At 39.8% G+C, this 288,358-nt stretch overlaps 3 protein-coding genes across 8 annotated transcripts; 2 read left to right on the top strand and 1 right to left on the bottom strand.

The window, feature by feature from the left end:
• Positions 1-44,162: 44,162 nt before the first annotated feature.
• On the bottom strand, positions 44,163-58,401 carry LOC126348271 (succinate dehydrogenase [ubiquinone] cytochrome b small subunit, mitochondrial). Its single transcript, XM_050002340.1, has 3 exons — positions 58,163-58,401; positions 55,058-55,409; positions 44,163-44,472 (listed from the first exon to the last, which is right to left on the bottom strand). Exons 1-3 carry the CDS (start codon positions 58,206-58,208, stop codon positions 44,295-44,297), a joined length of 576 nt encoding a protein of 191 aa, XP_049858297.1. The 5' UTR covers positions 58,209-58,401; the 3' UTR covers positions 44,163-44,294.
• A 79,012-nt stretch (positions 58,402-137,413) lies between these two features.
• On the top strand, positions 137,414-251,773 carry LOC126348204 (RNA-binding protein 4.1-like). Of its 6 annotated transcripts, none has more exons than XM_050002336.1 (8): positions 137,660-137,819; positions 140,251-140,276; positions 154,137-154,340; positions 154,413-154,663; positions 154,772-154,978; positions 155,444-155,488; positions 225,698-225,799; positions 251,562-251,773. In XM_050002336.1, exons 1-7 carry the CDS (start codon positions 137,813-137,815, stop codon positions 225,765-225,767), a joined length of 810 nt encoding a protein of 269 aa, XP_049858293.1. In that variant the 5' UTR covers positions 137,660-137,812; the 3' UTR covers positions 225,768-225,799; positions 251,562-251,773. The 6 variants fall into 6 exon arrangements, with proteins under 6 accessions (XP_049858296.1, XP_049858293.1, XP_049858295.1 ...); XM_050002338.1 differs by lacking the exon at positions 251,562-251,773 and adding an exon at positions 238,734-241,272; XM_050002337.1 differs by lacking the exon at positions 251,562-251,773 and adding an exon at positions 229,743-233,166.
• Positions 251,774-274,249: 22,476 nt separating this feature from the next.
• Positions 274,250-280,881, top strand: LOC126348188 (RNA-binding protein lark-like). Its single transcript, XM_050002333.1, has 8 exons — positions 274,250-274,539; positions 275,598-275,623; positions 275,711-275,914; positions 275,995-276,251; positions 276,332-276,544; positions 279,712-279,756; positions 280,276-280,320; positions 280,407-280,881. The coding sequence occupies exons 1-8, from the start codon at positions 274,533-274,535 to the stop codon at positions 280,456-280,458; spliced, it is 849 nt and encodes a 282-aa protein (XP_049858290.1). The 5' UTR covers positions 274,250-274,532; the 3' UTR covers positions 280,459-280,881.
• The last annotated feature ends 7,477 nt before the right edge of the window (positions 280,882-288,358 follow it).

Raw genomic sequence — 288,358 nt, 5'->3', positions numbered from 1 at the left:
AGGGTTGGTGGTACTTACTATTGTGGCACCGAGACAGTATCATCCGTATCCAGCAGTGTGGAAGGTGACATTTCATGTTCAGGGTGTATGTCAGTAATGTGCAGGTTTGACCCATTCCAATGATACCATTTTGCTCTCCCCATTTTGATCTATATGCATGGCATGTCCGTCCCGGGAAAGCACTCTGTAAGGCCCAGAATATGGGGACTTGACAGTGAACATCTGTAGCACCACATGTGTACGTGACCGTAGGTCTTTGTGCGCAAACGTAGTTACCACCCCATGTCTTGAAAGAGTGGAATGGTGAAGTCTGGCCATATGCTCACACACCATTTGCAGTACATGAAAGTGATTTGGTCTGTCATGCCCAGGTGTGATCAGTGAAGAAATCTGCAGGCTATCATAAGGGTTCTTCACAAACCAATTCTGCAATGGATGCTCCTAAATCTGTTTTTAATGCTGTACGAAGGTCCAACAAAAGCAGTGGCAAAGCTGACAACCAAGATTTCACATGGCACAATAAGCAACTTTTAACATTCTATGCCAGCATTCCACCATTCCATAGCTTGTTGCGTGGTAAGCCGTGGTATGATGATGGTGGAAATGGCAGAGATTGGCCAATTCTGAGAACAGAATGCCCCTGGTCTATGGTAACATACAAAGGGCAGCTGAAATGTGCGATCCATGATGAAAGAATTACCCGAGTCACCTTTTCAATGGAAATGTTTGATAATGGGATTGTTTCTGCTCATATGGTGAAGCAGTCCACTGCAGTAAGGAGGTAATGGTGTCCTTCTGACAGCAATAGAGATCCCAGGATGTCCAGGTGCACATGTGTGAAACGTTGTGTCATAAGTGGGAAGTCTCGTACCGCTTTGTGCATGTATCATCCAACCTTGTCCCTCTGTCTGTCATCAGTGCTGGTGTTTGTTCCCAGACGAGCCAGCCCATGGATGCTGTCAAATAATTGCTGTCTCAGTTTCTCCGATACAAAAGGTCTTGATTTTCCCTGAGATATGTCCCACCAAACTCAGAAATGTTCACCAGCAGGTTGTATTTGCCACAGACATAACTCAATGGAATTCGACAAGTTGTTGTGTCTTGCACAGCAGCTAAATTCTTGTAGCCAGTAACCTGAGAGATTGATTCCAACCAGGACAGGAAATCCGCCATGGCATTCTTTTATACGCTGCAGGTGTGTCATGAATTTGGCGATGAATTTAAGTTTTTTTTATGGTTTTAGGGTGCAAAACTGCTACGGCAATAAGTGCCCAATCAGTGGCTTAGTAAAGGGTAAAAAACCGAATATCAAATCAGCAGCAGAGGGAGCAAAACTAAAGAAGGAGGGAAAGTAAAAACAGAAGGAAATCATAGAAAATCACTATTGAAGGGGGAGGTGGCTTTCCCCCAAAAAGGAGCTTCAAATGACTGATGTCATCTCACTGACACTCATAAACTCAAGGATGTGATCGGCTGAGCGCATGTAATCTGCTAAAAGGGAAGATAATCAGGCAACAGCTGTAAACTGGCACATAGCAGATGAAAATAGGGGCACTGAAGTAAAATGTGTCTCACTGTCAACGATTGAGAGCAGTGGGGACAAAGCGGAGGAGGATCGTCTAGTAAGGTCATCTGAAGACCAGTATCAGTTGCAAAGCAATTTAGAAAAGATTGCTGTATGGCAGGTGGCAGTTGACGCTAAATAACGAAAAGTGTGAGGTGATCCACATGAGTTCCAAAAGAAATCCGTTGGAATTCGATTACTGGATAAATAGTACAATTCTCAAGGCTGTCAATTCAACTAAGTACCTGTGTGTTACAATTACGAACAACTTCAGTTGGAAAGACCACATAGATAATATTGTGGGGAAGGCGAGCCAAAGGTTGCGTTTCATTGGCAGGACACTTTGAAGATGCAACAAGTCCACTAAAGGGACAGCTTACACTACACTCGTTCGTCCTCTATTAGAATATTGCTGCGCGGTGAGGGATTGACGGAGGACATCAAAACGGTGCAAAAAAGGGCAGCTCATTTTGTATTATCACGTAATAGGGGAGAGAGTGTGGCAGATATGATACGCGAATTGGGATCAAAGTCATTACAGCAAAGGCGTTTTTCGGCGCGGCGAGATCTTTTTACGAAATTTCAGTTACCAGCTTTCTCTTCCGAATGTGAAAATATTTTGTTGAGCCCAACCTACATAGGTAGGAATGATCATCAAAATAAAATAAGAGAAAACAGAGCTCGAACAGAAAGGTTTAGGTGTTCGTTTTTCCCCTCGCGCTTTTAAGGAGTGGAATGGAAGAGAGATAGTATAATTGTGGTTCGATGAACCCTCTGCCAAGCACTTAAATGTGAATTGCAGAGTAGTCATGTAGATGTAGATGTAAAAGATGCCAATGGCTAAAAAGACAGTGCCCTATCTGAAGTCTAGTTAAAATTACCTCCTCTGAACAACGAGGCCGGGAGGAAGAGGTCCAAGCACAGGGAAGAGATTTTACATCCCGTAATTTATTATTGGGAAGTGTAGACCAATGGATGTGCCATAAAAGAGCAACATGACGACATAAAACGCTCTGTAGATCAGCAAAGAGAACCATGCAAACATTGGGCTGAGGAAGAGAGACTGCAGCCTTTGCTGCTGTATCGGCTTCCTCGTTTCCGTGAATACCAAAATGCCCTGGGATCCAGAGGAATGCCACGGAGGCAACTCCCATGTGGAGCAAGTGGCGGCAGTCCTGAATCCGATGGACCAGAGGGTGGACGGGATAAAGAGCTTGGAGGTTGAGAACAGAGCTGATTGAATCCTATCATATAGTATACTGTAGCCACTTAAGGCAACGGATGTATTGTACAGCCTGGAGAACAGCGTAAAGCTCCGCAATAAAAACCGAACACTGGTCAGGAAGCCGAAATCTAATAGGGGTGTTGCCAACAATATAGGCACTCCCAACACCAAATGTGGTCTTTGAGCCATCAGTGTAAATAAATGTGGCATTCTCCATTTGTGTGCATTGAGCAACAAATGCCCGTCGATAAACTATAGGGGAGGTACTATTCTTGGGAAGCTGACAAAGGTCAGAGAGAAGGCAGGTCTGGGGATGAAGCCAATGCCACCTCTCTAGGTGGCGTTGACGAAGCCAAGGTGGTGCCATACCCTCATTTGTCAAGAAAGTTTTAGGAAAGAGGGCGCAGCAGTTGATGGAAGCGGACTCCCAGCGGTAGGAGAGAGGAATGACAGCCTTCATACCCTAAATCCAAGGAGGCGTCCAAAAAAAAAAGGGGGGGGGGGGGGGAGGGCATGGGTTGGATGAGAAGGCATGGGTCAGATGAGCAGGCATAGATGACTGTAAGTTATCATGGTGAGCAGCTGACCTTGTCTGTGCTGAAGGCAAAAGTAATCGGCTTGTGGTCTGTGAATGGCCTGGCTTCCTTTTGTGGTTGGGAGTGTCTGACAGCTTCATAAATTGCCAGTAATTCCCTGTCATAAGCACTCCATTGAACTTGTAATGCCATAAGCTTATGGGAGAAGCAGCTCAGATGCTGCCAGTGGCCTTCGACATGCTGGTGTAGAGCTGCGCCATATCTACAACAATCACCAGTCATGCCTGAGGAGCCAGGTATGCCAACATGATTGTCTGATGTAGACATGCCTTGGTCTAATTGAATGCCATCAGTGTCCATTGCAAAGACCATTTGCCTACTGTGTCGTCACTGGCTAGTGCTGACGTGAAAGGTGCCTTGATGGCTGCCGCACTAGACAGATGTTGTGTGTAGAAATTAACTGCTCCAAGGAACCAGCATGGTTGGTGATAATCGACAGGGCAGTTGGTGATACTCGACAGGGCAAGTTATCTCTTTGATAATGGCAAATTTATCTTGCAGTGGACTGATTCCAGCTACTGCATTGAGTATTCCAAGAATGGCACCTGACACTGTTGAAGTAAACACTTTGATTCGCTGACCGAAATGCCATGTGCATCAGTGAATTGGTAAATAGCCTTTAGATGCAGTTCGTGCAATTTCTCGGATGCCAAAAAGATCAGGATGTCATCAAGATATGTGAAGCAGTATGGTTAACCTCTTAGTACTTCGTTGACAAACTGCTGCCAAGTTTGTGCCACAGTTTTCAAATAAAACAGCATATGGAGATATTCAAATAATCTGAATGGTGTCGTGACAGCTGTCTTTGGTATATCAGCTAGCACTTCTGGTATCTGGTGATATGTTTCCAACAACCAATGACACTAAAAATGGTCGCATCTGCGAGCACATACATAAAATTCCTAATATGTGGTATAGGGTAGTGATCGGGAGTAGTACGGATATTAAGTGCCAGGTAGTCTCCACTTGGTCTCCAGGTCCCATCTTTTTCTTTACTAGATAAAGTGGTGATGATTACGAGGTGTTGGATCTAAGGACGACTTCTGAGTGCAATAGTTATTTGAATTCTGCCTTCACTGTGTTAATATGATTGGGAGCTAACTGCTGTGGGCGCTGAGACACTGGTTGACCGGTGTAGTCTTGATGTGATGGACTATGTTGTGCTTAACTGTCTGCACATATGGCATGGATTTGCAGTTTCTTACATTTTGTGACACTACCAGTCTGCCTTCAAACATAGGCAAAGGACCTCGTCCTAGGGTGCCTTTAATGCATACCCTGGCAGATGCTTGACAAGTCGATATCTACTTCAACTGCGTAATGAAACAAAAAATCCAAACCCAACATTGCATCTGACACATCACCAATCACGAAAGTCCATGGTAACATTTTTGAAAACCAATGTCTACATCTGTCTGGTATTTTCCATAAGTCATTATTGAAGTCTTGTTTGCTGTTGTGAGCTTTGATTGAGATGGAGGAAGCTTCACATCGCAGCTTCTAACAGGCAACACACTGATGTCTAAACCTGTGTCGAATGGATAAGCGTGGCCAGATTTAACATCTGTGACAAAATGTCAATGGGACGGCGAGGGTAAAGAAGAAAGGTTACTCACCAGTAGTTGCCCGTCATCACTCTCACCTCACAATTGTAGGTGCTGGTGCTCGAAGTCGTGACCAACGGCACCTATCGCTGGCTGCTGTCGCCATTTAGGTGAGTGCAGGATGACGTGCACAGAGTTGCCTTGTTTCCGAAGTGACAGTAGAACCTGGAGATATGTTCCTTAGGCACATTGGCATCTTCCATGCTTGTTTGTGGTTTCCTTGCCTCCGGCAACATCAATGTCTGTCACCGCAAGTTGTCAATGTGATTTTGTAGCTCATCCAGTTGTTGAGTAACGTCCATTTGTTGGTGTCGTCATATCGCTGCAGCTTCCTGAAGATCAGTAGTGCCTCATTTGAACATCACAGATGACATGTGCCCTGCATTTAATGAGGCATAGACCTTGTCAGGTACTGAGGGCAATGATGAAATATCGCATGTGTTCGAAAGCACCACAGCCATTCTCTCTCTTGCAACTGTATGTGCCATACATGTTGCAGTGTCATATCTGGCAACTCGGTGTCAATGACTAAGCTTTGCAGGTACTGCCAATATTCCAAAGGGAACTTATCTCCTCTCTTTTCACCATGTAGCACTTGCTGGATGCATTGTTCCACCAGCCGACATATCCGCTCAAGGAGTAACTGTTTAAAATGCTTATACTTCTGCGTGGCGGGCGGGTGCAGTATTATATCTGCACTGATCATTGCTGTTTTATTGTTGAGCATGCTAACAGCGACCATAAATCTGGTATCTTCGTTTACAAGTGCTGGTGCTGGAAAGTCAGATCGAGCATCGCAAGCCATAATTCACGTTTATCAAGAATGAACTGTGGTGGGTGTATCTTCATCTTGTTACTGTTCTTCACCGAACAGCCATCTCTTGACGCAATAGAAAAGTTCAATGCAGCATTTTCCTGGTTTTCAATGTCACATCGTAAATCTTCAATGTGCTTCAACAAAGTGTCACGCCAATCTGTAGTACTCTGTGTATCGTGCAGATGCACCATTTCTGCTGTAGACAATACTGAACGGTGCCGCATTTTCTCATCAACAATGGAATTCAGTATATAGGGTCATCACTTTAGCCAACTAAAGCTTATCTCTGTCTGCTAAAGAGATCCAACTAAGTCAAGTAATAACTTTTTATTTTCTCAAGCTTTAACACCAATCAACTCAAAAATCTAATTCAATACAAAGAATACTCACAAAAATCAAAGAGTAAAGCAGATTGTCCGTGCACACATCACTGCAGAATAATGCTGTGTTTCACTGTGCCTTCAGGGATGTTCTTCTGGTGACTCCCACAACCTGTATCTGTTCAATAATTTGCTTTGCATATTCATTATTTGTATGAGGTGCTCCTTGGGTGGTGTGCAGTAGATGCAGTTTGGTGTCCGATATTACCAAGTTATAGCAGGTGCTGTATGGAGCTTGTACAGAGTGCCAAGAAGGACCTCAGAGTACACCATTCCATGGCCATGATAAAAAAATTATAGTAACATTAATTCTTGTAAAACCTTTAGTTGATTACAAGCTTAGCCACTGCTCACATCACCTAGCTATACTCACATATATTAGAATAGTTCAATGTTGCTTAAAATGGTGGACATTATTTGCAGCATCTAATAATAATAAAAGAGTAAGAAATAAAAAGACCATATCAGTATGGAGATAAGTACTAAAAATACTGAAAAGTCTAATTGCAGTAATAGTAGAAACTAGACTGTGGGTGAAGTCCCCATCTGGTAAATTTTACACAGTTGTTGGTTTTACTAAATCGGCGAAGAAGAAGAAGAAGAAGAAGCAAATCACTTTCATTTTGACACTGATGCTGTTGAGACCTCGTCTTTCACATTTCACAAATCAGCGGCTCTTCACAGGTGAAAGTATAGCCACATACAGAGAGATTCACAGACTTTCTGCTAGGAAGTGCCAAAATTTGGCCTAATCATCAAGGAGAGCAAAAGGTATTTGTGACAGCTGTTCAAACTGTTACAAACTGATCCATTAAGAGGACATTTGTTAGTTATTTGCATGGTGACAGCATAATTGTGATCTTTCACTATGAAGTCTAATGAATCACTTGCAGTGCACTTGCGCTTGGGCTCAGCATTTTTTTGCTGGGTGTGGGCTTAGCAACTCCAGGGTACCTGAACTAGGACTGGTAAGTACCTCTATTTCTCTGTCGCTGTAAGCTCTGGGCATGCTTCAGCACCCACTATATAGTGCTGCAGTGGAAAGTTGTGTGTCACAGGGAACGGAGATATTAGCTTCATTGCCCAGATAACAAGGATGGTAAAAACTCAATAAAGAAACCCTCAATCTCAAGATACACATGGCCAATGAGGTGGAATGGTCATTAGCAGGCAACCTATGGGAAATCTGCCACACCTCAGTTGTATAAGTTTTACCCAGGCAAGCAGGGCTCTGTGTGGACACTTATTTCCCTAGCTGCTTGTGGGACCGAGATGGAATCCTCGTAATTTTCTCCTCGCCCTCCCAGTGCAGTTGGTGGACTGCTGGTAGGTACCAAAACCCCTCTACCAAGAAAACATGTGTAGCCAGCCCTCCAGACTCAGGAATTATTCAGGGATGTGGTGTATATAGCAAGAAAATACATGTAATTCTTCATGCTTTCCCGGCGATCTGTTGACATCTTGGATATTCGGGAATCCAGCCGGATGTTCGCGTCGTTCTCGCATGATATTTCAACAGCGTGCCTCGCTGTCTTCTTCAGGTGCTACCTGAGACTGGTCCTTGGGTCGATCGAGTCCAGTATTTATGCCTGGGAGGAGCTGGGCGTTCCCTAATCGGTCCGCGCCGAGTCGAGTGTTCCATCTGTGGTCCGCGCCCGCCAGACTCGGCTTCAACGGACCCCTCCAGTCGCGGATGTTCCGACTGCCGTCGGCGCCGGTTTTGGCCGTCCTCAACGGTTGTGGTGGTCATTTGAGGTGTGTCAGACCCGATCTGAGATGTTAGGTACTCTATCTCATGGCTGTTACTGCGGTTTCCACTTCTGTTGCGTTCTGGGCGCTCCCTAATCGGTCCGCGCCGCGTCGTGTGTTCCATCTGAGGTCCGCGCCCGCCAGACGCGGCTACATTGTCCCTCTTTGGTGGCCGTTGTTCCCTCCGCCGTCCGCACCCGGCCTGGCCGTCTTCTGAAGTCGAGTTCATGACCTGGGGTGTGTCAGATCTGGTCTCTAATGTCCAACACCTTGTCTCACGGCTTTTCCCTAGGTCTCCACTTATATTTCTTGCTGAATCCTGGAGTGTCCAGCGTTGAGTTTTCACAAGCTCAAGCGCAGGATTCCAGGCAGTGCTGATTTGGTATCCCGAGTCACGGTTGATTAGATTGTCTGTGACCTTAATCTCAATTGCTTCTTTAATGACACTGTCCCAATATCTTGAGGTCTGTGTCACAATCTTGGTGTCATTGTAATCCATTGAATGACCAAGTTCCAGACAATGCTCTGCTATGGCTGATTTAGTTGCCTGCCTGAGTCTGGTATGTCTCTGGTGTTCTTTACACCTGATGTCCACAGTTCTGGTGGTCTGGCCAATGTATGACATCCCACAGTGGCATGGTATGTTGTAAATACCTGGCTTGCGTAGCCCCAGGTCATCTTTTACAGTCCCCAGCATAGCCCCAATTTTTGTGGGTGGGAAAAATATGCTCCTGATGTCATATTTCTGGAGAATCCGGCTGATCTTGGTAGAGATAGGTCCGGCATATGGCAAGTATGCCATCTTTGTTGCCTCTTCTGGTTCTTCTTCTGGATCCTTTGGCCGGTTGGCAGGTTGAAGTGCCTTCTGGATATCTCTAGAGGAGTACCCATTCCTGCTGAACACTGATTGTAAGTGTTCTATTTCTGTGGCCAGACTATCAGGATCTGACAGAGTTTGTGCTCTGTGGACCAGTGTTTTGAGCACTCCATTCTTCTGTGCCGGATGGTGGCAACTGCTGGCTTGGAGGTATAAATCAGTGCGCGTAGGTTTGCGGTACACACTGTGTCCACATGTGCCATCTCCCTTTCTCTTCACCAGAACATGCAAGAATGGAAGTATTCCATCCTTCTCCATTTCCATTGTGAACTTAATGTTCGGATGGCAAGAGTTCAGATGTAGCAGGAACTCATCTAACTTCCTTCTACCATGGGGCCAGATGACAAAGGTATCATCCACATACCTAAAAAAGCACTTGGGTTGATATCTGGCTGAAGAGAGTGCTTCCTCTTCAAACCTTTCCATAAATAGGTTGGCCACCACTGGTGATAGAGGGCTACCCATCGCCACCCCTTCTGTTTGTTCATAAAATTGACCCCCATATAGGAAGTATGTCGATGTCAGTACATGCCTGAACAGGTCAAGGAGAGCCCCATCGAACTTCTCTCCAATAAGCTCAAGTGACTCCTTCAGTGGTACACGTGTAAAGAGAGACACCACATCGAAACTAACCATGATGTCTGTGTCTGTGATGTGTTGCTGGCCCAGTCGATGTAGGAAATCCTCTGAGTTCCGGATGTGATGGGCACATTTACCCACATGTGGTGTCAACATCTTCTTCAGGTATTTCGCAGTAGGGTAAGTTGCTGCACCAATATTGCTGACAATAGGTCGCAGTGGAACCCCATCCTTGTGAATCTTGGGGAGTCCATAAAGTCTAGGGTGTGTTGGCGCTTTGGGACGCAGCTTCTTGATGACTTGTTCAGGCAGGCCTGTCTCCTTCAACAGAGCCCTGGTCTTTTTGTCCACTTTCTCTGTAGGGTCGCTGGCTATTGACCTGTATGCAGGATCCTCCAGAAGTTGTTGCACTTTTCTGTCATATTCTGTTTTTTGTAGGATGACTGTAGAGTTCCCCTTGTCTGCGGGCAACACCACAATGCTGTCATCCTCCCGGAGTCGCCTCAGTGCCACCCTTTCATCACCATGTTGGATTTGGGTGGCTTGGTCTTGGTGAGCGCCCTGCAGGTTTCTCTTCGGAGAACGACGCGAACATCCGGCTGGATTCCCGAATATCCAAGATGTCAAGAAAATACATGTTGCTAATTATAATATTTTTTATTAGTTAAAAGAAAAGAGCTTGGCTTTGAAAAAGTTCCACCTTTCTACATTCAAAAGGGTTTGGAGGGCATTGCAGGTACCCTAAAAAAAAAGCCAAGCGATTGTGCAATGGGATAGTGTTGGTTCAGACCTCTAGCTCCTAAGTGACAAATATGCACAAAGTGAAAAGCCCTTGGAAATATGCCATTGAAACTGAGATACACACCACCTTGAACTAAAGCACAGCAAATTTGTTGTGGTTTGCAGGAATGGACGTTTCCCAAGAAGAACTGAATGCTGAATGGACCCATGAAGGAATTGTTGCCATGCAAAACATAATGAAAAGGTGGATCTGATTAAATCAAACTCTATTTTATACTGTCTTTCAACAGCACAAAACTTCCAGACCACATCAAAGTAAATTCTATTCCTGTATACGCAACGTTGTCCCCAACCTAATGTGCTGTTCTAAATGACAGGACTATGGGCATACTATTCTCAGTTGTAAGAAAGAAGCCACTTGTGACAGATGTGGTAAGAACACTTATGAAGGAGTCATTTGTCCATCTCCTTCAAAGTGTGTGAATCGCTCTGTATATCACCGTGTCTGAAGTAGAAAAAAAGATCATTCATGAGATTAAATCAACAAAGCACATCCCGTATGGTGAGACCAAAAAGATCAGTAAGGCCATGCGATCACCCCATGATCACTACCTCCTTTGCTTCAGTTGTTAAACAGCCAGTTCAAAAAACTTATGCTGCTACACAAGCGAAGATTACTGTTGTCAGCACTAGTACAGCATTTGTCAATGTATTTATGCAGCTGCAGTTATTTCGAAGCCCATACCTTCTGTCAGTACATCAGAATAGACCGTGTTTGCCAATGTTGTGGAGTTCCCTGCCCCTTCAAAGGTTTAGTCTGGTCCACTGCCTGATGCTGTCACTACCACTGCCACTGCCACTGCTCTCACTCTGAAACCTCCCCAGGCCAAAAACTCACAGCCAAAGATGGGAACTATGCAGTCTGACAGTGTTGACACACCTCTAACTGATGTTTCTCAGGATTCCTCTTCAGAGCCGATGGATCTCAATATTGGCATGGGGACCTCATCTCGTCCCAAGACCGAGTCTTCTCCCATAGCAGGCTCTGCTCATTGGCAGGAGGACAGGGTGAAAGTGCTACTCCCATAATAAATGGTTCCCATACTACAATGGAATATTAATGGGTTCAGGACACATGTGGAGGAACCAAAACTCCCAGCACAGGAATGGCTTGTGTTTGCATGAGACACATTTTAAAGTGTCTGATAGCCATGTACTACAGGTCTATACATTCCATTGCAAGGATGACCTGACTGGGAGAAGGATTAGGCAGGGGCCACCGTGTTTATCAACAATGCGTGCCACTCCCCTGTTCTCCCTCTGGTAACTGACATGCAAGAAGTTAACAGTTGAAATTCATTTGTGGCAGAGGATCACTCTTTTCTGACTGTATTTACCTCTGCAAGATGCAATAGACTCTGAGGCCCTCACAGATCTTGCAGAACAACACCCCTAACCATTTCTCCTCCTGAGAGACTTCAATGCCCATCATATGTTGTGGGGCTTGGCCTCTACTTGCCCTTGGGGTCGGGTTTTGGGAAGCCTCATGATGTTTCATGAGCTGTGCATCCTCAACACAGGCACTCCCACTCAGTTGTGTGGTGTTATTACGGCTTCCTCAGCCATTGACCTCTCTTGCTGCTCTGCAGCTTACGGATTCTGTTCAGTGGGAAGTCACTGATGACCTTCATTCCAGTGACCATTTCCCACTCTGGATTGACCGACTGGATATCTCTCTCCCTGAAATGACACAACCGTGATGGAGCAGAGCCAACTGGCTCTGAAATGACACAGATGTGATGGATGATTGTCAGAGTGAAATGGACGCTGTTCAGCTAGGTGACTATGTTTGACTGCTGTGACAGCATCCACGAGAGGATAGACCATATCGCACAAGTGATTCATCATGCTGACAACTTCTCCATCCAAAATTCCTTGCGTCATCTTTGGAGGCAGTCTGTACCTCAGTGGATGCATAAGTACTGTTCAGGAATCTGGGTCAGGTGTGTGGCTCTGCGATGGTTTAAGAGTTGCCGACCATCAGAAAACCTTGCAGGCTTTCGAGTAACGAGAGCCAAGGCTCAACCTGTAATCAAGGGGTGCAAGAAAAGGTCATGGCAAGTGTTCCTGGACTCTGTCAACTGTTCTGTTTGTTCTACAAAATTACGAGACGATTCATGAGTAATTTCAGTACATATGGTCGATTACCAATTGTAGCAGTGCTTAAACAAGGGTGCCTCCAAGCAGTGCCCAGAAACATCACTCAGATGATGGTAGAGCATTTTGCAATGGCCACTGCCAATACCAGTCAGGATCTGGCATTCCGATGCTACCACATGGCTGTAGAGGGTGTAAGTCAGACTTCAGATCCAACAGTTCTGAGTCTCACAACTACCCTTTCTCCATGTGGGAACTGGATTTGGCACTGTTTGAGGCTCAGGATGCTGCACTCTGTCACAACCAAATCTGGTGCAGCATGCATCAAAACTTGGCAGTAGCATCAAAGGAAGTCCTCCTTGAATGATTCACTTTGCTATGGCAAATGAGCCATTTTCCCAACTTGTCGTGAGAAGCCATTTTGTGGTAAAGAGCATTGATTTAACAATCTGTGTAGGGAAAACCCTGGAACATATGGTTAACCATCCTCTAGTCTGGATGTTAGAGGCCGGGAAACTCCTTACACAGTTGACAATCTGATCCTGCAAAATGCAGCTATCCGCCAAGGTTTCCAACCTGAAGATCACTGTATTGGTATACTCTCTGATGTCAGGGGGGTGTATGATACTAAACGGAGACACAGTATTCTAGTGAAGCTCCACCAATGGGGCTTCTGTGGCCACCTCCCCACCTTTATACACTCCATCTGTAGCTGCTGTTTTAGGTCCTGAGTTGATGTGATGTTTTTGGGTCACTTTGAGCAGGAGAATGGTGTTCCTCAGGGCAGTGTTTTAAGTGGTACCCTCTTTGCCATAGTCATAAACAGTATCACGTCAATGGAAAAACATTCTGTAGAGTGCTTCATATTTGTCGTCAATTTTGCGGTTTTCTGTTCCTCCTCCAGTGTTGCAACAACGCTTCGTCAATTGCAGCTAACAGTGCAGGGGTTTGAGGTGTGGGCTCAAAAGACAGTTTTCTGTTTTCAGCATAGAACAGAGAGAGAGAGAGAGAGAGAGAGAGAGAGAGAGAGAGAGAAATGGGGTGCTCCACAGAACTCACAGACTTCAAATGTGATCAGGTGATTGGGTTTTACTTGTGGCATATGTCTGCATACGAGATTTCCACACTCCTAAACATCCCTAGGTCCACTGTTTCCAATGTGATAGTGAAGTGGAAATATGAAGGGACATGTACAACACAAAAGTTTACTGGTCGACCTTGTCTGTTAATTGACAGAGACTGCCGACAGTTGAAGAGGGTTGTAATCTGTAATAGTCAGATGTCTATCCAGACCATCACATAGGAATTCCAAACTGCATCAGGATCCACTCCAAGTACTATGACAGTTAGGCAGGAGGTGAGAAAACTTGGCACACACATCATGCCGGTAAATGCCAAACGATGCCTCACTTGTTGTAAGGAGCGTAAACATTGGCTGATTGAACACTGGAAAAATGTTGTGTGGAGTGGCAAATCATGGTACACAAAGTGGCAATACAAATGGCAGAGTGTGGGCGTGGTGAATGCCTGGTGAATATCATCTGCCAGCGGTGTAGTGCTAATAGCAAAATTCAGATGCGGTGGTGTTATGGTGTGGTCGTGTTTTCCTGGGATGGGGCTCGCGTCCCTTGTTGTTTTGTGTGGCACTATCACAGTACAGGCCTACATTGATGTTTTAAGCACCTTTTTGCTTCCTACTGTTGAAGAGTTGGCAATTACATCTTTCAACACAATAGAGCACCTGTTTATAATGCGCAGCCTGTGGCAGAGTGGTTACATGACAAAAACATCCCTGTAATGGACTGACCTGAATCCTGTAGAACACCTTTGGGATGTTTTGGAATGCTGACTGTGCCAGGTGCCACTAATCGACATTGATACCTCTCCTCAGTGCAGCATTCTGTGAAGAATGGGATGCCATTCCCCAATAAACCTTCAAGCACCTGATTGAACATATGCCAGTGAGAATGGAAGCTGTCATCAAGGCTAAGGATGGGCCAACACCATACTGAATTCCAACATTACCACTGGAAGGGGTGCCACAAACTTGTTAGTCATTTTCAGCCAGATACTTTTGATCACATAGTGTATCTTGGACACCATTACCTCTTTTGAAGACTGTTTCAGGTTTCTGGGACTCAATTCTGACTCCAAATTGTTGTCATTACTATACCCAAAGGCAAGGACCCAGAAGGCAGTGGGGAGTAGACAGTGTGTTTCGGCTCTAGTTTTATAGGGCTTTCATATGATCACAGCTAGACTATGGCTGCTCAGTGTATGGGTCAATGAGACCTTCTCATCTGAAGAGTACTGATGCTATCCATTCACCATGAGGGAATTATGCTGGCATGGGCGGCAACATGGCCAACTCCATACCATATATTTTCTGAGTCTGGGAAACTGCCATGTATGATCCAGTGGTGCATAAGGTGTGTAAGTTCCTTGCTACTCCAAATTGACCAGCATATCATACCAGTGTTTGTCCAGCTATGGACTGCCTCTTTACCAATAGTCCATGGGCAATGAGGCCGTTTTGGATCCATGCAAAGTGTGAATGGCATAATTTGTTGTGGAGCAAGTTCAACCCCAAATCCAGAGTTTTAACCACTTGCCACACTGGTTACTGCAGACACCCAGAATGATTTTAAATTTAGTTCAGTCCAGGAGAGGCTGCACTCCTGCATGTGTTTAATACATTGATTCATGACATTTTAACTGTGCACCACAACTGGAAAGGGGCAGGGGGGGGGGGGGGGAGATGGGGGGTCTAAACAGGGGGAGTCCATCGGTTGCTCTGTTGTTTTCCTTGATAATGTCCTCAATTGCTTCATGAAATTACGATATTTGACATGGAATTAAACATTATCTTGTGGGCATTGGAGCAGATGAGGTGTCGAGGTGTGTTATGGGTGCTAAATTCCTTGTCTGTTCCGATTCCATATGCCCTTCACTCTCTACAACTCTTGACTCAGCAGATAAAGTAGCCCAGAGTATCCAGGATGCCCTCCTCTGACTACAAAGTCTGAGGAAGGAGGTGTCTTTCTACTAGATGCCAGTACACATCGATACCGGTAATGCAGGGAGTGAAAGGGTGGATGTAGCAGCCATGGAGGTGTATCAAGATTCTCAGTAAGTTAGATGTGCTATCCCCTGCAAGCTACCACCTTACAGTTGAGATACAGAGTCATGCATTGATGGCAGGAAGAGCGGCTAGAAGTGACAGACAATAAGCTGTGTCTTCTTAAGTCCACAATGTGGTCGTAGCATACCTACTTCCATCCATGCTGGCAGGATGAGGTCCTTCTTACTTGTCTTCACATAGGCCACAGCCCTATGATGCATGGCTTCTTGCTCCAACAAGAGGACCGTCTAGGGTGTAGTGCCTGGTGTACAGATCACTGTGTGCCACATTTTATTAGACTGCATTCTGTTTTCACACCAGAGGGCAATGGTGGATTTACTGACATATCTGTCCTCTATTTTAAGTGACGTTCAAATGAATGTGGTGAGAGTTTTAAGGTTTTGTGATATGTCCAAGTTGCTTCCCAAAATTTTAGGGAGATGTTCTGATGTTGAAGGGGGTGACTGTCTCATCCATGTTTCTTGTAAGGATCAGCCAGTCACATTTGTTTCAATCTCAGGTACAGCTCCTTTCACCGTTTCTGCGTTGTCTCATTTTTAGCCATTATATCCACATTTCTTTCTTTTACATGCATGCACATGTGCACACACACACACTCTCTCTCTCTCTCTCTCTCTCTCTCTCTCTCTCTCTCTCTCTCTCTCTCTCTCTGTGTGTGTGTGTGTGTGTGTGTGTGTGTGTGTGTGTGTGTGTGTGTGTGTGTGTGTGTGTGTGTGTGTAGTAGAGTCCTTTCACAGTGAAAAAATGGCAACAGGCTGCCTTAGATTATTACACATTCATAAATTTTTCTATGGAGTAGCGGATAACACAGGAACATAAATTGAGAGTAATGAAGCAAAAGCAGAAATGCTGAACACCACTTTCAAATGTTCCTTAAGAAAAGAAAATCCTAAAATGACCTCATTTTCATTCTCACACTACTGATATATGAATGATACCTATACTAAACAATGAAAAGTCCAGAATGGAATAACAACATTATGAAAAACATAGTTGCTACACACTATACAAAGGAGATTCTGAATCGCTGATAGGCACAAAAAAGGCTGTTATACGTTAGCACAATATGGTGGCCAGTGCAAAAGTATATCGTGTGTCTCCTCAGAAAAATGTAAATAATGCCAGTAAAAAGAAATTGTGAGCAAATTGTAAGGACGAAATATCGAAACTACACGAACGAGTATCCAAGCTACAGTTTATCATCAGTACACTAAAAATGGAAATTACTAAACTTCAAACACTAAAATGTAAACCACTGATAAAGAAAAGTGAGCTGAAAATTCTGCCAGAAACAATGACCCTTTATAAAGAGCGGTCTCAAGTGATCAAGAACGAAGTTAAAAAAGTGTTGCAAGAAAAAAACAGTGCTATGAAGATTAAAATCAAGGATTCAGGAGCACAAATACCTCATAATGAGCCAGATTCAGTAAAAACCGTAACCATGTTTTGTGTGAAAACTCGTGATCTGTTAGGCCCCAAACAACTGCTACAAAAGGACATAAAGTTCTGTTTTAAATGACTGTAATGGTTGGCAGAAACTGTGGGAGTATACTACAAGGTGAATTGGGCAAAACATTCAGTGTGCAAAGTATTATAAAACCTGGGGCATCAATTGAGGAAGTTGTGAAAAACGCAGACAAATTAACTGATAACTTATCTGTCAACGATACTTTAACCAATAACCATTATTGGTGGCGTAAATGACACTGATAAACCTCTGGAAGAATTGCAGAGGAACATGAAACTTTCTTTGGAATACATACTTAAACTCACGCAAAAAACAAATGCAATAATTCACCCAGTACCGCCTAGACAAGACGCACAAGGTCTAAATGGAAAAATCAAAGCTGCAAACCGCATATTGTTAGAAAAAATCAACACTGCCACAGGCGTGTGTAGGAAGATATTATCTGTGGATTTCGAAATCGAACGCCTGAAAAGAAATGAATATACAATTCATGGTTTACATATAAACAAAAAGATTCGCATTCTTTCATACGTATGGCGAAAACTGAAAAACCGAGTACCGGTACAGGAAAAAAAGCATAAGCAAATGGACAATCAGATAGAAAGTGCCAGTCTCAAGGTGAAAGTGCCACCCACGGACCCCCATGGACCATTTTATAACAAAAAATAAGCCCAATGAAACTCATAACACCACACTTGGCTAGGTCAAATTTCAAGCCATCAAATGCAGCAACAAGGCAGTCGTTAATGGACAGATGGGTGAAAAAGGACGAAAAAAAAGTGAAAATTGGGAATTTCAGCAGAAGAAAGGCAGGAACCCACAAACAGTGAACCAGCAAGCCACACGGCAAACAGCAGGAATACCATCCCTGGAAAACATGAGGATTTTTTACTACAAAGTACACTAGCTCAAAAAGTGAGGTAAGTGGTCAAGCAAGAAATAATTCCCTCCCTGTTCCTAATTTTAAATTACTCCATCCAAATGTTCAGTCACTCCTAAATAAACTAAATGAAATAGAAATAATATTAAGTGATCTAAATAATATTTCTGTACTATGCTTTACAGAGCACTGGCTCAAACAAGATATGATAGAGCAAACATACCTTCCGCAGTTCAAACTTACAAGCACGTTTTGTAGGAAAATATCGAGTCATGGGGGTTCTTGTATATGTGTTAAAGAAAACATTGAATTCAATAGTGCAACTAAATACCATAAACAGTCCCATGAAAAATATATAGAACTCTCTATTGCTGAACTACCAAGGCAAAATACCATTATTATTTGTGTGTACAGGTCACCAGATGGAGACAAAAAAGTTTTTTACAATCACATGGAGAAACTCTTGGAAGAAGGGATATGTAATTATATGTGGTGACTTTAATATTGATTTCTCGAAATCCAATAAATTCAGAGACGACATTATAAATTTACTACAGTCGTACAACATCAGTCCGACGGTAACTGAACCAACTCAAGAAACACCTACCTATGCATCTATTATTGAGCAGATCTTGATAAATACATGCAAATATGACTATAACAGACAAGTTGTAAACGTGAGTTTTAGCGATAACTATGCTCAAATTCTTGCAATTAATGTTTCAGGATGCCAAATTCCCAGTCGAAAACAAGACACTGCAAGGAATTTCAGTATAAAAAATGTGGAATATTTTTGTTCTCTCCTAGATGGTGAAAGTTGGAAAGATGTATATGACTGTAATGAGACCAATGAGAAATATGATAAGTTTATGGATACATTCAAACATATTTTTGAAATGGCTTTTCCCCAGAAAACAACTATGTTGAACTCTACTCAAAAAACAAACAAGTGGATTACAAAAGGAATAAGGATATCATGTCAAAATAAAAGGAGATTGTATGAGTTCTCCAAGCATAATACCAGTCCTGACTTTATTGCATATTTCAAAAGATACAAAAGAATAGTAACATGAGTTATTTCAAAAGCAAAAAACCTAAAAAAAAATGACAAAATATTGTATGATTCCAAGAATGAAACTAAAGCAACCTGGCAAATTATAAGGAAAGAAATGGGTACCAGTCCAGTTAATCACAGTAATATAGACCTGATAATGAATAAAAATAAACTAACTGATTCCAAACATGTTGCTAGTGCTTTCAACAATTATTTCTCAAATATAGCACAGCAGTTAATAAATACACACCATAACAAACAGCCAACCAGCCACTCAGATCAAAAAATTCATTTAAACACATTATTCCTGTATCCAGCAACACCCGAGGAACTGTCAAGAATCCTAAAAGAATTACCTAATAAATATTCAGTGGGTGTTGATGAGATACCAGATGCTATTATCAAAGCTAGCGCAACATTTATTGTGGAACCACTAACAGACATAGTAAATTCATGCTTTGCGAGTGGTGTATTTCCAAATAATCTAAAAACTGCAAAAGTAGCACCTTTGCATAACAAGGGTGCAAAAAGTGATATTGCTAATTGTAGACCAGTTTCAGTTTTGTCAGGCTTCAGCAAAAGAGACGACGATAAGTGACTCCCAACATGGGTTCAGAGCTGGAAAGTCAACTCAGTCAGCAGTTATTGCCTTCTTAAATGAAGTATTAAAAACAGTGGATGATAAACAACATGTATCTTGTATCTTGAATATTTATGGATCTAAGTAAAGCCTTTGATGTAATTGATCATGACATTCTCTTGTGTAAATTAAGTAATTATGGAATTAGAGGCCAGGCTGAAAAGTGGATCCAGTCGTACTTCAGTAATTATGAGCAGATTACAGGAATAAAACACAAAGTTAGTGAAACACACAAAATTTCTAGTTTTTACAGTGATGAGCATAAAATCAAGCATGGAGCCCCACAAGGGTCAGCTCTAGGACCCGTCCTATTTCTGCTGTTTGTAAATGACTTGGCTAGTAAAATACATGATGGAACCACTGTACTGTTTGCAGATGACACTAATATTCTAATTAAATCACAGAATGAGGAAAAACTGCAGGAGGCTGCAGTAACAGTTATGCGTACCTTAACACACTGGTTCAAGACCAATAGTCTCATCATATCACCATCATCATCATCATTTAAGACTGATTTATGCCTTTCAGCATTCAGTCTGGAGCATAGCCCCCTCATAAAATTCATCCATGATCTCCTATTCAGTGCTAACATTGGTGCCTCTTCTGATGTTAAACCTATTACTTCAAAATCATTCTTAACCGAATCCAGGTACCTTCTCCTGGGTCTGCCCCGACTCCTTCTTCCCTCTACTGCTGAACCCATGAGTCTCTTGGGTAACCTTGCTTCTCCCATGCGTGTAACATGACCCCACTATCTAAGCCTGTTTGCCCTGACTGCTACATCTATAGAGTTCATTCCCAGTTTTTCTTTGATTTCCTCATTGTGGACACCCTCCTGCCATTGTTACCATCTACTAGTACCTGCAATCATCCTAGCTTCTTTCATATCCATAATCCCAATCTTGTTGATAAGGTAGCCTGAATCCACCCAGCTTTCGCTCCCATACAGCAAAGTTGGTTGAAAGATTGAACGGTGCACAGATAACTTAGTCTTGGTACTGACTTCCTTCTTGCAGAAGAGAGTAGCTCGTAGCTGAGCGCTCACTGCATTAGCTTTGCTACACCTCGCTTCCAGTTCTTTCACTATGTTGCCATCCTGTGAGAATATGCATCCTAAGTACTTGAAACCATCCGCCTGTTCTTTGTTCCTCCTATTTGGCACTCAAATCTGTTTGTTTATATTTCTTTCCCACTGACATTACTTTCATTTTGGAAATGCTAATCTTCATGCCATAGTCCTTACATTTCTGATCTAGCTCTGAAATATTACTTTGCAAACTTTCAATCGAATCTGCTATCACAACTAAGTCATCCGCATATGAAAGACTGCTTATTTTGTGTTCACATATTTTAATATCACCCAGCCAGTCTATTGTTTTCAACATATGATCCATAAATAATACGAACAACAGTGGAGACAGGTTGCAGCCTTGTCTTACCCCTGAAACTACTCTGAACCATGAACTCAATTTACTGTCAACTCTAACTGCTGCCTGACTATCCATGTAAAGACCTTTAATTGCTTGCAAAAGTTTGCCTCCTATTCCATAATCTCGTAGAACAGACAATAACTTCCTCCTAGGAACCCGGTCATATGCCTTTTCTAGATCTGTAAAGCATAGATACAATTCCCTGTTCCACTCATAACACTTCACCATTATTTGCCGTAAGCTAAAGATCTGGTCTTGACAACCTCTAAGAGGCCTAAACCCACACTGATTTTTACCCAATTGGTCCTCAACTAATACTCGCACTTTCCTTTCAACAATGCCTGAGAAGATTTTACCCACATCGCTGATTAAAGCGATACCTCTGTAGTTGTTACAATCTTTTCTGTTTCCATGTTTAAAGATTGCTGTGATTACTGCTTTCATCCAGTCTGATGGAACCTGTCCCAACTCCCACGCCATTTCAATTATCCAGTGTAGCCATTTAAGACCTGACATTCCACTGTATTTGATGAGTTTTGACTTAAATTTCATCCACCCCAGCTGCTTTATTGCACTGCAATCTACTGACCATTTTCTCCACTTCCTCAAATGTGATCCTATTTCCATCATCATTCCTATCCCATTCTACCTCGAAATCTGAAACATTACTGATCGTATTTTCACCTACATTGAGCAACTCTTCAAAGTATTCCCTCCATCTGCCCAAGGCATCCACAGGATTCACCAGCAGTTTTCCTGACCTGTCCAAAATACTTGTCATTTCCTTCTTACCTCCCTTTCGAAGACTGCTAATTACACTCCAGAATGGCTTTCCAGCAGCTTGACCCATAGTCTCCAACCTGTTTCCAAAGTCTTCCCAAGATTTCTTCTTGGATGCTGCAATTATCTGTTTGGCTTTGTTTCTTTCTTCAACATAACTTTCTCTGTCTACCTGAGTTCTAGTATATAGCCATTTTTGATACGCCTTCTTTTTCCTTTTACAGGCTGCTTTGACTATGTCATTCCACCAAGCTGTTTGCTTCATCCTACTTTTACACACTACTGTTCCAAGACATTCTTTAGCCACTTCTAGTACTGTGTCCCTGTACCTTGTCCATTCCTTTGCCAATGACTGTAATTGGTACCTTTCTGAGATTGCTGTTATGTACTTGTGCCTGATTTCCTTATCCTGAAGTTTCTCCACTCTTATCCTCCTACATATGGACCTGACCTCCTGCACTTTTGGCCTCACAATCCCAATTTCACTGCAGATTAAATAATGATCAGTGTCATCAAAGAATCCCCTGAATACACGTGTGGCCCTCGCACCCTTCCTGATCTGTTATTATATAGTCAATGACAGATCTGGTTCCCCTGCCTTCCTAAGTATACCGGTGAATGTTCTTATGTTTAAAAAAGGAGTTTGTGATTACTAAGCCCATACTAGCACAGAAATCCAAGAGTTGTTTCTCGTTCCTGTTGGCCTCCATATCCTCTCCAAATTTACCCATAACCTTTTCATACCCTTCTGTTCGATTTCCAATCCTGCCATTAAAATCACCCATGAGCAGAACACTGTCCTTGTCCTTTACTCTAACAACTACATCACTGAGTGCCTCATAAAAACTATCCATCTTATCTTGATCTGTCCCTTCACAATGCAAATATACTGACATAGTCCTAATTTTCTTGCTAGACACTGTCAAATCTATCCACATCAGTCGTTCGTTTACATTCCTTATTGCAACTACGCTGGATTCCATTTCTTTCCTGATGTAAAGCCCTACACCCCATTGTGCTATTCCTGCTTTGACTCCTGACAGGTAGACCTTGTATTCTCCCACTTCCTCTTCTTTCTCACCCCTTACCCGAATGTCACTAACAGCTAAAACGTCCAGCCCCATCTTACTTGCAGCCTCTGCCAGCTCTACCTTCTTCCCAGAGTAGCCCCCATTGATATTAATAGCTCCCCATCTCATTACCATTTGTTTGCCAAGTCGTATCTTAGGAGTCCCTGGTTTGTCAGTTAGAGGTGGGACTCCGTCCCCTCCAAAGGTCCGAGGCATTTTGCTGTGGTTGTTGCCAGCATCATATTTAAAGTACCAGGGAAGCAGGTTGCTAGCCTTGCTTGCCCCAAGTCCCATTGGGTTTTACCCCTAATGGCTGAGGGACTAACCAGTTGATTTGGTAGTCTTTGCCGTATGCGCACAAAGGTGACCACAACTCAGAATATGTCTGAGATGCCCAGCCTTATTCCAAAGTAACTGGTATCCCGACTGTCGGGACCACTTACTTGGCCACTCATACGTTGCCGGTGGTTCATGAACTAGGACATGACTACAGGAACCCACATCCTGAACCACAAATCTGAAGTGGGAGGTACAACTGAACAATTTAAATAAGAGACTGAATTCACTAGCATATGCTGTTAGGATCCTCGCTCAAAATACAAGCTGCTCATCAGTGCTGACAATGTTTCATTGCAATATACAGTCGCTACTTATGCACGGAATAATTTTTTGGGGGAATTCCACAAATACTACTAAAACATTTAAACTACAGAAAAAGATTGTCAATGTGATAAAGCTAAATGTAAGGATTCCTGTAGACCCCTTCTTAAAACTCTGAAAATGTTGCCACTGCCTTGCTTGTATTTATATAAAATACTAATTTTCACAAAAGGGAGCATCTTGAAAATGGAAAATCTCTTCAAATACAAGTATTGTATACTCACATATGAAACTAGATGGAAGGCGAACCTACATAGGAAGACCATAAATACAAAATTATCATTCTGGAGCTATGTTATATAACCAAATGTCCTCTTACTTAAAATGCTTACCAACATTAAATGTAATTAAAATAAAGTTAAAACAGTTCCTGCCTGACCACTGCATCTGTTCTTTGTCTGAGTTTATGGAACATCATAATAAGTAAACTTCATTTACCAAATTTCACTAACTGTCAATTCATAATATAGTTTATATTGTGCTTATCATGTCCTCTCACTATATAACTGCTATTATCACATGTAGAATCAATTTAGTGCACCAATCTACATTATTATGCATTTTTATTATGTCAACAGTGTAGTCAAAGTGACTACTGTATTGTAAACTAAGTCGTTTTACTTTTGTCCTATATCACATGTACAAACAATCTACGAAACTGATTCTTGGCCCAATAAATAAATTCAAACTTTCAGGCAAAAATCCTCCTTTTGTGGTAGAAAACCACACATTAACACATGCACACATGACCACTATCTCTGGCTGCTGTGGCCAGGTTGTGGGCCACAACAGCATCTGATGGGAGAAGCTAACTGCTGTGGGGTGGGTGATGGGGTAAGGAGGAGGCAGTAATGGGGAGGCGAGGGGTAGCAGGACAGAGGGGGGGGGGGGGGGGGGGGGAAGGGTGTATTGCTGCTTGTGGAAGTGGGACAGAGTAGGGTTGTAGAAGGTCTGTTGATATTTTTAAAAATATTGGGAATCCGATATTTAAAAAAGTATCATTACTGGCTCTCAATATATCACAAAAATGTATCAATACATTGTTGGAAAAAATATCAACTTACCTGCCTATTAAAATATTGGCTGCACATTGTAAACATACTGCCAGTTTTAGAGCTGTATATTTAAGTACTGATTTATTAAAAACAAAGATTCCAAGACTTACCAAGCGGGAAAGCGCCGGCAGACAAGCACAATGAACAAAACACACAAACACACACACAGAATTACTAGCTTTCACAACCAATGGTTGCTTATTCAGGAAGGAGAGGGAAAGACGAAAGGATGTGGGTTTTAAGGGAGAGGGTAAGGAGTCATTCTAATCCCGGGAGCGGAAAGACTTCCCTTAGGGGGAAAAAAAGGACAGGTGTACACTCGCACACACACACGCACACGCACACGCACACACACGCGCACACACACACACACACACACACACACACACACACACACACACACACACACACATATCCATCCGTACATACACAGACACAAGCAGACATATTTAAAGGCAAAGAGTCAATTGCCTTTAAATATATGTGTGTGTGTGTGTGTGTGTGTGTGTGTGTGTGTGTGTGCGCGCGTGTACACCTGTCCTTTTTTTCCCCCTAAGGGAAGTCTTTCCGCTCCCGGGATTGGAATGACTCCTTACCCTCTCCCTCAAAACCCACATCCTTTCGTCTTTCCCTCTCCTTCCTGAAGAAGCAACCATCGGTTGCGAAAGCTAGTAATTCTGTGTGTGTGTTTGTGTGTTTTGTTCATTGTGCCTGTCTGCCGGCGCTTTCCCGCTTGGTAAGTCTTGGAATCTTTGTTTTTAATATATGTTTCCCATGTGGAAGTTTCTTTCTATTTTATTTATAAGTACTGATTTATTATTAGATATTCTGTAAATCAACAAGCTAGCAACCTGCCTATCCCCAGTAGAGCAAGAATTGAAAGGAAAATGACGCACATTCATGCTTGACAACAACCACTTTGCTAACATTGGTAACTGCATGTAAGTGGCCTAATAAAAGGTGCCTTATGGGTTGAATGTTTGGATTCATCACATATCGGATTTGTTCGGAACACTTCAAGACAACTTCCCTGCTTTTTCATTTCTGCAAAAACCAGCAATCTAGAAGATGTAGTGTCAAATTTGGTTTGTGAAGCCGAAAGTTGCAGTTTCTGTTGACAGAACCAACTGCAGAATAAGTCGACATTTCCTCTCAAACGTCTCCGCCCACTCCGACGAGTCTTCCCATTTAGATTTTTGTTCATCATTTTCAGCAGCAGTTTTTGATAATGTCAATGTAAAGAAACAGAAAATTGTTTTTTTTTTTTTTTTTTTTTTTAATGCAACTGGTGTGAAATCTTGTTATTCCTTCACAACACCACCCTCCAGTGCAATCGGTGTTCTTCTTTTGTGCCATCTATACTTGCTTCATGCAAGATTGGACATGTTGAAAGCTCAAAAATTAGTAAGACTCCTTCACACAGTGAATGTAAAATTATTCCCTACTGCAATTTCAAATGGATAACTTCAAATATTTTCCAAAAATTGGGAAAAAATAAATATAAAATAAAAATATTGGCACTCGATATTGCTGTTTTGATGTCGATATATTGGGAAAAAATATTGCCACTATACTCACATCAAAAAAGGTTTTGCATCACCCCAGTTCCCAGAACTCCTGAAGATAGACATTGACTGTGGATATTGTATCACAGATACAGTCCCTCTAACTGTTCAGAGATGTCACTAAACCCACCCAAAGATGGAAACAACCATGCATGAGCAGCGCCTATTAGATGGAGAGGGTCCGATAGCCGATCAGTTCCAGTCATTCCACCAGGAAGGAGCTACACGGCTTGTGTTGTCTGTAATTCAGCCATGCCTAGATGGTCAATACTGTGGTTTGATTGTGGTGGTGGTGGAAATGGGCGCTCAACAGTGTAGTCTTTAGCGGGTTTGATTGTGTCCGCATTGTTACCTTGTGCCAGGAAGGGCTCTCAACAAGGGAAGTGTTCAGGCATCTCGGAATGAACCAAAGTGATATTGTTTGGACATGGAGGAGTTACAGAGAGACAGGAACTGTTGATGAGATGCCTTGCTCAGGCTGCCCAAGGGCTACTACTATAGTGGATGACCACTACCTACGGATTATGGATCAGAGGAACCCTGACAACAACACTATCATGTTGAACAATGCTTTTCATGCAGCCACAGCAGGATGTCATGTTACAACTCAAACTGTGCGTAATGCGCAACTTCACTCCCAACATCTATGGCAAGGCCAATCTACGCAACCACCCCATGCAGCGTGGTACAAATGGGCCCAACAACATGCCGAATGAACTGCTCAGGACTGGCATCACGTTATCTTCACCGATGCTTTCAACCAGACAATCGTTGGGGATGTGTTTGGAGGCAACCCTGTCAAGCACCATATCAGCAGAATATTAGTGAGGCATTCGTCTTCATGGATGACAATTCGCGTCCCCATCATGCACAGCTTGTGAATGACTTCCTTCAGGATAACAACATCACTCAACTAGACTGGCCAGCATGTTCTCCAGACATGAACCTTATCGAACATGCCTGGGATAGATTGAAAAAGGCTGTTTATGGACAATGTGGCCCAGCAACCATACTGAGGAATCTACACTGAATCACCATTGAGGAGTGGGACAATCTGGACCAACAGTGCGTTGATGAACTTGTGGATAGTATGCCATGACGAATGCAGGCATGCATCAATGCAAGAAGATGTGCTACTGGGTATTAGAGGTACCGGCATGTACAGCAGTCTGGACAACCATCTCTGAAGGTCTCACTGTATGGTGGTACAACATTCAATGTGTATTTTTCATGAGCAATAAAAAGGGCAGAAATGATGATTATGTTGCTCTCTATAATTTTCTGTGTAGGTTCCGGAACACTCGGAACCAAGGTGATGCAAAACTTTTTTTTATGTGTGTATACTGATATTTTTTGGGAAAAATATGGCTGTACTGATATTTTATCACCAGCCCCAGTTGCTAGGTGCAGTCAATAGGTTTGGGTCTGGAGAGGTGGTGGGGAAAGGGTAGTGGAGAAGGAGAGAAGTATAGAAGAGGGAAGAAAAATATTAGTGCTGGAGTGGGAACAGCCAGGCGAAGGACAGGGACTAAGGAAGGTTGACCTGTGGGTTATGGGAGCGTAGGATATAGCTCAGCTAGAGTTGCTACTTGTGCAAAAATCTGGTTTTGGTGGGAAGGATCCAGATGGGACAGGCTATGAAGCAGGTCACTGAAGTGAAGCACGTACAGCAACTGGGTGGCCAAGCTGCCTTTTGGCCACAGTTTGTTGGTCGTCATTCATGCTGACAAACAGTTGTTAGTTGTCATGCCCACGTAGAACGCAGCACAGTGATTGCAGTTTAGTTTGTTTATCACATGACTGCTTTCACAGGTAGCTCTGCCTTTGTGATTGTAGGTGATGCCTGTGACCACACTGCGTTTAGGAGGTGGTACATGTGTACGGGCAAGGTCTTGCACCTAGGTCTATCGTAGGGATATGAAGCATGCATAGGTTTTTCGTGCAGTGGAATATCACTGTGGGGGAGGTGGGAAGGACAGTGAGTAGGATATTCCTTTGGGGCACAATGAAAGGTAGTCAAAACCATGATGGAGAACGTGATTCAGTTGCTCCAGTCCTGAGTGGTATCATAGTCTACGACAAACAGTTTCAAAACTCTATAGGGCAAAAAATTGCAACCTTTTGAGTGAAGTTATTACACACCAGCCATTTGGAGTGTTAGTGTCAGAGATCAGCTGTCAAAAGTTTTGGTAGCTGAAGTGATGGTAGCACTCCAAGCAGGTGGTGTGTAGTAACAGATGAATGCAATGATATAAATGGAGAACTTGCAATTTTTAATGGTGTTACTGCTATATTTACCAGTCACTAAATGTGTTGATGAACTTCCCAACACATACAGGAAAATTTAATTAACCCTTTCTAGCCCAAATTTTATGTTACATCAGAACAAAACTAGAAATATTATTTTTGAATTGTAAATTTTTTAGCAACACATTAAACAAGATTTCAATTTTTTTAAAAATTAGCGACTCTTTTTGTAATGGGTCCATGAGGACCCAATACTCATTATCCTGTGGGTGCTGCCATCTAGTGATCTAGTTTAGACGCTAGAACACAATGGTGCCATGTGGAACCAGTGAGTTTCATGGACACTGCAGAAATATCTGGGCTGGAAAGTGTTAAAGTAATATCCTGTCTCTTGTTACAGTCAACGTATAATAATGGAGTCACAATGCCATGTTGTATAGTGCACCTGTAAAGTCATACTGCAGTTTTGAAACAAAAGGTGGAAACTTGCCCTACATTTGACAGTGTCACAAAGAGTTTCTGAAAAATGATTTTCAATGGTGTACCCGTGCAGGCGATGACACAACACAATGAACGTAGTGTCAATGGGTCAGGCCACATCAGTCTAAATGTGGCCTAAACAGAGGAAAGTTCAGTTTGTTGTGTGGCCTGCTGAATTCAAATCCATGACCATTGTTCGATGTGAATATCACACATGTACAATGAAGAGCTAATGCATAGAAATAACATTAATTGTTGGGAACAACATTACTCATTTGAAACAGAGAATTACAGATACTATTCACTCTGTTACACCAAATGTCCTTACACATGTGTGGGAAGAACTAGAATATCATTTAGATATGTGTGCATCAACAAATGGAAGTCACTTTGAACTGCACTGAACAGGTATGCATACTTGGAGAGTTTCTCTTTCGTTTCCATCTTGTGTCACATTTCTATCTTGTTTCATTGGTTTTCTGTGACCGATTAAGACTGAACCATGACTTTATGGATGCACTGTATATAAGGTCCATGGTAGCAGAGTCTTATTCATATTGTGGAACATCATTTAAGAGGGGAAATGAATTTTGATGTGATATGTTTAAGTTCAAAGGAACTGATTATGAGTATATCTGTTTGCTTGGTATGTGGGCCTACTTTCTGAATTCTGATGTTCTGCTCTGATTGTACTTTGTTTCACAAGTTTCATATTTTAGACTTTCAGAACTAGCACTTTTTTTTGGATATTTTTTTATTGCAGCTACAATTTATAGCTGCCTAATTAACTCCATTGCGTTTTGAAAGTGCTCCTCACACCATGTATACAATACGCAATCATTTTGCATTGTGTTTGTCCATGCCAGTGCTGCAGTAGCAGTTGCAAAAGAAAAAAAGGGGGGGGGGGGCTGTGGGAGTTAGATGGTGGTGGTACTGAGCTATGGAGGGAGTGCCCCTTTGTGGCTGGACTGTTGGTATGTGTGAGGTGGTAGGTGACTGAAGAGACCAGGCAAGGGAGACCTGATTACGTATGAGGTCGTGAGGATAATTTTGGCCTGTGAAGGCCTCTGTGAGACTGCTGGTTTTGTGGAGAGGGAATGCTCATCACTAAATGTGTAATAACCATGGGTGGCTAGGCTGCACGGAAGAATTTATGGAAGCTGTGGACTGCTGTTACAAGCAGTTGACAGATACTAGGGTCAGTGGCGTTGAGATATAGCTCTCATCGATGAAATTGAATAGAGCCCCGGAGCCGATAGAATCCCTGTCATATCCCATACAAAACTGGTGGATGAGTTAACCCCTTGTTTAACCATAGTACACTATAGACCTCTTGAAAAACACTGGGATCAGTAGTTGGAAAAAAAGCATAGGACACACCTATCTGCGAGGAGCATGACAGAACTGATTCACAAAACTACCATCCAGTGTCATTGACATCTACCTGTAGTTGAATTTTGGAATGTATTCTAAGCTCAGATGTAATAAAGTATCTCAAACAGAATGACCTTCTTCATGCTAACCAGCATTGATTTCAGAAACATCTGTCATGCAAAACCAACTCACACTTTTCTCACAAGACAATCTGGAAACTGATGCCACCATTCCTTGGCAGTGCATGTACCGACTGTACGCTGAGACCAGCCCTCGAGCTGTCCTCTGTGTTGCTATTGGGACTTCTGCTTTCTTGCCATCACAAGAACCACCATCAAGGGTATGCAGATATCCACAGGCTAGCCTAAGTCCAACTATGCTCAGTGAGAGTGCTTAGGCTTCAGCAGACTTCCTTAGTAATGCTAGGCTGTGGGCCACACCAGCAGCTATGACTGCAGGTTCTATGATTGGTGGTGACATGCCACTCAGCATGTTCCTTTGACACAGATGCAGTATGTCCACACTGAGGAGGAAACTGAATCAGTGTGAAATTCTCAGTAATGAACAAATGCCAATTTAATATTTTCTCATTGATGTCTTGGTGTGACACAAGTCCTCACCACCACCTCTTTGCTCAGCCATCCTGAACGCTCCTAGGGGGTCACAATCTGACGAACCCCTACAATTTGAGGTGAAAAGTGTTTATGTCTGTCTCTGCCATAGAGGAACCACACCTGCACATCAGCAGCCATCATCAACATTTGTCATTCTGTGGTATGGTGAGTGATCAATTTCTCCTGACCTGTTTTCATTTATTTTGGGGTTGTGTTGAGGTGACAGGATATTTGGATGAACTTAGGAGTGACATTGTTTAGATCACAGGAACCTGTAGATACGTCCATCCATTCCTCCTATGGCAGCCAGTCTGATTGCACCATTTTCTGGAAAGACATGTGTGTTGGTCTTGGTTGATGCTGTAAGGGCAGCAGCTAAGTTAGGGGACTGGTCTGATGAAACGTGTGTGTACGAGTATATGGCAAAGTTATAATTAGTAGGCAATGCTAAAAAGTATGTTATCCATGAGAACCTTAGTAAGGCATAGACATTTGACCAGCTGGCCAGTGATATTATAAGCAGACTAATGCTACATTTTTCAGAGAAAAACTCATTTGATTAATACAGATGCACAATGTAGGTGAAAATACAATCAGTAATGTTTCAGATTTCGAGGTAGAATGGGATAGGAATGATGATGGAAATAGGATCACATTTGAGGAAGTGGAGAAAATGGTCAGTAGATTGCAGTGCAATAACGCAGCTGGGGTGGATGAAATTAAGTCAAAACTCATCAAATACAGTGGAATGTCAGGTCTTAAATGGCTACACTGGATAATTGAAATGGCGTGGGAGTCATGACAGGTTCCATCAGACTGGATGAAAGCAGTAATCACAGCAATCTTTAAACATGGAAACAGAAAAGATTGTAACAACTACAGAGGTATCTCTTTAATCAGCGATGTGGGTAAAATCTTCTCAGGTATTGTTGAAAGGAAAGTGCGAGTATTAGTTGAGGACCAATTGGATGAAAATCAGTGTGGGTTTAGGCCTCTTAGAGGTTCTTTGCATTTTTCAGTGTATTACTGGGCAAAATTCATTCAAATGTACTCACAGACTTATGAACTGTGACAGTATTGTATTCATCACACACATACCAGATCTTAACAGGGGCTTTGGGAAACCTCATTAGGAAAAACTCATATCTCATTGCAACTAAACATAGAAAGTGTGAACTTAATATTTAATTTGACACAATACAATATTACATGACAGTAAACAATCAAACAAATTTAAAATAATGTGTCTTAAAAAATAAAGCCAATTTAGGAAAAAAAAAAAAATGAGAGATTCGTGTTTAGTGACATCAAAATACCCAAATATGCCTTAAAACTTCCATGACACCTATAACCCTTTTCTTCTCTGTATAATTACAGATCAGAGTACATATTTTGTCAGACCTATTGCAACAGTTTTATCAATTGGTTTGTATCTGAAGACTTCACATAGTCCTTTCCATCTACAAGTGAATGGATCAGCATAACTGGGGCGGGCATCTTCAGTATGTCATCACATACACTGAAGAGCCAAAGAAACTGGTACACCTGCCTAATATCGTGTAGGGTCCCCTCGAGCATGCAGAAGTGCCACAACACAATGCGGCATGGACTCGAGTAATGTCTGAAGTAGTGCTGGAGAGAAATGACACCATGAATCCTGCAGGCCTATCCATAAATCCGTAAGAGTACGAGAGGATGGAACAGCACGTTGAGATATGCTCAATAATGTTCATGTCTGGGGAGTTTGGTGGCCAGTGGAAGTGTTTAACTCAGAAGAGTGTTCCTGGAGCTACTATGTGGCAATTCTGGAGGTGTAAGGTGTCACATTGTCCTGCTGGAATTGCCCAAGTCCATCGGAACGCACGATGCATGTGAATGGATGCATGTGATCGAACAAGATGCTTACATTCATACCACCTGTCAGAGCTGTATCTAGACATATCAGGGATCCCATATCACTCCAACTGCACATGACCACTACGTTACAGAGCCTCCACCAGCTTGAACAGTCCCCTGCTGACATGCAGGGTCCATGTTTTGTTGGATGGTTCACACTGTTGATGGTCCAGTATTGAAATCTGCAGAAATTTTTGGAAGGGTTGCACTTCTGCCATGTTGAATGATTCTCTTCGGTCATTGTTGTTCTGTTCTTGCAAGATCTTTTTCCAGCCACAGTGATGTCTGAGATTTGATGTTTCATGGGATTCCTGATATTCACAGTACGTTTGTGAAATGGTCATATGGGAAAATCCCCACTTCATCACTACCTTGGAGATGCTGTGTCCTGGCGTGCATGCGCCAACTATAGTCATGTAAATCTTGATAATCTGCCATTGCAGCAGCAGTAACCAGTCTAACAACTGTGCTAGACACTTGTCTTATATAGGTGTTGCCAACTGCAGCACTCTATTCTGCCTGTTTACATATCTCTGTATTTGAATACGCATGCCTATACCAATTTCTTTGGCACTTCTGTGTATGAGTCAAAGTACACACAGGGATAGGCCTTTCACCATATGAAGTGGTATTCAGTAGGAAGATGCCACTCCATTCATGGTTCTGATACCTAAATTAGGTGCTAATAAGGAATTGGGAAGAAGTTCATAAAATATTTAAGTGAGGTTTGGCAGAAGGTCATACAGCTGAATATGAAAGCACTCTAACATCATAAATGAACAGGGCAACCTATTGGAAAGTTTCTAGTGTACAGGGTGGTCCACTGACCGTGACCGGGCCAAATATCTCATGAAATAAGCATCAAACTAAAAAACTACAAAGAACGAAGCTTGTCTAGCTTGAAGGGGAAAACCAGATGGCGCTATGGTTGGCCCACTAGATGGCGCTGCCATAGGTCAAACGGATATCAACTGCATTTTCTTAAATATGAACCGCCATTTTTTATTACATATTCAAGTAGTATGTAAAGAAATACGAATGTTTTAGTTGAACCACTTTTTTCGCTTTGTGATAGATGGCGCTGTAATAGTCACAAACATATGGCTCAATTTTAGACAAACAGTTGGTAACAGGTAGGTTTTTTAAAATAAAATACAGAACGAAGGTACATTTGAACATTTTATTTCAGTTGTTCCAATGTGATACATGTACCTTTGTAAACTTATTTCTGAGAATGCATGCTGTTACAGCGTGATTGCCTGTAAATACCACATTAATGCTCAAAATGATGTCCATCAATCTCAATGCATTTGGCAATACATGTAACGACATTCCTATCAACGAGTAGATCGCCTTCCGTAATGTTCGCACATGCATTGACAATGCACTGACGCATGTTGTCAGGCACTGTCGGTGGATCACGATGGCAAATGTCCTTCAACTTTCCCCACAGAAAGAAATCCGGGGACGTCAGACCCGGTGAACGTGCGGGCCATGGTATGGTGCTTCGACGACCAATCCACCTGTCATGAAATATGCTATTCAATACCGCTTCAACTGCACGTGAGCTATGTGCCGGACATCCATCATGTTGGAAGTACATCGCCATTCTGTCATGCAGTGAAACATCTTGTAGTAACATCGGTAGAACATTACATAGGAAATCAGAATACATTTAGATTGCCATCGATGAAATGGGTCCAATTATCCTTCCTCCCATAATGCCGCACCATACATTAACCCGCCAAGGTCCTGATGTTCCACTTGTCGCAGCCATCGTGGGTTTTCCGTTGCCCAATAGTGCATATTATGCTGGTTTACATTACCGCTGTTGGTGAATGATGCTTCATCACTGAACAGAATGCGTGCAAAAAATCTTGTCATCGTCCCGTAATTTCTCTCGTGTCCAGTTGCAGAATTGTACACGACGTTCAAAGTTGTTGCCATGCAATTCCTGGTGCATAGAAATATGGTGTGGGTGCGCAATCAATGTTGATGTAGCATTCCCAACACCGACGTTTTTGAGATTCCCGATTCTCGCGCAATTTGTCTGCTACTCATGTGTGGAATAGCCGCGACAGCAGCTGAAACACCTACTTGGGCATCACCATTTGTTGCTGGTCGTGGTTGATGTTTCGCATGTGGCTAAACAATTCCTGTTTCCTTAAATAACCTAACTATCCAGCGAATGGTCCGGATACTTGGATGATGTCGTCCAGGATACCGAGCAGCATACATAGCACAAGCACATTGGGCATTTTGATCACAATAGCCATACATCAACACGATATCGACCTTTTCCGCAATTAGTAAACAGTCCATTTTAAAATGGGTAATGTATCACGAAGCAAATACCGTCCGCACTGGCGGAATGTTACGTGATACCACGTACTTATACGTTTGTGACTATTACAGCGCCATCTATCATAAAGCGAAAAAAGTGGTCCAACTAAAACATTCATATTTCTTTACGTACTACACAAATATGTAATAAAAAATGGCGGTTCCTATTAAAAAAAAAAAAACGCAGTTGATATCCGTTTGACCTATGGCAGCGCCATCTAGCGGGCTAACCACAGCGTCTCTGGTTTCCCCCTTCAAGCTAGACGACTTTAATTCTTTTTAGTTTTCTCGTTAATGATTATTTCGTGAGATATTTGGACCGGTCACTATCAATGGACCACCCTGTATATAGTGGGCCAATGGGTTTTACTGATGAATCCTTATACAATGAAGGATGGAACAAAGAAGTTTTTTACTACATATCGGGGACCATATCAAGTGAAAGGGATGACATCACCAGTAAATGTGAAAGTGCAGCTTCCAACGAAGAAATCTATTATTCACGCCAGCCAGGTGAGACCATTCAAAGGAGCTGTAGATGCTGTGCTGCAGATTCCTTTACCACAGGTGGGGTAGAATAAAGTGTCTTGGAGGGCATAGAATCCAATGGCTAATAGTGATCAGGATACATGCTGCATGCCATTTGCGTAATACCGTGGGATAGGTAAACAGTATTTAGTTTCTTTTGTCTCGTTATGTATTTTTATCTTGTTGTTCCAGAATCACTGGGATTTGTACTATTATGTTTTGTACTAGATAGGTTAGTAGTTAGTATTATTATACTATTTGGTAGTTTTTTAATATACACTCACATTTTTCAAATGAGGGAGGGGAAGTGAAGAGAAATTCTTTTCTCTCAGGTGGCATGCCAGCATGAGCAGCTAGAAAGAATTTGGTGGTCTTACTGATCCTACACCTCATCCAGCACAAAGTAGTGGGTGGATTGCAGAACCAGCCTCTTGAAACTGGAGTGGTTTTCTCGAGAGAACCAGACATCTTGTTAACAAATCATCAGCAGGAAGTCAGATTGACTTCCAGTATGTGGAAAATGAGAAATGTGATGTGAGGGTTGAAAGATACCTTTATGAAATATCGAGAAGAAGTGCAGGAAAAGGAAATCCTGGCAGAAGCTCAGGAAGAATACGATGGATTACAATCCTCTCATGGCAAACTGTGAGAGCAGTTGAAGCAGGTGATTGAGCTGGTGCTGAGAGCACTAGTTCGGAAAAAGAGAGGATGGATAAATGCAAGCAGGAAACTGTTAAAAACAGTGTTTGGGACAGTGGACAATATAGGTATTCAAAATTTGAACAACCACTGGGGCAGGTGCAAGGGGTGGCAGATGCTACTAAGGCCAAAGTAAAATGACGTATCACCCAATTGATACATGTGGAGCAGGATGTACTGAATAATATGACGATGGTACAGAAGTTAGCAACAGAACTGATGTAATACATACAAAATATGAAGCAGACAGTAAATAGCAATCTTGAAAGGGGGTACAGAACCAACTGAATTTGCTGGATTGGTAAACAGTTGTAGTCAGATTGTTACGAGTTTTGACAGACAGTGTAAATGATGCCAGGTTAGAAGAGAACTACAGTACAGGAAGTTGTTTTTAATGCCATATACGAAAAAAGTGAGTTCAACACTACTGCCACTATAGCAGCTCCTAGTCAGACTACAGAGAGCACAAAACAACTTTATAACAGAGTTAGAGCATGTAATGGAACAAACCGAAGGGAGTTTGGCATTGTTCTATCACATGTCAGTAGTCGAAACCAATACAGATGGTGCAAGGTTGCATGTGTCTGTATATTTCCCTTTAGCAGATGTAATCAAACCGTCCTTTCTTTGTTGTTGCTACTGTCCGCTATGATAAAGTTTTCAGAAGATTTGAGAGGAGTAAGATTTACGATAAACTTTTTACTTACCTTTTCTCACACAGTTGGCTCCAGTTCATCATGTTTAGGAGTCTAATTCTTGAAGCTGAGATCATCACATTTTAGGTTCTCATGATTCAATTGATCTAAATAATTTTGAAGAAGTCTTTGCAGAATTTTTGTTTTCATGATAATGCATCGTCTCACATTTTATTATTTCACACTGTCTTCTAAATTTTCACACTAACAAAGCCACAATTACATTGTTAATCCAAAATAAAAACATATGTCTGACTACATCAGAGGCATGCCTACTACTACTTCAATCTGCGGCAATAACAATGTTCCAAAGGGTTTACAATTTTTCTTGACAAATGAATTTCTATTAGTTTAGATTATTATTTAATAAATGAATCCAGAAATAAATGTAATAAACAGTACTAGGCTGAATAATTAATAATATAAATTTTAAGTGTGCCAAATATTTTGTAATTTGAAATTTTTTGAAAGAAAATTAACTGCACATTCAGACCTAGTACATATTGATTGTAACAATAAAAATAAAGTAATTCCTTTTCATAAATTGCAGTTTGAAATATAACATATTCTGAATAAAATTATAAGAAATTTTTCAGAAGAATGGCTGAGATAATACTGACCTGTCCAAATTTGAAAAATATTTTTGTTATCAACTACTACTACTGTTGAGGAAAAGTAATGCTAGAGTAGGATATTTCTTTACAATACCCCCCCCCCCTCACAAAATATGGAAACAATGTGTTTACAATATTTTGTGGCCTACTATAAGGTCTGCCAGACAGTGTACAAAATTATCCCAAAAGATAGAATACAGATGTATAGAAGTATCAGATACATAACACATTACAAAAAAACCCAAGAAAAATATCTACTCACGAGTCATAATTGATACAAGTATCAGGACATGGAATTCAGATTTTCAGATCTGTGGACAACACTGTCATAAAGCAAATGATACAAAGTCAAAACTACAACATTACAACACTAAACTATAGAAATAAGTGCAGAGACAATGTAAATTACTAGAATTACAAATTGCAAGTTTGCATCCATAAAGTCACACCTTCAAAATCATCAAAAGAGAACAAAAAAAAATTCAGAGCCTAGGTGTATTACGAGTGAGCTGGCTCTAACAACTCACGACAACGGGTACAGACCAAACGAATATACTCAATCATGAGTAGGAATATACCACAAAATCAATCAGTCACATAAATCAGAGTATGTAAGGATATGTTGACTCATGAAAGAAGAAAATAATGAAAAAATATTAGGGCCTAAGCTTATGATGTGAGAACCGAACCCATAAATCCAAACCGCACTGGGTACACGGCAGCAGGAATGTTTTGACACAACAAAATGAATAAAGTTCATAATCATATACCAATAACTTCAATCAAGAGTAATTGTAGGAAGTGTCTAGCCTCAATCCATAGTTGCACACTCTCCTGGAGTACACACATACAGTTGCGATGACCAGGGGAACCCAAAACAGAGTTAAGCATAAGTTTGCCCACAGCTCAAGTTCCAATGAGATACAATATTTCAGTATTCAGGATAAATACAAGTAATTACAGTCATAAATAGCTTTGAATGATGACATAATCGAGTAACCTGAGGACCAAAATCAGTGTGTGAAATCAAAAATGTATACATCTTGTTATACTGTATATATAGTAAATGTCTTCCACACTATTTGCTAATTTTTCACATAAACTAACCTATGTATGTAAAAGTCTAGAAGATTCATATACAGTTGATTAAAAAATACATACTGATTGCTGAGATAAGAAAAAACATTGAAATTTACAACTACTAACCTAATAATGCTTAATCTTATCAGATTCTCATAATTATTTACATGATGGTTCATACAACATGCTCTTGAACTTCTCTAAGTTTCAACATAACAAATCATCAGTCATAGAACATCAACCTTCACAGCATTACTTACCAGTTACATAATGCATGGGAAGTTAATACCACTACTTGAAGAAAAAAAAAAAAAAAAAAAGACACATTTACATAGAATAACACTGACCATGCCAGTGACGACTTTTCTAAACAAATAGTTCCGTGAGTTCTTCATATAGGATAATTTCTTTGCTAACAATTTACAAATTTCAGTCACAACACTGATGTAGTTGACAGATGTTTGAATACATTACCCAGCACCAATGATATCTTGTAAGTTGATTGGACCAGCACAGGTGCAGGCATACAAGAGTGTGGGAGTGGATCCACCCACATTTTTCAGTTTTTTCCCTAAATTTCGCATCACACACTCCAATTAATAGGTTACTTCCTACCTGGCATTCACATCAAATAACATTGTTTTGTGTACTAAGTATGCTGTTCAATACCTTCCTCACGGCATATGCTCTGCCTATTTATATTGAAAAAGTAAGTATACAGGGTTTACGTCAGAATGGATTAAAAGGTGTTCACATATGAAACTTTAATAAACAGAGCTAGTATGGTGATATACACAGATATATTAAGATACTATTCCTAATTTTTATAGTACATATGAATAAAATAAGTCTTCACTCAATTTACCACAACACCCATGACTTTTTCCAGAAGAGTTCATGACAAATTGAATTATTCTCTGCAGAGTACACAGGAGTAGTAATAATATTTAACACTAATGGTATTCGAAGATAAGATTTATTACTAGATTTTAATGGCACTGTCCCATTTCAAAATTGTAAAAGGATCTACTCATTTAGTCTCATATATATCAAATTCTAAAGCACAAATCTATTACATTATATAGTTGTAAATGAAATAGAAAGAAACTTCCACATGGGCAAAATATCTTAAAAACAAAGATTCCAAGACTTACCAAGCAGGAAAGCGCCGGTAGATAGGCACAATGAATAAAACACACAAAGACACACACAGAATTTGAGCTTTCGCAACCGGCGGCTGCTTCGTCAGGAAAGAGGGAAGGAAAAGGAAAGATGAAAGGATGTGGGTTTTAAGGGAGAGGATAAGGAGTCATTCCAATCCCGGGAGCGGAAAGACTTACCTTAGGGGGAAAAAAGGATAGGTATATACTTGCACACGCGCGCGCACACACACACACACACACACACACACACGTGTGTGTGTGTGTGTGTGTGTGTGTGTGTGTGTGTGTGTGTGTGTGTGTGTGTGTGTGTGTGTGTGTGTGTGTGTGTGTGTGTGTGTGTGCGCGCGCGCGCGCGCGCGCGCGCGCGCGTGCGCACGTGTATATACCTATCCTTTCTTCCCCCTAAGGTAAGTCTTTCCGCTCCTGGGATTGGAATGACTCCTTACCCTCTCCCTTAAAACCCACATCCTTTCATCTTTCCTTTTCCTTCCCTATTTCCTGACGAAGCAGCCACTGGTTGCGAAAGCTCAAATTCTGTGTGTGTGTTTTATTCATTGTGCCTATCTACCGGCACTTTTCCGCTTGTTAAGTCTTGGAACATTATATAGTTGTATAAACCTGCAAATTTAGTGTATATTCTCTTCCAATGACGGGTCAATATGGATCCACGTTCATAGGTCTTGTCTTCTATACTAAAAGTTAAAAGTACCTGAGATTTTACCAATCTGCTTTGCATACCAGTACCTCTCCTTATCTTTACAATGGACATTTTCACAACATTCTTACTATACTTGATCTTGTTTCTAAATTGTTCAGATGTACCACAGATTGGACTACTTGTATAAATCATATAGTTGCCTTCCCTCTAATCAATCTTACTTTTAATGTAAGGACATCCAAAATCTGAATCATCTTCTCTGTTGTCAGACACTTCATGCAAAAGATCACCTTCAATTTCATCAAATGCTACATCCACACTGTCTTCACAGGGTTTTATTAACTTTACTGGTATCATAGCATTACTTTGGTTACTCATGTTGTCAGGTAAAGATTGAACACAATCAATAGATTCCATGGCACAACCAACATCACTTGGTACAGAAATGACACAGAACATATTACTGTCAAAATTAAAATTCCTGCTTAGATCTTCTTTTACTTCATTTCACCAATCTGGATACAAATCCTGCCTAACCATAGCTAACTTATTCGAGAATGCACAGGTGTGTCCATTGATGAGAGGTTAAACTGGAAGCAACACATTGATGGTCTGCTGAAACGTCTGAGTTCAGCTACGTATGCTATTAGGGTTATTGCAAATTTTGGTGATAAGAATCTCAGTAAATTAGCTTACTATGCCTACTTTCATTCACTGCTTTCGTATGGCATCATATTCTGGGGTAATTCATCGTTGAGTAGAAAAGTATTCATTGCACAAAAACGTGTAATCAGAATAATTGCTGGAGCCCACCCACGGTCATCCTGCAGACATCTATTTAAGGATCTAGGGATCCTCACAGTAACCTCACAGTATATATATTCCCTTATGAAATTTGTTGATAATAATCCAACCCAATTCAAAAGTAATAGCAGTGTGCACACCTATAACACCAGGAGAAAGGATGATCTTCACTATGCAGGGTTAAATCTGACTTTGGCACAGAAAGGGGTAAATTATGCTGCCACAAAAGTCTTTGGGCACCTACCAAACAGCATCAAAAGCCTGACAGATAGCCAACTAACATTTAAAAATAAATTAAAAGAATTTCTAGATGACAACTCCTCCTACTCATTGGCTGAATTTTTAGATATAAACTAGGAAAAAAAAACCCTTAATCATTAGTGTCATGCAATATTTTGTGTAATGTAATTTCTTGTACAGACATCTTTTATTAACCTGACACGTTCCACATCATTACGAAGTGTCGTTTTCATGATCTATGGAACAAGTATTAATCTAATCTAATCTCTAATCTAATCTATGTTATCATCAATCTGGTCCCAAACAAACTTCAAAAAGTTTTCACTTTTATTCTCCAGGCTCACATGTACCTCACCTGTACTGTTTGGATAATTACTCTGCATGGCATTAATGAAAAACTGCTTTGACTGAACTGGTATTCCATGACTCTTCTGTACGTCACACAAATCACTTATCTTATCTGTATTGTCAACATCATTCACAAATAACTCTGAACTTCATTATTCTTAAACTCCACAAATACCTGACACTCATCATCATCATAATCATATTCCACCCAAATTACTTCATCAACAACATCACTAACAGTACAAGTCTCATCCCCATCAAAGTCACTTACCCCACCTACATTCATTTTTAATGAGCCACCAGTCTCCGACTTGCCAAACTAAGTTATTTCACAGCTCTCATTCACATCTACATCAAAAGTATCATCTAGTTCAGATCCAATACAGTCATCACCTGATTTACATACATCAATAACACTGTTTTCTGAGCAAGAGAAGAAATCATTAGTACATACTATATCAAAATTCTCACTACTCTCACATTCTGATTTGTGATTAGCACCTACATCACCATAATTAAACATACTATCCCAAAACTTTTGATCAAAACATAAATGAGAAATCCTCATGACTGACACGAAACTCTCTCTACAGTGGTGCAGAAAATCCACTAGATGTAAACTGTCACATGGAAAACTTTTGATAGGAGTGCTGGACCACACAATACCATTGTTTGCACACAGACTTTGGTTCAGACAAATTTCCTGAACTGCTGAAATGTTTTGATATAAACTGTTACATTAGTTTACATATTGTTTTCAACATTTAAAATTTTTGGTTTAAACCGGCAATATTTTGTTTCATTTTTCCCACTATGACCTACTGTTCAACTCTAATGACATCAACATTCTCTGAACGTTTCGCTGACTTGGTTACAAACTCATTTTCCAAAACAATAAATCTGTTTTCTAAAACATCAACTTTTTCATTCAGACTTTTTAACCCTCTGACAACCCACTTTTTGTTTAATTTTATCCATATTTCGCAACTTCAAATGTGACTGTGTTCAATACACTGGAGGTATGAATTAAAAAATGCCTTCAATCACAACTTTTTGTGTTTTATTAAGTACAAGATGTATTTCGGACCCTATGGGTCCATCGCCAGGTGTAATTTGTCTTAATACATGCTCTATTTTTTTTCTCTTGAATGAGGTGAAATGCATATTCCTGTTGAGAAAAGGTTTGATGTTAGATTATGAATTTCGTAATACAAAGGTGCAAAATATGTGTGAAATAGTGGAAAAGATGAACAGTGTTTTAGCACCAGTATATTATTTTCAGGTACTTAATAAAACATGAAAAGTTGTGACTGAAGGCATGTTAATTCATATCCCCAGTGAACACATTTTTTAGCTTTGAAACTTGATTACTAAGTCGTTCCATCTGATCTACTACTTTGTCTAATTTGCTATTGTTGTCTGTCTTCGTTTCCTCTATTTTTTCCGAAATTAACTGTTGCGAACATACGCCATGCATCCTCCGACAGGCAACAAGCATTCAGCAGTGTTCTGTACACTCTGCCGTGAGTCAGTGCAAGCATAAAATTTAATCGTAGTGAGTTATTTAGTGAGTTTTTACTCCATTTGTTGCTTGTTGTCTTCAATGATGATAACTAAACCTCATCAGCCCTCTTCCTTCTCCTTCTGCCAGAAGAAGGACCCACTGGCTCCAGAAGGTTGCAAACTTTAATACCTTTATATGTGTGTTCTCCTGCCACTGCTTGGAAAGTAGATTTTTTAACTCCCAACTCTGTGTGTGTGTGTGTGTGTGTGTGTGTGTGTGTGTGTGTGTGTGTGTGTGTTTTCTTTCTTAGCCTGGTTTACAAAGAGTGACATCTTATATTGGAGCACTTCTTGAATTTTGGAATATGATTATCCATTTTCCTTTAAATTTAGTTTCAGTAAGCTCAGTTGTAGCATCTTCAACTTTTGTAGCCATGTGTTCTTCAGTTGAGTGTAATATTACAGTATACTGGTAATGAAAACTTGTCTTGATGCAATGTTTTGGTTTGTGTTGCTGATTGTCAGACGAAAACAAGTATTCAGTTCCCAGTGTTGTGAAATGAGGAAAACAAGTGGCAATTGTAAGAAGTGAAGATGCCTTGCAGAGAGTAATGGCGAAATGTGTATGGCACAAAAATTGTGTTTCATTCAGTTGTAGTTACACAGTCCAAAAGTAAAAATTATCAGTATACCGTAAAAGCTCTGCTTTATCTTCTATTGTAGTTTTAGTTTTCACTTTGATTTCTAATTTCATCTTCACAAGGAAACATCTCTGACAATATTAATGTCCCACAATTACAGTGTATCACCATTTGTTGAATTCACCAAATTAATAAGAATGACTCTTAGTTACCAAGACCATTTAATAAATAATTACTTTACATGATTGTGTTGCAGTCCAATTTTATGTACATAATGTTAACTTAATTTAAGTACACACTTCATATACTAATTAGTTCTGAAACTGTTTCACAATTACAGTTTCCACAGTAAATGAATGGCATTGGCAAAGCCACAATCATTGAAAATCAAAAACAGTAAGCCTGTCAATGTTGATATTGAAAGCACATAAACCAAAGCATGTGCAATTACTGGAAAAGTTTTTCCAAAAATTATAGGCCGCACATAGTCCACAACAATTGCTTCAATACCCCTGGAACAAATATGAGATGCATTTTTACTTCCACAATTACAAATAATAAATTAACAAAGTAATTTGTTAACTTCTGCAGAAATTTCATACGTCTGCAACAAAACCATTATGCAAACAATACACTTCAGCAACACTGTTTCAAATCTGGATATGAAACTATTTCTAGCTTTGTTAACTTACTTATAATAAAAAGTACGATGATACAAAATGAAGGGAAAAAATGCTAAGTTACATACTTGTCAGGCACACTGTTTGATAACTAAAACCAGAGATGCTTCAATCTTGAGATTTTTACGAAGACTTCTACGTCTACATGCCCATTTTGTGATTCACACTACACTCATGTGTATGGTAGAGGGTTCATAGATTCTATGCACTTTTTTGATATGTCTTTATCTGGTAAAGATCCCATACCTTGCAGCACTAGCCCAGAAGAAGACTGACAAGTGTAGTATAGCAAGTCTCTTTGGCAGATATGTTGCATCCTCTACATGTTCTGCCTTCCTCACAATATTAGCAATTTAAGTTCATGTTATAAATACATCACTGTCAAACTGCTATTAGTATGACTTTTATTATGTTTAGTATTTAATGCTAATATAGTAAGAAAGGTTAGTGTTGTTTATACCTGTAAATAGTTCTGACAATGGGAAAATCAATGCACATTTGTAAATGATTGGAAGACCTATGAAAAAAAGTAAGCATAACAATAGCTCTTATTTCCCTTTCCATTCTATTACAGAAGTTCAGCAAAAATGTTTACATGACTGACTTTCCAATCACCCGTACTAAAGCAAGCAACAGCCAAATGAACAGCTAAGGAAAAGAAAATGACATTCACTTACACTGTTGTAATAGCTACAAGACATTTGGGTAAAAATGAGGTGAGGCTCTTGCTTTCCATACTTCGGAAAGGCTGTGACTATTACCAATGTGGTCAAATTCTAAAGTGCTGCAAAGTCCTACCAATTCTACTGCCCCTTTCAATGCGACTGAAAATATGTATTATTTGTCAATTCTATGTAACACCCATCTGTGAAAACAACGCAAATACGACAATCTCTCTTCAGTAATGCACTTTATCAAGCAAAAAACATCAGAAGGAACTTATTAGCACCTAAAAGTAATGAGACAGTTTTGTCCCTCTACGAAATGTCTCTTCTCATGAAATTATAGCTGTGTGATGATGCTCATTTTACTGTATTCTAGTGGACTGAAGTGAGACTGACAAACCAGGCATAACTTTACTAAGTGGACAGAATTTGCAACGGCAGAAACAAGAAAGTATCTTTAAAAGTATCAAAACAAAAGCAGTGAATGTTGATTGATGGCACTTCAGAGCACAAAAGAGAAGTTCAGGGAGACAGAGTTGAGAGGGGTCATAGTCACTCTGATTCCCATTTGTTGTACACAATGGAAATTGAAATTAATGTGGAGATTGGTAAGACTGCTTTACACAACGCTAGTTTAAGCCTTCTAGAAGCCCATTAGAGCTGTATTCCATACAAGAAAACCACAATTTCAAGTCACTGCATCACCACTAGCTGATGCATATTTGAAAGACACCAGTCAATATCCATGATTCTAAAAATGTTGACTGTCATCATATAAATCTGCATGGAAGTATTCCAAATACCTTCTAATAATTCGAATTTGGTAATATATTAATGAAAAATAATTTAATGTATCTTTAGGAGTAGGTCTCCCTTGGAGCATTTAACTCTGAACTGCCCCTGAGTAATAGTCAGAAAAAAGGAATCTTCTTGCTGAAAGTACAACTCTCAAAAATATTTCTAAAGTTAGAATCAGTAAAGCTGCAACCAAAGTTTTATGGAAACAAAGGTCTATTACTGTTGCAACAAACCAGTGTGAAAATTCTCTCACTAACCTCCCCTCTGCCCTTCCCTTTCAATGCACCACGGACTCACTGCACTGCAAGGTCGCTTTTCAGTCACTAACTATATAAAATTGCTCGTCCAACTGCCAACCTGGATTAGTAGGGTGCTGCAAAGAACCCAGTTTTTGTCACAGTTTCATGAATGAAAGTAATACAAATGTCCTGAGAGAAGAAGCAGATTTTCATTCTGCAGTGGAGTGTGCACTGGTATGAAACTTCCTGGCAGATTAAAACTGTGTACAGGGTTGAGACTCGAACTCAGGGACCTTTGCCTTTTGCGCGCAAGTGCTCTACTGACTGAGCTACCCAAGCACGACTCACGACCCTTCCTCACAGCTTCAATTCTGCCAGTACCTCATCTTCTACCTTCCAAACTTCACAGAAACTCTTCTGCGAACCTTGAAGAACAAGTACTCCTGGAAGAAAGGATACTGCAGAGACATGGCTTAGCCATAGCCTGCAGGATATTCCCAGAAAACTCTGCAGCAGAGTGGAAGGTAGAAGATGAGGTACTGACAGTATTGAAGCTGTGAGGACGGGTTGTGAGTTGTGCATGGGTAGATCAGTCGGTAGAGCACTTTCCTGCGAAAGCAAAGGTCCCGAGTTCGAGTCTCAGCCCAGGACACAGTTTTAATCTGCCAGGAATTTTCATCCTGAAACAAATTCCACATATAATGCACGTTCTTCTGTTTCTGCAGAACAACTCTACCAGGAGGAAATTTGTGAATGTTCTTTACAAATAGACTACTGTCAAGAATTTTGTTCAAGAGTATCTCACTGGTGGTACACGTATGTACCCTGATGTATCCTGGAAATATGCCCACTGGAGCAAAACAATGATTACAAAAAAAAGGTCCCTTTTACTACAATAATGGCAGCAAAGTCTACATATATCATAATATAAGTATGCAACAACAACAACAACAACAACAATAATAATAATAATAATTTGTCTCACCTCACTTGTTTTGAAGAGGACAAGAAAACATCAGATTGTAAAAGAGAGAGAGAGAGAGAGAGAGAGAGAGAGAGAGAGAGAGAGAGAGAGAGAGAGAATGTATGGGATGATGTATGGGATGACAGAATTAGTATTTCTTTAAAATTTAAAGTAAAATTATTTGGTGTAAGGAGCTTTCATGGTTGCTGATCAGTGGAAGACTGCATTTAGCAGTTGTTAAATCAGCAGTGTATATTCAGCTAAGACTGTTCCTCTCCTGTTAAATATTCTTGGACAACTGAATGATAATCAGCAGCAGGTAGAAATCAGTTTATGAACTGGTGAATCCCAAGTGTGCATTTGGTGTCAATTTGCTATTTGTGGAAGACTCTTTGAGATTGATAGACATCTCAGAGGTATGTCAACAAAACTGTTAAGTGAGCAAGAGTTATGAAAAATCAGGTTATTATTTATGACTTACAGCATTACTGGAGTAATGACTTATAGCATTGCAGAAGTAATTCAGCCAGTCATTAATGGTCACAAATGAAAGTGTAACATTTGCTTTAAGTTCAAACAGCAGGCTCCAAATACGGGAACATGCAGATGTGGTCTAGTAAATATGTATCTGAATACTATAAATGAAACATCTGATGGATTGACTAAGTAACTGTAGCATGTAACTTTGGTAGCATAAGCCACATACATAGGAAGAATCAACATGATAAAGATGGTGATGCCAATTGCAGTTAAGTCACTAGGGCCTATTTCTATTTTAAACTAGTCCATTTTTGTACTGAATATCATACAGAAAATTAAATTATCATTCACCTGTGATAACATTTTTCTGAGGGGTGTTGCACGTTAAGAGGGACCAGGTTGCTTCTAGAATATTTACTGATAATGCCACAACTCAATTCTACATTTTTTCTTTCATTTATGTACTATTCTGAAATTATGAACAACAGAATGTGGGTATCCACATCACATAGAGGGGATACTGAGTTGCTAACAAGCACTATGAAAGACTGCTATACATTTTAGCTTTCAGCCAAAATGCCTCCCCCTGAAGCTGAAAATACATTCACATAAGGGCAATTCCATGTCAAATCAACAAGTGCTACAAACAGCCCCTCTCAGATTTTTTTGAAATTAAGTATGCATATACTACTCATAAATCATGAGGAAAAATGAATTTTTCACATTTTTCTGACGAAAAGTTACTGAGTAATGGACCTTCAAAAATTGAAAAGATGACAAATATTTTGACTCATGGAACAATGTTATTTTCTTTACAACTCAAGTTCTAATTAAGCTAGAACAATAAAATTTACTTCATTGCAAAGCTCATTTAAAAAGCTTTTGTATGATACCAAACATCATTAGTTTAATATATATACACAAATCGTTAAAAAAAAACATTGTTGAATTTACCGAATTTTGAAAAACTGTACTTTTAAAATTCCCAAAAAAATATATATGTGAAAGATACACTTTACATCTACATATTCTGAAAGTTTATGTTAAGAGTGGTGCTTAAAAACTAATTTATTTTAGATTTTAGGCCTACTTCTCACCAGCTGTATGTTGTTGGAAAATTTGGAAATTAAAAATAACTTTTAATTGACAAAAGAACATACGTTTTATGCTTCTGTAATTAATAAATACAAAATGACAACTTAAAATAAATAAATAAATACAGAAAGACAAATACCTGAGATCAGACCTAAATTCAGTTAGTAATTACTATTATTTACAAATAGGCATCCTATTAGTGCACTACTTCATACTTCGAATTAATCCGTCTGTTGCACATCAACATTTCTGCACTGGATAACTTATATGTTCGCCCTGTAGCAGTTTGAGGGTTTATGATTGCCACTACTTCCCTACTGCTTATGGAAAGAATGTCTGGATGACTCTGAAATGTAAAAGATGGTGACGGTCCATGTGGATGTAAGAAATTAACTGTGATTTCATCCTTCTCCTGGTTTTTTTTTCAAGTACACAGGTTAACCACCAGTGTCCATTATAACCACAAGCAACATATCCTTTTATGTTTGAACAGTATTGTATCAATGTCAGAAACTGTCACCAGTTCAATTTTACTATCATCAGAGTTTGAATACACTTTTGTTATTATTTTGTCCTTGCTAAAAGGAATAAAAGTGTGAAGTTTGCGTGTCCCTACAATTTTGCAGCATTTCTCAAATCTCTCCAGAAGTTTCATTTTTGTGATCTTCTTTAGTAGCATACTTGAAGTTCATTCCTTCCATGTTATCCTCGGCAAACATATAAAGTTGTTTTGGTGTCATTATTTGATCACTGTATGGCCGTTGCAGACCTGCTCGAGCTGCAAGTCACTTAACTGTTCCACCAACACCATCACTAGCTCCCCTCCCGTGCGAGGTGGATGAAAAATGCCATTCAGTAACAGTTTGGAAATCTTCTTCATGATGGCACAGGTTGATAAAGTTCTTCCTATTTTTATAATTAGCTGCTGCTCCATCAGAGAAATAATATATTTTTCTTGGTTTTCTACCGAATTCAACAGTCAGGAAGTCCATCAGGTACAAATGCACAGCAACAGTGTCATGTGTTAGGCATTCTGATATGATTACAAGACTTGTGTGCTCGAGTTTGTTCCCATCCTTGAAATAAGCAACAATGGGATGAATCGTTGCTTGCATGTTTGTCCAGTGATAGCCTTGAACTTTGTCTTGGATGACAAAGGAGTAATTCTCAGAAAAGTCACAGATTGCTAAGACCTCACCTTCTTTAAGTTCATTTCTCAGTCTCTTTAGGAAGGTTAATTGTTGACTAGCAACAAATGAATGTCATGTAAGCAATTTTAATTTATAAAAAAAACAATCAATAAAGTTGTCAGATGATTTTATGATTGTGTCTAGAGATGTGTGATCAACGGAAACCCATTGCTGATAAGTTATATTAACAATGTCATTAGTATTCAACAAATCTTAAAGTTGTCAGATGATTTTATGATTGTGTCTAGAGATGTGTGATCAACGGAAACCCATTGCTGATAAGTTATATTAACAATATCATTAGTATTCAACAAATCTTGTAAATATGTCTTAAATGTTTCTGGGCCAGAGCAGAATTTACATTCACCAAAATGACAAGCAGGTAATGACAGATTACATACAACTCTTGCAATGCACTCTTTGTAAGTTTTTATTGGATTATCTTCATCTTTTGTCAGCTGAGGAATGTTACATCCAGTCCAGCATGAGTTTCAAGTTTTGATGGGTAGTACACACACAGACACTGTGTGTACCACTACTTCCAGCTAAAACATAATTTTTGGGACATAGGTCTGCAAACTTCGAAAATCCAATGTGGTGTTCTGGATGGTTGACTTTAAAGTTCGTGTAAATTTCTTTCAAATAACTTAAAACTAGCCGTTTTTGTACTTGCAGTTTTTCTCCGTTATCTCTCACAAGCACAAAATCTTTTTTTCCCAGGCATTGCCCTGCTTATGTCATCAGAACAATAACAGTTTCTTAGAAAATCAGCAGTTGTTTGATCAAGAGTCTTGCCAGGTTTTGGGTTTGGCCTTGAACTTCACCAAATCTTTTACTCTTCAAGCCATGTAATTTGTTATGTTAAATTCATCTTGAAGCTTCTTAACACTCCAGCTTTTAGGTAAAATGGTAAGAATTTCCATCTGTTTACTTCGAGATGTACATGTACATAATTTATGTTTTAGCTGACTAATCATCTCAGATTCTGCACGATCTTGCACCTCCTCTTCTTTTTCGAAGGAAGCAATAATACCTTTGTTTGAATTGTTGAAGTTAATTTAATTAGTTTTTCCGTAGGATATTTTGCTTCACACAGTCGTTTCTTCTTAAATGGCGATTCATCAACGGACTGCAAAGAAGCATTCAACCTTTCTAAGGACTCACTTCCTGCAATGTCTTGTAAGTCACTATCTCATAAAACCTTTTCACTTTCTTGTTTCACCACAGAATACAGTAGATCATCATCATTTTCTGTGCTAGACGTATCACAAAATTCTACTCGTGCATTTTTTATGGCAGTTCTCACACACTTTTTTGTTTAAAGTTAAGAAAGTTTTTCTTGCTATCATCCATTGTGAAGCAGGCTGTAAGTTTTTCTAGTGGTTATTGTGGCCCTTTTCATTAAATGGATTACAGCACAAAGATGAAATTTTAGGCACTTTATATTTCTCAAGTGAACAAACTAATTTCAAAAAATGTTTTTGAAGTTGAATGCCCCAGCTTTCTATATTCAATACTACACAATATTACTTCTTTATTCTTTCAGTTCCTGTAAAAAAAAATTTCATTTTGTTAATAGTATGCAAATATTAACTGGTTGTAGGCATACAAACTTACAGACTCTTGTGAGGTTTGTACAAAAGTACCTTTCAGCTAGATTCAAAACACATTTCAGACTTAATCACATAATTTCACTACAGCTGCCTCACAACAAAAAAATGTGTGGGTCACTTTCAACAAAAGGTGAAAATTGCTGACAATATTAACCAGAACAGATTGCAGATAGTGACACCAAATAATCATTTTATATATAATATTTAAAATGAGAGATAGCTTCCTGTTTTTCTTTTTTTCCTGTGGTTTTATAGCTATTAATAAATAGTTAGCACTAAAGTTTAATAAGCAATTATTCATGTCGAAAGTACAATTTGTGGACCATGTAACAATATCTAACACTGTAATATTTTCATGTGTAGCAAAATAATAGAAATTCACCTACCTGACTGTGATTTTGATTTTGGAGAATTGTGGTAAACATAAAATTGCTTTTGATAGTGATCCCATGCTCATCCCAAGTTGAAACTTTCAGAATATGTAGATGTAAAGTGTATCTTTCACATATATTTTTCTGAGAATTTTAAAATGCAGTTTTTCAAAATTCAATAAATTCAACAATGTTGTTTTTATAAACCATGTGTATATCTGTATTAAACTAATGATGTTTGGTATCATATAAAAGCTCTTTAAAAGAGCTTTCCAATGAAGTAAATTTTATTGTTCTAGCTTAATTAGAACACGAGTTATAAATAAAACAACACTGTTCCGCAAGTCAAAAATTTGTCTTTTTTTTCAGTTTTTGAAAGTCCATTACTTGGTAACTTTTTATCAGAAAAACGTGAAAAAATTAATTTGTAGTACTATTTATGAGTGCTATAGGCATACTTAATTTCATTTAAATCCAAGGGGGGTAAGGTTGAAAATGATGGTTTCATTTGTTGATTAGACGTCGAATGACCCATAAGCACAACTCACACATACAACCACTGTCTCTGGGTGCTGTGGCTGAACTGAGTCGAAACTGTGCCTGATGGAAGCAGCAGTCAGGTGTGGGTGATGGCCTGGGAGGTGGAGATAGCAGGGAGAGGTTGGGAAAGTTGTAGTGCTGCTTGTGGGAGCAAGCACAGACATGGTGGTGACAAGATAAGGCTTCCACAAGCAATTTGAAGGTTTCTTTCTGGTGTGGGGGGAGGGGGAGGGAGGGGGTTCAGAAGGGAGGAGGAGAGAAGTAGGGAAGGGGGAAAAAAAGACTAGAGGTTGTGTAGGCAAACTAGAAAGCTGTACTGTGTTGTGTTGGATTGGGAGCAGGAAAGGGTATAGTAAGTGGATGACAGGAACTAAAGAAGGCTGAGGCAAGGGGGTTACAGAGACATAGAAGATACTGCAAGGAGAGTTTCCACCTGTCCAATTCAAAAAACTGGTGTTGGTAGGAAGCATCCAGATGATGCAGGCTGTGAAACAGTCACAAAGTGAAGCACATTGTGTTGATCAGTATGTTTGACAACCAGATAGTGCAGCTACTTCTTGGCCACAGTTTTCAGTGGCCTTTCATGAAGACAGATACCTTGTTAGTTGCCATGCCCATATCAAAAGCAAAGTAGTTGCACCTTAGCTTGTAGATAACATGACTGCTTTCACAAATAGCCCTGCCTTTGATGGGATAGGAGATGACTGTAACCAGACTGGAGTAGGTGGAAGGATGTATGGGAGGTCTTGCATCTAGGTCTATTGCAGTAATACGAGCCACAAAGCAAGGGGAACAGAGCAGGGGTGGTGTAGAAATGGACAAGGGTATTGCATAGATCTGGTGGGCAGTGGAATACCACTGTGGGAAAATTTGGGAGGATAGTGGGCATGCTGTTTCTCATTTTAGGGCACAGCAGGTAGTCAAAACCTTGGTGGAGAATGTGATTCACTTGCTCCAGTCCTGGGTGGTACTGAGTTATGAGGAGAGTGCTACTTGTGGCTAGACTGTGGGTATTTGGGAGGTGATGGGTGACTGAAGAAACAAGGCAAGGGAGGTTGTTTCTGTACAAAGTTGGGAGGATAATTTCGACCTGTGAAGGCATCAGTGAGACCCTTGGTGTATTTGGAGAGGGAATGCTTTTCACTACAGATGTGATGTATACAAGTTACTAGGATGTATAGAAGGATCTTGTAGGTATGTAATGGATGGCAACTGTCGAATTGGATGTATTGCTAGTGGTTGGTAGATTGATTTGAACAGAGGTACTGCTGTACTCACCCTTGAGGTAGAGGTCAACACTGAAAAAGGTGGCTTGTTGGGTTGAGGCCAAACAGATGAACTACTGAATGGGGTAGAAAGTGATTTGATTCTGGTGGAACGTAGTCTCACCGAGACCTTCACAGACCGAAATTAGCCTCCCTATCTTTTACAAAAACAGATAGTCTTGTCCTTACAATCACCTACCAAGCCCAAAGACCCACTGCCCATCCATGAAGGAGAAGTCCCCTCTCGACTCAGTACCACCCAGTACCAGAGCAACTGAAACACATTCTCTGTGAGCATTTCCACTACCTCTTGTCATCACGCCCTGAAATGGAGACTATGCCATCCACTATCCTTCCCACCCTTTGCACAGTGGTATTCTGTTGCCCCCAAACCTATGCAATATCCTTCTATGTCCCTACTCCATCCCTACTCCCAACCCCTTGCCGCTTGGCTCATATCACTGCAATAGACCCAGATGCAAGACCCGTCCCGTACATCCTCCCACCATCCCACCCCACCCTGCTATTCCCCATACCCGCCCCCTGCCACCACCTTACCCCCAACAACCACACCTAATTGCTGCTCCCAACACGCACAGCTGTGACTCAGCCTGGCCACAGCAGCCACAGGCAGTGTATACGTGTACACGAGTTGTTCTTGTATGAATGTGTACGTGGTTTCTGCTTCAGAAGAATGCCTTTTGACTGAACGCTGACACATATAGCAGCATTTTTCTTGTGCCTGTCTGGGACTCACCGTCCTACATTATGTTGTTGTTATTCCATCCTAGATTTTCCATTGTTAGAATATTGATACGCTATTATCACTGCGCCACCACAATCAAGGTGCAGTTGGTCAAGTAGTTGTTACATACCCAGTGATTGGAGAGCCTACATTCAACAAACCAAAAGTGTGGTGAAACGGGGAGTTTCTGAAACTGGCTTGCTGTACATGTGAAACAATCTGAGAAGTTTTCAGCAAATCATATTAATTAAAATATTATGTTTTTCTGTAATTCTGTTCATTGCCTTTAACCTTTTTCTTTTTTAGAAAAAGTGCTAAATAATCCTGGACTACAGGAAACAGGGGCAGTTGGTTTCAGTCAGAATCATTTTTCTTTTACATTATAATTTAAAATTTATAACAAAAAGAAACAACAAGGATTACATATCACAATAAAAACAAAATATTCTTACCAGTGACTATGCATCACAAGAGACAAGGCAAGAAGACAGTCCAGTGGTTGCGATGGAAAAGTTAATGCTACAGGGACCACACCAAGCAGTCCAGCAGCAAGTATGCGTTCCGCACTCCATAACTTAGTATGATCCCCTCCATGTGATTTTTCTGCTTCATTTTTCACACTGCTAACAGCAAAATTTCTGGCACAGACCAAATATGTTGCCTGTGTTCTGTTGCTATAGAGATTCATATAATCACTCCTGCTTGCCTTTGAAAGACTGGCAAGCGATGGATGAAAATCCATCTTTCTCACTGCTGACCCTAATCTGCACAAGGGGCTGCTGCTTGTAGACAACTTCTTACATACTGGAAAATGACAAAGGAGCATTAAGTGATACAATGTAATCTGACGACACTGTTTATGATATACAGATCTTAGATTTGATAATTTATTATTTTGATGAACATGCTAACAGTCAGACCCCATTAAATAAAAAAAACATTATAAAATTATTATCGCTTAAATAATGCGTCCAACAGTACTGTCATAAATCACCATCATTGCTTGGTAAGAGTCAAGATCAGCGACAACACATTAACTTACTTGTTATACAGAGAAATGTTGTTGGTGTTCACTGTGAGTCCTGACATGAGAGCAAAGCAGTTTGTCAACAGCATGTTCAATGCAGTAAACACACATCATGTTGATCAGCAATGAATTGAGGTAGGCTAACTGTGCCAAATCCCAACATGACTATGACCATGGAATGTGTTATCACTTCAGGAAAACTGCTTATAATCCCTGTAGTTCCCAAGATAGTAAGCATAATAAAAAAAAAATTATAATAATCTGAGTCTCATAATATAAGATGACATCACTACTCTAATTGTTCAGCAACTGTAGTTGAGCTTTTCCTCATAAACCACAACCAATCAGCTTCAGAACATGTTAAGAATACGTTCCAATGATTTCAGTTCCAGCACTCAAAACACACATGATACTATTCTCCCACTGGCTATGAGAAAGCCAAAATATATACCACAGAGAAAAAGTGCCCTGGTTGATACTACCCCTGTTCTAGCCTTTAGTTGCATGCCTTGTGTAATGCTTTATTGGCAGCAACATAAGAATGTGTTCTTGGAAAATATTTTGGGAAAATAATACCATCACTATGAAAAATGAAATGAAATCAACCCTGAAGATGAAATATTATGGAGTAGGGTGCAGAGCAGTAATTAAGACAATTAGAGCAACAGTTTCAAAGTATCAAATATTTTAATCATAGTTATTTATCTTAAGCAATACACTTTGCTCAACTAGAAATCTTCATTTGTCTGTCATGTTTACACATTTTAAAGGACAGTGAATAATTCATGGGTAGTACCAGGCAAACTGCAATCAATGGCATTTCTCAGATTAGATCCGAAGTACATGTGCATCTGCAGTAGTACTGCTGCTGGTGTATCAGAAGTTTAGACAAGCATAGTTAATAAATGCATGGAAAACAGTGAATATGAGAGCTGAACAACAGATAGCAATAAATTTTCTTTTCTATCTTTCAACTCAACACGTCAAAAAAAGGACAGAACATAACAAACAAAAACTGAAATGAGTGGGACTCAGCAGTGGAAGCAAGAAACTAACTGTGGAGGAAATGATGAAAATAGGTTACAGTTTCAGCAGAAGGCATGCAAGATAAAGCTCTACTAAACAAACAACATACAGTAGCTATCCTCCCCCTCCTAAACATGAAGAGACAAAATCAATTGGTTGAATAGGCAGAAGAAAGTTAACAGGAAATGAAAAAAGAGCACAAAAACAAATTACATACTGTAATACACAGTACTTTTGAGCAATACCAATTATCTCTCAATATAGAAGTGCTAAAAAAAATACACCAACTACAGAATGATAACCTAATTCAGGTTTTTTTTACAATTCCAATGAATATCAGACTACGGCCTCCATATACCTCTTCTTAATTTCTTTTACCTTGATTGGCTGACTAACAGACTTTGGCAAGCCCATTGTCAACAGAACTGTAAAATCTGGATCAGGATAGTGTGCAATTTTCAATATCAGATGTTTGTAATTTCACTGTTTGGATGCAAATGATGGAAGTATGAATTTCAGCAAAATGTTCATACAACAATAACAGTCCTTTGTGTGCTAATGGCAGGAGACTCCTGAACACCACCTGGATCTACATCTCCTTTCATTATACGTAACACTGTTTTAGCAACAGACTAAAATACTATCTTTGTCATGATAAAAAAAATCTGTCATAGGGTTACACATAGTACACAGAATCATCATTGCTTTGACACTGCATGCAACTCCACATGCGTAAATGGAGCCAAGACTATTGACAATCAAAATTTATGAATTCTACAACTAATTACTGCATTATTTGAAGTTCATTCATGCACAGAAGTCACTAAAAGTATCAACTTACCTACTTGTTAAATAATGTACTCATTACATTACGCGGACTTTAAAATTTGGATTTATTTTGCCAAATGTTTAAAATGAATGTGTATTAACACAGATAAGAAATGAGAGTAACTTTGTGGCTGCAATGTCTGCACCTATGTTCTATGTAACGTCCAATACCAGAAAAACAACAGCTCTATAATTTTCATGGCAAAGGCTGATACACTGTGAGGTTTAGACACTAATGCAACGTACATAACACACTTGTGTTTCCATTTAATGTAGTTGACATTCATACATTAGTTTAAATGACCAACACCTCTCAACCACAGCACAGGCCATCTACAGAAATGTTATACAATTCATGTCTACAGTTAACGTGGCTGTAGACGTAATGTAAAGTAACGTAAGAATAATGACGAGAAATTCATACAAAGCAGCTATGCATATCACATGCCAGCTTAGCATTACGATCGATGGCTATTGCCAATAACATGAAATATTTTAGAGTGCTTGGATACACGCCAGTTTCAGAAATTCTGTTGAGCTTTGGTAGCACTAGATAACGGTAATGTCAATACGATTACCCTATGGTATATACACTGCAGGTACAAAAATATTATGCACACCTCAGTCGCTCATATATTAATATTCATATCTAGTACTGAAATAGATTAATTTATACCTTGCAACGAGTTTGGTACAGATCTCAAAATACAACGGAGTGCCATTTCTTTAGAGGGTTGCCTGTTTCTCACACAAGCAAACACCTATTATTTTAATCCCTTTTTTTGCTCTACCCTTAGATAGTTTCCTCCAAAGATACAATAATCAATTGGTGAACAGAGGGACCGAACATACGCCACTAATAGTCTGCGCAATCATTAGCGTACATATTACCTGCGCAAAAAGACCTTACCGTATGGGAAAGAGCTCTGCGCAGATCCAAGACAAACACGGAAATATGTTTTGGAAAATTGCTCACATCTTTGGATGCAAATCTAATCTCACACACAAATCAAGGCGGGTGGACAGGAGCTGAATGAGAATCTGGGACATGAAATGTGTTTGAGTCAGTCATACCTTCGCACAAGTCAAAACTTCAACATCATATAACATGACACTGGTTTCATCGCAGTGTGTTCTTGATTAGGACTTATTGTATGTATTACACTCTTTGAATTACATTGTTAATGTGTTCGTCGTATTCTGTTTTATCTCTTCTTGCATCTGTAGAATTGTGCGGAATAGGTGATACCATATTTGTTTTAATTTCATATGAAACAGAAGTAGTTTCGTCGCATAAGAATTCTGTGGACTGATGTACATTTTTCCTGCTTACGAAAGGGTGTGTGAATTGCTCAGATTTAAATGCTTTGTAAGTATATCATTCATATTCTTATTTTAGTTCCCATCTCGGTTTCATACTTTCTCACATTTAATGCATAACTCCATGTTAGCAACTTTTGACAGAATTGTATTCAATTTTATTACATCTTGTCACAGAATCTGTATCTATTTCTCCTTTGAATGGTATTACTTCTTACCACTTAGATTGCTTTGTGAGCTTAGTGAGCAGGTGTTCTCCCTTGCAAATGCTAAAAATGTAATAGTAGTTACCGAAATATCTTCACATGTAATTAAAAGGTCTACAAAGAATACATTATAGCAAAAATCGGTGTACTACAATTAACCTCACACTCAAATAAAAATTTAAAACCAATTAATACACACTCTCATGCTTTTAACATTGGATTTATTAGTGAATTCTATATAACTGGAATTTAATAAATGCAGTAGCATGCGTTCATACTAGATCACACAATCCCAAGTACAACTGAGTATTTTTTTCTGCATACTAGTACCTATCATTATAACTACATACTCTGTCACTAACACATACTCAGTGGTAAGAAGCAACATCATTCAAAGCAGAAATACACACTCAGTCAGAACGTGACACACTGTAATAGGATGACCGGAGAGGGGGACATAGTAGGGGTTGTAGGGCGTGGCTGGGTAGAAGAAGGTGGCTGTTTTTAGCAATCTTCCTCTTTATTGTTAGTTCTTCCAATACATTTTCCGGTAGCTCAGCCCCACCGCTCATGTCATGATGGAGAAATGCTGATGTGCACAGCCCAGGGAACGCGACGCCGTGCTTGGTCAGCGGTGGCGCAGGCGGTAGGAGGTTGGCAGCACGAGGCCCCGCCGAGCTCCCTCCTGCAGACGCCGCAGCTCGTGTCGACGCCGGGAGTCACTGGTAGAGCAGCGGGCAACGCCCTGTGCAGGCCGCTCCTTGGGGCAGCGTCACTGATGACGACGACGTAACAGCGACCGAACGCCCAATCGGTCGAACCCGACGCCCACCTCTGATGCCCTTCAATAGTGCAGACCGCTGCTGAATCCGCCGGTTACGCGGCGCCTTGTTTATTAGAACGTTCTCGATGAGTTGGCTAACGCAACCGCGCCACACGCGGCCCGCGCCTCCGTAATTCTGCTAATGCTGCATTCTGGCTGTTGATGGCTGCCGCGCACGTATACACATACCGACGCTCGTTGCAAAATGGTGTCACCTGCATAACGCGCTGGCCAGCCTTTGTCCGCCCTCTGCCGTGAAGCTGGCGCATCGCGCACTGAAACACACTAAATCACAATTTCGCACCATATTTCCTAAAAAAAAATAACCCCCTGTCCTTTACAATACTGAAATTGAATACCAATTCTGTCAAAAGTTGCTAAACGCGTTTTTCCAACAGAAACTACGAAAAACGGATGTGAACGAATAGGGAGTGTGTCAGGTGAATGCTCATTATTAAGGAATATGAGAGGAACGATCATTTGAAGCAAAACATGCATAAGGACATATGCACTATCCCAAATGATTTTCGGAACAGAACACATTTAATGTACAGGGTGACAATTACTGAACTATATGAAAAAAAACGTAAATTAGTTACGAACTACAGCGTGCACACATATAACCGTCACGACAGAAATTCGGCTTAAGGTTATGACATGTTCGATATGCTTGCCATCACTGGTGATGAAGTGGCACAGACGAATAGCGAAATTCTGCGTGACTCGCTCAAGTGTCGGAACATCGATGCTGTCGATGACATCCTGAATGGCTCTTTTCAGGTCAACAATGATTTTGGGGTTATTGCTGTACACTTTGTCTTTAACATAGCCCATCAAAAATGAGTCGCATGTCTTCAGATCCGGAGAATGTGGCGGCCAATTGAGGCCCACGACAGTGTCCTCTGGGTACCCCAGAGACATAATGAATCCCCAGAGTGCTCCTCCAGGACATCAAACTATCTCCTGTTTCGATGGGGTCGAGCTCCATCTTGCATGAGCCACACCTTGCACCTTGTCGAAATCAGGTCACTGTGGGTAATGGGGATGAAATCATCTTCCAAAACCTTCACATACTGTTCGTTAGTCACCGTGCCACCATTTATTCCGTGACTGGACATTGCACACCACACAGTTACCTGTTGAGGGTGAAGAGACTTCTCGACCGTGAAATGTGGATTCTCAATCCGCCAAATGCGCCAGTTTAGCTTATTGACAAACCCATCCAAATGAAATTGGGCTTCATCGCTAAGGCAAACCATATTCAGATCAAAGTCCTGTTTGTCATTTCTGTGTTAGTGAACCACAGCCACTGTTCCTTGGCCCTAGGACTTAATGGGTGTTGGGTTTGTATATTGTACGGGAAGAGCCACAGGTCTTCAAAAACAACTTGTTGTAGTGTCTCCTGGTTGGTTCCCACCTGTTGCCCAGCTTGTTTGATCGACTTCCTGGGGCTGGTTTGAAACACAGCGCGTGTCTTCTCGATGTTTTCAGGCGCTCTCACCCTTTTTGGAGGACCGACATTCCCAACACTGTCATCACGAACACTACCCAATCTCTCAAACATGCAAGTCAAATTCTTGATTGTTAATACACTTGACAGGTTGTCTTCAGCTTGAACTCGGTCGCGAACTTCCTCTGAGCCGAAGATGGGCTGTCATTGCTCTCATAGTGAGTCTTCACACATAATTATGTGCTCCTGTGAATGTAAATCTGTTATGCAGGTCTTGGAGTCACTCACGTCCATCTAGAAAGTATTTACTGAGATTAACGAAGGCAATGTTGGCCTGTTGTACTTGACGACGCCCTTTAGCTACACTGCCTAAAGGATCATCCTAAGAAATACCAAATTAAGATCAGCTTGAAGATGTCTAAATAAGGTGTAACACGTAGTTTATAAATAAAAAAACTAAAATTGCAACCAAGACTGTTTTCAGCTAATGCTATTAAACACTGGTTTGCTGATTCATGCAACAGATGGATTGGAAGAATGTCACCTTTCTGCACTTCATTTGAAAATAGAATCTCAAATTTCAGAAGCCGAATAAGCATTTACACACTTCTGAGTGAATTGTTGCTTCTTGTCTTTAGACTTTCAGCATCGCACTCGGAATGTATTGTCAGCAATCATATTAGCTGCAGTGTTTAACCACTGTGAGGTAGAAGAGTATTGCAGGACGACCCAGGCATCGCCCCTCACCCCCCCCCCCCCCCTTCCGAATAGCTTTGCGCTCCCACAGCTCTCACCAATCGGACTGTTAAGCTGCATCTACTAGCTCACTGCTCCCCACCACTCTCAGAGATCGGGTCATAAGGTAGCTTACTAACTCGCTGCTCCTCGCCATTCTCAGGGAACAGATCACAAGATAGCCCACTAGCTGACTTCTCCCCACCACTCTTACAGATTGGATTGCAAGGTAGCTCGCTGCTCTCCAGCACTGTTATGAATGAGATCGCATGGAGCAGAGCACATGGAGAATTGAGTTCTCACTTCATTCTCTGCGCTCTTGGCACAGTGATACACTATGTAGTCCAAATTCGGATATCACATTATTCAAAATTTTCATCTTTCAGCAGTGAAATCCTCAATTATTGCCAGACTTGACTTCGCGAGTTCTTGCTTACTATGACTGTTTCAGATCTTTTCGATTTTGATACAGACTTCATGATTGTGGGTCTAGGTTTCACAGGTCATAACGTCCTGCAGTCTATGCTATGACTTGTGATTATAGAATGTAGTGCATGTGTTTTGTTTTCACTTTAAGCTTTTACAATTTAAAAAATCTATGTTAACAGCATATATATTAATTTTTCCAGCGTGCTTTTCAGTGATGCATAACAATATGTCAACCACATTGTCTTCGGCTAGAGGAATTACAATCAATGTATGGTACAGTTTTACCAAAATGGGAGAAAAACGGAAATGCTGCTTCTTTCAGCAGATAATTTTCATGGCTTCTTGCTCATCATCAAACCTGAAGGGATACCTAAAATTGAAACATCCTACAGTATCTCTGGAACGATGTGGGTCAGGAAGCTGATCAAGATTGCCATCAATCAATACAGAAATTCGAGAAATCATTTCTCGTGAACTGTTCTCACTAACATCTGCATCCACCTCACATGAAGGTATCTTCTCAGAAAAGTAAATTAGGTCTCAAGCTATATCCAGCCCATCAATGTTGTCAGGTGCTGGACCAAGTCCTTTTGTGATGCTGTCACTCCCAACTCCTTTTCATTTAGAACAACCAATAATTAAATGTTTTAATGTCATAAAACTGCCCAATTAAATAAAAATATGTCAAGAGATGTACAGCTTTAAAAATGTTTTGCAGAGAAGACCATTCTTTCTATAGAGTTGAAGAAAGAAAATTTAAATATATATATATATATATATATATATATATATATATATATATATATATATATATATATATATAATATGTTTTGCCCAAATTTTAAATCACCAAGTCGAAAAACGCCGTCAAACTCACTAATTCCTAGTTTGCATCATGAGTTGTGGTTATCACGTATCATAGGGCAGTAATAACACAATTAACATATTGTTTATACGTTTATTTACCACTGAGGTAAACAAGAACAACATGGCAGTACAAAAGTTGCACGCCGAAAAGAATAGAACAAAAGGTAGTGTGAAGACGCTAGGGTCTAAAGATACGGCGCTTTACGCCAGAGGCGCCACGGAGACCCCCCCTCCCCATCCCCGGCAGTGGAGAGCATGGGCACAGTGGAGGGAAGCTTTCTCACTCGAACTCGTAATCATTGTGCCAGCACAGCGGTTGAAGGCGGCGTCCAGCGCGAGAAGTGGGCCAGTCGGAAACCGCACTGCCAAGGTCTTGAGTGTTGAACAGCTGCGTAGGCGGCTGAATGCCACTTGAAGCGACTGCGGCATCGGAGGCAGAGCTGCAGCGATGGCAGGCAGATCGGGAGCATTGGAAAGCATGACAGAGAGGGCCACGCCCGTTTTAAGCGGTTAACGAAAACTGTTTGGGGCCGTTTATTAAGATGAATTACGAACGTATTCATCATCGCATGGCACCACGAATTAACATGGTGCAAGGTCTTGGTGCGCGAACACCGGCGGCATGTAATGAAGGCAAGGCAGGGAGATGTGCAGGCAAGAGACGTGCGCACATACCCGTTCCACAAGCACCAGAAGATCGATGGTGGCGCCGGCGGTGCGTCCTCCACAAACTCTGCTGGAAGGAGGAGGGGCTCTCTGTAAAGAATCTCTGCCAGCGATGCGTAGGTGTTCCTTATGGGTGGAGCAGATGCTGAGTAAGACCCAAAGATGGGCCTCACACCATAACCCACCATGGCACATGAGCATGGTTTTGAGCGTTTGGTGCCACCGTTCGATCAGACCATTCGCCTGCAGGTGATAGGCCATGATGTTGAATTTGGCTTACGCCGCACAGCTCGCACAGTCGAGCAAAAATCGCGGATTCGAACTGTCATTCTTGATCAGTAGTGAGGGAAAGAGGGCAGCTGAACCTCTTGCCCCATGCGGATATGAAAGAGTGAGCGTTGGTCTCTGCTGTTATGTCAACACGAGGGACTACCTCGACCCAACGTGTCACGTGGTCGATCATAGGTAACATGTATTTGTACCCCTTGGAAGGGGGGAGTAGCCAAATCACGTCAATGTGGACATGCCAAAGGCGACCCCTTGGGATATCAAACTTGCCTAGTGGAGGCTGCTCTTGTCTGACGACTTTACTACACTGGTATGGGACACATCGGTGGCTCCAGTTGTGGTGGTCATGCCGCATGCTGGGCCAGACGAAGCATTCAGCGACTAGCCTCGTCATGGCCTGCATTCTGGCGTGGGCCAAGTTGTGTAAAGCATTGAAGATTCCGCGCCGAAGAGTGCGCGGTACCAACGGCGAGGAGTGCCCGTAGAGACGTCGCAAAGAACTGGGGTTGTCGACCCGTGCACGATTAGAGGTTGGATAGGACTAAAGGTCCGGGGCGAGGTCATCTAAATTAAAGGGTGTGATAATCACCGAGACACAAGATACAAGATAGACAGTCAGCTACAACATTCTCCACGCCACAGATGTAGCAAGTGTCCGAGGAATATTGACAAATATAGTCCATATGGCGGAAACGTCATGGAGGTAGGTCCAGAGCCGGGTTGCGTATCTCGTCAACGAGAGGCTTGTGATCCGAGTAGATCGTGAAAGGTCGCCCCTCGAGGTCACTCCAAAAGTGTTTGATTGCCTCATAAACTGTGAGGAGTTCACAGTCGAAAGCTGACCACTTACACTGGCTCTTTGTTAGTTTCTTCGAAAAGAAGGAGAGCGGCTGGGTGGTCTCAGCAGTGTGCTGTTGTAAAACAGTGCCCACAGCCGAGTCACTAGCGCAATTTGTAATAGAAACATGGACCTCAGGATCGGTGTGGGGGTGTGTGATGGCTTTGGCGAGGGCAGTTTTGAGATTATTAAAAGGGGCGAGCTTGGATTTAGTCCAGTCCAACCCAGAAAACGACGGAGTTGAGCATAATCTTCATGAAGAGGCAGGGCGAGAATAGTTTTGACACGAGAATCCGTTGGCTGGAGGCTGTAGACCGAGACAGTATGGCCTAGGAATGTAACTGATGTAGAATAGAGTTGAGATTTATCGTGGTTGATCACCACGCCATTGACCGTGAGGGCCGAATGGACAGCATCGAGGTGAACCTGGAGCTCCTCGGCAGAGGAGGAAAAAATCGGAATATCATTCGAACAATCTAAGACAGAGAAGAACTTGGAGCCTTGTAGTAACTGTGTGAACTCCTGGATATGAGGAATGGGATAGTTATCGATAATTGTCCAAGCATTAAGGGAGTTGTAGTCCCCACACATCCATAAGGAGCCATCCTTCTTAGGGACAAGGTTGATAGGCGAAGAGCAGTTGCTGCCAGATGGTTGGAGCATGCCTGAAGCCAATAAATCCTGGACGATTTCTTTTGCGCGCAGGGGTTTGGAAGCATTAAAATGCCTAACTTTATAATGTACAGGTGGGCTGTCCATGGTGCAGGTTCTGACAGGTGCCATTGCTGATGGCTCATACCCATGAAGGGAGGCAGGCAGGGGGGCGATGCAACGACGGTTCACTGGCCTTGCCACCCTGGAATGGCGTGGGCGGGGCGTCGACTGCAGACGATGAGCTATGGCGTGGCACAGGAGCTACAGGATGAGAGGAATCCCATGAAGTGAGAAGATCGGCGTCTTGCAGATTAGTCTGCAGCGACACTGAAAAGGCAGCAGGTGGTGGAAAGCTCGACACAGGAGCAATGTAGTGTGAAGACGCAGTAGACGTGAGTGTTTGTTCCTCTTGTTGCGGCTCTGCAGACAGGCCGCGAATTGTACGCCGTGTGTGTGACAATTCAGCGGAGGCAGAGGCAGTGTGAGTGCATAACTCATCGTTTTGGGTGCGGAGTTCGTCGATTTGTGTGAGCACAGCAGACAGATCAGAGAGCCGTGTAATAATACGCTCGAGCAGAGATGCACAAGTAGAGAGTGTAGCCAAGAAGGTGGAGAGTGAAGTGATGCTGAACTTGTTCAAGCATGGAATAGTAGAATCAGATGCATGGCGGAGTGCGGTGGCCTGCAGGTCTGGTGAGAGTTCGTAATGATGTAGAAAGTCCAATCCGAGCACAGGTTCATCCACATCGGCGATGTGGAAAGTCCATGGGAAGGTCTGCATAGGTGATAGGTGAAGTGACATCTTGACAGAGCCAAGGACCACGATAGGAGAATGATTTGCAGCGATCAAAGCGAGGTTAGCAGGTGAAAACATACTGCCTGCATGCTTGGCCGGGATAACACTGACGTCGGCGCTGGTGTCGACGAGAAAGCGATTGCCCAATGACAAGTAATGGATGTAGAGGTGTCATGCTGCTGGAGTGAGTGGTGCAGTGTCGGACAATAGGCATCTTGAAGAAGCGTGGCGGAAAGTGGCGCTAAAACGCGACCACTGGTCTCGTATGGGTAGGCACAAGGTGCGCGTCAATTGCGGGCGGCATCCCCGTATGTGCGTGAAACCAGCACAGGGGGTAGACTGGTCGGCAAGGCAGCGCGATGAGGATGGGGACCACAGCTGACTGGGTCAGAGCCGGTAGCCGATCAGGTTGCTGCTCGGGTGATGTCGGCGGCTGTTGTGAGTCCACTGACAGTACCTCCTGTAGGCCGCTAGGTGACAGCTCCTGACTAGCAGCTGAGGCGCCGAGGCAAGGGCGTTGGCTTCCGCCAGCTGGGCACAGAACCAAAGGTGCAGGCATCTGAACTGAGGGTGATGGAGATGTCGTTTGTGAAACGTGGTGACAGTGATGTATGATAGTGTAGCCCTGCTCCGCCATGTGTAAAAGAACATCTAGTGGGTTGGTGACGTGAGACAGTAAATGAAGTTGTAGATCCGAAGGTAGTTTGATCTTCCACAAGCATGGCGTCCGTCAGTGGTTGATCGTCGATTAATGCATGTAGGCACTATCAAAGCTGCAAAGGGGTGCAGCCGTCGAGGTGCTCATCATGAATAATGTGGTGGATAGTCTCCGTAGGAAGGTGAGAAAGGCACTAGATAAGCAGTGCTCTCGTCATCGAATATTTGGGCCAGGCAAGCGGTGAGAGAAGCAAGACGCTGATGAAGTTCATTTGGGTGTAGATGTGGCTCACCAGGCAGACAAAACGGGCATTGTCATTCGAAATCTCGTGGATGTCCAGTAAGTGATTCACTAAGGTGAACCAAGTCTTAGGGTTATCTTTTTGCAATGCAGGTAGCTTGGAAGATCCACTGGGTGACACATGTTGAGGCAGCACCAGCAGGCGGAGATCCATGCGAGCAGGGCAGGATGCCTCTGATGCTGGGAATGCAGTAGCAGTTAAAAGTGCATCGCTCGAGGTCTGCATGGCGGGGTGGTAGCATGCAGCACATAGTGTGGAGTGCTCGGATAAAAAAGTCAGCATGATGTGTCCAAACTACAAGCCTGACGAGACATAACGGCCGGTGCCATTGCAACTGTGGGCAGAAGGCAGTCATGTTGCAGCCATGGGCCGGGGGGGGGGGGGGGAGCGGTGACCTGGAAACCGGCGCGGATGGAACGGCCAGCACTGTTACGAAAGCATAGTGCAACCACAGCGCAATGGTCGCAGAAATCGGCCCAATCAATGCGACTGGCATCGCCGAGACGAACGAAATGGAATGAACAGTAGGTATATAAGAATGTGCAAGCCTGTCCATAGGAAATTTCGAATCACAGTTCTGGAACTTCATCTGCATGAAACCCACCGAAGGAGACTGCATAGCCGAGGGGTAAACCACTACGTTCTTGACTTGATGATCGTCCACAATCTCATTAGGCTGCGTGCACTGTCCATGTTGTGGCGATTGTTGAGCTTCCACACTTGATGGTGGCCATGTTAAAGACAATAAGTGGGGCTGTCGAATGACGCTGACAAGTATTTGTCGCAAGAGCCACAGATGCTGTGTGAGAGGACACGGAGTAATTAAATGCTATTTTTTTGCTGTGTTAGCGAATGTGATTGTTGAAAAAAAAAGGAAAACGAACATTTGACTACAGACTTTTAACTTAATTCATGTCTTGGCTCTTATTGAAGCAAGATGCATAGGACGTCTATAAATTATTTGGTTGTTAAAATCAGGCAATTGTGATTATATTTAATTGTATCAAGTGGCTATTGGTGTAGTTGACTTGCAAGAGTTTGTATGCTTATATGAAACTCGTAGAAAGGAAAATACACCTGAGATGAGCTGAGAATATGAGAGAACTGAGTTATGTCAAGTGATAGAGATAATAATTTTTTGGTTCCTCTAACCAGTATTATTTCTTTGGAGAAGAAGTTGTGGAGATCGACGCAGCCACATATCCATAAAAGAGGTTCAGCTAAACGTTTCGAGTATGTCAACTGGAGTAAGAGAAGTGTGAAGTTTGCAATCCAGTTTTGCTCCACTTCTCTTGTCGCCAAAACCGTTAGATAATGTGTAACTAAAAGACACTGCATGTTACACACTGATGACAGGATTCTAAGAGCATAACACGCTGATGACATTCTGTTTAAAGTACCTTTGAGTGTTCACACCACTTCAACTGAGAATCAATATTCATTCCCAGGAATGTTGCATTAGTTACACAGTTTATAGAGGTGCGATCTACATTTAATTAAACATTCTCATTTTTGCTCTTCACACTGAAATTCATGGCATTAGTTTCCTTTATGTTCAATGTCACTTTATTGCTTATTGACCAATCATAAACTTCTTGAGAGTTTCATTTGCTTTCTCAGCAAGGAGTTCTCTTGTTTTCTCGGCGACTATAATACTGTTGTCATCAGTTAAGAGAATTTTTTCACCATGAGTAACACTACTGGTAAAGTCATTGATGTATATCAGGAATATTATTGGTCCCAATATGGCACCTTGTGGAACCCCCAGATTAATTTATTTTGATTCTTATAAGTGTTTTACTAAATGTTTAGATCTATTTGAAGTATGTGTTATCTCTACTCTTTGTGCCCTATCTCCTAGGTGTGATCGAAACCAGTCATTAGCTACCCCTCTTATTCCCAATGCTTCTAATTTATTTAATAGAATCTTTTGGTCGACTGTATCAAACGCCTTAGAAAGATTCAAAAATATGCCTATGACACTCGTCTTTATCAAGAGCTTCAAGTACATTTATTGTGAATTCTACTATGGCTGACTCCGTGTTTTTGCCACTTCAGAAAGCAAACTGTGAATTGCTTAAAAGATTGTATTTATTCAGGTAATTCATTAATCTGTCTTTCATAACTGCTTCTATTATTTTTGAGAATGGTGACAGCTGGGAAATGGGCCGGTAATTTTCTATGTCTTCTGCATTACCTTTCTTAAGCAAAGGTACAACTCTTGTGTGTTTTAACTACTCTGGAAATGTCCCTGGTGTGAAGGGTCCATTTATTATACTTGTTAAGGGGCCTTGTATAATCGCTATGCTTTGTTTCAGTACACACAGTGGTACTTCATCTAAGACTACTGAGTTTTTATTTTTTAGTTTTTGAACAGTTATATTGACTTCATTCTCTGTGGTTAGAAGTAACATAATTGTATTTAGTGCAACAATACTTACAGGTGTTATATTCGTTTTAGGGAATTTTTGCTGTAACTTGTCTGCAATAGTTGAAAAGTGCTCGTTTGCATAGTTTGCTAAGTGCTGTAGATCATTTATTACTTTATCCACATCCCTGGGCAGTATGTTATTCTGCGTTTGTTTGGCTCTCCCCATTTCCTGTTTTATAACATTCCAGACTGCTTTGCTTTTATTCTATGCATTATATATTATTTTGTCATTAAATGACTTTTAGCAGCAATCAGTACCTTCCTATAGATCTTTTTGTATCTATGATAGAAATTTAAGATTTCTGGATCATTGCGAATCTTTTTCATGGAACTGAGGGATCACCAATTTATTAATGGAGGGCAGCAGTGGGGAGGGTAAAAATCGTAGAGGGAGACCAAGAGATGAGTACACTAAGCAGATTCAGAAGGATGTAGCTTGCAGTAGTTACTTGGACATGAAGAAGCTTGCACAGGATAGAGTAACATGGAGAGCTGCATCAAACCAGTCTCAGGACTGAAGACCACAACAACAACAACATATCTACACATTTATACATAATTCCATTCTCTACCAGTGAAATCCTTGCAGTATCTACTGTCGTATTCATACATTCTCTCATCTCATTGGGATGTGCACTTACATCATTCCCATATACCTAACACTAAATGAATTATTTAAATACTCGACTAACTGTAGTACAGTCAGCTTGTCCCTCAGATATCAGCACAGTGTTTGTAGAGTACTTTAAGAATGCACTATTGTCCTTTTTTGTGAAACATTTTTCTCATGTCTTGGCCTGTCCATAGGTAAAAAAAACTGAATTCATTTAGACACAATTCTGGTTAGTGAAGTTATGTATTTGACTTTCGCATGTTGGCAGCTTAGCGTTACCACATCTTACGATTGCAGACAATATAGGCTTACCTTTTAAGCCTTTTACTCGTTGGATAGTGTAACGATGGTTTCATTATAGCTTCACTTAATGTTTACTTCCTGAAAATCACACTTATTTCTCCCGACTTTAGTTACAGTATTTAGTCTTATTACATTTCATAAACTCTGTGGTACTCAGTCTTCAGGCCACGAGTGGCCTACTGGGACCATCCGACCGCCGTATCATCCTCAGTGGAGGTTGCTGATAGGAGGGGCTGGGGTCAGCACACCACTCTCCCGGTCGTTATTATGGTATTCTTGACTGAAGCCGCTACTATTCTGTCGAGTAGCTCCTCAATGGGCATCACGAGCCTGAATAGACCCCGAAAAATGGCAACAGCTCATGGTGGTCTGGATGGTCACCCATCCAAGTGCTGACCACGCCCAACAGCCCTTAACTTCGGTGATCTCAAGAGAACCGGTGCATCCATTGCGGCAAGGCCGCTGACTCACTGTGGTGGTTTGTATAAATATTATAACTAGTATATTGTTTCTTCCTTCTTTCTCCGTAATTTACTTTCTGAATCTGATCTAAAAATTAATATTTATGTATGTACATGCTTTTTAATTCAATTATTATCTAAATCTGGCAATAGGATTTTTGCCCTCGCTCTGTTGGCTTGATTGCACAAACTTCTTTATGTTTTTTGTGTGGGTATAATCCTCATATTTTTCCTGACTCAGAAGGTAACATCCATGGTGGGGGATTGTGACTATTGTGTGTGGCCCTACATACAGTAGCTGCCACTAACGGTTTACATCTTCAGTTGGGTGGATTTCGTGTGCATATAGAACGGCACCTCCTCTCTGACTCGAGAAGTGCGTGTACGCCATATTCTTTTATCATACGTTTGTTTTCTCTTTTCTGCTCATGCATTAAGTGTTGTTAATGCTTGCCTGATCTTTTCTTCTACCAATATTCCATTTGGAGCACTCGAGGTAGTTATTTGACACACTCATCTATTTCAGTTTTTCCAAGCAATGACTCGATCAGCGTGAATGCCGTGGAGGTGTGTAGAAGATTATTTACTGTTTGCTGAACTCTTGTCAAGTATTGTAGGTACTTTGTTTGTGAGTAGCATATGTCCTAGTGGACCTGTTAAACTCTCTGAATACTCTTTCTACCAGATTTGCTTCTGGGTGGAAGCTTGAAACTACAATACGTTTTATCTGTGGTTCTTTCAAAAAATTTCTCTACTTACTGCATGTAAAGTTGGAAGCATTATCTGTTAATATTGCTACCGGCTTACCAACTCTTGGTAAATGATCATCAGCAATCCTTCTGATAATAACTGTGGAAGTCACTGTTTTAAAAAACAAATGTGCAAAGATACTCAATAAAAACATCTTACAATGCAGTTATACGTTTTTCCCACCCCTACCTTGTGGCAGACAGCCACCTGGATCTAGGAACACCAACTCCAGTAGTTTAGTAGGAATAATGGGATGTATTTCGCTTACAATGGAACGATTTGACTGTTTCACCTTTTGACAAATGACACATTCTTATGACTCGGTGTACCCTGCATTGGACATTAGGGAAATAACGGTACAAAACGATCTGGCCTGTGCATTTCAATACCCGGCAGTGCCTCAAGCATGGTAGGTGTATTTGATAAATTAATTGATGTATGCATCACCTAAACATACGCACCCTCGGGATGCCTCTGGTGTGCGACAATGAAACCAATAAACCTTGGTGCATCGAGTATTGTACTTACCCAGTTCTTTACCGTTATCTTCTTGTGGTCTCTGCTCTACATACTGACAGCTGCATCTTCTTCCTATGCATTACTCATATTTCGACACATTTTTATGTAGTCTTTGCGGTAGGTACCGCCTTACGTAACAAAAATGAGAAAATTTGAAGTTTGTCTGTCAAGTCGCTGAACTCGTGAAAATCTTGTGAGAGTGAAGGTGCATCTGCTATAATAGTCTGCTCTCCTTTTATATATACTATCGCAAAGCTGAACTACTGCAAGAAAAGACACCAGTGGACAATACAGCTGTGTAACTACTTGCAGATTAGTAGACAGACAGGGCTTGATGACTGCAAAACACTTCTGTTTGCTTACCCCGTAAATAGTACTGACATTTCCTAAATGCTTAAACGATTACTAAGGCTTACAGTTCTGTGAAACTAATCAAACATAAAATAGATTTTCTATCCAATTTTCTGACTTGAAATAGGCATGGCCAAACTCTCTGTAGTGACATCCATGCTGATATAAAATCTTGGATCATAACAGGTGACATAACTGGCTACCATTGAGTAGGGCCTCTTTAATTGCGTCAAAATGTTTTTGCAAGTGTACTCTCCACAACCATGTATTATTCTTCCTCAACGTATTTAACAGAGCATTACTGTTTAGCAATTGATTTAGCATGAACTTTCTATGAAAAGATGTTAATTCTAAGAATTCTTTGAGCTGCCTTTTATTTTTGATTGTTGGAAAATTTTTATTGTATCGATCTTTTCTTTGTCTGGTACTTTTCCTTCTTAGGAAATAATGTGACCTTAAAACTATATTTTGAGACATCCGAACTCTGACATTTGTAAGTTTACTGTGACTTTATACTCTTTGAATCTTCCAAATACTTTACTCACCCAATCCCCAGTGTTATGGTAGCAACCAACAGATCATCTATACAAAGTCAGTCTATTTAGCAACTCTGGGCCCCAACGCTGTATCGAGAACTGCTATGAATATTCTACATCTTCATCTAAATCTGTACTCTGCAAGCGACTGTGAGGTTCATGGCAGGGGTACTAGTTCTTACGATTTCTTCCTGTTTCAGTCACATGGGGAGTGCAGGAAAATGATTGTTTGAATGCTTATATGACTCTAATCTTATCCTCATGATCATTACATCAGCGATAGATAGGGATCTGTAGTATCTTTCTAAAGTAATAATTGAAAGCTGGTTCTTAAAACATTGTTAACAGACTTTCTTGGAATAGTTTACATCTCTCTTAAAGAGTCTTCCAGTTCAGTTCCTTCAGTATCTCTGTGGCACTCTTCCACAAATTAACCAAACCTGCCACCATTTGTGCTACCCTTCTCTCTATATGTTCAATATCCCCTGTTAGTCCTATCTGATACAGTTCCACACACTTGAGCAATATCCTAGAACAAGACGCACAAGTATTTTGTAATCAGTCTCTTTTGTAGACTGATTGCACTTCCCCAAAACCTACGTGATCATTTCATATCATATCACTACAAAGTTTTACACTCAGGTATTTCTGTAAGTTGAATGCAGTAGCACTTTCATAAACATCCTTCAAAGTTTTGGCATCTCCCTATTGGTCAATAGTGCAACAAGGGTTACTACAATGACTGCATCAGTAACTGACCATGTGGTCACAAATATGGACAGGGAAAAATGTGATGTAGCTGTAAAAGATCTCAGACTATCAGACCATCTCTGTCAAATAACAACAGTAAAATCAGGCATCGAATCATTCCCTAAACTACTATCCTACAAACGACATCTATCAGAAATCGAAATAAAAGATTTTTCAAAAGAACTGTAAAAACAAAGCTGGAATGAAGTGTATAGGGAAACCAATGTGAATATGAAATTCTCTAAATTCTCCACATTGCTTAAACTGAACTTTGAAAAGGCAGTTCCAAAAGTATGCCTGTCTGTATAAACATCTCACAAAAACAAGTGGAGCATCAGGGAGAGGCTACAACCCTGTCTCACTCCCTTCCCAACCACTGCTTCCTTTTCATGTCCCTCTACTCTTATAACTGTCATCTGCTTTTTGTACAAATTGTAAATAGCCTTTCGCTCCCTATATTTTACCCCTGCCATCTTCAGAATTTGAAAGAGAGTAATCCAGTCAACATTGTCAAAAGCTTTCTCTAAGTCTACAAATGCTAGAAACGTAGGTTTGCCTTTCCTTAATTTTTGTTCTAAGATAAGTCGTAGGGTCAGTATTGCCTCACGTATTCCAACATTTCTACAGAATCCAAATTTATCTTCCCCGAGGTCGGCTTCTACTAGTTTTTCCCTTCGTCTGTAAAGAATTCGTGTTAGTATTTTGCAGCTGTGACTTATTAAACTGATAGTTCGATAATTTTCACATCTGTCAACACCTGCTTTCTTTGGGATTGTAATTATTATATTCTTCTTGAAGTCTAAGGGAATTTCGCCTGTCTCATACATCGTGCTCACCAGATGGTAGAGTTTTGTCAGGGCTGGCTCTTCCAAGGCTGTCAGTAGTTCTAATGGAATGTGGTCTGCTCCCAGGGCCTTGTTTCGACTCAGGTCTTTCAGTGCTCTGTAGAACTCTTCACGCAGTATCATATCTCCCATTTCATCTTCATCTACATCCTCTTCCATTTCCTTAATATTGTCCTCAAGAACATTGCCCCTGTGTAGACCCTCTATATACTCCTTAAACCTTATTGCTTTCCCTTCTTTGCTTAGAAATGGGTTTCCATCTGAGCTCTTCATATTCATGCAAGTGGTTCTCTTTTCTCCAAAGGTCTCTTTAATTTTCCTGTAGGCAGTATCTGTCTTACCCCTAGTGAGATAAGCCTCTACATCCTTACATTTGTCCTCCAGCCATCTCTGCTTAGCCATTTTGCACTTCCTGTTGATCTCATTTTTGAGACGTTTGTATTCCTTTTTGCCTGCTTCACTTACTGCATTTTTGTACTTTCTCCTTCCATCAATTAAATTCAGTATCTCTTCTGTTATCCAAGGATTTCTACTAGCCCTCGTCTTTTTATCTACTTGCTCCTCTGCTGCCTTCAGTATTTGATTCCTCAAAGCTACCCAATCTTCTTCTTCTGTATGTCTTTCCCCGATTCCTATCAATTGTTCCCTTATGCTCTCCCTGAAACTCTGTAAAACCTCTGGTTCTTTCAGTTTATCCAGGTCCCATCTGCTTAAATTCCCACCTTTTGCAGTTTCTTCAGTTTTAATCTACAGTTCATAACCAATAGATTGTGGTCAGAGTCCGCATCTGCCCCTGGAAATCACTTACAATTTAATACCTGGTTTCTAAATCTCTGTGTTACCATTATATAATCTATCTGAAACCTTCTAGTATCTCCAGGGTTCTTCCATGTATGCAACCTTCTTTCATGATCCTTGAACCAAGTGTTAGCTATGATTAAGTTATGCTCTGTGCAAAATTCTACCAGGCTGCTTCCTCTTTCATTTCTTAGCCCCAATCCGTATTCACCTACTATGTTTTCTTCTCTTCCTTTTCCTACTGTCGAATTCCAGTCACCCATGACTATTAAATTTTCATCTCCCTTCACTACCTGAATAATTTCTTTTATCTCATCATACAGTTTATCAATTTCTTCATCACCTGCAGAGCTAGTTGGCATATAAACTTGTACTACTGTAGTAGGCCTGGGCTTCGTGTCTATCTTGGCGACAATAATGCATTCACTATGCTGTTTATAGTAGCTTACCTGAACTCGTATTTTTTTATTCATTATTAAACCTACTCCTGCATTACCCCTATTTGATTTTGTATTTGTAGCCCCGTATTCACATGATGAAAAGACTTGTTCCTCCTGCCACCGAATTTCGCTAATTGGCACTATATCTAACTTTACCCTATCCATATGCTTTTTTAAATTTTCTAACCTACCTGCCCGATTAAGGGACATTCCACGCTCTGATCCGTAGAACGCCAGTTTTCTTTCTCCTAATAACGACGTCCTCCTGAGTAGTCCCCACCCGGAGATCCTAATGGGGGACTGTTTTACCTCCGGAATATTTTACCCAAGAGGACGCTATCATTTTTTAATCATATAGTAAAGCTGCATGTCCTCAGGAAAAATTATGGCTGTAGTTTCCATTTGCTTTCAGCCATTCGTAGTACCACAACAGTAAGGCAATTTTGGTTAGTGTTACAGGGCCAGATCAGTCAATCATCCAGACTGTTGCCCCTGCAACTACTGAAAAGGCTACTGCCCCTCTTCAGGAACCACATGTTTGTCTGGTCCCTCAACAGATACCCCTCCATCATGGTTGCACCTACAGTACGGCTATCTGTGTCGTTGATGCATGCAAGCCTCCCCACCAACGGCAAGGCCAATGGTTCATGGGGGGGGGGGGATATGTGTAGATATGTGTGATGACAAATAACGTGTAGAGAAGTGGCACGTGCATGCACACTCATTACTGTAAATAGGAAAAATGTCATGAATGTAATATAAGAAAATCTACTAGTCCAGGTAGATATATAGTGAATTGTGTACCGTATCAATAATTGAAGCATCTAGTTACACAATGTTCGACAACTTATGTTATTACTAATTAGCAGAACGCATTTTACTGTAAAGAAAAGAGTTATGCCTTCGCCTTTTTTCCTAAATGATGTAGTCATAAACATTTCACAAAAAATTAACTTGTATAATAGTGATTTGATAGTGAAATGTTTACATAAAATTACGTTATAAGTATTTTTATTAGACAGATGTTAATAAAATGCACAATACTGCACATTTGATGTCAATGCATTAGTGATAAAAAGAAGGAGAAATAGCGAGATGGATATTCATAGTTGAAAGAATAATCGTTAAGGAATAAATAAAATTAGGTAAACAACTACAGCGAAATTCAAAAGACTGAATGAACCTTACAGTGAAGATCATTCAGTCACACATATTCAAAAATATTTATGTTCAACAGTGCAAACAGTAACAGTTGAAGAAGAAAACTTTTTTTGACACATGAATATAACACCATAGCTTCCTAATGAAGCTACGTATGTATAAACTTGTACACAGTATGAACAGTAAGTATGTACGTGTTGAAATGCTAGCCTGCGTGGAACTTCAATGTTCGACTACTCCGCAGCTCGTGGTCGTGCGGTAGCGTTGTCGCTTCCCACGCCCAGGTTCTCGGGTTCGATTCCCGGCGGGGTCAGGGATTTTCTCTGCCTCATGATGACTGGGTGTTGTGTGCTGTCCTTAGGTTCGTTAGGTTTAAGTAGTTCTAAGTTCTAGGGGACTGATGACCATAGATGTTAAGTCCCATAGTGCTCAGAGCCATTTGAACCATTGTTCAACTACAATTGCAAATTTCCAGCAATTTAGCGAAGTCTTTTTCTAGTAGTACTCTATTTATCTATGTTATGTTGATTTTTCTTGTCCTTCTAGTACTGAAGATCATTTCAGAAGTAGATTTAATAGTGAATTATCTGTAAACATTGTTGAGTCTAACTGACACTGTGTTCCATCGACCATGGTTTTAACAGTCCCGACATTCATTTACCTAAGAAATAAAAAAAACACAGCTAACTCGTCTCTTCAAAGAATCAAATTACGTGTTTTTGCATTAGTTGAGCAGTCTTGTGTTATGCCCAATGTAAATAAAAGTAAATTTTAAGTATTTTTTATTGCACGGGAAGATCTTATTGTAACTTGGACATATAAATAGAATCAATATAAACGTGTATTTAAAGGTAATATTAATCTTTGTAACAGTGAGAAATTTATTTGTTATCGATATGAAGAAAATGAGGACATGAACTGAGGAGCATGAAGCTCGTAAGTTAAAAAAGAATTTCAAATGTGTGTGAATTCGTACGGGACCAAACCGATGAGGTCGTCGATCCCTAAATTTACACACTACTTAATATAACTTAAACTAACTTACGCTAAGCACAAAGCACACACCCTGTGACAAGGTGCTAGACTGCGCGGCTACCCCGTGCGGCAAACTCGTAAGTACAATGAAATGTAAAGACAAATAAGGTTACCTAATATGAAGTATTTTCTTTCACTGTATGCTGTTCATGGTATGATATTATTTGTATAGAAAGTAAGTTTTCATTTAAATTGGGCAAACATGTGGGTCACAAGAGATGAAAAATACAATGTGTATCAAAAAGAATCAACCAATTTGGCACGTCTATATTTCTGAAACCAATAAACATATACAATGAATTTTGTTTTTTCATGAACAGGACTCAAAAAGTTTTTTTTCATACCTTTTCATAGCTGTTCAATATGCCCAATTTTGAGATGCATGGCGTATGTCAATGCGGTATTCAAATTGTTCCCACTCTGCCGCGAGCATGTCTTGAGTTACAGCTTCCACAGCTGCTGCTATGTGATGTTTCAGATCATTCATTGTTGTTGGTAATGGAGGCACATAAACAGAGTCTTTTATAAATCCCCACAAGAAAAAATCACATACAGTCATGTGCGGTGACCTCGGAGACCAGTAATGTAAGACTGAAGGTCCAGTGCGACCGATCCATCATTCAGTAATCCTTTGATTTAAACATTCCCTGACTTGCAGATGTCAATGTGGCGGTGCACCATCCTGTTGGTAAATGAAGTCGTTCGAATCAGTCGCCATGTGTGGGAAAAGAAAGTTCTCAAGCATATCGAGATATGTGCTTCCTTTAACAGTGTTCTCGGTAAGTAAAACTGGACTACACAACTTTTCCCGTGAAACTGCGTAAAACGTTAAATTTCGAGATCCCCTCTCATGCTGTGTGGTATTTCTGTACCCCACATTCTCACATTATAACAGTTTACATTTCCATTTAAATAGAATGTTGCCTCATCACTAAACACTAAGTGTCATCCTCCATCTTGCCAAGAACGAAATTACGGAACTCCACAAGTTGTTTTTGTCACCTTCACGAAGAGCTTGCAATAGCTGACGCCAGACGGACAGCGGGGGCATGTTGACATGTCGAGCTGCACGACGAACGGATTTCTGCAGACTCCTTGTCAAACTATAATGGATGCGTTCGACGTCTGTGTCAGAGACTCGGGGACGGTCTGGCGATTTGCCTTTACACAGACAACCTACACCTAGTACGAAAGTCACGCTGAACAGTTATTACTGACCCGCACCGCGCAAAACATAGGACACAAAACGCTTACTGTTGTCCGACACCATTTTTACTAGAACTGAAGTGGGCTAAGATTGCTGATATCTATCGGGAACCACGTGAAACTCGAGAGTTTGCTCTTTCCAACATTGCAATATTAAACACATGTATCTCAAATAAAATAATAGTTATGATTTTTTAAAACCGTTGATTCTTTTTGATACGCCCTGTATACTAAGTCCCTCACATCTTTTCCTATCCTGCACTACCATAATTAAAGGCATTTCCGCGGACCACATACATACATTACTCATAGTTAAGATATGGGATTTTCAAAACCCTCTGAGCAGTGTGGAAATTTTATAATCACTGCAACAATTACTAGTGTCTGCTGTCATAAGCAAGAACCAATGTATTCCCTTCCAGCAGTCAGTGAAGTGGATGTGATGCTACCACATCATAAAAATTTTGTAAAGAAAATGGAGATCATTTTCAAAATTTGTAAAAGGAAATATTTATTTATTGGTGAAACATAAGGGCGACAGTTTTATGACAGTGATTTGTCTCACTCTCTCTTGTTCCTCTTGTTTGAGATGGTTTCTTTTTCTAGTCCTAACAAAAGTTTGGGTGGGGCAAAACTCTTGATTTATGCGTGAAATGGAGCTGAATGTTATATAAATCACAATAGAAAAACATATAGTATGAAGTATACAAATATTGGTGTGTTAGTGAGTTACTATGAGTAGTTTTTAAGCAAAGAAATTTAGCAATGAAAATGTCTGATTCACCTCCATTACAGCTACACGAGAAAAACTGCTGAAAATTGTGTGATGACATTAGACCACACATTGACATCACAAGGAGACATTACATAAAATGTCGAACTTTGTAATATTTTTGAAAACTGGATCATGTTGGAATTGATGTACAGATCTTCTCAACACAGATGACTTACCAATATTTATATAATATTATTTAAAATATGAACATTACTATTAAAAGAGAAGGGAGCCTATCCCCAATGTTATTCGATCTGTATATTGAACAAGCAGTAAAGGAAACAAAAGAAAAATTTGGAGTAGAAATTAAAATCCATGGAGAAGAAATAAAAACTTTGAAATTTGCCGATGACATCGTAATTCTGTGGGAGACACCAAAGGTCATGGAAGAGCAGTTGAACGGAATGGACAGTGTGTTGAAAGGAGGCTATAAAATGAACATCAGCAAAAGCAAAACGAGAATAATGGGATGTAGTCGAATTAAATCATGTGATGATGAGGGAATTAGATTAAGAAATGAGACACTTAAAGTAGTAAATGAGTTTTGCTATTGAGGAAGCAAAATAACTAATGGTGGCCGAAGTGGAGAGGATATAGAATGTAGACTGGCAATGGCAAGGAAAGTGTTTCTGAAGAAGAGATATTTTTAACATCGAGTATTGGTTTAAGTGTCACAAAGTCTTTTCTGAAAGTATCTGTATGAAGTGTAGCTATGTGTGGAAATGAAACATGAATTGTAAATAGTTTAGACAAGAAGAGAATAGAAGCTTTCGAAATGTGGTGCTACAGAAGAATGCCGAAGATTAGATGGCTAGATCACGTAACCAATGAGAAGTTACTGAATAGAACTGGGGAGAATAGAAATTTGTCACTCAACTTGACTAGAAGATGGGATCGATTGGTAGGACATGTTCTGAGGCGTCAAGGGATCACCAATTTAGAATTGTGGGGGGGGGCAGTGTGGAGGGTTTAAAATCGTACAGAGAGACCAAGAGATGAATACACTAAGCAGATTCAGAAGGATGTAAGTCGCAGAAGTTACTTGAAAAAACTTTCAAAGGATAGAGTAGCATGGAGAGCTGCATCAAACCAGTCTCTGGACTGAAGACCACAACAATAACTCTGTAATTAATAATTTCTTTTATATATGTTTTCCGTGTTGCGATCGACCCACAAATAATTATATTAATATCTTATAGTTGGTGTGTCGCTACTTGCATGTTCAGTTTTGCCACTTGCGCTACCAGCTGTTCTGTGGTTGGTTCAGTAGTCGCGTGCTGCTGGTGGAAAGTTATTACAGCTTGTTCCAGAGTCAATTGTCGTCAGCTTCCATAACCATGTGCGTTCCTAGGCAACTGTCTCGGCCGTTACTGATTTTTGCTTACGCAGAAATTTCACTTGGGTGCTCTGGGACATTGTCTGCCTTTGTAAGGCTTGCAAATGATATGAGGGTCGTTCAATAAGTAATGGCCCACAGTTTAAAAAAAGCCATTAATAAACATAGACAAACGTCCTTGTTGGTGTTTCACATCTGATGTTTTTTTCTGTGTGCAGGCGAAGTTTCGAATCGTTGTGGCAGATGGCAGAGCTGTAATACAGTGTCAAAATGGAGTCTACACACGACTCATGTTACAAGCTGCGTGCTGTTACTGAATTCTTGCGTGCAGAAAAAGAAACCGTGGTGTGTGCAATTTATCGCGATGCTGCAGTCGATATGAGTGCAGTTGGGCGATGGGTGAAGAAAGTTACAGCCTCAGGAAATGCAGAAACAGAGCTCCAATCAGCCACACTCTGGACGTCCTGTCACAGCCATTGCTCTAGACATTCCGAATCGTGTGGATGCCATTATTCGTGCCGACCGGCACATCACAATTCGACAATTGGCTCTGCAGTAGTCGATCAGCATTTGAAGTGCATCTGCAATGATCGAGACCTCGGATGTTCAAAGAGGTGCTCGCAATGGAATCTACAAATGCTCACAGAGGACTACAAGAATCAAAGAAAGGCCATTTAATCTGAATTGTTGGTGCGTTTTAGACCGACAGAGAGGGCTTCTGTCACGGATCGTTATGGTGGGCGAAAACTGGGTGCATCACTTTGCGCGGGAAACAAAAGGGCAGTCCATGGAGTGGCATCACCCTCATTCACCACAAAAGAAGAAATTCAAGACAACTCCCTCTGCTGGAAAACTTCTAGTGACAGTCTTCTGGGACTGTGATGGCATTATTCTCGTGGATGTGATGCCAAGAGGGTCAACCATCAATTCAGAGGCATATGTGAAGACTCTGAGTTCAATCGGACAAGAATGTAGCAGATATCTTGCTCCATCACAATAATGCACGCCCACACAGAAGTCTGAGAACCTGGGAACACTTCGCCAAATTGGATTGTACATCATTGCTTCATCCACCCTACAGTCCAGACCTGGCACCCTTGGACTTCCATCTCTTTGGGCCACTTCAAATTCTCTACAGGGAACACACTTTGCAGATGACGAGAGTTTCAGTCACGCAGTGAAAACATGGCTACGCCTACAGGACAAGAGTTTTTACCAGCAGGGAATACTTGCTTTTCCACAACGATGACGTATGGCCATAGAACGTGATGGAGACTACGCAGAAAAATAGGATATGGACAAAAGATGTTGATGTATATTGGCACCAAATTCTGACTTTTAACAATAAATATTTTCTGAGAAAAAAATATGGGGCATTACTTATTGATCGTCCCTTGTAAGTTTGTTCATGCCACAATGATGGTGAGGAGGCTGACTGGAAGTTGCGAAGCCATAACACACATGAGGGTTGCTCAGGCAAAAGTTTAGGATCTGCTAATGAAGGCTTCTGGCGGGGACTTGGCGCCCTTATTGTCATCTGCGATATTTTTTTGTAATCAAGGTCTGGTGGCGTTATGTAAGTCTGTATGAGTGCTTGCTTTAGCGCAGCTTAACTTCATTGTAGCGAACTTCTATTTTATCTATCACTTTTAAGTCCAGACGTAAAACCACTGTATTAAAATAATCAGTGTTATTTGGCACCTTGTGCTGCTGAAAGTTACATTCATCCTGCGTGATCAGAGCTGTGGTCGAATCGGCCAGATACGAAAAACCAAACATTTCTGAATCGAGCGTACATACCCACATGTATGAGTTTTCATGCGTTATTACGTTTTGCGACTAATAGATAATTGTAGGAGGTGATCATGAGTCGAGCAGTAAGTTCTGCTCTGTCTCGATTTCTGCTTCAGTTGCTTGTGCCGGCGTGTCCACTGTGTACGAAAATATATGTTCACAATGTTATTCATTGATTTTTTATAGGGTTGCCATTATGACAAAACTTAATATGAGAGATAATTCCCACATAAATATCTGCTTAGACAATAATTGATAACATTTATTAACACTTGTATGAGACACAATTATAAAGAATAAGGAAACCATACTAACAATATACAAGTATACTATATACTAATATACTAGTAATATACAATATACTACACTAATACTATACTAATATTATAAATGCGATAGTAACTCTTGTCTGTTGAGCCTGCACGACTAAGCTGCTTAATTGATTTTGATGAAATTTGGCATGGAGATAGTTTGTGCGCTGAGGAAGAACATTTTCTACTTTAGGAAGTGTATAGTGCAGCATATATATTGATTTGAACAATATAACGCGAAATTATGGCTGAACAAACGATACTCGCCTTCGAAAAGTCTCGAGATTTCCCGATAGGCCACAGAACTCGATACAGTAATGAACGCAGTTCGAACACTTGTGTGACAAATGATTAGCACGGCGAGACTTCAAACGATAAGCGGGAAACTTCGAAATACTCTTTTAATTAAATAGGAAAATATAAGAAAATAACATTAACTCCTACAACCGATTTCTTTCGTACTTGAAAAATCTTGCGAGAATCTGTATGTTTGCATCGCCATTCCTTAATTTGCACTATGTGGTTTTATTTAGAACGGTATCCACTTAATTTTAGTGTAGCAGTTTGTAAACTATTTACCATACAAACAACATATGTAACGAACATTCTATGAAAAATGAACGGTGCTGTTCCAGTTTCGTTTCATTTCGCATTCTGATAAGACAAATTTTACGTCGTGAAAATTTCACAATTTTGTGTCCATGTTATTTAGCTGCAAGCCTATTATTTAGTATTATTTTCGTTCTTGCCACTTCAACGAGTTCTTCGTAGTATGGAAGCATATTTTACTATTAAGGATAACCATATCTGTTTCGATTTATCTCTTAGTCCTCTTCATTATCCGGATTTTCTGTAGACGAGAGATGTCAGTTGTAAAAAGTTTATGGGTTTGGAAATTCTTCGAGTAGCTTTCTGAAAAAAGAATAAACTGCACAATATGCAATAAGATATTGAAGAATCGATGCCAGAACACAACGGTGATGATACAGCATTCAAAAATACATAACGTAACTTCACTTAATGTAAGCAATGAAACTCAAGAAGAGGTACCAGTACCAAACATTAGGCATAAATATGCAGGTGCTGTACATCGGTGATGAATTTATTACAGCTATTATCACAAAAGATAATTTGCTTCGTGACGATGATTTTTTATAAATTTCAGGAAGTATGCTTCTGAAAAACATCCGTTTTTCTTTGCTAATTTAGCCATTTATGGTTCTACGAAACGATACCAGGCAGACATCGAAAATGCAGTAGTTAGGATTCTTACTAAAGGTTACCTACCTTTATTAGTAGTCAGCTTAAAAAAATTCGTGAATCTGTAGTCGATTTCAAACATTCCTTAGGTATGCTGGATCCTCTGCAGAATATTCCAACGAGGTAAAGGCTCTGTCAAATGACAGAATAAGCAAACGAGCGTAACAGAAATTACGTCAAAGCCAAGATATTTTCTGCTCAGCACATATTGTCAACAACAGACATGTGGACGTCTTCGGCCACTGAATGATACTTAACAGTGACCTGTCTTGTCACAGACGGCAGGTGGACCTTACATAGCGTGTCACTGAAAACTGCACATTTTATGAAGGCTCACACATCCTCCCAAATCGCACCTGTACTTCAGAAACCAAAAATGAGTGGAATCTAAGTGGGAAAATGACAAATATAGTAACTGACAATGCTGAAAACATAAAAGCTGCTGTCAGGGTCATCACAGGTATTCAGAATTTGCATTGTTTCTCCAGTACAATAAATCTCGAGGTAAAGTCGGAGAGTTGAAGCATAATCTAGTTCAACAGATACAAGGAAGATTTGCTTTGTCTGATCCAGTACTCATCATGCAGAAAAAATGACATACATACCCTCGAACTGTTGACTTTTTTAAATCTAGTTGCTTGGCATCGGAGAAGCTAGAAATTGTACAGCAGCAGTTACAGAAAACACATCACAAGTTGATTCAAGAAGTGGAAACGCTTTGGAACAGCACATTCGCAACGCTTACTCGCATATTTCAATAATATGTGTGGCTTGTTCACGGAACGCCCCAGAATCACTTATTGCTTCAGAATGGGAGATATAGTACCTTGAATTATTTCTGGATTGTCACCATTTGAACCGCTAACAGCCGAAATGCCGTCGCTGACGCATTTTTCATATCGAAAGTGATTCCAGCTATTGAAGCTCTGTTCACTACCAATGCTTCTTATGATCCAGTCGAAGAGTTGAAGCATAATCTATACAGATACAAGAAAGATTTGCTTTGTCTGAAAACGTGAAACATACGGTTTTGACGACATTAAATCCATGATTTAAAAAGTTAGGTTTCAGGAGTATGAAAAGGCAAATGATCAAGTTGAAACTCTCAGCTGTAAAGGATGATTCACGAAGATATGCAAATATTTCAATACGTTATTTTACAAGTAAAACTAAAGAAAAAAGGTGATACAAATGCATGTCCGCAAATGTTTAGTTACGGAGTTACGACTGATAAAAGAATTTGCCTGAAATTTAGCAAATTCGCTAGTATGAAGCCATGGCAAAGATGTGCGAGGTTAAAGTAAAGCACGATTTCCATGTATTTTGTTGTTATTGGTCTGGTGAATCTAATAAAACATGTATCTGCAGTAGTTTTCCAGAAAATCCAGAGAAGCAATGATTATTACACAAGTAAATTTGTTTACTTTCCATTAAGAATGTAGAAACGTTTATGTCATTGTTGGCAACCGTTAGTGAGTTGTTTCAGTCGTTTCCTAACCTTGAAACGAGTTACTTTCCTGTATTGTTCAGTGAAAGAACATAATCACAACAGTGTATTTAAGTGAAACCACTCAGTAACTGTTGTGTTTGTAGATTATTTATGAATTAGGGATGCCTCTCAAATTTACGACAGAGGAATATGCCGATATGGTGTTTATTTGTGGCAAATGTGATGGTAATGCTACGGCTGCAGTTAACGAATATCGCGCACATTATCCAGCTCGGAGGATTCCGAATGCACGAATCATTAATGGAGTATTTCGAATGTTACGGGAGACAGGTCCTCTACCTAGAGTTCACAATCAGTACGAACGCTTGATACATGAAGACGATCACGAGGATATTATGGATGCTGTTCACCGTAGCTCGGGTACCAGTATACAACTTACCTCTCAACGATTAGGCATTTCACCATCTAAGGTATGGCGTACACGGAAATACGATAATCTGCATCCTTACCATAAACAAAAAGTGCATCGTCTACATCCGGGAGATCCTGCCCTTCGCTTGGAGTTGTGAAACTGGGTAAATACTAATCGGCAGTTACACAAATACATTTGATTTCCTGATGAGGTACAGTTGCTCGAGATGGCATAAACAATTTACATAACGAGCACGTATGGTCAAAGCAAACCCATGTGCGCAATGCAATGCAATTTCCAGCAGCGATTTAGCAAAAGTGCGTGGTATAATCATCACACAATTTATTGGACCGTTCATTTTCCCAGGACGTCTAACTCGCGAGACGTACAATTCCTTCAAGAAGAAATGCCCCGCTTGCTCGAAGATGTTCCACTTGCAACGCGATTGCAAATTTATTTTCAACATGACGACGCGCCTCCACATTTCATCAACGCCGTTACTACACATTTTCCCCAGAAATGGATTGGTCGTGGTGCTACACATCTGTGGCGACCCAGATCGCCTGATTTAACACCAATGGATTTTTGTGTATGGGGATGGATGAAAGACATAGTTTATGAGGATAAAGTCAATACACCATAGGCATTGCTTCCTCGCATTATGAATGCAATAGACGAAATTAAGAACAACCCTGTGAAACTGAAACGAGCAACAAAATCTGTTCATACACGTGCAGCTAAATGCATTGAAGTCTGTGGAGACATTCTTGAACATTTATTGTGAATGTATTGTGAAACTGTATGTTCACCGTACAATTGTTTTTCCAGTTTAATATGAAGTCATGTGTGCTATGATATTAATAAAAGCAGATTATTTGGTAGATTCATACAGTTTCAGTTAACGTTATAACCATCATTTCTCCAAAATTAAATTCTCTAGAACTTCTGATGAAAACTTTCTGCAATTGTCTGTAATTTAAAAAACAAATTGGGCCAAGTAATTAACTCAGTAAAAATTTTAGGAAATTACTTCTTTCCTTCTCTGGATGTTCTGGAAAACTACTGCAGACACACGTCTGGGATATGTTTTATTAGATTCACCAGACCAATAACAATAGAAGGGAAATCGTGTTTTACTTTAACTTCATATAGTTTTGCGACGGCTTCATAATAGCGAATTTGCTAAATTTCAGGCAAAATCTTTTATTAGCCGTAATTCCGCAACCAAACATTTGTGGACCTATGTTTATATGAAGTTTTTTCTTTAGTTTCAATTGTAGAATAACATATTAAAATATTTGCATATCTTCGTGAATCACCCTATATATTCGTCTATAGTAAGAAAGGAACAGATTGCACAAACTGATTTATTATTTTCATCATCAGGACATGAACAGCATTCTTCAACAAGCGCGGCATCGTTATGAGGTGCCTTGCATTGTGAAGTGCATAACGAGCAACACACAGTAGCTTTCGATACAGTAGATTTAGATTCAGCGATACATAGGAGAAATCGTCCTACATCGTAGGCCTACTGCGGATCCTCTACTGTAATGGAAAAAAAATTAAGCTAGATGTCTGACTGTGGCTACTTCTGTGCCAGCTGAACGAATATATTCGAAGACAGGTCTCTTACTGGACGAGCAGAGGAGCAATATGTTTCTTATTGAAAGGACAAACTATAAGTGTCTTTCATGATATTTCATATTGTTTACCACTGAGCTTGCAATGGTACCCAAACGTAATTCATTTGAAGGGCGTTGTCGAACATTTACTAAAAAGGTTGCAAATGAGCATTTCCTTCCCTGCTCATGCACTAGATTAAACGGATAAAGAAGTTAGCAATTCTTAGCCACCTTGAAAGCAAGATGGAAAGGTTCAACCAAAATGCATTACAATCGCGATAAATCATATTAATGTTAACTGTAATTGCAGTCGCGGCAAGACTTGTTGTGTACATAGTACCAAAAGGTGTTGCTAGATCGCATGACTACTGGAAGCTCTAGACACAACTGCGATTGCTATTTTTATTTATTTGTTACTTGCTCTTTTTACTTATGACCTACACACTAGAAGTTACTATAGCCCAGATTTGACAGTTATTAAGTTCCACAGTACAATAATGAAATTGTTTCCTACGTTTATAAATAGTTCACTGAACAGCGCTGAAACGAATTGTGATCTCGAGGACACTCTCGTACTACAACATTTAGGGCATGTCGTGGAGATAATCCCTACAGGTGCCACTAGATAGGGAACGAATAGAGTTCAAACACAACGTAAGCGAAATACGGAACAGTAATTAGTCTCTGAAAAAGATACTTGCTATTTGATTTTAACATTGGCGCTTAAGGCCTATGGCACGCGTGCAGATTTACATGGCCAGGTCACGGTCATGTGCTTAGCGTTGCTACCTCTTGATCTGGGAATATTGGGTCCGATTCCCAGCCAGCTCAGATTCTTTTCGCTCGCTACTGAAAGTGTGTATTGTCCTCATCAACGATGCTCAAGTCGCCAAAGTGACGTCAAACAAACAGACTCACACCAAGCCCCTGAACACCCTGACTGGGGTGTGCCATTCAGCACAGCCATATACACATTTAACTGATTTAATTTTATTTAATTTATATCCGAGCGCATCCACGTGTAATGGCTAGTATACAAGGCAAGCTTTGTATCGTGGAGACGTCAAGGGTACACGATGGGTCTTCAGCTCTAAAAGCCCATATCGATGATGTTTTGTTGAATGATACGCACGCTGACACTTGTTGATGGCCCAGCTCTGAAATCTGTAGAAATTTGCGAAAGGGTTGTATTTCTGTCAAGTTGAACGATTCTCTTCAGTCGCCTCGCAGGATCTTTTTCCGGCGGCAGATCTGATGTTTTACTGGAGTCTTATATTTATGGTACATTCGTGAAATGGTCGTACAGGAAAATCCCCATTTCATCTCTACATCTACGTCTACATCTACATCTACATCTACATGACTACTCTGCAATTCACATTTAAGTGCTTGGCAGAGGGTTCATCGAACCACAATCATACTATATCTATACTATTCCACTCCCTAACAGAGCGCGGGAAAAACGAGCACCTAAACCTTTCTGTTCGAGCTCTGATTTCTCTTATTCTATTTTGATGATCATTCCTATCTATATAGGTTGGGCTCAACAAAATATTTTCGCATTCGGAAGAGAAAGTTGGTGACAGAAATTTCGTAAAAAGATCACGCCGCGACGAAAAACGTCTTTGCTGTAATGACTTCCATCCCAACTCGCGTATTATATCTGCCACACTCTCTCCCCTATTACGTGATAATACAAAACGAGCTGCCCTTTTTTGCACCCTTTCGATGTCCTCCGTCAATCCCACCTGGTAAGGATCCCACACCGCACAGCAATATTCTAACAGAGGACGAACGAGTGTAGTGTAAGCTGTCTCTTTAGTGGACTTGTTGCATCTTCTAAGTGTCCTGCCAATGAAACGCAACCTTTGGCTCGCCTTCCCCACTATATTATCTATGTGATCTTTCCAACTGAAGTTTTTCGTAATTTTAACACCCAGGTACTTAGTTGAATTGACAGCCTTGAGAATTGTACTATTTATCGAGTAATCGAATTCCAACGGATTTCTTTTGGAACTCATGAGGACCACCTCACACTTTTCGTTATTTAGCGTCAACTGCCACCTGCCACACCATACAGCAATCTTTTCTAAATCACTTTGCAACTGATACTGGTCTTCAGATGACCTTACTAGACGGTAAATTACAGCATTATCTGCAAACAACCTAAGAGAACTGCTCAGATTGTCACCCAGGTCATTTATATAGATCAGGAACAGCAGAGGTCCCAGGACGCTTCCCTGGGGAACACCTGATATCACTTCAGTTTTACTCAATGACTTTCTGTCTATTACTACGAACTGTGAACTTCCTGACAGGAAATCGCGAATCCAGTTGCACAACTGAGGCGATACCCCATAGGTCCGCAGCTTGATTAGAAGTCGCTTGTGAGGAACAGTGTCAAAAGCTTTCCGGAAATCTAGAAATACGGAATCAACTTGAGATCCCCTGTCGATAGCGGCCATTATTTCGTGCGAATAAAGAGCTAGATTCTGCGTTGCACAAGAGCGATGTTTTCTGAAGCCATGCTGATTACGTATCAATAGATCGTTCCCTTCGAGGTGATTCATAATGTTTGAATACAGTATATGCTCCAAAACCCTACTGCAAACTGACGTCAATGATATAGGTCTGTAGTTAGATGGATTACTCCTACTGCCCTTCTTAAATACTGGTGCGACCTGCGCAATTTTCCAATCTGTAGGTACAGATCTATCGGTGAGCGAGCGTTTGTATATGAGTGCTAAATAGGGAGCTATTGTATCAGCGTAATCTGAAAGAAACCTAATCGGTATACAATCTGGACCTGAAGACTTGCCCGTATCAAGCTATTTGAGTTGCTTCGCAACCCCTAAGGTATGTAGTTCTAAGAAACTCATGCTAGCAGATGTTCGTGTTTCAAATTCTGGAATATTCCATTCGTCTTCCCTGGTGAAGGAATTTCGGAAAACTGCGTTCAATAACTCCGCTTTAGCGGCACAGTCGTCGGTAACAGTACCATCGGCACTGCGCAGCGAAGAATTGACTGCGTCTTGCCGCTCGTGTACTTTACATACGACCAGAATTTCTTCGGTTTTTCTACCAAATTTCGAGGCAATGTTTCGTTGTGGAACCTATTAAAGGCATCTCGCATCGAAGTCCGTGCCAAATTTCGAGCGTCTGTAAATTTTAGCCAATCTTCGGGATTTCGCATTCTTCTGAACTTCGCATGCTTTTTCTGTTGCCTCTGCAACAGCGTTCGGACCTGTTTTGTGTACCACGGGGGATCCGTTCCATCTCTTACCAATTTATGAGGTATTAATCTCTCAACTGCTGTTGCTACTATATCTTTGAATTTGAGCCACGTCTCGTCTACATTTGCATAGTCAGTTCGGAAGAAATGGAGATTGTCCTTTAGGAAGGCTTCTAGTAACAATTTATCCGCTTTTTTAAATAAAATTATTTTGCGTTTGTTTCTGACGGATTTGGAAGCAACGGTATTGAACCTAGCTACAACGACCTTGTGATCACTAATTCCTGTATCAGTCATGATACGATCTATCAGCTCTGGATTGTTTGTGGCTAAGAGGTAAAGTGTGTTTTCGCAACCATTTACAATTCGTGGACTAACTGCTCGAAATAATTTTCGAAGAAAGCATTTAGGACGATCTCGGAAGATGTTTTCTGCCTACCACCGGTTTTGAACAAGTATTTTTGCCAACATATCGAGGGAAGGTTGAAGTCCCCACCAACTACAACCGTATGAGTGGGGTATTTATTTGCTACGAGACTCAAACTTTCTCTGAACTGTTCCGCAACTGTATCATCGGAGTCTGGGGGTTGGTAGAAGGAGCCAATTATCAACTTAGTTCGGCTGTTAAGTATAAACTCCACCCATACCAATTCGCATGCAGTATCTACTTCGACTTCACTACAAGATAAACCACTACTGACAGACACAAACACTCCACTATCTTTCCTGAACACCGTCTGAGACTTTTCTGCAGAACTTATTTCAGGCTTTAGCCAGCTTTCTGTACCTATAACGATATCAGCTTCTGTGCTTTCTATTAGCGCTTGAAGCTCAGGGACTTTTCCAGCACAACTACAACAATTTACAACTATAATTCCGACTGTTCCTTGATCCAAGCACGTCCTGTATTTGCCATGCACCCTTTGACATTGCAGCCCACCCCATACTTTCCCGAGGCCTTCTAACTTAAAAAACCGCCCAGTCCACGCCACACAGCCTCCGCTACCCTTTTAGCCGTCAGCTGAGTGTAGTGAACTCCTGACCTATTCAGCGGAACCCGAAACCCCACCACCCTGTGGCGCAAGTCAAGGAATCTGCAGCCAACACGGTCGCCAAACCTCCTGAGCCTCTGATTCAGACCCTCCACTCGGCTCTGCACCAAAGGTCCGCAGTCGGTTCTGTCGACGATGCTGCAGATGGTGAGCTCTGTCTTCATCTCGTAAGCAAGACCGGCAGCCATCACCAAATCAGATAGCCGCTGGAATCCAGAGAGAATTTCCTCAGATCCAAAGGGACACACGTTATTAGTGCCGACATGTGCCACCACTTGCAGCTGGCTACACCCTGTGTTCTTCATGGCATCTGGAAGGACCCTTTCCACATCTGGAATGACTCCTCCCGGATTGCACACGGAGTGCACACTGGATTTCTTCCCCTCCTTAGCCGCCATATCCCTAAGGGGCCCCATTACGCGCCTAACATTGGAGCTCCCAACTACCAATAAGCCCACCCTCTGCGATTGCCCGGACCTTGAAGGCTGAGAATGATCCTCTGAAACAGGGCAGGCAGCTGCATGTGGCTCAGCCAGAGACAGTGCCTGAAACCTGTTTGTCAGACGCACCGGGGAGGCTTTCTGATCAGCCTCCGGCGACGTCTTTCGCTGCCTGCCACGCCTTGGAACGACCTCCCAATCAACCACAGGCGAGGGCTCAGCCCCACTGCGGGCAGCAACCGGGGCAACCACAGCGGCAGACCGATCTGGGGACAGATGGGACGAGGTTGACATCCCCGTGATACCTAAGTTCGGCTCCCCACACTGGTGCCCATGGGCAACAGCCTCAAGCTGCACGACCGAAGTCAGCGCCGCTTGCAGCTGTGAGCGAAGGGATGCCAACTCAGCCCTCATCTGAACACAGCAATCGCAGTCCCTGTCCATTCTAATCGATGTTGAACAACAGTTACTGAAACACGAGTCCGTGCCTAAATAACGCAAGCGAAACACGCAAAGAATGTATCAACTAACCTGAACAAATGCCCAACGACTGCGCTACAATCTGCCTGAATTTACGATGACTGTAACTAAAACTCGAAATTACACCTCCTATACGAAACTCACACGCAATTTAAGTAAGAATCTACCAAGTAAACACTAAAGCGCTATGCTACATCTCTCAAATACTATAATACGTCCGAAATACACTCCTGGAAATGGAAAAAAGAACACATTGACACCGGTGTGTCAGACCCACCATACTTGCTCCGGACACTGCGGGAGGGCTGTACAAGCAATGATCACACGCACGGCACAGCGGACACACCAGGAACCGCGGTGTTGGCCGTCGAATGGCGCTAGCTGCGCAGCATTTGTGCACCGCCGCCGTCAGTGTCAGCCAGTTTGCCGTGGCATACGGAGCTCCATCGCAGTCTTTAACACTGGTAGCATGCCGCGACAGCGTGGACGTGAACCGTATGTGTAGTTGACGGACTTTGAGCGAGGGCGTATAGTGGGCATGCGGGAGGCCGGGTGGACGTACCGCCGAATTGCTCAACACATGGGGCGTGAGGTCTCCACAGTACATCGATGTTGTCGCCATTGGTCGGCAGAAGGTGCACGTGCCCGTCGACCCGGGCCCGAACCGCAGCGACGCACGGATGCACGCCAAGACCGTAGTATCATACGCAGTGCCATAGGGGACAGCACCGCCACTTCCCAGAAAATTAGGGACACTGTTGCTCCTGGGGTATCGGCGAGGACCATTCGCAACCGTCTCCATGAAGCTGGGCTACGGTCCCGCACACCGTTAGGCCGTCTTCCGCTCACGCCCCAACATCGTGCAGCCCGCCTCCAGTGGTGTCGCGACAGGCGTGAATGGAGGGACGAATGGAGACGTGTCGGCTTCAGCGATGAGAGTCGCTTCCTCCTTGGTGCCAATGATGGTCGTATGCGTGTTTGGCGCCGTGCAGGTGAGCGCCACAATCAGGACTGCATATGACCGAGGCACACAGGGCCAACACCCGACATCATGGTGTGGGGAGCGATCTCCTACACTGGCCATACACCTCTGGTGATCGTCGAGGGGACACTGAATAGTGCACGGTACATCCAAACCGTCATCGAACCCATCGTTCTACCATTCCTAGACCGGCAGGGGAACTTGCTGTTCCAACAGGACAATGCACGTCCGCATGTATCCCGTGCCACCCAACGTGCTCTAGAAGGTGTAAGTCAACTACCCTGTCCAGCAAGATCTTCGGATCTGTCCCCCATTGAGCATGTTTGGGACTGGATGAAGCGTTGTCTCACGCGGTCTGCACGTCCAGCACGAACGCTGGTCCAACTGAGGCGCCAGGTGGAAATGGCATGGCAAGCCGTTCCACAAGACTACATCCAGCATCTCTACGATCGTCTCCATGGGAGAATAGCAGCCTGCATTGCTGCGAAAGGTGGATATACACTGTACTAGTGCCGACATTGTGCATGCTCTGTTGCCTGTGTCTATGTGCCTGTGGTTCTGTCAGTGTGATCATGTGATGTATCTGACCCCAGGAATGTGCCAATAAAGTTTCCCCTTCCTGGGACAATGAATTCACGGTGTTCTTATTTCAATTTCCAGGAGTGTATATGAATTAAACAATGCAAGTACCCAAACACATGCAAAGAAATTAAGAATTAAACTGTGTAACAAATGAGTAAGCTAGGGGTATACGACTTGCTGCTGCAGCTGCTTATCCAACGGTGGAAGGGAACACACTGGCTGTGACCAACCGACACTGGCCGTTCAAAACAAGAACAGAAGACAGACGACTACGTGAATTTACACTATTCAGGTACTAAAACGCGATACTACTACTCTCAAATACTATAATACGTCCGAAATATATGAATTAAACAATGCAAGTACCCAAAAACATGCAAAGAAATTAAGAATTAAACTATGTAACAAATGAGTGAGCTAGGGATATACGACTTGCTGCTGCAGCTGCTTATCCAACGGCGGCAGGGATGTGTCCCATCGCTTGTGGGCCGACGATAACAGCACGTTCAAACTCACTTAAATGCTGATAACCTGCTACTGTATCGGCAGTAACCGATCTAACAACTGCATCAGAAACTTGTTGTCTTATATACGTGTTGTCGACGGCAGTGCTGTGTTCTGATTGTTTACGTATACCTGTATCTGAATACGCATGCCTATACCAGTCACTTTGGCGAGTTGAATCCGAATTTACATACTAATGTTATCAATTCAGAAGTAACTCTGTCTGTTACGTTTCTTCGCCATTAAACCGCTTAACTGACTTCGATGAAATTTGGTATGAGATAGCTTGAACTGTGAGACGGAAGAAAAGTACGCTTGCTATATTTTTTGACCCCCAATTGAGGACATATTGTATTTTTGGGATTCAACCCAAGACATATTTTTAAAATTATCTAGATCTATTAACGGTTTACTGTAATAGATACCTTTCATTGTATTTTCCAATAAACATGTCAATAATTGCCTTGTTTTTATTCTAGCAGATGAAAATATTGGATCATATAACTTTTTAAGCTGTTTAGACGTGCAGTCTCATGTTTTGAAACTGTATTCAGCACACTCCACATCACTGTTATTTCCATCTTTGGCTTCGAAAAAGCCCCTTACATTTTTTGAAGCAGTAGCATTAATAACATTCGTATGTTTAGTTGTTTTCATGTGGTCCTTAACATCATCCTTTCCTTCATATACAATAGAAAATTTTGCAGTATATAATCTGCAATAAAGAAGTTTGTTGTTACTGTCATTACACAATTTCTAAACTTTATATTCCTGTCGCAGGTTAACATTAAACACACTTTCTTTTGCTCATTGCTAAACCATAAGGGGAAAAACGAATGGAAACAAATAAAGAAATATGGTTAGACTAGTTACTTCATAAACGAAAACGACGGAAACACATTGCCCCTGTTGTGTCAACAAGTGAGAAAGTGAAAAGTTGTGATGGAGCCGGTAGCCACATGTCCACGTCAACATCAGCACCTGCTTCAAGGTCGACTGAGAGAGGCACAGCTGTAAGAGAATGTTTAAAAGCGCGATAGGGAAAAATATTCATTCTTTAAAATAATACTTACTGTTTCAGTTTTGAACATTATTATTTTTCTGAAAATGCTTTTAATGGTTAATATGTTCAGTGTAATAAGTGATTCGATGTAATTGGTACATTGCTAATACAATTCTCAAAATGTTTAATCCATACTCATACCAATATTATTACATGCGTAAGTAAATCTGTGTGTTACATTATCACGATTCTACCACTAAACCAGGTCCGATGAAACTTCGTGTCGCAATAGTTTGAATCCTAAGGAAGATCGTAGGCTACTTTAGAAAGTTATATTGCGTTTCTGAGTATTATTAAAATTTTTAAATATGGGGTGAGTGAGATGCAGAACGCTGCCATGATGATGGACGCTTCTTAGTGCTTGTAAGTTATTCTGTGCCACCGCAAATCCAATGTTACCGTGCATGCGGTTTATGGTATTGGGGTGCTATACCATGTGGCATAGATGATCACGTTTCTGTGGAGATAAAATACTTAAATCAGACGGTAAGCCAAAGATATGTACTTAACAATATTACGACCTGCCTCACAATTTAAGTCACATTTAACGCAAAAATGAAAGAGAAATGGAGCCCCGAAATTTACTCAAAAGCTGAAATCCTCGAGACAGTCTCACATTTGATGGACTCACAAGCCTGTTGCATTTTACAATTAGATGCTGAGCATCACACATCTCTTATAGCCTCTGTGTCGCTTGAGGGTGCACAACGACAGCGCTATTTTAAGGCCGTAAGGCAGACAGAGAGATGTCCTGCTTTTACATGTAGAGCGATGGAGGAGTTTAGTGAGCCTGTATTTCGTTGAGATCCATTAATTGACTATGTTAATCATCGATTAGTCTTCTTAGACAGAATAGATAAAAATGTAGACATTTTTATGCCTTGATTAGTCTTCTTAGGGAGAACAGATAAAAATGTTGACATTGTAATGCCTCGATTAGTCTTCTCAGGGAGAACAGATAAAAATGTAGAATTGTAATGCGTTGAAATGGAATGATGATGTTGATATGTGTTGCTCTGATTACGAAATCTCTCAGTAGTAGGTGAGCCAGAAAAACCCCTATAAACTCTACATACATACGAATATAAGGACTTGAAGCGTTATTAAATATAATTAGAAAAAAAATCGTGCTTCCAGTTGATTTCGTCAGGTGTGGCGGAGGTCAAAATACCATGTATTTCGCCTCCTTTTACGATTCAAGGTCAAATTTACCATGGAATTACCACTTTACTTCCACCAGATAAACATCACAGATGTAGTAGGCTGTAGCTGTAATTATATCCAAGGTGTCGAGAAAGAGATGGTTTTGAATATTCAGAGAGTGTTGCATGAACATAACTATCTAATAACCACTTTTAAAACTTCTTTAGAGAAGATGGTTGGAGAAGATTAAAATTAATGATCCATTCAGGCTGCACACCATGTTCGGAATAACAAAAATAATGTAACATACCACTGATATTGAAGCAGCAGCTTTGGTCAAAGGTGAACACTTCACAGGTCACATCATTTTGTATGCCCGTGATCTTAGATTAACCAGGGTGTGCGATACATATAAACACGCTGAAGGACAGGAATGGCACCATCAACAAATAGTTAACGTAGAACAATGAAATTTTGGGAATATATTTATCTAGCTATAAAGTGGTTCACATTGCAAGATCATAGGTTAATGTAAACGTGAGATAAGCCACTGCAAATCTGAAATGCTGGTACATTAATAAATGGTGTTATCGCAAGAACGGTAACTGCAAGGATAGTAGGGCAAAGCAGGTTCTGGGGCATTTTGATTGTGTCAGTTGCATTCATTCAGGGGCAAGCATACATCCAGAGGCAAACCTGTTGTTTTGCTAATTGAATTATGACCCCCTGAGGATTGATTAGGGTCCCTTGGGGATATTCAGTCCTTCCTCTCCTCCTTCTCCTCCCCCACATCTCTTGGAAATCCCCAACCCTCACCCCTCCCCCTCACTGATACAAGCACACTTTTGGAATCAAATTAATTGCCTAATTAATTAAACTGATCAATTAATTATCGCCTCATCCTCCTGGGAAATCCTCCAGCCCTTCCCTCTCCTACCCCACTACCCCCTCCCCACACAAAAAACTGGCGGGAAAATCGCTCAGTCTGTGCAGAGTTGTTGATGTGGGAGGTGCAACTTTTGACCTGGCCAGCAACTACATATCCTACTTACATAATTACACTGCTGTGCAGAGCTGTTGATGTGGGAGGTACAATTATTGGCCTGTCTAGCAACTACATGTCGTAATTACGTAATTACACTGCCATGCAGAGTTGTTGATGTAGAAGGTGCAAGTACTGACCTGTCCAGCAACTGCACGTCCTAATTACATAATTATACTGCTGAAGGTTGAAGATGTTGTCATGCTGGAAACCTTAGTGTGTCTGCTCACCTTAATGTGCAGGGATTGACTGAGCTAGTGCACAGTATTACCACCAGAGGACACCACATCCCTGCCCCACTCCCTCTGCACCTCTCCCAGAAAAAAAATTGGTCAGAGTAATCACTGAGCTTGTGGACAGGAAGGATCCCACAACAGGAAATTCAACTATACTGCTGAAGGCATAATAATACATTGTTTATTATAAAATTCAGTTTTGAGGGGTTGGTTATCTTTATTTGATAGTACAAGCTCAACAGTCTTTGCTGGTTTGGAAGATGCAGATCTTGTTGAATACATAGAAAAGAATCAATTAAATATGTAAATAATTTTTTGCCAATAATGCTAGGAATACCATCAGAAAATTGACGTCAACATAGCTCACCACACGTAATTACACTGTTAAAAACCTTCTGATCGCATCTTCACACTGACTGGAGGGCAGTTGTGCCAGAGATCATGCCGCGCAGCCCAAGTGGCTACTTTCAGTTGCAAGCGACCACAGAGCAGAAGTCAGCCCTTTGGTATTTGATAACCAGGAAACCACCTCTGCTCTCTCTCAAGTTCATGTTTGTACATGAACCAATGTGTCCAGACACAGAGACGGAGGTTTTCATCCCTCCTCAGAATACTGCATTCCTATTGGTTAATGCTGAAGCAGTGAAGGTATATAAAACCCACCCCCTCCATCTCATCCTCATTCTGCTATTGCCTGTGGCGGAGTCAGCTCGATTGTCTTGTTCTCGCTCGTGTGTGCGTTAATCGTTAGTTTGCTTCATCTCTTATGCAACATGAAGCGTTTTTTCAAGCAGCAGCAACAGTAGCAGTATCGTTGGCGGCAAACAGCCAAGACTGTCGCAGTAATGAGAATTATCAAGGGAATTATCAACCACATACTTAATTTCATAGCATGAGACCAGATTTCGTAGTGTATATTTATGTAAAAATACTGTGTGCTTTGATTTCGAGATTTCGAAATATATTTTAGTAAAAAAAACTGTTTCTTAGTATCAGATAACTGTGTATTCAGAGTTTGAAGTGTATTTTCGCAAAAAAGTTTTGTAGTATCAAATATTTATATATTCAGATTTAGAAATTGAGAAAAAGAGGATCAGCTAAAGCACTCAGCCAAGTAATACTCGTACACCCTGACGCCAGTCAATAGAGGATCCAGCTTCTTAACAATATAGCTGTTAAGAAGGAGTACATTAATGTCAAAAATATAACTGATTGGCCTCGTTTTCTTGGCCAATCCTGGCTTGCGAAAGAAATTACACGAACGATATGCACCATATATGTCAGTGCGGTAAATAACTTGATGTTCATAAGTGTCATAACTTTGATGGTATCGAGTTCCCCATCAAGATCCAGGACATACCTAACTTGAAGTTCAGAATATTGCAATATTGGTTCATGTTTATAGGCTGGAGAAAGGCAAACAGGATGAGCAGAACAAGCATATTGTCGTCAGACCCCACCATTTCTAAAAATTTACAGGTGAGAGTAACCTACATGTAAACATGCTGTTATCCTCAGATGAGAAAAATAAAGAGAAAGGTAATTATCATTTCTGCTGGATCAAAGACGTCTCACCCTCTCCCCTTCCAGATGAGTAAAAATAAGGGTAAAGAGCATATTTTCTTAGGGTACCTTAATTCCTTTTCGGCTAGCAAGGTTTTAGCAATGAATCAAGTTGACTGCTTCCAAGGGCCTGTTATGTGTTATTATGCCTACAGAGGAAAACAAATTCATAACCTTTAAGAATGAGCACCATCTAAATTACCTTTTAGATCATTTAGAAAGAAATTACGCCAAAACCTGTAATTGTTTCACCCTGTGCTCCTTGAACTACAATGTGAAAGGTTGACGCTTGGTTCTGAAGAAAGTACAGCCTAGCTTCTGATTTTTTTAGTGGAAGATTTGATAACAAATTGACATTTATTTTGAAACTGGAAATATTATTTCAGAGGAACGAATATAGTCAGAAGCTGTTCGACCAGAGGGAGTAAACCAAGTCACCTTGTTTTTGTGTAGCCTAAAACTTGTTTGTACTATTGATCTATAAATTTACAAAATTCTTTAAGATTTACAACCCTTACAGTACACACATAGAAATAAGAATACATTTTAGAATCAGTGTCTTCTGTATCAATAGGTAGGACACCAGCAGCCATCTGGCTAATATTGTAGATTGTACAAGCAGAACACCCAACCCCAAGTAAGTTAAGATGTAAATTTCCTTTCAGTTTCGTGGAGATGTTGTTCACACCCTTTCTAGATACTCCTCCAAAACTGTAGTTCGTAATATCTGAACAAAGTTACTTTTAAATTGTTATTTATCAGACACTCACTTAAAAAGGTCGCAATGATTTCTGAAGTCTATTCAGCTGAAAATCTCAGATCCAATATTTTAATTTGAATCTCCTCAGAGGGATTAAAGCACATAAGAAGCAATGGAAATATTTTTGCGTCCTTATGGTTTGATGCAAGCATCATTATTGAAATAAAATTAGCTTTCTGTAAATCATATTCTAGTTGAGAAATGGGAAATGAGGTTAAAATACACGAAACGATGAAAATATGTTAAGCATCAAACACGAATAAAGTACATATTCAGAACAATGAACAAAATGTACAGTACCAAGCAAAGCGATGCTGTAACATACCTGTAATGTTGAGTAAACTGACGGCGTCGCTTTCCCCAACAGGAATGAAATTGTATAATCCGTTCATCATAAGATGTAAACAAACACAAACGCGATGATTGGTCAGAAGCCGTAGCACACGTACATTGGTGTTGTTACACTCTTGGAAGTAGGTCCTACTTACGTATTAGATATCTTATTACTAAGTCACGTTGTATTCAAATGTATTAACAGCCATCAACTTTTTTCTTAACAACGCTTTAGCTACGAAGTTTTTATTTCAAAAATTGTTTGCATTCACAACCTTTGCACCGTTACGCTGTGATTGTCGCGCTGTTCATGCACAGAATAAAAATGGCTGAATGTGCTTTCTGTCCCCTAGTGAAACGCGCTTGGAACGCGGTTAAAAAGTGCAGGGAAATAGGCTGTTCTTAATGTTTTGCATAAATTTACGGAGATAATCGGCTTGTAAGTATTACAGTATATATTGCAGTTGATCAATTACCTCATATTAATCGTGTAGCGCAGTTGGAACCGTGATGGAATATAACCCAAATGCGGTTATTTGTCCGTTGGTTTAAAGCTACTCACTGTTATTTTCTTTTTCTCATTCAATTTGAAATACCTACATCTCGTTATTACAAAACTCATAATCACGTCTCCTTGCTTCTAATTACATACTGGACGCGAAATTCCGGTTTCCATTTGAAATACAAATTCTTAATTATCGATGTTTTATGAAAGACTTCATAAAATTTGTTTAATTTTTTAAGGAAAACATCAAAAACCAGATCCTCTTTGTTTGGACTATTTCCATCGTTTTATACCAAAGAGGTAGACAAGTATAGAAGCAATATGAGAAACAATCATTTTAATAGCATCGAGCACATCATCCAAATGCTGCATTTTTACATTTGCTACTGTACAATTACAATATGAACCAAACAGAACTGATCTGGAGCCAAGCGGCGGGATTTGGCACGAGAAGTAACAAGACTGTTAAGCTGCCAGAGGTACTGGAACTAACGCGCGCAGGTTTTTTCAATTCACTGCCGGATGTGTAACGGCTCGTCATAAAACAAGAAGAGAAAATACTGTGCTGGTTGGCTTCGTGGATTCTGTATTTGATAGGCTCGTTATCAACGTAGCAGGTGACACATTCAGAACTGAAATGTATTTCTCGGATTGGGATAAGGAAGGAGCCAAGGGATTACCGGACGACTGACTGGAAGTAATACCTTTAGTGGCTTCAATATTTAACTATACGGCGAAATCCTTCGATACTCTCTTACCTTACACACAGCTTATGCAGGAAAACTGCCCTGTGGTTAAGTCAGGAATTTTCGTCATTCTTTTTTTAATTACAGTAGTGTGTTAGCTAAAAACGATAACGTGTTTCGGTTTTGGTCTAGTCGTCTAAGGAGCGTGACGTGGGAAATTTGAAGTGTATTATTTTATTCTGCTTAAAAATTAAATGACATTCGAAGCTGTATTGCTCCTCTGCTCGTTTCTTTCTTTGGTGTGAACTGCAGCTGGCCACGTCACTGCAGGCTAGCTGTACCAACTGACCGGCCAGTGCTGTCCTAGTTAAAATGCGCCGGTACAGCTGTTGTGCCGTATTATCTTTAAGTCAATGTGCGACTAACGCACAGGACAAAAACGTACCCTTATTATTGTACTCGACAGTACTCAAAGACAGCTTGGATGCAGTCCCGCGTGAAACGGAAATTCAACGGGGTTCGGACAAACGCGGAAGAACACATAGTGCAAGGTTTATTCTTATGATGAACGGATTATAGTCCCTAGTTGTGCTTGCAACAGTCTGCGAAAGAATTACTGCATCACAGTAACGCCCGGTTTGTAAAGTTTACCCACTTCAAGAAAATAGTTTTGTCGTTGTGCTCGATAGAAAATGTACCCAGCTGGTTAAGTCGAGAAATATTTGGACTTTCTGTCATATCGTGGAGTGGCACCCCTGACGTCCCGCCACATTTTCTCCACGTCCTGTGTGTGAATGGAACGATCTTTCGGACCTACTAAATTCAGACTATGCTGAAAACCTTCAGTACCTAGAGCGTTATATGATCAGAGGCAGTCACTAACGATCGTCGTCCCTGGAAGGATCTTTTCTTTTATTATTCTGAACAACATTTCCTTGGTCCAAATCTCAATGGGCTCAAGGTAGCACTTTTTCGACCGTCGTTGAGTTCCATCGAACACCAAATTTCCTATGATTTCACGGCCGTTGTTGTGTTTCCTTTTCCCAGATTTCGCTTCGCGAACTCACAACCAAACTCTTGCATTCCAGCCCAACCTAGACCTCTAGCTATTCAGCAGATCAGTCTGTCACCTCAACCAGGTTATTTGCTTTTACATTCGTTTGCATCGACATCCCACAACCAAAATGTTGCATTCCAACATAACCTACACCTCTGGCTACGCTACAGATCTTGTGTCCCAGCATAACAACATCGTAGGAATTCCCGAGATATTCTGGAAATACAGCCGAAAGCAGCTTACCCACACTCCTGGAAATCGCAACCTATTCTTAGAAAACAGCCAAGTAATTGTCCCATTCACAGCAAATTAACTCTAAATTAATAAACACTCTTGGAATTTACGATTGCATTTGGCACCAATAGGGGATTGCTGCCAACATTTTGAGTAATGCAATTGTCAGTGTAGGGTGTCCAAAAGGAGTTTCGTACTTATTTTGTATGTGACGTACCTCTGGAGACTTTGTAACTGTAGTTACCTAGGGCATAAACTGTAAATTATGACTTCCTTTGAATAAAGTATAGAGTAGTAAAATTGAGGATGGTTTAGTAAAAATGTCATAGTGTCTTCCCCTCTAATGTTCTACGATTAAGTTCTGTTATTACGTCCAAGCCATACCATACCCTCGGAAATCGCGACTTGGAAACTATGACATATTCGAAATAAATGAGACATGTATTTCTCGCAAACAAGGGCCATTCCTCAATTTAAGATTGCCTGAATAATGCACGTCTGCTAAACTCACTGTGATTGGCAAACTAGTTAATGTGTCCTGTGCTCAGACAAAAGCACATCATACAGTGCAATCTCGATTTCACAGTAAACCACCGTGAGCTGCATGGCAGCGGGTATGTCCCACTGTACCAGTTATTAGGGTTTCTTACCGTTACACTCACGTACGGAGCGTAGGAGAATGTTTGTTTGACTGCCTCTGTGCTTGCATGATCCCTATGTGAACGACATGTAGGGAATTTAGTATATTTCTTGAGTCATCATTTACAGCCGATTCTTGAAACTTTGTTAACAGATTTTCTTGGGGTAATTTACGTCTGTCTTCAAGAGTCTTCCAGTTCAGTTCCTTTAGTATCTCTGTGACACTCTGCAACCTCCCCTTCCTAATCAGCCTACTGACTGCGATATAACTGACAGTGATCGCATATGCCTAATGAAATTTTACAGTGAGTAAGGCTATCGTTACCGAAGGAAAATAACGCCGGTTAGTTGGAGAAAAGTGTACAATTTACGCTAAACTCAGATGATAATTTTGACATGGGTGAAATATAGTGCAATCGCTCACGAGCCACACGGGGGCAAAAGGATACCACGTAATATTTACTACAGAAATCAATGATAACACAAAGAAAACACTGATTAGCTAAAAAAGGGATAATTATACGGTCGCCAGACCCCTAGGGCAATGAATCCCCAGCATCTTGAGAAAGGCAATGACAGAGAAATTTAAGCAAATAATCACTGGCGTGGCAACAGAAGATTGTCAAGCTTTTCCATAAATTTTGTTAATGATTCATTTAACTTCTCATTAATTACGTGTGGGCACATAATAGCATGACCATACTGTGTCATTATAACTTAAATAATCATAGTGCATCATAACATATTTTAAACAACAAAATTACATCTTTCAAGTAACCATTACATTTGAAATGAAATTTTCATGTCATACTGTATAAGAAAACGTAAGTAATTTAGTTAACGGTATACAAAAAATGAGTAAAAGTATAAGAAGCGAGAAAAGAAATCACTGGTTACAATGTTTACTTTAGATAGTTCTTTTTTTATATATAAATATCGCAATCATTAACAGATTGCATTTATCGTTATGAGAGTTTGCGTATTTCAGGCAAACATCCCGATAAAACTCAGATGTATATAACAGCACAGTGGTTGTGCTGAAAAGAAAAGCGCCGTGTTCCACACGGGTATTTACAAAGGAAACCGCAGCTTCTAAGAACCGGCAGCAGCTCAATCCAGGCATTGTACTGTTGGGTGTGCCATAGCGGCACGTTTGTTCTCTCTATTTGTGCAGTTTCATTCCAGAGCGTCCACCTGTCTTACATGCTTAGAACACTCATTCCCGAGTAATCTCAAGGAGTCCTTATATTTCTGTCACAGTGGGCAACTCAACACTGTCCATATTCAAATGCGTACACAGACCTGAAACTTGCACATTGTGTGAGTGCATCGGTATCCACTTACAGAATACATGGTATAAAAGAATTGTTACAACATATTATTTATAAAATTACAAATATACATATTAATGAAATTGATCGTGAGAGTCACTTTGCATGACGAGTAATTATTTTGTGAGCAGCCGGATTACACTCACTAGGTAGCTCAAATGGAAATTATTGGCGGGAATATGATGTTCTTTTCGAGGAACACTCTTGAGAACCGACATTTAAAGCTGACAGCAGAAGGATTCTAATGTCAGAACATATATTTTGCGTAAGGACCGCGTTATTAAAAATAGGATCACAGTCACTTTTTACTTCAGTATCAGTCTGAATAAAAAGCGGTCACGGTTCTAGAGGCAGAGACAAGAGTCTCTGGTCGTGTTACGCCTTATGGTATAAATGCTGCCTGCAATTTGGAATGAAGTCTAACCGCTCAACCACATACACCAATCAACAAAATACATCCTATGCTAACATCTTTTAGTGATTACAGCCACCATTGAATCATAATCGTGCTCCTCTCATATCTTTAAACGAGTCACGTTTTTCGAACCTATATGCTAAGGAGCCAAACAGCAAAACTCCAGTGTGGTTTTTTTTAGACAGTCTCCACACATCTTGTAACTGCTCCTCAGTCTCTGTCCCGCCCTCTCTGGAGCTTTGTCCATCTGATCGTTCCGGTTCAAGTCGGAACCGAACAGAAGTCCAAGACTTTCTGCACCCCATGGACACACGGTGAGTTGCGTTAATGCGACAGGACGGTGTTTTGACCACTCAGTGGAATGGGAACATGTTGTCACAGCTCAACCAACCATCTGTAAGGCCAGCGCCAAACGAAGCTTTCTTCTGCAAGACGAGCTAGTAGAAATTAAAGTATGAACAGTTACGGGAACTAAAAGAAGGACAAGAATTTTGCTACTGCATTGTGGTGCATCTCCAAACTACATACACGACGGTCACTCCAAAAGAAATGCACACTATTTTTTTAAATACGTCTTTTATTCTACATGTTTGAAAGTTTTACAATGTGTAGATACACCCTTTAGGAACAATATTTTCATTTCTCCACATAATTTCCATCCCTCTCAACAGTCTTACGCCATCTTGGAACCAGCGCCTGTATGCCCGCACGGTAAAATTCTGGACCAACCTGTTGGAACCACGGTTTGGCAGCGTGTACAAGGGAGTCATCTTCAAACCTTGTACCACGAAGAGAGTCTTTCAGTTTCCCAAAGAGATGATAGTCACATGGAGCCAGGTCAGGACTGTAATGCGGGTGCTTCAGTGTTGTCCATCCGAGTTTCGTGATCGCTCTCAGTATTCTGCAAACACTTCCTTCCCCTATCCCAACGTAGCGTGACAATTCCTTCACTGTGATGCGTCTGTCTGCAGTCACCAATTCGTTAACCCTCTGAACATTGTCTGGAGTGTGTGCAGTACGAGGCCAGCCGCTGCGAGGACAATCCTCAATATTGCCGTGCCCGCTTTCATCACGTAACCCGCTTGCCCACCGACTAACTGTACTGCGATCGACAGCAGCATTCCCATACACCTTTTTCAACCTCTTGTGCATGTTTCCCACTGTCTTGATTTCGCAGCCGTCTTGAAGACGTGCTGTGATGGCGCCACTCACGGGAACAGGTTGAACTAAGTTTGAAAACAAGCAGGAAGGATGTATCTACACACTGTAAAACTTTCACACATGCAGAATGAAAACTGTATTTTTACATAAATAGTGTGCATTTCTTTTGGAGTGACCCTTGTACTTAATTCATTAGGGGAAAAAATGCTGGCAACTGGTGTATTTTGTGATCTGTCAAAGAAATCTGACTGTGCAAATCACAATATTCTTTTAAGTAAATTACAATATTATGGAGTAACAGGAAATGCTACAAAATGGTTCAAATCTTGTATCTCTCGCAAGAAACAAAGTTTGTTATTAGGAAAGAGACATGTATTAAGCTATCAGGCATCATCCAACTGGGAACTAATTACATGTGGGGTCCCACAAGGTTCCATCTTAGGGCTCTTACTTTTTCTTGTGTATGTCAATGACCTTTCATTAGTAACATTACTAGATGCCAAGTTTGTTTTGTTTGCCGATGATACAAACATTGCAATAAACAGCAAATCAAGTGTAGTCTTAAAGAGATCCACTAATAAAATATTTGTGGACATTAATCACTGGTTTCTAGCCAATTCTTTGTCACTAAACTTTGGAAAAACACACCACATGCAGGTCAACCTCTTGTGGATGTTTCCCACTGTCTCGTTTTGACAGCACAGGAATTCTATGACAGCACGTTGCTTCTGACGAACGTTAAGTGTAGCAGTCACCTTGAAGACATGCTGTGACGGCGTTACTCATGGGAACAGGTTGAACTAAGTTTGAAAACAAGCGGGAAGAATGTATCTACGCACACTTAAACTTTCACACATGCACAATGAAAACTGTATTTTTACAAAAATAGTATGCATTTCTTTTGGAGTGACTCACGTAGGTTCTGTAGACGGAAGGAGATCTGCGTCACTCAGCGTGCATTCATCTATGTCACAAAAACATATTTTGCACCATCCAACAGAGAAAACTATGAACTATAAAAAGCTCTGTAGATATCATCAGATAGAGAACTCAATTAGATTTCACCGCATCTCTGTTCCGATATATTGCTAAACAAATACCGTCTGTGTGCCGGGCTCGAGTATATGTGGCTATCTTATTAAATGTACAGGTATTGGTCCTGGAGCAACCGGGCAGTGATCGAAGTCACTTGCACAGACCAGTGTAAAGTTTCATCGCCTGTGCTGTAGGAAGACCATGTTGACTACCAGTCGCAAGATAGGATTCTTGTGACATTGTTTCTTTTCTGTTGTAATAATTCAAAGCAGTGTGTGACTGCAGCTGTGTACACAGCCATACATTTTGTTTTTCTGCCATGACATCAAGGTCTGTGTCAGCTACTAAACTGACATTAACACGTTTCGATCAATTGACTCTGACTGAAAGCTGGGCATCACATGGAGCAAATTATGCTGCTGGTGCTCTCACAACACACAGGATGATTGAAATAATAATAAAAAAAGAACCTGTGTTTCTTATTGACAAAAAAATGTGGAAGACATTGCAACATAAGAAAACTGAAAGAGAGTGCTGCATTGGGGACGATTCCAAACAGCTGTCTGTAAAAATCTCATCTTTCACAGTGACAGAGTAGCAGTTGTCTCAGCGTTCGGTTTCGATTGATTGCGCATATTGTAGTCAAGTACGCGGTCACTGTAGTCCTGGAAGGTGCTGCTCCCACCAACACTCTCCATCTCAAACAAGTGATGTCACTCAATCATTATGTAGTAACCAACAGCGTACCTATGGGATGGAAAAAGACACCGTCGATGTGGGGCGATGTACTGTAATAAGAACCTCAGTCGATAGTGTGGTCGATTTTCGCAACTTTACCAGGTTTTTCATTATTTATAGCAACCAATGACACGACAGCATGCTTCCAAACGTCATTATTATCGCTAAATCATTCTCCAGTACTTTCCGAGTATCATATATTACATTGCGATTGTAGATAAATGACAGGTGAATTCTAGATCATATACGCCAAGGTATACCAGACAGCTTTCTACACCAATCTACACATTTCCAGCACTTCGACCATAGGGCGTAAATTACGATTACGATTGCTCATCTTTCCCTATGCGGATGGGAGTCACAGATGCACTCTCCGCGGTTCTGCACTTAAACACGCTATAACGCCAGAGAGATACTATTTCCGACCTATTAGTCGTGTGGAATGCAACGCTGTTAAAATTCTAATGTAAGAAACACTTAAAAACCAAAGAAACTGTTACCCCTGCCTAATATCGTGTAGGGCCCACATGAGCACACAGAAATGCCGCAGTACGACGTGACGTGGCATGAACTCGACTAACATCTGAAATAGTGCTGGAGGGAATTGGCACCATGAATTTTGCAAGGCTGTCCATAAATCTGTAAGAATACGAGGACGTGGAGATTTCGTCTGAACAGCAAGTTTGCAAGGCATCCCAGATATGATCAATAATGTTCATGTCTGGGGAGTTTGGTGGCTAGTGGATGCGTTTAAAATCAGAAGAGTGTTCCTGGAGACACTCTATAGCAATTCTGGACGTTTGGGGTGTCGCATTGTCCTGCTGGAATTGCCTAAGTCTGTCGGAATGCACAATGGACATGACTGGATGCAGGTGATCAGACAGGGATGCCTATGTATGTGTCACCTACCAGAGTCACATCTAGACGTATCAGAGGTCCCGTATCATTCCAACGCACGCGCCCCACGCCTTTACAGCGCCTCCACCAGCTTCAACACTGCAGGGTCCATGGATTTATGAGGTTGTCCCCATACCCGTGGGAATCCATGCGCTCGATACAATTTGAAACGAGACTCGTGTCACCAGGCAACATGTTTCCAGTCATCAACAGTCCAATGTCAGTGTTGAGGTTCCCAGGCGAGGCGTAAAGCTTTGTACAGGGGGTCATCAAGGGTACACGAGTGGGCCTTCATCTCCAAAAGCTCATATGATGATGTTTCGTTAAATGGTCCGCACGCTGACATTTGTTGATGGCCCAGCATCGAAATCTGCAACAGTTTACAGAAGCGTTGCACTTCTGTCACGCTGAACGATTCTCTTCAGTCATCGTTGGTCCTGTTCTTGCAGGATCTTTTTCCGGACGCAGCGATGTTGGAGATTTGATGTTTTACCGGATTCCTGATATTGACAGTACACTCGTAAAGTGGTTGTACGGGAAAATCTACACTTCATCGCTACCTTAGAGATGCTGTGATGCCCGTGAGCCGTCTATAACATCACCTTCAAACTCACTTAAATCTTAATAACCTGCCATTGTATCAGCAGTAACAGATCAAACAACTGCATCAGACACTTGTCTTATGTAGGCGTTGCCGACCGCAGCGCCGTATTCTGTCCTTTTACATATCTCTGTATTCGAATACGCATGCCTACTTGGTTTCTTTGGTGCTTCAGTGTATATTTCCAGCCCAAGACATACATTCTCCCTGCAAGTTTCTCTGCGATAAACTACGGTGACAAACGGTAAAGTAATAAAAATACCTTGCATACAAAAGAAAACGTCAACTCTTTGTAACACAAAAACTGCACAGCTTTCCAGAGGTGTATGACTCCTCCTGATTACGAAGTTCCACCCCGATTACGGTTCGGAAATTATGATACGTTCGCAAGAGTCCTGTAAGATCATCAGCAGTCGAAAATACATATGAAGAAACAGTGACTTCTCACAAGAAATAAACAGCGCGATCAGTAACCAGAGAAGATGTAACAGTCTTATCGCAGTTTACGACTGTTCCTGGTAATCTTCCTTTTGCACACAGAAGTCATGGTCAGATGTTAAGTTGTACTGCTCATTTGCCGGATAATATTGACGTTCCGCCTTGATGCAACGTCTCCAGAATGCATCCTTTCTCCGCTGTTAAGGTATGTATAAGTAGTATCAGTCTGCTCTCCTCCTCCAGAAGACATAGTTTCATTAATTTGGCTCAGTATTCATTTCATGGTATTTTTCTCTAATTTTATATAGTCTCAGTCAGTTTCAGTAATTTTACTACGTTTTCGCGATTTTATAAATTTCATCGTACTTCCCTCAATTTTTACATATCTTAAATGAATTTTTCATGATTGTTCCAGTTTGTCCTCGAATTTTACCCATATTATATAATTTTTCATATTTTTTCCAGTTTTCCATTTGTATATGGTCATGTTGCTGACATACCCATGTGCCGTTGGATTTTCTATGAGACTATTTGCGCATCTTACATACTAACCTACAAAGAACAAAGAAATCCTAAGAGTTGTTTCCCCAGTGGTTCACATGCATGCATGCATGCATCGTTATAGGTACAGAAAGCTGGCTGAAGCCAGAGATAAATTCAGCCGAAATTTTTACAAAGGCACAGACGGTGTTTAGAAAGGATAGATTGCATGCAACCGGTGGTGGCGTGTTTGTCGCTGTTTGTAGTAGATTATCCTGTAGTGAAGTAGAAGTGGATAGTTCCTGCGAAATATTATGAGTGGAGGCTACACTCAGCAACCGAGCTAGGTTAATAATTGGCTCATTTTACCGACCTCCCGATTCAGCAGCATTAGTGGCAGAACAGCTGCGAGAAAATTTGGAATACATTTCACATAAATTTTCTCAGCGTATTATAGTCTTAGGTGGAGATTTCAATTTACCAGATATAGACTGGGATACTCAGATGTTTAGGACGGGTGGTAGGGACAGAGCATCGAGTGACATTATACTGAGTGTTCTATCCGAAAATTACCTCGAGCAATTAAACAGAGAACCGACTCGTGGAGATAACATCTTGGACCTATTGATAACAAACAGACCCAAACTTTTCGACTCTGTAAGTGCAGAACTGGAAATCAGTGATCATAAGATCGTTGCAGCATACCTGAATATGGAAGTTAATAGGAATATAAAAAAAGGGAGGAAGGTTTATCTGTTTAGCAAGAGTAATAGAAGGCACATTTCAGACTACCTAACAGATCAAATTTCTGTTCCGACACTGACAATGTTGAGTGTTTATGGAAAAAGTTAAAGGCAATTGTAAAATGCGTTTTAGACAGGTATGCGCCGAGTAAAACTGTGTTGTTGTTGTTGTTGTCTTCAGTCCTGAGACTGGTTTGATGCAGCTCTCCATGCTACTCTATCCTGTGCAAGCTGCTTCATCTCCCAGTACCTACTGCAACCTACATCCTTCTGAATCTGCTTAGTGTACTGATCTCTCGGTCTCCCTCTACGATTTTTACCCTCCACGCTGCCCTCCAATGCTAAATTTGTGATCCCTTGATGCCTCAAAACATGTCCTACCAACCGATCCCTTCTTCTAGTCAAGTTGTGCCACAAACTTCTCTTCTCCCCAATCCTATTCAATACCTCCTCATTAGTTACGTGATCTATCCACCTTATCTTCAGTATTCTTCTGTAGCACCACATTTCGAAAGCTTCTATTCTCTTCTTGTCCAAACTAGTTATCGTCCATGTTTCACTTCCATACATGGCTACACTCCAAACAAAAACTTTCAGAAACGACTTCCTGATACATAAATCTATACTCGATGTTAACAAATTTCTCTTCTTCAGAAACGCTTTCCTTGCCATTGCCAGTCTACATTTTATATCCTCTCTACTTCGACCATCATCAGTTATTTTACTTCCTAAATAGCAAAACTCCTTTACTACTTTAAGTGTCTCATTTCCTAATCTAATTCCCTCAGCATCACCCGATTTAATTTGACTACATTCCATTATCCTCGTTTTGCTTTTGTTAATGTTCATCTTATATCCTCCTTTCAAGACACTGTCCATTCCGTTCAACTGCTCTTCCAAGTCCTTTGCCGTCTCTGACAGAATTACAATGTCATCGGCGAACCTCAAAGTTTTTACTTCGTCTCCATGAATTTTAATACCTACTCCAAATTTTTCTTTTGTTTCCTTTACTGCTTGCTCAATATACAGATTGAATAACATCGGGGAGAGGCTACAACCCTGTCTCACTCCTTTCCCAACCACTGCTTCCCTTTCATGCCCCTCGACTCTTATTACTGCCATCTGGTTTCTGTACAAACTATAAATAGCCTTTCGCTCCCTGTATTTTACCCCTGCCACCTTTAGAATTTGAAAAAGAGTATTCCAGTCAACATTGTCAAAAGCTTTCTCTAAGTCTACAAATGCTAGAAACGTAGGTTTGCCTTTTCTTAATCTTTCTTCTAAGATAAGTCGTAAGGTCAGTATTGCCTCACGTGTTCCAACATTTGAATTCGAAAGTAAAATTCTACAGTATGTACCGACTTGACAGGAAATCCTAGAAAGTTCTAGTCTTACGTTAAATCAGTAAGTGGCTCGAAACAGCATATCCAGACACTCCGGGATGATGATGACTTTGAAACAGAGGATGACACGCGTAAAGCTGAAATACTAAACACCTTTTTCCAAAGCTGTTTCACAGAGGAAGACCGCACTGCAGTTCCTTCTCTAAATCCTCGCACAAATGAAAAAATGGCTGACATCGAAATAAGTATCCAAGGAATAGAAAAGCAACTCAACAGAGGAAAGTCCACTGGACCTGATGGGATACCAATTCGATTCTACACAGAGCTCGCATAAGAACTTGCCCCCCTTCTAACAGCCGTGTACCGCAAGTTTCTAGAGGAACGGAAGGTTCCAAATGATTGGAAAAGAGCACAGGTAGTCCCAGTCTACAAGAGGGGTCGTCGAGCATATGCGCAAAACTATAGACCTATATCTCTGACGTCGATCTGTTGTAGAATTTTAGAACATGTTTTTTGCTCGAGTATCATGTCGTTTTTGGAAACTCAGAATCTACTCTGTAGGAATCAACATGGATTCCGGAAACAGCGATCGTGTGAGACCCAACTCGCTTTATTTGTTCATGAGACCCAGAAATTATTAGATACAGGCTCCCAGGTAGATGCTATTTTCCTAGACTTCCGGAAGGCGTTCGATACAGCTCCGCACTGTCGCCTGATAAACAAAGTAAGAGCCTACGGAATATCAGACCAGCTGTGTGGCTGGATTGAAGAGTTTTTAGCAAACTGAACACAGCATATTGTTATCAATGGAGAGACGTCTACAGACGTTAAAGTAACCTCAGCGTGCCACAGGGGAGTGTTATGGGACCATTGCTTTTCACAATATATATAAATGACCTAGCAGATAGTGTCGGAAGTTCCATGCGGCTTTTCGCGGATGATGCTGTAGTATACAGAGAAGTTGCAGCATTAGAAAATTGTAGCGAAATGCAGGAAGATCTGCAGCGGATAGGCACTTGGTGTAGGGAGTGGCAACTGACCCTTAACATAGACAAATGTAATGTATTGCGAATACATAGAAAGAAGGATCCTTTATTGTATGATTATATGATAGCGGAACAAACACTGGTAGCAGTTACTTCTGTTAAATATCTGGGAGTATGCGTGCGGAACGATTGGAAATGGAATGATCATATAAGATTAATTGTTGGTAAGGCGGGTACCAGGTTGAGATTCATTGGGAGAGTCCTTAGAAAATGTAGTCCATCAACAAAGGAGGTGTCCATCAACAAAGGAGTATTGTTCATCAGTGTGGGATGCGTACCAGATCGGGTTGACGGAGGAGATAGAGAAGATCCAAAGAAGAGCAGCGCGTTTCGTCACAGGTTTATTTGGTAACCGTGATAGCGTTACGGAGATGTTTAGCAAACTCAAGTGGCAGACTCTGCAAGAGAGGCGCTCTGCATCGCGGTGTAGCTTGCTCGCCACGTTTCGAGAGGGTGCGTTTCTGGATGAGGTATTGAATATACTGCTTCCCCCTACTATACCTCCCGTGGAGATCACGAATGTAAAATTAGAGAGATTCGAGCGCGCACGGAGGCTTTCAGACAGTCGTTCTTCCCGCGAACCATACGCGACTGGAACAGAAGAGGGAGGTAATGACAGTGGCACGTAAAGTGCCCTCCGCCACACACCGTTGGGTGGCTTGCGGAGTATGAATGTAGATGTAGATTTTGGAAATTACGAACATGAAAAGTATAGTAAGAGTCACTTCCTCCCTTTGGAAACTGAAGACTCGATTTATGTCCAGGATGTGACAGACAAATGGAGTACTTCGTATACATCTTTGTTTGTCTAAACGAGGGTACCAGAGTAGGTTTTCCATCTATGGACCTGTTTCATCACTCATGACTTGGAAGCTCTCTGATAACGGTGATATGGAGGGGTTTGCTTTTAACGATCGCAGGTAGATAGTGCTCTAAGTCACACAAAGAACACGCAGTTGTATACGAGTCGATCGTAAGTTAAACCACACAACTGATACACCCCTATAGAACAACGGGCAAAAATGGTTAAATGCGTGATTAATGACCTGCAGCAACATCTCCCGCTCTCTAGAATGCATCGCCATCTACCATTAAACAATATCTCGTTGCAACTCCTCTCTAACAAACGCTTCATCTGCTTTCCATCTTCCTTTATCGCAGATCCACGTCAGTTTAGAGGCAGATCGCTCTCTTTTCGTGGCAAGCGTCAAAGACGGCAGTCACATTGCATGTATCACTATTATCTTAATAGACATACAGTAGAATGTTGTTTAAAAACTACGCCGCAACTATTTGTAAGGTATTTGTTAGCTGATACCGCAGTTCCAACATAGTGTCCACCGCTAACCGACCGCTTTCCACGAAGTGGGGCAGGGGCTGTTCCTCGGCCAAGTAACGTAGCTTGACACGGTACCACGGTACTTTAGCTTTTTATGTTTGATCGTGTCTTATTCTGGCACGTGTTGGTTTATTTTATGCTTCTGAACAAGGCTAGATTACTCTAGTTGAAACCTGGGTAAAGACCAGTAACATTTCGCAACTGAGGCGGATTTTTGACGTGTTAATGACACAAGAACCCTATCTTGTGGCTGATTGTCAATATGTTCTTTCTACAGCACAGGCGATGAAACTCTACACTGGTCTGTGCAAATGACTTCGATCATTGTCCACTTGCTTCAGTGGATCAATACCTGTATATTTAATAAGATAGCCACATATGCTCGAGCCCAGCACACAGACGGTATTTGTTTCCCAATATATCGGAATAGTGATGCGGTAAAATCTTATTGAGTTCTCTATCAGATGGTATCTACGGAGTTTTTTTATAGTTCATAGCTTTTCTCTGTTGGATGGTGCAAAATAATGATGATATAGAGATTAGTTTTGTGACATACATGAATGCACCCTGAGTGACGCAAGATCTCCTTCGACCCAAAGTACGTGCATGTAGTTTGGAGACGCACCGCAATGCGGTAGCAAAATTCTTATCCTACCAGTTCCCGTAACTGCTTGTACTGCCTTTTCTACACTACTGGCCATAAAAATTGCTACACCAAGAAGAAATGCAGATGTTAAACGGGTATTCACTGGACAAATATATTATACTAGAACTGATATGTGATTACATTTTCACGCAATTTGGGTGCATAGATCCTGAGAAATCAGTACCGAGAACAACCACCTCTGGCCGTAATAACGGCCTTGATACGCATCGGCATTGAGTCAAACAGCGCTTGGATGGCGTGTACAGGTACAGCTGCCCATGCAGCTTCAACACGATACCACAGTTCATCAAGAGTAGTGACCGGTGTATTGTGACGAGCCAGTTACTCGGCCACCATTGACCAGACGTTTTCAGTTGGTGAGAAATCTGGAGAATGTGCTGACCAGGACAGCAGTCGAACATTTTCTGTGTCCAGAGAGGCCTGTACAGGACCTGCAACATGCGGTCGTGCGTTATCCTGCTGAAATATAGGGTTTCGGAGGGATTGAATGAAAGCTAGAACCACGAGTCGTAACACATCTGAAATGTAACGTCCACTGTTCAAAGTGCCGTCAATGCGAACAAGAGGTGACCGAGACGTGTAACCAATGACACCCCATACCATCACGCCAGGGGATACACCGCTATGGCGATGACGAATACACGCTTCCAATGTGCGTTCACCGAGATGTCGCCAGACACGGATACGACCATCATGATGCTGTAAACAGAACTTGGATTCATCCGAAAAATGATGTTTTGCCATTCGTGCACCAATGTTCGTCGTTGAGTACACTATGGCAGGCGCTCCTGTCCGTGATGAAGCGTCAAGGGTAAACGCAGTCATGGTCTCCGAGCTGGTAGTCCATGCTGCTGCAAACGTCGTCGAACTGTTCGTGCAGATGGTTGTTGTCTTGCAAGCGTACCTATCTGTTGACTCAGGGATCCAGACGTGGCTGCACGATCCGTTACAGCCACGCGGATAAGATGCCTGTCACCTCGACTGCTAGTGATACGAGGCCGTTGGGATCCAGCAAGGCGTTCCCTATTACCCCCCTGAATCCACCGATTCCATATTCTGCTAACAGTCATTGGATGTCGACCAACGCGAGCAGCAATGTCGTGATACGATAAACCACCAATCGCGATAGTCTACAATCCGACCTTTATCAAAGTCGGAAACGTGATGGTACGCATTTCTTCTCCTTACATGAGGCATCTCAACGTTTCACCAGGCAACGCCGGTCAACTGCTGTTTGTGTATGAGAAATCGGTTGGAAACTTTCCTCATGTCAGAACGTTGTAGGTGTCGCCACCAGCGTCAAACTTGTGTGAATGCTCTGAAAAGCAAATCATTTGCATATCACAGCAGCTTCTTCCTGTCGGTTTAATTTCGCGCCTGTAGCACGTCATCTTCGTGGTGTAGCGATTTTAATGGCAAGTAGTGTACTAGCTCGTGTTGCAGACGAAAGCTTCGTTTGGCCCTGGCCTTACACATCATATGTGATTGGCTGAACTGTGGCAACATTTTGCGATTTCCACCGAGTGGTCAAGAAATGATTCTGTCGCATTAACTCAGGTCAGTCTGGTTTCTCCATGGCATGCAGAAAGTGTTAGACATAGCGCTCTCCGATTTCCGTTCGTTTCCGACTTAAATTGGAACGATCACATGGGCAAAGATGCAGTGAAGGCGGTGCAGCGACTGAGAAACAGTTACAAGATGTGTAAGGACTGTCTATAAAACCAGGCTGTAATTTTGCTGTATAGGTTCCTTAGCAGATAGGTTCGAAAAAGCTGGCAAGTTTAAAGGTACGAGAGGGGTACGAATGTGATTCAGTGTGATCATTAATAGACGACTGCAAGGATTGTATGTGGTAAAAGGAGTATGTGGTTGAATGGATAGACTTAATTCCAAATGGCAGATAGCATTTCTATCAGAAAGCGTAACACAACCAGCGACTCTTGTTTTTGCCTATAGAACCACGACCGTTTTTTTATGCAGGCAGATAGTAGCACATTTCTTGTGATCGTATTTTTAACAGCGCGGTCCTTACACGAAATGTATGTTCTGGCATTAGAATCCTTCAGCAATCAGCTTTAAATGTCGGGTCTCAATAGTGTTTCTTGAAATGAACATCGTCTACCCGCCAGCAAATGCCATTTGATTTACCTGGTGAGTGTAATACGACTACTGAAAAAAAAATACTCGTCATGCGAAGTGACTATCATGACAAATTTAATTAACTAAGCTGTTGTTGTTGTGGTCTTTAGTCCTGAGACTGGTTTGAGCAGCTCTGCATGCTACTCTATCCTGTGCAAGCTTCTTCATTTCCCAGTACTTGCTGCAACCTACATCCTTCTGAATCTGCTTAGTATATTCATCTCTTGGTCTCCCTCTACGATTTTTACCCTCCACGCTGCCCTCCAGTGCTAAATTTGTGATGCCTTGATGCCTCAAAACATGTTTTACCAACCGGTCCCTTCTTTTTGTCAAGCTGTGCCACAAACTCCTCTTCTCCCCAATTCTATTCAATACCTCTTCATTAGTTATGTGATCTACCCATCTAATCTTCAGCATTCTTCTGTAGCAGCACATATTCTCTTCTTGTACAAACTAGTTATTGTCCATGTTTCACTTCCATACATGGCTATACTCCATACAAATACTTTCAGAAACGACTTCCTGACCATTAAATCTATACTCGATGTTAACAAATTTCTCTTCTTCAGAAACGCTTTCCTTGCCATTGCCAGTCTACATTTTATATCCTCTCTACTTCGACCATCATCAGTTATTTTACTCCCTAAATAGCAAAACTCCTTTAATACTTTAAGTGTCTCATTTCCTAATCTAATTCCCTCAGCATCACCCGATTTAATTTGACTACATTCCATTATCCTCGTTTTGCTTTTGTTGATGTTCATCTTATATCCTCCTTTTAAGACACTGTCCATTCCGTTCAACTGCTCTTCCAAGTCCTTTGTGTCTCTGACAGAATTACAATGTCATCGGCGAACCTCAAAGTTTTTATTTCTTCTCCGTGAATTTTAATACCTACTCCGAATTTTTCATTTGTTTCCTTTACTGCTTGCTCAATATACAGACTGAATAACATCGGGGAGAGGCTACAACCCTGTCTCACTCCCTTCCCAACCACTGCTTCCCTTTCATGTCCCTCGACTCTTATAACTGCCATCTGGTTTCTGTACAAATTGTAAATAGCCTTACGCTCCCTGTATTTTACCCCTGCCACCTTTAGAATTTGAAAGAGAGTATTTCAGTCAACATTGTCAAAAGTTTTCTCTAAGTCTACAAATGCTAGAAACGTGGGTTTGCCGTTCCTTAATCTTTCTTCTAAGATAAGTCGTAAGGTTAGTATTGCCTCACGTGTTCCAACATTTCTGCGGAATCCAAACTGATCTTCCGCAAGGTCCGCTTCTACCAGTTTTTCCATTCGTCTGTAAAAAATTCGTGTTAGTATTTTGCAGCTGTGACTTATTAAACTGATAGTTCGGTAATTTTCACATCTGTCAACACCTGCTTTCTTTGGGATTGTAATTATTATATTCTTCTTGAAGTCTGAGGGTATTTCGCCTGTCTCATAAATCTTGCTCACCAGATGGTAGAGTTTTGTCATGACTGGCTCTCCCAAGGCCGTCAGTAGTTCTAATGGAATGTTGTCTACTCCCGGGGCCTTGTTTCGACTCAGGTCTTTCAGTGCTCTGTCAAACTCTTCCCGCAGTAGTGTGTCTCCCATTTCATCTTCATCTGCATCCTCTTCCATTTCCAGTACATCGCCCTTGTATAAACCTTCTATATACTCCTTCCACCTTTCCGCCTTCCCTTTTTTGCTTAGAACTGGGTTTCCATCTGAGCTCTTGATATTCATACAAGTGGTTCTCTTTTCTCCAAAGGTCTCTTTAATTTTCCTGTAGGCAGTATCTATCTTACCTCTAGTGAGATAAGCCTCTACATCCTTACATTTGTCCTCCAGCCATCCCTGCTTAGCCATTTTGCACTTCCTGTCGATATAATTTTAGAGACGTTTGTATTCCTTTTTGCCTGCTTCATTTTTATATTTTCTCCTTTCATCAATTAAATTCAATATTTTTTCTGTTACCTACGGATTTCTATTTGCCCTCGTCTTTTTACCTACTTTATCTTCTGCTGCCTTCACTACTTCATCCCTCAGGGCTACCCATTCTTCTTCAACTGTATTTCTTTCTTCCATTCCTGTCATCTGTTCCCTTATGCTCTCCCTGAAACTCTCTACAACCTCTGGTTCTTTCAGTTTATCCAGGTCCCATCTCCTTAAATTAGCACCTTTTTGTAGTTTCTTGAGTTTTAATCTACAGTTCATAACCAATAGGTTGTGGTCAGAGTCCACATCTGCCCCTGGAAATGTCTTACAATTTAAAACCTGATTCCTAAATCTCTGTCTTACCATTATATAATCAGTCTGATACCTTTTAGTATCTCCTGGATTCTTCCATGTATACAACCTTCTTTTATGATTGTTGAACCAAGTATTAGCTATGATTAAGTTATGCTCTGTGCAAAATTCTACCAGACGGCTTCCTCTTTCATTTCTTCCCCCCAATCCATATTCACCTACTATGTTTCCTTCTCTCCCTTTTCCTACTGACGAATTCCAGTCACCCATGACTATTAAATTTTCGCCTCCCTTCACTACCTGAATAATTTCTTTTATCTCGTCATAGATTTCCTCAATTTCTTCATCATCTGCAGAGGTAGTTGGCATATAAACTTGTACTACTGTAGTAGGCGTGGGCTTTGTGTCTATCTTGGCCACAATAATGTGTTCACTATGCTGTTTGTAGTAGCTTACCCGCACTCCTATTTTTTTATTCATTATTAAACCTACTCCTGCATTACCCCTACTTGATTTTGTATTTATAACCCTGTATTCACCTGACCAAAAGTCTTGTTCCTTCTGCCACCGAACTTCACTAATTCCCACTATATCTAACTTTAACCTATCCATTTCCCTTTTTAAATGTTCTAACCTGGAATTCGTCAGTAGGAAAAGGGAGAGAAGGAAACATAGTAGGTGAATATGGATTGGGGGGAAGAAATGAAAGAGGAAGCCGTCTGGTAGAATTTTGCACAGAGCATAACTTAATCATTTCTAAGCTATCAATTTGATATCAATGGCGTGCCGCTCGGCGGGTGGAAGCGATGGCCGTCGTACCATGGATATGATTCTTCATTAGAGGCGGTAATGAGGCAGTCAGTTTTTTTTTTTGTCTTGGGAACGAAATCTTCTAACGGAACTTCAGTCTCCCACTTTAAACTTCAATCTCCCACTTTAAACTTCAATCTCCCACTTTCACAGGGAGAGGTACATCGTAATAAAATCGGATGTATTATCTAATTTATATAGCGATACGTAGTATAAACCTGATATTTATAACTTCTCTATTCTGTTGCATTACGAGACTCTGTATGCGGGGAGGCATTTGGTTACTTTAAGAGAGAGTTCGAATGTGAGGAGGCGTCCTATGACAGAGGTGGATCGTAGCACTCTTTCACGAACAAAAATGAGTTTAATATTCTAGCCCTGTGATGCAGCTTGTAAGAGTTAAGAACGGATTTTTTTCTACCTGATGAGAAAATGCATAGAGGAAACGTAGCATATGCCGTACTGCTACAGCATTTTCGCGGCAAGTAATGATAGCTTAGCGATGTGAAAAAGCACATATGTCCTGATTTCATCTGTCTTCGAAAATAAATTCGAGGTGTATGGTCATCAACACGCTCCCTCGGATTGCGTAAAATGGGTTTTCTAAACTGGAGGGGGGGTGGGGGGTGGGGTGGAGGGTGTCTTTGTTGGTGTGGAATTGGTTGGAACTACTGTACACATACATACTGCTGCTGCAAGTATACTTATTCTAGACGTAACAGTCAGAGTGAGTGTTCAGTATGTTGATCGTTAAATGACTCTATGATAGGGTGTCCATTTCATTTTCATTGAAAAAGGGGACATATAAAATAAATTAGAGAAAAACCTGGGACAATGAGGAAAAAACGAGACATAAATATTGTATAGACTAATTTAATACACATATAAGTTTACCTTGCCAACGTGCACTCAGATGACCCCAAATCAATTTTTACAATTATTCTGCCACACTATCACCGAACTTTTCACTTTAATGTACTTTATCAAGAAGTGGGATAAATTCCAGTGTCCGATACCACCCGTCGGCTTTCACCAATGACATCATACGCAAGGCAAAGATGCTGCAATGGACAACCTATGAATGGAATGGGTTATAGTCGTAAACAAATGAATGTAGTATGTCATAAAATAATACGTTTAATGTGACTATTATGTACGCGCGAATTTCATTTAAACGAGTTGAAGATGACTGAAATAAATAAGAACACGAGAGCAATAATGAGTGCATATATTATGTAATACAATAGAACATCGTTGTGGAGAACCTGTTGACAGCGATGTGGAAGGCGTAGTATACCGTTAGCAGAGCTTGTTCTATTATATTTTCTACACGTACTGCAAAATCGATCTAAATAATGAATCGTCGAATAATTGGAATCGGTAACTAGAAGCAACCTATGTAGGAGATCATTTCTGATTACCGATTCCAATATTACTGTTTGTTGTGCAAAAATCACATATCAGAAATGTGCGTAAAAAAATGATCTTGTTACTGAACTACAGAATTTTACCTGACTTTCAAAAAATGAAAATATTTACACAGATTACTGCACATGCAAAGAAATAAAATGCAAAAAAGTACAAACCTTGCAACCAATAACTATACTACACGAAAGTTACACCAGCTGCAGTAACTCCAAATAACACTCCATAAAATCGATACACCAGGAGTGACAGTAAAATTAAGACAAGTGTAGCAAAAACATCAAAAAGGAAATCATAATAGGGCTATATAAAAAGAAACATAGTGCATATGAAATTCCAAAGGAGTCAAATATCGAGGCTGGCGAGAACGAAATAAGAACATAACAAAAATAATAATGTCAGAAGGTGAAACTGTTACGAAAGAAGCAAAATCCAGAATAACTAATGAAAAAATAATAAGAAACACAAACTCCAGCCACGAGTGAGGTACCACTCAAATCAGTTCTTCCCGCCCTCAATCAGACGCAAAATTTGAAAATAATGAAAAAAATGAAACCACAGCTCAATTACATAAACCCTCTGACAAAGACACAGCAATACCCCTCGGCCCACCATTATAACCAGAAGATATGAAAACGACAGAAAAACCTCTCTCCAGAGAAACCAAAAAAGTAGCACTCCAACAATACAGTAACATAAAAAAACGCAATGTAAAACAAGAAAAAAGTATAGGACCCACGAAAACCTAATTAACGAAACGAGGCCTGTACATTTGCTGACTACTTTCATAAATGCAAGAAATAAACAATAACATTTAGGAATACTCTTCTTCCAACAATATTCATCTAAATGGCCTTGCAACACTGAAAGCCTTCTTTCCCCACAACGACGCCCAATGATTGCAAAAATTTTGTAGTTGATTTACGGTCACTCATTTTCTGAAGCAGAATTTTCGCAGTGAAAGCAACTGACTCATCCATAACGAACACCGTGAGAACACAAGACCTTGTAAATCACGACTACTTATAAATCACGACTACATTCATTAACAAAATATGCCGAAAACAAATTACGAGATGAAAGCAAAACGATCTACATCGAATTTTTAATATATGAGCGTAATGAAGAAATCCAGAGATATCATTTAACGGTCATCGACAGCAATCTGCGGCACAAACAAAATAACATCACACATTACGTCATTGGTCAAAGCCAGCGGGTGGTATCGGACACTAGAATTGACCTCAGCTATATATTTTTACCCATGAAGAATAACTTTATCATTCATTTTATCAATAACTGGTGAGGCACTCTTTGGGGTACCTGTATGCTGCATCATTATAGGTGTAGCATGGAAAAATAGTGATGTTAATAAGCATTATACTTTGACTATAATGGGAGAGGTATGAAACAAAACACAAACACGGTTTGAGATTATACATACATACATTATTTATTTAAATATCGTACACAGGATGCAGAATTTCCAAAAAATCATCAGTCTCTTTCTGTGTCTTCTTCTTCACACCTGTACAGTGTTTCCCAAAGAAAGCTTTTTGATATGCAATGAATTCCGCGCGTATCTCCCTCAAGCCAATGGATGCCTCACAGTACCTGGGTTTTTCACGTGCACTTTTCATCTGTTTCTCTTTTGGTTCAGTATTCATATGCAAACAGAGGTACTGCTCCAAATCATCAACATGTACACTATGCACGCATGGGAAGTTTACAACATCATTTTATGCAGAGGCTATGACCGGCAACCAATGATTCAATCTCTCCAATGCAAGATGTAGCACAGTATCAAGATTGTATAAGTTCATAACTTAGGTGTGTCTTAGATAAACACAGTTGTCACCTGATTTCACACATAGAGCACAGTCATCACACACTGTTGTAATAGATAGTGTCACACAAGCAAGGCGAATGTCTGGGTGAGAACGAGTTGGATAATGGTCTGTAGTCATCTGCTGATTGATGTAGCGCTGTGCACGACATATTTCGCCCCACTAAAACTCAGAATTTGGCACTTTGACACCGTTTGATGCATTTTCAATTTCTATTCTCGCATGCAAGCCTCAACATGATGTGCTATACCAACATTCACATGTTTAGTTCTACTGGAAGTTAAATTGTGTGCAGAACTGAAAAGCATTGGTACGCTCGATGCCTTCTTATCCACAGCATCTGCACTCTGTGTCTACACTAGCACAAGGATGTTCTGCTGGGATGGGTCATATATTGGTGACCAGTATGTCCTCCATCTTGCTGTTGTTTAGGACCACCAGTAGCATTCGATGTGTTGGGAGCAGATCACATGTCCTCATCACACAAACTGATGAGTGGGACAGAGAACAGGTCCTTGTCCTGCTCCAGCAAGTGGGCTCTGTGCACTACAGGATCCCACGTGGTCACTACAAGTCCAGACATGCTACAGGTTGTTGCTGCCGCAGTTCCAGAGGTTGGTGCACGTCTTGAGAAGATGGCAGCTGAGGTTGCTACAGACCTGGATGCAGTAGAGATTGGTATGTTGGTGCTCGCCTCAGCAGGCTTGGATGCATCAAGGGCTACTGCTGAACAAAGACGAGGAAGCATTACATATGGACTAAGATGCAAAAACAAATCTTACAAATGTGTGTAAAATCTTATGGGACTTAAGTGCTAAGGTCATCAGTCCCTGAGGTTACACACTACTTAACCTAAATTATCCTAAGGACAAACACACACACCCATGCCTGTGGGAGGACTCGAACCTCTGCCAGGATCAGCCACACAGTCCATGACTGCAGCTCCTTAGACCGCTCGGCTAATCTCTCTTGGCACGCAAAAACAACCAATAATAATAATAATAATAATAATAATAATAATAATAATAATAATGATAATTGTAATATTACTAATGCTAACCACAGACAAAGATGTGATGGGGGGTACTTACTTTTCCGTTTCTTCCTGTTCTGTAGGATTGTGTTGGATCGCGGCTGCTGCTGACGCTTCAAGGTTCTTCTTCTTCTACTGCTGCTGGCTGACTGAGTGAGACTGAGGTCCCAGACCTCCTGTGCCTGCCATATATACCCTCCAATGACGTTACCAGATACCGCCATCCTACTGGCTGAATTCTAACACATGTCTGGATTAAGGGTTCCTATTGGTTCCTGCCATTTTCCCCCTAGACCGCCATCTTGGATTACATAACAGGAAGGATGACAGCCCCCTCTGGTGGCAGTACTAGGCCAGTTGGGCACTGGACCTCATGGTGAACACACTGGACGGGGCTGCTGCCTCAAATTGTTTAAATAAAGACTGCCTGCAAAGTAAATCCCATCCAGCTCAGGCTAAGTCCTTTTCCTGACAATTCCTAGGAAGAGGAGGCGTTCGGATGACTTAGGTTAGTGGAGGTGGCCCAAGAAACCTATTTTCCCACCATTTTCTTAGGTTAGTGGAGGTAGCCTAAGTGACCTTTTTCCCACCAAAATTTGAATTTCCCACCATTTTCTGGGGGTGCAGATGGGAGGGGGGAGGGGAAGGTGTTAAGTTAGTGGAGGTAGCCCATGTGTCCTATTTTCCCGCTAAAATTTGAACTCAGTGCAGTGGCGTCATTGCAATGTTGTCATATCTATTGCCGCCATCTTGGATCCGCCATCTTGAATAAATTTGGCTACAATGGAGAGTGGTGTGATGCACAGGTTGCCCTACTACTATTGTGTGTGTATATGTTCTAGTGAAACCAGTACTGCAATCAGCTGTACAAGTGTTCACCTAGGAGCAGCAAAGACGATCTATGCAGCGGTGGCTAACAGAAAGAAAGCCCTCCAGAGAAAATCCTGGGCGAGCTGGTCACTATACAACGAAACGACAACTACAGGAAATTATATATTGATTTTTAAACAACAATGATAGCTCGCTATGTTTGTCTAGATTTAGTGTTCAGCTATAGTTTTTGGAAAGAAGCACTTAGTCACTATCAAGGAGCCGAAGAGTCAGTAAGAAGGCTGTCGCTAGTAAGAAGACTGTTGTGTGACTGCTTTATTGTATGTGTGAATTCCTAAGGGACCAAACTGCAGAGGTCATCTGTCCCTAGACTTACACGCTACTTAAAGTGAGTTATGCTAAGAAGATCATACACACCCATTCCCAAGGGAGGACTCGAACCTCCGGTAGGAGGGGCCGCGTAATCAGCGACATAGCGCCTCAAACCGCGTGGGCACTCCGCAGGCACTGCTTTATTGTGACTGCATTTGCGTCGAGACACGTTTACATGTGTCGCTTTCGACACCTTGCTCGGAGAATAAGGTATCGATTATCAAGACAATTGGAGAATTTTCGTGTATTTCGTTTTAAAGGTTTCGAGAGCCTGTAATGACTGCCTTTAGATTTTTAAATGCAAGATTAGATAATGCTGTAACAATACTAGGGCACAATCAGTGGAACTATTTGATGAATTTTATTTGAAAGTACGAGTAGCTCCTTGCAATTTTGTTTTGTACGTAACCTGTGGTCGATCGAACTTTGAGTGTTGTAGCATTACTGGAATGTTGTGTTTGTTTGAAGACTGATATGTGTGTGTCGTGTGTACGAACGTATCCGTGTTTTAATGTCGGTAATTATGTATGACGAGGTCCAGTTCCTATGCCTGTGATAGTTTGTTGCACATACAAAGGATTTGGTTGTTGGGTATATTTTGAGATTTTGGCATAAGCACACTCTAAAGTAGTTGAGTGTTAAGCGTTTGTGTAGATTTATGGAGGACAGTGTTAATATAACATAGTAACTTGTTGCACACAGTGGAGTATTTAATAATCGAGCGTTACTCTCGAGTTTTTCTTGATCGTAGGATCAAGTACAGGAACAAATTGAATTGTGATTACCAGTGTATTTAGAGTGTACTCATTGTTAGTAACGCAATTATAGAAATTCCCTTGCCCTAACTGAATCTTTTGAAGATGGGAAATCTAAGTGCTGCCATTACTCTAGTGGTAGGTGACGAGTGATATTCAATTAGTTTTGTTGTGGGTACACGAGAAGCCAACATATGAAGTGGATGAGTTTTTGAAAATATGATTTTAATTGAGCTTGAAAGTGGTGGTGGCTCATATGTTTTATGTTGTGTGTGGGTGTTTTTTTTTCTACCTTGTTCAATGTGGGGATTACATAAGTGGTCACTTGATCACAACAGCGTTTGTCTATGTAAAGATCTCATTCATTTTAAAGAGCTAAAATAAAATCTGATTCGTTAAAATTAGGACCAAGTCCCTATATTATCACTTCACTCACTATTCTAAACAAAAAGAAAGAAAACAATCAAGTTTTAGAGGGAAATAAAAAAAGGGGGGCTGAAAGTCAAACGATCTGACTTGCAACAAGTAGAGCAAGCCCATTCAAGTCAGTGGTATAATATAAACAAATGAATGAGGAGTCTTTAAAAAGAAAGCAGAGAAGTATTTTATCAAAGTTTAATGACGAGTTTACAATTATACAACTTTTTGAGAGGTAACACTCACTACATTAACATGGTACACAGCTTCCGGAAGACAAAAACCGAATTTCAGAAACCGTTTTCGCTGTTGTGTTTACATGTTAAGGTCTGAAACGGACTTGCTAGCACAATTAAATAAGCTGGAAAACAGCTGATACAGTTGATGATTTACACAGCTTCAGTCTAATATTTCTTCTTATCCTTCACTGTACAAAAAGCTACTCCGTCCGCATCAGCCGAAAATTTCTAGAAACAAGACGAAAACTGAAAGTCGAAGCATGTTTCAAAACCGGTTGCGTTTACATGGGATCGACAATCGATTGTAGTTAGGAAACCAGCAACCAGAAGCGGATTTCCAGAATCGATTTTGAAGTGTTATATGAACACCCAGAAGCGGAAATGGAAAACCGGTTTAAGAAGTCCGGTTTTGGGAGCACTATGTAAATGAGATTGAAATTACAGTTGTTAAAAAATATTTTAGTTGATAATTATAACCCAATACGCAAAGATTTACTCTACGAAGTAATCCTGATTTAATACAAAAGACTATATTTAAACTTTATTACCAGAGGTTGCATTAATCAGAGGATGTAAATGCAGAACCTTTTTATACATTTTGGAATGTATAAGTACTGTAATTAAGAACTGGGATTAATTAACTGAAATAATTTAATATCAAGTGTAACATTGTCTTTATCTGAGTAATGAATTTAGAGAGAGAACAACTTTCAAGAATTATTTTCATTAATAATAATTTGTACAGTACATTCGTTTTGGGTGTATTGATCACCTTTATTATTATGGCTTAACTTAAAAAGTTTGGGAGGATGATTATAATATTGCTGTTGTTATAGTCTTCAGTCCAGAAACTGATCTGATGCAGCTCTCCCATGCTACCCCATCCTGTGCAAGATTCTTCATCACGGGTAACTACAACAACCTATATCCTTCTGAATCTGCTTAGTGCATACATCCCTTGGCCTCCCTGTGTGATTACGACAGAATCCAAACTGATCTTCCTTGAAGTCAGCTTCTACCAGTTTTTCTTTCGTCTGTACAGATTTCGTGTCAGTATTCTGCAGCCATGACTTATTAAACTGATAGTTCGGTAATTTTCACACCTGCTTTCTTTGGGATTAGAATTACAATACTCTTCTTGAAGTCGGAGGGTATTTCACCTGTCTCATACATCTTGCTCACCAGATGGTAGAGTTTTGTCATGGTTGGCTCTCCCCAAGCTATCAGTAGCTGTAACGGAATGTTGTCTACTACTGGGGCCTTGTTTCAACTTAGATATTTCAGTACTCTGTCAAATTCTTCATGCAGTATCATATCTTCCATTTCATCTTCATCTATGTCATCTTCCATTTCCATATTACCCTTAAGTACGTCGCCTTTGCATAGACCCTCTATATATTCCTTCCACCTACCTGCTTTCCCTTCTTTGCTTAGAACCGGTTTTCCATATGATCTCTTGATATTCATGCAGCACATTCGTTTTGGGTGTGTTGATGACCTTTATAATTAATTATGGCTTAACTTACAGATAGCATGACTGTAGATGCCACCACAATTACAGGGTATCTGTTGAGAAGCCAGACCAATCTGTGGTTTCTGAAGAGGGGCAGCAGCCTTTTCAGTAGTAGCATGGGCAGACCTTTCCTCCAAATGTATCTTTAATTTTCCTGTTGGCTGTATCTATCTTACCCCTAGTGACATATGCCACTACATCCTTACATTTGTCCTCTAGCCATCCCTGCTTAGACATTTTGCACTTTTTGTCGATCTTATTTTCGAGATGTTTTCATTCCTTTTTGCCTGCTTCATTTACTGCATTTTTATATTTTCTCCATTCATCAGTTAAAATCCATATTTCTTCTGTTATCCAAGGATTTCTACTAGCCCTCGTCTTTTTATCTACTTGATCCTCTGCTGCCTTCACTACTTCATCCCTCAGAGCTACCCATTCTTCTTCTACTGTATTTCTTTCCCCCATACCTGTCAATTGTTCCCTTATGCTCTCCCTGAAACTGTGCACAACCTCTGGTTTAGTCAGTTTATCCAGATTCCACCTCCTTAAATTCCCACCTTTTAGCAGTTTCTTCAGGTTTAATCCACAGTTCATAACCAATAGATTGTAGTCAGAGTCCACATCTGCCCCTGGAAATGTCTTACAATTTAAAACCTGGTTTCGAAATCTTTGTCTTATCATTATATAATCTATCTGATACCTTCTAGTATCTTGACGCTTCTTCCATGTATACAACCTTCTTTCATGATTCCTGAACCAGGTGTTAGCTGTGATTAAGTTGTGCTCTGTGCAAAATTCTACCAGGCAGCTTGCTCTTCCATTCCATATCCCCATTCCATTTTCGCCTACTGCTTTTCCTTCTCTTCCTTTTCCTACTATCGTATTCCAGTCCCCCAAGAATATTAAATTTTTGTCTCCCTTCACTCCCTTGAATAATTTCTTTTATCTCATCATACATTTCTTCAATCTCTTTATCATCTGTGGAACAAGTTGGCATATAAACTTGTACCACTGTGGTTGGCTGCAATAATGCAGAACTAGGCTGTTCATAGTAGCTTACCTGTGCTCATATTTTTATTCATTATTAAACTTACTCCTGCATCAGCCCTACTCGATTTTCTATCAATAACCCTGTATTCACCAGACTATAAGTCTTGTTCCTCCTGCCACCAGACTTCACTAATTCCCACTATATCTAACTTTAAGCTATCCATTTTCCTTTTTACATTTTCTAACCTACCTGCCCCATTAAGGTATCTGACATCCCATGCTCCGATCTATAGAACACCAGTTTTATTTCTCCTGATAACGATGTCCTCCTGAGTAGTCCCCATGTGGAGATCCGAATGGGGCACTATTTTCCCTCCAGAATATTTTACCCGAGAGGATGCCATCATCATTTAAGCATACAGTAAGGCTGCATACCCTTGGGAAAAATCATGGCTGTAGTTTCCCCTTGCTTTCAGCCATTCGCAGTACCAGCACAGCAAGACCGTTTTGGTTAATGTCACAAGGCCAGATCAGTCAATCATCCAGACTGTTGCCACTGCAACCACTGCCCCTCTTCAGGAACCACATGTTTGTCTGGCTTCTCAGCAGATACGCCTCTGTTGTCCCGACAGAGTCAGGGATTTTCTCTGCCTCGTGATGACTGGGTGTTGTGTGATGTCCTTAGGTTTGTTAGGTTTAAGTAGTTCTAAGTTCTAGCGGACTGATGACCATAGATGTTAAGCCCCTTAGTGCTCAGAGCCATTTGAACCAACCCTCTGTTGTGGTTGCACCTACAGTAGGGCTATCTGTATCGCTGAGGCATACAAGCCTCCCCACAAAAGGCAAGATCTATGGTTCAAGGACCTGCAGAGAGCCAACCATAACAAAACTCTACCATCTGGTGAGCAAGATGTAAGAGTCAGGCGAAATGCCCTCAGACTTCAAGAAGAATATAATATTATAGTGTTGAAAACTTATTTACCAAATCGATCAGGTACACGAGTGTTGATTTCAGAATTGGTTCAAATGGCCCTGGGCACTATGGGATTTAAGTTCTGAGGTCATCAGTCCCCTAGAACTTAGAACGACTGAAACCTAACTAATCTAAGGACATCACACATATCCATGCCCGAGGCAGGATTCGAACCTGCAACCGCAGCAGTCGCGTGGTTCCAGACTGTAGCGCCTAGAACCACTTGGCCAATTTCAGAATTGTTCATACAGTGTTTCAAAGAACCTGTTATCTTTTAATAGATTAGAATGAGATCTATTGTATTTCTCCACGAATTATTAGCAATTTATTGCATCTACATTTTTTCTCGATTTTCTCTTGTATTGTGTCCCACAACATCTGAACATTTTATCAGGGCTATGTAAGTGGAGATTCGTAGGCAACAGTTCCAACACAGTGAACACATCTAGTCTCAAGTCTGGTTCCAAAATCTCTGTCTTACCATTATATAATCAATGTTTAACCTTCCAGTGTCTCCAGGTCTGTTCCATGTGCACAAACTTCATCCATGATTTTTAAACCAAGTGTTAGTGATGATTAAATTCTACCAGGTTGCTTCCTTTTACTTTCCATTCCCCCAGAGCACACTCATCTACATTCTTACTTCTCTTCCTTTTACTAATATCGAATTACAGTCTCCTGTGACTATTAAATTTTCGTCTCCATTAACTGCCTGAATAATTTCTTTTATCTCATCACATATTTCTTAAATGTGGAGCTAGTTGGCATATAAACTTGTACTATTTTGGTGGCTGTGAGCTATGTGTTTATCTTAGTAACAATAATGCTTTCACTATGCTGTTCATAGCAGCTTATCTGCATTCCTATTTTCTTGTTCATTATGAAACCTACCTATATTTGATTTTGTATTTATAACCATGTATTCACCTCACCAGAAGTACCGTTCCTTCTGCCACTGAACTTCACTGACTCCCACTATTACTACTTTAACATCCCATTTCCCTTTAAAAAGAATTCTAACATACTTGTATGGTTAAGGGATCTGACATTCTATGCTGCTCTTCATAGAATTCCAATTTTGTTTCTCCTGATAACGTCGTCGTCCAGTGTAGTTCCCATCCAGAGATCCAAATGGGAAACTATTTTACATCAGGAATATGTAACCCAAGAGGACGCTATGATCATTTAACCATGCAGTAGAGCTGCATGGCCCCAGGAAAGATTTTGGCTTGCTTTCAGCCGTTCACAGTACCAGCACATTAAGGCAATTTTGATTGATATTACAAGATCAGATCAGCCAAACATCCAGACTGTTGCCCATGCAACTACTGAAAAGCCTGCTGCCCCTCTTCAGGAACCACAGGTTGGTCTGGCTTCTCAACAGATACTCTGTAATTCTGGTGACTCCTACAGTAATGCTATCTGTATCGCTGAGGCATGCAAATGACAAGATCCATGGTTGATGTGAGGAATTCTCTGATTTTATTTTATTCACATGTTATTAGCACTAAAGCATTAGTAACTACAAGTTTACATCTTCATTTTCTAACAGTTTTGACGTTGTGCAATATAAAGAACCAAACATGAGATAATAAAATGTCGGTGCTCCAAGAAAACTGGCACCCAGAACCACTCTGAACACCGTACTACCAGGTACTTCAGTGTTAATCTGGACATAATGTAAGTACGCTGTTTAGGTTTTCTTATTGGTAACGCCACGTAGCGCTCTGTATGAAAATCGCTGGCTGTGCTGTGTGCAGTATGTGGCTGGTTTGCATTGTTGTCTGCCATTGTAGTGTTGGGTAGCTGCAGCTGGATGTTAACAGCGCGTAGCGTTGCGCAGTTGGAGGTGAGCCACCAGCAGTGGTGGACGTGGGGAGAGAGATGGCGGAGTTTTGAAATTTGTAAGAATTGGTGTCATGAACTGATATATACGGTATATTATGACTATTAAGGTAAATACATTGTTTGTTCTGTATTAAAATCTTTCATTTGCTAACTATGCCTATCAGTAGTTAGTGCCTTCAGTAGTTTGAATCTTTTATTTAGCTGGGAGTAGTGGCGCTCGCTGTATTGCAGTAGCTTGAGTAACGAAGATTTTTGTGAGGCAAGTGATTTGTGAAACGTATAGGTTAATGTCAGTCAGGGCCATTCTTTCGTAGGGATTTTTGGAAGTCAGATTGCGTTCGCTAAAAACTATTGTGTGTCAGTTTAAGCACAGTCTTGTAATAATTTTTCAAAGTGGACGTTTCAGTAAGAATACGCACTTTAAGTCGAATTATGCATTTTTTGTATTGTTTACGGAATTCCGATGTTCCTGGAGTATTCTCTGATTTTCTGTTTCCTTTATGACATAAGATAAGCTCCTGCAACCCTACATATGTACAAAAGTATATTGATGTTCGCTTGATGGTGACTAAGAGGCCAATTTGGCCGGTACTATTGAATAAAATATTTTGTTTCTTAATTACATCTTTAGAAGAATAAATGGTTCCTTTTAGGAATCTGCTTACCATGAAGCACAATGTTTTTCGATCACAAGATGTCTTTCAACACTTCTATAGTATTTCTTCTAGGCTTGGCATTAGTTCTCTATCTGTGTCATACATTTATAAATTGTTGTTTGCTGAATTATAGACTGGCAGTACACCATGTTTTATCATTGTAACTCCTCACATGTTTTTTTACTCATTCCCAACTAGTAGAACATAAACTACCAGTTGTACAATTTCTTGGCTTCACAAATAATCTTGTTAATTTTTTATACACTTCGAAAAAGTCATGTAATAACTTACTGTTCTTAATTCTGGTGATTATAAGCAACTGTTCTTTCTTTATTTTTGCAAGAAATTTGTGTTCCTTTGTACTACTTTAGTTTTTTACAGTGCTGTATAGATGTAAAACTGATTGGATATGCTACATAGCAGTATTTCAGAGTACAAATTAAAAAAAAATCTACATTAAAGTCGCCATTTAGAAAAATATTAGGGTACTTTGAGCTGTAGGGTACTTTGAAATGAATATGATGCTAAGAACTGCTTCGGCATCAACATCTGTACTCTGCAAACCGCTTTGAGGTGCAAGGCACAGGGCACATCCCACTGTAGCAGTTATTAGTGTTTCTTCCTGTTCCATTTACATGCAGAGCGCGGGAGAATGATTGTTTGAATGCCTCTGTGCATGCAGTAATTATTCTCATCTTTTTCTCACGACCCCTGTGTGAGCAACACGTCGGGGCCTGTAGAATATTTTTAGATTAATCATTTAAAGCTGGTTCTTGAAACATTGTTAACAGACTTTCTCTGGATAGTTTACACCTATCTTCAAGAGTTTTCCAATTCAGTTCCTTCATTACCTCTGTGACACCCTCCCGTGGATTTTTCTAAAAAAAAAACGGGACCGGTGACCGTAGCAGTCTGGTCCCTTTAATCCCACAACCAACCATTAAAAAAAACATGTGATCATTGGCGCTGCTCTTGTTTGTAAACGTTGAATATCCCCCGTTAGTTCGATCTGGTACGGGTCCCACACACTTTACTAATGTTCTAGAAGTGGTCGCATAAGTGACTTGTAAGCAATCTCCTTTGTAGGTAGACTGCACTTCCCCAGTGTTCTATCAATAAACGGAAGTCTACCACCGGCTATACCTCCGACAACGTATGTGATTATACCATTTCATATCCCTACCAGTGTTGCACCCATGTATGTGTATGAGTTGGCCGATTCCAACAGTGATTCATTGATAATATAGTCGCAGGATACTATTCCTTATTTTACATTCATTATCTGAATAGCATACGATAAAACAATTGCCGTAGGTACAATAACTCTGTCCCCCCCTCTGAACAACACGCTGCAGTGCTGCACTCTGTCATGTGATGCCCCAGTTCGCTTGAAATTCCAAACAAAATCACAAATGCAACGAAAGTATAGCAGACAAGCAAAGAACACGGATACTACGTCATCATAGTTGCGAATGCGCTGATATTCAGCTTTTCTATGTGGTTTTCTAGATACCAATTTTCTTGGGGCACCAATATTTTATTACCACATGTTTGATTCTTTCTTATGGTTTAATGCCATTCGTGCCAGAAAAAGAAAATATGCCAATAGTACGGAATGAAGCACTTCGTTTCAAATGAATTGACTGCCTCTGCAGAAAAGATTAATAGAACCAAATTTCTCCAGGCAACGGACATAAATAACTTTATCAAGACGATTAGTGGTTGCTTGCTAGTAACGGGGAAATAACACAAAATCAGAAAACTGATACCACAACTTATTTTAGTCTTACATGACAATGAGAATGTATATAAGTTCACTTGATGACTCGCGGTCACAGAAGTCTATTGTTTTCATTTGGGAGCTCTAAAAACGAAGAGTGCACGTGGAGGATGACCCCTCCCCCAAAACAACTCAGATTGCTCTGCGCATGCGCGAATCTTGCAGCTTGGGCGCGCCAGAAAAAATTTCCGGATGTCACTTGACTACTTGCTGTTACAGCTCGTGTGGCGAACAGCCACACTTTTAAGCAGCCAGAAGAGGGAGACGGCACTGCTCAGATGCTGATTCGGCGCTGCGCATGCGCACGAGCCCTATGGCAACTACTCCTGGCGTATTCTGGCAACTGTGCAAACGGACCAAAGATAATCACTGATCTACGTTGCGCATCCTTGTGATTGGTTTTCCTCTCTACTGTTACGACGTGAGACGCTGACGCCATTTGTGTTGCTTTGGCAAGTGGGTTTTTGTGTGAATTTGGAAAGGGGTTCCGAGTTATATTGCAAGTATGACAGGTAATAACACAGTGTATGATTTTTTTTTCTTTACACACGTCTATGTACGGAATAGTTTTTGAGAAGACAGGAAAGTTGATGCGGCGTCAAGGCGTTCTTCTTCCTCGATAAAAGATCATTACTTACGAAGCTCCGTTTGCCGACGTGTAATACATACCTCTTTCCAGAGCCGTATGGACGTTTTCATTATAGACCGGAGTTGAGGCAGCTTTCTACTTCCTCAGTGTTACTGCTCTGTAGGTTTGAACAGGGAATTTGGTAATTGCTAGGCGACCTAAACTAGGAAGCCATGTTTGAAACTAAATACAGGAGAAAATTTGGTTACGTGTATTCGTGAATGTTCACTATTGTAGTATGACAAAGAATGAATTTCCGTTGCATCAGATGTTTGCATTCTTTTAGTGTGGCGTACTCTAGTTCGAATCCTCGTGAAAAAAGGGGTTGGGGATGGCGGGAGGAAGAGTAGTAGTCTGTTTTAATACGATTGAGACGAAGCGCAACTGAAATGTAAAATTGAATGTAGCTTTTCCGGTTTTGCTGCTGCACAGTAGCCAGTTTAATGGCCACAGGTAATACTGTTGTAGTACAGGATTACAAAGGAGCTACCAACAAAGACACTATTAATTAAACTGGATTTTATATGAAGACCTAAGTCAGATATCGTTAGTGCTGTTACAGTAGTGACTTGATTTTAGTTTTTCCTTTTTAACTACCTCCATGTTCTTTTTATATAATTTTTCTTCTATTTTTATCAGAACAGTTTCCCTGCCTTTAATCTCTCAAATATTTTGTCTCCTGCCATCTTCTTCAAATGTTATGCTGACTTATTGTGTAGTCTGATATATTTCGTGACACCTTTCCCTTGTGAAAGTTCCTGTTCATGATTGTTTCATATTTTCTAATGCTCTGCTTTCCTCACTACCTCGTAGATGTATCTGATTTTTCTCATATAGAATGTATGCAGTTATTGATTTGAAACATGTATTAACTCTGTTCTGCCATTATTCGTGTTAAATATGCTGGCCTTGCATTCTATAGCTCATGATCTGATCTGTGTGTTTGAAACTGATAGTAAAAACTATTAGTTTGTTTTTAGGTTATTTGCATGTGTTTCTCTTTGGTGTCCGCACTCGTCCATTGTAGGAGATATATATATATATATATATATATATATATATATATATATATATATATTAAAAAAAGAAAGAGTAGTTGCAGTGTTAAACCTATAGTGAAGCTGGCCAAATTACATACCTCAAAGCATCCACCAATAACAAAGATGCTACATTGTGCTGGAGCAGCCATTGATTTTAATTAGGATGGGATGTAAAGCTAACATAAAATATGTTTAATCATAGAAATAAAGTAAATTTTAATATAAATCTGTTGGGGATTACAGAAGTGTCAAATTCCACCCGTTGCTTTGATGCATGACATCAATATGGCAATAATGGCTATTCTAAGCGTCTCCAATGTGGCGCCTATGATGTCCGTACATACAAGAGGCAACAAACACGATAACATGTATAAATTGGACAATAACATCTCCCTTCAAAAATACAATCAAACTAACAGGATGACTGTGGGGAAATTGGAGGTTTTAGGGTGGGGATAAGTTAAATATAACAGTAAAAACACACATCAAGATCCCAAAAGACATAAAATGATGAACTGAAAAACTTCCCTTGGCGTATATAGGTCAATCACAGGTGACGATGCCAAAACCTACAGCAAAAACTGAAAATTGGAATCTGACATTTTCATTGGCCTACAGCAAATACTATGGAAATTGGAATCGTTGAACATTCAAAGTTCTGATGCAAAGAATACTTTATGAAGCCTTCTGAATCTTGAGTTGTGGCAAAAAGTATGAATTATCGTAGTTGTAACACCTAGCAGTAGTGTACATTTGTCACTTGGCAATTACATTGGCAGTGCCTTCTGCAAGGTCTCTTGGAAGTTTGATAGAATTCAGTTAAGATGTAATTAGGTTACCCTGCAATATTATGATCACAGTCGGGGAGAATTCATGCCACTTTTACAGATATGTGGGAAATTTTCATTGCATAAAAGTCTCGTGTTGTAGATCTAATCATTGGCTTCCTCACCATTCTCTCATTGGCTACTTTTAACTTGATGCCAGCTTAACAAACCAGCACGTCTTATTCTTTTTAACTTGAGTTTGTGGTGGATGCCCGTATGTGTAAAAGTACTATAAACACAGTCTAACCTCACACTGTGTGGGAATAAGACTGACTGTAAGGGATTCTGCTGGCCCCAGCACCCTATTTTTGCAGCGTCACGTTAAACTACACGTACCATTTATGTTTGAACAATAGCTGTAGCTATAGTTGTAATAAGAACTGTTTTGTGTGTGAGAATGCCATGGTTTGATTTGCATACTACTTACAAAATAAATTTTTTGTTACAGATATCAGGACTTCCAGCACACCTCCGGTAAGTTCTGATATAAAGATAATGAACACACTGTACTTCTAAGAATTGGACATCTGTTCTGTAGTTCCATTGTTGTTGTGGTTTAATGTAATCCTCATATGATGATCCAGTCATGACTTGCAATTAATAATAAATGACAACTTACTAGCCTATATGAACACTTCTTTTTATGTGACATTGGTTGTCAGTTCCAAACATAAGAATAGTCGTAGGCATGAGCAATGGTGGTAGAGTTTAGGCTAATTCTAAACACCTAATTCACACATTCTCAGACAGCCAGTGACTGTTCAGTAGTGTTGTGCTTTTCTCTAAATGCTCTAAGTAATACTACCATTGTATATGATTGCAGGAAGTTATTTAGTGAATTTTATTCTGCTTGTTGTGATTTGTCATGGCTGGTGATGGTGGTAGGTAACAAATTCTACACCAGCAATCAAGAGAGGTGATTTGCAGGACACACACATTCATCGAGCACAGAGCACTTGTTTGTGCATTCCACGACTGTCGCTTGAAGCGGGCAACAGTGCAATCCCCCTTCCCCACCCTTGTCTCAACCTGCACGAACCACCATCGTTCATGGATTGGGCTAGTGACCTGCCATCTTAGGTGTGTTTCACAGAGTTTGCTGTTGGACTTCATTGGTTATCTTTTCATGTAGCTGTCTAGGTACTAGAGAACACTTACATTTTTGTATAATTTGTAAATATGTGGATCTGTTACCTTTTTATGACTCAGTTTCTGTACTGTACTTGAGATCTCCAGACCCATACTAATAGCTCCTCTTTTCCTGTTAGTCTTCATGCAGTTTTAAAGTGACTTGATTCTCATTTTCACTTATTCATCACACACTTTGCACCTGTCAATTTATTGCAATAGATTTGTAGTGCTCTTTGTTGCTTTCTTTTGGTGCCTTGCCCAAATATTTTTACAACATAGTATCTTTTCGACAGATAGTGTAGTATCGCAATACAGTGTAAAGTTATGTATCTTATGTCAGCTTGCATGCATGGGTTATGCTGCCTGTCCTGTTGTCTTCACAAAATTCAGCCTATATATCACTTCCTCTGAGTAGTCTTAGCCCTGGTCCTGCAGTCCCTCCTGATAATACTTCCATCCATCCTGGAAGTCATGCTACATACCATAAATCTAGGTGCCACTATCTCATTATTCTGTTGGATGAATCTAGTGGCATTGAACACCCATGTTGATTTCCTGGAGGTCATTTTTGCTCTCCAAAACTGTAATGCTTGTCTTTTACACCTTCTTGCTTTTCTACTTCAGTGAAGAATTTGGCTATATAGCTTATTCTAATTGCTTACCTTTTGTAGGTCTTCCATCCAGTAGGTTGATATCTTAAAACTTTCCGAGTTGGCAGGGTTTGTGACATGTGGGTTAGATTATGGCGTTAATTCTTTCTATACTTTGTGTCTAATTGTTGTATATATTTAATGCTTTCAGTATCTCATCACACCGAAATTCTCCTAGAAATCTCATCTCATTGAACCACACCTTTAAAATTTCTATTGTCACAAGTCTCAAAGTTCCAATTGCAAAGAGTTGAGATGATTGTGCTTGCTTAGAGGTCGCAATCATAGCTGTTACGGTCACTAGGGCCGTATCCAGTTGGAGCTCTTAGACAATCCACAACTCTTTTGAGGCAGGTGGAACCACTTGTGTACCACCACCCTCCTCACTTAAATGCATGGTGGTACAGAAAACACACAACTTAATTGTGAAGTTCTGACACATCCAGCATAAAGATGTGTGTGATAACCACCTGTTGTCTGTAATGTTGGTAATTCCCACTATGATGAAAGTGGTTAGAAGTAGCATTGCTCCAAGTAGACAGTCTATGGCGATATATCCCACAGTGAGCACTGTATTCTTGATCTGTCCAGTGCGTAATTGCTTCTGTTTTATGTGGTATATTGGTGATTACAGGTGAGACAATGGCTTCTATACATCCATAGTCAATGTAGCATTAATGGTTTTTAGATATATCCTACAGAAGACAATTATTTAATGACTAACTCTGAGTTTAAAACATGTACCACATGCATCACTGTCACTGTTAGTTGCTATGTGGAAAGTCAAATATTGTTAGCAGTTTTTGCAGTAAAATTGCAGGAAAAATTAATGAACTTCATATATGTGCTTTGAGATATTGCCATACATTTCACTTTATAATGAATCAGTGTAGGGAAAAATAAAAGATATACTCAAAGCTGAAATACCTTTATGTAGTTATCAAAGGAGATTAACATAGGAAATTTTCAAGAAGAGTTGATGGTTGTATCTTCTCATACTTGATTCATGTGAAAATTGTGAATGCTTTTGTACTTCACAAGAAACTGAAGCTTGATACAGTGATGAATTTTTGTAACGAAGTGTCCAAAAGTCTTCTGAGTGGCGCACTGGTTGCTTCAAGGAATGATGTCAGGTGCATCAGTAGTCAGTCCAATGCAGATTAGCAAAAAGTATACTTTTGTGTTTAAATGTGTGAGAACAGAAAGTCCAGTACATCTGCTGCAATGAACTACATGATGAATGTGTGCAAATTCAAGCACCAAAGAAAAGTAGATAAGAACGAAACGGATATGTAGCATGTGCCAGGTACTTCTCTGCTTATGAAAAATATTTTGCTTCCAAGTCTACCATGCTATTTGATGAATTAAATGTGGCAGGTTTCTCATTCCTGCGAGACTAGCTATTCCATCCAGTACTTCCACTTGAAGAGTGATGGTATCCATAATGTACAACCAGTGTTTTTTGAAAATCATACTGTCTGTTTACATTCTCTATCTAATGTAATTGTATTGCATTTCATCATTTTTATAAAATTGTTCAACAAATAGAAGTCTTGTGCAATAAGGGTCTAAATTTCTCATATCCCTGTGCATGGAAGCACCAAACTTGTGTGCATGATCTTTTCGACTAGATGTAGGGCTCACTGCAATGATATTTTTCCATGACATCCATGACATCGCTGTGATGTGTACATGCCCAGTTCCTAGCATTGGGAATGTCTGTCAGCTTTCGTGGCCATGTCAAGTTTTGATAAAGGAGGACCAGGTGAACATCAGTCATACCAGGGTGCTGATGACCATGATGTTGAGTGCCCCTAACCTCAAATAATAATCATCTGCTGTACCATCTATGGAACTTTTTTATAACAGTAGTTTTCTGATTTGTACCAAATGTAGTATGGAAGTCACATCTGATATATTTCCTGTTGTGACTGAATGATTCTTGCAAATAATGTGACAGGTTGCTGTTTTCAGTAACTAGTTTTTCCAGCCATTAAGGTAATACATGGCTAAGCACTTAGTTCATTTCAGAAATGCTGACTGCAAGTACAGAATAATTTTGTGTGCCTGATTAGTATTAATAAAAACTTATTTATAGCCTGTGCACCAGTGGGTAAGTTGTATCTTCACTCATCGTATTTGATTTGATCAGTTTATTGAATTCATTTTAGTTGATCTAGTTATTCATTTCAGGACTGCATGCATAACATAATGCTGTCTAGTTAAGCATACATAATTATAACTATTTTGTGCAACAGAATAATAAATGTAGTATTGCCGTAATACTGTAAGGTATAAGCCGTATCACTTCACTCGGGGGTGTTGCCTTTATAGTCTTGGATGTTACTGGAAGGGGGGGTGGGGGGGGGACCTGCCCTGAGATACAGGTCTCCAAAGGTGACTCTGTGAACACCGTTTTTGAAGATGCTAATTTTGGAAAAAAATTTAACTGCTGTATCTCTGTAACAGGTCAAGATATTTTGTTAGGATTTTTTTATTTGCAAGATGATTGCTTTATGATTACAGTGGTATCCTCCACTTGGACATACCTGTAAGTCCTTTTACTGCAATCCAGAATAGTTAAATTTTTTCCTGTTGATTAATACCTTGTACTATATTCTGTGTAAAGGAGAGCTTCTGCTTTCAAGTTAAACAAGTTTTATTTTTTAAAAATATTATTTTCAAACTTTCAAGGGAAATGTATGTATTCACTGAAGTTGTTTCTTACTAGTTTGTTACAATTTTTATTTCTGTTGTCTTTGTTGCAGATATTTCTTAACACTTTCTTTGTTGCAGATATATTTTAAACTTTTTTGTAGTTACTTGTCAGTTTCTTTGTCACAGTTATTCATTGCAGGTGTCTTTATTGTAGTTATTCAGTGCTAATGTGTTTACTCAAGAGGCTTCTAAGAAATCTGAGACTATCCAATGAGTTTTGTGTTTTTGTGAGTAATTTGCCAGTTGACACTGCAGTGTGTTTTGTGAAAAGGATTTTTTGAAATGTCTTCTGACTGTGGCCACTGGAGAGTGAAGTGTGCTGGCTATTTGCATGTCCATAAAATAGCGATAAAAAAAAAAGACCTTGTTCAGGTTGGGAATAACTGTTCTGATTTGAAGACTTTGATTCAAAGTGAAGTTACCAATGTCGTCCTGTCACGACTTTTTGTGTTGTAAATGTTTTGACAGAATAACAATATTGATAGTATCTGAACAAGATGAATCTTCCCATGGTGAAGATTTTGCATAAACAGACGTAGAATTATGTACCCTGAATCAGTCAACTACAGCTGTAGGTAGGTGTGAGTCTTGTTAAGAAACCGTGGTCAGTGAAGTTGAGTCATAAACTCTATACATGAAGAAATTATTAAAGCTATGGATGAATACATTACAGCAAAACTAAGCACTCTTCAAAGTAGAAATTCATCTTCAAAAGAAATTAACCAAATCACTCTTGCACCCATTTCCAGGAATTTTTCACAAATATTAGTTCAGCTGGTGAATATTGTGCCTCCTACAGTGAAACGATTAAGTAATAACTAATATTCCAGAGACATTTCCAAAGAAAACAATTTTGTACCATGTTCCATTAATGTCAAAGTACATGGTACACAAATCAAGAAATGAGAGGTCTGTAAATAAAAGGAGTCTTTGGAAGACCAGATCCTTATTATGGTCATCCTGTAGGAGCAGCTCAAGTTAAAATAGTGCAGTCATTTTATCTGGACAATAAATGGGACTGTTCTCGCCAGAGTGCCAACAAAAAAACACCATAACTGCAGCAGTCGAAGGTCAAAAAGTTGCGAAAGTGATGAGGTACATGACCTGCAGTATTAAAGAAACTTTTGCAATTTATAAGAGCAACCGTACAACTTCACATATCGGAAGATCAAAATTTGTGCACTATGGCCTAAGTGGGTTGTTCCACACCCTCCTAGAGATGTCTGTCTGTGTGTACTGTGCAAATTTTGAACTTTGTGTGGTAACTTTGAAGAACTTACTGGAGCACTTGACATGACACCTTGGTTGGGCGTGTGAAGCTCTTAGTTGTCTGTGACGTAAAGCGAGAGACTAGTTTGTTTCAAGAATGTAGTGACTGCCCTGGAAAGGGAGGACTGTTTTTACAGACACTTTGCCTGGTAGACATAGCAGATAACTCTGCAGAAATTACATTTGCGGCATGGGAGGAAACTAAACTAATCAAGGAAACTGCTGCTTTCGACAGTTTCATTGATGAACTTGGTAAATGGTCAGTGAAAGTAGTAACACGCCAGCATCTGAAGAAATTGCAACGCCAACATATTGCGGAAGTGAAATGCTGTGTACAGGCTTGAAGAACTATGTTCAGTGCTTCACTGTCATTTTGCTGAGAACTGGTCTGTAATTCTCCCACAAGAAGTAAAAGGGTATCATTAAGGTAATGCACAGATTTCAGTTTTTATGGGAGTGACATAATTTCAAAACAACATCACAAGTGTTGCAGTTGTTAAGTGATGACACAGGACATGACTCAGCACATGCTTTGCTGGAAATGTGAAAAATTCTTCAACTGCAGACGGGCAGAGAAGATCATTATTATAGCTGATGGTGCTCTTTAGTCGTTTCAAAAATCGTTACCAGCTGTTTGAATTGAGTAAGTTGCTTGTGTCAACTGACTGGATATACAGTGCTACTGGTTGCAGAAAGGGGTCTTGCATTGGTGTAGGAGGCCTGCTGAAGCACCATGCTACAAAAAATAGTTGTGAAATCCACAGCCCTCATTCTTTTGCCCAAAGATGAGATCTAATAATTCTGTGAGCAGAAAAAAGGAGAATGGTCCAAACTACTCCTGTGAAAGGGATCCAGAAAACATATTTTTGGACTCAAAGTTATGGCCGAAGTCATATTGAATGCACTGGAAAGAGCAAGAAAGAAGAAATTTCATTCTTTTATCCAACACCTCAGAAACAGCAGGATAATATTCAGGTTCACAACCTGAGAATGGGGATGTTTGTGGCGTGTGTCTTTGACTGTGACTGGTGGATTGCAAAGTTTATAGACACCAGTTATGAGTTAAACGAAATTGTAGTGAACTTTATGCTACCACATGGACCAATTGCTGCATATAGGTTTCCAGCAGAAGGACAGCAACAACGGCATCAGTGCTCAATTCCTGTTCACAATGTTTTGAAGATTGTAAGCGCTCCAGTTTTTAGTGGTTCAACAGGAAGGCATCACTCTACATCAAAGGAAGATACGGAAGCAGTGGGAACATTTTTAGTTCATTGACTGACTAATTTCAGTACAAAGCACAGCGCACATAAGTTGCATAAATAGTCTTTGGACCATAGCGTGTAGGATTTCACGGCTGGCATCGTCAGTAGTTAAAACTTCCGGGCTGAGAGGCCGTGGTCGAACAGTAGAACTTCTTCTCCCTGACGTTTCGTTGCCAGCTGCGGACAACATCTTCCGAGGCGAGTCTACGACTGGCTACCAAGCCGCGGAGGTCCTGTATATATAGAGCGGGTAGAGGGCACCACCACGAGTGACGAGTGGTGGTGCCCTCTACCCGCTCTATATATACAGGACCTCCGCGGCTTGGTAGCCAGTCGTAGACTCGCCTCGGAAGATGTTGTCCGCAGCTGGCAACGAAACATCAGGGAGAAGAAGTTCTACTGTTCGACCACGGCCTCTCAGCCCGGAAGTTTTAACTACTGAGTCTTTGGACCTTTCACATACATTTTGGAACCATTTAAAATGCTTGAAAAATAAGTCTCTCATCTTTCAAAACTAAAATTATTTAAAATATAAATAAGACTAGGTTTTGATTTTTGAGTCTGTTATGTGATACCGTGGTAGCAAAAGAGGTTTCGTGTATGGCAAAAATTTCAATTGTTCATGAAACCTGTTCAACCTAAAAGTGGAAGCTCTCCTTTTCAGGGAATGTAGAACTATATGGTACTAATCAACAAGAAAAAAATCAGTATTATATGGATTGGCATTTCTGGAAAAAAATCCATAAATTATAAAAAAAGTTCAGCATGTAAAAATCCGTAAAAGAACTTTGACAGATAAGTCCAGTGGAGAATTTTTTTGTAATCATAAAGCAATTATCTTTGAAATGAAAAAAAAAAAGAAATATGTAGAACTGTTCCGGAGATATAGCATTTTAAATTTTTTCCAAAATTAGCATGTTCAAAATAGTACACCCAGCATCATCTTTGGAGTGCTGTATCTTGGAGCAGATTTTTTTTTTTTGGAGAAAACAAAAAAACGTGTGTTCCTTACTTAGTCTTTCATTTTAATATATCCTAAATTCAGTAACATCCGAGACTATGAAGGTAAGTCGTTTGGTAATCTCTTAGCTCTTCTTTTCTGAATCCAAGAAACACATTTCAGTTCGGAAATGCCATCTGCTATGTTGGTAACCAGTCAATCAACAGCAGTATCCACGAAGCCATCAAGCACCCCATTTTCTCCTCCTCTTTTATGACATGTCATTCTATACCCTGCCAGTTTTCAGCAGTGACAAGTGAGAAAGCTGTGTATGTTAGTCTCAGTGTGTCTTGCAGCTCAACAGTCTTGTAATTTTCTCAGGCCAAATCAGTTCTGTTACATTTGTATTGTAATGGTACAGTGGCAAGTGTAAAAATGCAGCTTTTATATAGTGCGCTCGATGCTGTGAAAATAATTGTTTTTCATTTGTCTACGGTACAGCTCTACAACTGCGGTATAAAACAATGGATGTAATCCAAATAGGGAGTATTTGGTTTTTCATTTTTGCCTTTAAAATTAAATTTTTATGTTTTCTTAATTCAAGCAACCTTTATTAACAGCCTTTCATAGAATATTAATAACTGAGAATTTATATTTGAAATGGAAAGAGGAATTTTGCATGCAATATTTAATTAAAATCAAGATGACGTGCATTATTCATAAAAAAATGATGATGAATTTACAATTATGAGATGTAGGTGTTTAAAATGGAACGAGAAAAAAATTTGACACTGTTGAGGCTTGAACCAGTGTACCATGAAATGTAATGAGTTGTCAAATTGCCAAACTACTACGCTACCGATTTCACCATAAATTGCCGGCTAGAGTGGCCGAATGGCTCTAGGCGCTTCATTGTGGAACCACGCGTCCGCTACGGTCGCAGGTTTCAATCCTGCCTCGGGCATGGACGTGTGTGATGTCCTTAGGTTAGTTAGATTTAAGTGGTTCTAAGTCTAGGGGACTGATGACCTCAGGCATTAAGTCCTATAGTGCTCAGAGCCATTTGGGCCATTTCGCTATAAATCAAATGTTCAGCTGTTCAGTATCTAATACAGTCCCTCAGAAAACTTAAAAATCTCTAAATTTATGACAAACATCAAGAACTACCTATTTCTCGGTACTTTGTAACTGTGCTCCACACACTTGTTTCACTAAGGAACAGGAAGCAGCCTCAGACATTTTCATACTGCTGTATTAACAGCGTGACAATCTGAGCACAACAGTGCAGAGGCTCTGACTGGTTACAATTTTGGAATAAAAACTAAGCAGCTAAAGGATGATTAAGGAAATCGTTGATGACTGTTAATACGTTTGAATATCTTAGTTTCATTTAACATAACTTAGTAATGATATATCGACTATGTAAGACTTTTTTCCAAGAGCGTAACACCAACAGTGTAGGCATGCTACGGCTTCTGACCAATCATGGGGTTTGTCTTTGTTTACATCAGATACACATCTGCTCAGTGCGCTGCTGTGAACACACACAACTTGTAACAGATCCTCGATGTGCCGGTATTTTTAAACAGAGGATATTTGTAGGACATAATCCTATAAGGTTTCTCTTTCTTCTCAGTTCATATGACCTGTGTGTGTGTGTGTGTGTGTGTGTGTGTGTGTGTGTGTGTGTGTGTGTGTACACCTGTCCTTTTTTTTCCCCCTAAGGGAAGTCTTTCCGCTCCCGGGATTGGAATGATTCCTTACCCTCTCCCTTAAAACCCACATCCTTTCGTCTTTCCCTTTCCTTCCTGAAGAAGCAACCACCGGTTGTGAAAGCTAGTAATTCTGTGTGTGTGTTTGTGTGTTTTGTTCATTGTGCCTGTCTGCCGGCGCTTTCCCGCTTGGCAAGTCTTGGAATCTTTGTTTTTAAAGTCTAAAGTTAGAACTGGGCATGTACACCTCATAATGATGGTACAGATGTTTCACTGTGATGATCTGGTGTCTCCCAATCTTCCTGACTTCAATCTCATTTATTCTTTTGTTACTGAGCCCCCCTTTTTTTAGCTTTCTGACAATTTATGCTTGAAATAGCTATGTAACTTTTGGAAAATCATGTCAGGTGAGCCTGAAAAGGTTTGTGGAATGAGTAAATAACTACATCAAAAAAGTGACTGGTGGCAGTTTTATGTATTTGACAGTCACAGGTTCTAAAACATCCATACTGGATAAGCTCAATCTTTAATTTTTTACAATTACAGCATACAATTTTCAGGGTTCATTTTATATATATTCAAAAATCAGATTGTCGTAGTTAAATTTAGGGCTTTGAAAACTTTATAAAATTATAAATTTTGGCTGAACACCAGTGTTTGTAAGTAGTGTAGCTTGAAGTCTAGGTTCGGTTGGAAGGTAATAATTTGGTTTAGAGTTGAAGCTAAAGAATGTGTTAGATAGGAAATGGTAACAGATTGATGTGATGCAAATCCTGATGTCTTCATTTTGTCATATTTATCAGAATCTGTCATATTTGATGCACTTTTCATATTAAAAACTGAAATTACGAGGTAAATTCAGAAGTTACACAGAACAACGGAAGAGTCTGAGAATTTTGATGCACATTATGTATGTATTTGTGTCGTATGTAAACTACACATAAACTATGAAAAATATAAGGGGGGCCCCCTCTACGTAACTTGTACCATTGTCTATGAAAGGTATGTTAGCCATACTTCAAAACTCCATGGTGAGATATGGTGTTGCTATGCTTTTCTTATAACCATTTCCAATTCTTGGTATTTATACAGTTCAGTTGAGATGAACTTACTGTTAACAGCTTTATCTTGCTGCTTCAGTATCCACCAAAGCTTTTTATAATTTGTTTTCAGTTCTTGATCAACAGATGCATGTCAGCAACTTAGGCCTGTAGTTATGTGCACTATCCATTGGCCTTTTTTGAAAGTAGAGTAGCCTGTATCTGTTCCCAATTACTATATATACTTCCTTGCCCCCCAGTGACACTCAATAAATTGTTTCTAGAAAGGGAGTAAGTTGTTCTCCATAATTTGTATATTATTGACCATGGTATGCTTCTGGAAAAAAGAAATATGCTATTGTTATGAGAGTGAAGGCTGGACTTGCACTTTCACATGGCACTGTGGACATAGGAAGGGGACTCACATTATCAGGGACCATCTTGAATGCATATGCTGCAGATGTGTAGAAAAAAACATTGTATTCTCATTTGACTGCAAGAGGGGATGCTATGGTGCATGTGTTAGAGGAAAAGGCTCACTTTGCGATTGCCACTTGCAAATCGTCTAGAGTAAGTTTGAGAAACAAAAAGTAAAAATTGAGCACAATGAACAGGCATTTAAGAAAGGATTTGATGGGAATTAGTGAGGCCCAAACAGTACTGGGGGTGCTAAGAAAGGTAGGGAACATAAAACAAAATTAAAAACATAGAAAAGATACAGAAAGCTATGTTAAAATGTTTTTTCAAAGAAACAAAAACAAAATGCTTTATCAAGAAATTTTGTTTTATTCTGAAAATGGCATTGTACAGCTGCACTTTAAAGCTTTTTCTAGTTTGATATATTTGTACCAAATAGGAGCATTTTAGTATTATAATAAATTCCCTGATTATTTTTTTATTATTGTATGTAATGTTGTTGTAGTTTTGTGTGTTAAGAGATGGGTGGCTGTGGGGATGGTGGAGGCCAGATTAGAAAATAATAATAAAGCTTTTGATCCTTCTTTCCTACCGTCTGGGAGACGAGTCTTTGGTATTGACAGCTCGGTAGCGTCTTTCTGTTGCCTAGCGACCGCAGGCAGGCAGCCACTGACGGCCTGACTTTGAGCGGGTAGCAAGGGCCACGTTGCCGCTCTGAAACCTGGTCGCGCGCGCTTATGAAACTTACCAGTGTCTTGCGTGCATGCGGTGCGGTCGTTCGTTGTTTGTCTGAAGTTGAATTCACAGTTTATTTCGTTTTTGTTGTTTTTAGTGTTTCTTTGTTTATGTTTTGTTGTAAACAATGTCTAGTGCGGCGGGTAGTACCAGCCCAACACAAGAAGTGAAACGGAGGAAGAAAAGTGTGCTACACACCCAGGCCCGTGAGTTCGTGTGCTCTGTGAGGGATTACTTTGAGAAAGAAAAGGACAAAGGTGGGCCCTTAATTCCTGTTGTTCAGGTTGTGAAGAGAACTGCAGCAGCATTGAAAATAAGTAAGAACACTGTTGTAAAGATAGGGAAAGAACAGTATAGTGTAGATTGTGATGAGAGTGGCACAACAAAGCTGCACACACCAGGAAAGAAGCGACCGAGAAATAAGCAGGTGACAGCTTTGGATGATTTTCAGAAAAACGCTATTCGTCGTCATATAAACAGCTATTATAAGAGAAGGGAACATCCCACTATCTAAATTACTAGTGTCGCTTCAGAAAGACGATCTTTTTAAAGGGAGCAAATTTTAATTGTGTACAGTGTTGAAAGACATAGGCTTCAGCTATACACTGTTTAACGGACGCAAAATATTAATGGAAAGGACAGATGTAGTTGCATGGTGGTGCAGATTTCTGCGCAGGATCATGGGTGTGGAATTCGAAAGTATAGTGTGGTTAGATGAATTTTGGGTCAGTGCCAGCCATTCTTTACGTAGAGGCTGGAATGATGGAATGCTCGAGGAGACAATGGCAGTGCCTGTTGGCAAAGGAGGGTGTATTATTGTCTTACATGCAGGAACATCGAAAGGTTTTGTGCCAAACTGCTTGAAAATGTTTCGGTCAAAAAAGACGGGAGGTTACCATGACGAAATGAACAGTGTAGTATTTCAAGAATGGTTCGAGACATCGCTTATGACGAATCTCATAAGTCCATCGGTGATTGTTATGGACAATGCGCCTTATCATTCCCTTGTTCATGATAAGGCACCAACCTCGGCAACAAAAAAGATGATATCATTCAGTGGTTGAAACGGCGAAAAGTAGATTACCGAGAAGATTTAAGGAAGGCGGAACTGCTCGAAATTGTGGCACAAAAGAAACCCCAATTTCCAACACATGTAATTGACGAGATTGCTAAAAGGCACGGGCATGAAATCGTTCGGCTTCCTCCATACCACTGTCACTTCAATACAATTGAAGGAGTGTGGGCGCAGATAAAAAATTACATTGCTGCAAACAATAAAAAATTCACGATCTCTGAAGTGGAAACTCTCCTTCCAGCAGCTATTAATAAAGTGACAAGCGAGACGTGGGCTAAAATTGTAAACAGCACTGCAAGTGCCATCAGAGACGCGGCCAAAACCAAAGGGATTGTGGAAGAATGCATCGAAAATTTAATTATAAATCTGGGAGAGAGCAGTGATAGTTCGAGTAGTGCTGAGGAAGACAACGTCAAATCAGATTCTGACAGGGATGTGAGTGGTGTTTTTCCATTACAGTAACTACAACGTATTCAGGAATGTAAGGAGGGAGTTTGCTATCGATCTACAACCAGATCATCATATTGTGAGTACTTTCTTCAGATTATAACTCTTAATACACTGACCAATTCTTCTATAACTTGTAGTAGAACAAATTAATAATGCTAATACTTAACAATGGAAACCAAAACTGCTAATGTTCAACAACTTGTGAAAATAGTTTTCATTTCAGTTGTGAAGTTAAACAAATAACTTTATTATGTTTCAGCATCTTAGATACTTGTACTAAATAGCTCTTATCAGTTTTCAAGTTAATATATTTCAAGCATCAACTTTAAATAAATTCACGCGTACCATTACGACTTGTATTTTGTCTCGCTTTTATTTCTGCTGCTAGAGAATGCGTGTAGCACACAGGGCGCCGCGTACTGTGAGCCACGTTCGGCAACAGCGCCGTCTGCCCGCCGGAACTGTCAGTACCAATCACTCGTCTCACGGACTATAGTGAGGAACTAGTCCGTATTGTTAGTTTATGTCCAAATCAGGAAAGTTGGCTTTTGTAATGAGATTGTTCAGTAATTTTAGTCTTAAGTTTGTTTTCCATCCCTGTCTCTATTAATACCATTTAAGCACTCAGCTGACAATCATAGTACCATGTTTTGCAGTCATGTACAGGAAACAGAATTAAATATTTTGATCTTTCTTCTGTCCTGTTCTGATGCTAATATGGTTGATGATTGTAACTGCAAAGGTAACTTTGATACATAGCCTGAATATCTTTAAAATGAAAATTTCTTAGTGCGCTTTTGAAAAACAGTTTTTCAGGTCTTTTGTCTTAAGTCATTTTTTAACTGTTGGCTGATTTGTCAGTCTTCTTAGAAGGTAAAGTGTCTTACATTTACAAATGTTATTTGCTATTGTCATTTCTACTTTTGTTTCAGAAAACAAAAATATTTGTGGGCCGTTTGCCTGAACATGCTCAGGTTCAAGAGTTAAGAGCTCTCTTTGAACAGTATGGTGTAGTTACTGAATGTGACATCCTGAACAGGTATGGGTTTGTGCACATGAAAACAGAGGAAATGGCTGCAGCTGCTATTGAAGCTCTAAACAATGCTGAATTCATGGGTGTTCAGATTAGTGTGGAGGTAATTCATTTTCTTCTTACATGATAAATATATTTATGTTTGTAGACACTAATTTCACTACTGCGCTTTCAGCAATCTACAGGGAAAAAAAGTGGCAGAGGGGGAGGCTACAGAGGGGGTTTTGGACCAATGCGTGGTCGAGGTAGTTTCAGAGGAATGGGACGAGCAACTCCTTACATGAGGGATTCAAGAGAGTTTGAAAGACGACCCGGTATGGCACCACCACCTAGCATGAGGAATGGCTTTTACGAGGGCTATGAACGTGGTTATGATAATTACTATCCTTCACATGGTCCTCCACCCATGATAAGTCCGAGGGAAAGGTACGTGTGCTTATAGTATAGTGTTAGTTGCTCTGTAATATACTTAGTGTGTTTTTTTAAATATATCATTGATGATAAATAAGTAACCTGGTCACATGCTAATTTCAGAGAAGCAGAGAGGAGGTCATACCCAGACATGATGCGTGCACCATATGAACGACGTTCTTTCTCTGAAATGGGTAGTCCATATGAACGAACTAGTCTTCCACCGGTTGCATCATTTGAGCGTCGCAGTGAATATGGTGGCGCAAGATTGGGCTCAGACATGTATCGCAGGCGTACCCCTCCTCCGTCATCAGGATATGGAAGTTCAGGGTAAGATAACTTTTCTTTCAGCTCATGCTGTTTGTGAAATGAGTTCTGAAATAGAGCGCATCGGATTTCACTTAAAATTGGTCATTTTTGTGTAAACTGTCACTGTTCGTTGAAAGGATATGTATATGAAAGTGGAGTTAATGATACATTTTGAACTCTCAGTTTGTTAATTTCTCTTTGACACTGCCACCTGTATTGCACCATTTCTGTCATATAAAAATTTGTGTGTGTGTGGGGGGGGGGGGGCGTCGTGTACGTGTATGAACCACATTATTTCTAGCAAAGTTCCATTATTGCTTTACAGTAGTATGTGCAACAAAGCAGTAAATTTTATTTTTTCCATTGCTTGAGGATCTTTAATTTTATGCTGGATACCTTCAAATGTTTTCATAGTGTTTGAGTCATTCATGTGATTTGAACTGCAATGACTGTTGTTAAAATATATTATTTAATCTGTCTCCATAGGTACGATCGTGACGAAATGGATCCTTATGGAGCCCCAAGCAGACGGTAAGTTGATGCATCAAAGAAAAATTAGATTGCAGAGCTTGACACATCACTGCAAAGTGTTCACTTGTTTTTGCTGGTGTCATTGTCGTCTCAGAATGTCAGATGCCAGAGCAATTTTTTTATCAATAACAAATTGTAAAATAATTTCTTTTGAAATTTTATTTTGGGCGGTCTGTTACTAACATGCAATATTAACTGAGGCATTTGCTCAGGCGGAAGACAGTTTTTTGGGGGCATGTTTTGGCTGCACTTTGTTCTGTGTTCACTATCTGTTTGTTTACATTTTTGTGTTAGGCTCTTGTGGTATGTGTTTCATCATAGAAAGCCATGTAAGTTATTTTTGTGCTTTTATTGGTGTTGTGTTGAAAGGGGAATGGTAGCAGCTGTTTGATATTCAGTGTTGTTGTTTTCACTTATTGAGAGTTGGAGGGGGAGATTTTGTTTTGAAACTCGCAAATCAAATTCCTTACAGTAGTGTGAATTATTTGTGAGTAAATGAAACAGCCATTAGCAAAATCATCAGAAATTTTCGGGAGTAGTGCAGTGTTTCCTGTTGAAACTTTGAACTGATTGTAACCAATTTAAAGATTTCACAGAAAATCTGGATAAGTTCTTGTAATGGGAGAGAAATCAGTTTAGTTAATTGTAATTCTCTTACACTACTGAAGTGAAATGAAGTTCTGAATAGAATGTGGCCACTTCAGGTAAAGTTCAGTTGCACTGCCATCTCACCTGATCAGTTAATACCCAGACTTTCCAAGCAAGCCACTCTCTTCTGTTTTGAATTAATGCTTCATCTTAGTTTCTTTACTATTGTGGTAATATCTTCAGATTAAGTTGTTCAGATGGTCTTTATTTTTGGTTTCATGTTAAAGTATTTTCTTAGACTTTCCTAGTTGCATTGCTTGTGACTGGATTATTCAAAACATTAGTAATTCAATTTTAAATTTTGGGAGCTTTAGTTAGTGAATTTTATAATTGCAGGTGTTCCTTTTCTTCTGAATAATGTGTGGGATAGTTGTAGGCATTTCGTGTAAAACTACTCTATAAAAAGATAAAGTTGCTTGCTATGTTCCTCTTATGAAAAGAAATTCATTAATATGATTATTCAGAATTTGTGCTAGACTGGAACCCAAATCCAGATTTCCTGCTTTTCACAAGCTGTAGCTGTAACTATTAGGCCAAGTTATTCGAGCTTGACTGCCTAGTGGCAGGCATAGGTGGGCAGGAATGGGCAATTGGGTTGCTGAGCTGTGGCCTATGTGACTGTACTCCATACTAGGTACACCTGCCTGGGGGTTAAGGCTTGCCAGGAGGTACCTTCAACTTATGGGATAGTGTTTTAATAGTGTGCATTAGGTATCTGAACAAGGCTCCAGGATTAACTCACTTTCAGTGCCACTTAATTTTTCCACCTGTGTTTTCTGAACACTTCTACCAGAGGTTCTTATAGTATATGTAGGAAGAAAGCGGTTGGGAACCAAGTCTATTGGGCACCATGGATTACACTGCCACAAGGAATATGTTTGTTGAATTATAGTCACAGTGTCTTGGTGTGCGCAAGTTTTCTCTTGCCACTACATATTAAGATTCAGGTACATTACATCTGAATAGTTTGCTCTGGTATCATTCCATTTCTTGCATCATCATTGATTTTCTCCATTGATCCCTTCATTTCACTTCAGTACATTTGATTAAGTAAACAAAAAAGGGTACACTGTCTTCATGATACTAGAAATGCCAATTATTTGAGACGGAGTAAAGTTATTTTGTAACAAATTGTTGCAAATATTGCATTATATTTGAGAGAAAGATTTCTCCCTTTCCAAGAATTTTTCAGGTGAGTTGATACTTGGTGTTAAGCTTTGGGCTTTGAACTATAACCAATTAATATATTATTTGTTTAGTATTTGGCTATTCATTCTGGAAAAGATTCATTTATTATTATTATTATTATTATTATTATTATTATTATTATTATTAGGAGAGAATTTTCTCAGACAACTCCCCTGGCAATGGCAGAATAACAGCTAACGATATAACCCATAAAAAAAAGTATGTTGACATAAGGTTAATAATAAGATATGCATTTGACGTGAATGTAGCTTTCAAGGTGTGCGTATTATTACATTAAGTGTGAAAACACTTCCCTAAAATACATTTTTGAAGCTAATGGAATAAAAGTGAAGAAATAACAAAAACAGTAATAGTTCATTTGCCCTGACGAAATAAGGTAGAGAAGTAGCTAAATGGGGAAACGATTTTTCTGTGACAAAGGGCAAAACAGACTTGATTCATTTAAGTGTTAGCTACATTAAAACAGTCCGTAACATGAAGTAGTTACCAATTTGCACACAATAACTAGCATTACATTTTTTCTAAAACTAATGTAATGGGGTAAACTATTTCAGCGAGTTGGGTTTGTGATACAGAAGTAAATTACTGCTTCCATTCCTCTTTCAGTCTAGTGCAGAACTTAAGAATGGTTTGAAGCAAAGATCGTCAAAATTACTGTGATACTTAAGTGCTGGGCAGTGCCTGGATTGTTAGACAGAACATTCCAGGTGGGCCTTATTGTTAATGTAAATTTATTTTTGAGAAATTGTGTATGTATAAAATGCTCTGAATTATATATATATGTAAACATATGAGTGACACACTTGCCCCTTCACATGCTGTCATGGTACATGAACGTGTGTACCGTAGCCTGTGAAAAAAGGTTACAAGCGAGATATGTAATTGCAGTAACAGGTTTGCGTCTTCTTGTTGTGTCGTAGCTACCCTGCACCGTCACCTCTCGATCGTGACTTGCCGCCGCCACGCCGATACTAGATGCTCCCGAATATCAGGCGAATGTGTACGTCGTGTTGCTGTTGCGATAAAACAGCGAGAAGTGCGGACGGCGCTCGGATGGTGGCAGCGATACAATTCACGACAGGCGTACGGAGGCGACACCCCTTTTTGCAACTTCGCTTTCATTCGTATAATTTAGCGTAGGACTTATGCTTAATAGAAAATGACTAAACCAAGCAATGAGTGCAATTAATTTAAGTCTTCGGATGCAAGCTGTAGCTGTGGCGTTCAAAATCTGATACATCGTAGGTGTGTACTTCAGGGGTAAACGGGTAGCTTACAGTTATCGTCAGTTTGAACCTGAACAGGACGTAGGGAGTTATTTCTCACGAAACCATGTAAATATTTCACGTTCGTTTCACTAAATTGTGAAAGTCTGAAGATTGAATCGTTCTGTACCTTTTTTAAAGTCATATTCGTAGTGATTATCTTTATGTTTTCGTGAATTTTACGTGCGAAACTTTAAGTGTAGGAACCATAGATATTCCTTTCGAGTACTGCAATTTTAAATGTAGTAGTGTCCTGTCTGTGCGATAAAACCATGCGATTCAGAAAGCGACTTTGTGTTTTGTTGTCCCACAAAAAAACTTTTTTGTATGTGTAAACATAAAAACTGTAAGGAGACTACCACAATTGCAGATTGACAAGGGTTATTTAATATTTAATTTCAGAATATTATTTTGCCGTTCTGTGTAAACTGTTTTTAATACATGCGTCTGTACTGGGATGAAATAAAATTAAATAAATAAAGGTTTATCTTTTCCTTTATCCTCTTAAAACAAAACAAAAATACCTTTATTAGGAGTATTTGTAAGTTCTGTCTCAGGGAATGTTTTGACATTATAATGTAAATTAAGTAACAAGAGTGTGTAAAGAAATGGAGTGGTGTTGGTTAACAGGAGTTGAGTGTTAACGGTTCCATGGTAAGTAGAATTTTTGTTTGAGTTTATAAATTCTGCTTCCACATCACAATGTTTCTCTTGTAGAATGGGGTTTATTTCAATGTTTTGCATGTTTTTGTGTTGTGACAGTTGACACTTCGCACTTGTGTGGAACAGCACCGTTAAATTCTCATGCTTTGCAGTCCAGGTTTTCTGCTATGTGGGAAAAGGAATTTTTTCTTACATTTGGGAAGTTGTGGACATGTACATATATTTGTAGCACATCACAATATGACATGATCTATTAAGAGCACATTTTTTTTAACTATTGGATTTATTCTCGTGTGCCCTTTTTAAAGGATTCACTTTAAATTTTATTCTCTAAGAGTATCCTCTATCAGTAATCTGTCTATGTGAAGTCCCTAATTCTAATTTAAAAATGCATATTTCTGTTAAGTTTTGAATTAAGCCCAGATTGTAATATAATATTATAAACATTCATGAAATTGGTTCTTTTTAAACATGGTAGAATGTTTTAAATGAACGGTTGGAACATTTTTGTGCGACTTCAGTTATGTGTTTTTAATTATTTAAAATTTTATATTTTCACTCTAGATGGTTGAGATAGAACTGTACTTGTAAGAACATAGGCTCTACAGCTAATAATTTTAAAACAAGTTTAATTCCAGAACTCTAAAGTAAGAATTCAGATCTTAAATTTGTAAGTAGCAGAGGTAGAATGAGGAAATGACAGTGAGTGAGAGATACATTTTAAAAATTTGTTCTGACATTAGATATACTCTTCCTAGAACTTCGTTGTAACAGCAGTCACTGCTATGGTGAAAGGCATAGTTAATGAATACCTACCACAGTTTTCATAGATTGCATTATCCAGTAAGAGTTGTGTGTCCCTTTAGTCACAGTGATTGCATTTTACTTCTACCACTTCATTCATTCATTCATTCATTACTTTTGTGTTTTTGTCCTCTGTTGTGAAACTACCTTATTTATGATGGCTGTGTGTGTGTGTGTGTGTGTGTGTGTGTGTGTGTGTGTGTGTGTGTGTGTGTGTGTGTTCTGCTGCATAGGTAAATCTGGATAGTTCAGGAATGGTTGTATTTTACGAATAAAATTGAACAATATTATGTCTTGAGATGCAGTTCATACTTAATCCTTTGTGATAATTAAAATGTGTAGGTTTTGCATTTAGCTTAATACAGTAGTATGATACTAACATAGTTCATTTTAAAGTTATTTTAAATGCAACTTCAAGATATTGTGAAGGAAATCTGTCACAGGCTTAATGTTCTTTTTTTTACTATTTTTGATTTCAATATCTTCTTGCTATATCTTTCTGAAAATTGGCACGTACAGCAGCAGTCAGCATAATGTTGGACTGTGTTCTTGGATCAGAGATCATTAATGGGTGCAGTTGCAGGTTTCAGTGCTAACAGTGGAACTAGATAGTTACACATGCTACTGAAGGGTATATGGAAGTCCTTTTAAAATCCTAACTGTGCACTTAGCCATGGCATCAGTTTGGCATTCAAGGCATGGTATGATAATTTCAATGACTTTGTTACACAAAAGATATTTGTTTGGATTATGTTGCAAAGTTATATGACTGTGGAGATTGAGAAACTAAATTTGTTTATGATGTGGAAGTTTATTAGAATTTGTGATGCCCATGTTACTTCGCGCAGTTTTACATTTTTTGTGAATAACACTCATATCCTGTGGCTAAACATGTCAAGTAAAATAGAAGGTAGAGGTATTTGCTTTGGGATGTTGTCATTCTCAACTTCTTTAGAACTTAGAAACAAGTATTCCTCTTCTCCTTTTTTGTAGGAAAGCTGCTCATATTAACTACTTTCTTAGAGTGTGCAAGAGCTGCACAACACACATTTTCAGCAGGTGTCTGAGGTCTGTCAGAATTGTTACATATTAATACAGTTGTAAACAATAAATTTTGAAGTGCATAATGAACAATCAGGGGTCCAATATTTGGTAGAGCACACCACAACACTGTTTAAGATAATTTAAAGTTCAGGTATACATAATAGGTAGTGGTTACATATGAGGGTGCTTGCCAGGTTTTGACTTGTGGTGCCATGCTGCTGTTGATGTACCCTCACCATTATTGACCATCCAAGATATAGGAAGACTAGGAGAGGGAAATTGATTGGGGACCAGAGAGAAATCAACTTAATTATTTCCCAGTTATTTTATTGTTTTCGGTCTGTTGAATATTTCCTGGACTCCTATATTTGCTCATTGTTTTTGTTGGTCACCTTCTTTCTGCTTCTTGCTACCTCATCCTCTGTCGAGCTGGTTTTGTGCAATGTAACTGACCAATAGTCTCAAAGCAGTTTGTATCCTTATCGTGCTTGTTGCCTCTTCCCTTCTTTTGTTACACATATGCAATTTCCTCTTAAACATTTCATCTGTTCCCACTTAATGATCCACGTATTATTAATCATGTCTTAGTGTGACACTAAAGAATGTATGAGAAAACTACTATTTTGTTCTTACCTGTCACTCAGTTAATCTTGAAGATTGGTGGTGCCGGTCTTCCAATGCATTTATAAAAATTGATGTTATTTAGTGTAGCTGTAGTCTAAGCAAATTTTGCTGTCATTGCATTGATTAATTGCTGTTTATAGTTGCTCACTCTTGTCTTTTTTGTTAAGGTCTTCATGCAAATATTGGATCACCTAGCTAGTAGCATGAAATATGCCCTGCTTGTCATTACTGATTATGCTTGTGTACTAGTCTTTAACTGCTGAATGAAGTATTGTTAAAAAATTATGAAATAGCTTCAAACCTGTCATCAGCTGTTATGAGTAAAATACAGGTTTTTGTTTGTTGTTGCACACACCAAGGCAGAACTGTTGTTGATTTAGAACTTATGACATTCTGATTGATATTCATTTAATGAACTAATTGTTTACTGTGATCATCAAAAAGGCAGGCAGTGATTGACTTCCTTCCCTCTGTATAACACAGCTTTGTTTTGCAGGACTGATTTCACTACAGTTTTCTCTGAGCACAGTTAAAATTTCCATTTTTAAGCTTAGCTGCTGCAAACCTTCCTGCTGAAGAGGTACTGGCATTAATGATTATGAAAGTACAAAATTCTGAAGTAAGAATATACACAGGCCCGAAGGTAACCTACCACTTGATTTTAAGATGAAATGTTGTATGAGTAATGACACACAAGGAACTCAGATGTTGCCAGTGTGCGAATTTTTGGTGTGCGAATATACATTCTCTCTCTCTCTCTCTCTCTCTCTCTCTCTCTCTCTCTCTCTCTCTCTCTCTCTCTGTGTGTGTGTGTGTGTGTGTGTGTGTGTGTGTGTGTGTGTGTGTGTGTGTGTGTGTGTGTGGTGCCTGTCGCCTGATGGAGTTTGCAGGGACAGGATAGGACTTCTAAATGCAGCATTGGGAGGTGGGAGGCTTCACTGGAAAAGGGGGATGAGACCTATGTAGGTACGTTGATGGGATAGATGCTTGTGATATTGGAGTGGGAGCAGGAAAACGGGATGGGTAGGTGGAAGATAGGGAATAGTGAAGGTGAGGGCCAGGGGTTAGGGTAATGAAAATATCCTGTGTGGAGAAAACCCACCTGGGCAGTTAGAGAAGTTGGTGCTGGTGGGAAGAGGCAGATGACACAGGCTGTGACTTTGTCATTAGAGTGAAGACCATTGTGTTTGATGGCATGTTTAGCAACTGGTTGATTCAGCTATCTGTTGGCCACAATTTGACATGGACCATTAATGTGGACAGATAACTTATTAACTTATTAGTTGCCATCCCAGTGTAGAATGTGGCATAATAATTGCAGCTAAGTTGGTAGGTCACATGGTTGTTTCCACAGCTGGCCCTGCCATTCATGGGTAGGAGATCAGTGTGTTTTCACATGTAGCCCTGAGATCACACCTGTGGGTCTATTGCAGGGGTGAGAGCCATGAGGAAAGAGATTAAAAGCAAGGTTGAAGTAAGGATGGACAAGGATATTGCTCAGATTGGGTGGGCGCTAGAATATCAATATTGGAAGGATGGGGAGGATATTTCTCATCTCAAAGGAGCATAAAGTAGTTGAAACTTTGGCAGAGAATGTAATGCAGTTGTTCCATTCCTGGGCGATACTGAGTCTTGAGAGGAGTACATGTTTGCGACCAAAGGGTATGTGGGGTTGATGGATCATTGGTTAGACAAGGCATGGGAGATATGTTTCTGGACAAGATTGAAAGGATAATTTTGGTTTTTGAAGGCCTCAGCTACATTCTTGGTATATTTGGAAAGGGACTGCTTCTCACTACAGAAGTAACAGCCATGGATGGCTAGGCTGTATGGAAGGAATTTCTTGGCATGGAAAGGGCTGTAGCTGTCAAGTGGAGACACAGTTGGGGTTGGAAGGTTTGATGGGGACAGAAGTACTGATGTATCCTTCCTTGAGGTGGTAGACATCGAGGAAGGTGGTGTATTGGACTGAGGAGAAGAAAGTGAAGCAAATGGGGACAAGCTTATGAGATTCTGGAGAAATCTTACATTTGCAGAAAGAACTGCCATCCATCATCTAAAAGTTGATGCCAACTTTATATACAAAGACTCCAACTCTATCAGATCTCTCGCCCTCCCCACCTGTCCCCTTCACCCCCGTCTCGCCCTCCCCACCTGTCCCCTTCACCCCCGTCTCGCCCTCCCCACCTGTCCCCTTCACCCCCGTCTCGCCCTCCCCACCTGTCCCCTTCACCCCCGTCTCGCCCTCCCCACCTGTCCCCTTCACCCCCGTCTCGCCCTCCCCACCTGTCCCCTTCACCCCCGTCTCGCCCTCCCCACCTGTCCCCTTCACCCCCGTCTCGCCCTCCCCACCTGTCCCCTTCACCCCCGTCTCGCCCTCCCCACCTGTCCCCTTCACCCCCGTCTCGCCCTCCCCACCTGTCCCCTTCACCCCCGTCTCGCCCTCCCCACCTGTCCCCTTCACCCCCGTCTCGCCCTCCCCACCTGTCCCCTTCACCCCCGTCTCGCCCTCCCCACCTGTCCCCTTCACCCCCGTCTCGCCCTCCCCACCTGTCCCCTTCACCCCCGTCTCGCCCTCCCCACCTGTCCCCTTCACCCCTGTCTCGCCCTCCCCACCTGTCCCCTTCACCCCTCCCCTTCACCCCTCCCCACCTGTCCCCTTCACCCCTCCCCTTCACCCCTCCCCACCTGTCCCCTTCACCCCTGTCTCGCCCTCCCCACCTGTCCCCTTCACCCCTGTCTCGCCCTCCCCACCTGTCCCCTTCACCCCTGTCTCGCCCTCCCCACCTGTCCCCTTCACCCCTGTCTCGCCCTCCCCACCTGTCCCCTTCACCCCTGTCTCGCCCTCCCCACCTGTCCCCTTCACCCCTGTCTCGCCCTCCCCACCTGTCCCCTTCACCCCTGTCTCGCCCTCCCCACCTGTCCCCTTCACCCCTGTCTCGCCCTCCCCACCTGTCCCCTTCACCCCTGTCTCGTCCTCCCCACCTGTCCCCTTCACCCCTGTCTCGCCCTCCCCACCTGTCCCCTTCACCCCTGTCTCGCCCTCCCCACCTGTCCCCTTCACCCCCGTCTCGCCCTCCCCACCTGTCCCCTTCACCCCCGTCTCGCCCTCCCCACCTGTCCCCTTCACCCCCGTCTCGCCCTCCCCACCTGTCCCCTTCACCCCCGTCTCGCCCTCCCCACCTGTCCCCTTCACCCCCGTCTCGCCCTCCCCACCTGTCCCCTTCACCCCCGTCTCGCCCTCCCCACCTGTCCCCTTCACCCCCGTCTCGCCCTCCCCACCTGTCCCCTTCACCCCCGTCTCGCCCTCCCCACCTGTCCCCTTCACCCCCGTCTCGCCCTCCCCACCTGTCCCCTTCACCCCCGTCTCGCCCTCCCCACCTGTCCCCTTCACCCCCGTCTCGCCCTCCCCACCTGTCCCCTTCACCCCTGTCTCGCCCTCCCCACCTGTCCCCTTCACCCCTGTCTCGCCCTCCCCACCTGTCCCCTTCACCCCTGTCTCGCCCTCCCCACCTGTCCCCTTCACCCCTGTCTCGCCCTCCCCACCTGTCCCCTTCACCCCTGTCTCGCCCTCCCCACCTGTCCCCTTCACCCCTGTCTCGCCCTCCCCACCTGTCCCCTTCACCCCTGTCTCGCCCTCCCCACCTGTCCCCTTCACCCCTGTCTCGCCCTCCCCACCTGTCCCCTTCACCCCTGTCTCGCCCTCCCCACCTGTCCCCTTCACCCCTGTCTCGCCCTCCCCACCTGTCCCCTTCACCCCTGTCTCGCCCTCCCCACCTGTCCCCTTCACCCCTCCCCTTCACCCCTCCCCACCTGTCCCCTTCACCCCTGTCTCGCCCTCCCCACCTGTCCCCTTCACCCCTGTCTCGCCCTCCCCACCTGTCCCCTTCACCCCTGTCTCGCCCTCCCCACCTGTCCCCTTCACCCCTGTCTCGCCCTCCCCACCTGTCCCCTTCACCCCTGTCTCGCCCTCCCCACCTGTCCCCTTCACCCCTGTCTCGCCCTCCCCACCTGTCCCCTTCACACCTGTCTCGCCCTCCCCACCTGTCCCCTTCACACCTGTCTCGCCCTCCCCACCTGTCCCCTTCACACCTGTCTCGCCCTCCCCACCTGTCCCCTTCACACCTGTCTCGCCCTCCCCACCTGTCCCCTTCACCCCTGTCTCGCCCTCCCCACCTGTCCCCTTCACCCCTGTCTCGCCCTCCCCACCTGTCCCCTTCACCCCTGTCTCGCCCTCCCCACCTGTCCCCTTCACCCCTGTCTCGCCCTCCCCACCTGTCCCCTTCACCCCTGTCTCGCCCTCCCCACCTGTCCCCTTCACCCCTGTCTCGCCCTCCCCACCTGTCCCCTTCACCCCTGTCTCGCCCTCCCCACCTGTCGCCTTCACCACTGTCTCGCCCTCCCCACCTGTCGCCTTCACCCCTGTCTCGCCCTCCCCACCTTCACAATGCATGCTCCCCTCACTCCTACTTTCTACATGCTTTGTAAAATCCAACCACAAAAAGAATTTCTAACGTAGTGGGCCAACACCTTCAGCCTGTTACCTGTAACTTAACCTTATGTATAAAAGACCTCCAGCGACTCTTGACAGTACCTGTTCCTTTTCGATCGGCACCTTATTCATCCCTGTTGATGTCACTTCTGTCTACATTAATGTATCCAATGTCTTTTAATGTCTGTAGGGTAGACAGTAGTCTGTGTTGCAGGCCATGATTGATAACTACACATTTGATTTCAGAACTAATATTTATTGCAGTCTCACAATGAAAAGTAAAGTTCGACGTAAGAGAATAACAGAAATGATCGTCCTTGATAAATGTGAATGTAGCAACATCAAGAGTTTGATATAATGCAGGTTGTGACATAGATTGTGACATAATCACTGCTGTGCAACTATACTGTAGCACTGGGTCCCAGGGAGAGTGCTGATGGCTTCTGGGCAGTGTATGGAGCTAGGTGGCATGGTGGAGTCACTGTACTCCAACAGGTGGGACACTGTAGGCAGCTGCAGTGAGTGACCTGGTGTGAAGGTGCGACTGCAACTGTCAGCTGGAGCATGCACCACACCTTAAGTACACTACAGTGGAGGAATATCTGCATGCTCTTGAGGATCCCATGATCCACACGCATGAAAGAGTCTCATATAGCACTGTTGCTGTTGTTGATGCATACACTGTCTGTGTGTGATAGTAATGGTCCTGGTGGTGCTTGTTAGTGGTGACCTTGTAAACAAAATGTTTACAATCTATTCTGAATACACACACCAGACATACAGGCAGTGCACAAAGTATTTGTCTCTGAAGCAGGGCTGGTTGCGGTTGGCTGAGCGGTTCTAGGCGCTTCAGTCCGGAACTGCGCTGCAATCGGTCACAGGTTCAAGTCCTGCCTCGGGCATGGATGTGTGTGAAATCCTTAGGTTAGTTAGGTTTAAGTAGTTCTAAGTCTAGGGGACTGATGACCTCAGATGTTAAGTCCCATAGTTCTCAGAGCCTTTTGAACCACTCTGGAGGAGGAGTGCCTGCGAGATAGCCGCAGCAGCCAGTAGGTTGTAACGTTGTGCTGGAACAGGAGTGGCTGAAGTCCAAAACTGCATATACTGCCGGGAAGGAGACAGGCAGTATGAGGGTGACTTTGGCACAATAGAGGTGCCAGTCATCATTACAGAAGGGCTGCAGAAGGTGGCAGGAGAGGTGTGGCCTGTGGCTTGCCAAAAAAAACTTCATTATGGAAGCATTGTAGGAAATTGTCAATGGCCAGGAGGGGTGGCCAATGATGATGTCTAAGTTGGAACAGAGCTTAAGGAGGACCTATTGAAGACTGACCCAATGCATGCTAGAAAGTTGCCTGTTGAAAGAGAGAAGCAGAACTTGAGACATGGTGCCAAGGCGGTGGGAAGAATTGTGAAGGAGCATGATGTGGCAGTGCCCAAAGAGGTGTGGAGGCTGGCCACAGTGGCAGCAGAGATGGTGCCAGTGGGAGCAGTGCTGGCAGAGACATGGTTGGCCACAACTAGACCAACAAGAGACGATACATTGTAGAGCACAAGGCTAATGTTCGTAGCAATGGGGCCGGCTGTGGTGGAGACCATGGCTGGCAGCAGCACAGGCTGAACAACTAGGAGTGGCAGACTTGGTGATTGCGGAGAAAGATGTCAATTGAAAAATGGGCGAAGGAGGTACATTGATGAGGGGCAGGTTGAAGGGAGGCTGCAGTTTTCTGGGAGGATGTTGCCTTTGCGTGTGGATCACAACCATCCGTCATTGGGGAAAGTTGCTAAAAATGAAAGGGGCAAAGAACAGGCAGGAGAGATAGTGCGCTTGTATGATAGCAATGGGTCTGGTGATGCATGGAAGAGAGCTTGGACGGTGCATGCACAGAGGGCACTGGGGAGAGGAGTTGTTGGGGAACGAAAAAATGAGAACAGAACAAATGGAGCACGAGATGCGGAATGATGTTGATCACCCCCCACCCCTTAACAAGTGTGGACTTCCATGGCTGCATCCCTGAGGCAAGGGCATTGGAGAGCAAGGGCAACATCGGGCTCACAACCAGAGAGGGCAGCAGCTGGCACTGGATGGGTGCGCATCACTGTTGCGAGTGGCGCCGCCACTGATGATGCTCATGATGGCGGTGCCGGCATTGACTAATGAATCATGTGACAGTGGCATGACGGTCTGCACCGTGTGAACTAACAACAGACAGGGTAGGGGCGCTAGAGCTGGAGGCGCAGGAGTTATTGGCAAGCATTGGAATAGCCATGGGCTCTCAAGGACCATATGATCTGCGGATGTAATGCAGTTCGTGTTAAGGAGCTGCATCGTTGTCGCTTCACGCACTGTCTGTGTGATGGTAGTGGTTTCTGATGGTGCTTGTTAGTGTTTAGCCTGTCAACGGATTGTTTACAGTCAGTGCTGAATACGGACAAAGGAAGTATTGGCAAGACGCAAACTGTTTGTCTCCAAGGACAAGTGCCTGCGGAACTGAGGAGAGGCAACACTCAGGGCATTACATTGTGCAAGAAAAGGAGTATCAGGGGCCCAGAACTGTGTATACTCCAATGTCCATGGCCTTGCTGCTCTGAATGTTACCTTTCCCAACTTTCCTAATGCCCGAGTGAAAAGCTAGAATGTCCTCCCAGGTCACCTTGAACAACTATATCCTCATTCACCATTACTACTCATTTTAAGTTATCGCCTACAGACAAATACATGGCACAGCATTCACAGGTCATTAGATGTCTCTGTCCTAACAACCGAAAATCCCAAACCCCTCATCTGTTTCACTGAGGCTACAGAATATAGTAGCCACATTCCTCCAGAGCCTCAGCACCGGCTCCATTTGCTGCACCTGATCCTGTTTGGCCTAACAAGCCATCTCTTCCTTGACGTCAACCTCGGGGATGGCTACATCAGTTGCTCCATCCACACCAAACCTATCAACCACTAACAGTACCTCCATTTCGTCAGCTACGGCCCATTTCACACCATCAAGTCCCTTCCATACTTATTAGCCACCTATGGTTGTTGCATCTGTAGTGATGGGCAGTCTCTCCAAATATGTGAAGGCTGTTATTGAGACCATCACTGATGGAAATTATCCTCTCAAGTTTGTTCAGAAACAGATCTCCCATCCCTTGCTTCACAAGTCACCTAACCGTACCCTACATATTCAGTGATAAAGCAGTGCTCGTCTTGTTCTCTAGATCAATTGAATCTCATTCTCTGCCAGGATTTTGACTCATTCTGCCCTGAACTGAGAATATCTTCCTATTATCCTCCCCATCCCTCTCTGTGGTATTCTGCTGCCTATCCAGTCCACACAATATCGTGAACATCCCTGCTCCACCCTTTTTCCCAACCCCTACCCTCATAGCTCGTATTCCTGCAAATAGACCCATTTGAAAGACCTCTCTTACACCACCTCCCCTACTGCTGCCTACTCCAGCTTTCACAGATATCTCCTATCTCATCAAAGGCAGGGCCACCTTTGAAAGCAGCCATGTGAGCTATTAACTTAGCAGCAATGACATTGCGACAGTCTGTGTGGGTATGACAACTAACTAACAAACTGACTGACTGCAAGAGTCTGCTGAAACGTGCCCAATAGGAAGCGCTTCACTTCAACGAGTACTTCACAACCTGTGCCATTTTCATTACTACTCATAGTGGGAAAGTTCTTTACAGAAGCCTACTCTCCAGATGTATGTTCAGGATGGCTCATATAACAGACAGTTCCTGTCTGGAAAGATCACCACTTACAAAATGTGGAGTGGTGAGCAGTGTTGATTTTCTCTCAAGTGGATGACACAGGATGTCATTTCGATGAATGTAAAAAAGTGGAATCAAACCCATAATCCTTTTTTTTTTTTACAAGTCAGTTACTATATCCACTAGTCTACCATAATTTTGCAGATTCGGTGATATTTTTATGGTGATGCTATCCCATGTCCCTCAAATTTATTAAAAAGGTGCAAACTTAGCATTACAGTATTTAATGTTCAAAGTTGAAATTGAGATAGTATTTACAAACCAAGCTTACATATTTGGATGAAAACTACTTGTAACATTCTGCATGTGGTTGTTTCTCTTCCTTACTCCCACTACGTGCCCCATTCTACATTGCTGCTCATGTCGGTTGCTGTCGAGCCTTAGGTGCATATTACACTGTCAGTTCTTTCACAAAGCTTTTATCAAAGAAAGGAGCACACACCTTCATAAAACATAAGAGTACCCCCCCCCCCCCCCCTGTATTCCGTCAAAAGATTTTATAAAATCGCTCGTCATAAAAAGAAAATGGACAGAGCTCTTTTACATTATAATTCTGGCCTTAGCACACACTCTCTCTCTCTCTCTCTCTCTCTCTCTCTCTCTCTCTCTCTCTCTCTCTCTCTCTCTCTCTCTCTCTCTCTCTGTGTGTGTGTGTGTGTGTGTGTGTGTGTGTGTGTGTGTGTGTGTGTGTGTGTGTGTGTGTGTTTTTTCTGTTCTATTCTTTTATATGCTTATGAAGAGTACTTTGCCCGAAAGCTGAAATATTTCTATCATTCTTTTTCACTGTGCCTATCTGCTGCTCAGTGGCACCTCTGGCAATATGGAGCCAATCATTTCCATATAATTGTTGTTCAATCCAGACTTCCCTTTGTTAGATCTAGGTATTCAGTTATTTGCTTTAAATACTTGGGGCAAATTCCTGAGAAAGGTGATTTGGCATTTGTGTGACCCAGGAACTGGAAAAACCCCAGGATTTTTTCATCTGGGAGAACTTGGAAATTTCATTGTTTCCAGTTAAATTTTTGACTTATAAGACTGTGAAATTCTAACAAAGAATTTTCCTTTAGTGTTCTACTGCAGTATAATACTGCAGCAATAAAACATAAACAAGAGAATAACACCAAAATAAAACTGAAAAAAAGTATCTGCCGACAGCAAAATGTGTCAAAGGCTTTAGGGCAACGACTGCAATACTTTGTAACAACAAACTGCTTTCAACGAGCACGATATCACAACTATTTGTTTCTAATATGAGTGTGTGAATTTCTTAAGTCCTGGAGCACTTTACTCTCATTCTTAATTTAACACTTTTGAGGATCTGCCACTTAGTAAAATTTTGGGCCCAGAAGACGTCAATTATGCCATTATTTAAAATTTTACTGGCACACTTGTTTGCTACACCTTAAAAACAAGAGTTCATAAATTACACATTATGAAATAATGGTTGCAGTAAGTGTAGTGATTTCTCGGGTGAGTTGTATAGCAATTTCACACATGATTAGCTTTTCCATTTAGAAGTCTAAGTGCTCAACGGAACTTTTATTCAACCACGTAACCCACAAAATGTTTGAGTCACAGCACTGAAATTTATAATCGTGGTTAGAAATATTCAGCTGCTGCAGCTTAAGCTGTGCACTTAGTATCCTGCCTAAACACATTCTCATTTTCTGTGTTCACACAACTTAAAAGCAATATTGCTGTTGGCTGACTACATCACATGTTCTCTGCTCTGAAGATATGTTGTCATTGGCTGACAAAATTGCAGCGCAGTCCAAATTTCAGTGTTTCAGAAGAAGCTAGCGTGCTGTGGGTGGTGGAATTTGTAATTTATACATTTGTAATATGAAAAAAAATGCAGTGTACATGTACCTGCACATGTAAATCTTTCCAAAATTCGTTGATTTTTTTTGCTGGATGTCATTTCCTAAAGTGCCGGGGCATTCTACACCATTGTATACAACCTTTGCCATTCAAGGGATTGATAGGTTTTACACCTTCGAGAGAAAGTGTATTATTATTTAATGTGGAAAAAATGTTCTTTCACCTGGGGAAAAATGTATTCTTAACTGCAAAATCCGAGATTGATTTTTTAATTAATTAATTAATTTTATTTTTTAAAAATCAGTCTGCATATGCAGCCTATGATTGCCAATTTTCTTCTTGAGTCCTATCTTGCACTCTTTCTAATTATTTACTTTGTTGTTTCAAAAGGGCATATCTGCAATGTCATGCATTGTCAGGTGAGTCGTTCCTTTTGCCATCAGGATTAAGTTTTCACTGCTTTTCCTAAGTGATTGCTGGGATATTTCTCTGAGGTCATGACCAGTTTCCTTTGTGATACACAATTGACTCTTTGGGCCTGGACTCTGCCTCTAATGACCTGGGCCGTAGTGGGATGTTAAGTTTCTTCTTCACCCCCTCCTAAATAAATCACTTGCTTTAAGTCACACCATTAGAGTCTTAGTATATTCATACAATAATTGACTGTTGATAGTTGTATGTGATAACAATTTAACTTGTATTCAGTGTTATCTTTGTCTCTACATTAATAAGCTTTAACAGTACTAAGAATGATGGTGCTTGTTCATATATTATGCAACATGCCAAGGGTTGCTGCCATCCCTCCCCCACCCCCTTCCTCCTCCACATGGAAAAAGAAGCTGGTTTTGAGGGTAGCAATTACAGTACCACAATAGCTTGTCAAATACCAGATTTGTAGGAGTAAGAAATGCTACCTTGTTTAGGTCACAATCTGCCATATTTCCTTTCCAGTCTTTCGAACCACCACCTTTCCAGGCTTTTGAACCACATTTGCCTCTCCACTACTACTTCAGTACTTCAGATGAAGTTGTGAGATAATGGCTATAGGTCATCTTTTACACAATTAGGTATTCACAACTTTTAATAATGGCTGGGAAAAAATTTCCCATGCACAGAATGTAGGTGTGAAGAATGCAAGTGTAGTGTAAGTACGTATTCTGTAATTTAGTATTTATTGTACTTTGCTCTGATATTACATTAATTCTTCACCTAGGAAGAGTATCTTCCTTTCATTGCATGTCCATGATAAGGTTTGAGATTGCATTTGTTTGTGAATGGTAAGATTTGTGAGAGTGTTGTCAGTTTGACACATACGTGGCTTTGATATCAATGAAGTTTTGTTTTTGTCGTGTTTGGACATGGTTACACAATAACGTCAGATAATAACTGGATACGCAGAATAGTCTTGTTTTGCACCTAAAGTACTAATAATAGTAGTATTTGTTGCTTTTTTTCCTTCAAAAGGATAAACTTTGTACACTGAAGCACCCTAAAATTCTTTACTTTGAATAGTTTATTGGCAGCTGGAATATATCAAAATTTGAAGGTGCAGTAGAAAGTAGGTCCAGTGGTTAAGAAACAGGCAGCTGAATTCAAATGTGATGGTATTCTTCATGAAACTGGTTCAATTTAAGAAGGTTGCAGAATTCCAAACAGTGGTTAGTACAAAAATGAAATGCACAAAATGGTATTGAAATTGATAATAGCTGTGATGTAGCTGCTTACTGTCCCATATCAGCTGGATGACTATTCTCTACTAGAATAATAAAGTCTGAGAAAACTTTGTGTAAGGTGGATGCTGACTAAAATGGAATTTCTCAGCAGTGTGTAGGCCATTTTTAAAAATGTCCAACTACTTGTTATTTTGTTTCTATGGATGGAATTTGACTCCATTTCATGTAAAGAACTTACCGCAAATAAAAGTAATGAGCAGAAGCTGATGGCCCAGGGGGTGGGGGGAAGGAATCTGCACTCTGGTCTGCAAGAAGTGTGAATCATCTTACTGACTACCTTAAAGGACAAAAAAGTGAAAGGTTAGTAGTGGTATCAGTTTTTTGCAAAAGTTCCTATTCACTAGATTTGACAGAATCTGCAATCCATGTATTCCCACACGTAAACAAATTTGTGGCTAATAAATGTTACAGCATCCATGTGAGAGTATTATGCAGACCTTTCAAGATTGTACTCCAGGTGTAAAGTCTTTTTTACTGGAAAAGTTTGGCAAGATACATAGACATAAGAAGGGACTACACTGAAAGCTAAGTGTAATTTTGAACTACAAACATATTTCCCTACCAAGCTATTGGAAATAAATGTATGCTACAACACTCAAATGTGTTATGTGATTGGCTCCCTCTAATAGTTGGTGAGTTGTACTAGCTCTGAACACAAGCCAGTAAGATGTTTTGTGAGTCATGAACAATTGTCAATGTAATCCACAGAAGGTGCAGTTGTTGCATTTCTCATTTTGAGTTGTGTTTGCAAATTTTTTCCTACAAAAGTATACAGATAACCCCTAATTTTCCTGCTTTTGTGTGTTTACGGATAAGCCCATATTTACAAGAGAGCGCATCTTGAACATTAGGAGTAGCAGTGTATGGGTTACATGCAGCCTGGTACAGTGAATGGAGCTGTGTACCAAATGTTCCTCAAACCATGCCCTTCCATAGTTCCTAGGTGATGTGCGTGTGAGAATTTGTTAGCTTCTGTGGTTTTGGCATGATGGGGTACTCGCACTCTGTGCTCTAGATGGTAGAAGCCACATTGAAGTGCCGTTTGGAATAACAGTGGATTAGTTGCTGTGCTCCTGTTTCATGGCCAGCTTTGTCACCAGATGTGATACCAAGAGACCTCAGGGGGCCTATGAAGAGCCTAGTTTACAAGACTCATGCCAGTACTGACAGAGACTTGGTTGTTAGGCTTATTGCAGCCGTGGAAGTAGTATTTGAAACTAGTGGCCTTCTTGAGTGTGTAAGACAGGTGATGGTGCCTCGCTAATTTTGGCTGCAACATTACTTGAAATGGGATGCCCACTGGGGGCAACAATTGCAGTGGGTGCAGTTGTTGTTCATCAAAATTTTGAGCAATATCTATAAGGGTGACAGTTGTGCATTTGTTACATGCCGTGCTATACACTTACAGGTTAGACTGAAGACATTCTGATAAGTCTACCTGTTTTTGTCTGAGGGTTGTTGTATTGCTGTGTGTTGTATATTTTGGTTATTACATGTTAACAGGCTTCTTCACTGTTATCAAGGTATTTTCACAAAAACAAGGGTGACTGTGGTAACAAACAAAGTAAGTCATAATTACATATTACTCTGTAATAAGCAGCTGGAGACCATGGGTGCCTTGTAACAAAATACTCAAAAGGTATCCCTGAACAACCTCTGAAAGTTTGTCATGAGTTTTAGTTCACTCTGTATATATTGTAGCAGAACAACATTATGTGTAAAGCCTTCATGGCAATCTCAGTGTGATGTCATATGACAAATGTTGTGTATGGAGATTGAAATTTAATAAAACTACCTCGGTCCTTGAAAGTCGTATTTTTCTGGTACACGTAGAAAAAACAGTTGTGGTTCAATCAATGTAAATAATTTTTTCTTTTGGAGAATACGTTAATAAAGAACCGTCAAGTTAGCACTGAGATATGGAAAATGGGTACTTGCTGGGAAGATTATTGAATTTAATTGATAACACACTAGACAATGTATCTCAAAATTTATACTCGGCTGAAAAGACTAGACAGGAAGAGAGAGAAAAGTGAAAGTTACAGTGTGTAACACAGAGGGATAAAACAGAAGAATAAATGCAGTGGATTTCAGGAGCAACTGCCTGGAGAGTTCTGTAGAGTTAAGGATATTTAAGGTGCTTACTGCTGCTTTTGCATGGGAACAAATGATTGGTGACTTCGTAGTTCATGAATTATTGCGAGAGTTCCCATTCACTGATGGAGGATACGAGTGATTCACAGCATTTAACCATTAATATGGAGAGATAATGCATTATTTTAACTTTTGTGTATGTTTACAACACTCAAACTGAGTGGGGTACATATATCCCCCATGGCTGCCTTTAAAACAGTGATTCCACCACTGCCAAACTGGTCTGTGATTGTACCACCTGCTAATTTCCCTCCAGCCTAAAATGCAGTGAGAATCACTGTAAAATTCAGAGGGGTTCATCCGTGAAGAGAACATTTCATCCTTTCGTGATCCAATCTCGGTGTTACTGACTACAAAATTAATGGGCTCTATCTACACTTGTAGGTTATAAAACTAAATCCTTTTTTAATGATTCCAGCATAAGAGCTTTCACATAGTTTGATCAAGAGGTAGACTGAGGGAGGATAAGTAGTTCGACATACATCTGAAGTTCAACTCATAACAACAGTACACTGGCAAATAAGATATTTTTCCTTATGTACATTAATTTATTAAATAAATGTCCTTACAGCTTTCACACACTTTTAAAAGTTATATTCACCTTTAAAATTTGATCTTAGATGTTACAATGAATTGAACAGATAAATTACTTGCCAAAATAAAAGAATTCCTTAGAAAAAGTCTGTGAATGTCTTGAGTTATTAAAACAATTTGTTACAATCCCCACACGCTAAACATTCATTGCATGTCCTTATGCTTAAATGCACATATTTGATAATATGCAGTTTGCATGTTCATGTCCAAAGAAGTGGTAGTCAACTGTGTTGTGGTCTTAAGAACAATGTTTACCATATATTTACGTCCGTTTCAGTTGTCTTTGGGGCTAATAAAGCTTCAAAAATTGGTGGTACATGATACTGAAATGTTTTTAAATGTGTATAAAGTGTTAAGTGTGAGTCTGCTGCTTTAGGTTCAATTTGTTTAAAGGACTTCAGATGTTACAGTTACACAAAACAAAACTTGAGTGTTAAAAAATAAACATTGCTTATTGATCTTTCGGGGTGACAGCTAATTTGTAAGTTGTTGTTTCCCTTCACCATCATTGGTCTTGTGGGCTCGAAACTTGTGGAGTTAGATTTGTGAATGTGTTTGGCAGTGTAGATGGGCCCATTAATTACCGAGTTGCCAGCATTGTTATTGGATTATGAGTGGGTTAAGGAATATACTCTTCACATATGAATCCCTATGAAAATTACAGAATGATTCTCATTGCATGCTAGACTGGAGGGAAAGTAGTAGATGGTACAATCACGTTAATATTGTGGTAGGTGACCAGTTATGTGGTGCTGGGGTCATAGTGTGACAAGACATTATATTCATAAGACAAGACTGGATAAAGTGGAATAGTGGCTAAAGCACTGTTCTTGTATTTCAGAAGAATGGCGTTCATATCACAGTATGATCATCCAGATCATTTTCTGTGGTTGCCTAAATCACTTAGATGAATGCCTGAATAATTCTGTTGATTAGGCTGAGGTTAATTTATTGTTCCATCCTTGCACAATCTGAGCTTGCACTTCATCTCTACTAACCCCATCAGGAGGGTGTTAAACTCCTTTGGAATGTCATTTTTCGAAAGGCAGTGTGCAGCTTTGTATCCAGACTTAGTTCCTTCAGGAATAGGATCATTTCCTTTTGGGGAGTGTATGCCACGACTTAACATGTATGGTGGCTGGGATTAATCATATCTCCTGGAAAGTATTTTGGTGTGGATGAGGTTTTACAGTTTTGTTATTGTATGGCTTGAGTTGATACATTTTTGACTATTCATGTGTCGTATGTTTTGTGATTAAGCTTCCTTATCTTATGCTTCCCACAGTCTCTTCAGAGAATATAGTTTCATTTATTGATTTCTAATACACTTGTAAGAACGTGTGATTTCACTAAATGTTGCTGTCATAGACCATGTGAGTAAAAGTTGTTTGTTATCAGTATAATTAGGGGACTTTCATAGCTGAAAAGTATTGGAATTGTGAGTTGAATACACTTATGGAAGATGTTATGTTGTGGGCATTTTGTGCATCAGAGGTAAAGTACATTGATATGAAATTAAGTTTCCAGATGAGCACAATGTCACTTCTTCAGTTAATATTAAGTTACAAGCATAAGAAATTGTATTTACAACAGTTAATGCATTTGATATAACTCATTTTGCTTCTTGTGTTTCGTCAGTAGTTTATCTTGTGGTTGTTTGAGAAGTACCAAAATCAATAGTACTGTTGCCATTCTTTAAATAATGTGTTACGGTTTTATTATAAAATAATTTTACCTAGAATCATTTAAGTATGATGCGTAATAGCACTCTCTTCCCTGTGGAGTGTTCCTTACACAATTTGGAAGTGACTGAACTATGCATTGTGTTTTCTGAAGATAGTGTGCTGCAGGTCAACAAATGGATATACATGACCATGCCCTACTTTCAGCAAGCAGGTTGTACATATTGAAGAGGGGGGAGTAACTGGTGCTGCTTCCACCCCCTCCTCTTCCCCCCCCCCCCCCCCCAACCCTTTTTGCCACTGATGTCAATCACAATCACACCAATACTAATTTTTGTATGCTGTACCCAGCAGTTAGCAGATGGTGCTCAGTTGGGGCAGTGCATTTGCACTTAGGAGTCGAAAGGTGGTTCTAGGATGGTACCGCTGGTGGTGCTGTGGATGATATTGCTGCTCGTAAGGGTTGTTGTTTTTGTTGTTGTCTAGAAATGTATTGTTGAGAGTTTTACGGCAGTGTAGCCCACACATGCTCTATTATTATTGGTCAGTAGTGACTCCTGTCACAACTTTGTTGCCCAGTGTACTCTAGTAGTGGTAGTTATCCCTACGTCACGGTGTTCCAGTGACGAGGATGAATCAAAAGTGCAGTGTTTCTGTCATCTTGGAGATAGTGTCATATATGTTGGGCATCCACAATCCAGTTCACTCATATTGCTTACTTTTCCCATAAGGCACTTAATTGTTGTGCTGATGCTCAGTGTAAAGGCCTAGGAGTTCTGTTGTGTCATCCCAGGTTATTGCATTTCGTTTGCTGTCGTGACATGCCTGCAATTAAATTCCTTGTGATGGTATGTTTTTATGGAATAAGACCATGCTTGGAAAAATAATGTAAAAATAGATTCTGTAAATGTATACAGATTGAATAACATCGGGGAGAGGCTACAACCCTGTCTTACTCCCTTCCCAACCACTGCTTCCCTTTCATGTCCCTCGACTCTTATAACTGCCATCTGGTTTCTGTACAAATTGTAAATAGCCTTTCGCTCCGTGTTTTACCCCTGCCACCTTCAGAATTTGAAAGACAGTATTCCAGTCAACATTGTCAAAAGCTTTCTCTAAGTCTACAAATGCTAGAAACGTAGGTTTTCCCTTCCTTAATCTAGCTTCTAAGATAAGTCGTAGGGTCAGTATTGTCTCACGTGTTCCCATATTTCTACGGAATCCAAACTGATCTTCCCCGATGTCTGTTTCTACCAGTTTTTCCATTCACCTGTAAATAATTCGAGTTAGTATTTGGCAGCTGTGGCTTATTAAACTGATAGTTCAGTAATTTTCACATCTGTCAACACCTGCTTTCTTTCGGGTTGGAATTATCATATTCTTCTTGAAGTCTGAGGGTATGTCGCCTGTCTCGTACATCTTGCTCACCAGATGGTAGAGTTTTGTCAGGACTGGCTCTCCCAAGGGCGAATGTTGTCTACTCCGGGGGCCTTGTTTCGGCTTAGGTCTTTCAGTGCTCTGTCAAACTCTACACGCAGTATCGTATCTCCCATTTCGTCTTCATCTACATCCTCTTCCAATTCCATAATATTGTCCTCAAGTACATCGCCCTTGTATAGACCCTCTATATACTCCTTCAACCTTTCTGCTTTCTCTTCTTTGCTTAGAACTGGGTTTCCATCCTAGCTCTTGATGTTCATACAAGTGGTTCTCTTTTCTTCAAAGGTCTCTTTAATTTTCCTGTAGGCAGTATCTATCTTACCCCCTAGTGAGATAAGCTTCTACATCCTTACATTTGTCCTCTAGCCATGCCTGCTTAGCCATTTTGCACTTCCTATCGATCTCATTTTTGAGACGTTTGTATTCCTTTTTTCCTGCTTCATTTACTGTATTTTTATATTTTCTCCTTTCCCCAATCAAATTCAATATTTCTTCTGTCACCCAAGGATTTCTACTAGCCCTCGTCTTTTTACCTACTTGATCCTCTGCTCCTTCACTATTTCATCCCTCAAAACTACCCATTCTTCTTCTACTGTACTTCTTTCCCCCATTTTTGTCAATTGTTCCCTTATGCTCTCCCTGAAACTCTGTACAACCTCTAGTTTAGTCAGTTTATCCAGGTCTCATCTCCTTAAATTCCCACCTTTCTGCAGTTTCTTCAGTTTTAATCTACAGTTCATAACCTATAGATTGTGGTCAGAGTCCACATCTGCCCCTGGCAATGTCTTACAATTTAAAACCTGGTTCCTAAATCTCTGTCTTACCATTATATAATCTATCTGAAACCTGTCAGTATCTCCAGGCTTCTTCAATGTATACAACCTTCTTTTATGATTCTTGAACCAAGTGTTAGCTATGATTAAGTTGTGCTCTGTGCAAAATTCCACCAGGCGGCTTCCTCTTTCATTTCTTTACCCCAATCCATATTCACCTACTACGTTCCCTTCTCTTCCTTTTCCTGCTATCGAATTCCAGTCACCCATGACTATTAAATTTTCATCTCCCTTCAGTATCTGAATCATTTCTTTTATCTCATCATACATTTCTTCAATTTCTTCGTCATCTGCAGAGCTAGTAGGCATATAGACTAGTACTACTGTCATAAACGTGGGCTTTGTATCTATCTTGGCCACAACTATGCGTTCGCTGTGCTGTTTGTAGTAGCTTACCCCCATTCCTATTTTCCTATTCATTATTAAACCTACTCCTGCATTACCCCTATTTGATTTTGTGTTTATAGCCCTGTAGTCACCTGACCAGAAGTCTTGTTCCTCGTGCCACCGAACTTCACTAATTCCCACTATATCTAACTTTAACCCATCCATTTCCCTTTTTTAATTTTCTGACATACCTGCCCGATTAAGGGATCTGACATTCCACGCTCCGATCCGTAGAATGCCAGTTTTCTTTCTCCTGATAACGACATCCTCCTGAGTAGTCCCCGCCAGGAGATCCGAATGGGGGACTATTTTACCTCCGGAATATTTTACCCAAGAGGACACCATCATCATTTATCCATACAATAAAGCTGCATGCCCTCGGGAAAAAATTACGGCCGTTTCCCCCTTGCTTTCAGCCGTTCGCAGTACCAGCACAGTAAGGCTGTTTTGGTTAGTGTTAAAGACCAGATTAGTCAATCATCCAGACTGCTGTCCCTGCAACTACTGAAAAGGCTGCTGCCCCTCTTCAGGAACCATACATTAGTCTGGCCTCTCAACAGATACCCCTCCGTTGTGGTTGCACCTACGGTACGGCTATCTGTATTGCTGAGGCATGCAAGCCTCCCCACCAACGGCAAGGTCTAGGGTTCATTGGGGGGGGGGGGGGTGGGGGGGTTCTTTTTAAGTTATACAGTGTAAAGTTATGAATAGCCAATTTTGATTTATAATGAACTACGTTTGCCTGTAAAAATGGAACTACCTTAACAGTCTGTAAGCCCATGATGTAACTGAGCGGAGCTGGATCATTTTGTAGCCTCACCTGTTCTTTCCATCCCACATGCAGCTTCTGTGTGCTTTCACTCAAGTTTCTGAGCCTGTAACTGCAACCCAAGGTGACTGATGTTCCTTGGGGGGAAATAAGCTGAGGTCAACACTCTTTGAAAATCAGATTAATGATGGCCCGGCTTAATTGTTTAATCCTTCGCATGCTACATTTTTTCTTGTGGAGTCCATACAGTTTTGTTTGCATTGTAGAATAGGCTGAAGGTACAGCTTGGAAGGAAGATTCGCTGCAGCAATGCTGGGGCAGTTTTGGAAGGCAGGCCAGGTATTTTCTAGAGGTTTTCATCTGTTTTCTTTGTACATTTTCTTTGAGACTGTTACGGTTCTGACTCAGGGCTCATGTGGAATCTCTTGCCAGGAGTTCTGATAAATTTTTTTTTTCATACTTTGTTTCCCCATTTCATTTCTCAGAAGGTAAATCAGTTTGCCTTTTCTCTTGGATTCACCTATTATTTTCTGTGGATGTTTGGATTGCATTACATCTGCAAGGCAGTTATGTAAATCTTTCTCCGATCCCATGACATCATTTACGATAGTGTGTTAAACACTGCCTGCCTGTCACCAGCAGAAAATGGTCCAATTTACACCTGTCTGTCCATTTTCAAAATGTTATTGCCATTTTTCTTATGATCTTCAGGGCAGGCATTTTTAGATGTCTGTTTCCTGTCACTGCTTAAATCACCATAAAATTCTTACCCTAAACATTAATCATACTTGGTTCCGTCATATACCGATGAGATACCTGAATTTTCAGGTAAACAATCAGCACCACCATGTGGCAGTGAGTGTGAAGTAATGTTGTTTTCAATGGCAGCTATGACTGCTGCATCATTTTGAACAATTTTATATGCAGCCAGTGAGGTTTGTAGATAAAAATATTTGTAAATCAGCTTAACAAGATAAAAACTGGAGCTCTGTTCAATGATAGTATCCATAATATTGGTAACAATGACAAGAAAAATTAGCTGTGACATTGGAAGGTCCAGGAAAAGTGACACAGAACCCCCTTATACGATCCACTTTTGCAATTTTCCATTTATGCGGTATGATATTTCATTCTTTTGCAGTTATGTGGTATTTTCGTCTGATTTTTTTCATTATACTCCTTCTGTAAATAATTTAGATTTGGCATTCTGGCAGAGGCGAAGATGCACTAAAAGTCAAGGATATCAGCTGACTGAAAATGCAAAATTGACATTTGGTCAGTTAGGCAGTATTGTTTCATTGATGGTATGTAGAACCTAATGGTACGTTAGTACCTTCTGGCAGCTACAAAATAAACTGCTTGAAGGTTAAAAAAATTACCAAGACGCCTACATAACAGTATGAAAACTACTAAAGGAAATAAACTGGACAGTTTGTATAATTAATTTTAGTTGGAAACTTTGAAGGTCAAGAGTAAATATACGTATACTATCTCGAAGATTGTATAGGGATACATTCCACGTGGGAAAAATATATCTAAAAACAAAGATGATGTGACTTACCAAACAAAAGCGCTGGCAGGTCGATAGACACACAAACAAACACACAAAATTCAAGCTTTCACAACCAACGGTTCCTTCTTCAGGAAAGAGAGAAGGAGAGGGAAAGAAGAAAGGATGTGGGTTTTAAGGGAGAGGGTAAGGAGTCATTCCAATCCTGGGAGCAGAAAGACTTACCTTAAGGGGAAAAAAGGACAGGTATACACTCCCACGCACGCACGCACACACACACACACACACACACACACACACACACACACACACACACACAAAAGCAGACATTTGTAAAGGCAAAGAGTTTGGGCAGCAATGTCAGTCGAGGGGGAAGTACAGAGGGGCAAAGATGTTGTTGAAAGACAGGTGAGGTATTAGCGGAGTTTGAGGCCTGGCGGATAACGAGAAGAGAGGATATACTGAAGGGCAAGTTCCCATCTCCGGAGCTCTGACAGGTTGGTGTTAGTGGGAAGTATCCAGATAACCCGGACGGTGTAACACTGTGCCAAGGTGTGCTGGCCATGCACCAAGGCATGTTTAGCCACAGGGTGATCCTCATTACCAACAAACACTGTCTGCCTTTGTCCATTCACGCGAATGGACAGTTTGTTGCTGGTCATTCCCACATAGAAAGCTTCACAATGTAGGCAGGTCAGTTGGTAAATCACGTGGGTGCTTTCACACGTGGCTCTGCCTAGGAAAGTGGCATGGGATTTGGAGTAGGACCAGGTGAATCTGATGGAACCAAAGGAGCTGAGGTTGGAGAGGAAATTCTGGAGTTGTTCTTCACTGTGAGTCCAGATCATGAAGATGTTATCAATAAATCTGTACCAAACTTTGGGTTGGCAGGCCTGGGTAACCAAGAAGGCTTCCTCTAAGCGACCCGTCTTGGCACAGTGTTACACCGTCTGGGTTATCTGGATACTTCCCACTAACACCAACCTGTCAGAACTCTGGAGATGGGAACTTGCTTTTCAGTATATCCTCTCTTCTCGTTATCTGCCAGGACTCAACCTCCACTAATTTCATGTTGTCGCCGCTCATAACTCACCTGTCTTTCAGCAGCTTCTTTGCCTGTGTACTTCCGCATCGACTGACATCTCTGCCCAAACTCCTGCCTTCACAAATGTCTGCTTGTGTCTGTGTATGTGCGGATGGATATGTGTGTGTGTGTGCGAGCGAGTGTATACCTGTCCTTTTTTCCCCTTAAGGTAAGTCTTTCCGCTCCCGGGATTGGAATGACTCCTTATCCTCTCCCTTAAAATCCACATCCTTTCGTCTTTCCGTCTCCTTCCCTCTTTCCTGAAGAAGCAACCGTTGGTTGCGTAAGCTTGAATTTTGTGTGTATGTTTGTGATGCTCCATATACTGACATAATAATCATAAAAGGAAGCCATTCAGTTCATTTACAGTTTATCAGAAATATTACTCTGTTACTGACACAATACTGTAAGGGGAAGAAAACTGTTTGTATTTGAGTGTGTCCAAGAGAGCTACATAACACATTGACTACCACGAGGGTGCAGACAGTAGAGCCTTAACGTGTTGACACCATGTGCTCCTCAGTGGCCACACCAGTGCCTCACATCTGCCGCCATGGCCTGGCCTGGCAATAAAACATCCATCACTATGTGTGGGGGGGTCATCCTGTTAAAAGAAGATTGCTTGCTTATTGTGAATGTAATTAGTGTTGTTCTCTAAGGGACATTTGTTTGACTATTTGGACCACACTGAGATTTTCTCTCACTGTTGCATGTGCAAAGCAAAGCTCAGTTGCACTGAATGAAAACAGTGCTGTGGATTTTACGTGTGAAAGATTATGAATTTTTGAAGCATAAATGTACCATTCATCAACTGTAGCCAAATACTTTCTTTTGCTGACATTGCTTGATATCATAAGTCTAATGTAGATGAAATGTTTTTTGTTCTTCAAACATTCTTTTTCATTTCTGATACCCTGCCACGTCACTAACTCTGTTACGAGTTCTCATTAACTATACATAGGGTTCTTTTTTTTTATTGCTGTACCGCTATACAGTGTGTTGTGGTCTTCAGTCCTGAGACTGGTTTGATGCAGCTCTCCATGCTACTCTATCCTGTGCAAGCTTCTTCATCTCCGAGTACGTACTGCAGCCTACATCCTTCTGCTTAGTGTATTCATCTCTTGGTCTCCCTCTACGATTTTTACCCTCCACGCTGCCCTCCAATACTGAATTGGTGATTCCTCGATGCTTCAGAACATGTCGTACCAACCGATCCCTTCTTCTGGTCAAGTTGTGCCACAAACTTGTCTTCTCCCAAATTCTATTCAATACTTCCTCATTAGTTATGTGATCTACCCATCTAATCTTCAGCATTCTTCTGTAGCACCACATTTCGAAAGCTTCTATTCTCTTCTTGTCCAAACTATTTATCGTCCATGTTTCACTTCCATAGATGGCTACACTCCATACAAATACTTTCAGAAATGATTTCTTGACACTTAAATCTATACTCGATGTTAACAAATTTCTCTTCTTCAGAAACGCTTTCCTTGCTATTGCCAGTCTACATTTTACATCCTCTCTACTTTGACCATCATCAGTTATTTTGCTCCCCAAATATCAAAACTCCTTTACTACTTTAAGTGTCTCATTTCCTAATCTAATTCCTTCAGCATCACCCGACTTAATTTGACTACATTCCATTATCCTCGTTTTGCTTTTGTTGATGTTCATCTTATATCCTCCTTTCAAGACACTGTCCATTCCATTCAACTGCTCTTCCAAGTCCTTTGCTGTCTCTGACAGAATTACGATGTCATTGGCGAACCTCAAAGTTTTTATTTCTTCTCCATGGATTTTAATACCTACTCCAAATTTTTCTTTTGTTCCCGTTACTGCTTGCTCAATATACAGATTGAATAACATCGGGGAGAGACTACAACCCTGTCTCACTCCCTTCCCAACCACTGCTTCCCTTTCATGTCCCTCGACTCTTATAACTGCCATCTGGTTTCTGTACAAATTGTAAATAGCCTTTCGCTCCCTGTATTTTACCCCTGCTACCTTCAGAATTTGAAAGAGAGTATTCCAGTCAACGTTGTCAAAAGCTTTCTCGAAGTCTACAAATGCTAGAAACGTAGGTTTTCCCTTCCTTAATCTAGCTTCTAAGATAAGTCGTAGGGTCAGTATTGTCTCACATGTTCCCATATTTCTACGGAATCCAAACTGATCTTCCCCGATGTCGGCTTCTACCAGTTTTTCCATTCGCCTGTAAATAATTCGAGTTAGTATTTGGCAGCTGTGGCTTATTAAACTGATAGTTCAGTAATTTTCATATCTGTCAACACCTGCTTTCTTTCGGATTGGAAGTCTGAGGGTATTTCGCCTGTCTCGTACATCTTGCTCACCAGATGGTAGAGTTTTGTCAGGACTGGCTCCCAAGGGCGTCAGTAGTTCCAATGGAATGTTGTCTACTCCAGGGGCCTTGTTTCGGCTTAGGTCTTTCAGTGCTCTGTCAAACTCTACACACAGTATTGTATCTCCCATTTCATTTTCATCTACATCCTTTTCCAATTCCATAATATTGTCCTCAAGTACATCGCCCTTGTATAGACCCTCTATATACTCCTTCGACCTTTCTGCTTTCTCTTCTTAGAACTTGCTTAGAACTGGGTTTCCATCCTTTGCCCCTAGTGAGATAATCTTCTACATCCTTACATTTGTCCTCTAGCCTTGCCTGCTTCATTTACTGCATTTTTGTATTTTCTCCTTTCATCAACTTAATGCAATATTTCTTCTGTTACCCAAGGATTTCTACTAACCCTTGTCTTTTTACCTACTTGATCCTCTGCTACCTTCACTACTTCATCCCTCAAAGCTACCCATTCTTCTTCTACTGTATTTCTTTCCCCCATTCCTGTTAATTGCTCCCTTATGCTCTCCCTGAAACTGTACAACCTCTGGTTCTTTTAGTTTATCCATGTCCCATCTCCTTAAATTTCCACCTTTTTGCAGTTTCTTCAGTTTTAATCTACAGGTCATAACCAGTAGATTGTGGTCAAAGTCCACATCTGCCCATGGAAATGTCTTACAATTTAAAACCTGGTTCCTAAATCTCTGTCTTACCATTATATAATCTATCTGATACCTTTTAGATTCTTGAACCAAGTGTCACCTATGATCAAGTTGTGCTCTGTGCAAAATTCTACCAGGCGGCTTCCTCTTTCATTTCTTTGCCCCAGTCCATATTCACCTACTACGTTTCCTTCTCTCCCTTTTCCTACTACCGAATTCCAGTCACCCATGACTATTAAATTTTCATCTCCCTTCACTATCTGAATAATTTCTTTCTTTTCTTTTATTTGATCATACCGCTCGCTATACAGAGTTGTTGTATAATGACATTTCTGGAGATTTTTTTGCAGTAGTCAATGCTTTCCGTCAGCTGCAGTTGCGTGAAATAAAGATCCAGAAGGTAGTAGATAGCAGAACTCAGTCTTATGCTCTGTTTTAGACTTTTTTATGTATGGATGACTTGCTCATTGTTGAGCTTGATGTTGTTGACCCAGTGATGGCACTCCAAGGCAGGAAACCAAAGGCATAATTGGGGCACTGATTTTATTAAGTCATAATTTTTCCCTTGAATTTTAGTGTGAATTTAACAATAATTTGTGCACAAATTCAGATACTGTTGTGTAGTGTGTTTTTATCGTGCACATAAAGTTGTTTACACTTATTTTAGTAATAGGTCGTACTTTGGCCAGCTCTTGCCATAATAGGTCATATTTCGGACAACTTTTGCCAAATGCATGTGTGTGTATTATCTTTGACACAAAAATAAAATGTAGTGTTGCTCAAGTGACAGTTTTTAAGGTGATATTGTCACAAATAAACCCAGTAATTGCTACAAAACATTATTTATGAGGACTATAGTAGACAAGCAGCATAACCAATTAGTGGATTCAGTGATGTAAGACAGTGTTGTGCGGGATCGACAAAATGCGCTTGAAGTCTACAAAGGTGGCTTCTGATGTCATAAATATTGCCTGTGTTCTTAATGTTCAGACTGAATAAAACCCAGTCTGAACACAAACCCAGTGTGGTTCAAGGGGCGAGACCTGAAGTGAAGTGCTCCAACAGCACAAGTTGTGAGTTTTTGTTCGTAATTTTATTTCAGTAGTGCCAGAGAAATATTACTTGTAAACTACGAGAATGTAATGTTAAATGGCAGAAAACCACTTTTATGTGCAGCAACATTATAAGTCTGTCAAACATGGCAACCTTGCGAAGGAAATGACGGCAGACAGCTGCTGTTACTTGAGCAAATTGGTCTGTCTTCAAATGTGAGAGACAATGGTGTCTTGCAACTTCCCATTGGTGAAGCTGAAGAATACACACTTCAGACGGTTCTTGGAGAAGTATACAACACATCCAGATCCAATTGAATCTACGTTGAGAAAGACCTATTTATGCATGTGCTACGAGGTGGTGCTCAACGGAATATGAATTAGTGTTACTGACCAAAAGGTCTGGGTGTCTATACAGAAAACCACCAATGCGAGTGGTGTTGTCTTGCAGCTACGTTGGTTTTGTAAAAGTTCACTGGCTGGAGAAGTTTTCTTCCTAACGGGTAAGGCCTACAAAGAGAGTAAAAAACTTGACACTTGCCATTTCTTTGACAAATCTTAGGAAGCTACAGTGGCCAGAAGGTGTGAACTGAGACAATGTTTGCTGTCAATAACAAATGATGCTTCATACATGGGTAAAGCAGGCAAGGGGCATCAGATTCTCTACCCCAGTATGGTGTATATCATACATGGAACAGTATTTGTAGAGGGCACAGGTTTCGATAGAGGACATTCCTGTGACGTCTGCCAATGCGCATTTCTGTGCTAGTTTTTGCTATAAATGCCGGGAGCTTGGAGTCTCCAGTGGCAGACACCCACCTGAAGATGGTTGGATGGTTGCCAGCCGAAATATTGTGGAAAGAAGTCAAAATGCAATCCCAGAACCTCATAGAATATTCAGTATGCTGGGAAAACTTCAAGAATCACATGATGTTCATCACTTACCTTACACAGAATTGCAGAAGAGTTGTGATCAGATTACCCTGATGTGAACAAATTAATTTTGTGTGACAAGAAAATTTATGTGAAAGCACCACTAAAGGTGCAGAAACTAAAGGAACAAGCCAACTTAATTGTCCCTCCCACCTTCTGCCTGTTCTTATATGATGGGGTTCATTGCTTAATGCTGCTGCGTATTACTGCACCAACTACACCAAAATAAAGATTATCTTTTGTGAGCTTGATAGTGATGAATCTGGTGGTATCAAAACTGCAAAAGAGGTCTTTATGTACATTGTTTGGAAACTTGGCATACATTAACACCAAATTTCAGTGGTATCAGAAGCCATCACACACCTGGAAGCTGCTGGTACTCGACTGTATGATACTGCCAATTTTGTGCAACAAGTGCAGATTGAATTAGGTCATGAGGCTGAGAAAGTGAACAACAAATTGCGAAGTGTTCTCCAGCAGAATCCTGGATGCTGTTAAATGTGCAAAATCTGTCTTTATGGCAAAACCACATCATCTGAGGACAATGAACCAAAGCTGGCCTGCAGTGACCTCATCCCATTCAAATATGCTCCTGTGGTGTGGAGAGGAGCTTTTTGACCCACATTACTATCGACAGTGACACCTGTAGAGCTTTGAAAATGGAGTACCTGAAATGCACCTTGTGATCCAATGCAACTCCTAAGAAACTGAAGATTGACAGGATGTGTTAACTAATCTGGAATGCTTTAAAAAGTGGTATGTATTGTACAAACATGGTTTTATTGTTTGGACAGGGGTTATTGTTTTCAATTTACGTGGTCTCCCCCCCCCCCCCCCCCCCCCCCCCTCAGTCACATCCAGGCATATAAAAAAGTGCTAGTTAGTTTCAGACACTGCATAAAGTGAGTACTGTACTCTAGTTTTGTTCAGAAGTGAGTTTCGTATTACATGGTGTGTGTGTGTGTGTGTGTGTGTGTGTGTGTGTGTAGTAAAAAAAAAAATAAATAAATAAAAAAAAAATAAAAAAAGTTTTAGGTCATAAATACTTGCAAATTTCACTTGTTTTTAGGTCGTTACAATCTGAGCCCTGGACATAATGCAGATGGCAGGTGCAGTTTAGATTACACGGGGGGAAATGATACTGGAAGATGCTCTGTACAGTTGTCCCAGAGTAGTTTCAGTTCAGGAAATTAGCTGGTAACTCTACATACGGTTTAGTCACTGTTTTAATTTACATAGTAGACTGTAGTTGCAATCAGACATGTTCTAGAATATGCAGCAGGTATGATCCTTGCTCGTGAGAAGTGCAAAGTGAGTGGGTTGGCACAGGTTAGAGTGAACGGGAAGTTGGGAAAAATTGTTGAGGTAATGATTCCCAATTGCAAGGTAGAAGTCTCCACCCACCTGCAGGGAGGGTCAAATTTATGTAAAGCACTGTTGGTACTAGCCCTACCACAAAGGTCAGTTATGTTTACCTCTCTGCTTTTAACAGGAACATAATGTGTAGAGAGAGAGAGAGAGAGAGAGAGAGAGAGAGAGAGAGAGAGAGAGAGAGAAACTGGCGCCCCCCCCCCCCCCCCACACACACACACACACACACACACACACACACACATACCTATCTCTCTCTCTCTCTCTCTCTCTCTCTCTCTCTCTCTCTCTCTCTCTCTCTGTGTCCCACCCCACTTGTGTCTGTTAATCACAAAGTTATTTTATTTCAGATATCTCACCATCCTCGTACACAAAGTGTAACATTCACAAATGGAAATAGCAAAACTTGTTAACAGCTCTCCCTGAGAAGAACGGAGATTTGGGTCCCATTGTAATTTATTGCAGTAACTAACTGGCATGAAAAATGTAACAGAGAAATTATAATATTTTCAAAAACTGTGTTGCTTGCTGATGACTGAATCAGTTTGATTGTAGCTAATTATTGCATAGAGTTGTTCTTGATTGTGTCGAAAGCTGGATCATCCCATAAAATAAATGTCCCGGAAATAGACACTAATGGACACACGCTATTAAATGCAAACATTTTAGGTCTGCATTTTGGAGGATTTTAGCCCTGTCAGGTAAAATTATGTATTACTGTGCCATAAGACATAAATTCATCTGACAGCGGTATAATCCTCAAAAATGTGTAGCAGAAAGTTAAATATAATAAATGTGACTGGTTACAGCAATCTTTTTTCCTTCAGTTGCTAGATAAACAGTCTCGATCGTGGGGAACAAAAAAAAAAAAAATAATAATTGCATGCCCATTAATGTGCCATGTTCAACACCTGTGGTCTAGGGATAGCACCTTTGATTGGTATTCAAAATGTCCTCGGTCCAGAGTTCGAACCCTGACACTACATAAATTTTGATTAAAAATTGTCAGCTATGGCCATAGACTTTTGGCATAAGTAGTTTGGGTTTAGGAAAGACAAAGGCATCAGAGGAAGCAAGAATGAAAAATAAAAATTAAGGTACATTAATAGGATTGTCAACCCAGAGAAACAACATAAAATGGTGCAAGATGTTTGAAATTCTGAGAAATGTTGGGGTAAGCTATAGGGAAAGATTGTTAATAAGTAATATGTACAAGAGCCAAGAGGGAAAAATATGACTGGAAGATGAAGAACAAAGTGCTCAGATTATAAAGATCATAAGACAGTGATGAAGACTTTCACCCCTACATCGTAGGAACAGTGACAGAAGTAAAAGAAAGGTTCAAGAGTGGAATTAAAATTCGGGGTGAAAAGATATCAGTGATAAGATTCACTGATGAAATTGCTATCCGCTGGAGTAAATAAGAATTACGTGATCTGCTGAAAAGAGTAAACAATCTAATAAGTACCAAATATTGATTGAGAGTAAATTGAAGAAAGATGAAAGTAATGATTAGTAGCAGAAATAAGAAAAGCAATCGAGGATTGGTGATCATGAAGTAGATGAACTTATGAAATTATGCTATCTAGGCAGCAAAATAACCATGATGGGCGTAGCAAGGCGGACATAAAAAGCAGACTAGCACTGCTGAAAATGCCATTCCTGGCCAAGAAAAGTCTACCAGTATCAAGCATAGGCTTTAATTTGAGGAAGAGATTTCTGAGAATGTATGTATGGAGCATGGCATTGTATGGTTGTGAAACGTGGAGTGTGGGGAAAATTGGAAAAAGAGAGAATCAAAGCATTTGAGATGTGTTGCTTCAGAAGAATATTGAAAATTAGGTGGTCTGATAAGGTAGGGAATGAGGAGGTACCCCAGAGAATTCGTGAGGAAAGGAATACATGGAAAACAACTGACCAGAAGGGGCAGAATGGTGGGATATCTGTTAAGACATCATGGAATAGCTTCCTTGGTACTAGGAAAAAAAAAATGGATGTGTAGTATGTATGGACCTTTTGATAACCTGTGGCACTGTCTTTCAGTGTGGTAGAACTTTTCAAACATGTTGTGGAGAGTATAGCATAATAAATTTGACTGGTTACAGTAACTTGTATCTATGTTGGTAGAGAGTTTAAAGGAAATCTATTATGGTGGAATAACACACACATAATCTGTGTGCTGTATTGCAAAGAATTCTTGGTGGTGTAAGCAGGACAACAGCTTCACTAACAGAACAGCAAGCACACATATAGCATAACATAAACAAATACTGCCACCGAAGATCGCTCAATAAATTAAGGCAATAAGCATGTGGTAAACTGTTCATTGTATTTATCCAGTAACAAATATACTGACATAAATGTAACATCAATAATAAGATATAAAATTGTTAATATTATAATACAGGCAAGTGAAGATTGACACATCAACATTAAAGACAGAATTGCTTACATTTATAAAATAAGTAGCAGCCAAAAGGTTGAAATTTTTATAGTTTAGTGCTTATTTTGTAAATTCACTGTCATCTATTTTTAAAGTATAAATAGATTAATGAAATAGCATTTGGTGGTGTGGTCCTTAGTATGAAGACCGGTTTGAGGCAGCTTGCCACACTGTTTTGTTCAAGCCTCTTCACATTTACATAACTACTGCAACCTACATTCATTTGAACCTTTACTGTAGTCGACTCTTTAGTTGTCCTCCCCAACTTTCCTCCCTTTCTGCTGTCACACATTTCAGAAGTGTCTGTTTTGTTATTGTCTCTCTTTTCTTCTTGCATGAACTGTTTATTGCCTACATTTCATTTCCATATAAGACTACACTCCAGACAAATACCTTCCCAAAAGACTTCAGTCACTTTATATTTGATGTTGACAAATTACTCTTTTTCCATAAGCACTTTGCTTGGTATTGTCAGTCAGCAGTTTCTATTGCCTCTGTGTCAACCATTGTCAGTTATTTTACTACCAAAGTAGCAAAACATGCCAACTATTTTTAGTGTCTCAATTCCTGTTTTAAATCCCTCAGTATCACATGATTTAATTCGACTACTATCCATTACCCTTGGTTTAGTTTTGTTGAAATTCATCTCGTACCCAGTGTGTATTATGATATTTTATTCAGCTGGTTGTCCAAGTCCCTTGCACTCTTTGAGAGAATTACAGTGTCATTGACCTTGATGTTTTTTTTTTTCTTCCCCTCTCTGAACTTTAAATCTCCATTCCTAATTTCTACTTTTTTCCATTACTGCTTGTTCATTGTACAGATCGAATATCATCAGGAAGAGGCTACAACAGTGTCTCACTTCCTTCTCAACTACTGCTTCCATTTCACATCATTCGGTTCTTGTAATGGAGTCTGATTTTAGACACACACACACACACACACACACACACACACACACACACACACACACACACACACACACAGGTCGTAGATCACATTTCACTCTCCCTGTTTTGTTTCTGGTACCTTCAGAATTTCAAAGAGGGTATTGCAGTCAACATTGTCAAAACTTTTTTTCTTGATTTATAGATCCTATAAATGTAGCTTTGCCTTTCTTATATCCATTTTCTATGATTGCCCCTACATTTTTCGAGAATGGAAACCGATCTCCACTGAGGTCAGGTTCTACCAGTTTTTCCATTCTTTTGTAAATAATTCATGTCAGTGTTCTGCAACTAATACTTCATGAACTGATGGTTTAGTAATGTTCACAGCTGTCAGCACCTGCCATCTTTGGATAGAAATTACTACATTCCTGTATCAGTGATAGGGTATTGCACCTGTCTCGTATATCTTGACTACCAGGTGGTATAGTTTTGTCATGACTAGCTAGACAAAGGATCTCCACAGTTCTGATGGTATGTCTACTTCAGAGACCTAATTTTGGCTGAAGTCTTTCAGTGCTCTGTCAAATTCTCCCCTAGTATCATAGCTCCCAACTTGGGCTCATCCATTCAGATTATTGAGAGAGATACGAGGAAGGGGGGGGGTCCATAAATCAAAACGTTCCATATTTAAAAAAATGTTTGCCTGTGTCATTTCTATAGTTCATGGCTGTTAAGAAGTTAACTTAAAACACAGTGCCAGTCTCCAGATACTGTCTGTGAGTTTTAAGTATGGCACTGGCCAGGGTGGCCGAGCGGTTCTAGGCACTATAGTCTGGAACTGCGTGACCGCTACGGTCGCAGGTTCGAATCCTGCCTTGGGCATGGATGTGTGTGATGTCTTTAGGTTCGTTAGGTTTAAGTAGTTCTAAGTTCTAGGGGACTGATGACCTCAGAAGTTAAGTCCCATAGTGCTCAGAGCCATTTGAACCATTTTAAGTATGGCCTTTTGGTTTTCCTTCAGATAGCCAAGTGCTGTTGACGATTTAAGGAATGCAGTGGACTTTCCACCCTTATCTCAGTAGCTTTTTACAGTTCTGACCACTACAATGTGTTGGGCTTCTACAACTGTTGTGTTCTCATTTTGTTGCATTTAAACTTTTACCTACCATCGGGCTTCAGAGGGCTGTCTGTGATGTTTAATGTATTCTCTGTTAGTAACAACACATTTTATTTGAATGAAATTTTAAGTTTTCAATTTGTCAAAAACTGTAAAATTTAAATGATGGATGTTTGTCACACTATTGGTAGAAACAATTTTTCAACAACCAGATGTCCATCTTTGCTGTGTCTGTTATGTCATTCACCATTGTTGACTTGCACTGTTATTCTTTTCGTGTTCAATAGTCCTTGTTATAAGCACATGTTTATTTTGGTGGCTTATTTCATAATATTTGTCTGTTCTACTAACTTAAATTGCTATGGAGAAGAGTACTTTCAGATGAGGAGAAATTGTTGGAGAAGTCTTCTGATTCTGAAAACCTGGCTTATGAATCTGAGTCTTTCAGTGATGATAACAATGAGATCAATGTGCACAGGAAAATCAAACTACATGAATATGATGATAATGAAGAATCCCTTTATGAAGGTGGAGAAAGCAATTTAGGGCACATTCTATTGAGTGGCACTCATTGTGTTCTCATAATGGGAATGAAATATTGTCTACAGCTTCTCATGCTTGAATTTCTGGTATGCGGAACAAAAAAGAATATATTGAAAGAAGACCAGGAACCTACAAGTTATTTGTCTAAGATCTGTGATAATGACGAAGCTTGTTTTATGTTGTTGTTTCACGTAACCTTTCATTGACAAAGTGTTTATTTCGACCGTCAAGGAAGGTCAAATCATTTATGTTGGATAATAGATAAGTATGACATGAAAAACATTTTTGGTGTTATGATTCTGACTGGAGCTTACAAATCAAGAAATGAAGATATCAGTCAGCTTTGGTGTGTTAAAAATGGGTGATTACTGTTCAATGAAATTTTCTCGCAACCACTTCCATGCTATTGTGAGTGTCTCGTGCTCTGACTGTGTAGCAACCTAATGTTAACATAAGTCAAGGGGCAAATTGGAACCAATCAGAGAAATTTTTGGGTTGTGGGAAATTACCCTTGGGGATTCCTACATTCCAGGATGGTGCGTGACTGGATGAACAGTCCCACTTCGAGATTGCTGTATATTTCGATCTATACATCCTATCAAAACCTGGTATATATGGAATAAAGTTCTCGGCAATTTGTGATAGTGCAACAAGCTATTGCTGGAAGATGAAAAGTGTATTTGGGGAAGGAGGAAGAAACTAGCACCATGCCGTTGATGAGAACATTGTGAAATCCCTGGTGTTTGAACTTGAAAAGTCTGGATGTAATCTCACCTGTAATCTTCTCCTTCTGTTACTCTCACTCTCACATCTTGATTTAGCTCATTTCTTGTCAAAAGATCTAACACTAGTCAGTACTATCCATGAAACAAAGGTGGACTGCCTGCTGATTTTATTACACCTAAAGGACGTGGAGTATAATCTTCATTATTTTGTTTTTAACTAGAAGTGATGATAGCTCTTACGTTCCTCTGAAAAACAAAGCTGTTGCCATTCTTAGCTCTCTTCATAACCAACCAAAGATGTCATCATCACAAGTAAAGACTCTTGAAGTTATAATGACATGTAGTGCGAGGAGGGTGGCGTTGACACCATGGACCAGAAGACACAATGCTACAGTGTGAAGAGAAAAACTAGGCACTCGCCATTGGTGGTTACCTTCAACATGATCAATGTAAGTGTAATGAAAGCATATATAATTGGGATCATGCTGACTACCAGTAAAAAAGGAAGTGTTCGACTTTCGTCATCAATTTGGGAAAGCATCTAGCAGGGATTAAGAAGTCAGTGAATTCATTAGTATCACGGGATTCAGGAAGGGCAGTGAAACCACCACCTAAGAAAAGATGGCGTGCCTATTTTGTAGAGAACAAAGATAGAAAAAGTCAAATTACGTGTTATAAATGTACCAAACCTGTATGCTGGAAACGTTATGAAATAAGAATTAAAGCCACCAGTAAAAGTACAAAACTTTTTTAAAAAATGTAAACTGTAAATAAATAGAACTATTTTGAAAGTCTTTATACCTCAATAGTTATTCTCATCATAAGTAGTCAAAATAGTATCAACTTAAAGAACACGAGCCTGAGAGACCCAGCTGGTAGAGAATGCTGTACAGATTTGCTGGGAAGCAGAGGGCTAACTTCACTTTATGTCTTACTGTTCATCAAGAATGGTATCACTGGGTTTTGTCATTATCTATTCTACAAAGAAAATGACAGGGCATTTGGGCTGCACTGAGGAAGACTGCATGGCGACACTGATGAAGAGCGACAGTGAGGAAAAATTGTTTGATATCAAAATTGCATGAAGATAGTCTGAGGGCCCACATGTTGCCTAGGTTGTTTTGACTACACAGCACAAGTTTCACTGAGTAGCCCATCCCTTACACATCCCATACACTGTCCCGACCTCTCCTTACACAATTTCCGTATTTTCGGAGCCTGGAAGAAGGGTGAAACTTCCTGGCAGATTAAAACTGTGTACCCGACCGAGACTCGAACTCGGGACCTTTGCCTTTCGCGGGCAAGTGCTCTACTATCTGAGCTACCGGTAGCTGATATTTTGTCACTTTCATCTGACATTACTTGAGAGCCCAGTAGAGCTATTGTAAAGTAATTGTTTTTGTCTTTGAGTGTCTGAGCATCACTCCTGTTTCACAGGTTTATGCATATTAAGCTGTTGGATTATGGTTGTTAGCTCCCATGGCTGTGTTATTTGCCAGAATGTGTGCTTGAATTTTCTGGTATGATTAGATAAAAACTGTATGTCATAACAAGATCTGGGTATGGCCTTTTGAAGTCAATTCTCTTATTGTCAGAAGTATTGTTGAATAACTCACGACCAGCCTTACAACTTCAGTGTGAAGTACCTCCTTTCTCGTATTTTCTGTGCTATGGACCATGTACATTTATTCCTTTGTGTGAAATATCCAACCCTGATCCACTATAGCCAAGAGCCTAAGCTTCTCCTGTAAGGTACACTGTAGGTGCAAGAACAGTCATCAGTTTTGTAGATTACCGAGGGAGGTGGCGCAGTGATTAGCACACTGGACTCCCATTCGGGAGGACGACGGTTCAATCCCGTCTCCAGCCATCCTGATTTAGGTTTTCCGTGATTTCCCTAAATCGTTTCAGGCAAATGCCGGGATGGTTCCTTTGAAAGGGCACGGCCGATTTCCTTCCCAATCCTTCCCTAACCCGAGCTTGTGCTCCGTCTCTAATGACCTCATTGTCGACGGGACGTTAAACACAAACCACCACCACCAGTTTTGTAGATTATTTTCCCTGTGGGCTGGCTGTGCATATGTCACTGTGCTTGTAGGCTACTGTCCACATTGATTTGCTATTTTCAGTTGGTTCGAGAGAATCACTGAACAAAATTACAGTTTTCATTTATTAAATGAAACTAGGTTGTTGTACACTTATCTGGTAATTTCAAAACTGCCATTACATTAAAAATGTTCCCTGGCAAAACTCTCATTGCAGGTGCTCAGTACGGAATCAGTTGATCATGCTGCCTTAGACACCCTACATATCTGAGCTGTCTATTAAAATATGTCACTGAGAAACCTCAGATTTTCAAATGTAATATTAAAGGTTCCCTTATTTTATTATTTACAGGATTCCATTAACAGTGTAGAGCTTTTCAATATGGTGTAGTGCTTGTATGTTCATATTACAGAAAAGATGTTGTTTTTTGTGACTTTTGTTTCTTTTATTTAGTGTTATTAGGAATCATATATCTGATGATTCTTTCCAAGACTGCATCTGTTAGTTTGCATTTGAGATTTAGTAGTATTACATTTGCCATTTTCAGGTATCTTTTACAACTTCAGTTTCATCATCATCTTCATCACCACCACCACCACCAGCACCACCACCACGTCAAGGCTTCTCTTTGTCTGATCTGATTGTAATTTGCTAACAGTATTATGCTAGATGTTTTAGTAAATCATCACATTGTAATTGTTCTTTTGTTTCATGTATGCATTTGGGTTTTGCATGTACTATAAACTTAATAGAAAAAATAATTTAACAGAAAATGAGATTAGCTATTACATTTATATATACTCTGAGAATCAGTGCTAAATTTATGTAGCTTGTATCTACAAACAAAGGGGTTAGTCAGGGGTATAGGCTGTCATCAAAAGCTTTTTAACTGACAAGGTATTTCAGACCTTAAGAATGGTACTCCAGTCTATTTCAGGTAAAATATTTTTGTTTTGTAAACTGAGTTGGATGGATTGAATAGCATACCAGTACGGTACGTTACAATATATAGGTGTTGCTGGCACGGTAGCTCAGCGTGTTTGGTCCGAGGGTTTGCTGCCCTGTGTAATAAAAAAAAACTGAGTTAATGGATCAATGACGAACTTAAACAGATGTCTTATGATGTCCACCCCAAGCAGATGCAAGGAACGAAAACAGACAAAATAAAATTAAAAAAAAAAAAAAAAAGTGCTGGTGGAAGATGGTGAAAAGAAACACACAACTTCAGAATTTCAAATGGCATCATGTTACAGAATTGATACTATTGAAAAAAGCTATGAAAACTTAATGGTCTTTTGCCCAGAAAGTTTTTCGTATTTTCTCTCATTGAGTTATACCATTATAACATTTCCTGGCACCATATCACAACAGATCAACCAAAACAAGAATAAGACTTAATAAGAAATATTTTGGCGATATATATTAAAGTTGTTATTGGTAGTGTTTAATCTATTTGTTGTTTATTTAATATTGTCACGTTATAATGAACAGGAATTTCGTATGACTACCAAATAGCAGGCTTGTGCATAGGGATTTAAGAATGTTTACTCTGGTTGGTCACTACATGGTCTTTGGTGACATCTGCAATAGAGATACAAGGAATGAGCAAGTCAGAAGCCATGTTAGGGGCACTAGAAGTATGGAGAATTTTGCTGCATTAAATCTTGACCTCGTAAAGTGTGGATCTTGTGTGGGCAGAGTACCATATGGAGAATTCTGCATGATGGTGTTCACATCTTTCATCGGGCATTAAGCAAAGTTGAGTTCTAGATTAGAATCACATTTTGCTACTAATTTAAATTGAAAGGTGTATTTTCCTGACTTTCTCATGTGGACTAGCAGGGTACCCTCAGATGTAATGACAAGGTAAATATCCACAATGCTCACCACTGATCAGAAAAAAACATTCTGTTTGTCAGCAAGGCAACCAGCATATTTGAATGTTTTAAGATCTGTTGTGGTCCCATCCATGATCATGTTATCAGAACTCAAGTCTTTGATGAACAATATACTTGCTCGCGAAAGGCAAAGGTCCCGAGTTCGAGTCTTGGTCTGGCACACAGTTTTAATCTGCCAGGAAGTGTAATATACACTAAAGCCAAACTCTTGTCACAGGACCCCTCTCAAAATTCTGTCAATGTATTAAAATGATACACGATTGAGCCCAGAAATTTAAACACTTTTTAATGATCTTGGAACTAAAATGGAGACTAGAAAAGTGAATTCTAAGATGTTACATTCTTTCTTCAGATGTTCTTTCACTAGTAAAAATCAAGTTATGTTGTTGCCATTTAATTTTTGTGACACAACAAGGATGAGAGATATCACTACAGGTACTCTCTTACGCAGCTGAAATCTCTGAAAGTCATAATTTACCATAGATTTCTTAAGCAGGGGAGTTCTTCATTTTATTAGAACACATCAGTATTTTAAGTGTTTTTAGCTAACCTAATGTGCTTTAATAGCTTCAAAATAAAATTTAAAACTAATTATTGGAGCACATATTCTACAGAAAACAAACTTTTGGGCTTATGTATTACTGACAGTGCATTTTACAAATATTGAAGTTGACATAGCCTTAAATTTTAAGCACTTTTTCCGAAAATTTTTAGTGCTTTCCCCAGCTTATTTTTTGCTGAATCATATTTTGTTTCAAATTGTTTTTAGTCTAGGTCACATCCATATCCGAAAATCAGTAGAACTGATTCCTAGAACCACTAGCCTAAACCACTCACCACTACATTGTTTAATTTTAACACTCTGACAGTTGCCTTGTTTGCAGACTATAACATGAAAATTCAGGTCCTCCTGTTGTACAAAGAACTAATTTTTCAGTGTTGAAACATGTTTCGGCACATTTGTGGCATCATCAACATGTACTTTAAATCAGGTGTCATTTTCTAGACTATTTACATTATTATAATGATTACCATGATTTTTGTAATTGTTCCTGTCTTCACCTGCATGTTCATCTATTTTATATGCGTAGAAATGTATGTTTATAGTTAACGATACTTACAGGTTAAAATGCGAAAGTTCAAACTGGTGAATTCAGTGTTTATAGTCTTCCAAAAAGCTTTCATTGCTGTAGCAGATGGATTACCACTGAAGAAATAATTCATATTAGACATCTTCCATGATCACAACTCTGTTGAAAACTTGACAAGTGGAATCCCACATTTTGTGTTGGACTAGCTTTTTACCTACAGCTTTGTCTGCATGCATCCATGTCTCATATATTGCACACATGCATGTCTGAATATCTGACTCTAGAGACACTGTTAAATTTATCTGGGGTATTCAGCTGTGAAGGATGATCTGGTCCCAAAACAAGTTGACAAAAATTTGGCTTGCTGCAGTGCCCATTCTCGTAAACTGGTTGACACACTGAATGGCACAATTAAGAAGTGAAGTGCACTTCATACTTTCAAAGTATTTTGACTGAACTAAATCTGTGATGGTAGATGTGACATATAGTTCCAGCAAAATAACCAGAAAAATTTAAATATCTTCTCTTCTCTTATCTTCTCCATTATATTCCTCTTCCCCTTCATCCACCTGCCTTCACACATCCTGTATCTCGTCTCCTGTCCCCTGACAAAGTCTTCCTCTTCCACCTGCCACCCAACACCCTCTTCCTTGTACCACCCTCTCCCTCCTCCTCTTCCACATGCTATGCCACTCCCTGTTCCTCATTCACCTCACACCTTTTCCATCTTCTATCTGCCTCCTCACACCCTCTTCCTTTTCCACTTGCCCACTATCCCTCTCCTCCTTACACTTGCCGCCGCCGTCGCCTCCTCCTCCTGCTCCTGCTCACTGTTCATCTCCTCCTCTTTTCTCTCTCTGTCAGCGGAGGTGGAACTGTGGTTAGTACACTGGACTCGCATTCAGGATGATGATGGTCAAATCCATGTCTAGCGATCCATGTTTAGGTTTCCCATGATTTCTGGAAATCAGCCCAGACAAATGCTAAAGTTGTTTCTTTGAAAGCCAGGTTTGCACTGTTGAAAGGGCACAACAAATTGCCTTCCCCACATTTAAAAACAATCTACTACCCTCACAACATGCCCCCACTCCTTTCTATCTGTCCATCTCCTCCTCCCACCATCTGTGACCATCTCCTATAGCTCTCTATCCAACTAGACTAGTCCCCTCCCTCTCTCTGCTCAGCACTCCCTATCCCCATGTACAACCTTTGCAATGCAGGTCTATGCTATCTGCAAAACATGTTGTGCAGGGCAGCCTACATGTTAGGGTTTCACTTTCAACTGACCCCTTCCTCCAAGCTCTCTCTCTGACTATATATTCCTCCAAGCTCTCTCTATCTGTGTCCTTGTGCTCCACTCTCTCTGCCCTTCGCGTGATCAATCTTACTTTTCCACCTGCCCACTGCTCCTGTGCTCTTTTCACCTGCCTTCTGCAACGCCCCCTCTCCTTGCCCATCTCACCCTTCTTGTCTGTGACCATCTCTTCCTCACTCCTATTTGCCTATCACCTTCTCTGCCTCTCTGTCTGTCCACATCAAAAGCTCAGATGGGAAATCATTCCTAAGAAAGAAGACAAAGCTGAAAGGTGGAAGGAATGTTTAGAAGGGTGATGAACTTGCAGGCAATATTATAGAAATGGAAGATGATGCAGATGACCAAGAGATTATAGATGTGATACCATAAGAAGAATTCTATAGAGCACTGAAAGACCTAAGTGGAAACAAGGCTCTGGGAATAGATGACATTTCATCAGGAGTAACCTTCATCAGAACTACTGCTAACCTTGTGAGTGTGAGCCATGACAAAACACTTCCATCTGCTGTGTAAGATAAGGCGGGCGAAATACCCTCAAGACTTCGAGAAGAATATAATAACTCCAGTGCCAAAGAAAGTAGGTGTTCATAGGTGTGAACATTACCAAACTATCAGTTTAATAAGTCATAGTTGCAAATTTTGACAAGAATTCTTTACAGAAGAACGGAAAACCGATAGAAACCAATCTTAGGGAAGACCAGTTTGGATTCCAGAGAAATGTAGGCACTTGCGAGGCAATACGGACGCTATGACTTACTTTAGATGATAGCCACCTTTCTAGCATTTGTAAGACTTAGAGAAAGCTTTTGACAATGGCACTAAAAGTAATAAATGAGTTTTGTTGTTTGGGCAGCAGAATAACTGATGATGACTGCAGTAAAGAGAATATAAAATGTAGACTGGCAATGGCAAGAAAAATATTTCTGAAGAAGAGGAATTGGTTAACATTGAATACAGATTTACATGTCAGGAAGTCCTGTCAGAAAGTGTTTGTTTGGAGTGTAGCCATGTCTGGAAGTGAAACGTGAATGATACATATTTTAGACAAAAAGATAATAGAAGCTACAGAAAATGCTGAAGATTAGATGGGTAGATCATGTAACTAATGAGGAAGTGATGAATAGAATTGATGAGAAAAGAAATTTGTTGCATAACTTGACTAGAAGAAGTGATCACTTGATAGGACACATCGTGAGACATCAAGGGATCACCAATTTAGTATTGGAGAGAAGTGTGAGGATTAAAGATTGTAGAGGGAGATCAAGAGACAAATACAGTAAGCAGATTCAGAAGGATGTGAGTTGTAGTTGTTATCTGGAGATGAAGCAGCTTGCATGGGGTAGAGTAGCATGGAGGGCTGCATCAGCCCATTTGTCGGACTGAAGGCCACTAAACAATAACAGATCTCTATCTCTCTGACCATCTCTTCATGCTTCCGTCACCTGTCCTACACATCCTGCCTGCCCAACCCATCTGTTGCCTCATCTCTGCCTGTCGCCTCCTACCCACTTCTCTCTGTTCATCTCATTACCCCCTCTCTGCCTGTCTGCTCCTGCCCCCTATTCTTGTCCCTCCCCTCCACCCCTCTCTGTTCATCCACACCTGTCCCGCTGCCTGTGTACACCCCTCCCCTCCCTATCCATTTCCTCCTGCCCCCTCTCTGTGTCTGTCATGCCCTCTGTCTATCTCACACTTTGCCCAGCCATGTCTATCTACACGTGTAGCTCCTGCAGAACATGTTGATAAAGCAATCCTATACTACTGCAACAACACCCTAGTTGTGCTGGACAATCTACATGCCACTGGGCTTGAAATTTTTTTTTTTTTTGTCTTCAATGTGTAGGCTGCCCTGCGAAGCATACTGATACTACTCCCACAGAATACATGTTGTGCTGGGCAGCCTGTGTGTTAGGGGCTGATGTTCCTGTTAGAGCAAGGAAGATTATAAAACCAACAGTGCTGGTACTTGTGAAGTTTGCTGTTTGTATGCCAAATTTGGTTGAAATCAACCCAGGGGCTTGGGAGGAAATCTCTTACTTACACACATACTGTCTGCTTTATATCTCTACTAGCCTTTTCCTGCAGCTTTACCTTTATGTGTATTTGACATGTATACTGTGTATATTTTCTCCTTCCCCAACCCTTGGTCCATCTCCTCCTCCAACCAACTCTGCCCATCTCCACTTCCATCTTTCTCTGACCATTTCCTCTTCCCTCATCTGCGTGTCAATACCATTCTCCCTTGTCCAGCCCCAATCTCTCTTTCTGCCTCCTCCTCTCCTGCCCCTTCAACCTATCCATCTCCTTTTGCCCACTTTCCGTAAACCACCCCTCCCTGCTTCACTATTCGTTTCCTCTGCCTTTCCCTTTCTGCTGCCTCCTCCTCCTCCTCCTCCTCCTCCTCCTCCTCCTCCTCTTCCTCTTCCACCACACCTCTCTCCCTGTCCATCCCTTCTGTCCCTTCTCTCCCTTTGCATCCGTTCCGCCCCATCTTTCTGTCCATCCCGTAATATCCATTCCAAACTCCCCAACCCATGCCCATCCTCACATACTGGCCCTGCTAAACAAACACGATAAAACAGGCCAATACAGCTGCTACGACATCCCTGCCTGCTAAATAAGGATGATAAAGCAGGCCGATACTGCTGCCAAAGCATACCTACTGTGATGGGCTGCCTACACATCAGGGGACTTGAAAAAAACACACACACACAGCAAACGTTTTTCGCCTGGGTCTCTTGATCCATCTCCTCCTCCCCCACTCTGCCCATCACTACTTCACCTCCCTATATTTAATATCTGTCTATCTCCTCTTCTGTCAGCCCATCTCCTCTTCCATCCCGTCTTTCTGCCTATCTCCTCCTGGCCATACCCTCTGTCCATCATGTTCTCCTCTCCCTTCGTCCTTCTCATCCTGCCCCAACCTCTGCCCATCTCATCCTGCCCCAACCTCTGCCCATCTCATCCTGCCCCACCCTGTGTCCATCTCCTGACCCAACCTCAACCCACCTTTCTACCCCCTCCCTCTCTGTGCATCTTCTCCTGTGACATCACTCCATTTCTGTCCCCTCCTCTCTCTCTCTCTCTCTCTCTCTCTCTCTCTCTCTCTCTCTCTCTCTCTCTCTCTCTCTCTCCATCTCTCCATCTACTCCTCTGTCCATCTTCATCCATCTCCCTGGCCTGTCCATCGGCATATGTAGCCCCTGCAAAAGAGTTCAAGAAAGCAGGCCGATACTACTACCACAAAACGCTGCTCGTGCAGCACAGCCTATATACTCTGATCAGCCAGACAGTATAACCACTGACGTATTTATTGATGGAAACCCATCCAGGTGATAGCAATGTCACTTGTTGACGAATGCATGCTAGTGAAACACACGCACAATGCTTATAGTATCAGTGAGTGTGCTGTCCATGTGTAGAATGGGGAAGGCATGGGATCTATTAGAGTTTACATGAGGGCAGGTTGTAATGACCTGGAGGCTTGGAAGAAGCATTTTGGAAATTGCGTAACATGTTGGGTGTTCGAGGGGCAGATCTCTTGCGAACAGCACATTGCAAGGCATTCCATATATGCCCAATAATGTTTGTCTGGGGAGCTTGGTGGCCAGCGGAAGTGTTAAAACTCGGAATAGTGTTCCTCGAGCCACTATGTTGCAATTCTGGATGCGTGGAGTTCCGTATTGTCCTGCTGGGATTGCCCAAGTCTGTCGGAATACACAATGGAAAAGAATGGATACAGGTGATCAGATGTGTCACCTGTCAAGAGTCGTATCAAGAGCCCTGTATCCCTCCAACTGCTCACATCACACAACATTATAGAGCCTCCACCAGCTTGAAAAGTCCCCTGCTGACTTGCAGGATCTTTGGATTCATAAGGTTGTCTTCATATCCGTACGTGTCCCTCTGTTCGATACAATTTGAAACAGGACTTGTCCGACCAGGCAACATGTTTCCAGTCATCAACAGTCCAATGTCGGTGTTGGCAACCCGGGTGAGGCGTAAAGCTGTGTGTCGTGCTGTCATCAAGAGTACACAATTGGGCCTTCAGCTCCAAAAACCCATGTGAATGATATTTCGTTGAATGGTTTGCATCATTGATGTTTCGTTGAACTTGTTGATGGCCCAGCATTGAAATCTGCAGCAATTTGTGGTAGCGTTGCATTTCTGTCACATTGAACAATCCTCTTCAGTCATTGTTGGTCATGTTTTTCTGTCTACAGGGGTGCCAAGGATTTGATGTTTTACTGGATTCCTGACATTCATGGTTCACTAGTGAAATGGTCGTGTGGGAAAATCCCCACTTCCTCACTACCGTGTGGGAAAATCCCCACTTCCTCACTACCTCGGAGATTCTGTTTCACATCGAACTCACTTAAATCTTGGTAACTTGCCATTGTAGCAGCAGTAACTACGCTAAATCTAACAACTGCGTCAGACACTTGTTGTCTTTTATAGGCATTGCCAACGGCAGTGCCGTATTCTGCCTGTTTACATATCTCTGTTTTTGAGTATGCATGCTTATACCAGTTTCTTTGGCGCTTCAGTGTATATACTAGTCTTTTCCCCACAATTTCACCTGCATACACGCATGTCACATATAATATGCACATCTCTTGGTCCATCTTCTCCTCCCCCTCTCTGTGCATCACCTCCTCACCTCCCTATCTGTTAATCTCATCCTCTTCCCCCTGAATACCCCAGCGTTGCTCGTGTCCCAAACTCTACCAACCACCAGCTGTGGTCAGAAATCGATCTGAGTATGAAATGCAGACACAACAGATGCTATGTAAGGGTACGTCATAAGTCTCACGAAAATAAGGGTGCATGAGGTATGCATGCTGACTCATCGATACCCCTGCCTGTTTTTGCAGTTGCTTCTATCACATTAGGAAATGTGTTTGTCAGGGACAGTCATGTTCAGTTGCACAGATTTGCTGCATTCACATTTGCAGTAATGTAATGCATGCACCTGGTTTTAGTGCTGTACGGCATGGTGGCATGCCAGGCAGTGTCGAAAGACTGCAGGAATTCGATCTAGAATTGTACCATGTTGTCATCAGCTGTCATGTCAGCAGATGTGTAGTTTGTTATGTTACCATGTAGAATGTTTAGGGTTTCACTACTTATCACAGGTATCGTGTTTCTGGGATCAAGGATGGCCATTGTGCGTAAGCAGTTGACATTGCAGTAATTGGACAATATGTTGGATACATATAGAATATGAGCTCCATAGGTCATGATACACCATTACATAGATCAGATGATTGTGTCACCCTTCTTTCAGGGTCGCAGGCTAGACGTCCTTCCCCAGTACCAACTGATGTTATCAGAATATTCTATCATTCCTCCATACAACAATGTTATGGCATTACCAGAGCTTTCAATGACAAGTGCAGTAAATCATTGTGATCATACTTCTGCCAGTACTAGATTTACAAAATAGATTTTTCCTATACCAGCAGCTGTATCTAGAAAGAATAGGCCACAATGTTCAGTCTGTAAGAACCCCATTAGCTTGTGTGCCACTCGTTGGGAATCATTCAGAACAGGTTTATGTGAAACTATGAGAGAAGTAATGCACAATAATGTTATTACCAATGTGTTTGAAAGGTAACAATAATAAAAAATAAAAAAACGCAAATGGAAGTACACCTTTAACATACTTTTATTCATAGATTCCAAAAGTTTTCAACACATTTTTCCCATTGTGGACCAGTTTCAGTACGTCCTGTTCATAGAAGTCCCTTAGGTTGTAGTATAACCATGTATAGACTGCTAATTTCACTTCTGCATCTGTTGCAAAGCTTTTGCCAGCCAGGAGTTTCTTTGTGGGACCAAACAGATTAAAGCCTAGCAAAGTCCAGACTGTATGGTGTATGCTGGAGTCCATCTCACCCAAATTCGGTGCTGTTCTCATGAACAGGAGCAGCAACATGGGGCAAGCATTGTGTGAAGTAGTTGGACACAAGCAGTGGTATTTGTCGTGAAGGGCATCATGTAACTTAACCACAGTTTTAATGTATTTTACAGTGTCCACAGTGATACCATGTTCAGCAAAGACAAACAATTATACAACATGCATATCCCATAACACTGCCACAAGCACGTTCCTAGCAGATTGTCACTTCGATTTTTTTCATGCTGGGTGACCAACATGTTTCCACTCCATATAGGTTTTGGGTGTTAGTGACAGGTGCACAATTCATCACCAGTGATGATTCCTCTCAGAAAGTCATGCCTATGTTAAGTGATCTAAACTTGTCACCATTCACTGGTCCTTGTGGTTGTCCGTCAGGTTCTTAGGCACCCAGCTAGCACTAACTTAAAAATTTCAACTTGCTGTGAACAGTATTGCACCTTGCACCATAGGAAATGTTGAACTGGGAACTGCTGCCATAAGGATCTCAGTTGCAAGTGTCGGTTTGTTCAAAATTGCTGCCCTACTGTCTCCAACATTCTGTTAGGTTGCAGCTGTTCCTGGTGGCACAGAGCATGGCAAATCACTAAGGTTCACAAGGCCGTTGTGGAAGAGTGCACACAACCTGGACACATTGCTATGGTCCATATACTCATCCCCATACAAGCCACACATGTCCCTGTGAATTTCACTCGGTTTATGCCCTTTGGCCCACAAATATTTAACTTTGCTGCTCTTCACAAGTTGATGGCCGTAGCATGTGCACTATGTTTGTTTTGTAGTTTAGACGTGTCTTGCTTTAGCTACACATGAAAACAAAGTACCCTTTGTAGTGCAAACTTCAGACTATATGTTAACGAAATTTCAACATTCCAGGTTCAATATCAGCAGAGAAAAAAATTATTGTGTTGCTTTCCGATCCTTAAAATATATGTCATGCTTGACACTGAAATGATGTTGATGTGGGCATATGTATTGGAGGTTTCAGTCTCAGTTTTTGCATACATATGCACTAGAAAATGTTGCAATCATTGGCAGCAGTGTAATAGGTGGTTGGAGACATCAATGTAAACCACAAGGTGGTACACATATAATTCCATTGCTGATATCTTCTTTGGCATGGGCTCGCCAGACAGTGGGTCAACATGCAAGAGGTGATAGCCACAATCTCCTTAGGGAGAAATGAGGGGGTACTGCAGAATGTCATATAATAGGTGTAACTCGGATATGTGTGTAACCATTGTATTGTGTCAGTCTTGGCTGTTAGTGCCATCTGCTGATTTGGCCATTGCAATCGTGGGTGACTTGAGATGGATTGAAATGGCATTTGAGCTCTCGTGGCAGTTGTTCATTGGATCATATAACGAATTTGTACACATCACTCTGCAAACATTCTAAGGCAGTTTTAATTTGTTATGTGTGTGGTTTGTACATGTGGCATGCTGTGCACTTTTTCTGTAACATAATCATGATCTTGCAGTGAATGTTGATGTTCTATTTGCATCGTCTGTGTACCTTGAGGATCTCGTTACCTAGGAGTGTGTGTTTGAGGTTTACGGGCGCTAAACAGTGTTGTCATCAGCGCCCATTGTTACCTAGGAATTTAGGTATTTGGGCGCATTCTCTTAAGGTGGCAACATGGACCCTGCCACTGTATCTTGCAAGTGGCGTCCACTGCGGTAGTGTACAAGGTACTGTTGTACCAGACATTATAATATGGAATGCTGTATTAAATTTTTCTATGTGCTGTTAGAAATGTCTCAGCTGTGGCATGTCCCCTTGTGTCAAAGAATTTAATTCAGGCAGTTGTCAGCCAGGTTATTCAGTTTAATCCAGTCCCATTTGCACATAATGTTGATATTTCACCCGCACAGAAACAGTTGGTATCTCTGCACGTTGTTCACTAGGTACATAATGATTGGGCAGCCTGGAGAGGTGTGGACATACCTCTGCTTGGTGATGTCTCATGTTTTTCAAGTGTGTCTCTTGGTGTAGCAGAGTCTCATGTTCATGAGTGGGTAAAGTACTGTCTTAGCTTTAGAAGCCTCGCAGCACAGTAATTGCTAGACCTGAACACTTTGTGTGTTGCTGCAGTTGAACACATCTGTGCATGATGTTTTTCCATGTCTTCAGGACATTGCTGTGCATGCAACATTTTTTTGTGTTTGACACAGGTGCACATTTGACGCGTCGGCATGTGCTTTTGTCTCAGTATGTTGCACCCATGTACACTGTGTCTGTTGCAGTAAAGGAGTTGCAAAGGGTGTTCAGGTCTGGTATCGGGATATGACAGGTCATTCAGCTACAGCGCACATTGTACTATGTCGTCCTTGCTGGACATGTAATGAATGTAGAATCCGTATGTAAATATAATGGAGGTGGAAACGTGCAGGTATCTCACATTGGAAGGACAAAGTGGTGCGTACCTATGCTAAGTGCCTGACTTACGTCCGGCAACCTCACGACATGGGGCATCCTCTGGGTGTGTAATTGCAATGCATGTGATTTACTGATGGTCATCACCTTGGAAATGACACATTATATTCTGTGGAAGGATGAGAATGGATGGGTATATGCTGGGGGAGGCAATGCATCTGTGTATGTTGAGTTGTCTGCCCAGTTGCCTATAAGCAGCCTGACATGTGCACTGTCCTGCAGAGAAAGTTGATAGTTCAGGTTGTTACTACTACCACGACACCACCTGTCTTGCAGGACAGCCTATATGGCAGGGGTTTAAAAATATGTTGTGTGTCTATACATGTAAATATTGTAGCTAGAGCATTATAAACCTCCATATCCGGGTCCTGTCGGGGCAAGGAGTTTGTATACCAAATGTAATCTGCTTGGGTCCAGCGGTCTGTAAGGAGTTCCCAGACACAACAGCCTCACTCGCAGATCCTCCCCCACCCCGCTCCCCCTCACCTCCCCTTCCTCCACCGTCTTTTTTCCTCCGCATCTTCCTCCCCCTTGTCTGCCACGTCATCCTTTCATCTCTATCATTCCATATCCTCCTCCTCATCTTTCTGGCCATTGCTCCCTCCATTCTCTCTTATCCATGTCCCTTGCCCCTCCCCCCCCCCCCCCTCCCTCTCTCTCTATCTCCTCTCCTTCGTCCATTGGAGCTAGGGGTGTATAAACCCCACAGTTATGATATTTGTGAAGTTTGCTGTTTGTGTGTCATCTTAGTTGAAATTGATCCAGGAGTTAAGGATAGATATACATATATGTATACTTTATGAATACAGTAAGGGCCTAGGTCGAGACCCTTAGGATTGCAGGATGGCAAGATGTGGAGTGCAGTGGTGAAGGCCAGTTGGTGCTCCGTGTTTAAATGAAACAGATTTGGGAAGACATACATTTATTTGGTTTACGTCTTACAATTGAATCTTCTTCTCTAATTCCGTAGCAAGACCAATGGATGCAGCATGCTGCCTGGAAACATGCTGACTAATTCACTTCAGTAGATTCTTGAGAACGTTGCCTCTGTTGCAGCTGCTTATGTACTTCCTAGAACCCATGCAGGGTAGTGGGCAGCAAGCATAGCTCGTACAGTGGCATCAACCATCAGATCATTTACTACTTGGTACTTGGGCACTCTCTTGGACATTGGAGGGGTGTGCCTGAGTAAACTTCAGCAGCTCTACAAATAATGTAGATTGTACTGCAGACTTACCGGCATGTCCTCTCTGTTAGAGGTAGGCCATGAACACCAGTGTCTGTTAACAGATGGTGTCTGTTAACAGATGCAAGTAGTTGAAAGTACATGATACTAGAAGCAAAGAAGTGTCAGTAAACATAAGTCTACAAAGGAACCATTTGCAAGATAATTGCGACTTTGTGGTTACCAGACACCACTGACCTCATTCTGTGTAAGCATCATCCCAGTTAGGAAAAGGTAACAATATTGTATAGCATTAAGTAAAGTTGTTAGAGATTACTTGGTAGAATGAATGTTCCTTGAATTATCATGACAACGTAGTAGACGGTACTTGTATGTAAAGAAGGTATTCTTAGTGTCGTCCTTGTATCTGGATATAAAACTGTACCTGTCACCACATTGAGTTTTGAATCCTTTCAAACTTGCCTTGATCATTTTGAAATTCTTGTACAAGCATTGATAATTCTCTGCTCCAATACCTAATTGTGTTAACCATAGTGGCATACATTACATCCAAAGGGGGCCCTAAACACAGAAATCCATGGAGTTCAGATCAGGTGAAACCATGGCATAGGTTCTCTTTACTCAATCCATCTTTTGCCGTATCGGTGTGTTGGGTGTCATCTCATCATAACAGCAAAATATGCCAGTGCTTCATCGTGCATGTACCACATCCTCTGGTGTTGATCTATTTCGGGACAGCCTCAAGTGGTCCTGAAAGATGATGCTGCAGAAATCATAGATAATTCTGTCCATTGAGTCTGACTGGTAACATGTACTGCCCATTAAAACAGTCATCTAGCACTCCTAAAAAACAACATGCACAGTTAGAAACATCGCTGAGAAGACTTTGTGCACAGAATGTGGATTGGAGCCTAGATAATTAACTCATAAACATGAGAATTGTGATAGTTAAACACACCTTGACAATTGAACCTTGCTTCATTTGTAAATAAAACGTTATTGTTAAATATAGAGTTGCCTAAAGTGTGTTGTTGCATCAGCTGACGAAACATTAGTCAAGGACGAAAGTCCTCCTTCACTAAGACACTCAACTTATTGGGAGGTGGAATGAATACATTGCATCATGATGGACTATTCTCTAAACAATACTGTGGCTCATTCCAGTAATTTGTGTAGCAAGTCTTCTTGTCAGGTTTCCTGGAAGTGTTCGCCTGTTTCCAGTGTCACATCTTCAAGCACAGGTATAATTCGTGCAGGCCTACCTGCTCTCAAAGCCTATGCGAAACTCCCAGTTTTTCGGAGGCATTGATGGACCCTTGTAAACATTCTGTTCGTGCAGTGTGTGCTTCTTGGTATGAATGTGCAGCCTTCTATGCATTGCTATTAGCTGTACCATACATGAAATTCTTATCTGGATACTCCTCTTTATTGTGATGTTCCATGTTACCATCAGCACTCGTACAACACAACTGATGTTCTGCAAACAGCTGTCATGAGGGGCACTCTGACTGTGCACTGCAATATACATTTCGTTTACAACTCCACATCTCAAAAACGACACCAAGATGTATCCTGCAGTTTCTACACATAATCACGTCAGTAGTGGCTGGTAACCAGAAAGGGTGGAGACTCCAGGGACTAAATACCATGCATAAGATGGATCATGGATTCTATGATGGGTTTATTGGTACAGCAGCCGGTCTCTATAATTTTGCAATGAGATAGTCTTCTTGGAAAGTTATTTTTATTACAAATAATGCATGTCACCTGGTCAAGGCTTTCTCAGATTTTTTAAAACACAAGCAAGAAAGTAATTACGTAAAATTACAAGTTAAGTAGCATGGTTCTAAGCTTTGCTAAACTTTTAAAAATTATCTTTGAAAATAAAAAAAAAATTATAAAAGGCTATCAATGCATTACATATCACTGGCTAGTAGGGCAGTTAGAATGATCGTAACAAACCATCTCAAAGAAGAACTATCAAATGAAATACACTGGAATGAAACCAAATGCATAAACTTAAAAGGATAAAAACTGAGGATAACTGTATGAAAGTAAACATAAAGTGGAGGAAGGGACACAAATAAAGTAATGGAAAATACTTTAAAATAATCAGAGCTGCCAGGTGAAGCACAGCATAGAGCCACATGTACATTGAATGACAGATATATCAGGTGACTAAATGGTGCAATAGATGGTCGTATTGAAACTACGGTCCAGAGGAAACTGTGTTGCCCATGCTAATGGGGCAGTACATCAACAGAAGGCATTAGTATTGGTAAAAGTTAAATTTGTTTGGATAAGTCATGAACATAATCTGTCCTGATATGATTGCATAAGTGAAAATAATGAACCATAATGCCCCATCGTTGTTTGCCCAAATTAAAACTCGTAAAGAGAATTACCTGATCCTCTCCATATAAAATGATACTGATAATGTGGGTGAACCAATCTCAAAATAAGTCTGGAGACTTTTGCAGGAAAATTTGTGTTTAAGGAGAACTTCACAGTATGTAATCAGGAGGAGTTAGTTGATTCCCTCACCAGTACTGCGTCTTTCCAAAAAATTGACTTCCACTATCATTTCATGTAAATAAATAAATAAATAAATAAATAAAAAACACCATACACCAATGTTCCAGTCAGTAATAAGTCACCCTAATATTATGCGGTACAGCTGACTTACACTAGACGAAACCAATGAAATGTATTCTATCCTTTCACTACTGACAGCATGTAATTACTTCTCATTTAACAACAAATTCTGTAGACAAACCAGCAGCTTGGTTATGGGTAGTTCATTGGCAGGTTTCCTATTTGATGTTTTTGTTGACAATCTTGAATGCAGGTGTTTTAAAAATAACAGAGAGAATTCCAAACAAGTCCTTTTTTAAATGTTGGTATGCCAATGACTTGTTTATTATCTTCATTAGATCAAGGGAAGAAGTCAAAGTGTTAGTAGAAGGCTTCAATAAACTGCATCCCAAAATGGAATTTACCTAATAATTGACAGATAAATGTGGTATACGTAACTACTTAGATCTGCAGATACAACTTTGCAACTGAGACAGTCTCTTTATATAACGACTTTTTTATGATAACTAAGCAAACACTGTTTTCTGCCTTGTTTCACAATTTTATTACTAATGTTACGGCACAACGTAGGTTCGGGTTATGAGCCCACTTATTTATGTGCTTCAGAGACAGCAGCAAAGCATTTAACAATAAGACACTAAAAAATGTAGGAAGTACTGGAATAGGCTTTACTGGAATATCAGAGAACCTTGTACAACCAATCATAAATATGTTCAAAAACCAAGAAGCAACAGTAATAATACAACAATAATATACAGAAACTTTCTGCTGGGAAAAGGAATCAGATAAGGATGCATACTGTCACTATTTTTTTCTTTTTATTGTGAATATGTAATGTGAACTTCAGGTCTAACAGATATGGAGATACACATGTGACATAGTACTTAATAACAGGCAGTGAAGAAGATATTAAAATTGTGCTGAGAAGAATATGAAAAGAAAGAGAAATAGTTGTTCTGAGGCTAAATTTGAAGGAAACAGCATCATTAACAATAGGAATGAAGATTAAATTGGTGATCAATGAGGAAAGCATTGAGTAAGTTGATAAAAATGTGTATTTAGGATCTACATTAACAAAAACAGCTCCTGCACTGAGAATATAAGAAAGCCACTGCAATTAAATTAAGCATATAGCTAAAGGGAAGGAAACTGTCATCTTTGAACAAAATAAAGACGGCTGAAACTTTGATTTTTTCCCCATAGTTTTGTATGTCTGAATCATGGGAAGATAATGGATTCTTTTGAAATCTGGTTCTGGAGAAGAATCCTGAGGATTTCATGGACTGAAAAAATAAAACTGTGCTGGAAAAAATAAAATATATTTAGGGGCCAAAATACTACTAATGAAACAAAGGTACTTAAGGCATATTGTGACTGCAGAAGACTTGCTACGAAAAGCTGTTGCTTGGGAGAACAAAAGATCAGTGGAACAGAGGACAATCAAGCAGAAGGGGTAGAGCACATAAAAAAGCACTGGAATGATCGTGGAAGAAATAGGACCAATGCAACATGTGTAGGGGCATCATTCATAATGACACCAGGAAATGGTGATGACTTGATGGATCGTAATCATAATTTGGTTAACTGTCTTGTGATGCTTTTAGATTTCAAAGTTCTCTATACTTCTCTGTCCTCTTCTTTCTTCTTCATTCTTTGATAACCTACTTGCAGTCTACTGAATTCACCCAACATCTGGCAAATTCTTCTGCCTTTCCCTCTCATTCCTGGAATAAACCTTTCAATTCGCTCTATTAGAAGGCAGCCTCAAGTCAAATGATGACCAGTGTAGCTTCTCATTCTTCACTATCAGCAACATCCTCTGATCTTCTGCGACTGTTCTCAGTGCTGCCTTATTCCTGACTTTATGAATTCAACTGATCTGCTCCATCCACTGCCAAACCAACATTTCACAAGCTTCAATTCTCCTCCCATTCTGCTTTCTCAGTATCCAAGTCTCTGCTTTATACAGTCCATCATTAGTTGCTTTCTGCATTCTGCTAAGAGTAATTTCTGCTTTTGAAATGTCTCTTTCACCTGTGCCATTTTGATTTTGGTGTACTGTTCACAGTGCATATCTTCCCTAATCCAACTTTCCAAAAAACTTAATGTTCACACCTCTTGTACAGTTTCAGGCCCTAACTTACACATCATAATGCCAACACAAAATACTTAATCAGATTTTGTCCTTTCTATCTTGGTTCCCATTGTTGCTACAATTGCATCATGGTTGCTACAATTGCATCATGGTTGCTGATCTCTTTTTCTATGAACAACTTAAAGGAGATTTTGTCAGTTGTAAGTTACAATTTTTAAATTCATGGGGTGGTTGAAAATATCCTGCAACTATTATAATATGATTTAGTTCTACATGTGCAGGGGGAACAGATGTTGTCTCTGATGCTTGGTGCTAATGCTAAAGACTACTTTTTCATGATATTTGAGTGATAATAAAGTTTAACCATTACATCCTCATTTTTAAGTGAGCCGGACATTTATGGCATGAATACTCTTTGCAGTAACATCAGAAATTGTATGTAGTATTGCAACTTTTCATATTTTTGTTATGAAAGAATAATGTTTATTGTTCCTTCTTTGTGAAGGCATGTTATCATCAAGCTACAAACTATCCTTATTTGCTTTACAGAGTCTTGTTCTGCCTTAATATTTCTGTGCTATGCATCCTAGCAGGTATCTAATTATAGATCCCACAAGCCTCTGGTGACTAAGGATACTTCAACCCAGTATTAAACCATTTAATTACCTTATCTAAATTACAATTACTAATATTTTTGAAAGTATACTAATGTTATTTTCAAGTATGTGGTTATGTATAAATTATTATCAATTTAGATTATTGCAATGTCTAATACAGTCAGAAATATTTTTATTTAAACAAAGGAAAGGTAATTAAGATCATTATGTTTCTATAGCCATGAACCATGGACCCTGTTGCAATGAGTTAGCTTGTGCCTCAGAAATAACGATAGCTCAACCGTTGATGCTATTATGTCGAAAGGGTGTTTAAGGGAAGTAGTTCTAGGGGAAAATAGTCTGGATGATTCACAGTTGTGGCCTTGTAACACAACATGGTGGTGCTGTGTTGGTACTGTGGATGGCAGAAAATGAGGGGAAAGTGCAGCTTTTATATTTCCCGAGGAAATATAGTTCTACTGTATGGTTTAAGGAAGACTGCACTCTTGTGTAAAATCTTGTGGTGAGGACTTCTCAGGAGTATATCATCAGATAAAAATGTATCTGGAACTTAGTGGTCTGAAATGTGGAATGTGTTAGATCTCCCAGTCGTGCAGGTGGGTTAGCGAACTCGAAAGGGAAACTGGATAGGTTGTAGTTAGATATAATGAGAATTAGTGAAGTGCAATAGCAATATTTTTGGTCTGGTGAAAACAGGTTTATCAACACAAAATCAGATGGAGTTAACGAAGGAGTAGCTCTAATAATGAGTGGAAGAATAGGGTTACAGGAAAACTGTGATGAAAATTTAATTCTTTCATGTTGTAATTCATGCTATCTTGAACATCTTATGAATTAAATTTTGACAGAGTTAAAGAATGTATCCTGGTGTAATTTCCTATTATGATTAGAAGACCGATAACAAGAAATCATCCAATTTAAGTTAAACAAGTGAAATATTACTACAGTAGTGGTGCCCCAATTGTACAGCTGTAGTTTTTATTTTCATTAAGCTGAAATCTAACAATCATGTTAACAGACATAACAATAGAAATAAAACTGAACTCAAAATTTGGAGAAAAGCAAATATGGCATTTGCTAAGGTACACATATGCACCATACCTCTACTTAGTTACATAAGTGACCTTCCGAGGGAATTAAAATGCCTTTAAAATTTTTCTTTGCGAATGAGATATAGGATTTGAATTAGACTACTACTTGAATAAACTTGTAAGTGGTTAATAGTGAAATATTGTTCTTAGACAAAAGTCATTGTATTTGACTATCATTAATGTTTGATAAATGTCACAAATATAAGTTCGTGGCCACTAACCACAGATTAACTGCGTTGGTAAGCTAACGGAAAAAAGTCTGTATGGTTAAAAGTAACGCTTAATCTGTTGACATCCATCCAAGAATATGAACATACTTCTAACAATTTCTTGCTGTCGTAGGAGATGATTATCGAAGACAATGCAACTGAAATTACTTAATATTTATTTACCAAAAATTAAAACGCTAATAATACACGCTCTGTTTGTGGAAAGAAAAAGGAAAGGGTATGATTAGTAGAGGTACAAGGTACCCTCTGCCATGCACTGTATCGTGGCTTGCGGAGTATGTATGTAGATGCAGTATTTCTTTTGGATCCTGTTATATATGAATACATTTATTTCTTTAATGTTGTTCTTGGTTAATAATAACCAGTTTAAAAGAATTGTACTCTAAAATTTAATATACAGTAATGGAAATCAGTATAGAGGAATGGCTATTTGAAGGAAAATTAACATTGTTGGATGGAATAGTTCTGCACATTGTATATGAAATAGTGTGAGATCCAGTGTATCAACAAATGCAGTCAAATTGTATTGCATTTGGTGGCAGCTAACCAGTATATGACACATCATTAGTGACAGTGTGTGTCATGTACATAGACCATGTGTGTGTTGGTGGCATGCAAAACATTTACCACTGATGAAAAAGCAAAAATTGGTGCATACAAGGAAGTGGGACACTAATCGTCAAACCACCAGAAGTTGGGGAACAGTTCAAGTGCAGTGATAAATAATTTCGTTAGATTGGGCACGCGATATGAGCAGAGTGGAAAATATGACCAACATAGAAAATTATCTGCGACATCGCAACAGTTACTTTTGCGCAAAGCGAGGGGCAAAAGCCGATATTCTTTTCAGTATGTTGCTGATTTACAGTTTCTGATAGCTGCCAGACATGTATGACAAGTTTTGTCTTACGAAAAAGTCTTTCATTTAAGAAATGACTGCCAGAAGCTTCTCTTAACACCAAACATAAAAATATGGAGTTTGCTAAAAAAAAACATATGTCGTGGGCTTCAGAATGGGATAAAGGTATCTTCAGTGATGAGAAAAAGTTTAATTTAGGTGGGCCAGAGGGATTTGATTGTTATTGACATGGTCTGAGAACAGAGCAGCAGGTAAGAATGAGCAGAACTTGTGGTCATGTGATTTGGGTAGCCTTCTGTGCCTAAGGTGAATCTGTTGCATGGCTGATCACTAGAATGAACTCTTAACATGTACACTAAGATGTTAGAGACAGAATTGATGAGAATGTATGAGGACCTATTAGGCGAAAGTCTAATGTTTCAACAAGATGATGCATCTGCGCATGTTTCTGCTACAACCAAAAAGTGATTTGGAGATACAGATACCGATGTCTTGGCCTGGCCTGCACATATGCCAGATTTGGATCCTGTCAAAAACCTTTTAGGAATATTTGCAAAGGGTGTGTTTATCACAATCGAAGGCAATTCGTGGTCATATTTAAGCTGAAAAGAGCGATACAAGAGGAGTGGGCCACAATTTCACTTCAAGAACTACAAATCTTAACAAAATCAGTGCCTAAAAGAATTTTTTGAAAAAATAGGAAGAACAGAGATTGGACAAAGTACTATAGATCGACCCACAAAGAATGGTGGTTCGTTCATGTAGAAGCGTGGATGGGGATGCATTGTTGACAATTCCAAGTGACAGTTGCGCTACGTGCATGCCATGCTTTCTGCTTGAAGAAAGTGTATATCCTGCAAATTATGTCTCTCGCTTACTTAAGCAGAATTTATCTTACCACCACAATCAGCAATGACAACTCGCAACAAATGGAATCAGAATTCATTAAACAACTCGCTACGATCACATTTAATGTTTGCATTAGTATGCATTCACAGCAGAGTGCTCAGAATATATTGAACACTCATTTGAGGTTATGTGACGTAGGTGTGCAGAAAAAGCCAAAACTCGACTGCCATCATTTGTGACTCCAACTAAATGCAATAACGCAACAGGACATTATCATAAAAAGTTTATCCTGAATGTGCAAATTCCTGTTACGCACAGAAAATAGTAATCACTCATTGTAAATAAGTCTCGATGCATGGAATATAACTGTGCATACATGTTCTCAGAATATTTGCATAATGTTAAGTTGCAATTGGTGAAGGGTTACTCTAATGCTTAGACATGGGATTCTATTGATTCTCTCTCTCTCTCTCTCTCTCTCTCTCTCTCTCTCTCTCTCTCTCTCTCTCTAACTTAAGAGTAAAATTTGGTCTTCACTGATTGTAACATCAAAATAAAATCATCTACAAACTTGGAAATACGTTACAGTGATGAAACAAATTTCAACTCCAATTATGTGATTAGTGCATCTAATAGAGAAGACTGCAAAAAGAATCATTTGGAAAAAGCTAATGTGCATTATTGGTTTGCATTGGAGAATAAGCTGCAAACTTTCATTTCATCAAGGAAATATTGCAGAGGGCCAAAAGATGGGAACTAGAGTACATTTGAAGTTTGAGTTTTCATTGTCATGTATGTAATGTCAAGCTGAAAAATGTATTCTGCTGGATCACATTTTATTTCAATTCAGAGGGCGAGACTATTGTCAACCGCTGGTGTAGCCTAGTTTATTGTCAGTTAGCTTACTTTCTTTCACAATGGTATCTGTTGGCTCTTGAACATTAAGCGATAGTTCCTTTTTCCATCATTGGTCTCTCTCTGGTGAAGTACATTGTTGTTGTCTCCCTTGTTGGGCATCATCTAGTTTGCTCTTAACCACACTTCAAATTCATCGAGTTGCTTTTGAAGGCACCTGATTCCCTACTTACCACCTCTCATTAGTATACAGAATGACCCAACCTCCAGGAACGAAATTTCAGTGTGTTTCTTGTGTACGTTGTTCTGCAGCCTCAACAAATTATACAAAATGCATACATTTGTAATAATAATCCACTAAAGCTGCTTTTATTAGTTAGTCATTTATTTATATTTTAAACAAACAATACATAGAAATAAAAAATTATTGAGAACTTTTACAAAATTCTTGTCGGTGATGGATAATTCAGGACAAGAGTGTCCAAAATTTTACATACCATGTAAGTTGATTTTCATCAAAGACATAATTATAATAAGAAACCATTTATCTGACATAAAAATCAGTAATATAACAGTGCACAGTGGTACAGAAATGTGGCAGTACAAAAGTAAATGATAATTAAAAAATAACATTTAAGATCTTATAAGATAAGTAAAAGTTATATGGTTTGTTACTGTAATTACCTTTGTTTCTGTAAAAAATAGCTTCACAACAGTAAAATAGACTGAAATGTTCAGTCAGTATAATGTACAACCCAAAACAGAGAGAAATGTAAGAACCTTCAGACAGATGCAAAAGTTTTATAATGTTCACCAGTACCTCTCTGATACCTTCTAGTCATCATGCAAAACACAAAGATTTGGGTTGAAGCCCCAGCGCAACACATGATTTTAATCTGCCAGGACGTTTCAAAACCACACACACTACACTACAGAGTGAAAGATTCATTGTGGTTGCTATGACTAAGTTGATGTTACTACAGGAACAGCTCAGCTCATCTCAGCTTAGCTTTATGTCACTCTTCCATTATATGCATAACTGGTGACTTTTTGTCACGAAACCTGTCCATAGGGCTGTGAACCACTGTTAATGTACAACTAACACTGTGTAAAGTAGGCCTGAGCAGTAATGAATGCAAGCTTAGGAAAGTGTAAAGTGGGCATTACTGTTGTCAGCACAAGTACTGTGAGTGAATGGAGCCAATTTTGTTACCAAACATGACAGAGTATACCGTTGACATTTGCGCTGTTGGACAAATATTTTCATTAAGGTACAGATACAAAAATAAATGGAAGTAAAAAATCAAACTAAATGCAGTTACTCTGTAACGAGCTGCCAGAAACCACAGGTTCCTTGTTCTAAATTACTCAGAAAATATCTCAGAACTACCTCCAAAATTATTCAGTGGCATCTGAGTTCAGCCTGTAGAAGATTGTCTCATCAGTGAACTGAACTTTATTTATTTGCAGGGGCGGTGTTTGTAGAGATATTGAACAGTGTCAGGGAGAGTATTGATTCTTTGGTTAATCACCTTATTGCTCTTCTTGCTTTCTTGCTTTCTTTCTGTTAAATTTGGCAATGAAGGAACATTTGGTCAGGTACTTGCCTTCTAAGTGTCCAGAATTGATGTTTTGTTTCTTATCTTGCTTATAATTTTCATGCCACACTCCCTATCATAGACTTTTCCGCAATTGAGGAACACTGCCACTGTCAAGATTGATATTTTCATGTTTGCTGCTATTCACTCAGTCAGTCGCAACAACCTCAGTTCCAATGAGACATGTTACGGGAAGCCAAATTGATTAGCTCTTATTATCCTATCCTTGATGAGGGATTTCTCTATTCAACTTGAAATATTCTTTTGAAAATCATACCTATTGTTTTAAGAAGGTTGACTGGTTGTTGGTTAGTTGGCATATTCACATTCGTTTGCGGTTTTGGGATGGTGATAAGTTTTACTTCTTTGCAAGATGCTGGAAAGTTGCTTTGTGACATACAGCTGTTGATAATTCTTGTCAATAGCACCATCTGTTTTCTAGGTAACTGGTTTCAGATGTAAGTGTGAAATTTTATCCGTGCTAGGTGTAGTGCACTTTTCCATTTCGTTAATTCTTTTATATATATATATATTTGTGGACTCTTGGCTTTGGTGCGGGTAAAGACAGCATTATTCTGATTGCTATAACTGAGTAATTTACATAACCTTCAAGCTGTATTAGTTCATCCTTTAGTCTGCATATTGTGGCAGAGTGTTTTGTTTCTCACAGGTGTCAATGAGGAATTTTGCCTGCCATAAGACATCAAAGACTGTTCCCAGAGGGCATGCAAGACCTCTCTTTGGATGATGCTCATTTTTCTATCTTCCATTCATTGTGATCCTAGAATTGAAACTCATTTATTCTGTCTTCTACATTTTAGATTCCCATTCCACGAGTTGGTTTTGTAGTTTGTGAGTGGGCTGTTTCACTTTGTGTTTTTCTTGTGGGTCTCTTGTCCTTCGCCAGTATTTCCTCATGTGATTTTTCTGCTGTTTGAGTTCTCTTGATAATGGGGTAGCTATTTGTTATTGTTGTTGGAACTTCACATAGTGTTGTGTTGTTTTGAAAATTTAGTTCAAGCCATCTGTAGCATCATCGATTTTTGCTGCTCTAGTAAAATCTGTGTATTGGATGTAGCTCCTTATTTATTCTAGTTAGCTTCATATTTCATAAATGATTTTTCTAATGAGAATTAAAACCTCTGAAATATGATCAGCACCAGTTACGGTCAGAGGTCAGAATTTTTTTCTGTTTGTATTTTGACTTTGTTCTTAATATTCTTTGAAAGTATAAATATAGCACATCTGGACAGTGACTTGTGGAAACTGGGATACACATTGGGTCATCTGTCCATGAACAATGTCTCCTGATTGCAGAGAGAATTTCTGCTAGACCTTCTTCGAGGAGTTGCATGTTTGGAGACGGAGACTGTAACTATTCTGCCACCTGTAGGTGTGAGGGTATCTGTTGTTGTGGTTTCTAATGGTTAAATGCTTCTTCTTCCATGTAGCTCTGGGCCTGCACCTTTTCCTTCTTCCCTCATGATTCCATTCTAGTGCCTTTATCTCAGTTGCTCCATCTGGCTTTCTCAATATGTGCCCCATCCACCTCTACTTTCTCACATGTTGTGATCTTCGATACATGCTTGGTTTGCTTTCGTCCAGAGCTCCTAATTATTTATTTCTTGTGGTCCCCAGACATTCATAATGTTCCAGAGACAGCTGTTTGTGAAGCTCTGTAACTGTCATGTTACAATCTTGGCTATTTTCCCAACTTTCACTGGCTTATAAAAGGACAGCCTTAACATTTGTTCTGAAAACTGTCACCACACTATCCAGGTATGAGAAGACTGAGTTGACAGTTTCCACCAACTGCTACCCTGTAAACAGAGGCTTTTCCATTTTCCCAAAATTTACTCTCATTTTCTATGTTGTACGTATATATCTTGAGGCCAGCAATTTGCGCTTCAGACCCAATTGAACATCTGATATATATTGCTGTGCTGCCACCCAAGTGATTTGGCTTATTGGAATGGTAGCTAGCCATGTTTCATAGTCATAAAAAGTCATTAGCCCATAGATAGCTCGCAATGACCAGTATATCAATTTATTTTCGGATATGCAAGTCTAAATCTTCATCTTATCGCTTTTATTACTATTTGTTTTCTATTCACAGGTAAGTAACTTGTTTGTATTTTTATTCTGCTAGGTGTCTTTTCTATTAAATGCACCATGAATCATGTGTGACCAATCATTCTCAGAGCACTTTCCATACTATCTGATTGATTATGGTGCGGTTAAACATCGATACACTCTGATTGTATTGGAAGAAGACTGGTGTCTTAAATTTGCTCTTCTAATTAAGAATTTCCTAAAACTTACTTTTGCATTGAAATTAGATTTCACCAGTGTTCAACACCGAAAGGTGTATAAAGAGTACAATAACCGATAACTGCTGTGTTAAGTAGTAAAGTAAATAAGTAGAAGATTTTGCGTCATATAAATGCAGCCAGTTGCCAGAAATTCAGCAGTTATTGAACATGTTCCAATAGCTGTTTGTAAAGCTTGAGATGATATGATTTATATTGGAAACTTTTGATTTGTGTCTGGCACTCATTATTATGACAGTTGTCAGTTTTTCAAATCATTGAAGGTCTTGAGGAAAACTACCCGGAATACTACAGTAGAAGTTAATGAAGATGAAGTGTTGGGAGTTGAATATGCCTGAAGGTTGTTAAAGCAAGTGTATTGTCACTCTCATAAGTACAAAGGTTTTCTCTTGAACAGGCAGTACACTACACAATTACGCCTTAGTTTTGTATTACATTATCGATTTGATCTCCATTTCCTATTACACTACTCATCTGTTTTCACTTTCTAGGGTAGAATTTAGATATACAATACAAAATATTTAGAAATTACAATGTTGTACATATGCTTTTGTGAGGTAGTTTCAATATATTTTCAGGTTGGTACTCTGTCATGGTGGGCAAGCTGCTGCTGTGTTGACTATTTCACCGAATCAACATCATCTCTGATTTGTTATGAATTTGTTATTCATCCTAAAAAGGTATGATTTATGTCTTTGGGTAGTTACTGTTCTTTCTTATTTTATTTTTTGTAGCTCATAAAATCAAAATCAAAATTTGATGTTGGATTCTTAAAAATTCTGGTTGTTGTGCATGGATATTTATTATTCCCTTGAATTTTATTTCTAAGTTTTTAAAATATTATGCAGTAGTTTAGTATTAGTGTCTATTGACTATAATACATTAAGTGTTTTTATATATACTGATGCAATAGAATGAAGTAATCTGTTTACACATATGGCTTGCACTATTTTATGGCACAGGAATGCAGGAACTGTTCATTGGGAAGCAACTTGAGTGGGAATATGTAAGAAGATGTTGCAACACAAATTTTCACTATTTGCAGATCTCATTAGTAGTTGATGTGATTTCATTGCTACTTAAAAGTAAGAAAATAAAGTGGCTGTCAAAACAAAGAAAGAGCCATCATCTAGAGTTGTGATTGAAAATGAACTTAATGACCATTAAAGATTAGTTTTATTTAAATAATTCAGTATTCTTGTTGGTGAAGGAATTTTATGCGATCAATGTCTCCATGCTGCAGGAGAATGTGAAAATTACAGCTCAGTGTATGCTGTATGTTCAGAATAGTAGATGAAATTGGCCAACACATAATCGTAGTAGATGTCATTCAGTGTGTCTTTTCCTGATGTTTTACTGTCAGACCCAATCCAGTCAAAGCACAAGAAAAATATGTTATTGTGAGTGTATTTCTACAAACTTCCAGGCTTTTCATTGTGCATGAGATTGTTGGATAATTAACATAGTGAACATAAACAGAATTTGTCTCATAGGTGAACAGAACATATTTTGCAATAGCTTATTGTACGTTACAGGCAAAACGCTACTGGACTAGTCATTCTTAACCTTCATGCGCTCGCGCTAGAAATAGTCACGCAAGCACTCGCGCCCAAGAGTTTTCATCATTCTCTTGAGGTTTTCCGTTTTTAAAGGTCATATTTCCATAAAATATCAACATAGGATATCTCACACAATATTGCAAACACATTTGTAATCAAAATTATTTATTTAACAATAAAATATATAATGGAATACAAAAAGGAAGCCAAATACCCAAATGAAATATAAGAACATTTTATTAATTGTAATATTTTGGGTCTATATAATTTAATACTTAAGACTAGAATTATTCACTGTCTTAACTCATCACAAGAAAAGCTAATTTTGCTTTGAAAACAGGATATTTGATTGAAAATGTCACAAACATTTCTGTCAGGTGAAAAATGTTGATCAGTCTGTATCCATTTCATTTTCGTTTTGAGGCTGACAACAATTATTGGACATAACTGTCGTGGTTGAATGTCATAGACAGACGTTTCTTCCACATTCACTGCATTCTCACATTATTTTTTATATTCTTTTTTGAGCCACACAAATAACATATTTCTCCCCTTGTAGGGGTTAATACAGCTGGATAAACTACGTCACTCTCTCTGTAATTTTCCAAAAATACTAACAAATCTTTTGATAAATGCTTCAATGTAGCTCTTTCTTTCAGGTTTTCGCTCATCAGTCCCGAAGATAACGCATGTAAGAATTGTCTTCTCATTTTTTTCTTTCATATTACCTGTGTTGAATTGAAAAATGTGTAACAAATTTATTCCTGCCAAGTGAAGTAAGCAGAAAAATATACATTCAGGCCACCTTTGTGATTTTCTTGATGTTGAAATTCTGGATCACATGAGGTCTACAGTATCAACTCCACCTTTGATTGATTTGTACAGGTTTTTTGGTATCTTCATCAATGATGTTGGTATCATGCATTGTGGAGAGCACTACTACAGATTTCCTTTTTTGTAATAGAAATCAAAGTTTTGTCATCCTGACAACCGAACATGTAGTCTTCTGCCACTGCATTTCCATTTACTGTCACAAATTCTGGGGGAATTTATTATTTATGTTTTCTCATTGTACCCAAAAAAGTGAGGCCTTTTGCGAAGGAGGTATTCAGCCAATGGGTAACTTGAAAAATAATTATCAGTTGTTACATTTCTATTTGTTCCTTCTATGCAGTCAACCAATCTAGTGACTAAGTCGTACGGTTTGTTAGAGAGTATGTTAGTGCCTGGCACTTGTTTTCCGCACTACACTTCTAAATTATATGTATAAAAAGTGCGTGCATCACACAATGCATACATTTTTAACCCGTATTTGGCTGGATTTTGATACATGTACTGGATGAATGAACATCATCCTCTAAACACAACCAACATCTCATCAACAGTGACAAATTCCCCTAAGCTGAATGATTTTTGGCTGTTAGCAATGAAAGAAGACAAAATTTCTCGTGTAGGAGCAAGTTTGTCCGTTGCTTGACATTCCAATCTAGTGTTTAGGTCATCAAATCTTATAGCTCGTAGCAAAAATATAATTCTATTTAGGCTGAAATTGGCTTGCAAAATTGTCAGACTTGTTCCATTGCTATTGAAATATTCAGAGAAATTTGCACGGTTTCCTCTTTTGACCACAATTAAAAACAGAGCACCAAACAATGCTAGCATTTCAGCGGTTGTTGTCGGCTTATAATCCCTTTCACGTACTTTAGAGTTACTGCTTCCTTCTGCCATTGCTTGACGTGCCAATTTTTTCCTTTCAATATAAATATTCGTGTACCTTACGATCCCTTTTACCATTTTGGGAGTTATTATACACTGAAAACATTCCAGTCTGGCTTGTCCTGTAGGACCTGGTAGAGTTTTGATTATATTTTTTGATTTTGTGCTGGTAATATTGGAACTACTAGCCCAAATAGTTTCCATGTCCTTACCTATATAAAATCTGATGTCATCTGTTGGTAGCTCCTGTTGATCTATGTCATTTTCTCCCCCGTTTTCCAAATCAATTTCCAACTCACTTTGATGTATATCATCTTCAATCCCTTCTTGTTCATAATCTGGGTCATCGGAAACGTCGTCTTCTAGGGATTCCTCATGGCTTTTCCCCTCTGCTTACTCTCTCTCCAATTCAGCCAAGATTCTATGTATGTCATCAGACATAAGGTTTCGTCGTTCCCTTTAAAAAATAAAAATAATTGTTACTTTTGCCAACAGAAATTTCTTAGAATAACAGAAGTGCTTAAGTAGAAAGAAAAACAGAATTTGTGAATGGCAAAATTTATAGAAAGTAATGCACATTCACTAGAGAATTGGAAGAGTCTACAAAATTGAGGAATTATAGGGGAATTACAAAAAGAAATACTTACGTTCCGAAGTACACAAGTAGAACAAAGTCTTGTAAGCACTCGCAAGGCGGTAGCTGACCGTTTTTGTAAGTACCATAAGGCCCTTGCAAGGCGGTAAACTGATCCTGTTTGTAAGTGTTGTAAGCGCTCACAAGGAGGTAAACTGACTGCCGAACATGTTCGTACCTATTTGAACTTGTCCTGAGAAGCAGAGAGGTGTGACTTGGAAGAACTTTGAGTTCTGTCGGAAAAAGGTGCAACTAGAGAATACATGTCCCTCCTGCCACCTCGTTACCTTTGTGGAGTAAGTATGGCGCTAAATTGCAAAAAGGTGGTTACTTCACCGCCTGCGCGAGCGCGTGAAGGTTAACAAAAGTTAGTTGCATGGAGGTGGTTCAAACTAAAACCATGCTGACATGCTGTGGGTGCTTGACAAGCAATCAGAGCACTAGGGATAGTTTCATGGGGCTGTATGGAGGCTGGAGCATTTGTATCAAACTAGAACTGTTGTTTCTTTGGCAGTTGTAACCAAGTGCAAGAGGGATACAGAAATCTTCATAGTGCAACCTATTATAAATAATTTGTAGCAAAGGGAGGCATCCAAAGAAAGGCCTTTTGGTGGTCCAGTAAAGTTTATAGTCTTTGTAACACTATTAAGAATAAAGTTCTTCCAAAGTCAAGTGTCATTAATGACAGCATTTTTGCTATTTCCAAACTTTCAGATCAGTCAGTAGTTTTTTGAGTAGATGTGAAGAAGGAAAGACATTTTTAATAATGAACTTTAAACTGTGAGGAGACAGTCCATCATTCAAGAGGATGAAATGCAGTGAAGGGATAGATGAGAGAGAGCCTGAATTTGCATGTCATTGAGGAAAGTGTTAGTGACTGTCTTTTGGGGTTCAAAATATGTGTAACTAATCAGTTTGTTTCAGGCAAGAAGGGTGATAAAACAGTATATTTCTGCAAGTTTTTGGTCAGTGTGAAACCTCCGTATCTCAGGAAATGAAGCTGGCAACCTATTTGTAATGTTCTGTTTCTGCATGATAATATACAGGGTGTGATCAGAGAGTAACAGGAATTTTTTAATTTTGAGGGCATTATACATCTGATTTTCAAATTTTTTTATCCTTTTGGTACACATGTCTATAATGCGTGTTTGCATTTTCAGCTGTTATGAATATTTAGTTTAATGTTTACAGTCAAAAAGGTTACACTTGTTTCTGAGTGCTTGTTGAATTTTTACTTTCGAAAAAATGGATCTAAGAATTTAGATTATCAAAATGTTGACTGTGGCTTTTGGCAAATCTACTGTACTCAAGACAAGAGTTTATAATGATATCGATATTTCAAAGAGCATCTAGGAGACGATGAAGATGACAACTGCCTGGGACATGACACCTTGGCAAATCAATTATTGATAACAAAATGAAAAAAGTAACTAAAATTTTTTCTGAAAAACTGCCAAATCACCATCAGAGAGGTCGCTTACGATACCTGCTTATCATTTGGTGGCTCATGCCAAGCAGTTTCTATGTCTTGTGCATGAAATGTGTAGCAGCGAAGTTTGTTCCAAAATTGTTGAATTTGAACCAGAAATAACGTCGCATAGACATCACTCGGGAATTGCTGAGTGAAGTCTACAGTGATCCAGAACTTCTAAAATAGGTTATAACATGTAATGAAACATGGGTATATGGGTATGATGTCGAAGCCAGGACCCAATCTACTTAACAAAAACTGCCTGAAGGACCACAACTGAAAAAAATTCTGCAAGTTCAGTCACATGGTGTGAAGATTCTTCTCACGCTCCCTCTCCCCCCTCTCTCCCTCGATTACAACGGGATAGTGCATCATAAGTTCCTGCCTCGTAGTCCTGCAATCAATAAGGAGTACTACTTGGAAGTTATGCACAATTTGCATGAAGCAATCTGAAGAAAAAAACCAAAATTCTGGCAGAACCACTTACGAAAATTGCATCACAATAATGCTCCCACTCAAACCTCAATGCTTATTTGTGATTTTTTGACATTAAAACAAGTCTGTTATGTTGCTTCAACAACCATATTCACAGGACATGATCCCCTGTAACTTTCAATTCCTGAGGCTGAAAACCCATGAAATGTCATTTTTCCATGATTGGTGAGAGAAAAATAGATTCGTTGAATGAGCTGAACACTAGACCGAAAAGTGAGTTTCGGAAGTGTTTCCAAGATAAATGGTGGCGCAAGTGTATTATATCTGAAGGAGATTACTTTGAAGGGGATGAAGTTGATGTTATGGATAAATAAAGATTCTTTAAGAAAAACAAAAATTCTAGTTACTTTTCTAACACATCTCATACAGTCACACACAGTGGCTTTACACAGTGGTAAATTCCATAAAACTCTCTTATCATCTTTTAAATTGCCTCTTGCAATCCCAATGTTTTCACTATGTAATTGTCACATGTTTGGTCCCTGAAAAGACATGTCAAGAGCATAATACTCACTGACATCATGTCAGTTATGCAGTATGTAAGCATCTGACAGGTAATACACAATATGTCCAGGAGCCAGGAGAGAACAATAAGATTGGAAGACAAAATTGCACAGATTAAAAAGGGTGTAAGGTAGGGACCAGTCTTTTATCACTAGTGCTCATTATTTAAATTGAAGAAGCAATGACAGAAATAAAAGAAATGTTCATGATTAGGATTAAAATTCAGGGTGAAATGATATGAATGATAAGATTCACCAATGACAATGATGAAATTGCTATCCTCGGTGAAAGAGGAGAAGAATTAAGAGTTCTCTTGGATGGATTGATCAGTCTGTGAGCACAAAAAGACCAAGAGTAGACCAAAGGAAGACAAAAGTAATGAGGTGTAGCAGAAATGAGAATAGCTAGAAACTTGTTATCTAAGTTGATGACAACAAAGTAGATTAAATTACTTAATTCTGCTATGTTGGAAGCAAAATAATGCGTGACAGACAATGCAGGGACATAAAAAGCAGACTAACACAGGCAAAGATAGCATTCCCAGCCAAACAAGTGTAGTAGTATCAAACCCAGGCTATAATTTGAGTAAGGAATTTCTGAGATTGTACTGGTAAGTTTGGAGCTTAGCATTGTATGGTAGTGAATCATGAACTGTGGGGAACTGGAAAAGAAAGAGTGATACGATTATTTATTTCTGACTAGCTAACAGTTTCATTACATACTCGAACACCAATGTATAAAAGACAGAGAGGAAAAACACAGTTTTACACAGCACAGATTCAACTTATCTTACATGCCTCAAAGATACAAAGCATCACAGGTATGATGAACTTCATAATTTTTATTTTAACACTTCCTCCAAAATATGAAAAAAACACTAAATGTCACATGGATTTAATCTTCTGCACTCCAGTTCCTTCACGCAGCATCTCGGATCGGACCCTTTCCAATGGCTTGGTTAGTAGATCAGCTAGTTGATATGTCCCATCAATGTGTTCTAATCCAAGATTCCCATTCAAAAATCTCTCACTGATGTAAAAGTGGCAGACTTCAACGTGCTTCAATTTTCGATGATACGTTGGATTTTTAGACAATTTCACTGTACTTGCATTGTCAACATAGAGTGTGGCAGGTGTCACTTGTTTGGATGGTCCAATCAGCTCATACAGCAACCTGTTCAGCCAGAGCAACTCATTTGCTCCTTCACTGGCTGATATTATTTCTGCTTCCATAGTGGGTGTTGCCACTGTCTTTTAAAATTGACTGGTCCATGAGACAGCCCCATGGTAGAGTGTTGCGACAACACCTGTTGTTGAACACCTTGTGTCCTAGTCACCAGCATAATCAGCATCACTTTAGACTTTTAAACAAACTGCATTATTCTTGTAGATAATCGACAAGTTGTCATATTCTTCAGGTATCTAAAAATTCTTTTCACTGGATTCCAGTATTCAACTACAGGATCTTCCTTGGCCCTAGCCGCTTTATTCTCCTTGACATCACTTTCTTCACATCCAATTGGAGTAGAAACTCCATTAACTTCGTCCATTCCAAATCTCTTCAGAATTGCTATTGACCCCTCTTCATTTTGCTGTATCTTCATACATAAAAAGTTGTTGAGAGATCCTCTAGTTGTATGAAACTCCAGCTTCAACATTTCCATGAACTCTTCAATATCTGCTTTATTGCTGCCCACAACTAAACCATCATTAGTATAGATGCAACATACAAACAATTTTTGTTGCTCCGACAGTAGAAGAGACACGGATCAGCCCTACTGTTTTCAAATCCAACTTTGTTCATGAAGTCTATGAAACGCTTGTTCCAACAATGTGATGCCTGCTTGAGACCATATAGACTTTTCTTCAGTAAACATACACGTCCAGTATCATCTTCAAAAACTTCAGGTTGTTCCACGTATACATCTTCTTGTAGTACACCATTGAGAAAAGCTGTTTTGATGTCAAACTGGTCGAGTTTCATTTTTTGTGGAGCAGCTACTGCCAACAGGGTTCGAATCATATCATAGCGTGCAACAGAGCTGAATGTTTCTTCATAGCCAGTTCGCTGCCTTTGTACATGTCCTTTGGCCACAAGTTGACCCTCGAAACGTACATTTCTGCAGTTTCCTTACGCAAGACCCAACGATTCTGCAAAGCCTGTCCATCATATGGGCACTGAGCTAATACCCAAGGGGCTTCAATTCTTCATGAATAGCCTCCAGCTATTGCTGGACTGCAAAGCTTCAGTATAAGAGCTTGAATCCTTATCTCTTATTATAGGGGTTCCAGCCATGTACACATAATCTCCACTGGTTATCCATTCTGATTTTTTCTTCTCATGTTTGCTTCTTCGTTTCTCACTTAAACCTTTACTTCCTCCGAAATGTGACATGTCTAAATCTTCTTCCTCCTCACTTAATCCTTCTGTCATTTTGTTATGACACATTTTCTTATTCCTTTTCCTCATCAGAAGTCTCATTAGCTTCACTTTGTCTAATGGTTTCACCCTGAGCAACTTCAGATTTAGTAACATTGGTTTGCAGGTTGCATACAACTTCAGCCTTAAATTTCACATCATGACTTAGTACAATCTTCTCCTGAGATGGAATCCAGACCCTTAAGCCATCTCTGTCATTCACACATCCAACCAGAAGTCTATGCATAGCCTTGTTGTCAAATTTGTGTGAAAATTCTTGTTTACATGCACATAACACTCCGTTACAAAGATTCTCAGATGATTCAGGTTGCCATACTACAGTTCATATGGAGGTTTGTTTTCGATAGAGCGCTTCCCAGTGCGATTCAAAAGGTATGTAGCAGTATTGCATTCTTTGCCCCATAGTTCTTTTGTCAGTTTACTGTGGTTCAATGTAGAACATGCATATTCCACAATGGTTCAGTTTTCTGGTTCTCAACACCATTTCTGCCAGCAATTCCAAGACCTTCTTGTTGTCAAATTCTTTTCCTCCATCACACCTGAACTGTTTAACAATATGACCATTCGTCTTTGCTTCATTCAAGAACTGTCCCAAGACAGTACTGACTTCACTCATCTGCTTCAGGAAGAAAATTTTTCGAAATTTGCTAAGTCATATTTGTAACATACATAGTAACAAGATTTTCCAAGAGATTCTATAGTCATGGGTCCATTTACATCAGCATGGATTTGTTCACCAATAACCACTGAATGATTCATCCGAGTCCTGAATGGCAATCTATACATTTTACCCACTGCACATCCATCACAAAATACTTCTTTGCGCCCTTCCATATTGATGATTATCTGCTTCAAAACATTTGTCACATGTTGTTTGGGTTTGTGGCCAAATCTCTCATGATAAATTTGCATCGTATCTGACGATGTCACCAAGTTCGCTTGAAATGGTTGGAATTCTTTAAATACACATATGTCAAGAACATAGACACCATGATTGACATGACCAGTCATCATTGTTTCACCAGTCACTTTGTCTTCAAAGTGGACACTTTTGTCATCAAGTCCTGTGCAGAAACCTTTTTGTGCAGCTGCTTTTACAGAGAACAAGTGAGCACTTGCTTCAGGAACATAAAACACTTCTCTCAGTTCATCATTCTTTTTGGAATTATTCAACTGATTCTGAATTTTCACAATTCCCTGTCCATGAGCCAACATGCTTACACCTCTTTTTCCCAGTTGAAATCTTTTCAGGAACAGCAAATCTTGTATAAGACACAATATATTGTTTATTTACAGTGATGTGATTTGAGGCACCACTATAGCAATACCAACTGTTGATTTCAAAACCATTATTGACTGAGGCAACAAAAACATGTGCCAAAAATGCAACATTCTTTTCAGATTGATTGCTGACTTTTTAAATGAACACTCTGCTGCTCAATGCCCTACCTGCCCACATTTATGACATGGAAATTTTCATTTTGCATGTTCCATATTTCGTTTGTATTTTTCACTATCATCACATTTATTTCACTGAATATTCTTCTTAGGACTATTGCGTTCAACAAACGCAGCTGATTCAACTGTACTTTGATCACGCAATTCAGTGATGAACAATTTTTCAATCAGAAGCTTCACACTTTGATTTTTGGACGGAATTGTGTCCCACAATTCTTTAAAGTTGTCATATTCTTTGCCTAGCGTGGATAAAATTCGACTATTTAAGATTCTTTCAGACAAAACATTTTCCCGCACATGTAATTGTCCCAAATTTCACTTGAATGAGTGAATGTTAAAATAAGTTTGGCTACTGACTTCCCTAGCACATTTGCTAATAAACTAGCCGCTTTTGCATTGTCTTTCATCCACTTGTGATGTGCCCCCCTTTTTTCCGAGGTCGCATCTGCTCCCACTTCAGGACACTTGTTCATACCTGTGACGATGTCTTCAAGTGCATATGCTCGCAACAACATCAATATATGCCACTTCTATTTCGCCCTGTCTTCAGGAGCTTCGAGCTTGTCCACATGTACTTTATAGTCACCAACGCTGGCTGCCATTTCTGTTGAACACACACAAAAATAACGAGCAAATTCACGTTATTTATCATAAATTCATGGGCGATCAAAATCAAACACCTCACGGCTTTTCATGTGCGATCTGGGCCCATAACCTGTTAAGATTATTTATTTTTGACTAGCTAACAGTTTTATTACATACTCGAACACCACCATATAAAAGACAGGAAAAACACAGTTTTACACAGCACAGATTCAACTTGTCTTACATTCCAAAGATATAAACCATCACAGACTGTAAATTTTTATTTCCTATTTTAACAAAGAGATTTGGTGCTACTGAAGGATGTTAAAAATTAGTGAACTCATGAGATAAGAGATGAGAGTTCTGTGCAGAAGTGGTGAAGAATTGACTAGAAGAAGGGGACAGTATGAGAGGAAATATATTAAGATATCAAAGGATAACCTCCTTGGTACTTGAGGCAGTTGTAGAGTGTAAACACAGTAGAGGAAGAAAGAGATAGGAATAATTGTAAATGTTGTATTCAAGTGCTTCTCTGAGATGAAGGGTTAGTATAGGAGAGGAACTAATGGCAGGCCAACCAAACCAGTGAGAGGACTGATTGTGGTGAAAAAAGTGGAAATTGCAGATACTGCTGTATTGTGAATGGATAATAAATGTCTAAGTAGCAAGTAGAGTTATGAAGAATGGTGAAAGGATCACTGTACCAGTCATATTACACACACTATATTTAGATGTGATTAAAATGTCTGTGTAATAGTGATTTTTTCTCTTATTTATATAGACACTTCTTGAGTAGCCAAATATAACTGTTTTTTTTTGTAGGTGATTGCAGTCTTTGAATTTGTATTGTTTCAAATTTCTATTTTCATCACTATTTTTGGAGTTTCATTCTATATGCTTGGAATGTCATTAAAAAGTTGATAAGATTTTGTGTCAGAATTAAGTTTTACTTGGTTAATTGAGAAAGATGGCACATTTCTTAAGTTATTGGATTCGAATTTTGGAAGGAGCTTCGTTCGAATACCTGTGCACTGTGCTCATACACATGTATTGTGTAATAAAATCACTTCAAGCAAATGCTTAAATGATTCTTCAGGAATATCTCAGCTAATTTCTTTTTCCAGTTGTTTCTAAATGAGTTAATGTTCCATCTCTAGTTTACTCTGTGTCAATAAGACATTTGAAAGTCTATCCAACCTTCCATTTTCCACAGCTGTTTATGTTTTACTTAGCTCAATCATAATGTATCTTTAAATTTCCAAGTGTGTTAGAATGAACTCTATCCTTATATAAATTTTCATAGAAAAATATGATAAGAGTAACTTGTCAGTACTTTCTTGAATACCTTGCAATAAGTCACAAAAGTAAAGAGTAGGAGAAGCTCACAGGCATTTCCAGTGTCGTGATAGTTCAACATACATTATAGGCAATGTTCTGTATTTGGATGGAGAGATTTTCAGTTTGTATTCTGAAGCAGCTGAATAAAATATCAGTATCACTTAACTTTCATAAATTGTTCCAGGCATCTTGACCTTAAGCCTTATGCATTCTTATCTGCAGTGACTATCCTGTCAACAGTAACAAAAACATTTTTGCCACATTACCCATTCTCTCATTGTACTTAAATGTCATGTTACACAAACTGTTCTGTAAGCAAATCATCAGTATCAGTTTGTTTGCATTCCTGTTTTAGTGCAATATTTTATAGTGATTTCTTAAAATATTTAAGATTAGTGATGCATATTGATCACTGGCAAAACATCTGAATTTCCTTACTGCAGTTCCACAGTTGTAGAGTGTCACCATATATGCTCACATTGTATCAGCCCTTGTACATGACTGTTAACTTCTTTCTTCTTTTTTCCATTGCTGAGTATCAGAATCTCTTTGTTTTTCTGTTTAGCACATAACTTTCACCAATCATTTTCTTACAGATAACTGTAGTTTATATATTGTAACTAAGTTATGACATTGTCATTATAAATAATTGTGCACTATTTTTGTTTTGTTCCAACTGAGGAATGTCTTGTTGAGAATTTTATGAACATGTGTATTGCCATGACTTACCTACTGATAACAGTGTTGTAAAATTATTACAAGTGCACTGTAACATTGCACTATACAGAGGAATGCTTTACTCAGAGAAAATTAAATACTCTGCAGGCAGGATAATCCACTTTGTTTGTCTGAGGTTGATAACACAGCTACATGAATTTGTACCTTACATTGTGTGACATGTTTTAGTTCAAAATTCGGAGCTCACATGCTGAAAACTCAGCAGCACCCACAAATCAAGGCCAATAATTTGGGAAGTAAGTCATATCATATCCAAACTGCAGTGGCTACATCTTTGTGCAGCTAAATGTTTCAAGAATAAATTGTAACAATCAACAGTCATTATCAGATACCTTGTGTTGTTGTAGTGCAACACCATTTTGCTTCATTTATCTTTAAAAGGAAATCTTGACTACCTCATTGTAATGCTTCATTCCACAAATACTTTATGTCATAGTAATAACTTTTTTTGTTAAATCAAACAGTAACAAGTGAAGAAAGTAAAAATAATGTATAAACTTTATTACATATACAGTCTTGCAGAAAAAAGAGAGATGGTTCAGTGATGTGACTGCTCTTTAAGATCATAGAGAAGCAGATGTGCTGGCCAGTACTTACTTTCAGCAAATACAACTCACAGTGCTGGCAATAAACACATGCAAGTGTAAATACAAGCAATCCTTATTCTTGTTAACCAGGATTCGATTCCCAGGGTGGAGAAGAGGAAACATTGAGTGTGTAAGATCGGCGGTGGAAGCAGGTCACTCAGAATCATCTTGTCAAAAGGCAGGAGGAGGCCTTTCCACCTCAGCCAAGGGTGTCCCCTTTCGACCTAAGTTCTTACTCCCCTTTCTTGTCCTGACCCCTTCTCTCTCTCTCTCTCTCTCTCTCTCTCTCTCTCTCTCTCTCTCTCTCTCTCTCTCTCGATCACTACCGATATTTTCGTGGTCCTTTAAGTTGTACAGCACTGAAATGATGGCAGAAATTTGGTAGGTACAAAGGATGAATAGCGAACAGAAATGAAATGGAATTGTGTTTTAATATACTGTTCCTCTGTTAGCATAATTGGTTTTGTCGATGCCTCACCAAAGAAATCTTAACAGTTGACAAAGACATGAGGTAGTTGTACAATAATACAATGAGCTACAATTTTAAATATTGTATTATGCTTTGAGTATGTGATTCTCCAAGTAATGTTTTGATGCGTTAACACTTGGTGTAAATCAATTTTCAAGTGTATTATTACAAATAAAGGGATGCAGGCACTTCTGACTTCATTCAGGTATATTTTGCATATGTTGGAGGAATCTGATCAGATGTAGAAATGAGGAGGAAAGTCTTTCTCTTCAAATCCCAACATTCAGAAAAGATTGCTGATTGTGGAGCTGAATTTAGATTGGTCAAAGTAAACTTACTTTTTAGTTACGAGGTCACATGTTGACTAAACAGAGATTCTGCACATTACTCGACATATCTTTTTTCCAACAGTTACTGTGTGAGCTACAAATCATATTTACTGCATAATTCCTAGAAAACATCAGTGAAATCATCAGTACAGTTAAAGTTGATCAATGTGTGACCATTACTTGCTTAGTTCTGTAAAGAGTAGTCAGTGTTTTTATACGATCATCACTCATTGGTATAATGGAAGGTAAGTTGATACACTAATCTTTGGTAAATATAATGAGAGTGGTTCTCAAAAGATGGAGAGGTGTAGGTCTCTTGTAGTTGGGTTATTTGATTTTTTACCTCCCAGATATTCAGAAATGTGTTTATTGCAAAGTCATTTAACTCTATAAATTATCCTGGTTTTGGCTGGATGTAATGTTTAAATTGAGTACACCTGACTTGTTGCCCAAGAAACTGTGTAAGAAGTGGAAGTCCCAGAACAGACATACAGTCCTGAAAACCTAGAAAAATTTATCTTTTCAAAAACCACATATTGAAATATCCTCCTATGTAATTCTTAATAGTTTTATACTCATCTAAACTCCATCGAAACAGGCCTTGGAAGGCCCAACAGTACTGACCGGGCACTGCCTCATCCTCAGCTTACAGCCGTCACTAGACGTGGATATGGAGGGGCATGTGGTCAGCACACCACTGTCCCAGTAGTATGTCAGTTTACGAGACTGGAGCCACTACTTCTCAGTCAAGTAGCTCCCCAGTTTGCCTCACAAGGGCTGAGTGCACCCCGCTTGACAGTGTGTAACTTTGGTGATATGACAGGAACCGGTGTTAACATTGCGCAAGGCTGTTGGCGTAATAGTTTTATGGATTTTCAAAATAATGCAAAGAGGGGAGGATGCTGATTAGTAACTTAAAATGCTGCTAATAACAGAATGATCTTGTTTATATTGATTGCTTTTGGTAATAGACAACAAGTAGAGAGGAAATTATGTCACATATTGATCTTAATTCAATTAGGATTTTGTGATTCATATAGTCAGGCTTGTTGCCAATACAAATTACAGTTTTTCTTTTCTTGACGATTTTATACATCTTTCATAATGTTAAAATAACTATTTGCTGATATTTACTGTTATGTGAACATTTTTATTGTGAATATTTTTGTAATAAGATTATTTCAATATTATCGACTGTTAACTGAATGATTCATAAAGAAATGGTTGTTAATAGTGTTCACTGTATTGTATTGATGTACAACTCATTTGATATTGTGCATCAGTACTAAAACAGGTATCAAATCAGCCCCTCCATAAAATAAAATAAATTAGAAAATAAGTTTGTTTTCGTTACTTTGCCTACTAGGCTCATGATCTTCATTTCTTAAGACAAATCATTGCAAGAATTTGTTGATATCTCAATACATAAGAAGGAAACTCAGAAGCAGTAAAGTATAGCCTTTTAAATATTTTTATCAGAGAGCACACTGACATAAAATTAGCCATTTAATCTCACATTGTTTTTTCAGATGATCAATGATACTTTGTCGCGTAAAAAAGAAACAGCACACATTAAAATCGCCTAGAAATTAAGTGTCAGGATCTTAAAATACATCACTTATGAGAGTATAATACAATTTATTGGAGCCTTATTTGATGTCCCATGCCTTTCCCTTCATTTAACAGTAAGGTATGGGCTTCATGTCAAATTGGCACTGTTAAAATGCAATACATTTATACCAGTATCAAAAGGTGGCTTTTTGCACTTGTGTTATGGCTGTTGAACAGATCTGCCATGCTGTGTGTATTATGATGAAATCTATATTAAAAACAAAGATTCCAAGACTTACCAAGCGGGAAAGCGCCGGCAGACAGGCACATGAACAAAACACACAAACACACACACAGAATTACTAGCTTTCGCAACCGATGGTTGCTTCTTCAGGAAGGAGAGGGAAAGACGAAAGGATGTGGGTCTTAAAACCCACATCCTTTCTTCTTTCCCTCTCCTTCCTGAAGAAGCAACCATCGGTTGCGAAAGCTAGTAATTCTGTGTGTGTGTTTGTGTGTTTTGTTCATGTGCCTGTCTGCCGGCGCTTTCCCGCTTGGTAAGTCTTGGAATCTTTGTTTTTAATTTATGATGAAATCTAACGTACATACTTCTTTATTGTCAATGTACATTCTTGTATACCGTTTGATTTGCACTTTATAAAATTTCGTATCCTTCAGATTCTTTTGTGTGTACGTCTCTTGTTGCAAGTAAGTCAAATTTCTGATTATTGAGCCACAAGACCATAGCAACATAAATTACTTTTTTAATCACAAATTTTTATCTCAGAAAATGATAAGATATGATGCAGCAGCTGAGTATTACTTTTTTTATTTATTTTATAGTAGTGATTGTGTAGAAGTTACTTGGGCATATATGCACACAATTATACTGTAAATAGTGGTAGCTAGTGCCATTTAGTGTTCAATTTCTGGTGCAAGTAAGTACATCTGTAAGAATTTAGTGTTTGCTTCTATTCTTGTCTGTGTTGTCTTTTGATTATGCACAAACAGAAATAAATTACATGCAGCATAATTTAATAGGTTTTTTTCCCAGTTTTGTTTGTGTTGAACATCATCCCATGACAGATTCCAGCCTTCTGGTGTTGATTTATAATGTAAAGATCATCAGATTTTCTTGGTTGCATCAGCTTTGTATACATTTTCTGATAAGACATCTGTACATTTTCTTGGATTCAACAGTTTTGTACATTTTTTATGATGAAATATCCTCATGTATGCTCTGATTTTCTTTGAGTGACAGTAAATTAATGAATGAAGGCGTGAATTTCTGTACTGGTTATTTTCATTTTAAAAAATAAAAAAATTCTTCATGGCCAAATTGTGCACTAGGTATAAGCTAGATGCTCACTTGTGTATGTGATATAAGACACTATATAACATAGCCACTTGATTGATCTTGATACCATGCATATTCCTGACATTTGCAGTGTTGTTTGACATGTAGAGGTATCTTAAAATTCGCTGTAATATTCCTAAATTTTCCTAAAGTTTAATAATATTTTTTCACATTTATTTCATTGGTCTTCATAGTGCAACGAATAGCTTGCGTAATATTAAATTAGATTAGATGTACAGCTCCAAATTGATCCATAGTGACGAGATCCTCCAAGATGTAGTAGAACATATCAGAAGAATGAGAATAGACAAAAAATATTTACAATGAAAACAAATATGCTAATACAGCTACCACAGATCCCAAGTGGAATGATTGTCATGGGTGTGGAATGAGTAAAAAAAAATTACACATATTTTCATTTATGAGTTAATAACCACTGAATAGAAGAATCATCCTACAACACTTAGTTTCAGTGACCACATTACTGCACTGAATTTGCACAGAAGTCAGCTTGTACAAATATTCACATTATTTTATGTTATTAGTAACACACACATGCATCAGTTGTTTCTACTAAGAAGTTTGTCAGTGTAGTAGAAAGGAGTTGGCCACCAATAAATTTTGTAGGCTTCTCCTAAACTGAAGTTTATTGGTAGTTGAACTTTTTAAGGCTGCTGGCAAGTTATTGAAAATGTGATGAAGCACTGTTCATCAGATTTTGATTTGGGATGTTTTTCATTGTTTATTCTCCCTTTATTCTATGTTAAACTATAGGTCCTGGAATAGTAGTCAGTGCAAATCATCTCTGTAATCAGAGTAAGGGGAAAGGTATGACCATATCTAATAAAGCAAAATGGTGTTCAAAACCAACATTCTGGACAGTGACTGTTTTACTTTAGACCTCAGTTGCTCCACCTTGCATTTTCTTCTTTCATTTCTCCTTCATTTTGTTTTTATTTTCTTATAGTGATATCAAGAATATCTCTGTTGGCTACAGCATCTAAACAACATGGTAATAATAGCGCTCTTGCTATCTTATGTGTTAGAGTATTAAAACTAAACAAAAATGCTAAAATTTGTAAAATTGTTTCCTACAGCTGTTTTACAACACAAAAAACAATGCCTTCAATTCTTTCCATAGTTCTGTGTCTCAACACAGAATTTATAAATTAAGTTCTAATAAAATTTGCAAAACTTCCTGGAGCTCATTAAGTTTATATTTCAACGATGAGTCACCTACAATTTTATGTTTTGTAATTCTTCTAATAGATTTATATGTAATAAATTTTTGACTCTGTCCATTATCAGTGCAAGAAGTGTGGATAATACTTATCTTGTGATTGCTTCACACTTGAAGAAAAGGGAAATAAAGAAATTATGAAAACATCATATTGTCACAGTCTTTCAGATTTGGTGAATGGCATTTTTCCAAATGTGAGGCTATAAATAAAACTAGAGAATAAATAAGAACTGTTTGTTTGATTCTGGATGTTTGATGTCCAAGTAGGAGGAATGTCAACACAATGACACAGGGCTCTTTTTTCCCACTATTGAGATGAAGACAAACTGAAGTGCCAAAGAAACGGGTATAGGCATGCGTATTCAAATACAGAGATATGTAAACAGTCAGAATACAGCACTGTGGTTGGCAACGTCTATATAAAACAAGTGTGGTGCAGTTGTTAGATCAGTTACTGCAGCTATAATGGCAAGTTTTCAAGGTTTAAGTGAGTTTGAACATGGTGTTGTAGTCGGCACACGAGCAGTGGAACATAGCATCTCTGAGGTAGTGATGAAGTGGGTATTTTCCCATATGACCATTTCACGAGTGTACCGTGAATATCGGGAATCTGATAAAACATCAAATCTCAGACATCGCAGCGGCCGGAAAAATATCCTGCAAGAACGGGACCAGTGGTGAATGAAGAGAATCATTCATTGTGAGAGAAATGAAACCCTTCTGCAAATTGCTGCAGATTTCAGTGGTTCGCCATCAAGTATCAGCATGAGAATCATTCAATGAAACATCATCGATATGGGCTTCTGGAGCCGAAGGCCCACTCGTGTATCCGTGATGACTGCATGACACAAAGCTTTACGCCTCACCTGGGCCCGTCAACACCAACATTGGACTGTTGATGACTGGAAACATGTTGCCTGGTTGGATGAGTCTTGTTTCAAATTGTATCAAGCAGATGGGTACGGAGACAACCTCATGAATCTACGAACCCTGCATGTCAGCAGGGGACTGTTCAAGCTGGTGGAGGCTCTGTAATGGTGTGAGGCGTGTGCAGTTGGAACGATATGGGTCCTCTGATATGTTTAGATACAACTCTGACAGGTGACATGTTTGTAAGCATCCTGTCTGATCAGCTGTATCCATTCATGTCCATTGTGGATTCTGATGCACTTGGGCAATTCCAGCGGAACTATGTGAATCCCCACACATCCAGAATTGCTACAGATTGGTTCCAGGAACTCTCATCTCAGTGGAAACACTTTCACTGGCCACCAAACTCCCCAGACATGAACATTATTGAGCATATCTGGGATGCATTGCAATGTGCTGTTCAGAAGAGATTTCCACTCCATGTGCTCTTATGGATTTATGGACAACCCTGCAGGATTCATGGTGTCATTTCCCTACAGCACTACTTCAGTCATTAGTCGAGTCCACGCCACGTCATGTTGTGGCGCTTCTCTGTGCTCATGGGGTCCCACATTGTGTTAGGAAGGTATACCAGTTTCTTTGGCTCTTCGGTGTATGTGCAAATTAATGCATACTCCATAAAAACTTCCCCAGCTCAGAAAAAGAAGAATAAAGTGTGCAGAGGAATCGGTAGTAAAATTCGCTGTGGAACTGTGCCGTTTAAATGAAATAATGTGATGAAATAAGAAATGAGTGGACTATGACTACAAAACCTCCATAAAAAACGAGATATATATTTTATTTAGGTATTATCAATTGTAAATACTACACTTTAACCAAACAAAAAATTTATGTTGTTCACAGTGCACTAAGTTTTGTCCTGTTGATTAAAATTGGGGCAAATTTTTACAGTATTGTTCTTTTTTCCAAACCATTTTTGTTTTGTGTAACTGTATGATACAGTAAAAAAAGCCAGTTAGAGGACTTAAAATGTTAGTTACTTTGAGTAAGATATAAATTTTCAGGAGCTCAACAGTGGCATACACAATTAGTTCTTCTGTAAATTAATTCTGTTTTCTCTCTAAGTGGGTCACACTTCTCATTCTTGTGTATATGTAGGTCTATAGGTCTCACAGCAAAAATTGTGCATCAGTTGTGTTAAATCCAGGTGGTCTTAGGTGATCAAATGCAACACGTTCCATACTAATGTCCCTTTTCCATTCAAATTTTCTTTTTGTGTCTTTTAACAGTTTCGTTTATTGAAAATGTACAGACATTTGAGGTCATCAAACCTTTTTTCTGTTTTTACACACACACACACACACACTTGCAGTGATACAGTTTTTATCTGTAATTATGATTGTTTCATCCTGTCTAATCTAGCACAAAGAATACAGGGAATGTCCCCATTTTCAAAGACTGGCACTCTTTGTGAGCATATGATTAAGTAACAAACACAGTTAGCAGCATGAATTGCCAAGAAATTGACACTTCCAACATTCAGTTGGGAATAAAATAGAACCATAATCAATCAGAAAAAGTGTCTTGTGCAGTTGTAGACAGAACACAATTGTCACACGTCTACACATCCTTTCTTCTTGTTGTGTGTAACTATCATTTCTGCTTTGTCCATTTCTTCATCAACACTGTCATCGTGGTGGAGATTGATTACAAGTACATTTTTGCATTTCTCAGGAGTAAATGGTATGAGTGTGTGAGATTTTCTGAAGGCAAATTTGTACCCTCTGGATGCTGACTTGACTTGGTGAATTCAAATGGTAGTTCAGTCTTGTGATTCTTAGGTTCAAAGAGATGACAGAAAAGGAAAAAATATGGTAACTACTGTGGGGTTAATATGTACCAAACATCTAATACCTTTGTAGTTGTGACAAAAATGATCAAAATTGAAGACTTTACATGGTAACTGTATCAACATTTAACATACTGCATGAAAATCTCACTCCTATTAATCTATTTTGAAGTGCCTAGTAAGAGAACTGAGTGGTGAACTAATGAGTTGAAACAGTTCTAAACCAATACAAAAATGCCATCTTCATTCACACTCTTAATCTTTATTGAATTCTATTTTTATTATTTATTTATTTAATGTTTCATGAAGCCAGATAGCAATCGAATTGCAAGGCTATGGAATGTGTCAGTCTGTACATAGTTCTGATATAACTTACATAAATATGATAAAGATACAATGTAAATAAGATATCACATACCGAACATATATCAAATTAACAGAAAATGTGTGTTGCACTGAGGAAGGATGAATAATATACACAGGAAACAAGGTTAAGCCAAATATTACAATAAATTAATACATAAGTATCAAAACCAAATTTTTCTATGTCTATGACAGTGTTTACAATAAAATTAAAAGTATTGCAAAAAAAATTGCAATTATTTTTGCTCGTAAATTCATCGGCCGTATACAAAGATTTCTCTATTAAGTAGTCTCTTTAGAACTTGTTAGAAATTTGGCAGTTGTATGGAGACACTTGATGTGTGGTGGGAGTGCATTAAACAGCTTAAAGCTTGAGTAATAAACTTCTCTTTTTTTTTTTTTTTTTTTTTTTTTTTTACATATATAGACCTTTTAGTTCAGTGTGCAGACTGTTTTTGATTCTTATTTTGCACTCACAATGTTTTCTGCTGTTTTTATGTAGAAATAAATTATTACAGACAAATGTCGACAAGGACATAATGCATTGTGAGCAGGTGGTAAGGAGCCCCATCTTTCGAAACAAGCACCTGCAAGACTTTCTGTGCTGGACGCAACTCATTCAATATTCTGGTGTTTTTTTGCATACAAATTATTATTATTATTATTATTATTATTATTTCCAATAGATTAGGTCTCTCAGAATATAATACCATAAGACATTAATGAAAGCAAGTAGCCAAAGCGGGAAGCCTTAATGGTATCTACTTCAGCTACTGAAACAATAATTCGTAGTACAAATATTCCTGAACTAAGTCTCCTAAAAAGATAAAGACTGATTACATTGCACCTAGGAAATTTGTATCCTCAGCTTTTTGTATTGGCTGGTCTGTACACTTTATTTCAATTTTTCTGAGACTTCTTTGTGTTGTATGGATCCTTAAATAGTGGGTTCTAAGTGAGAGACCATTTGAAGAAACCCAGTTTAAAATTTCAGTGAAAACTGTTGATAGTGTTTGAGATTATTATCTGACAATCCATCAGTGAGAATTGTAGTATCATCTGCAAAAAAGGTAAATTTACTTCTTGTGTTGCAACAAAGAGGGAGGTCGTTAATGAAAATGTGAGCCTTGTGGCGCACCAAAATGTAAAGTCCCTCACTGAGATGACGCACGTTCTCCAGATGAGCCATTCAACAGTATAATCTGTTTTCAGTCCTGTATATAGTGAAGCCATGAACCAACAGTAGTATCTTAACCATAATATTCTGCCTTTTTCAAAAGAACTTCATGATTTACACAGTCGAAAGCTTTCAAGAGATAGTAAGAAATACTTCCTAGAGACATTTTTTTGTAATGGTTTCCAAAACTTGAATATTAAATGAGATAATTGCTTGTTCTATAGAAAGACGAGCACAAAACCCAAACAGACTTTTTTTAAGAATATTGTGGAAGTTGAGGTGATCGGCAATCAATATGTGCATGAGTTTTTCAAGAATTATTGAAAAGGTAATTAAAAGGGAGATGGAGTGATAGTTTATGCCATTACTTTTCTCACCTTTTGTAAAGACAGTTACAATTACAGCAGATTTTATTGTAGAACCACTGTAATTTTCTGTGGTAAAGCATTGATGTAAATCACACTGACCATATGCAACTTTTATTGACACTCTTAAAATACAAGGTGATTCAAAAAGAAACCACAACTTTAAAAATGAGTATTTAATGAAAGAAACACAATAGAACCTTCTGTTATACATCATTACAAAGAGTATTTAAAAAGGTTTTTTTTTTCACTCAGAAACAAGTTCAGAGATGTTCAATATGGCCCCCTCCAGACACTCGAGCAATATCAACCCGATACTCCAACTCGTTCCACACTCTGTAGCATATCAGGCGTAACAGTTTGGATAGCTGCTGTTATTTCTCGTTTCAAATCATCAATGATGGCTGGGAGAGGTGGCCGAAACACCATATCCTTAATATACCCCCATAAGAAGAAATCGCAGGGGGTAAGATCAGGGCTTCTTGGAGGCCAGTGATGAAGTGCTCTGTCACGGGCTGCCTGGCGGCCGATCCATCGCCTCGGGTAGTTGACGTTCAGGTAGTTACGGACAGATAAGTGCCAATGTGGTGGCGCTCCATCCTGCTGAAATATGAATTGTTGTGCTTCTTGTTCGAGCTGAGGGAACAGCCAATTCTCTAACATCTCCAGATACTGTAGTCCAGTTACAGTAGCACCTACGAAGAAAAAGGGACCAAAAACTTTATTGGCTGAATTGGCACAGAATACGTTCACCTTAGGCGAGTCACGTTCATACTGAGTTGTTTCCCGCGGATTCTCAGTGCCCCATATACAGACATTGTGACGGTTGACTTTCCCGTTAGTGTGGAAAGTTGCTTCATCACTAAACACAATCTTTGAAACGAAAGATTCATCTGTTTCATTTGAGCAAGGATAAAATCACAGAAATCGATTCTTTTAATCTTATCAGGTGCAGACAGTGCTCGAACCAATTTCAGACGATAAGGTTTCATAACTGACCTTTTTCGTAGGACTCTCCATACAGTTGATTGTGGAATTTGCAGCTCTCTGCTAGCTCTGCGAGTCGATTTTCCTGGACTGCGAACAAATGCTTGCTGGATGCATGCTACATTTTCATCACTCTTTCTCGGCCGTCCAGAACATTTCCCTTTGCACAAACACCCATTCTCTGTAAACTGTTTATACCAACGTTTAATACACCACCTATCAGGAGGTTTGACACCATACTTCGTTCGAAATGCACGCTGAACAACTGTCGTCGATTCACTTCTGCCGTACTCAATAACACAAAAAGCTTTCTGTTGAGCGGTCGCCATCTTAGCATCAACTGACGCTGACGCCTAGTCATCAGCGCCTCAAGCGAACAAATGTACAACTAAATGAAACTTTATAGCTCCCTTAATTTGCCGACAGATAGTGCTTAGCTCTGCCTTTTGTCGTTGCAGAGTTTTAAATTCCTAAAGTTGTGGTATTCTTTTTGAATCACCCTGTATTATAGTTAACTTTATGTAAGGTATGTTACAAGTGTTCATTTGAAACACAGTGGTAGTGTTTTTTTGTTTTAAAATGGAAGCTGATGATGAGTCAGGTAATTTAAATGGTTTGTTTATACCAAATGTACATGGTATTAGATATGTGATGTATCATGAAGAAGTAAATGAACAGTGTGCATTGATGAGAGTGAAAACAGTGAGAAAGATGCCATCAGACTTTTCACCATCCAAGAAACTGAATGTAAATTAACTCATTAATATTATTACCCAGTATACTTGTAGTTTTAGAAATATATAACTTTTGAAGTATGCAGCACAACTACCAAGTAACTATCTCAGTTGGTTATTTAATAATCATAATCTTTCTCATTGTTTGATATATATGGTATAAAAGCAGGTGACATCTCTCTCTCTCACACACACACTCTCTCTCTCTCTCTCTCTCTCTCTCTCTCTCTCTCACTCACTCTCTCTCTCTCTCTCTCTCTCTCTCTCTCTCTCACAAGGGCTGTTAGATACATTAACACATTAGATGATTGGAGAAAAAAATGGCTAGAGATAGATTACTAAGTCAGTTCCATTGTTTATGATAATTTATGTAAGATCACAAAGAAAGAAACACCAAGGAGAAAATAAACAATTTTCAGAAGGTTATGGATTGAATTCTGAAAGCTGTTATCTTCATGTTTTTTATAGTATTCAAGAATTACAATATTAATGAAGTTACTGAAAGCACACACATTAGCAGCCTACTGAGATGGAATAGAGTCCCTAATCACTTGTTCAACTAAATATTTGCAACAATGAAATAAAAAAGATGTGCTGAGTTCTATGTTTAAAGTATTTTTCTAGGTGAGAAACGGGATATAAAGCAGACAAAATCAGAAGGGAGTCTTGTGAACATGAGTATCATCTAAAATTACTGAAAAGAAGAAAATTTGTGGTTACAATTTAATCATGATTGATTTCCATATTATTTTAGAAATTGATTGATTAACCACTAATTGTTATAGATTTTACTGGATTTTGGTCACATTGCGTTTTATTCATAAATTAAATAGATTTTGGAAGAACGATTCACTATAAAACCCCTTTATTGTTGAGGGAGTAACTCTAATGTTTGGCTAAGGGGACTATGTGATTCTGATTGATTGCAACTTAGTTATCCGACACCAATAAATGCCAGTAATGGAGGAGCATATGGTTAGTACATTACTTTTCTGGCCATTATTGTACATTTTCCAAATTAGAGGCGGTGCTTCTGTTCCTCTGTTGTACTGATGTTCAGTGTTTGTTAGTTGTTTGGTTTCATGTTCCATGGATCATTTGCATGATTAATCGTAATTATGTGGAACAAGTTATTTTACATTCATATTAGACATTGATATGTCAATACAACTTCATGCTGATTATATACCAAATTATTATTATTGGATATAAAAGAAATCTACTCGACAAGAATGGCAGGAGAACACACATTTTAAAGGTATTACAGTTTGCAAGCTTTCAGAGCAAGTGGCTCCTGGCAGTCGGATTGAAGGGGAAGAAAGGGGATGAAGCCAGGACTGGTGAGGTTTAGGAAAAGGGGTAGAGTTTGGAAAAGTTGCCCAGAACCCCAGATCAGTTAAGACTTACCAGAAGGTCTCTCCCAATATTTGCAATGATTGGAACTGCAAAAGTGGCTGAAGTAAGTTGTTTTAGGAGTTCCGAAATATGTTTTTTCCAGTAATTCTCATTAATGTGGACATCTAAAAAACATTATTTACCATTTCTTCTGTTGCTGCGTGTATGTTTGGATTGATTAGAATGCTAGTGTCATCCTCAGAAAGAACTAATTCTGCTTTTTGTATGTTAGACAGAGGGTCATTTACCTACGCAAGAAACAATAGTGGATCTAGATTGAGCTTTGTGGAACCCCATATGTTATTTAGTGCTTCTAAATTTGGTAAGTGAGTGTGTAAATATTAATAAAGGAAATTCCATTATTTTTTTAAGAGGAAATTAATTTTCTGCATGAGTCCATCTGCAATCATTGTTAATATTTTGTTAATAAAACTGATCACTTATTAAAATTTCTTTAATTATTGAGATGTGTCAACTACTGTAATCACCAGAAATCTGCAACTAAGGTGAAAGGAACATACAGGCATTTGTTATATAACAACAACATACTAACAAAATACAATAAAAGTTTAAAAAATAGTTAAAAGTACATGCATATACATATTGGTGATCACAGACACTGCAGATCATGCGCCGACCTTCAGTGTACCACCACAGATGGTGATCTTCTGCACTTGGATACAATTCTCATGGACAACCAGCTGCTGAAAGTCATTTCGAAGTTCATCTTTCCATTGCTTCGTTGGTCTTCCTATTGACCGAGTTCCATAAGGTTTTCCTGTATGCACAGCTCTGGCCCAGCATATGTCTGGTCTGTCAATGCGCCCTGCCAGGCTTATTCTCCACACTTTCATCTACTGCACAATGTTTGGTTATTCATCAGGTCATAGAGTCCCTGGTTATTTCTCTGTTTCCAGGTGTTCTCTTTGGGGTTTGGTCCAAAGATCTTTCTTGTGATTTTCTGTTCGAAGATCAACAGGCTCTTTGTCTTTTCTGTGGTGCTTAAGGTTTTTCTCACAGGTAACTACACTGGTACTATGACTTCATTATAGGCTTTATGTTTGATCTTAACTGACAGGTCTTTTGATGACAGTATCTGCTTCAGACTGAAATAAGTTTTGAAACCCATTGGTAATACGTTGATTTTAAAGTTACACTCACAAAAATTTACAACTTGTACAAGGAAGATATGTAAAGGGCCATCACTAAAAAGCTTGGTTAAAAAGGATTATAAAAATAAAAGTCTTAAAGCTCTACCCTGAGAACTAAAATACGATCAAAAAATAAGATTAAGCCTGTATACAGAATAAAACATTGTGTATCTTAGAAGCTAGATTAAGGAAAGGCAAACACACGTTTCTAGCATTTGTAGACTTAGAGAAAGCTTTTGACAATGTTGACTGGAATACTCTCTTTCAAATTCTGAAGGACACAGGGGTAAAATACAGGGAGCGAAAGGCTATTTACAATTTGTACAGAAACCAGATGGCAGTAATAAGAGTCGAGGGACATGAAAGGGAAGCAGCAGTTGGGAAGGGAGTGAGACAGGGTTGTAGTCTCTCCCCGATGTTATTCAATCTGTATATTGAGCAAGCAGTAAAGGAAACAAAAGAAAAATTCGGAGTAGGTATTAAAATCCATGGGGAAGAAATAAAAACTTTGAGGTTCGCCGATGACATCGTAATTCTGTCAGAGACAGCAAAGGACTTGGAAGAGCAGCTGAACGGAATGGATAGTGTCTTGAAAGGAGAATATAAGATGAACATCAACAAAAGCAAAATGAGGATAATGGAATGTAGTCGAATTAAGTCGGGTGATGCTGAAGGAATTAGATTAGGAAATGAGACACTTAAAGTAGTAAAGGAGTTTTGATATTTGGGGAGCAAAATAACTGATGATGGTCGAAGTAGAGAGGATATAAAATGTAGACTGGCAATGGCAAGGAAGGCTTTTCTGAAGAAGAGAAATTTGTTAACATTGAGTATAGATTTAAGTGTCAGGAAGTCATTTCTGAAAGTATTTGTATGGAGTGTAGCCATGTATGGAAGTGAAACATGGACAATAAATAATTTGGACAAGAAGAGAATAGAAGCTTTCGAAATGTGGTGCTACAGAAGAATGCTGAAGATTAGATGGGTAATGAGGAGGTATTGAATAGAATTGGGAAGAAGAAGAGTTTGTGGCACAACTTGACAAGAAGGAGGGACCAGTTGGTAGGACATGTTCTGAGGCATCGAGGGATCACCAGTTTAGTATTGGAGGGGAGTGTGGAGGGTAAAAATCGTAGAGGGAGAACAAGAGATGAATACACTGAGCAGATTCAGAAGGATGTAGGTTGCAGTAGGTACTGGGAGATGAAGAAGCTTGCACAGGATAGAGTAGCATGGGGAGCTGCACCAAACCAGTATCAGGACTGAAGACCACAACAACAACAACAACATTGTTAAATGAAAATATTTTGGATGGCAGCTTTATCTTTCATAAGCAGCAGCAACTTGCGTCTCATGGGAAGGTGTTTGGTTCACACCAATGGGAGCACTGTGAGCCCAGCAGGTTTAAGGCGAGGTGTGACACATTCACCAAAAGGAGATCACGCCACTGTTATTAATTCTTGAAAAATGTCAAAAAACCAGTCAAGGCTAAACGAATGCTGTTTATTCAGAATTGTTTGTTGATCTCTAATTTTGTGAATAAAAATTTGTAGGTTTCCCAGTATGTCTAAGCATGTCCCTTTGAGGATCTGTCCAATACTTCGATGCATTCACTTATCAGGCCTAAATTGTGCTTTGGAGTTTTTAAGTGAATCATCAGTACACTACCATTCCTGTCATAGAATGTTCTCTGAACCTTGGCATGACTTCCTTTTTGATTTGTCCTATATAAAACTTATCAGCTTATTTTATAATGTTTGTGCATTTTTGTTTTGCATGCTGGTATTCCAGATGCTATGCATTTATTTATTGATTATCATTTTTGTTCAAAATTCATTGTCGCTATTTGTGTTTACGTAGTGTCATTTGGAGATAGTGAGTATAGGTGTGGACATGGAAATTGGAGTGCCACGCAGAGAAATTGGAAAATTTCTGACATAGTCTTCTGTTTGAATTCGATTGGGTGGTGACAGCAGCAGAAGTAATGGGAAGAATTTGTGTGGGAAGACCTATGGGGTTCTATGAAGGTCGTTTAAACACATTAATGATGAACTGTGATCATTCAACCATTGTGCAACATTTACAAGCAATGGGAAAGGTTCAGAAATTAGGCGTGTGGGTACCGCATCCTCTTAAGCCAAAATCAGCAGGTGGCCATATGTGCATCTCTTCTTACTTGTCATTAGTCGGCTGGTGAATGACACTGACTATTCCTATCCTGTATTGTTACTGGTAATAAGAAATGGCACCTTTATGCTAACATAAGGAAAAGAATGGAATGGTCGAGCCCAAAGCATCAATTCCCCATAAAAAGACCTGCATGTGTCCACAAAAGATAATGTTACACATCTGGTGGAACAATGACAGTGTGGTGTACTATGAATTTATTTCCCAAGGTGTAACCATCTCTGCTGGCAATTATAGTCAACAACTGGAATGTCTTGCAGATTTAGTCCAAGAACAATGGGCAGGAAGGCTGCATGAAGTGATGCTACTCCATGATAATGTGATAATGCCTGCCCACATCCTGGTAGACTGACAAAAGACACTATACAGGAGTTGGGTTGGCAATAAATTCTCATGCACCTTATTCACTTGATCTTGCACCCTCAGATTTTCACCCTTTCTACTATCTATTGAACAACCTTCAAGAAACTTCCCACATTTCTCGATGGAAATGTGCTCTGAAAAGGCTCGACGAGTTCTTCGCCTCTAGACAACATGATTTCTATAGTTGTAGAGTTGGAAAATTACAATCGTGTGGTTCCATTCAAAGTAATCACCACAATAACTGAAACAGACATCCACGTGTGTCTTTCTTCAGGTCACCAAAGATGTGATGAAGGATCTGGGCTGTATGAAAGATCTTGCAGTGTTTCTCAACCAAATTGTTGAAGCTTGGCCTTCATGCAGTTGGCAGTGTGGTGCAGGCATTATCATGCAGCAGGATGATTCCATCAAATAGCATTCCAATAGCCTTAGGGCAGAATGGCAAAGCCAGCTGTGGGAACATCTCACCTGTCACAGAAATCCAAAGCTGTTCACGCAATTTCTGGTAAGGTCATGGTGACCTTTTTCGACTGCAGCAGCCCTCTGCTGATGAAAATACCTCTCAGAAACTATAATGCACTGTAAAGTCAAAATCCCCAGTTGTGGTATGTATTCAGTTTTCATCTGACTGTTCGTTATACTTAAAAACAGTGGGTTCTAAACCATGCCTGACCATCCTGACTTATGACTCCCAAGATTTGTGTACATTATATCAGATTGATGCCTGGATGGTTTGGTTGATAAGGCCATGGCCAATTTCATCTTTCACTAACTGAGCGACTATTCCATCTGTGATGATCTTCATCTATGATGATACAGATACACATGAAATCTACTTTGCATCTTCTGAGTCATGCAGTTATTTTCATACAATGTCAAGAGGACCATTGTAAAGTTTTGGTATGTGGGAATAGTTGGCAGTGACAATTTTACCTTTTAAACTGGCTGTTTAAGCAACTCACATCAGTGATCTATATTCGTGTATGATCCATTTTTTAGTAAGATCTGTATCATGATAACTGTATTGACTGAGTCCTCAGAAGAGGGTGGATTTATACATTAATTGACATCCCTTATTGTGTGATATATTAGGAGGATCACTAAGGAGTGATTTTTTGGCGAGTGAAAAATGCTAGCTGTTTAAGTTTCTTTCTCACTCAGAACTAAAATTTTCCTACTGTAGCATGTGGAGAATGATAGGTCTGTTTCAGTATTGACAATCAGGACATTAATTTAGCAATGATGAGCCTTATGTCCAACGATCCATATTTATCAGACCCATGAAGGTTTGGTTGAGAGGCATCGCCAGTATACATTGGTCACAGAAATTAAAATACAAATATCAGCAGTGAAAGACTTGAGCACACAAATAAGTATTGTGACAATACATATCACCTACAAAATGTTCTGTTTAGGTATCTCTTTAATCAGCATTGTGGGTAAAATCTTCTCAGGTATTGTTGAAAGGCAAGTGCGAGTATTAGTTGAGGACCAATTGGATGAAAATCAGTGTGGGTTTAGGCCTCTTAGAGGTTGTCAGGACCAGATCTTTAGCTTACGGCAAATAATGGAGAAGTGTTATGAGTGCAACAGGGAATTGTATCTATGCATTATAGATCTAGAAAAGGCATATGACCAGGTTTCTAGGAGGAAGTTATTGTCTGTTCTAAGAGATTATGCAATAGGAGGCAAACTTTTGCAAGCAATTAAAGGCCTTTACATGGATAGTCAGGCAGCATTTAGAGTTGACGGTAAATTGAGTTCATGGTTCAGAGTAGTTTCAGGGGTAAGACAAGGCTGCAACCTGTCTCCACTGTTCCTATTATTTTGGGATCATATGTTGAAAACAATAGACTGGCTGGGTGAGATCAAGATATGTGAACACAAAATAAGCAGTCTTGCATATGAGGACGACTTAGTTGTGATGGCAGATTCGATTGAAAGTTTGCAAAGTAATATTTCAGTGCTAGATCAGAAATGTAAGGACTATGGTATGAAGATTAGCATCTCCAAAACGAAAGTAATGTCAGTGGGAAAGAAATATAAACGGATCGAGTGCCAAATAGGAGGAACAAAGTTAGAACAGGTGGACGGTTTCAAGTACTTAGGATGCATATTCTCACAGGATCGCAACATAGTGAAAGAACTGGAAGCGAGGTGTAGCAAAGCTAATGCAGTGAGCGCTCAGCTACGATCTACTCTCTTCTGCAAGAAGAAAGTCAGTACCAAGACTAAGTTATCTGTGCACCGTTCAATCTTTCAACCAACTTTGTTGTATGGGAGCGAAAGCTGGGTTGATTCAGGCTACCTTATCAACAAGGTTGAGGTTACGGATATGAAAGTAGCTAGGATGATGGCAGGTACTAGTAGATGGGAACAATGGCAGGAGGGTGTCCACAATGAGGAAATCAAAGAAAAACTGGGAATGAACTGGTAAATTGAGTTCATGGTTCAGAGTAGTTTCAGGGGTAAGACAAGGCTGCAACCTGTCTCCACTGTTCCTATTATTTTGGGATCATATGTTGAAAACAATAGACTGGCTGGGTGAGATCAAGATATGTGAACACAAAATAAGCAGTCTTGCATATGAGGACGACTTAGTTGTGATGGCAGATTCGATTGAAAGTTTGCAAAGTAATATTTCAGTGCTAGATCAGAAATGTAAGGACTATGGTATGAAGATTAGCATCTCCAAAACGAAAGTAATGTCAGTGGGAAAGAAATATAAACGGATCGAGTGCCAAATAGGAGGAACAAAGTTAGAACAGGTGGACGGTTTCAAGTACTTAGGATGCATATTCTCACAGGATGGCAACATAGTGAAAGAACTGGAAGCGAGGTGTAGCAAAGCTAATGCAGTGAGCGCTCAGCTACGATCTACTCTCTTCTGCAAGAAGAAAGTCAGTACCAAGACTAAGTTATCTGTGCACCGTTCAATCTTTCAACCAACTTTGTTGTATGGGAGCGAAAGCTGGGTTGATTCAGGCTACCTTATCAACAAGGTTGAGGTTACGGATATGAAAGTAGCTAGGATGATGGCAGGTACTAGTAGATGGGAACAATGGCAGGAGGGTGTCCACAATGAGGAAATCAAAGAAAAACTGGGAATGAACTCTATAGATGTAGCAGTCAGGATGAACAGGCTTAGATGGTGGGGTCATGTTACACGCATGGGAGAAGCAAGGTTACCCAAGAGACTCATGGGTTCAGCAGTAGAGGGTAGGAGGAGTCGGGGCAGATCAAGGAGAAGGTACCTGGATTCGGTTAAGAATGATTTTGAAGTAATAGGTTTAACATCAGAAGAGGCACCAATGTTAGCACTGAATAGGGGATCATGGAGGAATTTTATAAGGGGGCTATGCCCCAGACTGAATGCTGAAAGGCATAATCAGTCTTAAATGATGATGATGATGATGATGATGATGAGGTTCATGTGTATACATATTGTCTGCACTTGCAAGTAATTCACAGATCATTTCTACTTGGGGGGGGGGGGGGGGGGGGGGAATCATTCTTTGATTAGCATGTGTAAGGACACAACCCCTACAGGTTTATTCATTTGTTGCTTGGAATCATCTTTCTTTTTGCAACATGACAGTTGAAGAATTTCGAGTAACTGTATTTATAATGTCTCCGGTCATTATTTTATTTTGGTACATGTTGTCATAAAAAATTGTTTGAACTGCTTTTCAAACAGTTTAAAATCCAGAATGGAATTAAGACAATATTATGAAAAGCATAGATTGCTACTCACCATATAGCGGAGATGTTGAGTTGCAGACATGCACAACAAAAAGACTGCAAAACAAGTAAGCTTTTTCAAACTGTTTAAAATCCAGGATGGAATAAAGATGATATTATGAAAAGCGTAGATTGCTACTCACTATATAGTGGAGATGTTGAGTCACAGACAGGCACAGCAAAAAGACTGCAAAACAAGTAAGCTCTTGGACAAAGTTCTTCTTCTGAAGTATACAGCACACACACATTCACACACGCACAACTTGCAACACATGACCACGTATGAGTTCCGTTTGTGTGAATGTGAGTATGTGCGTTGTCTACTTCAGAACAAGGCATTTTGGCTGAAAGCTGACTTGTTTAGCAATCTTTTTGTTTCGCCTGCCTGTGACTCAGCGTCTCCACTACATGGTGTACAGCAATCTATTCTTTTCATGATACTCCATTTGAACTGCTTTTTCTAATTTGTACCCCACTTTGTAAAACCAACTGTGATCATCATGTAAAATGCGCGTAAAACTTAGCACCCTCACAATAGATAAGGAGGACTAGAAGGTAAATAGTAAAGTCTCACATGTCTTTACTGATGGACAGTTTTGAAACTGAAGCTGTATGTGCAGAAATTCCAATCCTTGCTACAGCAAAAGGAAATATTTGTAGTTCTTGCTCAAATTCAATTCTGCAATGTAAAGGCTTGCTTGAGTAAATGGTGCAGCTTTAGCAGAAAAAAAATTGAGAGATAAATAGTGCTTTCTCCTCCCTGTTTAATTATTTCTTTTAACATTCTTTAATTTCTTTCACTGTTTTCCACTTCAGTTCCAGAACTTAATTTCTATTTTATACAACAAATAAATTTAAGGTAAATCTTTAGAAGTGTATCCCTACATGTTAAAGGGGAATGACTTGAGATTTCTAGATGAAGCAATACCGTGTCACTGATTAAATCCTGTGCCACTGATTAAAGAAAAGAAAGACAAGACGAAGAGACAGAAGAGTGGCAGAATATAAGTTTTGTATCATTTTCTCTCTTAATTTGTTTCCACATTGTCCCCCATTTATTTATAACCGTCTTGTTCCTGAGCTAACCACTGTTGTATAGATGTGCTTTCCTCCATGTTTTCTGTAGCTCCTAAAGAAGGAACATCAGTTTCAGATCTTCAACAAAGTTTAGATTGTTGTGGGCTCAATGTGGAGTACAGGCGCTGGATGCACTGAACTTTGTAGATTTAGGGAAGTATGGCAGTTGCTTGTAGTTATTATGGATGTTAATATTCACTCATTATTTTCTGCTAATATTTTTTGATGAAAAAATAATACAGTATGACTTTTTCCATATCTGAGGGAAATGTTACTGTTGAAATGTAATGTGAACTGTTCAGTGAACTTCAGATTTTCACATTAACTATGACATTTTGCTTTTAAGTCTCTTTCTTTTGTAAGGGAGGACTTAATATCTATAGAGGAATACTGCATCTGTTGGAAAGCTGTAACTGATGATTTTTTTCAGTCAGTCACAGTTGTGCTGTAGTACAGGTGATTATCAGTTAAAGCTTTAATGGGCTTTTCAGCTTAGTTGCAGAGAAACACATTGGCTTCATTGCAATGTTTGGATGCCTGGATATTAAAATGTCCCCCAACCCACCTCTACCCAGTGACTGTTATCTCTTTTTATCCTCCATTTAAGGTTCTGAAAGTTAAGACTACTGTGATTACGTATTTTTAAGCCAACTCTAATGAGAGTTAGGTCACCTGGGCGTTAATACCAGGTGATTGTCTGGCCCTTTGTAATTTAACAAGTTTCTGAGCAGAAGGAGGGAGGTTGAATGTTGACAGTGACAATTTTTTTTTTTTTTTTTTTTTTTTTGAGATTTCCAATAGTGCACTAATATTTTCCACAAATCTTCAGTACCACATTAAGACTGCAATCTGTCAAGAATTATTAGCAAGCTTAATTGTTGATAACCATTTTCACATTCCAACGATGTTCAGATACATGTCTCAGCTAAATATGAATAAAATTTGTATAATTGAAAAATTCTATTCAGAGATTTATTCAGTTCACGAAGAGATTTATGAGCTGGCAAGTACTTGCATTGAGGAGATGCAGTTCCCAAAAGCCAAGAGACACATGTAAAATAAGTAACAACAGGATCCATCTTGTCTTAGGAGTAAAGATGGCAAATATGTAAATATGTGAAACAGCTGCTTGAAGAAACAGATTAAGAAGTCCAAATAAAAGATACGACATACCTCAGAAAAAAAAGAAAAACCAAACTCAGATGAGGTGATGGGCAATAATGCACTTGTTTGATGTTTACAGTGAAAAAAGCTGATAGAGAATAGTTGTAGTGCATTCTTGAGCACATTAATACTTGTACCCAGCTGAAACCAGTTGTAAGGCTCAAAATCAACTCAGCAGGATAACTCCACAGAACTCTAAATGTACGCAGAGGAAATGTTATTAGGTAGCTGAAGTGAATGGTACCACCAAATTTGCTTTAAAAAACTGTGGAACACTGAGGCCTGTGCCTGTGAGTTATTTCACATGTAGCTGATAAAGATCAGATTACCAATAGAAATGTGATGTGAGCTTACTGTGTTTCGTAATAGTAATAAAGTATTCAGCATCAAATGAACTAGTATTGTACACTCGCCATAACCTGGCATTCCGCACGAGGGTGATGATGAGAGTGGAAAAATCATTAGAAGATGCCTATCAGTCACTGCACGCCTTAATTAATAGACAGTACTATATGTGATTTGTTGTAAGGAACTAGTTGGTAATTTGTAGCAAGATGATCTCCATTTTGACTAACAAAGCATTTAACCAATTGTTACTCATAAGTCACCTTGGCTTTCATTTAAACACGTGTGTGTGTGTGTGTGTGTGTGTGTGTGTGTGTGTGTGTGTGTGTGTGTGTGTGTGTACACTGAAGAGCCTGATATCGTGTAGGGCCCTCGCAAGCACTCTGAAGTGCCACAACACTATTTGGCGTAGACTTGACTAATGTACAAAGTACTGCTGGAGGGAATTGACACCGTGGATCTTGCAGAGCTGTCCGTAAATCTATAAGAGTACAAGCGGGTGGAAATCTCTACTGGGCATCCCATATGTACTCAATAATGGAGTTTGGTGGCCAGTGGAAGTATTTAAACTCAGAAGAGTGTTCCAGGAGACACTCTATTGCAATTCTGGATGTGTGGGGTATCACATTGTCCTGCTGGAATTCCCCAAGTCCATCAGAATGCACAATGGATATGAATGGATGCAGATGATCAGACAGGATGATTACATACTTATCATGTGTCAGAGTGGTATCTAAACATATCAGGGGTCCCATATCATTCCCAACCGCACATGCCCCACACCATTAAAGAGCCTCCACCAGCTTGAACAATCCCCTGCTGACATGCATGGTCCATAAATTCATGGGCTGTCTCCATACCCATACAAGTCCATCCACTTGATACAATTTGAAATGAGACTAATCTGACCAGGCAACATGTTTCCAGTCATCAACAGTCCAATGTTGCTGCTGACGGGCCCAGGTGAGGTGTAAAGCTTTGTGTCACGCAGTCACCAAGGGTACACAAGTTGGCCTTCTGCTCCGAAAGCCCATATGAATGATATTTCGTTGAATGGTTTGCACGCTGACACTTGTTGATGGTCCAGCACTGAAACCTGCAGCAGTTTGTGGGAGGGTTGCACTTCTGTCACGTTGAACAATTCACTTCAGTCGTCATCGTCGTCCCTTTCTTGCAGTATCTTTTTTTTGGCCGCAACGATGCCAGAGATTTGATGTTTTATTGGATTCCTGATATTCACAGTACACTAGTGAAATGGTCATATAGGAAAATCTCCACTTCATCGCTACCTCAGAGATGCTGTGTCCCATCATTTGTGCACCGACTGTAACACCACGTTTAAACTCACTTAATGACGGGCGAAGTGGCCGTGCGGTTCTAGGCAGTGCAGTCTGGAACTGCAAGACCGCTACACTCGCAGGTTCGAATCCTGCCTCGGGCATGGATGTGTGTGATGTCCGTAGGTTAGTTAGGTTTAACTAGTTCTAAGTTCTAAGGGACTAATGACCTCAGAAGTTGAGTCCCATAGTGCTCAGAGCCATTTGAACCATTTTCAAACTCACTTAAGTCTTGATAACTTGTCATTGTAGCAGCAGTAACTGATCTAACAACTCCAACAGACACTTGTTGTCTTCCAATGGCTTTGCCGACTGCAATGCCATATTCTGCTTGTTTACATATTCCTGTATTTAAATGAGCATGCCTATACCAGTTTGTTTGGTGCTTCAGTGTATATGCAGTGTGTTTGCAAGAGTAGCCTGTGCAGGCAGCAAGAGGTATTGCTAACATCCATTTGCAATAATTTCAGATTTCTTGATTTTGTGACAGCCAGAGACTTTTGAAAAGTTAGTGATCACATGTAACATTTTCAACAGTTAAGTAAAGGGAAGAGTGCTACTCACTGTAAAGACGATACATTTGACTTGCAGATGGGTGCAATGAGAAGACTGTTACACAATGAGCTTTGGGTGAAAACCTTTTTCAGCAAAGAATGGAAAACACACACAAATTCAGACAATTAGGTGCATCTCACACACACGAGTGCTGTCGCCTTTTCCCTGTTTTCAACAGCAGTTATTATCTGTGAGATCAACTGAACTGCAGAAGCCACTATGAAAGTGTTGTTTCTCTGAAGTGTTATTAATCTGCTTTAGATAATTTTCCAAATGATCATAGATAAGATCTGTAGTTAATTGATAAAGTCCAACTCTTCTTTGTAAATATATCACCTTTCTTGAATATACGAGTTTCTGGAGTTATTTGTAACCTTACACTATTATAACATTTATTTTTGTAGCAGGGCTAAATATATGATCATAATACATGTATTTAATATGGTGATTTTGAGCCCATGGTAGCCTACAGACTGTCATATATACGTACTGATTTAAGCCTGTACATTCCTCAGCTCAGTACAGCCGATAGAAACACAAAAAACAACCGAAAATTTAAGTTCCTAGCTTTCGGAATAAATGTTCCTTCATCAGGGAGGAGAGAGGGGAAAGAAAGGCAAGAAGGGAAAGTGGATTTAGTTACTCACAACCCAGGTTATGAAGCAACAGGGAAAGGAAAACAGGGAAGGTAGCAAGGATGGAGGCATGGTTATAGAAATAGTATCCCTATTGATAGGACTAGAGTTGAGCATAACTACTTTTTGGAATAGAATCTGTACACAGGAATCACCTGCCTAGCATGAAGTGTGAATTTAGTATTCTGTGTGACCGTTGTATGTTCATCAGGTTCCCTGAATGATGTGATGCAGGATATGTCAGTGTGTCACAGGAAATCCACATTCAAGTTCAGTCTAGGAAAAATTTTCATTTGTCATTACATATTTGTTACAGTTCATACTTAGAGTTTGCTCAAGTTCTAATTTTTTACAGTGACTAGGCACTGGCTCCAGGGCAGTGAATACATATACACCAAAACCACCTCAAAAATCTGTGTACATAGCCGAAGATCAAAGTGAGAGTATCACAACCAGTCCGTAGAGCAGTCCAACACGAAATAGTCCCGATAAGCAGAGGCTGATGTACAAGGTAAACCTAATGTGAGAAGTAGTTAAAGTAAAAACGCCATTGACCAAGGTTATATGGTGCTAGCTCTCTAACTGAAATCACTCAACAGAGGAAAGTCCACTGGACCTGACGGAATACCAATTCGATTCTACACAGAGTACACGAAAGAAGTTGCCCCCCCCCCCCCTCTAACAGCCGTGTACCGCAAGTCTCTAGAGGAACGGAAGGTTCCAAATGATTGGAAAAGAGCACAGGTAGTCCCAGTCTTCAAAAAGGGTCGTTGAGCAGATGCGCAAAACTATAGACCTATATCTCTGACGTTGATCTGTTGTAGAATTTTAGAACATGTTTTTTGCTCAAGTATCATGTCGTTTTTGGAAACCCAGAATCTACTCTTCAGGAATCAACATGGATTCCGGAAACAGCGATCGTGTGAGACCCAACTCGCTTTATTTGTTCATGAGACCCAGAAATTATTAGATACAGGCTCCCAGGTAGATGCTATTTTCCTAGACTTCCGGAAGGCGTTCGATACAGCTCCGCACTGTTGCCTGATAATCAAAGTAAGAGCCTACGGAATATCAGACCAGCTGTGTGGCTGGATTGAAGAGTTTTTAGCAAACAGAACACAGCATGTTGTTATCAATGGAGAGACGTCTACAGCCGTTAAAGTAACCTCTGGCATGCCACAGGGGCGTGTTATGGGACCATGCTTTTCACAATATATATAAATGACCTAGTAGATAGTGTCGGAAGTTCCATGCGGCTTTTCGTGGATGATGCTGTAGTATACAGAGAAGTTGCAGCATTAGAAAATTGTAGCGAAATGCAGGAAGATCTGCAGCGGATAGGCACTTGGTGTAGGGAGTGGCAACTGACCCTTAACATAGACAAATGTATGTGTTGCGAATACATAGAAAGAAGGATCCTTTATTGTATGATTATATGATAGCGGAACAAACACTGGTAGCAGTTACTTCTGTTAAATATCTGGGAGTATGCGTGCAGAACGATTTTAAATGGAATGATCATATAAAATTAATTGTTGGTAAGGTGGGTACCAGGTTGAGATTCATTGGGAGAGTCCTTAGAAAATGTAGTCCATCAACAAAGGAGGTGGCTTCCAAAGCACTCGTTGGACCTATACTTGAGTATTGCTCATCAGTGTGGGATCCGTACCAGATCGGGTTGACGGAGGAGATAGAGAAGATCCAAAGAAGAGTGGCACATTTCGTCACAGGGTTATTTGGTAACCATGATAGCATTACGGAGATGTTTAGCAAACTCAAGTGGCAGATTCTGCAAGAGAGGCGCTCTGCATCGCGGTGTAGCTTGCTCGCCAGGTTTCGAGAGGGTGCATTTCTGGATGAGGTATCGAATATACTGCTTCCCCCTACTTATACCTCCCGTGGAGATCACGAATGTAAAATTAGAGAGATTCGAGCGGGCACGGAGGCTTTCAGACAGTCGTTCTTCCTGCGAACCATACGCGACTGGAACAGATAAGGGAGGTAATGACAGTGGCACGTAAAGTGCCCTCCACCACACACCGCTGGGTGGCTTGCGGAGTATGAATGTAGATGTAGATCTCAGAGGAGTTGCCCAGCATATCTGTCGCGGGTGGTGCCTGTATCAACTACTGCAGTTAATGCACACTTAATGTTGAGATTCCGAGTGTTAAATCAATTTGTGCCATCTCCTCATTATTGTCCAATAAGGATACAAGAGCAGGTGTAACATTTTGGAACAGTTTTCACTGATATCATTTGATGTCATTGTGTTTTCATTGTAATCATTTGAAACTCTATTCACTTCATTTCAATGAATTTAAAATTCAATTGAAATATGTTTGTTCGACAATGGCCAAAGCAATAATTCCCCGTAAAAAGACCTGCATGTGTCCACAAAAGATAATGTAGCCATGAATCCTTTCTATCTGTGAAGCATTGAAATGTTGGTTTAGTACATCTAGGGAGAATTTTTGATGTCACTTGTTGGTTCAGTTCATCTAGGGAGAATTTTTGATGTCACTTCAGAAGATCCTACCGGTCTTCATGTATGATATGCACTCTCCTAACAATTGGGTATTTCAGTTACATTGTTCTCAATTGTATGACAGTGAATAACTGTACCTGATTTGATGAACATTGTAGAGCACTTAAGCAAACCAGTGGAGCCCTTATGAGATAGGAAGGGAAATCTGTTCATATTCAGAATATCTGGCAACAAATACCATTGAGCAGAGGTCACCTGTTAAAGTGGAATGACCACAGTATTTATCCAAAGGCTTTGTTTCCACATGGCAAACTGTGTTATATTATCTTGGTGTATTGCATCTTGCTACATTATATTGGGTATCTATCATACGACTTTTGTTCTATCGTTGTACTTATACATGGATGATAAATTTTCAGTCTCTCACAAAATGTTAAAACCCTTATTTTATTTTAAAACTGAAACGACTAAGCAATGTAGCGCATTACCTCTGCCTTCAGTTTCAGTGTATAGGCCACTTTGAAATGTGTAAAGTCATCAACGAACATGAGAACATACTTCTTTCTGCCAAATGATGCCAGTGAGATTGGGCCACACAGATCTAGTGGCTTGTTTCCTAGTGTGATTATATGGTGACTGTGTTTGTTTTCCTTTGAGGCAATCTGAGCATAATTCTGTGGGCATTCTTGAAGTTTTCAGCTCCATACCGTCAACTTGTGACTAGAGACGTTGAATGATATCATAACGCAAAAGGCGTAATCTGCTTTGACGTTGGTTCACACTGGTTTCAGTTGAAGCAGCTGATAAGGCTTTATGCTGCAAAAACATTGAAACTTATAGCTGAGATTCATTCCTATTTGCAATCACAGACATTTCTTTCCCTTTTTTAATGAAATATGTTGAGCTTTTTCAAATTAATTTCCAAAACCATTCATTTCCAGCTTTCTGACAGCAGATTACACAAGGGTTGGAACTTTAATAGTGGCAGCTATTCATTTACAGCTCATACGTGTTTCAAAGTTTTACTGACCTTAAAAGTAATCAACTGCATATGTATAACTCGTTGCTAGTGATGTGTAAGTCGCAGGATATTCTTGCAGTGCCAATTGCATTGACAGTTCGAGCGGCATGGTCTATTGCGTGACAAATTTGTAGCAATTCTGAAGCGAATGTCGTGAAGTGTTTCCTGCAGTTTATAAATCGAGTTGAACTCACAAGGGCTTAAGTCGGGAGTGCAGTAGGTGGTGTAGCACTTGGTAGCTCCATCAGTCAAACAAACCAGTAACAACGTGCACTGTATGTGCTTCAGCATTATCCTGCAAAATGATGGTCAGATCCTGCAGAAAGTGTCATCACTTTTGTATCTAAGCTGGTTGTAGGTTGTGTTCCAAAAATGAACAGCATAGAGACAGAAGTGATAACACTTTCTGCAGGACCCGACCATCATTTTGCAGGATAATGCTCAAGCTTGTACAGTGCACGCTGTTACTGATTTGTTTGACTGATGGAGCTACCAAGTGCTAAACCACCTACTGCACTCCCCTGACTTAAGCTCTCGTGAGTTAAACTTGATTTGTAAACTGAAGGAAACACCTCACAGCATTCGTTTCGGAACTGCTACAAATTCGTTGAGCAATAGACCTCGCTGCTCAAACTGTCAACATATCTGGCACTGCTAAGACTATCCTACGACTTTCACATCACTGGCAACTGGTTATACACAATGCAGGTGACTACTATCAAGGTCAGTAAAACTTTGAAACACGTATCTATTTTGTACGAGCTGTAAATAAATAGTTGCCACTATTTAAGTTCCAACCCTTGTAATTAAGATCAGGCACAGTAAAAACATCTTTAATTGTTATCTGACTTTCTTTTCCTTTTACAGCATTAGTGACTTTTAATTTCTCCTGTTACTTTAGCCTCAAGAAAAATGCATGACTTAGCTACTTTGATTTATTGTTCCAGTTTCTTTAAATTAGTGAGAGGTATTTTACTGTTGATCAACTGTTTGTCACTCCAGAGTCTAAGAACCAATTTATTTTGGTCACTGATTGAACTTCACTTGATGTTTCAAAACAAAAATCATCTTCCTCTTTAACGTTAGCCATGGTCACTCAGTTGCTGGTTCTCTCTGTCCACAAATTACACCTTTGTGAGATAATTCACTTGTGCCAATGGTGAAAGATCCAGTTCCTCGATAACAGTTACCATCCTGAATATCCAGTTGCTGAAATTTGTTCCATCGAGTAAAGGAATGCAATATTTTTCCACTTCAGTTGACATCGCAAAAAATTCAGGTGAGCGTCCCTCGTGGCCAGGTATTTTAACACAAATTGAAACAAACATGCGCTCGTAACCTGATAAATTTTCAGTTTCTCACACTTAAATGGCAGTCTCAAAATGTTAAAACTGTCAGTTGTCTCAGTTTTTCTTTTTTTTCCAACTGATAGTTTTAACGTTCTGTGTTGTTTAAGTGTGAGAAACAGAAAATTTATCAATGGACAATGAGATGTAGATAATCTAATTGCAAGTATGCTACATATTTTAATCACATTTTTTTTTCCAGAGGGATGCTACAATGTAGAATTGAGCCTGTCATCAGCAAAGTAAATAGTAAAACACTTCTAGATTGAAACAAGATCAGTCTAAAATATTAAAAGCTGAAGTAACAGGAATAATCATATGCACAAGATCCCGTTCGTACCAATACTTGAGACGGAAATCATAATATTTTGAAATTATTGGCCACTATATTCAATGACTTTCCCCCCAGAAGCAGCAACACACACAGAGTACTGTGATACATCCATAGTGATTTTATAAATGTGAAAGAATTTCTGTCTCCTACCTTCTCACAATTAAACCACTGAACCGATTTCGGTGAAATAGGTTACTATAGAAAGTCTGTAGTACAAGGTATTTAATTATTTCAAGAATATTGTGTAAATTAGGAAAAAATAATTACTCCATGAAAAAGCTATTCGCACTTTGATTTTTTAACTTTTATCATATTTGTGAAAATGCATTTATTGGTTGTAACATGATTCAACATAATGAATATAATACTTATGCAATTTTCAACATGTTTAATCCATACTCCCATACTAATATTATTAAATGCAAAAGTAACTCCTGTTGTTTACATTTTCGCAACTAAACTACTGAACTGATTCTGGTGAAATGTGGCATGGAAAGAGCTTGAACCCAAAGGAAGAACATAGGCTACTAAAGGGTGGAAGGTGAAGGGGGGAGAGAGACACCTACTTCAATAGCACAACTTATAGATGCATGTTGCTGCGTGTGTCCTCAGCGTGCAAATCTTCGCTGCAACACTGCGTGTAGAAGCAGTGTGCATTGGGGTAGTTGTAGGAGGGGCCAGCTGTACTTACCTGAACATGCAGAAACATGAGGGTAGCTGATGTTGCTGTCCAATAGCTTGCTTACTTACCATCTCTCATCATATGCAACCACAGCTGCGGGTACAGCTAACTAGTTATAAATTAAAAGCACAGAATTATGGATTTTCTACACTTTATTGTAGAAAATCCATAATTTTTGGCGTTTCATGTTTAATTATGATGTTATTCTATCAAGCGGCAAGGGAAGCCCTACTTATCATATTATGTTAACATTAGGTTTACTATGGCCGATAGTATATATCTCAACAGCAGACATTAGTTTGTAACATGTGAACGTCAAAGATATCACAAATACGCTGCTTGGCAAAAGAAGTGTAGCAACCAGAAGACATGGTCAGATGTTAATGTAATTGTTAGTGTTGTTTCCAGGCCTGTTAGGGTAGATAAAGGCCGTGTACAATGTCAGATGTTGAGTGATCATTGTGAAGGACCTGGAAATGGTGCATTCTCATAGTGAGGCAGTATTATCAGCCTTTTCCAGGCTTTGGAAAAGTGCCTCATTGTGTATCTCCATTTGGCTGGTTGGTTGAATCACATGATATCCACATTTGTGAGGTTTTCAGATGGGACAGTGGCACAATGTGGCTTTGGAATGTGAGGGCATGCATATTCATCGTCAAAGTCTTGGTCGACCTTATCTGGCCACATTGTGGAAGAATTGTGTGATAAATAAATTAATTAATAAAAATAAACTGCTGTGGTCATGCTTAGCTGTCATCTAAAGCCTTGATGAGAATCTACTAGCAGTTTGTGTCTTGTGAGAAAGGCACTAAGCCGAAACAGGGCTATACTTTCAAATATCTAAAGGTGGTGTGTTTTGTAAAAAATGTGGTAAGCTGCAACAGGGCTATACTCTCAAATATCTAAAAGTGGGAATTAATTATATGGGTCTGTAATAGGAATCATCTTCCTTATTTCCCTTTTTATTTTATACTGATTTCACAAAACTCATTCTTAGAATTTGTGGCATGCAAAAAAAATTTAAAATAAACTGTAATTTACTGAACTTTGTAAAAAATCGTAAATAATTTCCTTATAGGCATGTTTCTTGTCTTAGATTCAGACTGAAGTCCTTTATTTTGGTGCATAGGTCTTTGTTAAGTTGCCAACAGACATAAGACAACAAATTGATAATCTCTACAAATTAACAACAAACGTTTTTAACATACCTACAAATCATCTTATTTAAAATAAATGGAAATTTGTCACTTATTTGAAGAAGTGTTATGAAGTTCACCATTATGTAAACAAACATTAAAATCATTGCTATGCTTTCAGACAATGTTGTTCCTCAGAGCTACACTTTTTCACATGTCGTGATTTTCCTGCCTTGTATACTGTTATCAAATCAGGATTTCGATCTTCAGGATACCTGTGTGGGGCTGATGTATCAGTTGATTTATTTCAGATTACAAATCGAAATGTTGGCTTTTTATTCCCCTTCCAAAAGGGCACACTGGTCACTTTGGGATTCTGGAAATGGTGTAGATCTGATAACCAGGAAGTCATTTGGCCCTTTGCCACCGACAGAAGTCAGGGCGGTGTAGTATGCCAGTTGTTGTATGGAATTAATGGCAGTAAAATCAATCAACATCGCGACATGATAGAATGCCACAAACTAACTACTATGTTGGATGTGCAGCAATTGCTCAATTAATTGGTGTTTCGGTCATTTCTACAAGGAATCCTGCATGGCTCACAACCAAGTATCACAATATTAGAACAGTTGTCGCAGAAAGATCCTACTCATCAGGGAGCAGAGACAAGTGTCATATCTTCTGTCAAATGACACTCTGTTTCAAACCCAACAAGAATTGCTGCTGCCACTAAATGCAAGTCCTTCTCAAACAGTTTATGAGCATACTTTGCAAAGGGAATGGCTTGCACTGAACATTTCGAATCAGGTACCTTACAAAAGGCCATTGTTTTGCAGCACATAAAGCTGCATGTATTTAGTCAATCAAATAAGGTGTACATTATACATTAGTTCACTGGAGACACACGGTCTCATTTGACGAGTCGTGATTTTTCTTCTTTTCAAATGATGCAAGGCATTAAGTGCACTGACAATCCAATAAGGTGATAATGTGCAATAGTTCGAGGGTGTAGATCAGGACAGAGATTGTGATATTCGTACCATGACTTCGGCCCACTCAGTTAGGCTACCATGAACTTGAACCAGAATGTTTATTTCAAAGTTTTCAGTGATCAAGTGTTGCCCTTTATTTTTGTATGTCTTCATAATTATTATGTTGTGGACACATCTATGTTTACAGAGCTGCACCCACACACTCCCAGTTCGACTGGCTTGCTATATCACCCAATTTTAATTCCATAGAAAACGTCTGGGACTATTTGGGACAGCTGGTGGAACAGTAATTAACATTCTTCCAGTTTGCTTGCTCTGCTGGATTTAATAGTCAACGAGTGGCATGAACTCGATATAGCACACAAGCAGAAACTTGCAGGCTCTCTTTCTCCCTGAATTGACGCCATTATTATCAGACACAAAGGAGGAGATATAAGAGAAGTGATGCTGCAGATGACAGTCTGAGAAGGTTGCAACGAGGAGTGACTCTGAACCTTTACTCTCCGAAAACACCAGAATGTGAGACGATGGCATGGACTTCACTGTTAACCAGCTACCAATGCAGAGAGAAATAAAGATGATGTGACTGAGTATTGAAATAACATCTGGATGAGAACAGCGAAATACTGCGTGAGCAAGTGATGCCAGCATGAGGATAGACCAACACACACTGCACAGAAGAAGTGTGTTTGGCCTGCAGGTATATAACATGGTAATATGGCCCTGTGGTATGTCCACTCTCGTCTTTATAAATTGTTAAACAATTGGCATTTACCATTTACATAAATCATTGCCAGATATAAAAAAAGAAATAAGTGATGGACAAAAATATTAAGACTGACTGCAGACATGTGTGATTAAACAAGTTCTTGAATTTTTACTGTTAGGCTAGTTTGGGCTTCTTAGGTGTAATATTGTTGTTAAATCAGTATACACACCCCAGTCATTGTAACTACTCATATCTCTGTAGTTACGCTAATGTGAAATATTGATCCGTGTTTTGATAGAGACTGAGAGAAGAAAGCAAGATGCAGCGTTCCCAATGAAGTAGTTATGTATTGGGTCAGTTCTGGAGTATAGTATCTTAGGTGGAGTAGATTTGGTACCAGGGCATAATATAAATATTTTTTGCTGTTAAAGTAAATGACAGTAGTGAATATCAAGCTAGAAATTACAGCTGGGATGGAGGGAAGGTTTACGAATAGCATCAAGCATATTGTCAGTTTTATTTTTTACAGTAATGACCCCCATAAAGTTTATAAATAAATTCCAAGCATGTTGTCAGTGGCTCATATGTGATGATGCCCGAAGAAGCTTACATGAATAGGTGTTAAGTTAACAGGTCATGGAGTTTTAAAATGAAACAAGGAACATCAGGAGTCAAAAGGATGCAATCATTGCTATTTTATTGGTCATTTATTTGTAGTGTTACAGGGCAAAAGGCTTAAGTGTGTGAATATAAGCATCAAGCAAATAGTGTTATGAGAAAGGCAAAGTTATGTTAATTCATTCCAATACACTCTTACTGCTTTCAAATATATTTCCATTTCCGCATTTATTGGTTGTCAACACTGTACACCAGTAGGCAGAGCTTACTGTCTTATATCTTCCCAACACACCCAATGTATACGTAAGATTTCAGAAAAATACATTAAAGTCAGTCAGTTTTTATATTAGAGATTTAGGCAATATTCAGGTGCACATGATCTCTCTCTCTCTCTCTCTCTCTCTCTCTCTCTCTCTCTCTCTCTCTCATAACTTATAAAATAGCGACTGAAACATATCATTCCAACTTTATCATGCTTCCTGTTGTATTCCCTTTTTAATTTGTCAGCCGTAAAGGATTACCTGGAGCTAGAAAAATAAAAGTTAAGGACAACTTTAAGGCAGCCTTAAGTCAGCTTTTATTGCCAGTACCGGCTCCCAGGTATGGGCTCGTAGTTAAAGAAATAAAGAATACATATTTACTACTGGTTATTATTTCCTTTGGGTTCAGGTCTATTCGACATTTGTAGGCAGATTATTTATCTTATTTTATTTTACTTTTATTTGGGTCCTGTTGCAGATTTATAGATGAGGAACATTAAGACTTTTTTAAATGTAGTTGGCATTCTCCCGCAAATTGCAGTACGGTGTTAATAAATTCCGTTGACGTAGTTCCTTAAATGCTTAGCTGTAAACGTAAGGATATAGTTATATACATAGAGAATCAGACTTATAGAATCTATACGCCGAAAAAAAATACTTTCAAAAGTACTGTAATTAGTACACCGAGTAAATCCATCGTTTAAAAAAAAAAAAATATATACGAAAGAAAGCTGAAAGGTGTTTTGCACACCTTCCGTTACAACAGATTGTACTACGCGGAACAATTGTGTGTTTGTAAACACGCACATGTAACAATTTAAAAGCTAAAAAAAATTAAGTGTTTGGAGTGAAGCATTCACGATGGTATTTAATTGGATACTTCAGTCCATTGGCGATGGGTTCTCAAATTTTAAAATATTGTGGTGGTGAAACAGGAAGTAGCATGTTTCCGATATCCGACATAGAGGGCAGCTTTCGCGCCTTTTCGAGGGACGCTAACGCCATTGTGGTTTTTGCTGTAGCTACTCTTAGTTTATGCCAGGATTTTAGTGGTATCTGAGCAAAATGACTGGTGAGTTCCAGTAAATAACAGTTTTATATAACACATAAATGTATTGCATGTATCCCTCAGCGTGCCTGAGATTTTCTTAAGGCTTAATCAAATTTATGTTACCGGCGTGATAGGCGTCGTGTTTCACTTATCGATTTGCAATGGATAAGTTGAAGTATCCGTGTTATTGTATACGATGTAGATCCCACGCTATGTGTACGGTACGTTCAGCTAATAGCCTGTTAAACATCTTTCTTACACGTTAGGTGATGTTTTACAATATGAACTTTGTCATTGTAGGGGAAAAAAATGTCACGATAGTACAAGGATTTGAAATTGTCAAGCTAATTATTATACAGCAAAACTAAGAGACAGTAACTATATTTGCTTGTGATAATTGCACTGCTACGAATGTGTAAATGTTTTCTAATAAAAGTTAGCAGGTAGCTGTTGCATCTTAGATTTAGTTCCGTGGACCTCTAGGATTGATAGATAAAAAAAAAAAACTTTGTTAAATGAAACTATAAATAAAAGTGTATTTTGTATGCTAAAAATGTCCCCCTACAACCAACACTAATTAACACTAGCAAGTGAAACTAGTAGATATTATTTAGTTATATTCGTGCCTTGACCTCTAGCGTATATCCCCCCCCCCACACACACACACACACACACACACACACACACACACACACACACACACACACATTGCAGAGAAAAATATTTTATGACTTATTTTGAGACAGTTTTTGCTGTGTTACCACTTCTCTTTTTGATTGAAGTAGTGTTACAGAACAGTACATCCATATAGACTAACTAAGCATATAGCTTTGTTGCTAGTGTACATTTTGTTTTGGTCGTGTGATGAAAAGTCTTGTAGAACTTGATATTGTTGAGGCCACTCTAATTTCATGATTGGCAGGACAGATTTTTCTCGTAAGTTACAGCTGAATAGTGAACAGGAAAAAATTCATGTCTTTATGTTGGGTGCTGCCCATCTTATGAATTTGTAAATATATTAATCATTGCTTTGAACTCCATTTACTTTCACTCCAAATTAATTTTCTTTTGTGTTTCAGATATCAGGACTTCAAGCACTCCACCAGTAAGTATAACCATTTCCCCCATATCAGCTATTACATCTGTGAAAGTATCCACTATGTTTTAATTTGAATGGTTCTTTATTTATTAGAAAACAAAAATATTTGTTGGCCGGCTCCCAGAAAATGCCAACCCACAAGACTTGAGGAAGTTATTTGAGCAATATGGCGTTGTCACTGAGTGTGATATTCTTAATCGTTATGGTTTTGTGCACATGAAGACGGAAGAGATGGCAGCAGAAGCTATAAAAGCTCTAAATAATGCAGAATTTATGGGTGTACAGATAAGTGTTGAGGTATGTATCTCACCTCTCTCTCTCTCTCTCTCTCTCTCTCTCTCTCTCTCTATTGAACTGACTTAAGAAAATGTTTCCAGCAATCGACAGGAAAGAAGAGTGGCAGAGGCAGTTCCTTCAGAGGTGGATTTGGTCCTGTCCGTGGGAGAGGAGGGTTCAGGGGAGTTGGAAGAGCTAGCCCATATATGAGGGACAGCAGACCTGATTTTGAAAGACGTCCAGGGCTGCCACCACCACCTGGCATAAGAAATGGATTTTATGATGGAATTGACCGTGGCTATGATTCATATTATCCATCAAGAGGGCCTCCACATCCAATGATGGCATCGAGAGATAGGTAATAGTATGTTACTTTTAGCTTTAGTAAGCACAAGTAGCTGTATGTATAAGTTTTTGAATACTACTAATAATTTATAGGGAGGTGGAAAGGCGTCCTGCCTACCCAGAACCTGGCAGGTCACCATATGAACGTCGGTCTTTCTCAGATGTTGGCCGTAGCCCGTATGAACGACCAACTTTGCCCCCTGTTGCTTCTTTTGAGCGTCGCACTGAGTATGGTGCAGCTAGACTTGGCTCTGATATTTACCGGAGGAGAACACCACCACCAGCCTCAAGTTTTGGTACCTCAGGGTGAGTGTTGATTTTGATTGAACTGTTCTTTACAACTCATATAAAACTGGATTTGTAGCCAGATAGTAATTACTTGCTAATGCAATATTGCTGTCTTTGCTATGGTCACAGGTTCGAATCCTGCCTCGGGCATGGATGTGTGTGATGTCCTTAGGTTAGTTAGGTTTAAGTAGTTCTAAGTTCTAGGGGACTGATGACCACAGCAGTTGAGTCCCATAGTGCTCAGGGCCATTTGAACCATTATTTCTGTCTTAAAAGGGCACCGCTTTAAAGCCAATTCATAATACCCATAAACATAATTTAACTTTCCTCACTGTCAAATTGTGGATTCTTCGCATGAGACAGAACATCAACATTGTGTCAATTTGCTTAGCTCAATACTGAATTGCGGAACTGAGCTTATGAAATACCAATCCCAATATTTAAAAAAAAATGTATCATAATTAAGGAACTTCGATACTGTAAAGGCCAGAGCAAACTTCTGAATGGATGTTGTTTACCAGTTCTTTATGGTAAACTACTTAGAAGTGTAATATTTCACAGAATAGTGAAAATGTGTTAAAACATGTCAGACAGTATTTACAAGGAAATACATAGAGCCTGTTTACTTTATCCAGTGTTATCTCCCCCCCCCCCTGCCCCCCATGTAACAAGTAATGCCATTAGAGATGACATTCTCTTAAAACAAGCAAATTTAATGAAAATAACTTCATCAGTTTCTTATTTGTTCACTGTGTTGGGATGAACTTGGTTCTGATGTTGTTAAACCTAAATCATTTTTTGCTGTAAAATATGTGGTTCGTCTTGCACAAGAGAGAAAACTGTTTCTTTCCTCTCTTCCTACCTCTCCTTATGTTGACTTTTCACTGAAATACTTTCTCAATCTATGCTTCGTTATGTTTGTACCTACTTCTCATACTTACTGTCCTGTTTCAGTCCATAATTTTGCTGTTTCATTAAAGAAGATAATAAATGTACAGTGATAATGTTTTAAGGATTAATTACAAGAGTCTTTGATGCCTTGGCTTCTGAGTGGTTGTCAATGTTCGGATTTCACTAACTGAGCATGGTTGTCATTGTTTGGACTTCTCTAAATTGCTCTGGGTGAATTTGGCAATGGCTTTTTTTAGTTTCAGTTGTTGGCTGAAACAATTATACAACTCTAAATGACCTGACTGCTGACTAGAAAATTTTTTGTCTAGGATTTTTTGCTCTAGATAAATTATGTTGCAATTTTCTATGAATTGTGGCAGTAATTTTTTTGAAGAATAATTTTGTCAGAGATTGTTTCCTATACATTACTTAATTTGTATATTGTAATTAAGTAGCCAATGGGTTGATAACCAGTCGTACATTTCAAACTTTCCTTGGTGGTTAGTGAGAATGCAGGTGCCTGATGCATTCTGCACAAAGAGATGGAGAATACTTTGCAGCAGTGTGCTATTTTACCCACCCCACACACTCCTGTCATTGCTACCCTGGTAACTGGCAGTTAGGGCAACGTGCCACAATGGCCTACTGTTTTTTCTTCTGATTTTCTATAGAAAAATTGTATTCTTATCATAAAATTTCAAGTGTTGACTCATGCCAGTCACCTGTAACACTACAGTGGTTGTATTATTATACCTGAGTTAACGTAATGCTCAATGCTTAAGTTGTATTTGCACTCAGATGCAACAGACGACGCTGTTGTCCTGTTAGTCACTTGGTACCCATCCCTTGTTACTATGCACTGCCCAACATTCCCTTCATATGAGTGCATCACTCATAGCATGGTATGGTAATAGAACAGATCAAGCATGTTTCACCAAGCACATATGTTGATGTGCTAAGCAAGAAGTTGTAGGCCTTCTACAGTACTGCTACTACACATGCAATGCTTGTTGTCAATGACGTCTCTTGGCAAGGTGGCTGATCGGAGTAGCACACCAAAATTTGATGGATGGTTTTGAGTGCTTTTTGATAGCAGTCAGCTTGAGCTAACAAACAAGTGCTCCATGCGTTTATCATGTCATTGATTTCAGAATTGATTAAAGTGTTTAGCAATTAACTCTTTTATGACTTTTTATGGTTGTAGACCCCAAAACACAGCTTGATTTGCAAGTTGATGTTGGCAACAATCTGAAAGCAATTAATCAGTCCATGCTATTTGGTTTCTTTTGATACTATGACTCCTAGTAGCCACTGCACAGTGTCTTCTTGGTGTGCACGAGTTCTACTAATTGCCCTCCCACGACCGGAGCTTCTATGAAAAGTGCACACACATTGCCCTGTATTGTAACTGCCTCTAGAAGCAGTCAAGGTAACATATGAATTGAGTTAGAAATTCACTGATTTCAAAAATGTGCCATGCATCTTTCACTAAATAGAGGTTACTCCAGTGCTTAACATAGCATTTGAATTTGTAACTTGGAGAAGTTGTGTGTATCCCTTTTTCCCCTAAGGTAAGTCATTCCGCTCCCGGGATTGGAATGGCTCCTTACCCTCTCCCTTAAAACCCACATCCTTTCATCTTTCCTTCTCCTTCCCTCTTTCCTGACGAAGCAACCGCCGGTTGCGAAAGCTCGTAATTTTGTGTGTGTTTTATTTTATTGTGCCTGTCTACCGGCGCTTTCCCGCTTGGTAAGTCTTGAAATCTTTGTTTTTAATATATTTTTATGTGGTTAGACGTACTACTGAGAGCAATGCTATACATCAGTTTCAGAATTTTTACATTATTTTACACAGTTGAAACTTCTCATCAATATATATTCCACTGTCATTTACACTGCTCCTTTCATCAGTTCACTGAGAATCACAGTAATTTTCTCCGCTGTAAAGTCATGTGAGATTGATTGCTGCACATTTGAGTGTGTTGCTCAGACTGCAAGATAAAGCATGTGGTTTCATCATATTTGCGACCTTCCTGACAAAAATCAACATATGTCAGCACAAATATTTCTACAGTTACGTGATGTACTATTTGTTGTCAACACATGGCAGAGCAGTTGTTTTTCCTCTGACTATCAAGTATTTTGTTGGGATATTGCGGACTCTAGGAGCACCCGTGTATACACTTGGCTTATTGCTTTGGGGGGGGGGGGGGCGTTAATTGCTGCAAAATAATTGAAATTGTAATAGATAACTCAGCTTTCTATTCAGACTTCAGATTAATTTCTGTTTCACAGGTATGAACGTGAGCCACTGGACATGTATGGTCCACCCACTCGAAGGTAAGCTTGAGGAATTAAGATTCATTTTATTCACGCACTCAAATTTTATATGTATTTCTGTTAATGGTTCATGTCCTGTCAGAAACCTGTTGAAAATTTGTATAAATTAATTGGTGGGCTGGTCATTTCGTTTATTTGCCAGGCTTAAAAGACAGAACCTCTAGAAATTACTTCAGAGTAGTTTGTGTTGCTGTAGATTAGAAACTAATCCTCTTTTTTGTTGGTCATGCAATAGATGGTTGTGTACTCTCTGAGGTTGCCAGTTTTCACTGCCTAAAGTGATGTACAAACTTCTGAGATTGGGAAATGTGGAATACTGTGAACCTTTGTTTTATGCAGTATCAATTTAAATCTGATGATATTTTTAATTTCTGGCTTGTTGATATGATAATGATGGTAACTTGTGCTGTTTGTTTTGCACCTGCAAGTCATGCACTTCGTGTTTACTTTCACTTTAAAAGATTGTTCTAAAATGTAATAGATACGTGTAATGCAGTTCTCTCTCTTTTATAATTTTAGTTATGAACGTGAGGGCTTGGATCCTTATGGGCCACCAGCCAGACGGTAAGTTAATGTCCAATCTGTTTTTTCTTATGGGTTATTGTTGTTGTTGTTGTTGTTTCGAGCCAGTAAAAATTACTTTGTTACAGCTATCCATCTGCAGCTCCACTTGACCACGAGTTGCCGCCACACCATTACTAAACATTCCTTACTCCAAGAAACTACTTGAGAGAACTGTAATATTTTTTGTAATGAAATTTCATGATCATCATGAATATGTGATGTGGTTCAGAGATTAACATGGAAATTTACCTCACATCAGCTTCAGTTTGTGAAATTGACAATCAACTATGTAATTGATTACATATATGGCTGGTACAGTTGTACTTATAACATGAAAAATGACAATTGAACTGCATGCATTGGGTATACAATTGTGACACAATACTATACAGTATTCTGTGATACAAATGTGTAAAATTTGTCTTGGCTAATTTTTAAAAGTTAACAGATTTTGTACTTTTTCTAGTTTTATTACAAGTAGACATGTAGTCTTCCGTTGCTTGTACAAGGACTTTACCACAAGAACAGAAAACAAATAAATATGCCTATTTTGAACTTCCACACATCTTGTTACGTTGATCTTGCTTTAAACATCTGTACATATTCATTTTAAGTGTTCGTGAATTACCTGGTATTGGCTGTAATAGCATTTGATAGAATCGTTTTAAAGTGAAATGTCATACTGTACGCCTAAAGAGTATTGTGGTTATTTGTTGAGTTAGTGTAGTTAACTAGTTTTCAGTGTTCATTTTTCAGAAGATATTGAAACTTCTTTTGGCACCGAAACAAATGTTTGTCGCATGTGTGTGTGCGTGGGCACAAAACATTGGAAGTGCAATATAGTAGCTACATAACTAATTGACCCAAATGCACCCCACATGCTCAAATTGCTCTCACTCTACAAATGGCATTAAAGAGCATACTCATTATGGTCATTGCTTTTAATCAGCCCGTAAAATTTACACTCAAATTTATAATGCTGTATTGTTCATATGTGTGTGTGTGGGGGGGGGGGGTGTTTCTTTTATGCCACCCTTAATTAACATAATGGCACAATAACTGTTACTATACATGCAACTGACTTCAAAATTATCTTGAAGCTGTGGGATCAAGTTAATGAAGGAGGTAATACGACCATATTGAAAAACATATACAGTCTGCAAAATGCTGAGGAAAGTCATTGACTTAAAGCAAGTTGACTTTATTATTCCAGTATTACATGTTTCGGACATTGCTTTTATTAGGTATCCTGTTGCACACGATACAAAGTTTACATATTGTAATAGTAATGATCATAATTGGTCTTGTTACTACTACAGTTTTTTTGTATCAGTGTGCAATATGATGTTCAAAGCAGTGATGGGATGGCGAGGCGGGGCAACTTGAGCGCACTGAGAATTTCTCGAGCCTCTAGTTCTCAAGCAATTTTTGAGAAGCTTACAAGAAATGGCTCGGCGGCAACAACATACGCCATGCCACTGTTGTTTTGTGAACTGAATGCCGCTGCTAGACAGGCACGCTCGCTGTGCTCGTAACTAGTATGTCTCAGGTTTCATTCGAGTAAAAGTTGTTATTCAAATCAATATGGACACCCGAAAACGAACGTCATGGTGCTGGCAATACTTCACTGAGGACGGAGATAAAATTACTTGCAACATTTGTCGTAAAAATCTCCGTAATGTATCAACAAATACAACATGCATGATTAGACATCTTAAACGGCACAATTTATCGAGCAATAAAACAGCGACATCCGTGGATACAGAGGCTCATTCTTCCAATTGTGCGAGGCACACAAAATATCCAGGTATTTGTGGTACAAAAGGTGAATTCCGTGCAAAAGTTCGGATAGTGTCCGAAGCGGTCCGCCACGCTTAAATAAATTGATTTTTTTATCGTACTCCGATAATAAGCTTTTGCACGCTACGATATGTAATTTCATTGGACTAGTTGTCAAGCATAACTTATCCTCTTGCAGGAGCACTGATCTAAATCTTAAGTTTCTCTTCATAGAGGGAAGTAAACGGCAACAACAGCTAGATGAAGCACTAGTGGCCATGATAACTGAAGATTTTCAATCGTCAAGGACACTGGTTTTCGACGTTTTGTTTCACTGTTGGACCCATAATACCCGATACCAAATCGAAAAAAGTTGTGCCTCATCATTGAGGACGATTACCATAAACAGAAAGAGGCTGTAAACTTGGCCGCAGAAGACTCTACTTGTGCTTCTTTAACGACCGATATTTGGACCTCACTCAATAGTGAGGCATATATTGCTGTAACTGGTCATTTTATTAACACTAATTGGTGCCTGAAAGCTTTAGCTCTCGAGACATTCCGTTTCCCGGAGAAAGCATACAGCGCTAAATATTGGTGAGGCGTTAGATAACGTGATTTTAAAATGGAACATTGAAAACAAAGTTGTAAGCATCACAACTGACAATGCCAGTAACATGATGGCAGCCGTACAACTTATTCAGTGGCAACATCGATATGGAACGTGTGCCTTGTTTAGCACACACTGTCAATTTAGTTGTGAAAAGCTCTTTGAACAGCAACAGTGAGCTATGCGTTATGTGGGAAAAGGCCAGAAAAATTGTTAGCTATTTTAAAACAAGTTGCAATGCTAATGAAAAACTCCATGAGATCCAGGATCTAATGAAAAAAACCTGTTCATAAATTGATTCAGGAAACCGAAACCCGATAGAACAGTAGGTTTTATATGCTACAATATCTAGTGGAGCAAAAGGAATGCATTGCAGCCTGTTTATCAACTTTGTATTCAGGTGTAGAGAACCTCATAGCTGACAAGTGGTGAATTTTGAGTGAATGTTCATTTGAAGTGGTAACAAGTGAAATCTCAACTGAGAACTACATCTCTCTTTCGAAAGCTATTCCAATAATCAGATAGTTAATCATAACCGTATGCAATGGGAAGTGGGCTACCACGACAGTGCAAGACCTACAGCAACGTCTGCACAACTCACTAATAGCCCGGCTAGGCTTAATAGAAACAAAGTACATGCCGTTGCCACAGTTCTCGACCCAAGATTCAAAACGTTACCATTTACGAATCCCATTCATTTTAATTACAGAGTGCACAAACGTGGTAAGAGACCGTACGATCTACTCATTCGGCTGCCAACGACACTAGCCACGAGTACCATCTCGTACAAAACGCCAGTAGTTCCTTATGGGCTTCTTTCGAGGAAGAGGTTTCCAATAAAAATCTAATGAAAAGTGGTTGTGATAGCATAGACCTGGGTATTTGGAAGAACCGTACCTACAACACACGGATAATCCTTTACACTACTGGGGAAAAAATGAAAACAGTTGCCCAGCTCTTATCTGTCGTGGCAAAAAAATATCTGTTCCCTGTGAAAGCATATTTTGGAAAACAGGACTACTTATAAACAAACAAAGAAGCAGGCTAAAAGGCCAATTGGTTAATAAAATCATATTTCTAAACAAAAATCCACGGCAGTGTAGCAATGCGATGTAAAAAATGCCTTCTGCTGAACAACTTTTGTTTCCTTTCTTCTGTAAATAAACTCATGTATGCAGTACTTCTCTTTTACATTTAAGTATACATGCATATATGCGGAATGTAAAAGGTAATTTATTTTGTAAGAATAAAGCTTCTGTTTTATGCAAATTCTGTGCTTTGTTTTAAACAACAATTCTATGATTTTCGTCTTATGAGACATGTACTAATACTTCAGTAGACATTAATTACAGTAGTACAGTTGATATCAATCATAGAATTTCAAAGTTTTCCGAGCACGTACGTACGACGAGTATGACCGCTGCAGTTCAGAACTTCATGTACTGAAGGTTTGTGCAATTTCTCAGAGACCGCAGCACTGTCAATTTCTCGAGAGTACCCAAGAAATTCTCGAGAAATTGCCTTCGCGTCGCGTGTTTCTCGAGCGTGATCATAGCCCATCCCTAGTTCAAAGTATATGATGACAATGTTCAAAACATGTAATATTGGTGTAATAAAATCAAGATGCATTCAGTCCATGGACTATTCAGCATTTTGTCGCTTCACAATTTATCAAAAGTTATCAGTGAAGGAGTCCTCATGAGATATTTCTGCGAGTGCTCAAAAACAATTGCACAGTATGTGGTTGCCAATCTGTGACTGCAGTGCTTTCCAGCACCAGCTGTTTTGGGTCTGGTACACATGGAAATATACACACTTGACATGATTAACTTTATCAATGGGCAGAGGTAATAAGAAAGAAAATTATGATGTCACAGTTGAAAAGATAATTTAAAAAATATTAGATTTGCTCTCAAGTTGAATTTTGTTGAAACTGTTTGATTACTTAAGAGAAAAAAATTGTCACATGAGGAACTGAACATAGACCCAGTTCCAGAACCAATATACAACCAAATAGCAACTTATGGACATCACTCAAGTTTGTAGTTTGTCTCTATACCTTCTAAATTCATCTTCATACTTAGATTTTGATTTGAATTGGAGCAAAGTTTTGGGGAAGACTTATAATCCTCTTCGTTCTTTTGTACTTTCAAATCACAAGGTACAGTTACCCAGATATTTTGATATGACATCTTATCAACAAAACATGACATTTTTAAACCCCTTGTAATGGGCTAGTGTTACGCAACTGCATATTTTATTAGCTCACAAGGTTTGGTACAAGAAACATCTTGTGTAGTGCTTTTGCTTCAAAAAAAGCTGTAGTACAACAGGCATCTGCTCTGTCAAGCCTTCGATGTAGAAGTAAATCTTATTTTGCATTGATTGGAGTTTGGTAGCACACTGCAAATGTCCAACATAGTTAATTTTGTTCACTCTTAAAAATGCTTGGCATTGTGAAATTCCAAATTGAAATGCTACAAATCCTGCCTATGGCATATTTACATTGTCCCTTTTGAAGGTGGCTGTGCACGCACATGTTCACTGCGGTGAGATCACAAGCTATCTGCTCTGAATGTGAAAACATTTTACTGCGTCAATCTGCATAGGGAAAAATGCTCCTCAAAATGAGAGAGATTCCAGGTTGTACTGAAAGATTTAAAAGTTCATTTTTCCTGTGAGCTTTTTTGAGAGTGGAATGAAAAGAAATAGTGTGAAGGTGCTTTGCTTAACACTCTGCCTGGCATTTCAGCATGAATTGAAGAGTGTAGAGCTAGTGATGTCACTGTGATTCTGTTGGCTTCGGTCCCATCATGTAATACCTTTCACTACTGTCCACCCACATTGTGTGTATGTTGCTTTAAAAGATTCAACTTAAAAGAAGTTTTGTGCTACTTACATTTTCTCATTTGCATTCTCAGGCTCTTTACATAAGTTGGGATGTAGCTTTCAAATTCCTTGGGTCTTAATTTTTGGCAGTTATCAGAATGCTAGATCACACTAGCTTGTATGCTATTTTCTCTATAGATGGACTTCACATAATTCTGTGTTGATTTTACATAATTTGATGTTTATTCATAGTGTATTTCTGTATGTAAATCATGTGATATTATCAGGAGATAAATTGCTGTTGCTAAAATTTGAGACCTCCATTGTTTTGTCTTGCTTATGTGCGTTAACTTGCATTTAACATTTTAGGAGAGATCTTGTACAGTAAACCAAGTGGAAATAGTGGTTATTCTTTTAACTGAATAAGAGATTACAGATTTATCTACTAGATATTTGTACTCTGTGGCATAATAGCTCTCTCATCACCCCATACTTTTTATGGAAAGGGGAGACATTTTCATTAGTACAATAAACAGCTCATGTTCCCCTTTGTAGCTGTGTGGTCAGTGTGTATGACTGCCAAGTGGATGAACCTGGTGCAATTCTTAGTACTGCCACGGAGCTTTCCTTGTAGGTAGTACTGGAATGGGGGAGACAACTGCTACTTAAATGAGAGGTATTTAAATATTTTAGCCCTGTGAACAAAGGAAAAATAGGGAAAGTTTTGTCGTTGCAAACTTTGTACCACGGTAGGAGGTAGTGCCATGAATGATGTACTAAAAAAAAAATCATGACCAGTGGGTGAGGAGTTCTGGAGTGGAGTGAGTATTTAAAGGTTCACAATCTTACGGTTTTCTTGAATAATCTGAAATCTGTGGATTCCCAAGGGAAACATTTCCTACAAAAAGGTCCTGTTCATTTTTGTCTAGGGCGGATATCAATGTTGGACATTATGGAAGAATTGCAGATTATTAAAGATGCTTTTTAATGGTAAAAATATTATGTTGTAATGAAGTAAGTTAAAAACAAGCTGTATTACAGGATAGATTGTGTACTGTGGAGTAACAGTGTTGAGGGTGTGGCGTAGAAGCACGAGGGAAGGTAGGTTGCTGGATCATGGTCGTGCATTCCATCATAAGTGCAAACTAAAGAGAGAGCAGGTGATTCCCCACTGTCTACCCCACCACGTAACAGGAAACAAGTAGGAGGATGTGGCTGCGTATTTTGAGGCACTATGTCATGGATTACGCGGCCCCTCCTGCCAGGGGTTCGAGTCATCTCTCTCTCTCTCTCTCTCTCTCTCTCTCTCTCTCTCTCTCTCTCTCTCTCTCTCTCTCTCTCTCTCTCTTGTGTGTGTGTGTGTGTGTGTGTGTGTGTGTGTGTGTGTGTGTGTGAAGCATAAGTTAAAGTAGTGTGTAAGTCTAGGGGCCACTGACCTCAGCAATTTGGTCCCTTAGGAATTGATAGGCATTTGAACTAAGAGTGTGTTTCAGAAGTTATACTGACCCTTCACAGTGCATCTTATTGATCAATCCAATGCGGTGGGCATTTTCCACAAAGTGCATTACCAAGTCATTCTCCACTTTTTAGAACACTTATAAAAAAAGAAATTACTCATGGATGTCAGGAGAAATGTTGAAAAAAAATACATTCTGATTACTGGAGAAATATTTTGCATTTGTGTGAAGTTTACCAAATTCTCATACATGACACTGCACTTAATGCAAAGCTGTATGAAATTTCCCCCATTAATAAACATTTTGAAGTATAAAAACATGAACAACAGTAATAATAGAATTAATGATGCTATCAAAAATGGATAGATGGCATGTGTGTGAATGTACTATGGAGTGCAAAAAAATTTGTGTGTGTTTAAGCAAGTACACTTTTCACTACTCACAACAAAGGTATAGCCTTTGTAGTTATGGAATTTCCACATTTCTCTTATTCTGCACTGGCCAGAGATTAAAGGGATCTAGAGGTAGCAATGATCGCTTGTGTTTAAGCCTGTTTCTTTGCTTGCTGGTCTACCTGAGTTTTTTGGTCCAGGGCCAAAGTGGCAGTGAGTTTGAGCCAATTAAATTCTAAACTACTGGTTCACCACGGTGTCTGCTGTTCGTTCTCAGTGAATACCCTTCAGTAGGTATTCCATGAATTTATTACAATTATATTGGTTGGGAAAACTAACAGATTTCCCTTGATTGGGATATAATCTTTGTCTATCATTTGCCAATGTTTCTAGTAATAAACCTAAATTTCCCATCTGTGAGTTAATAGAAACAGGACACTATAGCATTATCACCCTGTCAATCCTTTTCACTTCAGATTTTGCTGACAAAAGTACTGTTTGGCCATTATAACGTGACAATTTCACTAGTGCTGTTAGGAATGGATAAAATCAGCACTACTTGAAAGATATTCATTTGTCTCTGGACACCAGAACAAAATTAACTGAAGTTTACTTCGTCAAACCACTGTTGTAAATTTATTTATGGAATTCACTGCAAGTACTTGTTACTGCAGTGAATCAGATGACTTCATTTAGATGAATAACTTAGATGGATGTATGCAAATTTTGAACATATCTTGTCTGTTGTATAATACAATATTCGATAACAAGAAACAAAAATGCATAGCAATACCTTACAAAAAGACCGCGTTTTAATTACTCTTTGAGTTTTGTAAGTAATATGTACTGCTTTTGTCACAAATGTAATGCATTTGTGTTTACGATAACGTTAAAAAAGTCACTAAAATGTAGTATTTACAGTAAGATGCAAGAAACTAGGAACGAATTTTCACCCTGCAGTGGGTGTGTAT

The sequence above is a fragment of the Schistocerca gregaria genome, chromosome 1 (assembly GCF_023897955.1).
Source record: "Schistocerca gregaria isolate iqSchGreg1 chromosome 1, iqSchGreg1.2, whole genome shotgun sequence".
In the NCBI taxonomy this organism is placed as follows: domain Eukaryota; kingdom Metazoa; phylum Arthropoda; class Insecta; order Orthoptera; family Acrididae; genus Schistocerca; species Schistocerca gregaria.
The sequence above is the reverse complement of the archived record's forward strand: the minus strand, read 5'-3'. Positions and strand labels throughout refer to the sequence as shown.

What these genes read in the sequence shown, in the direction of transcription:
- LOC126348271 (XM_050002340.1), bottom strand. Translation starts at nt 58,208, where the DNA reads ATGGCACTCCGTTGTATTTTGAGATCTGTACCAAACTCGTTGCAAG. An exon ending in TGTACCAAACTCGTTGCAAG is followed by an intron (nt 55,410 to 58,162) that starts GTATAAATTAAT and finishes GTCATTTTCCAG; the next exon opens with TATGTAAGAAGTTGTCTACA. An exon ending in CTTGTGATGCATAGTCACTG is followed by an intron (nt 44,473 to 55,057) that starts GTAAGAATATTT and finishes TATTTGTTCCAG; the next exon opens with GGGTATTGAAGCAATTGTTG.
- LOC126348204 (XM_050002336.1), top strand. An exon ending in GTGTTCAGATTAGTGTGGAG is followed by an intron (nt 154,341 to 154,412) that starts GTAATTCATTTT and finishes CTGCGCTTTCAG; the next exon opens with CAATCTACAGGGAAAAAAAG. An exon ending in TATGGAGCCCCAAGCAGACG is followed by an intron (nt 155,489 to 225,697) that starts GTAAGTTGATGC and finishes ATATATTTTCAG; the next exon opens with GTTGGTACTCTGTCATGGTG.
- LOC126348188 (XM_050002333.1), top strand. An exon ending in GTGTACAGATAAGTGTTGAG is followed by an intron (nt 275,915 to 275,994) that starts GTATGTATCTCA and finishes AAATGTTTCCAG; the next exon opens with CAATCGACAGGAAAGAAGAG. An exon ending in TCAAGTTTTGGTACCTCAGG is followed by an intron (nt 276,545 to 279,711) that starts GTGAGTGTTGAT and finishes TCTGTTTCACAG; the next exon opens with GTATGAACGTGAGCCACTGG.